Source organism: Saccopteryx bilineata, chromosome 1 (genome assembly GCF_036850765.1).
Source record: "Saccopteryx bilineata isolate mSacBil1 chromosome 1, mSacBil1_pri_phased_curated, whole genome shotgun sequence".
NCBI classification, from domain to species: Eukaryota; Metazoa; Chordata; class Mammalia; order Chiroptera; family Emballonuridae; genus Saccopteryx; species Saccopteryx bilineata.
The window spans coordinates 357194729-357483086 of record NC_089490.1 but is presented as its reverse complement, the minus strand read 5'-3'; the positions used below and the strand labels follow the sequence as shown (position 1 = coordinate 357483086).

General features: G+C 43.5%; 3 protein-coding genes, 1 long non-coding RNA gene and 3 other non-coding genes across 13 annotated transcripts in view; 5 read left to right on the top strand and 2 right to left on the bottom strand.

The window, feature by feature from the left end:
* The window catches only part of EIF4G2 (eukaryotic translation initiation factor 4 gamma 2), a 13287-nt gene extending 1990 nt beyond the window's left edge, over positions 1-11297 (top strand). Inside the window, exons 3-23 of the mRNA XM_066252802.1 lie at positions 1-43; positions 364-429; positions 942-1082; positions 1629-1731; positions 2611-2742; positions 3153-3219; positions 3307-3458; positions 3981-4091; positions 4284-4367; positions 4453-4551; positions 5396-5537; positions 5627-5787; positions 6143-6256; positions 6906-7031; positions 7186-7290; positions 7377-7592; positions 7676-7934; positions 8214-8418; positions 8562-8773; positions 8860-8981; positions 10467-11297. The exon at positions 1-43 is cut by the window's left edge and continues 84 nt beyond it. Of these exons, the coding sequence (XP_066108899.1) occupies positions 1-43; positions 364-429; positions 942-1082; positions 1629-1731; positions 2611-2742; positions 3153-3219; positions 3307-3458; positions 3981-4091; positions 4284-4367; positions 4453-4551; positions 5396-5537; positions 5627-5787; positions 6143-6256; positions 6906-7031; positions 7186-7290; positions 7377-7592; positions 7676-7934; positions 8214-8418; positions 8562-8773; positions 8860-8981; positions 10467-10532 (2726 nt within the window). The 3' untranslated portion in view covers positions 10533-11297. The remainder of the gene's footprint in view (positions 44-363; positions 430-941; positions 1083-1628; positions 1732-2610; positions 2743-3152; positions 3220-3306; positions 3459-3980; positions 4092-4283; positions 4368-4452; positions 4552-5395; positions 5538-5626; positions 5788-6142; positions 6257-6905; positions 7032-7185; positions 7291-7376; positions 7593-7675; positions 7935-8213; positions 8419-8561; positions 8774-8859; positions 8982-10466) is intronic.
* LOC136321355 (small nucleolar RNA SNORD97) lies at positions 6310-6449 on the top strand. The gene has a single exon (XR_010728616.1). It is a non-coding gene; the product is annotated as a small nucleolar RNA SNORD97 (small nucleolar RNA).
* A 32117-nt stretch (positions 11298-43414) lies between the features above and the next one.
* Positions 43415-43521, top strand: LOC136321669 (U6 spliceosomal RNA). The gene has a single exon (XR_010728808.1). It is a non-coding gene; the product is annotated as a U6 spliceosomal RNA (small nuclear RNA).
* Positions 43522-48892: 5371 nt separating this feature from the next.
* CTR9 (CTR9 homolog, Paf1/RNA polymerase II complex component) lies at positions 48893-91845 on the bottom strand. The gene is made up of 25 exons (XM_066250957.1): positions 91534-91845; positions 90365-90463; positions 86713-86952; positions 85888-86005; positions 85312-85401; positions 76534-76682; positions 75580-75687; positions 67119-67226; positions 66766-67002; positions 66489-66578; positions 66267-66395; positions 65980-66163; positions 62937-63025; positions 62247-62432; positions 61730-61817; positions 61427-61575; positions 60232-60348; positions 59929-60074; positions 58572-58643; positions 55616-55751; positions 54987-55133; positions 54438-54595; positions 53320-53416; positions 52994-53106; positions 48893-49964 (listed from the first exon to the last, which is right to left on the bottom strand). The coding sequence occupies exons 1-25, from the start codon at positions 91576-91578 to the stop codon at positions 49544-49546; spliced, it is 3516 nt and encodes a 1171-aa protein (XP_066107054.1). The 5' UTR covers positions 91579-91845; the 3' UTR covers positions 48893-49543.
* A 1835-nt stretch (positions 91846-93680) lies between these two features.
* On the bottom strand, positions 93681-101766 carry LOC136320682 (uncharacterized). The gene is made up of 3 exons (XR_010728356.1): positions 101653-101766; positions 100955-101073; positions 93681-93961 (listed from the first exon to the last, which is right to left on the bottom strand). It is a non-coding gene; the product is annotated as an uncharacterized lncRNA (long non-coding RNA).
* A 30873-nt stretch (positions 101767-132639) lies between these two features.
* On the top strand, positions 132640-132802 carry LOC136321414 (U1 spliceosomal RNA). The gene has a single exon (XR_010728666.1). It is a non-coding gene; the product is annotated as a U1 spliceosomal RNA (small nuclear RNA).
* A 6472-nt stretch (positions 132803-139274) lies between these two features.
* IRAG1 (inositol 1,4,5-triphosphate receptor associated 1) lies at positions 139275-287931 on the top strand. Of its 7 annotated transcripts, none has more exons than XM_066250951.1 (21): positions 139275-139576; positions 190811-190968; positions 201877-201977; positions 205393-205469; positions 207776-207949; positions 208975-209052; positions 209765-209817; positions 210245-210292; positions 212428-213045; positions 215225-215303; positions 246865-246988; positions 252307-252337; positions 253676-253816; positions 254254-254385; positions 257525-257666; positions 260682-260731; positions 261270-261377; positions 264209-264276; positions 277550-277672; positions 278936-279070; positions 284510-287931. In XM_066250951.1, exons 2-21 carry the CDS (start codon positions 190900-190902, stop codon positions 284751-284753), a joined length of 2595 nt encoding a protein of 864 aa, XP_066107048.1. In that variant the 5' UTR covers positions 139275-139576; positions 190811-190899; the 3' UTR covers positions 284754-287931. The 7 variants fall into 7 exon arrangements, with proteins under 7 accessions (XP_066107048.1, XP_066107047.1, XP_066107050.1 ...); XM_066250950.1 differs by having other exon boundaries at positions 139275-139650; XM_066250953.1 differs by lacking the exon at positions 208975-209052 and having other exon boundaries at positions 139275-139650; positions 210248-210292.
* The last annotated feature ends 427 nt before the right edge of the window (positions 287932-288358 follow it).

Genomic DNA, 288358 nt, shown 5'->3' with positions numbered 1-288358 from the left:
AAGTGGAGAGTGCGATTGCAGAAGGGGGTGCTTCTCGTTTCAGGTATGTGTAGATTTGTTTTGGGCAGTTGTTAGAGAGCAGTCACAAGACCAAAAGAATCCCCACACCAAATAATTCTGAATAAATGTGCTTTACATTTAATTCATAATGTGTCGTGTTTGTTTTTTAAAGTCCTGAAGTTTGCACTATTTTTTATTACTTGCCATGTGAAAAATAATCCGTTATTTGGCTTTCCAAATATTTAGCCTAATCTTCATTTGTGGTGTGATTTCTAAAATACAGAAAAATTAAAGAGATCTTTTATTCCTCTGAGTAACACATAATTGGGGTATAGTTTTAAAAACTGTTTTCCTTTTAATCAGTGCTTCTTCGGGCGGAGGAGGAAGTAGGGGTGCACCTCAGCACTATCCCAAGACTGCTGGCAACAGGTATAGTGAACTTGCAAAAGCCATGAGTTTTACAAATAACAGGTTTATATTAATAGTCGCTGTCATGTGTAATAATATACATAGTTATGCAAGTAGACATCAGAAATTAAGTTTATTGGACATGGTTTCTACTACATAACCTAAATTTAGGTTATACGTGCAGCATGGTCATGAGACTTTAGAAAATGTTTGTTCCCAAGATGAGACGTTGGCATCCCCTGGGAGTCTTATTGGAAAGGTGAATTAGGAGGCACTACCCCAAACCCTCTAAAGCAGAAACTGGGGGTGGGCCCAGCAACTGGTTCGAACAAAGCCCTTCAGGTGATTCAAAATGCACATTATTTGAGGACCACTGATTGTGAGTTTGTAGTTGTTAGGGAAGTTGAGAAACTCAAAACTGAAAAATTTCTATATTTAGAAGGATTTCTGATCAGTATGACATTTGGTATGTATGGTTGGGTGCTGTCTTAAATTGTCTTAATTTTAATTATAAATTTACTAATTTGTACTAGCGAGTTCCTGGGGAAAACCCCAGGGCAAAACGCTCAGAAATGGATTCCTGCACGAAGCACTAGACGAGATGACAACTCCGCAGCAAACAACTCCGCAAATGAAAAAGAAAGACATGACGCAATCTTCAGGAAAGTAAGAGGGTAAGTTTAAATAGATCTATTTGGTCCTTTTGCTAAAAGGAGGAAAGAAGAATGGGTTAGCTGTGTTTCTTTTGTGGCTGTGCTATATTACTCAGGAGCAGTGTTCATGCCCAAAGTGTGTATTTTAAAGAATGCCAGTGTCTTAAAGTTGGATCTTAACAGCACTGTCAGTATTTTGAGGCTTAGCCTTGCTTTCAGCCTGTCATGCTGCTATTGCCAGTGTCTGGTGTATAACCCAGTGATGCACAGGACCAGGCTTAGCTCCTCATCTAGCCCTGATAATAAGGAAGCTCTTGTTTTCTGGATTTGGGGGATGTATGAAAGATTTGTCAGACAGCTGGAGAACCCTAGTTAGGTACAGATTGTATAGTTTAAACAACAGTGGCAGGTTTTTTAAACATCCCTTTGGTTAGATAGGTAAGGAAAACATCTTGATACTAAAGGAAGACGATAGAAGAAAAAAATTACCATGATTTAAAAGCTGTTTTTCAACTCAATTCTTCGTGTGTTGCATGACACTTAAAGTGTGATTTCTTTTTTTCCCAGCATACTAAATAAGCTTACTCCTGAAAAGTTTGACAAGCTATGCCTTGAGCTCCTCAATGTGGGTGTAGAGTCTAAACTCATCCTTAAAGGGGTCATACTGCTGGTAAGTTAAATGTTGGCCTAACTGAAAAGGAGAAAGAAATGCATTGCTCACAAAAATTAGGGGATATTTCAAAATGAACATGAAGCGATAAAATACCCCCTAGCTTTTGTGAGTGGTGTATTTAATAAAACCAAGTTGGTTTTTTTACACTTGCATTATTGCTTATGAGCTAATGTAGGGTTTTCTCCTTTTGTTTTTTTTAATTTTTATTTAGTTGAATTTATTGAGATGACATTGGTAATGATTTTTTTCTTTTTAAGACACTTTGGTATTGGATTTAAGAGCTGGATTTTTAAGTTCTTCATACTGTGTATGCTTGGCGAGTTAAAGTGGGCTTATTGTGAGAATTTATATTTGATACTAAGGAGTACTGTACATTTTCAACTTAATTCTGAATGTTGACTTGACTCTTCTATTTTTTCCCAGGCTATTTGGGTTTTATTAGGTTTTCCTTCTGTGGAAAACACCATATTTTGGTTTTGGAAATGAATTGTGTGATAGTTGATAAAACATTCCAGTGTCTGTTTATATTTGATTTTCAGCATATTTCGAACTCCTGAGGAGGGAGGGGTTGAGCCTACTAATGAGATCTGTATAATTGAATTTTTTTGATACAGTATAATAGCTAATATTTAAATTTTTGGTTTTTCCAGGCTGTGTGCTAAGCACTTTACATACGTTGTCTAATTTAGTTTATACAGTAATCCTTACAAAAGAGATATTCTTACTCTGAAATTATAAATGAGGCATAGAATAGAGATTTTGCTGGTATGAAATTTGAGATCTAAGATATTAAGACTTCAAAGAATTACTGAATTATAAAGGAAGAGTTCTTTTAAGTTGTCATTTTTAGTATTTAATAAATGATATTTTCTATAGATTGTGGACAAAGCCCTAGAAGAGCCAAAGTATAGTTCACTGTATGCTCAGCTATGTCTGCGATTGGCAGAAGATGCACCAAACTTTGATGGCCCAGCAGCAGAGGGTCAACCAGGACAGAAGCAAAGCACAGTAAGTGATAATATTTGCTTTGCCTCTTTTTTTTTTTTAAAGTGAGGGGATAGGAGCTCATAAGGCAGACCTTCGCATGAGTCCTCACCGGGATCTGTCTAGCAACCCCCATCTAAGGTTAATGCAAGCTCAAATCAGCTGAGCTATCCTCAGTGCTTGGGGACCACGCTCAAAGTAATCGAGCCACTGTCTGCAAGAGGGGAAAAGAGAGAAGTGGGGAGAGGGAGGGGAAGAGAAGCCAGTGGTCGCTTCTCATGTGTGCCCTGTCCGGGTATTGAATCCGGGATATCTGCATGCCAGGCTGATGTTTTATCCACTGAGCCAGCTGGCCAGGGCTGCTTTACCTATTTTAAAGTTGATTTGGAAGACTCCATTACTAAAACTTGTAAAATGTCTTTTGTTTTTAATAGACATTCAGACGCCTCCTAATTTCCAAATTACAAGATGAATTTGAAAACCGAACCAGAAATGTTGATGGTGAGAGTTTATATTTGACACTAAGGAGCACTGTACATTTTCAACCTAATTCTGAATGTTGACTTGACTCTCCTATGTTTTTTCCAGTCTATGATAAGCGTGAAAATCCCCTCCTCCCCGAGGAGGAGGAACAGAGAGCCATTGCTAAGATCAAGATGTTGGGGAACATCAAATTCATTGGAGAACTTGGAAAGCTTGATCTTATTCATGAATCTATCCTTCATAAGTGCATCAAAACAGTAAGTATGATTGGAAATTTAGGTTTAGATAATCACTGTATACACATACTTATTTGGGGAAATGAGTCCATTGTAATAGCTTATGTTATCTGAAAATGTTAGTAATAAGTATATATATTGATAATAGTGAGATGGGTTGGGGGGAGGTATTTATTTGTTCCACTTAGTTGTGCATTCATTGGTCTGCTTCCTTTGTGTGCCCTGACTGGTGATTTAACCCACAACCTTGGTGTTTTGGGACGATGCTCTAATCAACTGAGCTAACCATCCAGGGCCTAAGCATTTTAGGTAGCTGGCAAAACTTAACTATTCTGAAATATGGGAGTAAGTAGTGTAGTAAAGTAGGAGTAGAACTGATTACTGTGTTAAATAGCTTAACTTGGAGGGATTTCTTCAACACAAACCAAATAGAAAGTACTATGTTAGGTACTGTAGGAACTATGAGTCACTGTAAATGTATGGGAAAGTGGTATGTCTAAACATAAGATTTTTTGTCAACATGGTCTTTTTTTTTTTTTTTAGCTTTTGGAAAAGAAGAAGAGAGTCCAACTCAAAGATATGGGAGAGGATTTGGAGTGCCTCTGTCAGATAATGAGGACAGTGGGACCTAGATTAGATCATGAACGAGCCAAGGTATGTGTGTTCTAACAAATGGTATAAATATTTTGTCTTAATTTTATTCAGATCAGATGGCTTTAATTTGTGATACTACAAAGGATTGCCATATTTAATTACTAACCTTGACTGTAATCTAGAAGTTTTAAAAGCCGTTTTAAAAGCCTTAAATAGTATGTATTTGTCATAGCACTTTTTTTGTTTTTTTAGTCCTTAATGGATCAGTACTTTGCCCGAATGTGTTCCTTGATGTTAAGTAAGGAATTGCCAGCAAGGATTCGTTTCCTGCTGCAGGTAAAACTTTTAAAAATTATGTTGTTGAATTCATTTTTTGCTGTTCAGAATATTAAAACTTACTCATCTATTTTTAAATTTAAAGGATACTGTAGAGCTGCGAGAACACCATTGGGTTCCTCGCAAGGCTTTTCTTGACAATGGACCAAAGACGATCAATCAAATCCGTCAAGATGCAGTAAAAGTAAGATTTTATTTTTTCCTTTTATCAAGTGGGTTTTAAGACTCGAATTGCGAAAGGACCATCTTAAAACTTGAGCGTTTTCTTAATCCGTTGAGGTTCTGCTTCCTGGCAGGTGTCACTAGTTTGGCTCAAAGTTCTTTTTTTTTTTTTTCTTGGTGACAGATGGAGTCAGAGAGAAGGTTAGATAGGGACAGACAGGAAGGGAGAGAGATGAGATGCATCAGTTCTTCGTTGTAGCACCTTTAGTTGTTCATTGATTGCTTTCTCATATGTGCCTTGACTGGGGAGCTACAGCAGACTGAGTGACCCCTTGCTCGAGCCAGTGACCTTGGGCTCAAGCTGGCGACCTCGGGGTCTCAAACCTGGGTCCTTGGCATCCCAGTCTGACGTGCTATTCACTACGCCACTGCCTGGTCAGTCTCAAATAAATTCTTAAAAACTCAACATCTTCTCTTACCTGGTAGAGCTCAGAAATTATATAAGTAGCACTATCGTCTACAGGTTTTTCTGTGTTTTTCCCTCAATATAAGAACTTTTTTAGCGAGAGGGTACAGACAGGCAAGAAGGGCTCGGAGAGATGAGAAGCATCAGCTCATAGATACAGCATTTTAATTGTTCACTGATTGCGTTCTTGTATGTGCCTTGACTGGGAGGCTCCTTTAGGCTCAAGCCAGTGACCCTGTACTCAAGCTGGCAACCTCAGGGTTTCAAACCCTGAGTCCATAGTGTCCCAGGCTGACATTCTATTCTCTGCACCACCACCTGGTCAGGCCCCAATATAAGAATTGTATTTTTAGATAAAATAAGGCCCCAAACAAGTGTTTTATTCACTTTATTTCTTAAGGATTTAGGAGTGTTTATTCCAGCACCTATGGCTCAAGGGATGAGAAGTGACTTCTTTCTGGAGGGACCGTTCATGCCACCTAGGATGAAAATGGACAGGGACCCACTTGGAGGACTTGCTGATATGTTTGGACAAATGCCAGGTGATTTTGAATAAAACTGGTTTGGTTAAATAAAAAAATCAATATAACATAGCAGAGTTGTAAAAAATTGTCCATGTATGTATTTTAAGGTAGCGGAATTGGTACTGGTCCAGGAGTTATCCAGGATAGATTTTCACCCACCATGGGGCGTCACCGTTCAAATCAACTCTTCAATGGCCATGGGGGACACATCATGCCTCCCACACAATCACAGTTTGGAGAGATGGGAGGCAAGTTTATGAAAAGCCAGGTAAGACATTTATAAATGTTTAGACAAGTATTCTTGAAATGTGTGGTTTAGTTCTGCTTTTTTAAAAAATACAAATACTATAGGGTTGTGTATATTTTTCTAAACCAAGTTTTATATCTAGCGGTTACTTTAAACTGAGTTAATGCTTATGCTTAATAAGATTAGTAAAATATTGATAAAGCCACATCAGTTTATTTGACAGGTTAGATTTTTATTCTTCCCGGTTTCATCTTTTACTTTCTTTGGGCAAATTCAGTTAAACTTTCCTATGGCTTGGTTCATTTCTTTGGTACTTTATTACCTAAATTTGTGGACCCCTTTTTATCTAGACTTTCTTTCTCCCTTTCTGAAATAGGGGCTAAGCCAGCTCTACCATAACCAGAGTCAGGGACTCTTATCCCAGCTGCAAGGACAGTCGAAGGATATGCCACCTCGGTTTTCTAAGAAAGGACAGCTTAATGCAGATGAGGTACTTTTGCCTATGTTACTTAATATACCACAGTTTGTCAATTCAGAAATCTATTGCCCGATGATTATAAAGAGACGCGTTATTAAGAGGACTTAATGCTGGAGTTCTTTATTTTCTTTCTCTCTTTTCTGTACTTTTTCTTTCTTTGGATGTCCAGCGTCCTGTGAGCGACGATTATGAGATATGAGGGCAAATCTCTTTTACAGGTCTTTAGTGAGAGCAAGGAAAAAAATGGTTGTCAAGATTTTGATTGTGATTTCCCTCAAATAGAATGACTTAACTAAAAATAAATATTTTAAAAACTTTGTAACCCTTGAGGATCAGTCCCTAGACACAGATGCCTTGGAAGGAGGGAGGGTTTTTAAAAGATACTTAATTTAAGTTTTCTGGTTATTTTAATGATGCTAATCCTAGAGTGTTTTGATATAAGATTTAATAGTATTTTATTTTTTGGATCAGATCTTTAGTTTCCTTGCCAGTAATTAAATTTAACAAGGAGTACCTTTTTAGTTATTGGTGAAATTTACATTCCGCCCTAGATCCTATCATCTTTGTACTCAATCTTAGTATTTGAGTGTTACATTTATTATCTTGTCCCACTGCATGTTGTTAACTTTGGGTATCTCTTTTCATTCATTATCAATTCTAGATTAGCCTGAGGCCTGCTCAGTCTTTCCTAATGAATAAAAATCAAGTGCCAAAGCTTCAGCCCCAGATAACTATGATTCCTCCTAGTGCACAACCACCGCGCACTCAAACACCACCCCTGGGACAGGTATTGAACCATAGTATGATAACTTTTTCGGTACTTTCTGTCTGAAGTTATCTAAAGATTATTTTTTTCTTTAGTGTTTTTCCTCTGAGGTCATAATTTTCTTTTAAAAACTTTTTTATTAAAAATGTATACCTGTTACATTGCTATGTTTTAGACACCTCAGCTTGGCCTCAAAACTAATCCACCACTTATTCAAGAAAAGCCTGCCAAGACCAGTAAAAAGCCACCGCCCTCAAAGGAAGAACTTCTTAAACTAACTGTAAGTTTTGATTAATCCCATAGTCAGTTCATGGATTATATTTGAATTGGGAGAAAAAGTACTCCAGACATTTGTGTTCTTTTCAGGAAACTGTTGTGACTGAATATCTGAATAGTGGAAATGCAAATGAAGCTGTCAATGGTGTAAGAGAAATGAGGGCTCCTAAACACTTCCTTCCAGAGATGTTAAGCAAAGTGATCATCCTGTCACTAGACAGAAGTGATGAAGATAAAGAAAAAGCAAGTTCTTTGATCAGTTTACTGAAACAGGAAGGGATAGCCACAAGTGACAACTTCATGCAGGTAGGATACTTTTCTGATTCTATGAGTATTCTTTCCATTTAAATTTGATAACTAATAAAGTGACTATATATTTCTTTTTTAAGGCTTTCCTGAATGTATTGGACCAGTGCCCCAAACTGGAGGTTGACATACCCTTGGTGAAATCATACTTAGCACAGTTTGCAGCTCGTGCCATCATTTCAGAGCTGGTGAGCATTTCAGAACTGGCTCAACCACTGGAAAGTGGCACCCATTTTCCTCTATTCTTACTTTGTCTTCAGCAACTAGCTAAATTACAAGATCGAGAATGGTTAACAGAACTTTTTCAACAAAGCAAGGTCAATATGCAGAAAATGCTCCCAGGTAAGAGAATGCTGGGGATTTTTTGTTTTTTTAATACTAAGTGTAGATCCCTTGTTACCTTGAGTGGATTTATGTAGGTCATACAGTGTAACTGTCCTGTCCAGATAATGAGATAAGCATTACTTACAAGTAGATTTCACTTTCATAGAAAATTACGGTTTTTGACTACTTCAGATTGCTTCAAATGTCAAATTTTCTTTGCTGGGTTAGTTATTTTTCATGAACCTTATACTTTTGGGAAATTATTACTTGATGGTGAAAATGGTCTTGTGTCCTCAGAAATAGATCAAAATAAGGATCGTATGTTGGAGATTTTGGAAGGAAAGGGACTGAGTTTCTTATTCCCACTCCTCAAATTGGAAAAGGAACTGTTGAAGCAAATAAAGTTGGATCCATCCCCTCAAACCATATATAAGTGGATTAAAGATAACATCTCTCCCAAACTTCATGTAGATAAAGGATTTGTGAACATCTTAATGACTAGGTAAGATGAAGTTGGTCTGTGTATAATGCAGAACTAACCTGTTTTTTCTTTACTAGAAAAAGTTTAAAGGGGCAAGGGATTAAGAATTTTGTTTAACATAGAAAAATTGCTTTTATATTCTAATAAGATCTTTTTCTCTGTAGCTTCTTACAGTATATTTCTAGTGAAGTAAACCCACCCAGTGATGAAACAGATTCTTCCTCTGCTCCTTCCAAAGAACAATTAGAGCAGGAAAAACAACTGCTTCTTTCTTTCAAGCCAGTAATGCAGAAGTTCCTTCATGATCACGTTGATCTACAAGTCAGTGCCCTCTATGCCCTTCAGGTGCACTGCTACAACAGCAACTTCCCAAAAGGTGAGAGGACCAGTATCGGAGGAGTGCGAGTGTGGGCTCATTTTTAAACAGCACACTGACTAAGGAGATTACATTTTGTCTTTTAGGCATGTTACTGCGCTTTTTTGTTCACTTCTATGACATGGAAATTATTGAAGAAGAAGCTTTCTTGGCTTGGAAAGAAGATATAACCCAAGAGTTTCCAGGGAAAGGCAAGGCTTTGTTCCAGGTAAATCTCTTCTTTTGCTGGAGAAAGTTGGTCTGCTTTTTCCAATTTACTTATTACTTTAATCAAGAGTACTTAAAACTAATACAAGCAAATTGGTTTGTACATATGTTGGTTCTGCTCCGGTAAAGTAGGCAGTAAACAGCAAAGTGAGGTAAAGCTATGAAGTGAACGGCTTCAGTTCTAGAGGTGTGTATAAGATGTTAAGTTACAACCTGACCAGGCGGTGGTGCAGTAGATAGAGCATCAGACTGGGATTTTGAGGGCTCATCTGGTTTGAGCAAAAAGCTAAGGTCACTGGCTCAAGCAAGGGGTTACTCAGTCTACTGAAGGCTCGCGGTCAAGGCACATATGAGAAAGTAATCAATGAATAACTAAGGTATCGCAATGTGCGTGCAGTGAAAAACTAATGAATGATGCTTCTCATCTCTTTGTTCCTGTGTGTCTGTCCCTGTCTATCCCTCTCTGACTCAGACTCTGTAAAAAAAAAAAGATGTTAGATTACAGCTGGCTTTTTTTAATCCACTTTAGATGAGTCGGTTGTACAAAATTGAGTTTAAGCCTTTTTTAATGCTGGCAAAGAACAGATTGCTTCTAGGTTTCTCATAGCTTTTCACTCCTATTGCTTCTAGGTTTCTCATAGCTTTTCACTCTTAGTGGAATTCAAGTCCTATCAGATTCTAAAATGACAGGTTCTGTCATTCTCTGATCCCAGATACTCTGTTTTAATAGGTCTCTCTGGTACACGATCCACGTGATTGTGATTATATTTATAACACAGTCAGTACTAGTTTTCAAGGGGATCAAGCTTAGAGAAACACTGGTCTATAGCAGTGTTTGTCGATCACCAGTATGCAAAAGAGTTAATTATCCTGATGTGTTGTATGAAGGTTATGTACTTAATGATTTTGTTATGCTTAGGGTGATTTCTGTCTTTAGTGGTCCCTGAAATAATACTTTTTCACTAGTCCACAAGTGTAAAAAGGTGGAAAACCCACTATAGTATCTTATCTTTACTCCTTAGGGTTACAAACTTGTTTCATGAGGCTCAGTCATGCTTCCAGCATCTATACTTAGCTCTGTCCTTAGAAAATTGAATTCAGCAGTTTGCAGATGAAGCTGGAAATCTGTTTAGAATCTTTTCCCTACCTCCTACCCCCTCTCCCCAGTTACTGCTTTAACACATTTAGGTTTAAAAGGAGTCTCATACTAAATGATCCTGAAATATAATTGGAGCAGTGTCAAAGAATGACATTTGAGCTAATTTAGATATAAACAGCTTATATGTAATCCCAAGTCTAAATAATGAACACTTTATAAGATAACTTTAAATTTGATGTATGTCCTGGAGGCTGTTTGCAATTATAAAAGGTATAATACTACGTAAAATTTTCTCCTTCAATGGATTGCTCGTTTGGTCCTGAATCAAAGCTGCTTTGAGATTTTCTCTGTAAGTAATACCTATTTAAATTACAAATTAATTTACAGGTGAATCAGTGGCTAACCTGGCTAGAAACTGCTGAAGAAGAAGAATCAGAGGAAGAAGCTGACTAAAGAACCAGCCAAAGCCTTAAATTGTGCAAAACATACTGTTGCTATGATGTAACTGCATTTGACCTAACCACTGCGAAAATTCATTCCGCTGTAATGTTTTCACAATATTTAAAGCAGAAGCACGTCAGTTAGGATTTCCTTCTGCATAAGGTTTTTTTGTAGTGTAATGTCTTAATCATAGTCTACCATCAAATATTTTAGGAGTATCTTTAATGTTTAGATAGTATATTAGCAGCATGCAATACTTACATCCTAAGTTCTCAAGCAGAAGGCAGTCTATTGCAAGGATCTTCTTTGCTGCCAGTTATCATAGGCTGTTTTAAGTTAGAAAACTGAATTAGCAACACTGAATACTGTAGAGATGCACTTTGCTCAGTAATACTTGAGTTGTTGCAATATTTGATTATCCATTTGGTTGTTACAGAAAAATTCTTAACTGTAATTGATGGTTGTTGCCGTAATAGTATATTGCCTGTATTTCTACCTCTAGTAATGGGCTTTATGTGCTAGATTTTAATATCCTTGAGCCTGGGCAAGTGCACAAGTCTTTTTAAAAAGAAACATGGTTTACTTGCACAAAACTGATCAGTTTTGAGAGATCGTTAATGCCCTAGAAGTGGTTTTTGTGGGTGTGAAACAAATGGTGAGAATTTGAATTGGTCCCTCTTATTATAGTATTGAAATTAAGTCTACTTAATTTATCAAGTCATGTTCATGCCCTGATTTTATATACTTGTATCTATCAATAAACATTGTGATACTTGATAGAGTTGTGTGTGACTAAGTTAGCATCCACCATTTCCTAAAGGAACAAAACATTTTCAGTACTTTTAAGTTATCACTGTAACTCCTTTGCCATAAGTTTCTCCTTAGGTCAGGTTACTGGAAGAAACGAATAAACAGTTTCTATAATCAAAGGCAGGGCTGAGATCACAAATCTTGTGACTTTAGAGTACATTGCTAATGCATAGCAACTAACTTGGTGAGATTTACTTTTTCATTGTCATACATGATGACCTCTAAAAGGCTAACAACCCTCATGGCCAACACCACATAGCTATTGACCCTGCAGGCATTCCCAGTAGCTGCTGCTCAAGTCCTGGTGGTTCTCTTGGAGAGCCTAGACAGAGGGTAATGAACTTTATTGCTGGTACAGATGACAACCTATGTCTTCAGTGTTTTATTGGCTTATTCTCTTGGGGTAATGAGTAGAACCAATATTCGTGTCCTGTTTGAGTGAGAATAGAATCTAGCCTTTCCTGTGTTTTAGCAGTCCCCATCAAAAATTCTAACAAGTAACCGATTCATAGCTTTTGGTGGCTATCCAATGAAGTGAAGGCTAAACAGAGACAAACACTTAAGAGTGAAAGCTGAGTTGACTAGGCTGGTATGTGAGCTATAGGAGTTAAATTATTCCTTGGCCCTCTGCTTGCCTTCCCTACCAAGAGGGGAAAGTTTTAACCCAGCAAATGTATGGTTAGAGGAGTAGTTCTTTGCTTCAGTTTCCAGCCAGAATTCTCCCATCCAACTACTAATCAGGCCCAACCCTGCTTAGCTTCCAAGATCAGACATGATCAGGTGTATGTTTAGGGTGTTATGAACATGGACTCCAGCGCCAGAATTCTCAACTCTGAGGGAATTGGGCCAAAGGAAGTCTTAGACCTAAAGTGCAGTTGTCATTGGTTGCAAAAGTCAGATTGTTCACACTCCCTCCCCTCCCATGCTTCACGAACAACTCAAATACTGATGACCTCTTGAATAACACTCCTGTCATGCTGTTACTGAACACTATATAAACTACCATGCTATGGGAACATTATTTGGATGTACCCAGCATTCGTCTTGTATGAAAAATGCCTTGAGTATCAGCATACAAATAAGCAATGACTGAAGATTTCACTTCTTGACTGCCCCTTTGAGAACTGTGTATTCATTTTGTCAGTTTTCTATTTTCAGACTGCACCCAAACACAGCAAAGCTTTCTCTAGATCGATAACCAGCGCTAAATTTAGTAGTTTCCCTCATTCCATAGGCAGCATTTGACAGTAAGTCATACTTGGAGACTTCTTTCCAGGACAACAAATGCTTAAGTTTTCTTTCTATTGGCTGTTCTTTCTCAGTCTCCATGATTCCAAAAAAAATAAGACCAGTTGGTTAACAGTCAAATCCTATGTCGAATCATTAAATCTTGGCTCTCCCTCCAAAAACCATTGGAAATAGACAACTTCTGCCACTCATTTCTCTCCTAAATGCCACAATAGCCTTAACTGGGTTGTCTGCTTAGCCCTTGCTCTCCTTTCAGTCTTAACACAGCAGCCAGAGGAATTAGGGACTGGAGGGAGAACCTTGGCCCCAAACCCACCAATTGGCTTTTCAGCTAGATATTTTTTTGTTAATTTGAGAGAAATGTTTTTAAATCCAGTTGTGTACCCATTGGTTGCTTCCTGCATGTGCCCCAACCAGTGGTTGAACCTACAACCTTGGCACATCAGGATGATGCTCCAACCAACTGAGCTACTGGCCAGGGCCCACTTAGGTTTTTAAGAAAAGACTGAGTTTGGGCCCTGGCCTGTTGGTTCAGTGGTAGACCATCGGCCTGGCGTGCAGGAGTCCTGGGTTCGATTTCCGGCCAGGGCACACAGGAGAAGCGCCCATCTGCTTCTTTACCCCTCCCCCTCTCCTTCCTCTCTATCTCTTCCCCTCCCTCAGCCAGAGCTCCATTGGAGCAAAGTTTGCCTGGATGCTGAGGATGGCTCTGTGGCCTCTGCCTCAGGTGCTAGAATGGCTCTGATTGCAGCAGAGCGACGCCCCAGATGGGCAGAGCATCGCCCCCTGGTGGGCGTGCCGGGTGGATCCTGGTCGGGCACATGCTGGAGTCTGTCTGACTGCCTCCCCGTTTCCAGCTTCAGAAAAGTACAAAAAAAAAAAAAAAAGAAAGAAAGAAAAGACTGAGTTTGGTCTACACAGCCCTAGATTTAACCTAGTCTCCCCTGCTCCCTGTCCTTACTCCACACCCTATTTCCCTGATCTAATTCCCTGTGCTGCTCACTCTGCTCCACCACACTGGCCGGGCCTCCATTTGGTTCTTGGGCATGCCAAGCATTGGAGGTTTTCAGTTTCTACTTAAGCCCTGGATAACTGGATGACTGGCTACCTCAGCTTCATCAGGTGTGGCTCAGATGTCACGTTTATTAGTAAATTCCCCACTGTTGACCCTATTTAAAATGTAACCCTGAACACATGTCCTCTTTCCTGGTTTAGGTATCTGATTACCTATTATTACATGACATACTGCATATTTACATCTGACTTCCTACAGAATGTGAAGAGATTGAAAGTTTTGACTGTTTTATTCACTACTGTATCCCCAGCCCCTAGAACAGTGCCTAGTACACGGTAAACTAAAATATTTGTTGAACCAAACCACAAATTTAAATTATCTTACGTGGCAGGATGTGGACATAGAAAAAAGTTGTGGGAAGAACTCAGACTTGACTCTAGGTCAGTGGTCCCCAACCTTTTTTGGACCATGGACCGGTTTAATGTCAGAAAATATTTTCACGGACCGGGCTTTACGGTGGGACAGATAAATGCACAAAATTTAAAAAAATGCGACCGGCGTAAAAACTGGTATTTTTAAATATAATTGTCGAACTTACGAGACAAGCGTCAAGAGTGAGTCTTAGACGGATGTAACAGGGAATCTGGTCATTTAAAAAAAATAAAACATTGTTCAGCTTACAGGACCTAATTTCTTAAAAGATCTTCTAGATATTAAAATGTCTTTCTGGTTCATAATATTTTAAATGTCATATACAGATGAGCACAGGCATACAGCTTCCAAAAGTTGGCCGGCCATTGAGGAGTTCAAACAACTTGAATCAAAATTTTGTGCAAACCAAGGAAAAGTATAAATATATTAGCGGCCTGGGCTGGATCTAAATCTCGCAATGAGTCTGTACATAGAAAATTCAATTAAAAAAATAATAAAATAAAACATTGTTCAGACTTAAATATAAATAAAATAGAAATAATGTAAGTTATTTATTCTTTCTCTGCAGACTGGTACCAAATGGCCCACGGACTGGTACCAGTCCGCGGCCTGGGGGTTGGGGACCACTGCTTTAAGTAGATCTAGGATTCAGCCCTACCGCTTATCAGCAGTGTGATGTTAGCCAAGATATTTCAATTCTGAGTCTTGATTTTTTTTTTTTTTTTTGACAATGGGGACAACCAGAATGTTTGCTCTATTAAAAAGCTTGGTCTTGGCCCTGGCTGGTTGGCTCAGCGGTGGAGCGTCGGCCTGGCGTGTGGGGGACCCGGGTTCGATTCCCAACCAGGGCACATAGGAGAAGCGCCCATTTGCTTCTCCACCCCCCCCCCCTTCCTCTCTGTCTCTCTCTTCCCCTCCCGCAGCCAAGGCTCCATTGGAGCAAAGATGGCCTGGGCGCTGGGGATGGCTCCTTGGCCTCTGCCCCAGGTGCTAGAGTGGCTCTGGTCGCGGCAGAGCGACGCCCCGGAGGGGCAGAGCTTTGCCCCCTGGTGGGCGTGCTGGGTGGATCCCGGTCGGGCGCATGCAGGAGTCTGTCTGACTGTCTCTCCCTGATTCTAGCTTCAGAAAAATACAAAAAAAACCCCAAAAAAACTTGGTCTTGTTCACTGTCACATCCCTAGACTTGCATCATCATCATCATCATCATCATCATCATCATCATCATCATGCCTGGCACGTAGTTGGTACTCAATAAATATTTATGAGGTGGCCTGACCTGTGGTGGCGCAGTGGATAAAGCATCGACCTGGAATGCTGAGGTCGCCGGTTCGAAACCCTGGGCTTGCCTGGTCAAGGCACATATGGGAGTTGATGCTTCCAGCTCCTCCCCCCTTCTCTCTCTCTCCCTCTCTCTCTCCTCTCTAAAATGAATTAAAAAAAAAAATATTTATGAGGTGAATGGGTTTGTAGAACAATCCCACACCTGTCCAAATCTGTTTTTTGTTACCCATCTGGCTTCTTGAAATTACTCTAGGAGGCAGACAAACCAATGATTATTTCACAGATAAGGCAAAGGAAGGCCAAAGAGGTGAAGCAGTTGGCCTAAACTCATAGAACTAAGTAATGGAGAAGCTGGGATTGAGGCTTTGGTCTGTGACTCTGCATGTCCCATGCAGACTTGAGCAAGGATTCACTGCTTATTAGTCATCTCTTTGCATTATCCACAGTTGACAGTGGGGACCAAGCTCAGGCCAAAACCCTTACTTTTCCCTCCTCCCACAGATGAGCATGTCCAATAGGTCTTGATCTTTTTTCCCCTTGGAATGTACTGGATAGATATCCTTGTCTCCTCCTGTCGCCCCTTGGGAGGCTGTTTCTAAACCTAGTGAGCTGAATGGGAAAGAACTTTGTAAGTCCCTGTCCTCCAAGCCCTACTGTACAGCTGATGTATGAAGCTGCTCTGCACAGCCACCTCCAACAGAAGAAGAAGGATGTCCCCTCACTCGGGCTGTCTTTCTGGTGTAGAGTAAGAGGGAGATGGGAGCTCTGTGAAGTCAGGACAAAGCAAAGTTGGATTCCCTGTCTGGAAAGCTCTTCCTGGAATGTCTGCTGAGAAAGTGACCCTTCCTTGAAGTCTCAGCTTCTCCAGGATGTTTCCTCCTCTCAGCTCAAGTGACATGACACCTTGTTCATGTCTCAGCATGGCCCATCACCTGCTCCAAGTTCTCATGATCTGCTCCTCTCTGTCTGCCCTGCTGAGCAGAGAGAAAACTCCCGTGGCAGAGAGACACTGCCCTACCCGTGCTATGTCCCAACCCCTGGCACAAGGCTGGCAGTGATGAGGCGCTTACCTTTGAATGTACAAGTGAATAAATTAATAGAGAAAACTGGGTGCTTTGTAATTGAATTGGAAGCATTGGCAAATGGGAAGGCTGGGGCAGCCACAAATGAAAAAACTCTAATCACTTCAACAAACATCTGTTGGTAATACCATTTTAAGTTTCCACTTAGTATGGGTAGTGTAATAGACTATAGTCAGTTTTTTTAGAGTTACTATGAAGTCAATAGAGTTTCATGGCCAACCTCTTACACAGGACTCTTTCTGGACCCTGAACCTAATTTTGTATTCTTTAAGAGCACCCTACAGCTGCTTTATTACTATAGGAGATATTTTTTAAAAGACTTTATTTGTTTTACTGAGAGGAGAGACAGAGAGAGAGAAGGTGGGCAGAGCAGGAAGCATCAACTCATAGTTGCTTCCCATATGTGCCTTGACCCGGCAAGCCCAGGGTTTCAAACTGGCGACCTCATTGCTCTAGGTTGACGCTCCATCCACTGCGCCACCACACGTCAGGCCGCAGCGGCTTTATTACTTATTCAGCTGGGTGCAAAAGGTGAGGGAAGGGTTTGAAGGAATGAATAAATGAATGAATGAGGATGGAGCTCCATTTAGTTCTAAGAAAAATAATCTCTGAAGAAAATTACTGCACTAGTAATCCAGATGAGCACTGAAAAATTAGAAAATAAAAAGTTTAAAAAAGATATAAAGCTAATCATATTAAAATTTTTCATAATTTGAAAAGGAGTGACCTTTCTAATCATGATACAGAGCAGTTTTGGATTTTGTGGGGCCTGAGTTTATATAAGTTGAGGGACCCTTTTTTTTAAGATTTTATTTATTGATTTTATAGAGGGGATAAATGAAAAGTATCAACTCATAGTTGTTTTATTTTATGTTCATTGCTTGCCTGTTTTATGTGCCTTGACCAGGTAAGCCCAGCATTTCGAACCTGGGACATCAGCATCACAGGTCGACACTCAATCTACTGGCCACCACTGGTCAGGCAAGGGGCCCTTTTAATAAAAAGAATACAGGCCCTGGCCGGTTGGCTCAGTGGTAGAGCATTGGCCTAGTGTGCAGGAGTTCCGGGTTCGATTCCCGGCCAGGGCACACAGGAGAAGCACCCATCTGCTTCTCCACCCCTCCCCCTCTCCTTCCTCTCTGTCTCTCTCTTCCCCTCCCGCAGCCGAGGCTCCATTGGAGCAAAGATGGCCCGGGCACTGAGGATGGCTCTGTGGCCTCTGCCTCAGGCGCTAGGATGCAACAGAGCAACGCCCCAGAGGATGCAACAGAGCAACGCCCCAGAGGGGCAGAGCATCACCCCCTGGTGGGCAGAGCATCGCCCCCTGGTGGGCATGCCGGGTGGATCCTGGTTGGGCCCATACGGGAGTCTGTCTGACTGCCTCCCCGTTTCCAGCTTCGGAAAAATGCAAAAAAAAAAGAATACAAACTTACAAATACAAAATTAGATATAGGGCCTTGGAAGGGGCCCGAGCACATGGAGGTTCCTGAAGCATAAGCCTCTTTTACTTCATGAAAAAAATATCTAGAAACATAAGGAAAAAATTGATGGATTTGTCTATTAATCTGTTTCACTCAAAATAAAGACAAACTAAGAAAAATATTTGCCATACTCACAATAAAGTGTCAATCATAAAAAAAGTTCTTGGCCTGACCTGTGGTGGCGCAGTGGATAAAGCGTCGACCTAGAAATGCTGAGGTCGCCAGTTCCAAACCCTGGGCTTGCCTGGTCAAGGCACATATGGGAGTTGATGCTTCCAGCTCCTCCCCCCTTCTCTCTGTCTCTCCCTCTCCTCTCTAAAATGAATAAATAAATAAAAAAACTAAGCTTAAAAAAAAAAAGTTCTTAAAAATCAATGAGACTTGTGCAGCCACTGTGAAGAACAGCATGGCATTTTCTCAAAAAATTAAAGAAACTGCCTTTTGTCCCAGTGATCCCACTTCTAGGAATATATCCTAAGAATCTCAGAACACTAATTCAAAAAAAGATACACACCCCCATGTTCACTGCAGCGTTATTTACAATAGACGAGACTTGGAAGCAGCCCAAGTGTCCATCAGTGGATGCGTGGATAAGAAAGCTGTGGTACATTTACACAATGGAATACTACATGGCCGTAAAAAAGGAAAATTTACTTTTTGTGATAGCATGGCTGGACCTGTAGAGTAGTAAGTTAAATGAAATAAGCCAGGCAGAGAAAGACAAATACCATATGATCTCACTTACATGTGGAATCTAATGAACACAATAAACTGATGAACAAAATAGAAACAGAGGTATGGAGACATGGAACAGACTGACAGCTACCAGAGGGGTGAGGCTGAGGGGACTGGATTAGCAAAACACTATATATAGAGAGATACAGACAACAGGATGAGGAAAGGGGATGGGGGTTAGGGAGAAGGGCAAAGTTGGGGAAAATGAGGACAGAAAGAGACTGAGAGACTGCTAGGGGCAGGGGATATACAATGTGATGTGTGGATGGTATTATATTGAGTTGTACACTTGAAACCTGTATGGTTTGGTGAACCGTGTCATCTCAATAAATAAAAAATAAGTTAAAAAAATAGTTAATGGGAGACCAGGTGCCACAATGGATGGAGTATCATCCCAGTGCACCAAGGACTCAGGTTAGGTCCCTGGTCAGTTCACATATGAAGAGCAACCAATTAGTACACAACTAAATGGAACAAGGAGTTGGTGCTTCTCTCTCTTTTTCCTTTCCCACCTCTCTCCTACCTCTCTCTCTCAAGTCAATGTTAAATTCTTTTTTTAAGCTGCCTAACCAGGTGGTGGCACAGTGGATAGAGCACCAAACTAGAACATGGAGGACCCAGGTTCAAAACCCCGAGGTCACCAGCTTGAGTGCAGGCTCATCTGGCTTGATTCCGGGCTCACCAGCTTAAGCATGGGGTTGCTGGCTTGAGCATGAAATCATAGACATGACCCCATGGTCACTGGCTTGAACCCAAAGGTTGCTGGCTTGAGCCCAAGGTCGCTGACTTGAGCAAGGGGTCACTTGCTCTGCTGTAGCCCCCCAGTCAAAGCACACATAAGAAAGCAGTCAATGAATGACTAAGGAGCTGCAACGAAGAATTGGTGCTTCTCACCTCTCTCCTTTCCTGTCTGTCTGTCCCTGTCTCTCTCTCTGTCTCTGTCACCCCTCCAAAAATTAAAAAAATAAAAAGAAAAGGAAAAATACCCTAACTTTTTGAATCCAAATATGTGCCTATCCCCTGGTATACATTATTATTCAATACATTTGATTCTCAAACAGCTCTGGGATGCAGACACTGTTATCCCAATTTGAACAGCAGGAAATTGGAGCTAAAGGAGATAAAGCCAACATTCAAATAAAGCCACATCCCAGCGTCATACAGTTTATCACTGAAAGAGTAAGATTTAGAACCTGAATATCTCTAAAGCTTATATATATAATCAGACATGGTCAAATTGGAGCTGATTTTTAAAGGTAGGGAAAATATAAGAAAACATGGCAATCCATACCATAGGTACTCCAAATTTTTATACCACAAATTACCCCCCAAATAGGAAATGTTCTGACATTTTAGCTCTAACAATTTGTTTCCAATTACACAAAGCCATCTCAATTACTTTTTTTACACAAAGATGCAAAAAATGGAATGATACATGTGAACCCTGAAAAAGAATGATATCTGTAAAGAAGGTTACCTAATGGCTAACTGGGCTCAAATTTTTTTTATTATTCATTTTAGAGAGAGACAGACAGACAGACAGACAGACAGAAAGGAGGAGCAGGAAGCATCAACTCCCATATGTGCCTTGACCAGGCAAGCCCAGGGTTTCGAACTGGCGACCTCAGTGTTTCCAGGTTGACACTTTATCCACTGCGCCACCACAGGTCAGGCTGGGCTCAAATTTTAAAAAAACAGAGCCTAGCATCTGTTTCTGCACAGTGGCCTCTCATGCAAACTGCACTTCACTGAGAAGCCAAAATTGGCCTGCCTGCCTCTGCCTGCACTGAGTCTTTGCCAACTGAGCCAGCCCTTTAAAAAAGTGCCTGTAATCCTATTTCAAACAATAGAACTGAAGTTTTCCCCATCCAATCAGAACTGTGTGGCTCCAGCCAATCAGAGCAGCTCTATTCTGACCAGTCAAGACAGTGCCAATTAAACTGTGAGAATTTGGAGTTCTCATTTGCATGAGGGCAGACCAATCAGGGGCCAGGGCCAGGGACTTCTGGCTGGGAGAATGCACTTTCCCTTTCCACTAAAGACTGTGTTTCCTTAGCTAAGCTGAAACACAGACAGTGTCTAGCAAGAGTGGAGCAGACCAGTACAGCACAAAGCGGACTGGTATGGAGCAGAGCAGAGCAAATCATCAAGGAGCAGAGCTGTCTAGCCCAAGAGGGGGCCTGGATCTGGGGCTGCCTCACAGCTTTGTTGTTTTCACAGCCATGCTATAACATGGCTGAGCTGTTTTGCACTGAATAGTTTCCTTCTACACCACACCTAAAATTGGGGATGCCTATTGGTATTGAATTGGCACCAACAACCATTGGTTGACACACATTAACCTGACATGGCCCAACCAATGCTAGTTTCTGATGTTTATGGAAGCCCCCTGATGGGCTTGGTGCAAAACAAAACAAAAAAAAGCACAAAGAAATTTAACACAGATTTAACCATTATTCCTGGAGACATGATCACACAATCCTAAGAGTGTTGACTTGGTTGGTTAGAGCATCATCTTGATATGTCAAGGTTGCAGGTTTAATACTCAGTCAGGGCATATATAAGGAATGCATAAATAAGTGTGTTGGATAAATAGGTGAGTTAGGTTTGCTCACTTGTATTTTGCATTGGTGTGGGGCAGCGCCATGTGTATATAGTCTACAGAAGGCTGTGGGTGCTCGCCCTCAGGGCGGCAGATTGCAAATTGCGGATTGGGACAGGCATTGTTTGCCTGTTTGCTGGAGAAGAGGTATTTCCTCCAGGCCTTTTTGCTGGGGAGTGCTGAGGCCGGTGGAGGCTGTGAGTCCGGTGAGACCGAAGAGGTGAGTCGGGGTTTGGGAGCCCTGAGTGAGAGGGAAGCGGTCTTCCCTGCCTGTTTGCTCATCCACCATTACGAAACTAATAAACAGAATAACCTACCATTTTCCAGCTCCACAGTTCCTTTACCGTCTGCCCAAATCCAGTGTAAACCTGCATGGCCATGGTGGCAGCCACTGGCCTTACAGAAGCCCTGGGTTCTTCTTTAGCTCATTAAAGTTTGGCAGCCCTGATACACAACCTGATACAGGCCCCCTTGCTGTCCACAAAGGATTGTACTGTGCCCCCAGCCACAGTGACCCGGGACTCAGCTTCTATTTCACTGAGATTCAACTCTATTCCCTTCACTTCTTCCTACCATCGAAACTACCAACTTGCCAACAATTGCCCCGATGCGTGACTTTCCTCTCTTTTCTGTAGATAAAATGTCCTGGGTCTTTCCAAAGGCCAAACCCTCTTCTCATTCTCAGACCCTATTCCCTGGAGTCAAAAGACTGTAAGATACTTGACATCCCCATTGCAGGGTGTGAGGTCGGTTGGCAATGGGGGGAAGGTCACGTGAGGAACTAGACCCAGGAACTTTGGCTGGAACTGCCCACACCCATGCGTGCCAAAAGAAACTTCCCAGGAGTCCTTTGGAAAAGAGCAACCGTCTGTCAGCCAATGAAATTTCGCCACATCATATCAACTTGGCTTCACCCTCCCAACCCGTTTATTAGTCTCTGGTCTCACGAACCAGAAAATATCGTCTGGGAAGCGCTCTACTAAATAAAGTTTTTGCTAGTCCACACTTTGTGGCTATGCCTTTCCTTCTTCCTGGGTGGGGAAAAATACCTTACATTTGGTGCTGAAACCCGGGAGGAGTTTGAAGCCTACAGGGGCCGCTCCTCTCCTCTTCCCTTCTGAGAAAGAACCAGGATCTCTGACTTTCCACCCACTTCAGCTCCAGCCTCCCCTCAGTTCTTTCCGCTGAGACTCCTTGTTCGTAATCGCAGCTGCGTCAGGGAGTTCTTATCCGTTCCAAGTGCGAGTGCACGTGTGCCTGTGGAGATATCCCAGCCACTCCCACTCTACCTAACCACCCGGTGACCAGAGCTTGAGTTGAGGGATGCCAATTCTCATCTCTGATCACTCCGAGGGCTGAGGGTGGCCATAGAGGCACAGGAATCCAAACCTGACTCAAAAACACTCCTGGAGTGCCTTAACCGAAATCTCTCCTTCCCTAAAGAAGAAGAAACTGATCTTCTTCTCCAATGTGGCCGGGTCACAGAACCCACTGGATAATCAAACCCGGTAGCCTCCTGAAGGGACTTTCAATTTTAACACCCTCACCAATTTAACTATTGCCACAGAACTGGGATATCCCTTACATTCAGGGCTTCTATTATTTGTGCTCCCATCCTAATCTCCATGCCACCTGCTCCACAGTGCAGGCCCTGTTTGGCCAGAGAAACCTCACCTAAACCCTCCACTCCTAGTCTTTTCTTCTCAGCCGACCCCCAACTCTCTTTCCCTCTTGCACAGCTCTCTCTGTCCTATCAGGCTCCTCCCCTCCCTTCAGGGATCCTGTTTCTCATTCACCTGCAAATACCAGTCCCTCTTTCTCCTTCCCTTCCTGTCAGGGGCCCCTCCCTTCTCTGTTGTGTCTTAAGCCCCTCCCCCATCAGGCCACCCTCCGCCGGGCATTGGCACTCACCCCAGTTTACAGAGCTCCTGACACCACCCACCCCGGTCTTCTTGCAGGAAGGCCCTGGCCTTGTCCTGTCTCTGGCTCTGGCATTTCTGGCTGGATCTGAGTTCCAGGTTCCCCAGGAGCCCCCCTCCTCTTATTCTCAACCCCCAAACCCCTATCCAAGACCTGTGAACATGGCATTTACATTTTTTAATGGTTGCGGCTAGTAGAAACAGGCCAAGGCTGTTCGCCAGGCCTGCATGCAGCAGAAGGTAACTCTCCAAACCCAGGCTCTTGTGGCCTCCCTGAGGCTGGCAGAGCAACAGGTGCAAGGCACAGGCAGTGCCTGACCCAAATCCAGACCACAAAGAGAAATCCCACCAGGAGCTTGCTTTAAATGTGGCAAAGAGGGTCACTGGGCCCAGCAGTGCCCCTGCCTGCAGCGCCCACTAAGCCCTGCCCTGACTGCAAGCAGCCTGGTCACTGGTGGAGCGATTGCCCCATTTGGGTAACAGGCTCTTCTTCCTCGCGCCTCTACATGAAAGACAAGCCACCCAAATGGGAGGCCAAGCTAGCCAGGCAGGCCCACTGCTCAAACTCCTAGGCCTCATGGATGACTGACACGGCCCGGACTTGAAGACCCCCATCACCCTCACCAAGCCCAGGGTAATGCTGCAGGAGCAGGTAAGTCCATCTCATTTCTTGTGGACACGGGGGCTATCGTCTCTGTTTTGCCATCACACTCTGGACCTCTAGTTCCCTCACAGGTCTCGGTTATGGGAATGGATGGGACCCCTTCTTTTCCCCTTCACACGCCACTCCTGACATGCAGTTTTGCCTCAAGCTTGCCTGCATGCAGGACTGCTGGCACTCAGAACCACTGGGCCCTACCTGTCTCCGGCTCACCAAAAGGTTGGACCCTGCAGATCCCCCTGTTGCTCCTGTCCCTCCCAACAGGAAGGGAGTGAGCTAAAGCAGGGAGCAATGCTGTTCAATGAGAATGGCCCAATGGAAGAAAGCATCAGGGTCCTCCACCATCTGCAAGAGAAACTGCACAAGGACCTCTCCTTCTACAACCTGCTTAACTCCTGGTGCCAGCCACCCATTCTCACCTGGACTGCCCCTATCCTAGGTCTTTGTTGGTCAAATAAGTTTGTAAATATGATATATATGTTTGCTCACTTATAGTTTGTATTGGGTGTGGGGGACAGGCTGTAAGCAGGCCGGGTCGTTATAGCCTAAGGCTTAGTTTTAAGACTAAGCTTTTCCTCAGACCCTTGACTGATTGCATGATGTAGGATGGTGCACTCTCATGAGGAATCCCATTATGCCTCAGATAAGTGACTTTGTATCAGAGTCTTCCTTGTTTGTATATTGGATTAAAGGTTTGGATTTCTATACTATAAAGTGGGGCAGACTGGGAGCTTGCTAGGATTAAAGTTAATGGCCCACCAGTTCTTGGCTCCATTGTTTCATTACCGACTGTCGGAATCAAATGTGAACCTGCATGTGAATGGCCACGATGGCAGCTCCTGGCTTTACAGTCCTCTTCTAATTATCAGCATATTTATTACTCATATTTACTCCTCTCTTTTTTTTTAATTCTTACAGGACCACATCTGCGAAGTTTCTCGAGTCATGATCAACCAGATGTTCCTACACCCATATACGCGACTCTCCTCAGAGCCACCACCTTCCAACCTCCCTTCCCCATGATGCCCCTAACCAGCAGGAATTAGCCTGATGAACAGTGGCGACCCTATCTAACATAAAAGGTCAGAATGTGAGGTTGGTTGGCAATAGAGGAAGGTCATGTGAGGAACCAGACCCAGGAACTTTGGCTGGAACCACCCATACCCATGCGTGCCAAAAGAAACTTCCCAGGAGTCCTTTGGAAAAGAGCAACCGTCTGCAGTCAATGAAATTTCACCACATCATATCAACTCGCCTTCACCCTCCCAACCCTATAAATCACCCCCACGCAGATCCCCCTGTGCGACTTCTCTGGCCCCTGTCTCATGGACCAGAGAACATTGTCTGGGAAGCACTCTACTAAATAAAGCTTTTGCTATTCCACACTTTGTGGCTATGCCCTTTCTTCTTCCTTGGTGGGGAAAAATACCTTACACAGGGAATAAAGCACCAGCAGCCAGAGCATGGCAGTCATTGGGAGCACACTGCCAGTGTGGTAAGGTACCAAAAAGTTGCAAAATTAATATTCGATATTCTAGGAGGAAAGGTCAGGCTTTCTGTCCCATCCTTCCTTTGGGGAAGGGAGAGAGAAGAATGTAGAAGTTTCTGGCTTGCAAGGACAATGAGGCATTTAGTTTTAACTATAGAATAAAGGTTGTCTGAGGAACTTCTTTTCTCTTTCAATAAGAGACAGAATTTACATACCACTCTACACTGATTTAGGCCCTCCCTTCCTTCCTGGAATCCTGAGAGTAACATACCTCTAGGCAAAGGAGGGGAGATAGATACTAAAAATTTGTAAATATCTTTGATTGTATTACTTTGAAAGTTTTAATGTTTTTGTGAATCCTCTAAACAAAAGTTGTAAGCTTGCTAATAATTGTGTCATGATGTAATGCTCCCTCCAACCTGTGTGTGATCAATGGTATATAACCAGCCTCTGAAATGTATTTGGTACACACAATTTGGGTCTGCAAATGCCCCTGTGTCAGCCATATGTGGCCAGTATATTTAATAAATCTCTCCTTTAATAAAACCCTTCGAAATTCATCTGGACTTGGTGTCTCTATATAAACCCGTGGAAGTGAGGTACAGGGTACTTTACAACATATGGTGCCCAACGTGGGGCTGCAGTGTTTTGCATCACTGGGTAGAGACACCTCGAATCGGCTGGTCTCTCTGGGGGACTGCCTAACCCCGCTGGAATCTTGAGGAGAGGTGCCACTTAGATGTTTTCAGGGCTCCCCATTTTCCTGTAGGGTTTGGACAGTTCTTCAGCAGATACCCCCAGTTCCCAAATTCAATGATTTGGATAATTCAGCAGAGAAATCAAGGAGATAGGTAAAGCAAATCTTTTGCTTTGTTGAAATCTGTTTGGGACTAGGATGTAGGTAAGGCAGATCTGTGGCTTTGCTGTTTGTGACTACAAAGATATGTAGGTAAAGCAGACTTTCTGCTTTATGCTTTACTGAGTTGGGACTCCAGATGTGTGTAGGTAGGGCCATCTTCTGTTTTGCTGTTTGGAACTAGTCTGTTTGTCTGGATCTGCTGTATGAGGATTGGACACAATCTTACTCATGTGGTGGACTCTCCAAGACTGAGACGTCTGTGGAGAGTTTTGGGTCTTGCCTTAGGCTTATCTGGGACACATCTGGTTGTACTCTGGAAGAGATGTCCATTTGTGTTTGCACATTTATCCATGCTTTAGGAAGACAATTAGTGGGAACTGAGTCAACCAGGTTGATTAGTTCTGCCTCAGGCTTCCAGAGGTGTCTGTTTGTGTCCGCACATTTGCTTGTGCTCTAGGAAGACCATTAGTGGGCACCAAGTTAATCCTGAACTTCCAGAGACATCTAGTTGTACTCTCAGAGAAAGACCTGAGTGGGGACATTTGGTAGTGCCACATTTGGTGGTGCTCTTGGGAAAAGACCTGCGTGGGAGCTGAGTTAATACTGAGCTGATCAGTCTTGTCTCAGGACTTCCAGGGACACCTTTGTGTTTGTTGAGGTCTCAGTCTTTGTTTTTAATGTTTCTGTCTAGAAACCCCTGAGTAATTGCTGTGTTAGTGAGAATTTCTGGTGCTTGAGCCTAAGCAGATATTTAGCCTATGAGCACCTGAGAGGCCACTAGGGGAACTCTTCCTGTAAAGCCAGAAGCCAAGGCCACTATCAAAGCAGCCTCCTGGCCCATGCAGGTTCACATTGGATTCGGACAGTCGGTAAAGAAACAATGGAGCCTGACCAGGTGGTGGCACAGTGGATAGAGCGTCGGACTGGGATGCGGAAGGACCCAGGTTCAAGACCCCGAGGTCGCCAGCTTGAGCGCGGGCTCATCTGGCTTGAGCAAAGAGCTCACCAGCTTGGACCCAAGGTCGTTGGCTCCAGCAGGGGGTTACTTGGTCTGCTGAAGGCCCACGGTCAAGGCACATGTGAGAAAGCAATCAATGAACAACTAAGAAGTTGCAACGCGCAACGAGAAACTGATGATTGATGCTTCTCATCTCTCTCCATTCCTGTCTGTCTGTCCCTGTCTATCTCTGCCTCTGTAAAAAAAAAAGAAAAAAAAAAAAAAAAGAAACAATGGAGCCAAAAACTGATGGGCCATAGTCTTTAATTCTAGCTTGCACCCGGCGGGCAAGTAAAAATATACACTGGGCTCCAAAACCCACTCACATTCAGTGCTCACAAAGCTACTGACTTATCTGAGTTTCCTAGAATCACAGGTTTCTAGCTTACCAGACTTATTCTCCTCAGTTCCCCATCTCCTTCCTTATCCCAGATACAAACTCTGCACAAACTGGCATCTCACTCAGCACTCCGCCATCTTGGCTGCTTTTCCTGGCCACATGGCCTCTTTCTGCTCTCTGCTCTGCTCCCTCTGCTCTCTCATGCTAATCATCCAGGAACCAAGAGCACAAGCTCTCATTCTGCCCCCATTTTATAGTGTAGAAATCCAAACCTTTAATCCAATATACAAAACAGGGAAGTCTCTAATACAAAGTCACTTCTCTGAGGCATGATTGGATTGTACTGCCCCACATCAAAAAAGGGTGGGAAAGGCTTAATCCCAAAACCAAGCCCCAGGCTACAACGATCCTGCCTGCCCCCAACACACATTAATATCACCTGGGCAATGGCCTCCACATGGGCAGCATTATCTTTTACAAAGTGAGCATAATATATTTTATCTGCCCAACACTTCCCTTGTCTATTGAACTGTGTAAAGTGATCTGTTTTGTCTTTTTGTTTTGTCAGAAAAAGCTCTGATATAATTTTAATTAAAATAAATAAAGCACACTCATTTAAATTTCTTAATTTATAATTCATGTATGTGAAGTCTTTGCTTAATGTTTAAACGTGTTTGTTTTTAAGGCCTAAATTAAGTTTTTACATGTACCTCTGGCTTCAGGGCACTCTGTCTGATTTCTCCCCTGAAGAAATCATTCTCTTCTGATGGCTCCTTCCTCTTGTCTTGTGTAATAATTAATACCTCCATAGTCAAACATCCTTTATTCTAGGTGCTAGTTATTATCTGTCTTATCATTTTGCTTTTATTAGTGTGCTAATTCCTGGATTTTCCCAGATAGTTTCAATTTTGTAAATCGGTGGCCCTAGGTATTAAATATGGGAGGAGGGCCTAGTACACAAAAGACCCCTTTAGGCTGTCTCCTAAAGCACTTTCAAGAAGCTTATGGAGACAACCGTGGATACAAAAGTAAATGGTCTAAGAAAAGGCTTCGCATGCTCTATGAATCAGAATGGCCCACCTTTAGGGTTTGATGGCCATCAGCCAGAACTTTTAACCCCTGGCTAGTAAGGGAAGTTTGAAATATCATAACTGAGTGTTGGGCAGATAAAATGTATTATGCTCACTTTGTTAAAGAGGCCATTGTCCAGGTGATATTAATGTGTGTTGAGAATTGTTGTAGCCTGAGGCTTGGTTTTGGGATTAAGCCTGTCCCACCCTTTTTGGTGTGAGGTGGTACAATCCTATCATGCCTCAGAGAAGTGACTTTGTATTAGAGACTTCCCTATTATGTATATTGGATTAAGGGTTTGGACTTCTACACTATAAAATGGAGGCAGAACGGGACTTGGCGCTTGGTTCCTGAGATTATCATTAGAACAGAGAGCAGAGGAGAGCAGAGAAAGGCCACGTGGAGGAGGCCAGGAGAAGCAGCCAAGATGGTGGAGTGCTGAGTGAGATGCCAGTTTGTGTAGAGTTTGTATTTGGGATAAGGAAGGAGATGGGGAACTGAGGAGAATAAGTCTGGTGAGCTAGAAACCTTTGATTCTAGGAAACTCGGATAAGTCAGTAGCTTTGTGAGCACTGAGTGTGACTGGGTTTTGGAGCCCAGTGTGTATTTTTACTTGCCCGCCAGGTGCAAGGTAGGATTAAAGGCTATGGCCCATCAGTTTTTGGCTCCATGGTTTCTTTACCGACTGTCCGAATCCAATGCGAACCTGCATAGGCCTGGCTGCTCTGATGGTGGCCTTGGCCTTGCCTGCTGGCTTTACACTGAGGATCCAGGCCACCCTGATCAGTTTCCATACATTAATCAATGGTTGAATTTAACAATGAATCTGTCACAATGGCTAAAAGCTTGCTCAATACAGAAAGGGTGCTATGTCTTCCTAGTCTGGCCAGATTTACATCTAGGACAGAAAAAAAAATCCAAGAAAAAGAATGAAGACTTCACTAGAAAAAATCAACGCACATATTGCAATAGGAAATACACCTGGGAAAGTGTTTCACCAGCCTCTAGGAGAAAGGGGCAGCAAGTGAGAAATTTAAATAAGGAAAAAATAAAAAGCCAAGCCAGGACGTGTGAGGTGTGAAACGAGGGAGTATGGGTGCGACCACGGAGAAGCAAGCGCAGGCCTGCTCCTTTCCCATCCCACCATGCTCCTGCCTCAGCTACTGCAGTGCACCTGAGTGGGAGGGGGACAAAGGGCAGCAGGCCGAGCACCAAGAGAGGAGCCCCGCCACCGCCTCCCGGCGCTCGGCTAGGCTAGGGTTCAGCCTGCCTCAGGATGTATAAGAAAAGAAAACAAGGCCAGGTAAAAGAGTTTAAAAATTAACAAAACACGGGTGTGGACCTTGCTGGTTATCAGTTTCTTGAAATAAATTGCAACTCTAAAATAAGTGATAGAATCATGAATAACAGGATTATAGAGGATGGGATTATCAGAGACAGGCCCTCCAGCTGCCTCTCCCCTACCCCTCCCTAGGACCTGGGGGTGGCGTGGGCCGTCTATGAGTTGGAGTGATGACTTGTTGCCCTCCACTGGTGTGTAAAAAATTATAGAAGGGAAAATAAGTATAAAATATAAAAAAGTAGCACTGGGAGAAGAGTTCTGACTCTCTCCCACAAGGCCAAGGCGGGTGTTGGGTCCCCTCCAAGTTTCCCCTCCCCTTCCCCAATTCCTTCGTATGGCATGGTTGTTGTCTGATGTGGGAGGCATGGGATTCACAGGGGAGACCCACTGCTTTAGCCATAATAGAAAATTGTAAAAAAGAATTTTCAGGGAATTGCAGGGAATTGCTAAAGCAGCCCACTGTTAGGAAGGTAAGTTTGTAAAAATTGTATTTTTTAATTTGTTGCTTTTTTGGTAAGAAATAAGGCTAGACAGCTGTTGGGGGGGAGTGAAAGTTAGCTTAGTTCTTGGAAATGCTGGGTTGTGCAAGAAGGGACAGGCCTGCCAGATGCCTCTGCCTCTTTCCCCTTCCCTAAGAACCCTGGTTGGAAAACTGCTGCTCGCAAACAAGCTCATGGACCACATAAGGCCTTTTGTCCCCTTGGGCATAGCTCTCCAATGGAGTGCCATGTTTGGGCACTGCTTCAATAAGGAATGTGCCTACCTATATAGTTTAAATTTAAAATTTGACTCTCAAAAGAAATTTTAATTGTTGTACTGTTAATAATTGGCTCTATTGACTAATAAGTTTTCCAACCACTGGGTTAAGAGTGGTGACTTATTGTCTCCCACTGCTGTGTGAAAAAATTTAAAAAATTATTTTCTATGTTAAAAATATATGTTATTTCAAAGGTCTTTTGTTAATGCTCTTTATTTGCTGTTTCATAGCCCTGTGATATTGAAACCTTAGCTTAAATATTAGGGAATATATAATAATTGTTAATAATGTCTTTTTATGTAATGTTTAGTTTATTATCATTTTGAAACAGTATTGTTCAATGTTAGGTCACCAAAACCCAGAGGGACAAATATTAGTATTGATTAGCCTAATAGTAAAATTACAGCATAAATAAGGTGTGCTCGACAAATGCTTAAAGGTCAATTATAAATAATATAAAGAAAGGGAGTCATATCCTGAAACTCCTGCAAATCTATTTTTATCATGCTTTTTACTTAAAAATTTCTTTTAAATGCTAATGTACAGAGTTATTCAGCAGCGGAGAGACTCTGGAATCCTACAGAAGACACCAAACCTGTTTCTCTTGCAAACTTGTACCCTCTTTTATTTGATCCAGCTGTTTTTTGTCTTTTTCTAATCAGCTCCAGATATATGAAAAATTTATATAGACATATAAGGACCCTCAAGCCCCTCAGCAAGATCTTCTGAGCATGGCTTTTAAGGTCCATAATGACCAAGAGAGAAACAGAAAAGGCAGATAGAGCCCAGAAAGAGATCAGGGAAGATACCAGCTCTTAACATATGCCCTTAAAGGCTCCAACGCCCTGAAGGGGGCTTCATAGGACTCCATCGAGGCCCTGCTTCAAGAGTGGAAAAAAAGATCATTGAACTAAAGCCTGCCAAGCTTCTCAGCTCCCCACCAGAGACATGCCTTTGCTGTGGGAGAAAGGGACACAGGAAGGTAAGCTGCCCCCTCCCTCTCTAAGGGAAGGTTCAGTCTCTTCCAGCCCTGCTCCAGCCACCTGTGACCTGACCTTGCCTAGCCTGCTGGGACTTGCCACTGAAAGCTAAAGGTGCCCAGGGCCATTGACCCCCATCTCAAGTCACCTAGGGTATTTCTTCCAAATAGCAGGTAAACAGATCTCATTTCTTGTAAACATGAGGGCCACTTACTATGCCTTACCTGAGTATTCGAGTTTTATTTATCCCTCGAATATCTCTGTTGTGGGTATTAATAGTCTCATTTTCTGTTGCTTTGTTTAATGTATAGTGTCTCCTCTTATCTCAATGCCCCATGTCTATTTTAGGCTGGGACCCACTCCTAATTTAGACAAATTTACCTCTGCCACTCAGCATAGTGTATCCCAAGGTTCTCTTCACCATGCCATGGTTGCAGAGCCTCAGGGGAAGGCACCCTGGGTTCATCTCTCCAGTTTAAAGAAAACGAAAGCTCTGTCACCGTATGTGCTGCAGAGGGCTTTTCTAGTCTACCTGAATCATTGCCAGTGAGAAGAAATGGTCATTGGGATTTAGACTCTAGTTGCAAAGTGTGAAAATGTGAACAAAACTCCAGTGCTTTGTGGGACTTTTCCTGAATATGTGTGACTCCTGCTCCTTGGGACAGTTCTCAGACTGAAGTGGGGATTTGGTTACATTTGCAAATAATATGAAGTGGTGATGGTGTCAACATAGACTTAGGGAAATTACATTAACATGTTAAGGACATTTAAGACTGTAAGAATTTTACTTTAAATTCTGTTGTATTAGTTAAGACTTTGCTTAATAATCTAATTGGCCTTAATTACTTCATTGTATTAGGACACTTGTATTGTTAACATTAGCTGTTTTAATTTTGTTATTTATTTTATATTTTTCCAGTCTGCCTCAAAGTCAGAACATGGGAATTCAAATGAGTAGGAAAATGCTACCTAAAACCAGTGGGGTTTTTAAAAACTTCACTAAAACCCTTGTTACTAAAGTTTTATTCAAAACCAATTAGAAAAAGATTTTGTCAACAGGAAAGGAATAATTTAAAAAGCCAGACTTAGAATATATTACATAAGGCATAATATCTGAGTGTTTAGTTTATGCCCAAGTGAATACTAAGCAAAGTAAAAAAATTGTGAAAAGAAACGGAGAGAGAAACCTTTCCCAAGTAAACATTTAGAGATATATACATTTTACTAAAGTAATTGACAACTTTTCCTACTAGAAGTGGGGCCACAGTGACAATTATTAGAAAGTTGCTATATAGAATTCCTTCCAGATTTAGCTTACCTACATTCTAATGTTAGGACTACATTTGTGTTCAAAATCTCACAGCTAGTAAGAAAGGAACCCAATATTAATTAGAAACTAATTTGAAGTTACATTGTGCCCACAGGTCCCAAAAGTTCAGGGCAGGTAGGCGCATGAATCAAATAGTATAGAAAACTTTAACCAAATTTGTTTTTAAAACCGGTGAGAAGTGGCTCTCCTTAGCGCAAGCTACACCCCCTCTTTCCCCTCCAGCAGCCAGCTTGGCTGTCCCTAAGTGTTAAAGGTTTTAAAATGAAAAGTTCTGACTAAAATTAAATTGTTACAAAAGCCAGTTAATTTTATATAAGTTGCAGAAGGTTTGGACACGTTTGTAAGAAATTAATCAGTAACATTTGTTTCTTTAATGAACTGTATTGCTATCAATGCTGTTGTAGCATCCACCGGGTACGAGAACAAATGTCGGAGACTTTTAGGAGTTAAGATGTTACTTTATTGGCCAGTTTAACCTGCGCAGGGGCGAACTCCCGAGATGTCCGGAGACACCGTGCCCACAAGGAGCTGCAAATGGGAGCCGCCCCTAGCACTCACAGCTAAATCTTTTTATAAGCTAAGCAAGCAAGCCTCATACAGAAGCAAATTTGGCATTTAGCAATTGGCTCCCCTAAATTAAATTCTAGTCACGTGCCTTAGTAACCAGTCATACAGTTGAAAGCTCCAGCTGGAAATATCCCTATCTATCCCCTAGGATGTGGTTACATTTACTGTCTTAGGAGTTCTTGTGGCTTCCTTATCTCAAGGACTCCTTAGCTCCTAGCCATCCTGGGAGTCTAACGACTTCTCTATCTCAAGGACTCTTCAGCTCCTAGCCATCCTGGGAGTCTGGGCTCACCTGTTTACTGGACTAGTTCCTTTGAAGTTATTTCTAAAGCCTATTAATATATTTTATAGCTTTTTATTCGAATGTCACATTTCCTCCTCTTCTTTGTCCTAGTTAAATCCTTAACTATAACGCGGGTTTCCTCTTGCAGGTACTGGTTTAATACTGAACAACATACAAAAGAAAACTATTGCTACAATTCGGGTAAGAACCGCACTTTTAAGGGATTGTGGGGATCCGCTTCGACTCTCCATTTTGCTTCCTTCAAGCTCGGTTCTTGAGCTAACTTTACATGTGATAGATGAATCCAGTAAGGTTTTTCAGCTATTCTCACAGCCGTGGGTGTGCTGAACAGTACCTGGAACGGTCCTTGCCACCGAGCGTCAAGGTTCTCGCGACGGTGGTTAAGAATCCATACCCATTGTCCTGGCTCCGGTGGAGTTGGCAGTGGAAGTCCTTTGAGTTGGTCCTTCTGCTGGTCTCTAAGCGCCCGTACTTCTGCACGTATCAGTTGTAATGCCTGTAAGGACTTTAGAAAACTTTGATTAGAACCCTCAATTTCTTCCCTTGTTATTTGTGGAACCAAAGATTTGGTTGCCCATACATTAATTTATAAGGAGTCTATTTTCCTGTATAAGGTGTGTTTCGAACCCTATATAATGCAAAAGGGAGTAGCTCTACCCAGTTTTCGCTAGTCTCCTCTCTTAACTTAATTATAGTCTCTTTAAGGGTCCTATTCATCCTCTCGACTTGCCCTGAACTTTGAGGCCGATAAATGCAGTGTAATTTCCAATTGATCCCTAATCTTTTTGCCAATTCTTGTGATACTTTGGACACAAAAGCAGGTCCATTATCTGACCCTACAGCAATGGGAATGCCATATCGTGGAATGATTTCTCTTAAAAGTATTTTACAAACTGTTGAAGCAGTTTCTCCTTTTGTAGGAAAAGCCTCAGTCCATCCAGTAAAGGTGTCTATTAGAACAAGCAAATATTTGTAGCCTAATTTCCCTGGAGTCATTTCGGTAAAGTCTACTTCCCACAGCTCTCCAGGAGCTTTTCCTCGGTGCCTGATGAGAGGAGGTAATTTCTTATTGACAGCATTTACTTTGGCACAGGCTTGACACCTAGACACAATAGAGTGTATGATATCCCTGATTTCTGCTCCCTCATAATATTTTCTTACTAGATGTTCTAGTTTTTGTTGTCCTAAGTGGGAGCTGCTATGTATTTCTTGAATTATTTGTCTTAACACTCCTTGTGGTAGGTATATTCTGTTGTCTGGTAATTCTATCCATCCCTGTTTACTTTTCTTACCCCCTAGTTGCTCACCTTTCTCTTCTTCTTTAGGCTCATACCTCGGTTCTATTTGCAAAGTAGGGGGTGGGATGAGTAGTAGTTGGTTAACGTGTTCCTCCTCTTCTGCTGCATTCCGTGCCGCTCGATCAGCAAAGTGGTTTCCTTTTACTATAGGGGAATCCCCCTTTTGATGTCCTTTGCAATGTATTATTGCCACCTTTTTAGGCAACTAAATGGCTTCTAATAAAGCTACAATTTCATTCTTATTTTTAATTTCTTTTCCTGTAGTAGTCAACAACCCACGCTCCCGGTAGATGGCGCCATGTACATGGGCAGTGGCAAAGGCAGATCTACTGTCTGTATAGATGTTGGCACTTTTCCCTTCAGCAATTCTAAGGGCCTGTGTGAGTCCGATAAGCTCATCCCGTTGTGCAGATGTGCCTTTAGGCAGTGCCTTTTTCTATAACACAGTATCTTGAGTGGTCACTGCGGTTCCAGCATACCTTTGCCTATCCCGAACATAGCTACTTCCATCTGTGAACAGGGTTAAATCTACCTTCTCATAGGCCTGATCCCATAGATCTGGTCTGGCTCCTGTAATGGTATCTAATACTTGTCTACAGTCATGGATCACCGATGAGTCTGGCAACGGGAGCAATGTAGCAGGATTCAAAGCCGTTGTTTTCAAAAATTGTATTGCGGGGGGGTTCAGCAACTGTGCCTGATACTGTGTTAGTCGGGCGTTCGAGATCCACCTATCCGGTGGAGCCCGCAGCACTTGTTCTAAATAGTGCTCTCTAATGACCTGAATGTCTTGACCTAGAGTCAGTTTACTGGCCTCCTTAACAAGGATGGAGGTAGCAGCAAGTGCTCTCAAACAATTGGGCCATCCTGATGACACGGGATCTAGTCTTCTGGACAGATAGGCTATTGGTCTCTTCCAAGGTCCCAGTTCTTGACAGAGGACCCCTAGAGCAATGCCCTTTTTCTCAGTCACAAATAGTTGAAAGGACTTAGACAAGTCTGGCAGGGTTAATGCCGGGGCTGCAACTAGGGCCTCCTTAAGTTTTTGAAAAGACTCTCGTGCCTCCTCTGTCTATACAAATTGTTCCTCTTTTCCCCGTGTTAACTCATGCAAAGGTTTGGCCAGTTCTGCAAATCCCAGTATCCAAAGTCTGCAATATCCTACAGCACCTAAAAATTCTCGCACTTGTCTTTTACTGAAAGGCTCAGGAATCTGTAATATGGTCTGAATTCTTTGGCTAGACAAACTACGTTGTCCTCCCCTCAAGTCATACCCCAAGTAACTCACGGTTTGGGTGACAATTTGGGCCTTCTTAGCAGATACTCGATAGCCCATCCGTTGCAATTCTTGGAGTAGTTCTAACGTAGCTTCCTGGCAACTCTCCTGGTTTGGGGCCGTGATAAGGAGATCGTCCACATACTGCAGCAGTACAATTGAAGAGTGGCCGGCTCGAAACTCCTGTAAGTCTTTGCATAAAGCCTCATTAAATATGGTTGGGGAGTTCTTAAAACCCTGAGGGAGCCTGGTCCAAGTGTATTGGCCTGAAAGTCCATTCTCGGGATCATTCTACTCAAAGGCAAACATTTCCTGACTTTGCTTTGCTAATGGAATGCAAAAGAAGGCATCTTTCAAATCTAATACTGAATAGAAAACATGAGTCGGTGGCAATGAACTTAATAGGGTATAGGGGTTTGGCACAGTAGGATGTATGGTCTCTACCCGAGCATTCACTTCACGCAGGTCCTGCACTGGGCGATAGTCTTGAGTTCCAGGCTTTTGTACTGGTAGCAAAGGAGTGTTCCAGGCAGATTGGCATTCCCGGAGAATCCCGGCTTCCAATAAGCGCCTCAAGTGCTGCGCTATACCCTGTTTAGCCCGAGCAGGCACAGGATACTGTCTGATGTGTACTGGGCTAGCATCGCTCCGCAACAGCACTACTACAGGCGGCTGATGTATTGCCAATCCCGGAGGATTGTTCTCTGCCCAAACTCCAGGAACCTGCTGCTTTACTTCCTCGGGGACGCCCTTAAACCCGCTCTTACCTTCCGGGAGGGAGGCAATCAGGTATTCTTCTGATATTGGCACAGTCACTAATACCTTGCCTTCTGCATCCTTCTCCTGGTTGAAGGTTATTGTTGCTTGAAATTTTTGCAACAGATCTCGTCCCAACAGCGGGTAAGGGCAGTCTGGAATAATCAGGAAGGAATGAGTAATAGTCCCTCGCGCCAGGTCCGTAATCCGTGCAGTGGCTCGAGGATATGTGACAGCTTTGCCAGTGACCCCTATTACCTTTGTGGATTCCTTTTGTAATGTCCCAAGTGGTCTCTTTAGGACGGAATAAGTGGCCCCCGTGTCAACTAGAAAGGTAGTTGGTTTCCCTTCAATTGACAGTGTGACCATAGGCTCCTGGGGGCCAATGGAAATGGAGCCTTGGCCCCGTCAATCTAATTGGAGCAAAACTTGTGAGCCTTGTTCCTGATTTACGGCCTGTAGCTTAGGGCAATCCTTCTTCCAATGTCCCTTCTCTTTGCAATAAGCACACTGGTCTCTATCTAATTGCTTCTGCGGGAAAGTTTCCTTCTTTCCCTTAAAGGGCTGCTGTTTCCCTTTCTTTCCTTTTGATTGCTGTGCCAAGAGTAGTTTTACAGCTGCTCTCCCTAACTCAGGGTCATCGCGATTGACAAAGACTCTCTGTGCTATTTCTAATAATTCACTCCTATTCTTTCCCTCAAATCCTTCTATTTTCTGGAGCTTCTTTCTAATGTCTGGGGCTGCCTGAGTGACAAAGGTTATGTTTATTAGCTTGCGATTTTCCTCTGCCTCAGGATCAATAGGGGTATAAACCCGGTAGGCCTCCATTAGCCGCTCTAAATATGCAGCAGGGGACTCATCCCTCCCCTGAGTTACCTCACCTACCTTACTAAAGTTGGTTGGTCTCTTAGCAGCTGCCCTTATTCCCCTTAATAGAGCCTGGCGATATTGGGTAAGCGATTCCCTATCCCTGTCATTGTTTGGATCCCAACTGGGGGGGCTCCTGGGGAGAGTCCTCTCTAGGTCCCTTTCAGTGCCCCCTTCTTCCCTAAATACTTTTTCAGCTTCTTGGCTGATGCGGGTTCTTTCTTCCGTTGTGAACAAAGTGTGCAAAAGCTGCTGACAATCATCCCAAGTTGGTTGATGGGTCCTGAAAACAGTCTCAAGCAAAGAAATTAACCCCTGAGGTTTCTCTGAAAATGGCGGGGTCTGATGTTTCTAATTATAAATGTCACTAGTAGAAAAAGGAATATAAATCATTCGGGACGGTGCATGTGATCCTTCATCTAGCGGGGGCAACACCTCCCTAAGAGGTAACATTGGGGCACCTCCGGCAAAGGAAGGTTGAGCATAAGGAGTTCCCCCCCGGGTGTGGGGAGGACTCTGGACATTCTCGGGCACAGTTGAATCTGGCTCCCTGGGCTTCTGATAAGGAGGAGGATAATTTACAGGGTCTGCTATATCCTCAGTAACATCAGAAAGGACCGGATACGATTTGGGATGCTCTTTTTCAGGTGCAGGTGGAGCGGAGGGAGGGCGAGGCTTAATGTCCGCAGCACTCACACAAATAGCTCTCTTAACCCTTTGATTTGCTTTTATGCACCTCTTAATGTACCCAGGTTTATCTGTAGCTATATCTATCCAAACATCTATATACACATATTGGTCTGGGTGAGGTACCTGATATATAATAGCTCTTACTGCAAAAACTATGGGCAGATCAAAAGTTCCTTCAGATGGCCATCCAACCTTAAGAGATGGCCACTCTACTTGGCTTAAGGTTCGGAGAGTTTCTCGATCGGGTGGAGGTCCCCCATAACCCTGAGCTCTCTTCTGAAAATCAGAGAAGTTACTTAAAATGCAATCAAGAGGGGACTTAAGAGTAGATTCTTGCTGTCCCATCTCACGGTGCTTGTTCTTCTTAGCCAGGTATGCTTCTAGTCCTACAAAGACAACACACAGGATTCCCCACCCTATAAGCAGGGTAATCTAAATAGATGAGCGCTGATCACACTGTACTGGCAAACAAATTAACACTAAACACAACAATGCAGCAAATCCCAGGAGGGCAATACACAAAATTTCCCACACAGTCATTCAGGCTAAACAAACAACCAGACAGCAGCGCGGCGCAGCGCGAGTGAGCTCACTACTTTGAAACGATCGATCGATTTCAGACAGAAACAGAAACCTCGGCCGGCAGCGTCCTGCCCTTTGGCCCGAGTGTCTGGGCGGGTCACTGACAGTGTCCTGTCTGCCACCACAGACTGTAAGAGCTCCGGAGCCAGAATACAAAACCAAACCAAATGAGGATCCTCCGTGAATACTTACTCAGCTCGAGCTGTCCTTCCGGTCTCCAACCCAAAACTCCGCCAAGGGAGAATCCCGGACGAGCCCCCAAAATGTAGCATCCACCGGGTACGAGAACAAATGTCGGAGACTTTCAGGAGTTAAGATGTTACTTTATTGGCCAGTTTAACCTGCGCAGGGGCGAACTCCCGAGATGTCTGGAGACACCGTGCCCACAAGGAGCTGCAAATGGGAGCCGCCCCTAGCGCTCACAGCTAAATCTTTTTATAAGCTAAGCAAGCAAGCCTCATACAGAAGCAAATTTGGCATTTAGCAATTGGCTCCCCTAAATTAAATTCTAGTCACGTGCCTTAGTAACCAGTCATACAGTTGAAAGCTCCAGCTGGAAATATCCCTATCTATCCCCTAGGATGTGGTTACATTTACTGTCTTAGGAGTTCTTGTGGCTTCTTTATCTCAAGGACTCCTTAGCTCCTAGCCATCCTGGGAGTCTAACGACTTCTCTATCTCAAGGACTCTTCAGCTCCTAGCCATCCTGGGAGTCTGGGCTCACCTGTTTACTGGACTAGTTCCTTTGAAGTTATTTCTAAAGCCTATTAATATATTTTATAGCTTTTTATTCGAATGTCACACTGTCTGTTTAATATCTATTACAGCCTCATGCTCTTCAGTAAATTAAGTCAAGGATTTTACTTAGGAGATAAAACCAGTGGGGAATGTGGTAAGGTATCAAAAAGTTGCAAAATTAATATTTGATATTCTAGGAGGAAAGGTCAGCTTTATGTCTCGTCCTTCCTTTGGGGAGGGGAGGAAGAAGAATGTAGAAGTTTCTGGCTTGCAAGGACAATGAAGCATTTAGTTTTAACTATAGAATAAAGGTTGTCTGAGGAACTTCTTTTCTCTTTCAATAAGAGACAGAATTTACATACCACTCTACACTGATTTAGGCCCTCCCTTCCTTCCTGGAATCCTGAGAGTAACATACCTCTAGGCAAAGGAGGAGAGATAGATACTAAAAATTTGTAAATATCTTTGATTGTATTACTTTGAAAGTTTTAATGTTTTTGTGAATCTCCTAAACAAATGTTGTAAGCTTGCTAATAATTGTGTCATGATGTAATGCTCCCTCCAACCTGTGTGTGATCAAGGGTATATAACCAGCCTCTGAAATGTATTTGGCACACACGATTTGTGTCTGCAAATGCCCCTGTGTCAGCCATATGTGGCCGGCATATTTAATAAATCTCCTTCTTTAATAAAACCCTTCAAAATTCATCTGGACTTGGTGTCTCTATGTAAACCCACAGAAGTGAGATACGGGTACTTTACAACACTAGCACATGTGACAAATGAAAGCTTCGAAGTTGCCTTGAAAAGGGGCTGTGAAGATGAGCTGTGTGCAATGTAAGATTCCAGCAGAAAAAGTCCCCAAGTCTTCTTGGATGATCAAAAGAGTGGAAACTTGTGCCCTGGCCGGTTGGCTCAGCGGTAGAGCGTCGGCCTAGCGTGTGGAGGACCCGGGTTCGATTCCTGGCCAGGGCACACAGGAGAAGCGCCCATTTGCTTCTCCACCCCTCCGCCGCGCTTTCCTCTCTGTCTCTCTCTTCCCCTCCCGCAGCCAAGGCTCCATTGGAGCAAAGATGGCCCGGGCGCTGGGGATGGCTCTGTGGCCTCTGCCTCAGGCACTAGAGTGGCTCTGGTCGCAATATGGCGACGCCCAGGATGGGCAGAGCATCGCCCCCTGGTGGGCAGAGCGTCGCCCCATGGTGGGCGTGCCGGGTGGATCCCGGTCGGGCGCATGCGGGAGTTTGTTTGACTGTCTCTCCCTGTTTCCAGCTTCAGAAAAATGGAGGGAAAAAAAAGAGTGGAAACTTGATTTCTGTGGATCATGGAAAAGAAGAATGCCTGGTTCCGATGCCAGAGAGTTCAGACTAGACCAGCAAGAGGGCTGCAGGTTGCTGAAACAAGGTTTTAACATCCATTAAATTTTTGGCCCTCACATAATTTACTCAAGGCCAAGATACAGAGTGGAACTCCCTTCTCCTACCTCCTTGGCCCAAGAGTGGTCTCCTGCATTGCTGCAGCTGCCACTCTAAGCAAGAGGAGGAGAGGTTAGTGAAGAGTGTGTCCATATAGGCACCATGTGTTCTCTCTCTCTCTCTCTCTCTCTCTCTCTCACACACACACACACACACACACACACACACACACACACACACACACACACACACACAAGACCCAAGACAATTCAGCAGCAGTCTGAGGCAGGAAATGAAGTCTCCACTTCTTTCCAGTTAAGGAAATTGAAGTACTAGCTCCCATTGGAGAAATCAAAGCAGCATTGTTTCAAAGAACAAAACAGTCCAGGAGAGAACAAAGGTTTTGGCATTAATCCTTCTCTGGAGAAGATGCTATCATAGACTCCCCATCCCACTCAGATGAATCCAGGCTGTTCGGGACTAAAGGCCAACTTACAAGTTTGTTTATCAGGATCATGTTCAAAGATGATCATCTTTCGGTCGTTTGACTAACAATGCCTTCACAGTTGTCAAAATGAGAACAAAATCGAGTGAACTGTAAGAATGGTTTCTAAGAAACAGCAACCTGACAATTGACAGCCACATGAAGCTTCTGGCAGCACATCTGATAGTCATTACGTCTGTGACTCATGTCTGAGTCCAGGGACACCAAATGGCTGCCGTTGACAGTCCAAGCATAAGCATCACTCCAACAAAATAAATTTGTTAAAATGCATTGTAGGAGAGAAGTGTGGAGCTACCCAAGACCGCTATATGGAGAGTCCAACCCTTTCCTACAACCTCTATTTTCAGATGAGAAATTTTATTTTAAGAACAAAATATAAATTAGTACCCACTTCTTGCCAAATCTTATGTTTGGCCCTTGGAAAACAGATGAAAAAGATATAATCCATGTCCTGGAGCTCCGTGTCTGATGGGGACATATGAATAGATAATTTCAATCAATAGTCTGGAGTAGTTTAGGGCAGAGGCAAGGAGCCCAACACACTTCACTTTCTATAGAAGCAGACAACAATAACCAATGTCAGATTATGACCCTGAAACATCAAAAGAAGGTTCAATACCTCACTCAGAAGTACCCTATATGGGAATGGACAGGAGTATGGCTGAGAAGGGTGCACAGGAAGCTTCTAGAGGTATAGGTGTTGTATTATTTCTACATTTTATTATTCTTTTTATTCTTCATTTATTATTTCTTCATTTTATTATTCTTTATTCTACATTTTATATTCTTCTGTATGCATGATAAAAAGAATGGGTGAGCTGAGTCCAATAATACTGAGTCTTCCAATTGAACTATTTATTTACAAAATACTATTTATTATCCCAAGGAAGAAATTGTTCATTAGTGGAATCAAAGCAAGGGATACTTAAAAAACTCCAGGTAAATCATATTACCTGGGGATTAAAAATATTTTTTCTCAAGGGAAACTAGGAAGAAGCAAAAACTTTTAAAAGAAGGACCTATGAAAGAGTAACTGACCTAGTCCCCACTTGGTCTGAACAAGGCTCAGTGAGCTTGATGAGTGCTGTCAGACATTCAGAACCGATTCGATCCTAGGGAGGGTTTTTCCGGGAATTCACCACATGCTCATCACTGAACCCGCCTTCCTAATTTCTTGCAACAAACCTATGAATTAGGTATAGTCTTCTGCTATAATGGAATAGTTGCTCACTTAGGAAACCTTATGTTATAACCACAGTAATGTCAGTGGGAGAAGTGATTTAATTACAGAGTCAGAATAACAATGTGTTTTTTCTTGCCTAAATTTAGGCAAAATTTATTTTAAAATAGAATAGCTCTAATTATGGTTGTAATACTTGTTCTAGTTCTAAATTAACATAAAAGACAATACAATTCACATTCTCTAATCATGACAGATCCAACTGAGGCTTTCAAAACTTACAGTGCAGTGCTCACTTTGGCAGCACTTATACTAAAATTGGGACGATAGGGAGAAGATTAGCTTGGCCCTTACACAAAGATGGCATGCAGATTTATTAAGTGTCCTATATTTTTAGCAAGAAGCACAAATTGGTAGTTATAAAATAGTCACAGGAAAGTAAGTAAAGCATAGAAAATATAGACAATAATATCGTGATAACTGTATATGGTGCCTGTTGGGGTACTGTTCATATAGAGGGGAATACTGCATAAATATGATTTTCTTCCCACTAAGCTGTACACTCGAAACAAATACAAAATAAAATGGAAAGAAAAGAAACTTACAATGTAAGAGAAATGTCTGATTTTATTTTTTCATTTTGAAATCATTTTTATTTTTAAATTACAGCCGATTGCCCTGGCCGGTTGGCTCAGTGGTAGAGCGTCGGCCTGGCATGCAGAAGTCCTGGGTTCGATTCCCGGCCAGGGCACACAGGAGAAGCGCCCATTTGCTTCTCCGCCCCTCCCCTTCTCCTTCCTCTGTCTCTCTCTTCCCCTCCCGCAGCCGAGGCTCCATTGGAGCAAAGATGGCCGGGCGCTGGGGATGGCTCCTTGGCCTCTGCCCCAGGCGCTAGAGTGGCTCTGGTTGCAACAGAGCGATGCCCCTGGAGGGGCAGATCATCGCCCCCTGGTGGGCAGAGCGTCGCCCCCTGGTGGGCGTGCCGGGTGGATCCCGGTTGGGCGCATGCGGGAGTCTGTCTGACTGTCTCTCCCCGTTTCTAGCTTCGGAAAAATACAAAAAAAAAAAAAAAATTATAGCCGATTACTTCATAATATTAGTTTCAGGTGCACACCCCAGTGGAAATGGCTCATTTTAGATGAAGAAAGTGGCCACACTAGGGAAGTGACTTGCCCAAGGTCACATAGCCTGTCAGCATCTCCAAGCAGGATTCCAGGAATACGCCAGGACTCCTAGATTCCAGTATGTCTGCTCTTAACTCACCATTGAGGCATTGCTGCCTTCTCCTGCCGACACCAACCCCGCTGAGAAATGGAAGGCTGAGTGTAAGGTGAGTGGGCGCTGCTGTCGTGGCCATGCAGGTTCTCATTGGATTCAGGCAGATGGTAAAAGAACTGTGGAGCCAAAAACGGTGGGCCACTTTGTTTATTAAAGTCCTGTAACTGCAGACGAGCAAACAGGCAGGGAAGACCACTTCCCTTTTTCTTAGGGCTCTCAAGTCCCTCAGCACTCCAGACTCAGACAGACTCCTAGACCCCCACCAGTCTCAGCCCTCTCCAGCAAAACAGGCTGGGGGGAAAAAACCCCTTCTCCAGCAAACAGTAGCAAATAATGGCCCCTCCTAACCAGAAGAAGGCAATCAGCAATTTGCAATCTGCCACCCTGAGGGCAAGCACCCACAGCCTTCCAGGGACTACACACACGTGACACTGCCCCATGTCAATGCACCAATTAGGCAAAATATAAGCGAGCCAACCTAACATATATGAAACACATTGGTTTGCCCAACACTGAGGTTCTATCTAGTCAAGATGGCAACACAGGAAGATCCTGAACTCACCTCCTCCAAGGATGCACCAAAACTACAGCTGCATGTGGAACAACTTTTCCTTTTAAAAACAACCCCTGAAACCTGACCAGGTGGTGGCACAGTGGATAGAGCACTGGACTGGGATGCTGAGGACCCAGGTTCGAGACCCTGAGGTCACCAGCTTGAGCGCAGGATCATCGGGTTTGAGCAAAGCTCACCAGCTTGAGCCCAGGGTCGTTAGCTCAAGCAAAGAGTCACTTAGTCTGCTGTAGCCCTCCCCCCGCCCATCCCCCCTGTCAAGGTACATATGAGAAATCAATCAATGAATAACTAAGAAACCACAACGAAGAATTGATGCTTCTCATCTCTCTCCCTTCCTGTCTGTCCCTATCTGTCCCTCTCTCTGACTCTCTCTTTCTCTGCCATAAATAAATAAATAAATAAATAAATAAATAAATAAAAACAACCCCTGAAAACTAGCAGAATGACTCCTGCAATTCAGGCAAGTGAGAAGATACCCATATCAAAGGGAGAGGAAAGGCTGACATAATCTCCCGTAAATCCCACTCCGAACCACAATCAAGAGGGAACTCAGAACAAAAGCTTCTCTGAGGAGCACAGAGTTTACACCCCACATAGCACACTCAACTTTTAAGACCTGAGAGATGAGCCCCCAAAACATCTACCTGTGAGAACCAATGGGGTTGGTAGCCCAAAGTCTCATGTGGCCCGGGCACTCACTCACCTCAGGGCCCAGGGCAGGAGCGGCCTTTGAAAGGTGCTGACTTTAGGTGGAGGAGGCTTGCTTGTGAATTTAAAGTGGCAGAGGAAGGGCAGGGCCCTGATGGGGTACCATTCTGGTTGGGAGCTGATGTGGGCCATTTTTGTATACTCCCTCTGCCTTACTAAAGGCTGCAGGTGACATCTTTTTCTTTTTGCATTTTTTTGGTGGGTGCCATTTTTGCACTCCCCCTTTGTTATTTCCCTATTTTCATGCCCTCCCTCTGATGCCCTCCAGAGCCCCAGTATCTCCCAGAGGAGAGCTTCTAAACAGGGAATGGTACCCTGATTTTGACATCTGATGGCTCAATTTTTGTGGTTGCTGCCCTGGGGACAACCCTTAATCCCCTGGCTCTGGAGGCCAGAGGGGCTTGTGTTCCTTGGTCTCATGAAACTGTAACATCAGAGACAGTTCTTGGCAGGCTACCACCCCGGGCACTTCAAAGACAGCAGTCCCGCCTCAACCCATCTTCCTGTGAGAGGCCTATTTGCTCCTCTCGGAGCTGTGGCCTGAGGGGAAGGCTTCCGGTCTGGCACACATCTAGGGATCCGTGGAGCTGCTCTCTGAGAACACAGGCTGGTGCAGAATCCCTGCTCTCCCGACTTCACCCAGCAGTAGCTCATGTAGCTGTCATTCTCAGGGTGTGACAGACCAGGAACTCAGCCTTTGTGGGAAAGAGGCCTATTAGTTTATCATCATAGCTGTGGCCTGAGGGTCTGCCTTCCAATATATTAATATATCACACCTTGTTTATCTAATCCTCCATCCATGGACGCTTATAATTGTTTTTGTAACTTAAGGTTGTAAATAATACTGCAATAAACACAGATATCTTTTTGAGTTGCCTTTTTTTTTTTTTTTTTTTTGTATTTTTCTGAAGCTGGAAACGGGGAGAGACAGTCAGACAGGCTCCCGCATGCGCCCGACCGGGATCCACTGGGCACGCCCACCAGGGGCGATGCTCTGCTCACCAGGGGGCGATGCTCTGCCCCTCCGGGGCCTCGCTCTGCCGCGACCAGAGCCACTCTAGCGCCTGGGGCAGAGGCCAAGGAGCCATCCCTAGCGCCCGGGCCATCTTTGCTCCAATGGAGCCTTGGCTGCGGGAGGGGAAGAGAGAGACAGAGAGGAAGGAGGGGGGCGGTGGAGAAGCAAATGGGCGCTTCTCCTATGTGCCCTGGCCGGGAATCGAACCTGGGTCCCCCGCACGCCAGGCAGACGCTCTACCGCTGAGCCAACCAGCCAGGGCCTTGAGTTGCTTTTTTGTTTGTTTATTTGATAAACCCCCAGAAGTGGAATTGCTAGGTCATATGATAGTTCTATTTTTAATATTTTGAGGAACCTCTATACTGTTTTCCATTTTTGTAACCATGTATGGTGATGGATATTAACTAGTTTTAATGTGATCATTCTGCGATATATACAATATCAAATCATTATATTATATACCTGAAACTAATGTTGTATGTCAATTACACTTAAAAAAAATTTAAAAAAGGCTAATCTTGGCATGCAGGTGCAGGACAATGACATTGCTGAGTTCCAGTGCAGCAAAGCAGAGAACAGGCCAGCCAGGTTTCCTTTGTCAGACTGAGGGACCTTCTCCCTCCTCAGAGGGACATTCCCCATTAGCTGGCATCTCCAGGTTCCAAACGATGGCCAGAGGGGAGCTACACCTGAAGAAACCACAGTGGCTTTTGATGTGGGCAACGTGCCTGTGGGAGAATCCTGCGGATGGGCTCATTTGAGGGCACACCTGGGAGAAATGTCCAGTGAGGTGGAACTGCCTCCAAAACTGCAAATGAGGAAGACCCTCACAAGCACCTGTGTAGCCAAACCCTGGAGCAGGTGGGAAAGTGGAGAAATTACTATCCGCATTAGGTTAAATCCCTCCATAAATAGCTCCCCAAGGTACCACCTGCCAATGAACTTTTGTTTACATAGATCCTGTTTGAAGTTAAGTGAGTTATCAGTTGGGAATTTTTAAATGTTATTGATTTTAGAGAGGGAGACAGAAACATCCATTTGTGTCTGTATATGCGCTGCCTGGGAATCAAACTGGCAACCTCTGTGCGTCGGGCTGATGCTCTAACCAACCAAGCTACCTGGCCAGGTGGGGAAATGCTTTTTAACTTGGATTTTTGTCATTTGGGGATTAGCTAATTCATCTGTTATATGTGATACTAGAAAAAGCAGGCAATTTAAACCTCACCTTTAATAACTGCATGAACTTCTGAATCTCAGGCTCTTCACCTTTCAAAGCTTGCCTTCGTCATTCCAGTTACTAGAGCTGCACATGCGACTACCACTGCCTGTTAACACCTCCTTTAGTTCTCCACGTGGCCAATCCTTAGTCATCTCAGGCGTCCCACCCATCAGGAAACTTGGCCTTGACTTTGTCCTTTGTGCTCCCTCAACCTGTGCAAACATTACCCCAATTTTTACACTATGGGGACAATAAATTTACCTTCACCACTAGATTTTTCAGGACAGAAAAAACCTTTATCTCTCCATTCTCAATACCTAAATAATGCATTTAATACTTATAGATTATATTAATTAGACCTTTTACAAATTATAGTGTTAGGTGTTGCATAAAAATTTTGCTCTTCAAATTGTTAAGACTGAATGGAGAATAAAACTCATACTAGTACCTTAGTTTTCTTGTATCTTTATTATTTTTTTCTGTTTGAGGAGGGGAGATAGTGAGACAGACTCCTGCATGCACCCCAATTGGGATCCGCCAGCAACCCATCTGTGGCCAATGCTCAAATCAATCAAGCTATTTTTAGTGCCTGAGGCTGACATACTTGGACCAACCAGTTATCCTCAGTGTCTGAGGCTGACCCTCAAACCAGTCAAGCCACTGGCTGCAGGACAGGAAGAGGGAGAGAAGCAGATGGTCATTTATCTTGTGTTCCCTGACCAAGAACTGAACCCAGGACATCCATAATGCCAGGCCAATGCTCTATCCACTGAGCATCGGCCAGGGCAGTTTTCTTGTATCTTAAAAAAAACTCCACAAATCTACAAAGAGTTATAAGAGTTGTGAGTCAACAACCTTTGGCTTAACTCAGGTTCTTCCAAATACTTGCCTAATTTATTTACACTAAATGTTCATATATTATACAAATGTACCAAGCAAAAAAAAAAAAAAAAAAAAAAAAAAGACACAAAAGTTGGTAAAACAATTTTATTATGTAGCTTAGCATTCTACTAACAAAAAAGCATTTTTTCACATCTTATTCAACCTAATGAATTATATATCTATGAATTATTTATCTACATGGCTGCAGTATTACACTACTTAAGAAAACCTTCCTTTCATTTTTCATTTATACTTTGGTGCCATTATACAGTAGATAGCTCTTCCTTCAGAAAATAAAAATATTCTCAATCTAAGATTAAAATGAAACAAAGACATTAACACCAAGTTTCCTGCACCACTTGGTAAAAGATTGCAATAAGAATCAAAACTGGATGCTGCTTAACACACAAAGAGGGTACAACTTCTGCCAGTTTCAGCCAAACCTTTGTAGGAATGATTTAGCATCTGAGTTTATTTTTACTGCAGTTTTCACATGCGATAGGTGGAATTGTACCATAATGAAGAATAGTCACATTCTTCATTTGCACAAGAGATTCAAATATTGGACTCTAGCAATGGAAATGTCTCCTGGGGCTTAGCAATATACAAATGGATAGAAAAAAAATGCCTTAGGAAAAATTTCACAACTGTTTTAACTAAACATTTGAAACATTTTTATCACAGCTTTCATATATATTAAAAAGTTCCCTCCAGAGATGAAGCTTATTTGTGAAGTAAAACCTAGTCGCTATCATCTGACCCATGTTCTGAGCCTCGATCCGAGGCCTCATTGTTGGATCCCTCTGGTTCTGATTCATTTCCAGAGCCTCGACCAGAACCCTCATTTTCAGATCCTCTCTCCGAATCTCGATCTGACTCAGCACCTGGGGAAGGCGGAGGAGAGTCAATCTCAGAAGCTCCCGAGCGGCTCCGCCCAGACTGCAGAGATTCGTTGTCAGATTGGTCAGAACCCGAGGGCCTTCTCTTTCTGGACGGCTGGTCACTGTCTGAATCCTCATCTGACCGCTGTCTTCGGGGCCTTCGGGGACTGCTGGCCTCGCTGCCAGACTTATTCTGGTTCTCATCAGAATCGCTCTCTGAAGAGGCACGTTTATTCCGTGGTTCAGCCTCATCAGAGTCACTGTTGCTGTTGCGGGGATGTCTGGCAAAAGGACAAACACTGGTTAGGTTTGACACCAGGATTCTGGCCAACGGAGAACTTGACAAGTCGAGCATGTGCTTTCAAAAACTAAGGTGTTCATTGTGGCGCAGTGGATAGAGCATTGGACTGGGACACTTAGGACCCAGGTTCGAGGCCCTGAGGTCGCCAGCTTGAGCGCGGGCTCATCTGGTTTGAGCAAAGCTCACCAGCTTGAGCCCAAGGTTGCTGGCTTGAGCAAGGGGTTACTCGGTCTGCTGTAGCCCCCTGGTCAAGGCACATATGAGAAAGCAATCAATGAACAACTAAGGTGCTGCAACAAAGAACTGATGTTTCTCATCTCTCTCCCTTCCTGTCTGTCTGTCCCTAACTGTCCCTCTCTCTGTCTGTCTCGGTCTCTGTCGCAAAAAAAAAAATAAATAAATAAAGGCACTTAATATTCTGTTTCTTGAAGTTAACAGTGTTTATATAGATGTTCATTTTGTGATATTTGTTTTGTGTACTTTTTAATAACTGATATATTTCATAATAAAAAAGAAAAAAAGAATAAACACTTTAGCTCTAAGACAATATAGTGAAGGATGATTCTCACTAGGCTTTTATTACAAACCTTTCATCAGAACAAAGCATTTCTCAATTTCATACATAAAAGTATGAAAAAGGGATATTTTTGTTTATTTTTATAAAGACACACATGGCAGCAAAGGTAAAGCCCAGGTTCTCCCTTGGCTGTGGGAACTTTGAACAACTGCCCCTGTCCGAGGCTGGATGGGGGGCACTTTCCTGTCCTACCACCACCTGTGCTGCCAGTGTCTGCCGAGCAACGCCAGCCCTCTGCCCCGGGCTGTACTGCGCTGGTGCCCTCCGCCCGGGGCTGTACTGCGCTGGTGCCCTCCGCCCGGGGCTGTACTGCGCTGGTGCCCTCCGCCCGGGGCTGTACTGCGCTGGTGTCCTCCGCCAGCACCAGGCGTACTCCAGATAGAGAGCTTGGAGCTCAGAGTCCTGCAGCGTGTCTACTTTTATTTATTAGGTGTTAGGTGACAGGAAAGAGGACTCGTGCTTATACTTGGAATGGTGGTGGCACCCAGGGACTCTTGCCTTCCTGGAGGCTCCCGAGGAAAGAACATTCCTTTCACTACTCACCCCCAAGCTCTAGAAAGGACCAACTTCTCCTCTGGCATATTTCTCAGTTTTGGTTCTCATGACAGATATTCTTTCTTTTTTTTTGTATTTTTCCGAAGTGAGAAGTGAGGAGAGGCAAACAGACAGACTCCCTCATGCGCCCGACTGAGATCCACCCAGCATGCCCACCAGGGGGTGATACTTGGCCCCTCTGGGGTGTTGTTCCACTGCAATCAGAGCCATTCTAGCACCTGAGGTGTAGGCCATGGAGCCATTCTCAGTGCCCAGGCCAACTCTGCTCCAGTGGAACCTTGGCTGTGGGAGGGGAAGACAGAGACAGAGAGGAAGGAGAGGGGGAGGGGTGGAGAAGCAAATTGGCGCTTCTCCTGTGTGCCCTGGCTGGGAATCGAACCTGGGACTTCCACACGCCAGGCTGACACTCTACCACTTAGCCAACTGGCCAGGGCTCATGACAGATATTCTAAGAAAGGAATACTGAATCCTACTGGGTTCAGTCTAAGGAGGTGAATATATTACTTTCTTCTGAAACCTACATACGCATTATGTTAACTCAGGTTCTCTTAGAAAATATGAAGAGTGACTAAGAAGAGGACACTATATATTCATTCTGTATACACATTAAAGGCCAGTGCGCCCCTGGAGTCCAATTCACTGCATTCCATCTGACAAAATAAACATGCACTTCACAGTAGTCAGGATGGAGTTCAACTGAGCGAAGCGGCTCATATCAATGTGGCCAGCTGCCCTTGGCTTCAGGTGTAGATATGGCAGCAGCTCAGGCGCTCACAATAACTCTTTCTGGCTACATATTTTAACAATGCTTATTCTAAATCCACACATTTCAACACTCTAATCACACATGCCTATAACCAATGGACCAGGGCAACACTGCGGCAAGGGCCAAACAGTGTTTTAGGGAAAAGCAACCCAAATTTCTGTCAGCCAGTGTCTTCAGAGAAAAAGGGAGTTGCAAATCTTTACAGAGGGCTCCCTACAGATCTCCACCCTACAGGGCCAGCCTCTCACCAGCACCCTTAGCACCCAGTGTGCTAACCTCTCACCTCTGTCTCACCTCTAACCAACCAGGACTACCTACTCTTTTTCTAACCCTCAACTCAAACAGTCTCTCTTTCACAAAAACATCTCTTACAACTTCCCCTCCAGCCCAACTCCAGATTAGGTATGGTCCCTGGAGAACCTAAATGCAAAAAGCTAAGTGATAACACTTAACCTACTATGACATCGTTTTGGGCTTATCTGTGATTCTTCACTGCTTCTAAAGCATAAATTCCTCAATTGAGGAATTTATGTGACCAAGCTCTGTTATCTACCTACCTATCACACATCCATCCATCCTTCCATCTACCTTTCTTTCGTTCGTTCTTTCTTTCTCTCCCTCTCCTTTCCCTTTCCTCCTTCCTTGCCTCCCACCTTTCTTACTTTCTTTTGCTTTCTTTCAGCCTTTTGTTTGTTACTCAAACAAGCTTCATTTTTTAATTTAGCTTCCTGACTCTGTGCTTGTGTCTTCAATACTTTTCTGCTCCTCAATAAAAAAAAGCACACTTGATCCTGTTGCGGACACATTTAGCAAACATGGGTCCACCACAGGCCCCGTTAACCTGCCTTTTCAGGTTAGACAACTTCCTAAGAACTTTGGGTCACAGCATGAACCCTGCGAAGTCAGCCTGAGCACACAACACATGTGGTAGAAAGGTAAACAAGTCTATCACCAGGGCTTCAGCCAGCCCCGTTTTGTTAGAGGCTGTGTTGTCGGACAGCCTATAGTGGTATGTCAAACACTGGAATATTCTGAATGTCTGTAGACACCACCCCCTGGAAGAGCTCGGTTATCTCTCATTGGCAGAACAGACCAAGGAAAAATTTCCTACCCTTCATCAGCAATCTTAAGTTTATCCTCATCCGAAGAATCATCACTTGATGATATTATGGCTTTGGATTTTATTTTTCCCTTCATTGAAGGAGGCAGACGTTCTGGCTTGAGCTAAAAAAAGATCAAATATAACAGATGAGTCAAAACACTCATGTCAGGACATCTTATTCAACTGAGTTTGCACCGTGATCATATAATCAAACAGCAACCAACACATTTCAAAAAGAAAAATCTGTGCTTAAATAAAATGCTGGAAAAGAATGTATTCTAGTGTACTACAATCTTTTATGTAGGGGGACAAAAATCACAGAATTAAACACTTACTGCCTTCCTCTTCTCTGTCTTTGGTGGACGGCGCTTTTTTTGTTTTGGGCCGTTTTCCGTTTCTTCATCATCAGATCCTTCTTCTCCCTTCTGAGGTCTTAGTAATGAATGAACACCAAGAAAGTTCGTCAAGATTTATTCTTGCCTATAAAGTCTGAGGCTACTTGCCATCAAAATATTACTCATTCTGAACATCCTTCTTCACAGGTGCCAGAAGTCCTAACTTATTCTTGTTGCACATGGCTCAGGAGTCTGCAAACACCATGTATCTATGCAATGTCTGCTAAGTCACTCTTGAGCCAGCTAATTAACTTTAAATAAGTCTGACCCCTGCATTTGGTAGGATGATACAGGATATGAGAAAAGACCCAGGTTCCAGACTTCAACATGCTCCTCTCTTCCTTCCTTCCCAACTACTCATTCCAGGCCCGCTAATGTCCTATTGCAGCTCTAATTCTATGGGTCTGTGTTTGAATGAATTTATCAGGTTCTTCCCAAGCACAGGCATCCAAGGTTTGGGAAGAACAGGTCTACGTCAGATAGTCCGCTGGAGGTTCCTGGACCGGGAAGCACCATGGGGGAGGAAAGGGACAACACAGGGGCACCTCCTGGTGAGAGACGGGCAGGGCACTAATTAATGGTGGATGGCACTGGGAGGAGTGAAAGGCCCTTCTCTACATTAATTCACTTTTAAAACATCCAGTAAAACCACTAAGTGGGCACCACTATTATCATTTTACAGAGAGGAAACTGAGGCGCAGTGACTTAGTCTAAGATTTCCCGTGGACACACTGGGTTTTCTCCTTCTACATTGCATACATCTTCCAATAAATACTACAATTTTAAAGACACAAGAAAGGCAATTAGTTCTGACTAACTCATAACTCTCAGAAGGAAAGTTGTGGGGTTTGTGCTGATTCCAGTCGTCAGGGGACTTTGTGGTGGGCGTCTATCTTAGGATTAAAGTGGGAAGCAGGGTATAAAAGAGGCTTCACGTTCGGGAAGATCAAGGTGCTTGCAAATTTCCAGGTGTTTGCAAATTCTAAACATAAGACAGATTCAGAAAATGAAAGTCTTTTGCTACCTTTATAAGGTTTATACAACACATTAAACGATACCTTCGCCTCTTTTTCTTCTTCCTCTCACCACCCTCCTCTTCTTCACCCTCTTGCTCACTGCCACTGCCCTTTCGTCTCTTCTTCTTTTTGGACAGTGGCAGGTCTTCGTCGGTGTCATCATTGACAAATTCATCAAACTCTCCTCCCTTCTTAGAACGCTGAAATCCAAATAAGACACAATCAACCCTTTCCTGGCTGCGGAATGTGGTTGGGATTCTAAGGTGTAGAAAGAGGCCATATTTCCTCTCAGTCATGTGACAAATGAAGGACCTTACACCAAGTCACATGGAAGAGGTGCTTGGTGAAGCCCATATTTTAAAGACTTCTAATGAGGACAAATGTCTCAAAGGGCAAAAATCATCAACTACTTAGGTTACTACAAGATGAAATATGCTGAGCCAACACTGGGATGCCATTTAAAGCACTCTGCCTTGGAAGACTGTCTTTAGCTAGGGACTCAGTACAGAGTGAGTGAAATCATTTTCATTTCATTTCTGGAAGTCCGAAGGCGGCACTGGGGCCCCCAGGGTCAGCGGGAGGCGCCCTCACCCGTCCACCGCCACCTCCTCTTTTCTTTTCCTTTGTTGCTTCTGTCTCTCCAGTAAACATAAGAATATTTTTGGTCTTCTCAACATACTGGGCCCGCTGTTCTAAGAGTTTCTTTTGTTCTTCTTTCTCTCTGAGACGTTTCTCTTCCTGTGCGAAAAAAAGGGTAGATAAAAGCCCCATGAGAACGTTCTTTTTTTTTTTTTGGATACAGACAGAATCAGAGAGAGGGATAGACAGGGACAGACAGACAGGAACAGAGAGAGATGAGAAGCATCAATCATCAGTTTTTCATTGCGACACCTTAGTTGTTCATTGATTGCTTTCTCATATGTGCCTTGACCGTGGGCCTTCAGCAGACCAAGTAACCCCTTGCTCGAGCCAGCGACCTTGGGTCCAAGCTGGTGAGCTTTGCTCAATCCAGATGAACCCATGCTCAAGCTGGCGACCTTGGGGTCTCGAACCTGGGTCCTCGGCATCCCAGTCTGATGCTCTATCCACTGCGCCACTGCCTGGTCAGGCGAGAACGTTCTTATGAAATAAACGATGGTTCCCATCAGAAGTTCTTTACCACACAAAGTAGATGTATGCATGTAATTTGATTCTAGCACAAGTGAAAACACAATAAATACCTGTTCTTTTAGAAGTTTCTGCCTTAACAGCTCTTTCTCTTGCTCCTGTTTGGCCCGTAACTCCCTCTCTTCTTCGTCCTGTTTGCGTGCCCGGGCCACGTGGTACTGGGCCTGGCTCAGCAAGTCAGAGCACTGCCTAGAACATTTCACATTTAGAGAAGTGGATGCAGCCAGTGGACTTTTGGTTCAAACACTTGTTTTCCTTACACAAATTAAAGAGTCTGAAGGAGGAGCATTAGCTGTTATCTATGGAAAGTGTTAATTAGCAAAATTAACTTCATTTCTTATAAGACAATACTGTCAACTATGCTAAGTTTCCAAATTATCATGTTTGCCCAAAGCAAAACTAAAAAGGTTCTCAACATTATCTTCACATGTGACTCAGAGTCAGGAATATCTTGATTCTGGTGACACAGTTGATATATTTTCCCAACAAACCCAAGTAAATTTTGCCATGCTCACTGAAAGAACCTTTAGAAAAAGTCCTTGGTCCAGGGTAGGTGTCCCAGAGAAGAGTGTGAACGGCCCCTGAGAGACCAGGACACTGTGCCAGTCTCCCAGCCCACACGGGACCACCGCCCGCCCCAGGACACTGTGCCAGCCTCCCAGCCCACACGGGACCACCGCCCGCCCCAGGACACTGTGCCAGCCTCCCAGCCCACACGGGACCACCGCCCGCCCCAGGACACTGTGCCAGTCTCCCAGCCCACACGGGACCACCGCCCGCCCCAGGACACTGTGCCAGCCTCCCAGCCCACACGGGACCACCGCCCGCCCCAGGACACTGTGCCAGCCTCCCAGCCCACAAGGGACCACCGCCCGCCCCAGGACACTGTGCCAGCCTCCCAGCCCACACGGGACCACCGCCCGCCCCAGGACACTGTGCCAGCCTCCCAGCCCACACGGGACCACCGCCCGCCCCAGGACACTGTGCCAGCCTCCCAGCCCACACGGGACCACCGCCCGCCCCAGGACACTGTGCCAGCCTCCCAGCCCACACGGGACCACCGCCCGCCCCAGGACACTGTGCCAGCCTCCCAGCCCACACGGGACCACCGCCCGCCCCAGGACACTGTGCCAGCCTCCCAGCCCACACGGGACCACCGCCCGCCCCAGGACACTGTGCCAGCCTCCCAGCCCACACGGGACCACCGCCCGCCCCAGGACACTGTGCCAGCCTCCCAGCCCACACGGGACCACCGCCCGCCCCAGGACACTGTGCCAGCCTCCCAGCCCACACGGGACCACCGCCCGCCCCAGGACACTGTGCCAGCCTCCCAGCCCACACGGGACCACCGCCCGCCCCAGGACACTGTGCCAGCCTCCCAGCCCACACGGGACCACCGCCCGCCCCAGGACACTGTGCCAGCCTCCCAGCCCACACGGGACCACCGCCCGCCCCAGGACACTGTGCCAGCCTCCCAGCCCACACGGGACCACCGCCCGCCCCAGGACACTGTGCCAGCCTCCAAGCCCACACGGGACCACCGCCCGCCCCAGGACACTGTGCCAGCCTCCCAGCCCACACGGGACCACCGCCCGCCCCAGGACACTGTGCCAGCCTCCCAGCCCACACGGGACCACCGCCCGCCCCAGGACACTGTGCCAGCCTCCCAGCCCACACGGGACCACCGCCCGCCCCAGGACACTGTGCCAGCCTCCCAGCCCACACGGGACCACCGCCCGCCCCAGGACACTGTGCCAGCCTCCCAGCCCACACGGGACCACCGCCCGCCCCAGGACACTGTGCCAGCCTCCCAGCCCACACGGGACCACCGCCCGCCCCAGGACACTGTGCCAGCCTCCCAGCCCACACGGGACCACCGCCCGCCCCAGGACACTGTGCCAGCCTCCCAGCCCACACGGGACCACCGCCCGCCCCAGGACACTGTGCCAGCCTCCCAGCCCACACGGGACCACCGCCCGCCCCAGGACACTGTGCCAGCCTCCCAGCCCACACGGGACCACCGCCCGCCCCAGGACACTGTGCCAGCCTCCCAGCCCACACGGGACCACCGCCCGCCCCAGGACACTGTGCCAGCCTCCCAGCCCACACGGGACCACCGCCCGCCCCAGGACACTGTGCCAGCCTCCCAGCCCACACGGGACCACCGCCCGCCCCAGGACACTGTGCCAGCCTCCCAGCCCACACGGGACCACCGCCCGCCCCAGGACACTGTGCCAGCCTCCCAGCCCACACGGGACCACCGCCCGCCCCAGGACACTGCGCCAGCCTCCCAGCCCACACGGGACCACCGCCCGCCCCAGGACACTGTGCCAGTCTCCCAGCCCACACGGGACCACCGCCCGCCCCAGGACACTGTGCCAGCCTCCCAGCCCACACGGGACCACCGCCCGCCCCAGGACACTGTGCCAGCCTCCCAGCCCACACGGGACCACCGCCCGCCCCAGGACACTGTGCCAGCCTCCAAGCCCACACGGACCACCGCCCGCCCCAGGACACTGTGCCAGCCTCCCAGCCCACACGGGACCACCGCCCGCCCCAGGACACTGTGCCAGTCTCCCAGCCCACACGGGACCACCGCCCGCCCCAGGACACTGTGCCAGTCTCCCAGCCCACACGGACCACCGCCCACCCCAGGACACTGTGCCAGCCTCCCAGCCCACACGGGACCACCGCCCGCCCCAGGACACTGTGCCAGCCTCCCAGCCCACACGGGACCACCGCCCGCCCCAGGACACTGTGCCAGTCCCCAGCCCACGCGGACCACTGCCCGCCCCAGGACACTGTGCCAGTCCCCAGCCCACGCGGACCACTGCCCGCCCCAGGACACTGTGCCAGTCTCCCAGCCCACACGGACCACCGCCCGCCCCAGGACACTGTGCCAGTCTCCCAGCCACACGGGACCACCGCCCGCCCCAGGACACTGCGCCAGTCTCCCAGCCCACACGGGACCACCGCCCGCCCAAGGCCACCATTTACTATGGTAATTACCTGGCTTCAGTGGCAGCAAGGGCCAGATCGAATCTCATTTTATCTCCCACTTTACTCAAGTAACTGAAGTATCTAAATAAAATGAGAAAATAAAATACTTAAAAGATTTTAATCACATAGGCCCTTTAGATTTTTTTTTTTTTTTTTTTACAGAGACAGAGAGAGAGTCTATCTCAGAGAGAGGATAGATAGGGACAGACAGATAGGAACAAAGAGAGATGAGAAGCATTAATCATTTAGTTTTTTGTTGCGACACCTTAGTTGTTCATTGATGACTTTCTCATATGTGCCTTGACCATGGGGCTAAGCAGACCAAGTAACCCCTTGCTCAAGCCAGCGACCTTGGGTTCAAACTAGTGAGCCTTGCTCAAACCAGATGAGCCTGCACTCAAGCTGGCGACCTCGGGGTCTTGAACCTGGGTCCTCCGCATCCCAGTCTGACGCTCTAGCCACTGCGCCAGCGCCTGGTCAGGCCCTTTAGATTTTTTTATCTGTTGTATAAAAACAGTCTGAGAAAAGGCTTACATATTAACTGACTTACATGCATGTATTTAATACATGAAGGGCTAGCATCTCAATAGGAAAATTATATATGCAACTCACTTAAAAAAAAGACTTTCATCAATATGCCAATCTGTTTAATAAAAAACAAGTTCATTAAGAAAATCCACGTTACACTTAATGTTAACAGTAAATTAACAAAAAAACCAAAAACAAGTTAAGGCAATGAATATGTACTGAACATGAAATTTACTAAATATGTCAGCATGGAGGTTAGGACGCTTAGGCCATGAAAGCAATTACAATCTACCAAGCGAGGCAAACAATGCTTAAATAAGAATTCATATAAGGTTGGACAAAACCTGAAGAGATGTCAGGTTTTAATCTGACCACACAATGAACTACCAAATAAATACTATAAAGTTACATAAATTTTCAGCTGAAAAACTTATTATTTAAGGGGAAAAGGCTTATCTTAGCTCAGTGAAAATTAATAGCCCATAAAAAGACACACTGACATAAATAAAACCAACATAAGTGGAATCTAAAAGTTTTGAGTATGTAACATGCTGGGTCATATTATTGTCAGGTTAATGAAAAATCTAGAGCACGCTTGAAAGCGAGCTAACTAGCCAGTTCCAGGGATCTGGCTCCTGGATCCAACTCGGGCAGGATCCTTGCTGCAGTTTGGCACCACCTGGTGGCGGCTATCTGGTTTGGTTTAAAAATTGCTGGAATGATTTGAATCGATTCCCTTTTACTAACAGATTCCTAAGGGAAGTGATTTTCAGCACCTTCTGAGACACGAGTCTAAAGAAACAAAGCGTTTCAAAGGTTATTGCTACACAGTCTTTACCTATGTGCAAGCTCCAGTTCCTTCACAGCATTTAGTACTTCCTTCAGATTACTCTTCTCATCTTTCAGGACAGAGGTAGCTAATCTTTGTAGGACCAAGGCCACATTAAACATAAGAACTGTATCACTGGGTGCCACATGTCTAGCCTATAAATAAAAAACAAAGTAAATATTGCATATGATCTAATGAAATGAAAAGGATTTTAGTGAAAGATTGTCAGGTATATGAATTTGCATAAAACAGACTAAAAGATCCATGTAATGGAGCACAGAATTAAATAAGAATAATCATGAGTTATTTTACCTTCAGCAAAGTCTGTTTGCATTCCTGCAACTTGCCACACTTGAAGAGGGCCCGGGCCAAATAGAGCACAACTTCAGTGTTCTGGTGCTTGTAGAACTTCCTAAGGCAGTTTTCATACTGCGATAAAAAAGTTAAATCTCAACAAGAATGAAATAATATTGTTATTTTGTAATAAAATTTCAGGCTATTTGAAAGCTATGTGAAAAGGTATTTTATCCTTTCAATGGTTAGTTTCAAAGAATCAGAGAATGAGTTCTGACACTCACCAGGATAAGTTTTCACAACACAAAATTCTGATCAAAAGAAAAACTACTTGAAATAGTTTTTCTATTTGAAATTTGGACCAAGATAGAAAAGGACAAGCAGACTAGAAGGCGTTTTCATCTTTAGCAATACTATCTAGAATCAGCTTATTGACAACTTATTAGAAGTCATACACCCAGCTCCTTTGGGTTCTACTCTGTCACCTTTCCTTAGGATCGGTGAATTCTACTGGCAATAGGCATGAGAAGTCTCATTCTTCTGGCTGTTAGCATTTTGGTAAAATTATTAATATAGTAATACTGGTATTAATTTTTCCATGAACATGTCATTTTTTTTTTTGAACATGTCATTTTTTGACAATGGAATATATTTTGCTGTAGATAAGATCTTTTCCATGAAAGATGATTAAATAATTTTCCCCTGAATATCCCTAGTGATTAATTTGCATTTTAAAAGGCAACATCATCATTCTGAAGATCAGAAAGGCCCACCTCCAAAAACACAACTTCTGAGACTATAACACGGAATCTGGGTTCTATACGTCCTTGTGACTATTGCCTTTCTGATATTCAAATACTGTAATAATTTCCAACATAGTACTTCCCAGAGCCTGAACTGCTCTGACCTTCTACCTTTAGTAAGAAGCTTGTTTTCTCTAACCTTAATATTTCCCATAGAGCTCAAGAGCCTTTTAACTTTTTAATAGAGTAGTACTACTCTTTTACTCCAAGTTCAAGCACTCAACAAATATGAAGCAATCAGTGGTGGAGCTCTGTAGAGCAAAGACAGGTCTCTACATTAATAAACCTCCGAATAGACACAGTATCACAGGAAATAGCATGCCACTCCAGGACAGGGCTAGAATGGTTAAGAAAACATCTGCTCAACAATGAACACAATATAAAATATATCTTGAAAGAAAAGATGTTACCATCTGAACAGCACTGATATATTGCTTCTGCTCCACATAGATGTGTGCTAGGTTCAACCACACATCACTGATATCTGCTGTTGCTTCTCTCACTTGGGCAAATACATCACGTGCTTCACGGAAATATCCTTTGTGGGCCAGAACAGCTCCTAAAGTTAGAGAAAGGTTCACAGTTCAGAATTTTCTAATTGTGACCAGAAAAAGAACTGAAAGTCCTAATTTCAATACATTTAGAAGAAAATTCTGATCTATAAACATTCCTCCAAAAAGCATTCATTTCACAAATTCAAATCTTATAATCACCTATTCCATTAGCAGCATACAGATTCTTTGCATCATTTCTGAGTACTTGCTTGTAGATGGCCAGAGCACGATCTTGATGGCGCTTTTCCTACCAAAAACCAAACAATGTAAAAAGAATTCAAACAAGAATGAAACAAATATCAATTTTGTTTTGAAGAGACAATAACAAATCACTTTTTCTTGGCCCTGGCTGGTTGGCTCAGCGGTAGAGCATTGGCCTAGTATGTGGATGTACCAGGTTTGATTCCCAGTCAGGGCACACAGGAGAAGGGACCATCTGCTTCTCCACCCCTACCCCTACCCCTTCCCCTCCCACAGCCATGGCTCGACTGATTCAAGTGCATCAGCCCTGGGTGCTGATGATGGCTCCTTAGAGCCTCTGCCTCAGGTGCTAAAAATAGCTCGGTTGTGAGCATGGCCTGCAAAAATAGCTGGGTGGATCCCAGTTGGGGTACATGTTGGAGTCTGTCTATCTTCCCTCCTCTCACTTGGAAAAAAAAAAAAAAAAAAAAATCACCTTTTCTCGATCTCGGGTGGGCTGATGCAAAGTTTGGAGCCAGACGTTGCCAAGGGCCAGCATAGAGTAAGTGTCACTCTGTGTAGCTGGTTGTTTTAATATCCTCTCAAATTTCTTCTGGCCTGGACCCCATTCTTGTTTTGCCAAATGAAGATTACCAATCAAAGACCAGGCATCTGGATGGTCCTGAAACATATGCATAAAGAGAAGTGAAATCTGTCATTTGGATTCAGAAAGATTAGTCATTTTTCCATAGCAGCTGATTACTGAAAAGGTTTACAAGCCACATGTACAACAGTGTTTTTCAAACAGAGACTTTAGATTAGTGAGCTGCAAAATCAATTTAGTGTGTAATTATCAGCAAAAGAAATGCAACATAGACTATAATAAAATTACCAGTATCATTTACATGGCAAGAGCACATAATGATTTATAAAACTTTCATTTCAGTTGTTTATATACACGTGTGTGTACTAAGCTAAGATGTAAAATCAGTGGGCCAAAATCAAAGTTTAGACGAATTCCATACTCTTTAATACCTTTAACAAGTATATACATATAACAAGTATATATTAAAAAGGGAGATGCCAAGATATTAGAAATATGATAGCTATTAAATGGAAAATCTAACTTACTGAGAGAAAAAGATGAAATAATTATTTTTCAAATCTAATAGTTAATATCACCAACCTGATTAATCTGAAGAGCTTCCTTAAACCAATCTGAAGCTTCATAAAAGTTTCCTTTATCTCTGGCCATGGCTCCGAGGCGCAGATAGCCTGAAAATATATGTTTAAAATATTACCTATAAAGGTCATAATTTAAGTCATACTTTTGAAACAGTTGTTTTTGTAAACACATTCATACCATGAACAGAAAAAAGTCACACAGGTAAAAAAATATCTAACAAGCGAAAGCAATCAGTCATCATCAAGTTTTCCTGTTTGAAATCTCCGGTTTTCCTCTTCCACGCCTCTCCCAACGCTAGTGGCCTGCTCCAAGTCCTTATATCTAGTTATTTTAAAAGCTTAGCGTTGTCTGTTCCCAGTTTCTCTTGTCAAGTTACTTTTTTCTTAAAATATTACTTGTCATATGGCAAAACAGGGATGGGCAGACTACTAAAAATTACTTGTTACAAAAACCTGGGCTCCAACTGTGGCTCTTTCATTTAAATAAGAAAGTGCCACACAAATGCAAGTTACTTTCCCAGAAAATGTCATTCTCCTATGGCTTACTACTGCCTATCAAATCAATCCAAATTCAGTATGGCCTTCAACTAAAATCTTATTATTACATTTATAACACCATGTCAGAGGCCAAGTTAATAGCTATTGGGTTGACCAGGGTCAAAATACCATTGTTTTAGGGTTTTTTTTTTTTCCTTTCATTTTTCTGAAGCTGGAAACAGGGAGAGACAGTCAGACAGACTCCCGCATGCGCCCGACCGGGATCCACCCGGCACGCCCACCAGGGGCGAAGCTCTGCCCACCAGGGGGCGATGCTCTGCCCATCCTGGGCGTCGCCATGTTGCGACCAGAGCCACTCTAGGGCCTGAGGCAGAGGCCACAGAGCCATCCCCAGCGCCCGGGCCATCTTTGCTCCAATGGAGCCTTGGCTGTGGGAGGGGAAGAGAGAGAGAGAGAGGAAAGCGCGGCGGAGGGGTGGAGAAGCAAATGGGCGCTTCTCCTGTGTGCCCTGGCCGGGAATCGAACCCGGGTCCTCCACACGCTAGGCCGACGCTCTACCGCTGAGCCAACCGGCCAGGGCCTTAGGTTCTTTTAAGGAAAGTACAAGATGTGAATTATTTTTAATGAAATAATTCCCAAATTTTACAATGCTTAGAAGTTGTAAAAAATCAAGGTAGAACATTTTTAGTTATGATCATTTCACTGTCCTTCCCATTATAAACACTGCTCTTTCCATTGTAAACACTGTAAAAATGACATGAAAGCAGGACTGTCATAAAGGTAAATCTATCACTAAGGAGTTACTGAAAATTTAATAAAGGAGCTGACCCACTGAGATAGCCTTATCTATGAAATACGGTCCAATTGATATTTTAAATTGATTTTAGAAAGAGAAAAAGGGAGAGAGGAGAAAGGGAGAGAGAAGACAGAAACACAGATCTGCTTCATATGTGCCCTGACTGGGGATTGAACCTGCAACTTCTCTACTTCAGGACAATGCTCTAACCCAGTGGTCCCCAACCTTTTTTGGGCCACGGACTGGTTTAATGTCAGAAAATATTTTCACGGACCGGCCTTTAGGGTGGGACGGATAAATGTATCACGTGACTGAGACAAGGGTCAAGAGCGAGTCTTAGACAAATGTAACAGAGGGAATCTGGTCATTTTTTTAAAATAAAACATCGTTCAGACTTAAATATAAATAAAACGGAAATAATGTAAGTTATTATTATTTTTTTTTACAGAGACAGAGTCAGAGAGAGGGATAGACAGGGACGGACAGATAGGAATGGAGAGATGAGAAGCATCAATCATTAGTTTTTCGTTGCTCATTGCAACACCTTAGTTGTTCATTGATTGCTTTCTCATATGTGCCTTGACCGCAGGCCTTCAGCAGACCGAGTAACCCCTTGCTCGAGCCAGCAACCTTGGGTCCAAGCTGGTGAGCTTTTGCTCAAACCCGATGAGCCCGTGCTCAAGCTGGCGACCTTGGGGTCTCGAACCTGGGTCCTTGGCATCCCAGTCCGACGCTCTATCCACTGCGCCACTGTGTGATCAGGCAATATAAGTTATTTATTCTTTCTCTGTGGACCGGTACCAAATGGCCCACGGACCAGTACTGGTCCGTGGTCCGGGGGTTGGGGACCACTGCTCTAACCAACCGAGCTATCAGGTTTCAATTAATTTTTTTTTTAATTTATTTATTCATTTTAGAGAGGAGAGGGAGAGACAGAGAGAGAGAGAGAGAGAGGAGAGACAGAGAGAGAGAAGGAGAGGAGGAGCTGGAAGCATCAACTCCCATATGTGCCTTGACCAGGCAAGCCCAGGGTTTCGAACTGGCGACCTCAGTATTTCCAGGTCGACGCTTTATCCACTGCGCCACCACAGGTCAGGCATCAATTAATTTTTAGTTGTTTTAGTTTCTAGCGTAAATTTAAGTGAAGTTGTATCTATTTGCCTTAAAGAACAGGGGATATTAAAACCTTCGAAATAATTTACTATTGGTTCTAAGAAAGATTTTTTTTTTCAGGCTAAATTTTGCTGCTGTTGTGGGACTTTTAATACATTAAAAAATGCTTAGCCCTGGCTGGGTAGCTAAGTGGTTTGGTCCCCAGTCAAGGCACATGTAAGAATCAACTAATGGCCTGACCAAGTGGTGGCAGAGTGAATAGAATGTCGGTCTAGGATGCAGAGGACCCAGGTCCGAAACTCAGAGGTTGCCAGCTTAAGCACAGGCTCACCAACTTGAGCCCAAGGTTGCTGGCTTGAGCAAGGGGTCAGTGGCTCAGCTGGAGCCTCCGGTCAAGGCACATATGAGAAAGCAATCAATGAACAACTAAGGTGCTGCAATGAAGAATTGATGCTTCTCATCTGTCTCCCTTTCTGTCTGTCTGTCCCTCTCTCTGTCTCCCTTGCTAAAAAAAAGAATCAATCAATGAATTCATAAATAAGAGGAACAACAATAATGTTTCTCTTTCTCTCCCCTTCTCCCATCTCTCAAATCAATTAATCAATAAATAATTTTTTGAAAAGTTTAAAATTCTTACAGTCAACATAGTTAGGGTGTTCCCGTAAGATGTTTTTATACAGTTTTTCTGCTTCATGGAATTCACACATTGCCTCATACAGCCTGGCTAAATTGTATGATGTTGTAACAGAAATGGCATTATAATAATGTTCATCATGCTCAGCTTCTGCCTTTGCACGATCCAATGAAGCCAAAAAATATTTCTGTAAGAAAAGAAAATCATTTTGTTAAGACTTAGTTGATGCATCTAAAAAAAGTGAGCATTCAACTAGATAGTGTAAAAGAAGGGAATTTCTATTTTCCTACCTTTGCCTCCCCTAGATTTCCAAGTCTAAAATGGAGGGCACCCACATTATTCAGAATCTCTGGGGGGACATCGGCCTGTACTTTTTCCTGAAGGATCCGTGTTGCTGTTCCATAGGCTGAAAGGGCGCCCTGTATTTTCAAGGTGGACAGAACAGGTGTAAGTGAAGGTGAGAGAGACACACACTACACATTAGGTGGGAGATGAAACACACTGGTAAATACCTGTATATCAGTCTGTTCCAAGATTTGTGCCAATTCAATCCAAGCTTCAACATCGTCAGGATATTGTTCTGTGACCTTTTTCAAATGACCCTGGGGTAAAAAGAGATCATTAAGTTGAAGTATTTTCCAACTACAAGCTGTCAGAGTAGAAGGTGGTGGCTACTCTACCCTGTTTAATAAACTTTTTATTGTATCTCTTCTAACAGTAACAAGAAGTAAGGAATGAGTGTATGTAGGAATAGATAACACAAAACAGCTAGGATTTTTAAAAATGTACCTTGGCAATATCTCGCTTTTCTTGATCTTCTGAGGCAGCATACAGAGAGCCAAGAATTTTCATAGTTTCATAATTATTGGGATAAGCCTTCAAAACTTTCTCAAAGCACTGAGATGCATTTTCTTTGTCACCTCGATAAATATACATTTGTCCCAAACCAAAAAATGGCAGCACAAAAGAGGAGGAGGCAAACTGTGTGGCTTGATAGTAGTACTGGAAAGCTTGGTCATAATCTTCCTACAAAATGAAAATAAAACAGGACCAGTAAGACATATGAAGTATTTCAAAGACTTGAACAGCCGTAAGGCAACAAAAAAGATCGGATATTTAGAGAAAGCTGAAAATGATCTTACCTGAACATGGAATGATCTAGCCAGCTGGTAGCAACTTTCTGCCTGCATAGCCTCCACTTCTGTATTATGGAATGCATGGAGAGCCAGGTGCTGGACCTTACTATAATCCTGAACAGGGAAGATCCGGAAATCAACTGAGTGATTCAAACAACTTTAACAACCAGAGGCTTCTTTTAGAATGGTAACTGAATTAACAATAACAGTGCTGTATCCAGACTTACTGATCATTCCTCTCATTTCCCTTCCTGATAAATTCGGGGGAAGACAGAAACTAACATTTACTGAGTGTTTAACATCTGCCCATTATATCTATTACTTTTTAAAAATTCCTACAATAACCATTGCAGTCATTAGGCCTATTTTTGTGATGAGAAGACCTAAGAGAGCTTAAGTCCCTTATTAACAGTAATAGGAACAGTTATAATTTATTTAAAACTATGTACTACATACCAAACACTAGCTAGGTGTGATTCTTATATTGTTTCAAATTTAATTAGAACCCTGCAAAGAGTGTCATTATTACCATTTTAAAGATGGGGATATGGAGGCTTAAAGAGATAAAGTGTGTTGTCAATAAAGCTGAAAGCTAGAATCTGAATCCAGGTGTTTCTGATTACAAGAAAATGTTGAATCACATGAGAATAGTAACTGCCAGAGTTGGATTTGATTTCAGTTTTATTTGAAAAAAATTTTATTATTTTATTTTCTTGATTTTAAAGAGGCGGGAAGAGAGAGAGGGAGGGGAAGAGAGAAAGAAAGAAACACCTAACGGTTCCACTCATTCATGAATTCATTGGTTGACCCCTGCTTGTGCCCTGACTGGGGATCAAACTCACAATCCTGACACATCAGGATGATGCTCCAATCAACTGAGCTCCTCAGCCAGGGCTGAAGTCACCTCTGTTTCAATGCACAGGTCATGACCTTCCTAACAGACCTCTTTCATCTGGATTGCCGAGCTAATCTCCTTAGAGTCTCAGAGTCAGAGCTTCTGCATCAGGAGAAGGAAACAACTTTCCGATTTTAACAGGAATGTATTTTATTAATTCAACTAGAAATCTGGTCTGGAGTACAGCTTTTGGCCTGACCAAGTGGTGGCGCAGTGAATAGAGCGTCAGACTGGGACACAGAGGACCCAGGTTCAAGACCCTGAGGTTGTCAGCTTGAGCACAGGTTCATCTGGTTTGAGCAAGGCTCACCAGCTTGACACCAAGGTCACTGGCTTAAAGAAGGGGTCACTTGGTCTGCTGTAGCCCCCTGGTCAAGGCACATATGAGAAAGCAATCAATGAATAACTAAGGTGCCGCAATGAAGAATTAATGCTTCTCATCTCTCTCTCTTCCAGTCTGTCTGTCCCTCTCTCTGCCACACACACACAAAAAGTACAGCTTTTGTTTGATCAATGGCCAGTGTTGACATTTTTTTATACTAGGAATAATAATGTTATTGCAGTCTTTAACAGTACCTGAGTGTTTCCAGTAGATAAGTATTTAATGTGCACTTTATATTTAATTTTAACTACCACTTCCCAAAATCCTATAAAGTATTATTCTGTCTTATAACTGAGAACATTAAAGTTTAAGAAAATTAACTTTCCCTAAAGCCACATAACTATACAATGGTGATGCCTGAATATGAACCGAGTGATTCAAAGTCCACACTTTTAATTATGCTATACAGTCTTTTAGCTAAATTTATGTATTGTTTAACTGAAATGAGGGTAAAGATTAAATGTTGGGTTTTTCTTACTATGGAATCTAGTTTAATTTTCTTATTTTTATTATTCCATGACTCATGACATACTTCTAGAGAATAAAAAAGGTCTATTTGAAATTTACATAAATGTACTAAAGATTAGATTCTATAATATAAATATAGTTAAAATGGCCATATTATCCAAAACAACATACAAACTTAATGCAATTCCAATCAAAATTCCAATGTCATTTATTAAAGAAATGGAACAAAAAAAATCAACCTTTGTATGGAACCATAAAAACCCCCAAATAGTCAAAGTAATCCTAGGAGAAAAAATGAAGCTGAAGGAAGGCATTACAATACCTGACTTCAAATTATACTACAGAGCTGTGATAATCAAAACAACGTGGTATTGGCAGAGAAATAGACACAACAGACCAATGGAACAGAATCAAGAGCCCAGAAATAAAACCACATATATATGGACAAATCATCTTTGACAAAGGAGCCAAAAACACACAATGGAGAAAAGAAAGGCTCTTCAATAAACGGTGCTGGGAAAATTGGAAAGCCACATGCAAAAGAATGAAACTTGACTACAGTTTGTCTCCCTGCATAAAAATTAATTCAAAATGGATCAAAGACCTAAATAGATCTGAAACAATAAAGTACATAGAAGAAAATATAGGTACTAAACTCATATGGACCTTGGCACAGAGAACTTTTTATAAATTTGACCCCAAAGGCAAAGGAAGTAAAGGCAAAGATAAATGAATGGGACTACATCAAACTAAGAAGCTTCTGCACAGCAGAAGAAACTGAGAACAAAACAAACAGGCAGCCAACTAAATGGGAGATGGTATTTGCAAACAACAGCTCAGATAAGGGCCTAATATCCAAAATATATAAAGAACTCACAAAACTCAGAACAAGCAAGCAAATAATCCAATAAAAAAATGGGAAGAGGACCTGAACAGACACTTCTCCCAAGAAGAAATACAAATGGCCAACAGATATATAAAAAAATGCTCATCTTCATTAGTTATTAGAGAAATGCAAATCAAAACTACAATGAGATACCACCTCACACCTGTTAAATTAGCTATTATCAATAGGACAGGTAATAACAAGTGTTGGAGAGAATGCAGAGAAAAGGGAACCCTCATTCACTGCTGGTGGGAATGTAAATTAGTATAATGACTATGGAAGAAAGTATGGTGGTTCCTCAAAAAATTAAGAATAGAACTATCATATTATTCAGCAATCCCTCTACTGGGTATATATCCCCAAAACTCAAAAACACTGGTCCATAAAGACACATACACCCCCATGTTCATCGCAGCATTATTCATAGTGGTCAAGACATGGAAACAACCAAAGTGTCCCTCGATAGAGGATTGGATAAAGAAGCTGTGGTCCATATATACAATGGAATACTACTCAGCCATAAGAAACCATGACCTAGAGTTGCTTATGACAACATGGATGGACTCTGAGAACACTATACTGAGTGAAATAAGTAAATCAGAAAAAGCTAAAAACTATGATTCTACACATAAGTGGGATACAAAATTGAGACTCATGGACATAGACAAGAGTGCAGTGGTTACCAGGGGGAAGGGGATAGAGCAGGGGTTTCAAACTCGCGGCCCGCCGGCCGCATGTGCGGCCTGCAGACTAATCCACGAAGTTCAAAATATTTTGGATAAAATTAAGTAAGCCTAGGGGCCTACTTGTATTTTTCATTTCTCTAGCATCCTAGCTAGATATTAGCTTAGTTAACAGCAGTTGTGATGCGAACTACAGTTTCTGGTCATTTTGTGACACTGAGTAAACTGCATGTACGATTGTGCTTGTTGTACTGATTTTTTTTGTTTTCAACTGCAGTGAGAAAAGTGTTGCGTAACAGTTGCCTTTTGTAGACCTAGTGCGGCCGCCGAACAGCTGTGATCTTGCTCTGTGGCCCACATGCTGAGTTGAGTTTGAGACCCCTGGGATTGAGGATGGAAAGGGGGAAAGGGGGAAAAGGGTTGGGGGAGGGGCATAAAGAGGGACAAACAGAAGGTGATGGAGGATGATTTGACTTTGCATGATTGGTATACAACATAATCAACTGTCCAAATTATGTGGAGATGTTTGCCCCAAATCTATGTACTCTTGTTGACCAATGTCACCCTGTTAAAATTAATTTAAAAAAAAAAAAAATTCAATTCTATTTTAAAATCCTAACTCATATCTTCTTTTGTACAACTGAAACTTCTCTTTCTTAGTTTTCCCCCTAAATTTTTTACCTTAGTGTACTTTGCATTCTGGCTGCTTCTCTTTCCAATCAAAAGATCAAGCTCATGTCTCAGCTCTTTCTGGAGGTTTGTGTTAATTGCCCAGGAATTACGATAGCTCCCATGTCTAAACCCACTTTACCACTCAATTATTGACACGTCTAGGATGTTAATCAACAATACCTTTTCTTCCGAGCTAACTTATTCTTCTATAGGAGAGGCAATGTAGTGTGGTGGGCAGAGAATTAAAAAATTATATATCAGCCTTACTGTCTGCTAGTTGAGTGAATTTTGGCAAGTGATGTTACTCAACTTTGCCAGACTCAATTTTCTTTCTTTCTTTCTTTTCCCAATTTCCTTATCTATAGAAGGGGAAATAGAAATAGCCTGACTACCTCCTAGGGCTGCTAAAATGACAAACTGAGAAAACATATGTAAACATGTTCTGTAAACCTAAAAGACATATGTATATTCCATAGGAGATGACCTCACATCACACGGCACAGTGCTGATCACAGATCAGGTGTCCAGTAACACGCAAACTATCTTGGTTTACATATTTTACTTATGAAATCTATAAGGGTATGTATATACTGACTGTGTTAAATACAAGGGTGACTAGCATTGTCTATGAAAAACTAAATAATTCTCTTTTGGTTCAAGGAAGCTGTCCCAACACCTGTGAGCACTGATTATTAGATATGCATTCAAATATTTAGAATCAGTCCTTTGTTTTTTCCAGTAAAAGTCAAACTAACATGAATAACTGTTGTATCTTAAATAGTAATACTTAATTTGTTTATAATTATAAACATTTAAAATAAAAAGAAAATAAAAAATAAAATAAAAAAAACATTTAATATAAAAATTATAAGATGTATTTTCATCTTCTCCCCAAAGAGTTGTCTTTTAGTACCACACCAGTTACAGCATAAAGCTTAATTAATAATTCATTATCTAAGGCAGGGGTCCCCAAACTACAGCCCGCGGCTGCATGCGGCCCCCTGAGGCCATTTATCCGGCCCCGCCGCACTTCCAGAAGGAGCACTTGGTCAGTGAGAGGAGCATAGTTTCCACTGAAATACTGGTCAGTTTGTTGATTTAAATTTACTTGTTCTTTATTTTAAATATTGTATTTGTTCCCGTTTTGTTTTTTTACTTTAAAATAAGATATGTGCAGTGTGCATAGGGATTTGTTCACAGTTTTTTTTATAGTCCGGCCCTCCAGTGGTCTGGGGGACAGTGAACTGGCCCCCAGTGTAAAAAGTTTGGGGACCCCTGATCTAAGGGGAGTGTTTCCATAGCCAGAGGGAGTAAAGCATATGGTTAAAAGCTGTGTGACTTTATTAACTCTGCCTTAACTATTCATCCATAAAAAGGGGATGCTACCAATACCTCATGGGCCTGTTGTATAAATTCATGGAATGCATGTTTAACAGAGCTTGCCATTTAGTGAGCACTGAATGCATATTAATGGCAACAATAACAGTAACAGTATTTACTAATAAGGATCAATAAAGGTTTGTAAACTTTTACCTAAATTGCTATTTAACTAATTTAAAAATTCTTAGTATAATTTAGTGTCTTAGTGTAATTCCAAATGGCAGATTAAACTTTCATGCTTACTGTTTAACTTTGCCCATGAAATCTTGGATTTAAGCCCTGGCTGGTGGCTCAGTGGATAGAGTGTCAGCCTGGTGTATGGACATCCCAGGTTCAATTCCTGGTTAGAGCACACACAAGAGAAGCACCCATCTGCTTCTCCCTCAACCTCCTTCTCTCCTTCTTCCCCTCCCAGAGCCAGTGGCTAGATTGGTTTAAGCATGACCCTGGGCACTGAGGATAGCTCCCCTGGAGCACATCAGCCTCAGGCACTAAAAATAGCTTGGTACTCGAGCATCAATCAGCCCCAGATGGGGTTGCTGGGTGGATCCTGGTCATGGCACTTGGGAGAGTCTGTCTTACTGTCTTCTCTCCTCTTACCTTAAAAAAAAAAAAAAAAAAAAGAAATCTTGAGTTTATACTGCTCACAAAAATTAGGGGATATTTCAAAAATGAATATGAAGCAGTAAAATATCCCTTAATTTTTGTGAGCAGTGTAATACATAAGATATACCACTGGTTCTATCGAATTAGTGGAAACTTTAAAAAAATTCCATTATAACCACTAGCAAAAATTTCAATGACTCTGTTGCCTAAGAAGTAGGTCCAAGGGGCCTTATATTACACAAGTGTCCCACTCTGGATCCCACACATCACCTATCATAAGCCCACCATATGCTCATGCTGTTACAAACTAAACTAGCACTATTTCACAGAGCTGTGTTTTCCCTCCTTCTAGTGACCTCCTCCTAAAAATTTAAGAGCTTTTCCTTCTTAGTAAAAACCTTCTTTTTAAATTTTTAAAAACTGATTTTAGAGAGAGGCAGGAAGGGAAAGAGACGAGAAGCATCAACTCATAGTTGCTTCACTTTAGTTGTTCATTGATTGCTTTCTCATATATGCCTTGACCGGTGGGTTCCAGCCAAGCCAGTGACTCCTTGCTCAAGTCAGCAACATTGGGGCTCAAGGAAGCAACCTTTGGGCTCAAGCCAGTGACCCCACACTCAAGCCAGCAATCTCAAGGTTTTGGGGTTTCGAACCTGGGACCTCAGTTTACTGGGCTGATGTTCTATTCACTATGCCACCACTGGCCAGGCTGAAAACCCTCTTTTAACCAGATGATCATTTCCTTTCATTTTTCTAAAGCAGCGTTAAGATCTTTACTTTTACATTTAGTTTACATGTCGATTTTCTATAAAACTAAACCCCTTAAGTTCAGAAATCATGTCTTACAGACCTCTACATCCCTATCACAATGTTGGGTACCATATAAAGGGGAAATAAATGTTAAATACATGAATGAATGAATGAATGAATGAACGAACGAACGAACATACCCAACCCCAGGTAACTACCCCCAGATACAAACTCTAATTTGAAAAAAACTCTTGGCATCTTCAAATTGCTTTCCCAGTAAAAAACATAAAGAATAAACTACAGTACAGAAAAACAAAAATCAGGATTTAAAAGTAAAGAAAATTATACCTTTCTGCCTAGTCTGGTACATCTACTATAGGAAACATCTACTATAGTCTGGTACATCCTCAAAAAATTAAAAATAGAACTACCATATGACCCATGAGTCCCACTTCTGAGTATTCATCCAAAGAAATCCAAAACACTAATTCAGAAAGATATAGGCATCCCTATGTTCACTGTAGCATTACTTACGATAGCCAAGATATGGAAGCAACCTAAGTGGCCATCAAGAGACAAATAGATAAAGAAGATGTAACACATATAAGTTGTTCCACTTATTACCTGACCCTAAAAAAGAATGTAATTGTACCATTTGTGACAACAAGGATGAACCTAGAGGGTATTATGCTAAATGAAAAAAGTCAGAAAAAAAGAAATTCCAAATGATTTCAGTTATATGTGTAACAAAACAAAACAAACAAACAAAACTGAAACAAACTCACAGATACCAAGAACAAACCAACGGCTGCCAGATGGGAAGGAGACGGGGGGGGGGGGGGGGGGGGGGGGGGCGGGGGCTGGGTGAAGAAGGGGAAGGGATTAAGGACAAACTGGCAGTTGCAAAATCATCACAGGGATGGAAAGTGCAGCATAAGGAATATAGTCAATGATACTGTAATAACTGTATATTGTGTCCCATGAGTACAAGACTTATGGGGGTTCATTTCCTAAGTTATATAAATGTCTAATCACTATGCTGTAACACCTGAAACTAATATAATATTGAATGTCAACTGGAATTGAGATTTAAAAAAATTCTTTTTTTAAAATGAAATATATTTGGGTGACATTGGTTAATAAAATTATAGTTTTTTTAAATTTTTTTTAATTTTTTATTTATTCATTTTAGAGAGGGGGGAGAGAGAGAGAAGGGGGGAGGAGCAGGAAGCATCAACTTCCATATGTGCCTTGACCAGGCAAGTGCAGGGTTTCGAACCGGCGACCTCAGCGTTCCAGGTCGACGCTTTATCCACTACGCCACCACAGGTCAGGCAAAAATTATATTGTTTTTAAGCGTATATTTCTATATCATATGTATATCACATGAATGTTTATCATGCAATGTCAAATATCCTTCTGTCATCATATATTTGATCCTCTTTAGCTTTAATATCTCCTCACCCCCTTTCCCTCTGGTAACAACCATAACGGTTCTCTGTGTCTGAGTTAAAAAATTTTTTTAAAATTGATTTTAGGAAGAGAAAGAAGGAGAGAAAGAGAGAAAGAAACATTGATTTGTGTTCCACTTATTATGTATTCAATGGTTGATTCTTGTATGTGCCCTGACCAATAACTGAACCCACAACTTTGGTCTATCAGGATAATGCCCTAACCAACTGAACTACCCAGCCAGGACCAAAAAATTTTTTTAAAAAAGAACTTTAAGAGCTGCCTTCTCCTACCTTTTTGAAGAAAAAGTGATTTGCCAAGTGGTTCAATACCATAGGGTTGCTAGGATCAATAGTATAGGCTCTGGAAAGAAGTTGGACACCATTTTTGATGGAATCAGCCTAAAAGAAAAACAAGGAGGACAAGGTTGAGTGAAAACATTACATATTTAGCACTTTTTCAGTTTTATTTAGAGTCTGAAGAAATAAGGTTATATAAATCTAAGTTCAGGTACCCAAATATAGCTCTTGTTTTAGTTGACCTTCACCAGGGATAAAACATTTCAAATAGTTGAGTTCAATTGCTAGAATTTAGTTTTCTTATAATTAATAGCAGAAACACTTCCCCCAGAACGCTGTGTGGGCAATTATACACAGGGGAAACATGGGAGTTTCCTTCTCAGGACAGCACAGAACTTCTCTAAGAGAAAGCCTCTCATCCTTTCCCTTCCTCCTTCCTTGTAAGGCTGATGTAATGATGAGATGCCTAAATATGTAACAACTGTTGTATAACTATGAGGTGACAGACAGGAGGAGGAAAGGCCACATATAGATTATTTAAACCCTAGGTTTGATACTGAGTGTATCCGAGTTTAGAGGGTTTAGTAAATAATAAAAACCAACGGTGTGTGCTTTTTGTTTGTTAGTTGCAACTAAAAGCATTCCAAACTGATATATAGTCTACAATCTCATTACCTGAGATTCTAAAATCCAAACCTTTAAAAAACAACTTTTGTTACCTTGGAGTAAGCTTATTTGGTGGCAAACTTTACCTGAATAGCGAGGCTATCCTACTAAGTAGTGTAAACAGTCACTCATTTTGCCATAGAAATAAAAGTTTGGGTTTGTATCCTAATAACTGGGCACATTACATTTCTATAACCTGCTATCTTGATTTCTATAACACTGGCCTCAAGAGTTTTAGATAAGGGACTAGACAAATCAGCCAGGAGTTTTACACTCACACACCTCTTTATTGTTGAGCTCTAGAACAGCCAGTCCAACCAATGCTCCCACACATTTGGAATTGAGTTCCAGGGCTCTGCTGAATGCAAGACGAGCTTTCTCCAGTTTGTTAAGTTTCACAAAGCAATGGCCCATTCCTAAACGAACTTCCGCTAAAAAAATAAAATTAAGTCATTCAATCTGTCAAACTAAACATTCTCTACTTATGAGTTCAAAATATCCCAAAATTAACCTCAGTGTAACTACACTATGAAATCTTTTAGTATATCACAAACTTGATTTCATTGAAGGTTAGATCATACTTTTCTCTACCTTTTCCCCAACCCTGATCCCTCATCATGGATACCTTTCTCACCATAGCACAGAACACCTCTAACACTGGTATTTTTCTTGTCTCCCAACACTCCTGGCTACACTGTACCTGCAATATCTAATTTTGAACTGCAGTTTAAAGTACAGTACAAAAAGCTTCCTTTAGACCTTAAATATTGTGATTCACTAAATGCACATACTCTCATTCCCTTCACAGCTATGATTATACATACTACCCAATTTCCAAGCCATGCCAAAACACAACCATGCTCCGAACTAACGCTTCTCTCCACTGGTCACTAGATCCTACCTGTTCTCATCTATTTAAGGACACTGCTCCAGCAGCCCTCCCCTACATTCCCTGCATCATCAAATTTTCCTTGTTGACTAGATCATTCTTACCTACATACAAATATTCTCCCATCTTAAAAAAGATTCCTTTCTTGATTGCATTTCCCTTCACAGGTGCCAACACATTCCTATTCTTCCTTACTTATAAAACTTGAGATCTATATACACTTGCTACCTCTAATCCCTTTCCTTCCATTTTCTCTTGATTTTATTCTGAGGATCTCACCATTCCAGTAAAACTGCTTTTTATCAAGGTCACTAATAATTTGTATGCTGCAAAATCCAATGATCAATTCTTAATCCCTATTTTACTCTGCCTAACATCAAAATTTGACACTGACACTCTCTTCTGAAAACATTCTTTTAAAATTTATTTTTCAATTGCAGTTGACATTTAATATTATGTTAGTTCCAGGTGTACAGCATAGTGGAAGACATATACATAACTTACCAAGAGATCCCCTCGAGAAGTCTAATACCCGCCTGGCATCATATAGAGTTATTACAGTATTATTGACTATATTCCCTATGCTATCCTTTACATCCCTGTGACTATTTTTAACTGCCAATTTGTACTCTGTAAGCTCTTCACCTGTTTCACCCAGTGTCCCGGTCTCCCTCCCATCTGGCAAGCATCAGTTTGTTCTCTGTATCTCTGAGTCTGTTTCTGTTTTGTTTGTTCATTTATTTTGTTCTTTAGAGTCCATATATAAGTAAAATTATGTATTTGCCTTTCCCTTGCTGACTTATTTCAGTTGGCATTATACCATCTAGGTCCATCTATGCTGTTTCAAATGCTAATATTTCAATTTTGTGTGTGTGTGTGTGTGTGATTGATTAATAAACAAGTGTGTATATGTACCACTTCATTTATTCCTTTATTGATAGACATCTAGGTTGCTTCTATATCTTGGTTGTTGTACAAAAAGCTGCAATGAACATACAGGTGCATATTGCTTTTCAAATTAGTGCTCTGGATTTCTTCAAATAAATACCCAGTAGTGGAATCACTGGGTTACAAGGCAGTCCTTTCTAATTATTTTTGAGGAATCTCCATATTGTTTTCCATAGTGGCTACACCAATCTGCATTCCCACCAACAGTGCACAAGCAATTCCCTGATCTCCACATCCTCCCCAACCCATTTGTTGATTTACAAACGTGATAGCCATTCTGACAGGTGGTTTTAATTTATAATTCTCTGGTAATAAGTGACATTGAGCATCTTTTCATGTCTACTGGTCATCTGTACAACCTCTTTGGAGACTGTCTATTCAGGTCCTCTGCCTATTTTTAAATTGGATTTTTTAAAAATTTTTGTATTGAGTTGTATGAGTTCTTTATACATTTTGGATATTATCCCTTTATCAGATGTATCATTGGCGAATATCTTCTTCCATTCAGTGGGTTTTTTTTTTGTTGTTTCTCAGGTTTTTGTTATTTTTGTCTTTTTGTTTTGTTTATGGTTTCCTTTACCTGTGCAAAATTTTTTTAGTTTGATGTAGTCCCATTTCTTTATTTTTTGTTTCTCTTGCCTGAGGAAATATATCAGAAGAAATATTTCTAAGAGAAATGTCACAGATTTTACTGCCTATGTTTTCTTCTAGAGTTGTATGGTTTTGAGTCTTATATTTAAGTTTTTAATCCATTTTGAGTTTATTCTTATAAATGCTATAAGGTGGTCTAGTTTCATCTTTGCATGTCCCTGTCCAATTTTCCTAATACATTTATTGAATAGACTGTCTTTACCCCATGGAATAGTCTTGCCTTTTGTCATACGTTAATTGTCCATACAGGTATAGGTTTATTTCTGGACTCTTTATTTTGTTCCATTGACCTATGTGGTTGTTTTTATGCCAGTAGCATGCTGTTTTGATTACTATAGCCTTGTAGTATATCAGGTAGTGTGATGTTTCTAATTTTGTTCTTCTCAAGATTGCTGTTGCTATTCAATGTCTTTTATGGTTCCATATAAATTTTTGGATTATTAGTTTTATTCCTGCAAAGAACACTATTAGCATTTTTATAGGAATTGCACTGAAGCTATATGTGGCTTTGAGTGGTATGGACATTTTAACAATGTCAATTCTTGCTATCCATGAGCACGGTAAATGCGTCCACTTATTTGTATCTTCTTCAATGTCTTACAACTTTCCAAGTGTAGGTCTTTAAATTCCTTGGTTAAATTTACTCCTAGGCATGCTTTTTGATGCAATTTAAAAGGGATTGTTTCCTTAGTTTCTCTAACAGTTCATTACTGGTGTATAAACATGCAAGTGATTTTGGATTATCAATTAAACCTTTACTGAATTCACATTAGTTTTAGTAGTTTTTTGGGAGAACCTTTAGGCTCTTCTCTATATAGTGTATCATCTGCAAATAATGACATTTTTTACTCCTTTCTTTCCATTGAGATACCTATATTTCTTCTTGTCTGACAACTGTGGCTAGGACATTATGTTGAGTAAGTGTGGTGAAGTGGACATTCCTGTCTTGTTCCTGATCTTAAGAAAAATGCTTTTTAGCTTTTCCCAGTTGAGTATGATGTTAGCTGTGGGTCTGTCATATATGGCCTTTATTATGATGATGTATGTTTTCTCTCTTCCCACTTGGCTGAGAGTTATCATAATAAAGGGGTGATGGATTATGCTAAATTATTTTTTTCTGAATCTACAATCAAATCATTTTTATCCTTCATTTTGTTTATGCAAACTGTCACATTAATTGATTTGCATAAACTGAACAAACACTGCATGCCAGGAAAAAATCCCACTTGATCATGGTGTATGATCTTTTTAATGTTAGCTGAATTTGGTTTGCTAATATTTTGTTGGAGACTTTTGCATCTATGTTGATGAGGGATATTGGTCTGTAAGTTTCATTTTTTGTAATGTCTTTTTCATGTTTTAGAATCAGATACTGTACTCATGGACTCATAAAATGAGCTGAGGAACCTTCCTTCCTCTCAAATTTTTCAGAAGAGTTTGAACACAGGTGTTAATTCTTCTTTGAATGTTTGGTAAAATTCACCTGTTAACACATGTAGTCCAAGACTTTTGTTGATCGTGAGTTTTCTAATTCCTGAATCAATTTTGTTGGTTGTAATTAATCTGTTCAGATTTTATGTCTTTCTGATTCATAAAGATTGTGTTTCTAGAAATTTATTCATTTCTTCCAGACTGTCCAACTTGTTAGCATATAACTGTTCATAGTACTTTCTTTTAATACTTTGTTTTTCTGTCAGCTATCACTCTTTTTCTTTTCTGATTTCATTTATATAGGTCTTTTTTTTCTTAATGAGTCTGGCTAAAGGTTTAATTGATATTATTTATCTGTTCAAAGAACTAGCTCTTGGTTTGATATTTTGTATTGCTTTTTAGACTGTTTTATTCATTTTCACTCTGTTCTTTATTATTTCCTCCTTCCACTCACTTTGGACTTTGTTGTTCTTTTACTAGTTATTTTAGGTTTAAGATTAGATTGCTTGAGATTTTTCTTGTTTCTTGAGGTAGGCCTGGATTGCTATTAATTTCCTTTTTAGGACTGCATTTGCTTTGTCCCATAAATTTTGGGTTGTTTTGCTTTCATTTTCATTTGTCTGAAGGTATCTTTTGATTTCCTCCTTGATGTTAACCCATTCTTTGTTTAGTAATGTTATTTAGCCTCCACATGTTTGTGTTTTTCATTTTCTTTTTTCCTGTAATTGATTTCTAGTTTCACACCACTGTGGTCAGAGAAGATGCACGATATAATTTTGATCTTCTTAAATTTATTAAGACTTGTTTTGTGGCCTGACATGTGGTCTACCCTGGAAAATGTTCCATGTGTACTTGAAAAGAATGTATATTCTGTCACTTTGGTATGAAATGCTCTAAATATATCAATTAAACTCAACTGGTCTAATGTGTCATTTAAGGATTCTGTTTCCTTGCTGATTTTGTCTCAAAGATCTATCCAGAAATGTCATTGGGGTGTCAATGTTCCCTACTATGATTGTATTACTGTCAATCTCTTCCTTTATGGCCAGAATTTGCTTTATAATATTTAGGTTGCTCCTATGTTGGATGCATAATGTTTACAAGGGTTATACCCTCTTGTTAAATTGATCCTTTTATCATCATACAATGTCCTTCTTTGTCTCTTATTATAGCCTTTGTTTTAGGCGATTTTTGTCTGATGTAAGTATTGCTATCTCAGTTTTTTTTTCTGTTCCATTTGCAGAAAATCTTTTTCCATCCTTTTCTTTCAGTTTGTTCTTCGATGTGAAGTGGGTCTCTTGTAGACAGCATATATACATACAAATACACACACACAAACACACACACACACACACACGGGTCTTGTTTTCTTATCCATTCAGTTACCCTGTGTCTTTTGATTGAACTATTTAAACCAATTGCTTTTAAAGTGATTATCGATAGGTACACAGTTAATGCCATTTTATTATTCATAACTGTGTCTTCCCCTTCTTTTTTTTTTGTATTTTTCTGAAGTTGGAAACGGGGAGGCAGTCAGTCTCCCGCATGCACCCGACCGGGATCCTCCTGGCATGCCCACCAGGGGGCGATGCTCTGCCCATCTGGGATGTTGCTCTGTTGCAACCAGGGCCATGGAGCCATCCTCAGCGCCCAGGCTAACTTTGCTCCAATGGAGCCTTGGCTGCGGGAGAAGAGAGAGACAGAGAGGAAGGAGAGGGGGAGGGATGGAGAAGCAGATGGGCGCTTCTCCTGTGAACCAAGAATCAAACCCAGGACTCCTGCACGCCAGGCTGACACTCTACCACTGAGCCCAGGGCCTGTGTCTTCCCCTTCTTAATTTTTTTAAATTTTTTTTTTTTTTTGCATTTTTCTGAAGCTGGAAACAGGGAGAGACAGTCAGACAGACTCCCGCATGCGCCCGACTGGGATCCACCCGGCACGCCCACCAGGGGCGATGCTCTGCCCACCAGGGGCGATGCTCTGCCCATCCTGGGCGTCGCCATGTCGCGACCAGAGCCACTCCAGCACCTGAGGCAGAGGCCACAGAGCCATCCCCAGCGCCCGGGCCATCTTTGCTCCAATGGAGCCTTGGCTGCGGGAGGGGAAGAGAGAGACAGAGAGGAAGGCGCGGCGGAGTGGAGAAGCAAATGGGCGCCTCTCCTGTGTGCCCTGGCCGGGAATCGAACCCGGTCCTCCGCACGCTAGGCCGACGCTCCACAGCTGAGCCAACCGGCCAGGGCCTCTTCCCCTTCTTAAAGAAGTCCTTTTAACAGTTTATGTAATACTGATTTGAATTTCTTTAGCCTTTTCTGGTCTGGGAAGCTCTTTATCTCTCTTCCAATTTTAAATGATAGCCTTGCTGAATACAGTAGTCTTGGTTGTAGATGCTGGTTTTCATCACTTTGAATATTTTGTGTCTGCAAAGTTTCTGTTGAGAAATCAGCTGACAATCTTATGGGAACTCCATTGTAGATACCAAATTGTCTTTCTCTTGCTGCTTTTAAGATTCTTTGTCTTTAACCTTTCCTATATTAGTTATAATGTATCTTATATGTGGGACTCTTTGGGTTCATCTTGTTTGGGACTCTCTGTGCTTCCTGGACTTCTGTTTCTTTTCATCAGGTTAGGGAAGATTTCACTCATTATTTTTTTCAGATAGGTTCTCAATCTCTTGCTCTTTCTCTTCTCCATCTGGTATCAATGATGCAGATGTTGTTATGCTTGATGTTGTCCCAGACATCCCTTAAAGTATCCTCATTTTTTAAATTCCTTTTTTTTTTTTTTGCTACTCTGAGTGTTTTCTGTTGCCTTGTCTTCCAAATCACTGATTTGATTCTCTGCTCCATCTAATATACTGTGGATTCCTTCTAGTATATTCATTACTTACTATAGTCTTCATTTCTGACTGGTTCTTTTTTATGGTTTTTATACCCCCCCCTTTTTTTGCTTACTATATTGCTTTGTTGGAGTTCCAAGTTCATCTATTCTTCCCTTAAGTTCCATAAGCTTCCTTATACAATTGTTTTGAACTGTATCTGATAGAATGCTTGCCTCCATTTAATTTAGTTCTTTTCCTGTAGAGTTTTTCTTTTTTTTCATTTAGGGCATGTTTCTTTGTCTCCCCTTTAGGTTGTCTCTTTGTGTTACTATGTATCAGGTAGATCTGCTGTGTCTCCCAGTCTTTATAGAGTGCCCTTATGTAGTGGCCTGTGGGGCCCAGTGGCAAAGGCTCTCTGATCACCTGAACCAGGTGCTCCAGCCGTATCCCTGTATAAGTTATGTGTGCCCTCCTATTGTAATTCAGCCTTGATCATTGTTGGCATGTCCATGAGGACACTGACCCTCAGGCTGGCTGTAAGAAATAGCTATGCCCACAGGGCACAAGCTGCTGCGTGGGAGTTTACTCCATGAAGCAGAATTCACCAACCCTCAGGCTGGCTGTAAGGAATAGCTGTGCCCACAGTGCACAAGCTGCTAAGTGGAGGTTTACCCCATGAAGCAGAATTCACTCCAGAGGGTCTTGTGCCTGCCAAGATCTCTGTTTGTGTGTAGAGCTTGTGAAGCTAATTGGGTGGCGCTCTGTTGTGGTCTGAAGCCAGTCCCCATGGGTGTGTTGGTTCTGGTGCCTCTCGGGAAAGACTTCAGTGCAGGTCAATGTCAGATGCTCTCTATGACTGGCCCTGGACTACCTGTTAGAAGCTACTAATAGATCCATGGTTGGTGGCTACAACTGCTGGGTCTTGGTGCATGTGGGAGGTTCCAAGCTATGAACCAAGGCTAGCTGCCACCAGTACCAGGTAGTGGTGAGTGGTGTTCATCAGGTTAATACAATTTCAAACTTGGCACCAGTGCTAGGTTTGAGGCCATTCAACAAATGTCTCAGGATACGGCGAGCCCAGCTGCCCACCGACTTGGGCCTTTGCAGTGGGGCAGGCTCTCAGGGAGTTGTCATGGTGGAGCTAGTCGAGTTCACCAGGCTAAAGCAGATTAAGATCTGGCCTTGTGGAGGGAGGACTCTGCACAGGAAAGGTGTTACCTGGCAACCATGTGGAAAGATGGCCTTTTCCCTAAAGCCATACAACTCAGTTTCTCTTTGTATGTCTCTCACACCCTACAAGCTTGAGCAGAATTCCTGAAAAGCTTTTCAAGAAAGACTGCAATGTGGGCCCAAGCTGGCTGCCCCTGACAGAGTACTCAACTGTGCAGGAGTTGACCAGGGTGGCACATCAAGGAGTTGTCAGGGTGAAGCTATTGTAGCTCACCAGGCTAATGCTATGTGCAGGGAATGCTTACCCCAGGACACATAGTGCCCATGGGCCATGTAGTAGGACTCAACACATGGACAATGAAGCCTGTCCCTCTAATCTAACACTAAAGCCACACAACTCAGTCTCTCCCTGTATGACTGTGGCACCCTGAGCCAACATCCCTCTGCCCAGGGTAAATGCCTATGAGAGATAGTCTGTATGTTGTCCCCTTACAAGAACACCTGGGTTCCTGGAAACATTTTACATTTGATTTCAGGGATATTGTACTTACTCTCTTTTTCTCCTCTTATTTGTGGCTGTTCCTTCTGACTCCTTTGCTGATTATTCCTCATTTCTATAACCTCTAAATGTCAAGAGTGCCCTTGGGCTCCATCCTTGGACCTCTTTCTAGCTACAGTCACTCCTGTGGTTACTGTTTCAGTGATGCTTTTCCCTGGGTAAGTTTTTTAAGCAACTAACCCCAATGCTTTTCATATTCCTTTTCTGCTTTATTTTTCTCCTTAGCCCTTTCCAATATCTTATGTAGTATATATTTTACTCATTTAATCTGCCTTACTGGAAAATAAATTCCATGAATGCATGGACTTTTGTCTCTTCAGTTCATTGATGTATTCCCTAGCTCTATAACTGTGCCTGTATACAACCAATAATCAATAAAATTGGTTAAAATTAAGAGATTTTAGAAAGAATAGTAAAGGGTAAAAAGATTATAATGTAATCTACTATTCAGTTTTTGAATCAAACATAGTAAAATGTCTCAATTTCGTCATTTCAACAATCCTCCAGTATCTTTTCACATCTAACTTTATAAGCAACTACCAAAATCCTTAATATTTTAAGTTAGAGCACACACACCTTAGACTTTGCTCTTACCTGGACATCCTGGGTTAGTACGCAATGCTTTCTTATAGTAAGCAAGAGCTCCCCTGTAATCCTTCTTGTTGAATGAAATGCAAGCTTTACCTATAATGATTTTTAAAAACAAACATGTACTATTTAAAGAATACAAGTCTCATATGCTCTACACTCACCTAAATCAAATACAATTAGTAAGAAATACTTGAAAACAGTAAATAATTTCATATCAAAAATTTGTTTTCCATAAAGGTATATTAATTTATACTTATAAATAGAACAGTCCTATCATTATGTTAAATGTTAACAATAATTAAAATAGCTTAGAGTTGTCCAAATAGAAATTGTTTATTGACTCTTCAGAAGTTATCTACTCTGTCAGAAGTAACACAAATTACTTTTAACTGGATTTAATTCTGTAATTTCTGTAATTTTAACAGAAACAATGATCTACTGCAGATAGTCACATTTTCATAAGGTAAAGCTCTTCTACTTTGGTGTCTAGCCCATTACTAAGGAGCTATTATATAAGATATTTTTCAGGCACATGCTGAAAAACTTAGATTTATAAGATGATTGCCAAAAATGACTTACCAAGAAGGGCTGGAATATTATTTGGAGACTGGTTGAGTACAAAATGAAACTGTGCATCAGCCTGATCCATTTTGTCACCTTCAAGAAGGCAGAAGCAGGCTCTTCCCAACAAATGGTTCTGAAAAAGCAACGTGCATCATCTTAGATTTGACTTTACCAAGGACTAACCATAATTTAACATGACTATGTAACACTAAAATAAAAATCACACAGAAAGGAGGCACAGCTCACCAAAATTCCTTTACCAACTGTAAGGTGTTTGAATTAGCAATAAGCAATTCTTAATAACAAACTGAAAAATTAGCCTGAAATGCAAAAAGCCTGTGCCAGGAATAATGACAAAGATAAAGTTTAAACTCCTTAAAATATGCTTGAAATTCACCTGAAGATATTGGAAGTACTGACTAAACATGCAGATAAGTTTTAAATGCTAACTTACTTCAACAGTACGACCAAAGAAATTCCAATTTTAACAAGGCACCCCTCTTTATTATGACTATTTATACCAGGCATCCCCAAACTATAGCCCACGGGCCGCATGCGGCCCCCTGAGGCCATTTATCCTACCCCCCACCACACTTCCAGAAGGGGCACCTCTTTCATTGGTGGTCAGTGAGAGGAGCACTGTATGTGGCAGCCCTCCAGTGGTCTGAGGGACAGTGAACTGGCCCCCTGTGTAAAAAGTTTGGGGACCCCTGATTTATACCAACCATGCTATTTTAAGAAAAATTCTTTCAAAAAAAATCTATTGCCTATCATACACATTTTCCTTTCATGTGGCATTTTTTTCCTTTCACAAATGCAAAGATATAGGACTTATTTTACCTGATCATACATAATAATTTTATCAGCCATTGTATACAATAGGGTTGCCTGTGTAATAAGGTCTTTCTTATTGTCCTTATTCTTTTCCTTCCGAGCTTGTTGTACATAGTAGGCTGCCAATGTATCCAAGCAAGTCATCTGGTCTTTTTCATGGTCTCTATAGTCCAAATTGCCATCTATACGTGCTGCTTCCAACAACTTTACAAACTCTTCTGTTTTTCCTTGTTTGTAGTATTCCAGCTGTAAGGTAAAGTATCAAATCAGAATTACTAAAGCCTATGTCCATAAAAAAAGTTGTACACAAATCTTTATGTAAAACTTTATTTGTAACAGTCAAAAACTGGAAACAACCCAACTGTTTTTTTCTTTTTCAGGGCATGTACATGGAAAAAAAGAGAGTCAGAGAGACAGGAAAGGAGAGAGATGAGAAACATTGACTCATAGTAGTGGTACTTTAGTGGTTCATTGATGGCTTCTCATAAGTGTCTTGACTGGGGGACTTCAGCCAAGTCAGTGACCCCTTGCTCAAGCCAGCAACCCTGGGCTCATGGCAGGGATACTGGGCTTCAAGCCAGCGACCGTGGGGTCATACCTATGATCTCATGTCAAGCCGGTGACCCTACATCCAAGCCAGTGAGCCTGTGCTCAAACTAGCAATCTCAGGATTTTGAACCTGGGCCCTCAGCATCCCAAGTTGACACTCTATTTACTATAGTGGGGTGGAAACAACCCAATTGTTGATCAACAGGTGAATGAACAAAGAAGCTGTGGTTTACCTGTATAATGGCTACTGCTCGCCACTAAAAAGGAAGGAACTATTGATACATACTGCAACATAAAAAAAAAATCTCAAAATAATTATTTTGAGTGAAAGAAACCAGATTAGAAGGAGTATATACTATATGACTCCATTTAAAACTCTGGAAAATGCAAACTAACCGTTAGCAACAAAAAGTAAATCAGGGTTGCCTGGACACTGTACGGGCAGAAGAGAGTTCAGAGGATAGTTTTTAGGGGGGAGCAATGGATATACTTATCATTGTGGTAATGACTTTGCAAGTATTTACATATGTTAAAACTTCACAAATGATACACAAGAAATATGTACAGTGTATTACAGGTGTATTATATCTAACAAAGCTGTTAAAAGTTATAACTACAACTGTTTCCGGCTTACCTCTTATTAGCAATTGTTGATTTCAAACTAAACAGAGCCCAACACAGAAAGCAGTAATGAGAGCTAAAAGAACTTCAAACAGAAAACTTAGATTCTGGTTCTATATCTATCAAAAATTATCTATGACTTTGGGCTTATCGAATAACTTCCTTGGGCATGTTTCATTTATTAATAATAAAGGAATGTCAGCCCTGGCCAGTTGGCTCTGTGATAGAGTGTTGGCCCAGTGTGTGGATATCCTGAGTTCGATTTCCAGTCAGGGCACACAGGAGAAGCACTCATCTGCTTCCCCATCCCTAACCCCTCTTGCTTTTCTCTCTCTCTCCCCCTCCAGCAGCCATGGCTCAGTTGGAGCGAGTTAGCCCCAGGTGCTGAAGATGGTTCCATGGCCTCCGCCTCAGAGCAACACCCCAGAAGGGCAGAGCATCGCCCCCTATTGGGCTTGCCAGGTGAATTCCAGTCAGGGCACATGCGGGAGTCTGTCTCTGCCTCCCCTCCCCTCATTGAATAAAAAAAATAAAAATAAATAAAAAATAAGAAAGAAATGTCAATCATCTGTTAAACACCTATACAGGCCACATACTATGCCAAAGGCTTCATATACATTATATATAATCTGTACTCAAACACGCTTTTCAAGTGAATACTAACATCCCATATTTTAGATGAGGAAACAGGCTCAGAAGATAGATTATGTGTCTAAGGTCACACAGTTAGTTAGCAGCAATGTTGGAATTTGAACCAAGGACTCTTAATTCCAAAGCCTTTACTCTTTTCCCTTTTTTTGGTCATATATATAATTATAATTAAAAAATTCAGGACCCAATCCAGATTTACATATTGTATTTAGTTTCAAACATTTCTTTTTTTTAAAAAATTATTATTAGTCTTTTAATATATTGCAATGACAAGGTTCACCAAACCATATAGGTTTCAAGTATATAACTCAATACAAGACCATCTACACATGCATCGTGCACTTTCTGCCCCAAGCAGCCTCTTTCCATCCCATTTCCCTCTTTGCCCTCCTCCCCCACCTCCATCCCCCCCTTTCCCTCTGGCTATTGCCACCCTGTTGTATCTATGTGCTATGTGTGTAAGTTTTTTGGTTAATCCCTTCACCTTCTTTCATCCAGTCCCCTCTCCTCCTTCCCCTCTGACAGCTGTCCACCTGTTCCATGTGTCCACGCCTCTGTTTCTATTTTGTTCATTAGTTTTGTTCATCTCTTTATTACACATATAAGTGAGATCAAATGGTACTTGTTTTTCTCTGACTGGCTTATTTCACTTAGCATAGTAATCTCCAGGTCCATCCATGCTGTCACAAAAGGAAAGATTTCCCTTTCTATGGCTGCATAGTATTCCACTGTGTAACTGCACCACAGCCTTTTTATCCTCTCACCCACTGATAGACAGTTGGAGCCTATACTTTTTTCTGTGTAACAATCTATACGCACAGTGACTCAACAGTTTATTTTATGACAGGTGCCATGCTAATCCTTCAACACTCCAATTTTTGTGTAAGTACTGTTAAAAGAAACATTTGTACTAAAAAAAAATCCAAGTTACCATATGGTTTTCAAAAATATGGGGCAAGCATTAATGACTTGTTCTTCATAGACTAGAAAAACTTAGAACTTCAAGTCAGAAAGGCACTGCTTGTCACTGAAAGTACTTCTGTGTAAATCCATATCTAAGAAACTCTTAGAGTTAGGCTTGAGCACCAGATACAAGTCCAATTCCAGACCTACTTCTCTGACCCTTCAAGACAGTATTAGGAGTCTCTTATGTTTCCATAACAGTGATCTGTGGCACTCTTGCTTAGAAATAATGATTACAGTGTTTACTATTCTATGGTAATCATTTACTATAATGTTCCCAGAAAAAGAAAGTATCATTATGCCCCTGGTGCTGGGCAGGGTGCAGAGTGGTAGAATTTTAGAATCTCTGAGGTGATTTTCCTGAGAAATGCCAGTAGTATTTATGTGATAAAAGGGAACAAACAGGACAAAAAACTTAAGCCTGATAAACTCCATCCCAAAGGGTTTTTGTGAGTTAGTCTGGAACCTAATCACCTTCTAAGTAGTTTATGGGAAATGCCCTATTGTTATGGGAAACTATGTTAAATATCAATGTTTACATCATGACACCTTGTCTTTTCTCAGCTTATCCTTAAATATTAAGCTAGTCTTCACAGAGTAATCAATCACTAAATAATCGAATACTTAATATAGAGTACTATTTCACTTAACTGAGGTTTGCCTTTATCAACATACACTAATTTACCAGTGGAGTAGCACATCACTTAGGAAACTCGCCTTTTTGTTCCATAAATGGTAATACAATTAACTTCCATACACATGGTACAATTAACTTATTTATCAGGCACCTAAGATGGCTATAACTGTATCTGAAAACAGGTATCACATAATTTTTCCAGTCAACATATAAAAATTTTGCTGCATGTATACTGACCGCCAAAGCAATCCATATGTGCAGTTGTGTGTGTTCCTGTTTCAAAATACTGATAACTTCATCTCCTTCTGGTAATTGATCGAAGTCAAGTTCAATGACCTAAAACACAAAATGCAGGTTTTTAAAACTTTCTCTTTTTAAATTCACATTTCTTTGCTGTTTTTCTTGGGTATCTAGCAAGACATATTGTGTTCACTTTTAGAATACTACAAAAGCTTTGTTTATTCAAAAATAACAAAATAAAACCCTGCTTAACATATAATGCAGGCAAAGTGCATATAAGCACCCCAGAGACTCTGATGCCATAGGTCTAACAACCCTAGAAGCAATGCAAAGTTGAATGCCACTGGACACATTAAGGCAACATTTGTGTGTCACAGACATTCCTGAATGTGGGCACAAAAACAGTAGTAGGAAAATGTTCAGAAATTATTAGATAGTGGGGATGATTACACAACTTTGTGAATATTACTATTATAAAAACCATAGCATTTTATCTGTAAGTGAATTATTATATCTCAACTAACCAAACGAACAAAAACAAGAGTATGAGATACTCAGTAAGAGAACATTAATGCTGAAAGCTTTACTCAGACAAGCCGCAGGCCACCATGAATGAGGCATCGGGAAGGGAAAGGGGGTTAATTCTATCAGAACACAGTACCGCCTGTTACCTTCGGACCTCTATTTCGCTGATGGAGCCTGTGTGAGGAACCCAGTGCACCCTGACAGACGCCAGTTTCTAAGAAACAATGGGCGACATCTATATATTCCCAGGGAAAAACACTTGATTTGAGCAACAAAGAGATCACGGTGACATCAGCACCCACCTCTGTGATCTATGAGGTGCTTTACAGTTTACTGAGCACTTTCACATCCCTGCGCCCGTGAATTAGGAAAAGGGCAGAGAATTGTCAAACGAACAGGTTGGAGAAGAACTTTCAAAACTCCTTCTCGAGTGGTCCCCAGGCTGCAGGAACACAATATTTTCAGCCTGGGAGGACGCAGGGGCTGAGGAAGAAGGTGACCAGAGCTTCAGCCAGGGATTTTAATCTGGGATCCTGGGGGGAAGGGGGGGTGCTCTCGCTTCGAAACGAAGCCGATAGAAAGGGTGAAGAGGGGATCGTGCAAGTCCACTGTCCCAACCCTTCCCCACAGAAGACACTTACCTCGTCAGTGTCCCGGAGGGGAATCTCGATGGAGCCCCGCGACATGATAAGATCAAAAGGCGAGCGGGCGTCTTGCCCCCCAACTCTGCAGCCGGCACTCCTGGTTTCTGGCTCGTCCAGAGGTTAGCAGCGGTTCGGGGTCTGGTAGTCCTGACCAGTGCTCCGCGGCGCCGCCAGAGCTCCGGTTTCTCCTTCTCGTCAGTCGCTTAAACAACGAGCTGGAGACGCTGCCCGGCCACTTCCGGCAGCCCCACCCCCTACCCCGGAAACACTCCCCGCGGGAGGGCCTATCGGGCCGCGGATTTCTATGTAGTGGTTAGCCTGTGTGTCCCTCCACTGGCTAGGAGCTTCTGAATCTGCGTCCTCTCTGGCGCAAACCAGAATTTTCACGCCGAAGGCAGGCGACGAATGAGGAGCAGGTTCGGGGCCTGGCCACTGACAGGAGTGTGACCTTCGACCAATGCTATCAGTCCTCTTCTCCGAGCCCCGGTCGGGCCTCTGTGGGATGGGCGTGGCCAATCTTGTTTTCCTCTACAAATTGCTGTGACTATTTCAATCATTCATTCTCAACCCAATCATTGGTTCCTCTTTGAGCAGCTGTTATCAGCGAGCCATGCCTGTGCTACCTTTGTGATCAGTTTAAATATAAATGTTACATGGATTCTGTAATCATTGTGATAGTTCATATATTTTTTGTGAGGTCGCCTTTTGTTGGTACTTTGAAGCATATGAGAATCTGCTAGATTTGTGTCTAATTATTGAAGAATTTGATTAAACCTGTAAATCAATGTTTTGATTAAATTATATAATTTAATTAAGTATCATTTAATTATTGTTTTCCTCAAAATATAGAATATGATTAAATTAGTTCATAATCAAGGTTTTGATAAGATCAGGGGAGGATCTGATTAAATACGTTTGCAAACAGTTCAGTGTTAACCTCCCACAGTGTCTCTAAAATGTATCATCTTCTCTTCCTCTCCACCCTCCCTATTCCAGAATGCCCAAAGGATCATCATCACTTTCCTACTAGTATTACTACAATAATAACCTCCCCTTTTACCAGTGCTTCATCCACTCTGCCCTCCAACTCCAATCCAGCTGCATCAGGTTACATACTTACCTTTAAAAAATATCAATCTGATGTTTGTTTTTCCTTCAACCTCCCTCAAAGCCTTTCCATGAAAACTTTGTTAAATGTATGTTTCCAATGTTTGGAGCTGTGCTGTCCAATATTGAATATAATGCTAGCCACATAAGTGATTTAAAATTTTTCTTGTAGCCACATTAAAAAAGTAAAAAGTAGGCCCTGGCCGGTTGGCTCAGCGGTAGAGCGTCGGCCTAGCGTGCGGAGGACCCGGGTTCGATTCCCGGCCAGGGCACACAGGAGAAGCACCCATTTGCTTCTCCACACCTCTGCCGCGCCTTCCTCTCTGTCTCTCTCTTCCCCTCCCGCAGCCAAGGCTCCACTGGAGCAAAGATGGCCCGGGCGCTGGGGATGGCTCTGTGGCCTCCAGGCACTGGAGTGGCTCTGGTCGCAACATGGCGACACCCAGGATGGGCAGAGCATCGCCCCCTGGTGGGCGTGCCGGGTGGATCCCGGTTGGGCGCATGCGGGAGACTGTCTGACTGTCTCTCCCTGTTTCCAGCTTCAGAAAATTGCAAAAAAAAAAAAAAAAAAGTAAAAAGTAGACATAATTAATTTTAATAATATATTTTATTTAACCCAATATATCCAAAATATTATTTCAACATGTAATCAAAAATGAAATAATTTACTTTTTTTTAAAAGATTTTATTTACTGATTTTTAGAGAGAGACGGGGGAGAAGCAGAACTCCTAGTAGTTGCTTCCTGTATGTGCCTTTGATCTGGCAAGCCCAGGGATTCAAACCTGCAACTTCAGCATTTCAGATCAATGCTTTATCCACTGTACCACCACAGGTCAATATACCTTTTTTCATATTAAGTCTTTGAAAGCCAGGATGTATTTAACTTATATACTTAATTCAATCACCTAATTTTAATTAAAAATACTGGATCTGTATTAAGATTTCATAAAATTTACAGTTGAAAAAAGAGATTCATGTACTTGAGTTTTCCCAAACATACTTAAAAGTTTTCCAATAACTGAATCAACTACCATATTACATTTTAAAATTAATTGAAAATAAATAAAATTTAAAATTCAAATTACTCAGTTTATTTTTCCTCCCTTTTTTTTAAATTTAGTGAGGGGTGGGGAGGCAGAGACAGACTCCTGCATGCATCAGACTGGGATCCACCCAGCAAACACACTAGGGAATGATGCTCTGCCCGTCTGGAGTGTTGCTCCATTGCTTAGCAAATGAGCTCTTCTTAGCACCTGAAGCAGAGGCTATGGAACCATCCTCAGCACCTGGGGCCAACTTGCTCCAGTTGAGCCATGGCTACAGAAGGAGAAGAGAGAGAGAAAGAGAGAGAAATGAGAGGGGGAGGGTTGGAGAAGCAGATGGTGCTTCTCCTGTGTGCCCTGACCAGGAATCAAACCTGGGACATCCACACACTGGGCTGATGCTCTACCACTGAGCCAACCAGCCAGGGCCCAATTACTCGGTTTCATTAAACATTTTTTTCTTTACAGAAACAGAGAGAGAGAGAGAGAGAGAGAGAGACAGATAGACAGGAACGGAGAGATGAGAAGAAGCATCAAGCATTAGTTTTTCATTGCTCATTGCGACACCTTAGTTGTTCATTGATTGCTTTCTCATATGTGCCCTGACCGTGGGCCTTCAGCAGACCGAGGAACCCCTTGCTGGAGCCAGCGACCTTGGGTCCAAGCTGGTGAGCTTTTGCTCAAACCAGATGAGCCCGCGCTCAAGCTGGCGACCTTGGGGCCTCGAACCTGAGTCCTCTGCATCCCAATCCGATGCTCTATCCACTGCGCCACCACCTGGTCAGGCTCATTAAACATATTTCAAGTGCTCAATAACCACACATGTTTAAACAAAAGTATACATAGTGGTGAATGTTATTTTTCATGCCTGTAGCCTCCCTGGCCTTAAACACCCCAGCAACTGTTTGAGTTAGTCTTTCAGTTACTGGCAACCAAAAGCATCCTAACTGATAATGTATAATGCTATGATTGAATAATAGGAGAACTTGATTTAGATTATGATTTGGAGAAAGTGACTTTTGAGTGGCAATTGGGAAGACAAGAAAAATTTGGCTAGGTAAAGGCTATAGGGGAGTGTGTACCAGACAGAGGGGACAGTATGCTGGGGAAGGGCTTTTTGAACCTGAAAGAAGGCCCTGTGGCTGGAACATAAAAAAATGAGGGGGAGAGCAGCATGCATTGAGGCTGAAGACATAAGAAGCAGTCAGATCATGCCCAGATTTATCCATATGAAGCAAAACTGGCACTTTGCCCTGCTTCCAATATGAGTAGGTGTATACATCTCACAGTAAGACGTGTAACGCTCTGAGGTAAACCAGAAAAAGAACAGTGTCCTACTGCCTAAAGTTTCCAAAGTGAATGAAACTTCAGCATTTCCCATATTACTGACTCCCTATCAAAAGGGAAATTTGTTTTGTTTTATAATGACTTCTGAAATACTGACTTTTAGGATTTGTAAAGAAGTTTTTATTTTATCTTGGGTGCTATGTAACTGAAATAATTTTGAAATGATGTATAAAAGAGTATATATGTATGTGGAAGAGAAAGAGAGAGAGAAAGAATTGGTTTTGTGGTTTTAAAACATTGCTCTGGATACAGTGTGGAGAAAGGGTTGAGAGTGTTTGAGAGGGAGTGGAGAGACAATCCAAGTGACACATGATAAATAGCTGGGTGTCATATAAAGTATGTGTCATATATTCCTCCACTTCTCTCCACTTCCACAACTATATATTATACGGTTAGATGGTTATTATATATATAAAATTATATATTATATGGTTATTAAATATGCAGTAATTTAATACATTTAATTATATATAATACATATACTAAATTTTATATAGTATAAATATATTTAAAACAAATATATATTATAAAATATAAATATTAATCACCAGGATTTGCTAATGTATTAAAAAGTAGTGTCAAGGAATTTCAGTTTTCTGGCATGAACAACTGAGTAAACGAGTGTCATTTTCTCAGGCAGGAAGGATTAGTTGAGGAGTACATCTGGCCAATGGTAGATCACTAGCTGGAAAGAGATCTGGTGCTCAGAGGACAGCTTCTGAGCTGAATAAATAAGTCTGAGAGCCACTGGCATATAGATAAAATTAAACTATGACATTGGATGAGATAATCTAGAGAGAGGAAGTAGAGTGACAAGAGAAGGGCCTAAGACAGAGCTCTGAGGAATTCCAGCATGGGGCAGGCAGTAAGAGAGGGGCTCTGCAAGGAATCAGAGAAAAGGAGGGAGAAAAATAATCACCTGCAACAACTGGGACTTAAACTGTTCCTCTTGACACAAGTAACTACAGGCAGCTTTTTGTTTTCCCTTAACTGTAGCAGATACAGTACTGATTAAATCAGATGTTTTGAAGCTGTAGATCCTGTTTTGGAGTGAGTACGAAGATTTTATTTCAGCTGGTGTGGTTGGGCAATGTCCGTTCACAAAATTCGTATATTGGGCCTGAGTGCACCAGATCAAGGTAAAGCAATTAGTGTATTTGGTCAGTGTGGGTTTAGTTGAGTATATATTTAAAATAGATAGCTAAAATTCTTTAGTCTTCTGTTGTTGATACTGTGATTGGTTATGTTATTGATAAATACCTACATGTAACCAGTCCAAGAGTGAGCTATTTTATATGTTGATAAAATATACTGATTATTTTAAAAGAATAAAGAAGTCCTGGCTGGGTAGTTCAGTTGGTTAGAGTATCATCCTGATGCACCAAGGCTGCAGATTCAATCCCCCATCAGGGCAAGAATTAACCAATGAATTCATAAATAAGTGGAACAGCCTGACCAGGTGGTGGCGCAGTGGATAGAGCGTCAGACTGAGATGCAGAGGACCCAGGTTCGAGACCCCAAGGTCACCAGCTTGAATGCAGGCTCATCTGGTTTGAGCAAAGCTCACCAGCTTGGACCCAAGGTCGCTGACTAGAGCGAGGGGTTACTCGGTCTGCTGAAGGCCCGTGGTCAAAGCACATATGAGAAAGCAATCAGGCCCTGGCCGGTTGGCTCAGCGGTAGAGCGTCAGCCTGGCGTGTAGGAGTCCCGGGTTCGATTCCCAGCTGGGGCACACAGGAGAAGCGCCCATCTGCTTCTCCACCCCTCCCCCTCTCCTTCCTCTCTGTCTCTCTCTTCCCCTCCCGCAGCCAGGGCTCCATTGGAGCAAAGATGGCCCGGGTGCTGGGGATGGCTCTGTGGCCTCTGCCTCAGGCGCTAGAATGGCTCTGGATGCAACAGAGCGATGCCCCAGAGGGGCAGAACATCACCCCCTGGTGGGCATGCCAGGTGGACCCCGGTCGGGTGCATGTGAGAGTCTGTCTGACTGCCTCCTCATTGACACAAGTAACTACAGGCAGCTTTTTGTTTTCCCTTAACTGTAGCAGATACAGTACTGATTAAATCAGATGTTTTGAAGCTGTAGATCCTGTTTTGGAGTGAGTACGAAGATTTTATTTCAGCTGGTGTGGTTGGGCTTTGGAAAAATGAAAAAAAAAAAAAAAAGCAAGCAATCAATGAACAACTAAGGTGTCGCAATGCGCAACGAAAAACTAATGATTGATGCTTCTCATCTCTCTGTTCCTGTCTGTCTGTCCCTGTCTATCCCTCTCTCTGAGTTTCTCTCTGTCTCTGTAAAAAAAAAAAAGAAAGAAAAAAAAAGTGGAACAACAAATTAAGATTTTTTTTCTCTCTCTGTTAAAAGAAATTAAAAAAAAAATTTTTTTTTGTTATTTTTCTGAAGCTGGAAACGGGGAGGCAGTCAGACAGACTCCCACATGCACCCGACCGGGATCCACCCGGCATGCCCACCAGGGGGCGATGCTCTGCCCATCTGGGGCATCGCTCTGTTGCAACCAGAGCCATTCTAGCACCTGGGGCAGAGGCCATAGAGCCATCCACAGCGCCCAGAGCCAACTTTGCTCCAATGGAGCCTTGGCTGCTGGAAGGGAAGAGAGAGACAGAGAGGAAGGAGAGGGGGAGGGGTGGAGAAGCAGAGGGGCACTTCTCCTGTGTGCCCTGTCTGGGAATCAAACCCGGGACTCCTGCATGCCAGGCCGACGCTCTACCACTGAGCCAACTGGCCAGGGCCAAAACAAATTTTTTTAAAGAATAAAGAACATTTGATTTATTTTATTGATTTGAGAGAGAGAGGGATAGGAAAGGAGAGGGAGGAGAGAGATGAGAAGCATCAATTCGTAGTTGCTTCATTTCAGTTGTTCAATGACTGCTTCTCATATGTGCCTTGATGGGGAGGGGGACAAGCTGAGCCAGTGACCCCTTGCTCAAACCAGCGACCTTGGGCTTCAATCCAGTGGCCTCAAACAACCTTGAGATAATAATGATCTTGCACTCAAGTTGGCAACCTCAGGATTTGAATCAGGGACCTCAGCATCTCAGGTTGACACTCTATATACTGTGCCAGCACCGGTCAGGCAGAAATGTTTGATCTTAACAAAACACATTTGAGGTTTTAAGTTAGGTATATTTTAAATAGCAGAGCACAGTGGGAAGTATATTAAGTAGTTTGTATACATTATTAAGAAAGAATAGGATGTTGTATTAGTTTTCTAGGTCTGCCATAACAAAGTACCGCAGACTGGGTGATTCAAATGACAGAAATTAATTTTCTTACAATTCTGGAGGCTGGTAGTTTGAAATTGAAGCATCCAGGGAGTTGCTTTCTTCCTCCTCCTCCTCCTCCTCCTTCTTCTCCTCCTCCTCCTCCTCTTCTTCTTCTTCCTCTTCTTCTTCCTCCTCTTCTTCCTTTTCTTCTTCTTCTTCTTCTTCTTCTTCTTCTTCTTCTTCTTCTTCTCCTCCTCCTCCTCCTCCTCCTCCTCCTCTTCCTCCTCCTCCTCCTCCTCCTCCTCCTTCTTCTTCTTCCTCTTCTTCTTCCTCTTCTTCTTTTGTGGCAGAGACAGGGAGAGTCAGAGAGAGGGACAGATAGGGACAGACAGACAGGAAGGGAGAGGGATGAGAAACATCAATTCTTCGTGCAGTTCCTTAGTTGTTCATTGATTGCTTTCTCATATGTGCCTTGCCCGTGGGGCTACAGCAGACTGAGTGACCCCTTGCTCGAGCCAGCAACCTTGCGCTCAAGCTGGTGAGCCTTGCTCAAATCAGATGAGCCTGCGCTCAAGCTGGCGACCTCAGGGTCTGAAACCTGGGTCCTCCACATTCCATTCCAATGCTTTATCCACTGCACCACCGCCTGGTCAGGCGGGAGTTGCTTTCTTCTGAGGCCTCTCTCCTTGGCTTGTACATGTCCATCTTTTCATGGTCTTCCTTTGTGTGTGTCTATGTCCTAATTTCCTCTTCTTATAAGGACACCAGTCATATTGGATTAAGCCCCACCTAATGAGTTCATTTTAACTTAAGTACTTCTTTTAAGATCCTATTTCCAAATACAGTCATATTCTGAGGTACTGGGGAGTTAGGATGACAGCATATGAATTTTGGGAGGACATAATTCAGCCCTAACAGAAACTCTCAATAGGATAAGTCTTTGCAGGTGCATTTTGATATTGTGCTTTTCTCTGTCAATTATTAAGGCTTGCTTCTAAAATTAGGACATAGGATCATCAGTAAAACGTTTTAGGCTTGTAATTTGACATTACATTTGTCTGGGCAATTGTTTGATAATCTACGCCACAGTTTTTTTTTTTCTGGGTTTTCAATAATCATTTGTCTTTAAAATATGAGCATATTTTTAGAAATTTAAAACTATAAAATGCTCTCTTAGATAAGAACTGGGGAGGTAGAGTTTAAGATGCTTACTTTGATTGTATAAAAAAAAACCCAAAACCAAAAACTGTAATTGGAATCTTTGTTCTGGCAAACAAGTGTAACCAGAAAAATCCTCCTGCTATAAACATCTAAATATGCTAGGTTAAAAAGCAACATAATAAATGTCCTTGTAACTGCATAGCCAAAAGATCTAATAATCTGAACAACAAGAATTTGAGCCTATGCTAAGACTAGCCAGATAGTGGTGGGTGTAAGGTATTTTTCCCCGCCGAGAAGGAAGGAAGAGGGCTCAAGGAAGGAAGAGGGCTCGGAGCCACCAAGTGTGGAATAACAAAAGGCTTTATTAAGTACAGAGCGAGCATCCCACCTGGCAAGGTTCCCTGGCCCCAAAGAAAGAAAGATGGAGGAGATGGAGGCCAGGGAAGTCGGGCTAATATGACGTAGGGAAACCTCACTGGCTGACAGACTGTCGCTTTTTTCCAAAGGGTTCCTGCGAAGCTTCTTTTGGCGCACTTGGTTGTGGGAGGTCCTAGCCAAAGTCGCAGGTCTGACCTTTCCCATTATCCACCGACCTTACAGTGGGTACAAGCAGGAGGTTGTTTTCCATTACTTCAGGGACTTGAATTTTAAGTCTCACAGACACAGAAGTAGCAGCTTTGAACCCATGCTGAAAGCCTGAAGGCTACAGTCTAAGGAAAAGCGAGTGGGAGTACAGGAAAATAAGAATCCCACCAGTACATATTACAGTCTGGCCTCTAGTTATAAAAGTTACAGATGGGGGAGGTAATGGTGATAGAGGAAGACTGTGAAAGGGGTGGGAGAGTCTTTCTTGAGAACTTGCAACCACAAGTCTGTATCTCAGGCAGTGTTGGTGTTTGACATTACCCAGTTGGTCTGGAAATTTCCAAGGCAAGAAATTAGCACAGGAATTATCCCTAAGTGTGTGGTATCCATGGGATACCTGGGCAAGTTACTTAATCTTTTGGATTGATCCTTACTTCCTCTAATGGGATTAAATAAAGTAACTAATAGGCATTGATTGAAAGTTTACTTGTGTCAGCACTTTACATGCTGAAACTCATTTTAACAGCTCTAATCTGTCCATGTTTTGGGCTTTTGTAGATGGTCATATATGTTTCCTAGGGCTTATGTGAAATAAGATGAGGTGTAATGTGCAAAGTCAGTGCTTACGTGAGTCTGCTTTGGAAACTGTGAGCAAATGCTCTATCCCTTGGGGTTTTCTCACTCCAAGTAGGACACAGACTCTCAAGGTCTTCTCTTCCTCTCTCTTGTTGTCTCCACAGATAAGATGTACAAGATCCCATCCGGTTTAAGAATTTCATTATTAATACTTATTGAAGGAAGGAAGGAAGGAAAGAAGATGGAATATGAGGTGGCTTTGAAAGATGGATAGAACTTGAATAAGCAGAGAGGATATTGAGCAAAAGCTTAATGGCAAGACTAACACTCTTTAAAGTCTAGTGACAAATAAACACATCACAACATTCAAACTTACCAATTCTTTGACATCTATCCTGGGTCCCATTTCCTCCAGGAAGCCTTCTTTGTTAACATCCTTCAAGGAGCTCTCTCCTCCTATTTTTCTTATTTCTCCAAAAATTGCTTGGCATTGAACTATATTCAATTTGGAAGAACAGCATATATTACAGTATATTTAAATACATTTTTAAAAACTGTAGTGTCTTCTCCCCTCTGACATAACCTTCATAAAAGAATACCCTTTTAATACTCTCTTCTACCAGTGTAAAAAACCTAGAAGGTGCTAAATACATTAATAGATTTGGAATTGCTTTATAAAAACCATAGTTGGAAGCACAACAAGAGATATTACTTCTAAAAGCAAAGGTCCACATGAAATTTGCATGTTACTGCTTTGTAGATGGAGATCTCTGCTTAAGTGTTTAAACAAATAAGTTGAAAATATTTTTAGAACTTTGAAAAGTAAAGATCATTCTTCACATTCCTAAAAATTGTGAGAAGCATTTGAAATTCAAGAAAAGATAGATTATTTTTGACTGAATCATCATAGGCTTTGTATATTAAAGATCTTTGTTTATAAAATAAGCTTAGAACTGTTCAAAAATCGTTTTACCTGATTCTTTGTGTAAGTTATAAACACATCACCATGTTCTAGGACTTGTTAGTGCAGAGAAAATATTAATATGCACTCCAGCAAAAATTCTTTTTACTTACCCTTGGGTGACTTTATGCTTAAAAAGGTGTTATGAGAGTTCTAGAAATTCTTTCCCAACTATCCTATCCACCTGGTGGCATGGCTGGTCAGGGGCCCCAGCATAGGCAGATAGCTTTTAGAGCATGTGGGTCACTTGGGGCTTCAAGCCTTTGTTGTGAGGGCTGTCGAAAGATTATTGGCAGGCTGACACTGCAGGCTTACAAAAGGACAGTGTTCTGGGCCGTGGCTGGGGCAGGCTCCAGCAAGTGTCCTCATACTGACCCCAGAAAATGGCAGCAAAGCCTCTTCCTCCTGCAGTGTTCCCTTAGTGCCTTCGACCGAGAATGCCTCACATCTTGTTCACTTTAAAGGAGACATGCTTAGGCCCTGGCCCGGTAATTCAGTTGGTTAGAGCATAGTTTCCATATGCCCAGGTCGTGGAGTTCCATCCTTGATCAGGGCACATACAGGAATCAAGCAATGGCCTGACCAGGCAGTGGCGCAGTGGATAGAGCATAGGACTGGGACACAGAGGACCCAGGTTCAAAACCCTGAAGTCGTCGGCTTGAGCTCAGGCTCATTCAGTTTGAACGTGGGTTCACCAGCTTGAGCACGGGATTGCTGGCTTGAGTGTGGGATCATAGACATGACCCCATCATCGCTGGCTTGAGCCCAAGGTTGCTGGCTTGAGAAAAGGGTCACTGGCTCTGCTGTAGCCCCCCAGTCAAGGCACATATGAGAAAGCAATCAATGAACAACTAAGGAGACTCAGGAGCCACAACGAAGGATTGATGTTTCTTATCTCTCTTTCTTCCTGTCTGTCTGTCCCTGCCTCTCTCTCTCTCTCTCTCTCTCTCTCTCTGTCACAAAAAGAAAAATCAAGCAATGAATGCACGAATGGGTGGAACAACCAATCAATGTTTCTCTCTCAAATCAATCAATCAATAAAGGAGACATGCTTAAAGGAATTCTGTTGTTTAGCACAAAGCATATACTTGAAGGTTCATTTAAAGCTGAGAAGCCATAATTGAGTAACAAAGAATTGAGTGACAAGTTTTTAAAATATTAAAAATAATATAAATCCAAAGTAAAAATTGTCAAGTCCTTCAACTTTACTCCAGAAAAATACAAAATACAGACAGAATCTTGCCCTTTTCCTTCCTATTCTACTTCCTCTCTCCAAAGGTACAAAGCATAGTTTCTTGTGATTCCTTCCAGAAAAACAAGATGTATTTACCCAGATGTGTTGATGTTACAATTTATTCAAAAGGATCATTTTTCTCTACATCATGTTTTTGAGAATAAAAAAGAATTAAGAATTTTCTTAATTATTATTAAGAGAATTAATATGTTTTATACTTCTTTATCCATCAGCACATTTGGATCTTCTTTATTTTCTTTAACTTCTGTACAATATTGGGTCATATGGATGATGAATAATTTAGTGAGCACTTGGGGTTTCGCTTTTATAAAAATTGTGCCAAGAAGGTTTCTGTATATGGCTGAATTTTTATATTTATAACTATACCTAAATTTTTTGTTATGTGAAAGGATATGTGCCTTTTAAATATTGGTAGTTATCAAATTAGCCTGTAGTATGCCTGTATCAGTTTGTACTACTCCATTACAGGTCGATGACAGCAATGGAGTAGTAATCCCTTCACATCCCGTCTGCATCAGGGAAGCCTTGTTCCAGTTTGATAAGTGAAAAAAAAGTTTTCTTACTATATTGATTACATATAAGGTAGAGCATCTTTCCATATGTTTATCATCTTTTGAATTTGTTTTTCTATAAACTATTTCTATCTAATTTTTTATTGGGCCATTTCCCCCCATATTCATTTATGCCAGTTCTATTTAAGTTAATGTAAAGACCTCTTTGACAAATGTTTCAAATGTGTTTTCTTTGTTTTGGAAGTCAGTCTTTTGATTGAAGTTTTAGTTGTTTTTCTTTTTCCTTTCTTTTTTCATACCAGAGTTATTACATTACGACTTAGACAACAGTTGCTGGTGAGCTCCAGGGCTGTTTAAGCAAGGGCCCAGCAGAGCGCAGCAGAGGGCTACACAGAACTGATTGGGGGCAGGGAGTGCGCGCGCGCCTGTGTGCTTGTGACTTTTTTAGTCTTTTTTGGAGTCTAGGTTCAAAATGCACTGATGGATAGCGTGAGGTCACCTCTCTATTCCTGTTCAGATTGTGCTGATTCTTATCATATATATATATATGATAATATATATATTATTATATATATAGATTATATATATATAATCTATATATATAATATATATATATATATATATAGAGAGAGAGAGAGAGAGAGAAGAAGCCGTTTTACTGTGAGTCTGTTGTTGAAAGGGCTAAAAGAGTCTCCTGAAATAGTGATGAGGGAGGGGGAAGGCTGAGGCGAAATGGCGAGTACAGATGGGATTTTTGATCTTGGTTGCAAGGGACAAGACTCTTGGAGGTTGTTCTGCAGGACAGGGAATAGATTGTGTGGGTTAGTTAAGGCCAAGCAGGAGCTGGGTAGGTTCAAAGGCAAGATAGCATTTGGGGAAAAATAGGAGGTAAATATTGGTTCAGTGACATACATTATAAGAAATAAGTTTGCATGATTCTCACATTCTCTGAATTGATATCATTTTTGTTCTCCTTTTGTTAGTCAAGTTGTTTTTAAAATTTCCAACTCACGTGCTTAGAGCAGAAAAGGATTATGCACACAGGTTAAAGGAGGAGCACAGTGCCCCCTAGGCGCCTGCTACCTAGGTGGTAGCAGCAGAAGTCAGGGTGCAAGGCTCCAAATGGAAAGGACATCAGTCTGGACACATGGTCTTCTCAGCTAATACACACACACACACCACATGCACATTTATATACATAAGATATCTATATATTTATATACATACATCTCACGCACATGCTTGCACAGATATATCACATATACATAACGTACATGTATACACACACAACACAACATTCCCACATCCACACTGATAAAGGTGTTTTATAGTAGATATTAAGATTGCCTGCCCAGTAACCATCCCATGTATATAGCGACAGTGGGTTTTAAGTCTACGATCAAATCAACTCTTGGCTCCAGGAGCAGGTTCCAGTTGGCCTAAGTCATCAACATAATTCCAACCCCCTTGGCATTCCTGTGGCCACTGCAATTGCTTTAGGAGTGGGCATACAACCACATCAGCTCATTGCATGCGAATGGAAGCATGTAGCTCTCCAAGCTGCCAGCAGCCATCCTGTTACCATAAGAAAAGACCTGTTTATGAAAAGCTGATGGGGGAGGAGGAGGAGAGAGGTTTACAAACATTGAGAGCCTCCAAACAGCCTGTGCCAGAGAAGCCCATACCAACCTGAGTTTTGGATTTTGTGAACCAATATCTTGTTTTGGTTGCTTAAGGCCTCAGGTTGGGTTCCTTATGTCAAAAAACCTTATTAAAGCCAAGATCAACTCCTTGCAGACCCTTCTAAGGGAGGCCTGGGAGGGGTCCAGCCTCTGCTTTAATAGAGAGGACTGTTCCTTCCTGGACTTCATTTGGCCTTTCGGTTCTCAAAGTGACCACGATGGACCTGGCACAGTCCTTAAAGCATTACATGTATAACAGAAAAGAAGAAAATAATACTTAAAACTAAGATCATTTGTAGCCTCTTTGCCTAATAAGGGAAGCGACACAATTCCAATCTGTAGAGGAATAAACCTCTAAATGGATCTTGTCCCTTGCAGAGGCTGAGATGAGAGTCAAGCCAACAGTTTTAAATTTCAAAATACAGGCAACCTTGGCTCACATGGAAGATTTTATACATATACACTTGACCCTTAAATAACATTGGTTTGAACTGTGTTGGTCCATTTATATGTGATTTTTTCAATAAATACAGCTAAGAATGGAAAACAGTACTTTTTGCATTCTCAACCATGGATTCCCAATGGAGAATTAAAAATACTGTTTACAATTTGAGATTGGTTAAATCTGAGATGCGAAGGGTGAACTGTAGAGCCAAAAGTTACACACAGATTTTCAACTGGAGAGGGGGTTAGTGCCCCTAATCCTTGCTGTTTAAAGACCAACTGTATACTCATTTAATCCCTGAGAGGTGAGCATTACTTACCCCTTTCTACAGATGACAAATGAGGCTCAGAGAGGTGTCACCTGCTCAGTGTCAAACAACAGGAAGGGGTGGAGCTGGTCTCCCACCTAGGGCTCTTTGGCTCTAAAACTCACTCATTGTCTCTCTTCTGAGATAGCTCCTCACCTACCACATCTATGGCTGCCTCCTGAGTGTGATTCAGTCTGAGTGGACCTGTTGGGAAGGGGTGGGGTAGAGGTACGTAGTTGTCCTTGTATGTATATTTAACATTTTATGGGGTTGGTAGTGGAAATGAGGAGGATAGAGAATTCCTATACCAGGGAGAGCCCTGATTGTGGTAAAAAGAAGAAGCAAAGTGGATTTTAAAAAGTCAGCCTCAAGCCCTGGCCGGTTAGCTCAGTGGTAGAGCATCGGCCTGGCGTGCAGGAGTCCTGGGTTCGATTCCCAGCCAGGGCACACAGGAGAAGCGCCCATCTGCTTCTCCATCCCTTCCCCTCTCCTCCCTCTCTGTCTCTCTCTTCCCCTCCCGCAGCCAAGGCTCCATTGGAGCAAGGTTGGCCCAGGCGCTGAGGATGGCTCTATGGCCTCTGCCTCAGGCGCTAGAATGGCTCTGGTAGCAACAGAGCAATGCCCCAGAAGGGCAGAGCATCGTCCCCTGGTGGGCGTGCCAGGTGGATCCCTGTCGGGTGCATGTGGGAGTCTGTCTGACTGTCTCCCTGTTTCCAACTTCAGAAAAAAAAAAAAAGTCAGCCTCAGCCAGGGGAAAATTGTGGCACAGTGGCTGGCATACAGCTCAATTAGACCTGGCCAGGTTCAGGTCCCATGGCCATGATGTATTAATTTGCCGGACCTCAGGCAAGTTGCTTAACTTGTTGAAGCTTGAGTTTCATATTGAATAATGACACCTACTTCCTACAGTCTTCATGTAGGTTAAAGAAGAAACAAGTGAAGCACTTAGCACACAGCCTGCACCCCCCAGATGGGAGCTGTCATACTATATACAAATACATAGTACTCTGCAGACTCTTGCGAGGCACTCTAAAGGCCCCTTCTCAACCAAATTATGATGCTCAAATATGATATAATACAGAGAAGGCAGAGGGAGACAGTTCATGCACAGCGCTTTTCCTTTTGTAAAATTTACAGTTGTGGTAAGATACACATAACAAAATCTATCATGTTAATTATTTTCAAGTGTATTGTTCAGTGGTGTTAAATACATTCACAATGTTGTACAACCAAGCTCCAGAAGTTCTTTTCATCTTGCAAAACTGAAACTACATATCTATTAAACTTCCCATTTGTTCCTCCCTCAGCCTCTTGCAACTACCATTCTACTTTCTGTCTCTCGAAATTTGGCTATTCTAGGTAAGTGGAATCAGTATTTGTCTTTTTGTGACTGGCTTATTTCATTTAGTATGATGTCCTCAAGGTTCATCCATGTTGTAGCAGGTACCAGAAATTCTTTCTTTTTTAAGGATGAATAATATCCCATTGTATGTGTATTCCATCTTTTGTTTATTCATTCATTTGTCGATGGACACTTGGGTGGCTTTCACCTTTGGATATTGTGAGTAATGCTGCTATGGACATGAATGGACAAATATTCCTTCAAGACCCTGCTTTCAATTCTTTTGGGTGTATATCCAGCTGTGCAATTGCTGGGTCATATGGTAATTCTATTTTCAATTTTTTGAGGAACCATCATGCTATTTTACATAACAGCTGCACCATTTTACATTCCATCAAAGGTGTACAAGGTTCCAATTTTTTCACATCCTTGACAGTACTTGTTATTTTTCATTCTTTAAAAAGTATATGAGCCATCCCAGTGGGTGTAAGGTGATATGTCTATTTTGATTTGCATTTCTCTAATGATTAGTGATGTCAAGCATCTTTACATGTGCTTCTTGGTCATTTGTATATCCTCTTTGAAGAAATGTCTATTGAAAGCCTTTCTCATTTTTTTTTTTTTTCATTTTTCTGAAGCTGGAAACAGGGAGAGACAGTCAGACAGACTCCCGCATGTGCCCGACCGGGATCCACCCGGCACGCCCACCATGGGGCGAGGCTCTGCCCACCAGGGGGTGATGCTCTGCCTATCCTGGGCGTCGCCATGTTGCGACTAGAGCCACTCTAGCGCCTGAGGCAGAGGCCACAGAGCCATCCCCAGCGCCCGGGGCCATCTTTGCTCCATGGAGCCTTGGCTGCGGGAGGGAAGGAGAAGAGACAGAGAGGAAAGTGCGGCGGAGGGGTGGAGAAGCAAATGGGCGCTTCTCCTGTGTGCCCTGGCCGGGAATTGAACCCGGGTCCTCCGCACGCTAGGCCGACGCTCTACCGCTGAGCCAACCGGCCAGGGCTCTCATTTTTTTTTAAATGAAGTTTTTTAAGCCCTGGCCCTATAGCTCAGTTGGTTAGAGTATCATCCTGACATACGAAGTTTGCTGGTCAGAGCACACACAAGAATCAACTAATGAATGCATATGTAAGTAGAACAGCAAATCAATGTTTCTTTCTCTCTCTCTCTTCTTTTCTCTCTTTAAAAATTAATTTAAAATTTTTTAAATGAGGAGTTTTGTTTGATGATTTGTATGAGTTCTTTACATTTTCTGGATATTAAATCTGAATCAAATATATGATCTATAAATATTTTCTTCCATTGTATGGGTTCCCTTTTCACTCTGTTGACTGTGTCCTTTGATGTACAGAAGTTTAAAATGTTTATATAGTCCAATTTATCTATTTTTACCATAGTGCTTTTTTTTTTCTCCCTTGGAAGCAAGTCAGTGGGAAGTAGGGTAAGCTTAGCCACGCTCTGCTGCTGTCATTGCCTATTGGTGTGGAAAAGGAGAAGGAGCTCCTTATTACATAAGACAAAAGGCCAGCATTCTTCATGCAGACATCAGGACAGAGGGATTTAAATACATCTGTTTACTGAGACTCTGGAATTGAGAAAGCCTAGAATAGGAGGATTGGCTCTCAGAGAGCCTGGAGTCACCTCTGATATCTGGCCCAGGCATCAAGCTGGAGGTGGCAGAAGATCTGACTGCCGTGGCCTTCCAGGACCTGTTTCCGGTTTGTCAGAGCTGGAGGAGGATGCAGGGAACGTGTGCCCTGGGAGCTGATTAGAACTATGATGAGGCAAGTAAGGCACTGAGGGCACAAAATTTCAGGAGACATTCAGTCTCAAGGGCCAACCCTGCACTTGCATGAACCAGAGAGGAAGTGCCTCCTATAGTTTTGTGCCTTGGGCACCTCCCTTGCCTCACAGGAGTCCTGGCTCTGCCTGGGGCCAAGGAGAGGCAGCCCAGAATCACTGCTTCTGTTTCACAGTGAGGGGGACAGCTGTGGTGGCAGAGGGCACACAGTGTGCATGGCCCACATCACAAGAGTGAGCGCTTCAGTTAGAGCCTACAGCTGATGAGCAGGCCTGGTGGATCCTGACTGTGACAAATGCCCAGATTTCTTCTCTTGGAGGAGGGTCAGACCTCAAGGTTTGATGCAAAAGAGAGTGAATTCTTTCTCTTCTCTACTCACAGAGTGAGCTTTGGCCCAGAAATGGAACCCATGATACTGTATTTATTATCTATCCCCAAACTTAGTTGCTTAGAACAACAGCATTTATTATTGTACAATTTCTATGGGTCAGGAATCCAGGCGTAGCTTGCCTGAGTCCTCTGTTTCAGGGTCTCTCACAGGCTGGAATTAAGATGTCACCTGGGACATCTCCAGGCTTGACTGAGGAAAGATTCGCTTCTCAAGTTGATGTTTCTGTCGCTAGGACTCAGTTCCTTCTCAGCTGGTGGCTACAGGCTTCTCTCAGTTCCTTGCCATGTGCGCTTCTCCAACATGGACACATGCTTCAGCAAAGCCAGGATGCTGAGAAGGCAAGAGAGTGAGAGAGAAATCAAGCAAGATGCAAGTCATAGTCCTTTGTAGCCCAATCTTGGAAGTGACACCCCATCACTTTTGCCATATTTTGTTTGTTAGAAGCAACTCACTAGATCCAGTCAATGCACACACAGAGAGAAAACACACACATAAACACACACAGAAGAGATTATAGATATCAGAGACCGGATGATCAGGAACCATTTCAGAAGCAGCTTACCACAGGTAGGAGTAGAGTAAAGCTATTAGCATTTATTGAGGTTCAAACATGTGTCAGGGAAGCTTGTAATGATCTCACAAAGTCCACATAAGAGACTAGCTTCAGCTGTTCTCTGTATAGAAGAGCAGCAAGAATAGCAAGGAAGGTCTTTGAGGCATAAAAGGCCAGTGGGAGACCCATAGATATATCACTCTGAGGAAGGAAGGTGTGAGTTCTAGGAGATACTGCACGTGGGCTGCAGCCCTGAGGTTGGAACTCAGAGATTAGTCAAGTTTGTAGCATGGTAGGTAACTGACAGACAAGCAGACTACAAAACCCCAAACCATCATTTGAGTGGGAAAAGTGAAGATGCTTTCATGACAAATGAGTGGGGCACAATGATAAGGTCACCAAGACAACTCCCCAGAGGCTGTGGTTGAAATTAGGTTTATGAAGAAGTTGCACAATGGATAGTCTAGAATTGTTGATGATGTTAGAAGGAATAGTGAAAGACTCCTACAAGAAGAAGGCATCTTAGAAGCAGCCTATGTGCTTCCAGAATGGTGGCAGTGGGGACATCAGCCCCGCAGACCATCACTCTGGATAATAGTTTCAAGCAGAAGCTGGCATATGAGGTAGTTCCTGAGTTAATCAGTGGAAGTGACTGTTGATCAAAATTGAAGGAGCTTGTGTACAAAGGTTGAAATGGAGACCATGCAGAATATTTGGAATTTCTAATAGATGAACCTATCCATTTAATTTTCCTTATATGTGCTCTGGGAGTAGGGGTGGGTATCTGTTCTGATGTGAACTGGGCAAATAACTTATCTGCTGTAAGCCCTAGGTCCCATACCTTTAATATAGTGATAATAAACTACCCAGTGTATAATAAGTATCTAATAAAAATTAGTTCTTTTCTCTACTCAACCTCCTTCCTCATTCCAATTAATATAGTATGGTGTATACACAGTAGAATGGAACTCACCTTTATTCCATTACCTTGTAGGGTACTGTCCAATACTGCAAAGGCTGGAAAGCTAAAACTACATTTCCCAGACTCCCATGCAATCAGAGATATGGAGGTAATTAAGGACCAACCATGAAATATACTTGTAGGATATTTGGGTGGAAGCCAGGCAGAAACCATATTTCTGCTGCTCTTGCTGTTTCTGTTGGCAGAGCAGTTGAGAGCCTGATTGGGCTTTCCCCGGTGGCATGAGCAGATGTCCTGGTGTGCTGTAATTAGTCTCATGGATGTTGGGAAACCAGAGTCATACAATTTGTTGGTAGCCTTCTGGCAGGAGGAGTGCTGGTTCCAGAGTGAGCGGCTTCCTTGGTGGCCCAGATTTCCTTTGGGGAGCTTTTCTGAAAGCTCATCCCAAAGTCTCTTCTAAATCCCTCCAAGAAGTTCTGTAAGACCCTTAATATTCTGTCACAGATTCTTTCTTGTTTAATCTAACCAGAGTGGATTTTATTCTCTTCAACTACCCAATACAAGTGGTATGGAGGGACTTTTACTGCCAAATTCCTCCTAGAGAAAACTCTGTGTGTGTGTATTTTGGAAGGATGCTTTGGCAAGTGCTTAGAGAGAGGGTAGTCCCCACCCCCACCAACCCTCACCTCATCCTTTCCCGGGGCCTAGGTGTCAGCTGACACTAAAGACCAGGAATGGTAGGAGTTTTCCTGAAAAGGAAGGGGAAAGAGGTGGAAGTGTGAAGAAAAGGCAGAACTCGGCAGAGGGCAGAAGGCCAGGTGCTGTATCACGTGATCCTTTTCTATAACTCTCTCTCCCAGATTTTGTAAAAACTTGTTTCTTTCTCTTGCTCCATTCCTCTCTCTAAAATCAACAACAAAAATTTTAAAAAATACATGGTTGGGGTGATTGAATCTTTTGTTGTTGTGGAAACCAAAAGGGTGACTGAATTTCATGTTGGGGAAGACATACTATGGAGACAGAGGTGGTGTGTGAAGAAGCCAGAAGTTTGATAAGTGTAAGGGCAGGAGACCAAGGTCCCCATAGTGAACCAGCAGAAACACCAGAGAAGGTGTTAAACGTCACAGTCTACGAGACTCAGAAGTCCAAGGCCGCCTCACTTGGATAACAGAGCAGAGGCCTTCAGCAGACACCTGTGGACACATGAATAGCACCCAGGACTGGTTCCTTCACATTCTGCTCAGCTCTTTGCCTTACAACTCTTGCTGTCTCTTCCCCAAGCACCATAGGCTTCTGGTCATTTCTTATTTGTACTTACATGCATTTTTATTTGTTTGTTTCCCTTCTCTGTATGACTGTTATCTTCTGGAAGGCAAAGGCATGGGTCTAATTCATCCTTCAACCTCTGAAGCTATTACATGCACAGTGTTGTGCTTGTGCCTGTGTGCAGTCTTCTGGGGAGAGTACCCAGAGCTTTAATCATCTTCTGCAAGGGGTCCAAGACCTAGAAAATATTTAGAAGATGCACGAGGAGGTCTTTTAAGGGAAGGACACTGGATACTGTTTCTTTACTGCTGTTCAAAAACAGAATCATCTCTCAAAAATCCAATCCATCTCGGCCCTGGCCGGGTTGGCTCAGCGGTAGAGCGTCGGCCTAGCGTGCAGAGGACCCGGGTTCGATTCCCGGCCGGGGCACACGGGAGAGGCGCCCATTTGCTTCTCCACCCCTCCGCCGCGCTTTCCTCTCTGTCTCTCTCTTCCCCTCCCGCAGCCAAGGCTTCATTGGAGCAAGGATGGCCCGGGCGCTGGGGATGGCTCTGTGGCCTCTGCCCCAGGCGCTACAGTGGCTCTGGTCGCAACATGGCGACGCCCAGGATGGGCAGAGCATCACCCCCTGGTGGGCAGAGCGTCGCCCCTGGTGGGCGTGCCGGGTGGATCCCGGTCGGGCGCATGCGGGAGTCTGTCTGACTGTCTCTCCCTGTTTCCAGCTTCAGAAAAATGAAAAAAGAAAAAAAAAAAAAAAAAAATCCAATCCATCTCATCCTCATGCTTGTCTTCCACTGAGGGTGTGTGCCCATGGGGAGCTAAGGCTCGTGGGCCAGGCAGGAAACCTAGACTAGGTTTCTGGCTTCAAGATTCTGTCAAGTGCAGTCAAGCAGTCCTCTTCCCCAGGACGCTCTGCCCTACACTCAGAAAGATTTACAAGTCACACTGACACCAGGCAAGTTGCGCTGTGGGTGGGATCCATGGCTGGTTTGTACTTTCCAGCCTGTCATCTTTTAAGCTATAAATATTTATTGAGTGAGTGTGGGGATGTCAGTCTCCAGATAGCGTCTGGGGCAGTGGGAGGGGGTGGGGGGAACTGGGAGAGTGAATCCCCACAGAGGCTGTCTGCAATGTCACTGCATTAGCAAGACAAGGGCCAAAGCCCCAACAGAAGCCAGTGTCTGCACACCTGGGGCTGCTGGGAGTCGGGCTCTGTCCTAACCTGTGTGTCTCAGCCCAGAGAGCACAGGCAAACATCAGGGAAGCCAAGCCGGGTTCTCAACAACTGCTGAGTTTATAAACTTCATCAAGTCCCCATATTTATCTATTAAATAAATCCAGTGACCCTTTCATTTGGCTGACAGCTTTGCCTGTGGCTATGTGAAGGGGCTCAGTGAGAGAGACAGGAAGAGACTGGACAGGGCAAGATTAATTTTTCATAGGCATTTTATAGTTTTTAACTTGGAATAATTGGGGTTTTTTGTTGTTGTTGTTGTTTTTTTTTTTTTTTTTTTTTGAGAGTGAGTCAGAGAGAGAGATAGACAGGAACAGACAGACAGGAATGGAGAGATGAGAAGCATCAATCATTAGTTTTTCATCGCGCTGTTGCAACACCCTAGCTGTCCATTGATTGCTTTCCCATATGTGCCCTGACCACGGGCCTTCAGCAGACTGAGCAACCCCTTGCTGGAGCCAGCGACCCTGGGTTCAAGCCAGTGAGCCTTTCCTCAAACCAGATGAGCCCGCACTCAAGCTGGCGACCTCGGGGTCGCGAACCCGGGTCTTCCGCATCCCAGTCTGACGCTTTATCCACTGCGCCACCGCCCAGTCAGGCAATTGGTTGTTTTTTTATTTTTATTTTTTACAGAGAGGGATAGATAGGGACAGGCAGACAGGAACAAAGAGAGATGAGAAGCATCAATCATCAGTTTTTCGTTGCGACACCTTAGTTGTTCATTGATTGCTTTCTCATATGTGCCTTGACCGCAGGCCTTCAGCAGACCAAGTAACCCCTTGCTCGAGCCAGCGACCTTGGGTCCAAGTTGGTGAGCTTTGCTCAAACCAGATGAGCCTGCGCTCAAGCTGAAGACCTCGGGGTCTCGAACCTGGGTCCTCCGCATCCCAGTCCGATGCTCTATCCACTGCGCCACCGCCTGGTCAGGTGGACTAATTGGTTGTTAAAATGAAACTGCTTCATTCTCAGTTGCAGCTAAGGCTCCAAGATCCTGGCACTTTCCAAAGTAAGATCCCCCTTTGAGTGCTTGCAAAGCGGGTGGGGGTAGTGGTGGTTGCTTACTCATTAAAGATAGAAAAATGTTGAGGAGGAACAGACACAGGAGGGAGGGTTTGAGGAAAGATGTCCATCTGTTCTGAGTCTTCCTTCCCCAATTCTGGAAGAGGTGCTGGATGGTCAGAACATTATCTGCTCTCAGGAAGCCACTCACCAATTTGCACAGCTGTTACCCCAGGACCATGCCACACCAGTCACAACCTAACTAGCAAAAGGATGTCCCACTTTTTCTCTGGATAGCCACAAGCCAGTGTCTGAACACTGGGGCCAGTTTCATCTGTGCTGCAGAAAAAGCAAACACCTCCAGGCAGACTTGTTTGCAGAAACAGCAGAAGGGATGGGAGCTTGACCCACACCTGACTCCTGCCCTCCAAATCTTACTCTTGTGCGTCTTACTGGCAGAACCCAAATCCTACCCAGAGCACTGGCTGCACAGGAATCTGGGAAATGTCATTTTATCTTACCAGCTTCTGCAATACAGAAAGATATACTAGAGGGAGGGTGGAACGGGTACTGAGCATCAGGTCACCTTACCTAACACACTCCTACTCACATTCCAAGGCCCACATCAAATGCTACCTCCTCTCAGAGACTTCTCTCACTGTGCCCCCTTTCCCCAGTAGAAAGTGCTCTCTTCCACTTCCATAGCTTATGTTGTCCAGCATAACATATTCAGTCTCCTTTGTTAGGCTGCAAGTTTCTTGAGGGCAGGGATTTTATATGACTCATATCTGTGTTTCTTGCATCTATACAAGTCCTGATAGGTAGTAACTGTGGTGGTTTTAAAATACTCCCACAAACTCTTTGATACTTCTCTCTTCATAAAGCAGAGCCTAATTCCCCTTCTTTTGAGCCTGTGTTAGATTACTAACTTGCATCTAATAAATAGAATGTGATATGTGACTTCTGAGACCAGGTCATAAAAGACATGCCTTGATCACTCTTGGATCACTGGCTCTGGAGGAGCCCTGGCATGAGGGCACTCAAGCCACACTATGGAAAGGTCCATGTGATGAGGAATTGAGGCCTCCTGCCAACAACCAACACGGACTTGCTAGGCGGTTTCTTTTCCTAGGAGGGAAACTCCCATCTGACCTGGGAGGACGTTTAAGGCTCTTGCCTCCCTTGATCCATTAAAGTGGTTAAAACCCACATCCTGTTGATTCATCCTCTTTGTTTCCTATGAGTTAAAGTATGGTGGACAAAAAGAAAAGGACTTGAGGGTGGATAAGATAGAACCGAGGCTGGGAATTCCCTGTGTTCATTCAGGGTTATTGATGGTTTCGGCCAAGCCTGATTAATCCTGCCAAGATAGGTGGAAAAACAGAATCAGCAGCTCAGATTACCCATCCCTCTTCTTGCTGAAGAGGAGCTTGTGGTCCTGGTGACCCCCACGGTCTCCAGCCTGGCTCTCGCCAGAGGAAGGAGAACCTATCCAGGAGGAGTCTTTCAGACCCGGACTAGCCTGGTGCACTGCATGCAGGTGAGGGGGCTGGAAAGCTGCTCCCTACAGTGGAGAGAGAAGGGTTGTCACCCAGCAGCAATGCAGAGCACTAAGCCTGTCTTTCCAAGCAATGCCTCCCACAGGAGGGCCCGCCCTTTCTCAGCTTCTTGAGGCATTTGGGGATAAATGAGCAGCTGGCCTCAAGCAAACCAGCTGAGGGTAAAAATGTGGGTCTCCAAGAAGGCAGGGCCTTGCTGATTCTTGGCCTGCCTTTCCTGTGCTGGGATTCTACACTTATTATTTTTTTTTTTACTTACACAGTTAACACATTTCCACTGTAAAATAAAGTTTCAACAACTCAGTTATATGGGGTAAAAGAGCAAATGTTCTCCTTGATAGCTTACCTCCCATCCCATTTCCTCCCCACAGGTCACTACTGCCAATAGTTTGACATGAAGTCTGCCAGATCTCACAGATACGTAGGTGTCATACTCTACCTATCACCCTGCAACCTGTGTGCTTTTTTTCCCACTTGATGATAGATCATTGACATCTTTTTGCATGTCAGTACATACAGATCTAACCCACTTTTAAAAAAATCCAATAAGTTGTATAATATTCCATAGTGTATGTGAGAAGAAGAAAAAGCACTGTGCTAAGAATAACCACTTTTCACTGTCCTCTGTGCAGTGAGGAGTCAGAGCGTTGAATGGATGGAGCCTCTGGGGGTAGAGGTGAGGTAGAGTTGGAAAAGGAGTTATGGAGAGCTGAATTACTCTTTATAGCAGAGGGGAGGAATTCGGAGCCTCCCTCTGAGGCCATCTGGAGTGAAGAAATGAAAGGAGACAGAGAATGAGGGAAGTAAAGGTTCTAGAAAAGACGGATATGAATACCCTGTGAATAACCCCTCTGTACAACCCTCACTTCTGTATTCAATAACAAATATATCCCTACCTCTTGAGTGTTTCCTTAGAATAACAGTGCAAGGATGGTATTATTGGGGCAAAAGATTAGAATTTCTCTATGATTCTTGTGACATTGTTAAATTGTATACCCTATGTTCCACAAGAATTATGCTGTTACTTATAATGTTTCCCTGCATGGGGAGATTGAAAGGGGCTCCAATTGAGGATGTGTATTTCTAGAATCTGACGGTTGAGATGATCTTCACAGTCTGACAGACCAACACATACTTCGTGTCTGCTATGTTGTAGTCCCTGTGCTGCATTCCGATGCCAAGGAGGCCAAGCTCGCTCAGGTGTCCACCTCAGCTCCCAGCACCATGGTGCTGACAAGTTGGGGGTCAGAGCATGCCTACAGAGAGTGGCCAAAAACACTAAACAGCAGCCACAAATACAGGCTAGCAGTAGTAAGTGTGTGGCCCCCGTGCCCCCTCTGCATGTTCACACATTTATCTACTTACTGATCATGGAACTCTTTCCATGATCATGCTTCTTCAGAATTCCTCTCAACACAGTACTCCAGACAGCTGCTACCAATCCATCAGAATTGGGTTGGATGAAATTTATTTTCCCTTCTTTCTATAGGCTCAATCTAAAATAGGATTCAAAATTTTTGCTTTTTCTAGGAAACATATTCTTCAAAATGTACATTAGAATACACAACTAATGACACATAAAATGCTTATCCATGTCCCACCAAAGCTCTGGAGAATCCTGGAATGGTGAAAAGATGGGTGAGCAGAGCTCTGAAGGGAAGCAAGTCTCCTGTCATTACTTTTGTGTGTGTGTGTGTGACAGAGACAGAGAGAGACAGATAGGGACAGATAGACAGGAAGGAGAGAGAGGAGAAACATCAATTCTTCGTTGTGCCACCTTAGTTATTCATTGATTGATTTCTCATATGTACCTTGACTGGGGGGCTACAGTAGACCGAGTGACCCCTTGCTCAAGCCAGCGACCTTGGGCTCAAGCTGGTGAGCCTTGCTCAAACCAGATGAGCCTGTGCTTAAACTGGCGACCTTGGAGTTTTGAACTTGAGTCCTCTGTGTCCCAGTCTGATGCTCTATCCACTGTGCCACCACCTGGTCAGGCTTTGCCATTACTTCTTGAAGGCTGGCCTTGGTCCCATCTGGTGAGCCTGTAAACTCATATCTGAGATCCCAGACACTTGGGGAAGCAATGGTGGCCTGCTGATAGTGTCTGAGAGACTCTCAGGAAGTGTCTGGGCACATCTGCTGGGCCGGCCCACTGAGATGCTTTCTGACAGGAAGTCAGGGTCTGGAATCAGAAGAGAAATGGGGGAGGCTGTTCTGCCTAGAGCTGTTAAAGGTCTTTTGTGTCCCTCAACAGCACAGGTCTAAAGTAAGTTAGTGATGCATCTCAGGTGTTGAGCATGAGGACAGGGACGACCAGGTCAGCATCAGCTGGAATTTCAGACTGGTAACCCAGAGCCAGGAGTTCTGTTATGAATCCTGCTTGATTGTGCAATTTTAACTGGGCACTGTCTCCATTCTGGTCCATACTCAGGCCTCTTGGTCAGATCAAGTCAAATATTGGACTGGCTTGTCTTCCAGGTTTGCCTTTATTCAGGTGCTAGAGTCCAGGAACTGTGAACCCATCCTCCAGCCTGATTCCTGTAGACAGAGTCTCTTTCACAAAGTCTCCCATATTTTCCAAGAGCCAGGCCTCAGTTGCAAGAAATATTTGAAAGCAACAACAGGTTCTATGCCCTTTGGGGTCTTTTATTATCCCTAGAAATGCTTCTTGGGTTTCTTCTAACAGTTTCGCTGGTCTTCCCATGAAATAGCAGGAATGGGAGTCATGGGCAGATTTGGACAAACTCAGTAGAGCCCTTGTTATATCCTAGACACAAGATTCAGGCCAACAGTGCACTTCTAATTGCCCGGGCCAGAGCAAAAGGACAATGACCAACCTCTTCTCCCAGAGCCAGTCGTAGCTTGGCTCACACTCTGTCGCACTTAATAGATTATTCATTGATGGTGCTTCAGGAATGGCCCTACATCTGTTTGGTAGCTCCAGCTACTCCACTTCTCAGGGACACTTCATTCTTCAAAAGCTGGGCACTGGACTGAGTTGTTTTACTCCTTTTTTCCTTCACACTATACTCTATAGTAATTAGAATGCTATGGGTGCAATTTAATATGAATCCAATTCAAAGTGTTCCAAACAATAAAGACAATTCCTATCTCACAAAATTAGAAACAACCCAGAGACAGGTTAACTCCAAACTCCAGGGCCCTTGCTCTGCCTCTTAGTTCTATTTTAGGCTTGGCCTCCATTTGGTAGCAAAAAGGCTGCTACAATTCAAGTATCATAGCTGGAACCTGCAATGTGCAGAGCAAGAAGGGATAGTCTCTTCCTACATACATCTCTTCCTGTGTAGGGAGGAGACGTTTCCCAGAAACCTCTCAGCAGAAGTTGCCTGCCCGTCTCACTAGCCAGGTTTGGTCACGTGCCTAAGCCCATAGCTGGAAAGGAAAATGGGATCTGTGAATGCCTTAAATTAGCCAGGAACCATCCCTTGCTGATGCAGTGTGGTGAACAGCCACTGAAGTATGAGGCTTCAGGGCAGAAGATGGACACCTGCATGAAACTAGGGTGCCCGTCCAACACGGCGGTGGCCCTGCCTCCCGGCTCAGTACTGTGGCTGGTTGCTAGCTCCTCCTTCAGCCTCAGTCTGTTCCAGAGGGCACCTGTCCAAACCAAACACATCTGTCTTAAAGCTCTCCTTTCCATTTCTGCACCAAGGATACGATCTCCTTCCTGGGACAAATTATACTTATATTTTGAGGAATTAGTGTTCTCATTTTTTTTCCCTGTTTGAAACATACCAACAAGCTTTTGCAAAGTAACTGCATGGACTATTTTTTTAAACAATTATTTAAGACCTTTATTAACAGGTGTTTTCAGTTTGTTGACTTTTTTGAATAAATCAAGTTGTAAATGTTTATTACAAACTAAAAATGAGGCTCTTAAAAATCTCAACTTGACTGGATATAAAAATTTTTAAAACCTTTAAAGGTGTATTGAGAAAAACCAGACTTTTTCTTTTTTCATACACATTTGTCATTACCAAAAAGAGACATCTTTAGGTAAAAATGATAAAAAACCCCATGCTGCATAAATAATGCAGATAGAGCTAGTTATCTGGTCAAAGGGCAAAATGCAAGCACTTAAGGTCTTCAGTGCCAATCTTCTGTTCATTTCTTTTTAAAAAATTAATTATTATTATTATTTATTTATTTATTTATTTAGGAGGAGACATAAATAGACAGGGACAGACAAACAGGAAGGGAGAGAGATGAGAAGCATCAACTCATAGTTGTGGCAACTTAGTTGTTTATTGATTGCTTTCTTATATGGGCCTTGATGGAGGTGGGGAGTGGAGGGGGGTTCCAGCCAAGCCAGTGACCTGTTGCTCAAGCCAGTGACCTTGGGCTCAAGCCAGTGACCTTGGGGTCAGGTCTATGATCTCACACTCAAGCTGGCGACCTTGCGCTTAAGCTGGTGAGCCTATGCTCAAGCCAGCAAGCTTGTGGTTTCGAACCTGGGTCCTCAGCATCCCAGGATGACGCTCTGTCTACTGCACCACCACCTAGTCAGGCTTCTGTTCATTTGTTATTGCTGGAATTTCATAGTCACTTCTTGTTGGATGACTTAACCGGATGAAGGTAGAGATGGTAAGCCAGCGTTTACTCAGCCTGCCCTGCCCAGCCTCGAGAGCAGACACATTCTCAGTTGATGGACCAGCTGCTTTTATCTCTTTGTCATCTTATAAGTTCAGGGTTTTCTGTGTGTCTGTGTCAGTGATTGAAGTTGCAGCGGTACTGACCTTGATTTGAGGTCGCTGCTAACCTTGGATCTGATATTTTTCTTTCTTTTTCTTTTTTAGTGAGAGAGAGAGAGAGACAGGGACAGATAGGAAAGGAGAGAGATGAGAAGCATCAACTCATGGTTGAGGCACTTTAGTTTTTCATTGACTGCTTTCTCATATGTGTCCTTACTGGGGGCTCCAGCCAAGTCAGTGACCCCTTGCTCAAGCCGGCAACCTTGGGCTTCAAGCCAGCAACTTTTGGGCTCAAGCCAGTGACCTCATGCCCAAGCTGGTGAGCCTGCCCTCAAGCTGGCAACTTTGGGGTTTCAAACTTGGGTCCTCAGCATCCCAGGTCAACACTCTATTCATTGTACCAACACCTGGTCAGGTGGGTTTCATTTTCTTGATTTTCCTTATCTTTTCCGATGGGTCCTCGCTGGGATGTTTTTGGCAAGGAGGGCCCTTGTAGAATTGTGGCCTATAGCCTGGATACATATTCTGTCTCACTGGTCTACCATGTTCTCCTGCACCCTGGTTGTCAGCACCCTGATCCCCATCACTTGTCCCTGCACAGGAAGGTTGGAATACTGTGGTCGATGGCATTAGGGGGATTCCAAAACTTCCATTTCACATAAGTTCATTAGTTTTTGTTTGTTTGTTTTGCCTTTCATTAGTTAGGACAGTGCTTTTCAAATTTCAGCAGGAATTTTTTTTTATAAAGGTTTTTACAAGTGACAGAATACTGAACTCCACCCCCTCCCTTCCCAAATCTGGAGTAGAATCTAGAAATCTATATTTAAGTCATGCACAGTAGGTGATCACATGTTGAGATGATTTACTCTAAAAGAAAGCATCCAGATCTAAGCCTGTGTTGACAGGTTAATTGTGTGTGGGGGTGGGGTGGGGGGGGAGAGCGGGCACAATTCCAATTTCATGTCATTTCATTTTTGTTTATACAAGTGATTTTGTTGAATACAAAACCAAATGTAGTATGAATTTTAGGTCATCAGGAGACTTTTCATTTAAGTACATTTATAAATTATAAAGAAATCTCTCACCAATCTGTCTTCTTACTCTTTGGGTTCAGAGGATGTGGGCATCCCTCTACAGCTAAGGACGCCATTTGTTCCGATGAAAAGGTAATTGTTGACTCCCAAATGCCAAACGTAGGGTAGCTTTAAGGCCTTGCACAATCTGGGCCTGAAATAGAAAGACTCTGGCCTTTGGAATATTTCAGTGTTCTAAAATTCCTGAGTTGTACAGAATAAGTGCTGGCGAGGATGTGGAGAAAAGGGAACCCTCCTGCACTGCTGGTGGGAATGCAGACTGGTGCAGCCACTGTGGAAAAGAGTATGGAGATTCCTCAGAAAATTAAAAATCGAACTGTTTTTTTGACCCAGCTATACCACTGTTAGGAATATGCCCCAAGAACACCATAGCACTGTTCCAAAAGGAGAAATGCACCCCCATGTTTATGGCAGCATTGTTTACAATAGCGAAGATCTGGAAACAGCCCAAGTGTCCGTCAGTGGACAAGTGGATTAAAAAGCTTTGGTACATATATACAATGGAATACTACTCAGCCATAAGAAATGATGACATCAGATAATTTACAACAACATGGATGGACCTTGATAACATTATATGGAGTGAAATAAGTAAATCAGAAAAAACTAAGAACTATATGATTCCATACATAGGTGGAACATAAAAATGAGACTCAGAGACATGGACAAGAGTGTGGTGGTTATGGGGGGGGGGAGGGAAGAGGGGGAGGAGGGGTGGGGCACAAAGAAAACCAGATAGAAGGTGACAGAAGATAATTTGACTTTGGGTGATGGGTATGCAACATAATCAAATGTCAAAATAACCTGGAGATGTTGTCACTGAACATATGTACCCTGATTTATCGTCACCCCATTAAAATTAATTTAAAAAAATTTCTGAGTTGTTCTTCACTGTATATAGGCTGGCTTCTAGAATTGGGGACCTCTTTTTATGAATTGGGACAAGTTAGTCTCTGCTTCTGGGGCTCTGCTCTTCTTGACCCTTGTCTAGCCGATCTGGAAGTTAACAGTGTGGGATGGAAGGGGCAGGGGAGTTGTAGCCAGAGATGGACTCCAGGCAGGGAAGGTGGGCATTCTGGGCAGGTGAGGGAGGGGCATAGTATCCAGAGAACTCCAGAGCAACCTCGATCTTTGAGGCTGGACCTGGGCAGATTAAGTCCTGATTTCCAGGATGTGGAGATGGAGAGTAGGGATCCTTTTTTGGAAAGGCTCCCAGAACTGCAGAGGGAATGTCTAAGAGGAAAACAGACAAAGACATGAGAAAGGAAATAGAGTCAAACTAGAAGAGGAAAGGAGGCTAAAGAGGTGGCATTAGGGAGGCAAGCAGATGCTGCGGTTTAGAGAGACAATTCTGGAGTGAAGTTTGGACTTGCATCTACTAGCTGTGCATCCTTGGAAAGTGTGTCACCTTTTAAAATCTTAGTTTCTGAAGAATAGGGGTAACAATACAGCCTACTTATAAATTGTTGTGTGGATTAAAGAAATTCAGTTTATCTCAATGTGGTTTTCTACTCCTACTTCTAACCATAGCAGAGATTGTATTTTTTTTTTGAAATCTACATTAGTAGTCTCTCTGTTCCATGTGGATATTATATCGAGACCTCAGTGAGAGGGGCTGAAGACAGAGTGAAGTGGTAAATGGGGGTGGCAATGAGGCAGTATCATTCATCCTACTCTCCTTTTTCCTCTTCTAAAAACTTAAAAAATAAGGTTAAACCTCCAAAGTTAATAGAATTATTCTAATACAAATAAAAGGAGCCATTACTCTGGCTCTTAGGATGGGATTTTTATATTAACCCAACTGGAGTTGTCTGTGTAGGTTCCCAAGTCAGCAGCGGATCCTGTAAGCAGGAGGGGGCGGCCAGACTTAGCAGCACTCAAAGAGGAGTTCTTGGTGCAAGGGGCAGAGTCCTGGGCCAGAGGGTGTAAGCAACAGAGTAGCATTTTAGAAGTGTCTCTCAGCTATGGCAGGGATTGGATTGGAAGAGGAAAAAGTAGAGACAAGTAGACTAGTTAGGAGGAAGTAGAAAAGATACATGTTTATTGTGTTGATAAGTAAATGAATAGTAAGCTATTGATAGTAAGTGTGGCTTTGGGTCCCTGCCTTGGCCAAAGGTTATCCTCTGCAGCATGTGCCATGTTCCCTAAGGACTCTGGTGGGTCTTCAGAATTCTGGAAGAATAAAACGCTTTCCTTCCCGCTCTCTTCCACTGACCCTATAGATCCCCATTTTCTCCCTTCCTGGTAAATCCCTTTTACTATAGCCCCTAATATCCTAGCCTGTTTTTCTCTGTAATCTGTGGTATTTGGGGGGCTTGGTCACAAGATGGTATTAAGTCTGGTTCTGCACTTCGGTGAACTTTACTGCTTCACTTCTTGTATTCTGAGCTGTCTTACTTAATAGCAAATACTTTCTTTTCTCAAAGCCTTTCTGGTTCACATCACATATTTTCGCTTACTACAATCTCTAGCTCAACCTCTTACACCCACATTTAAAGCACAAACAGGTTCCTGTGGGCCATATGATGACAACTTACATGCAGAGCTCAGGTGGCTGCCAAAGCTATGTACGTTTGAGGGGGCACACTGTCAGCATGGGCTCTTGCTGTTCTTGGGAAACCCATTGTCCATGTGTCCCACCTCCAAATTCTGCCTTGCAGTTTTCCATTCCCAGAATGCTTTCATCACTCAGGAAAAAAATAATAATAACAGGCATTTTTCCCACCCAGGAAAGATGAGAAAGGTCCCTAGCATCCCTCAAAACTAGCCTTTGGACAATCCCAAACAGGCCTCCACATCCTGGAAATCTTAAGCTTTAAGATGTCTTTTGCTTTTAATCTAGATGAAGGAAGGAAGATCACAAAACAAGGCTCAGATCCAACGTAAATTCTTTTGTCTAGTACATGGTTTATTTTAAATGTGAAAGTTCAAGGTTACAAAAACAAATGGATTGAATGGGGCATTTGCGAATTCTGAAGCGTGGACATTTATCCATGTTTGGAGGATGTGCTCAGATATTTGTTTGTGCAATTTTTGTCATTGTTGAAATAAAAGAGGTACTGAGGCTGTGGAACATTGCACCCAGAATGATGTAAAAAATAAATAAATGACGTGACAGGGCCCAGAATCTCAAGGAGGGAAAGGAGAGAAAATATTGTTGGTGTTATCCTCATGTGACCCCAGGACACCTGGTTGAAAACCTTCTTTCTGGGCCCTGGCCAGTTGGCTCAGCGGTAGAGTGTTGGCCTGGCGTGCAGAAGTCCCGGGTTCGATTCCTGGCCAGGGCACACAGGAGAGGCGCCCATTTGCTTCTCCACCCCTCCCCCTCTCCTTCCTCTCTGTCTCTCTCTTCCCCTCCCGCAGCCGAGGCTCCATTGGAGCAAGGATGGCCCGGGCGCTGGGGATGGCTCTGTGGCCTCTGCTTCAGGCGCTAGAATGGCTCTGGGCACAACAGAGCAACGCCCCAGAGGGGCAAAGCATCGCCCCCTGGTGAGCATGCCGGGTGGATCCCAGTCAGGCGCATGTGGAGTCTGTCTGACTGCCTCCCCGTTTCCAGCTTCAGAAAAATGAAAAAAAAAAAAAAAAAAGAAAACCTTCTTTCTGGTACATCAAGCCATAAGTTGGACGAAGTTACTGATTAAATGGAATAAATTGTGCAGGTAAACTGTTGTCAAGAAGACTCACCTACAGAAGTGTTCCTCCAACTTTTTTTTCATCCTTACTTACCTGATTTTATTAACCTCTCTTTTCATGAACTTGACTTTAGGTTGCATTGACTTGATTGGGCAGCTTTGAGAAAGAGATATACTGTTGGGGGGGGGCGGATAGAATTCGTCTTTAGCAACAAGAGTGAAGGAAAGAGCATCTCAGAGTGTTCAGGACCAATTCTTTCATAGAGCAGCTGTGTGATCTTATATATACTATCTCATTTCTCTAAGCTTCATTTTCTTAACTGGAAAATGCAGACCAAATATTTTTTGAAAATATGTTTTTAGAATAAGTGATGTGTACACATCATTGTGTATGGTACCTAGTGCAAAGTAAGTAAGATGTGATTTAACTTATAATTGGGAAGAATCACTTTGCCTTCTTTGTGGGGAGAGAAGTTAGGGGGTGACTGCACTGGTAACACGGCTAGAAATTATGGTAGCTTAGACCAGAGTAGGAGTGGTAAAAGTAGTAAGAAATGGTCAGGTTCTGGACATATTTTGAAGGTAGAGCTACCAGGATTTTCTGATGGATTCCCTGTGGGGTATGTGGGGGAGCCAGAGGGGTCATGAATGACTCATGTTTTATGCTTGAGAAACCTGAGGATTGACTTGTCATTTACTGAGATGGGGAGGAATGAGGGAAGAGTCGGTACAGGGAGTCAGATGGGTGAAGTTGGAGTTGTCTATGAGACACCAAAGAGGAGCTGTTGAGTAGGAAGTGGAATAGATGACTTTCAAGTTTGGGGGAGAGGCCCAGACTGAACATGAACATTTGAGAGTCTTCAGAGTATAGACAGCATTTTAAATCATGAGCTCAGATAATATGCTCTTGAGAGTGAGTGTGGTTAGAAAAGAATCTAGGTCTGAGAACGAAGCCCTCGAACAGCCCAATGTTACACATCAGGGAGATGAGGAGGAACAAATGCATCCCCACACTGCCTCCACTCCCTCCCCCCCCTTTCTTCTTCTTTTATCATTATGAAAGGGGACTGTTCTATTTAATTCAGTTAGCTTTCACTTGAACAAAGCTGCTTACAAAAGTTTTTTGGGTTTGCTTTTAAAAAGTGATATATGCTCTTTGAAACTTCAAAGTGTTTTAAAAAGAAAAAACACCCAACTTTGGGCTGTAGAAGAGGCCTCGTGGTGCAGGCATCGAACCAGCAAGTTCAGTGCATCTGGAGATCAAGTTCCTTTCAGGATTAGTGAAATCGAGCTTTTGTTAGCATTAATTTAATGGTGGAATGTCAACTTGCAAACCTCAAAAATCCTTTTCTGCTTCACATCTCTTTCCCTTTTTCCATCCAAAAGAAAAACCGTGTGAAGCAAGAAGGAAGAATCTGAGAAAGGTTTGACTCTTCTTTTGGTGAGATAAACAGTCTGTTGTTTCATGGCACCAGCACAGAAATCGTGTCTCTGAAGGAGAGGCCGAGGCTACAGTGTTACTCAGGATAGTTTATGGGAGGGCAAGGTAGGAATAGCTCACTTCTTGTGATAAAGATCTGGGAGTCTCAGTGCACCACAGATTTTCTATGAGCCACATAAATGATGTGGTTGTTACAAGAGCTACCACAGTTGTATTCAAAGAGATCTATTGCCCTGGCCATAGGAAGTCAGAATCTCCTGAATAAAGAAACTTCTGGTTAGATGACATCAGCATTTGAGGTTGCTGGCCACCATATTTAACTCATGGCCCAGCTAAGACTATTAAATCAGAGAGAGATAACTGCACCTAAGGTTGGTAGTAACTTAGGAGACCTGGCTTACACACATATGCTAAGCCATATGCTTTTGAGAATCTAAAACAATATAGTTGTCAGTTGATTGAGGGGAGAAGAGAGCTGGAGAGGAGAGGCCATTTGGGACATAACAAGATGAGTATCCAGAAAAAACAGGAGTAGAGAGAAAAAGAGGAAGAATCAGATTCACAAAGAGGAGAAAGGGAGAGAGAGAGAAGGACATGGCCTTTGGGAGACAGATGGATACAAACATTAGTACAGATACACGGAGTAGGGGCCCAGGTCCTGCTGGCTCTCTGCTCCCTTGAGGTCTGGCGGTACTTCCTTTCCTGTTCTTGGGTTCTGTGGGGAGTCAGTTGTCATTGATACAAGCCCCCTTTACACTTCAGCCAGCCAGAGTAGACCTCTGTTCTTTGCAGCTAAAGGAGTTCTACACTTTCCCCATCCCTTTTGGCCAATAGGTTCTGCTCACCCCAGTTCTGCTCACCTGTCAGCCCAACCTGAAACTCCTTCCTTCCTTGACTTTCCCTGTTCTACTCAGTATTTGAAGTCCAGCTGGAGTTTCTATCTCTCCCATAAAGCCCTTCCTGACCAGCACTGGTTCCCGTGAGCTTCTATAGCTTTTCTAGCCTTCCAAGCTGGTCTCATCTTCCCATGGGCAGAACAAGTAGTGGTCTCTTTGGGCACATACCCAGATCTCATTTCATTCTCTGCCTGGCCTGTTCTGTGCTTGGAACTGAGCAGAGCCCAGCAGGTAAGTGTCCACTGGTTTATTCACTGAGCTTCTGCTCTTTCTCTCTTTTTATTTTATTTATTAATTTTGGAGAGGGGGGTAAGGAGGAGAGATAGAGGAAAAGGGAGTGAGAGAGAGGTGGGGGGTGGCACAGAAGAGTGAAAAGCATCAATTCATAGTTGCTTCTTGTATGTGCCTTGATGGTTTTGAACCTGCGACTTCAGCATTCCAGGTTGACACTATCCACTACACCAACACAGGTCAGGCAAGGCCTCCACTCTTTCTTAGCAAGGATGTGGCTCCCAGTAGACTGGTGTTCCCTAGGATCCTCCTCCCTATTGACTCACTCTATCCACAAATCAGCTAAAATATTTCCTCAAAGACCTAGATGCTGTCACTGCTTCTTTCATTCTTCTCAAGTCAATTCAGCCATCATTTTCGGACCACCTAACATGTCTCAGATATTAAGCTACGCAATAAAGCCATTGTACAAAGAGCCAGTATGGGGTAATAGTCCTACAGTTTGACTGAATCAAAATCCAGGCTTGTTATTTGGTAACTGGTAACCTTGGTCAAGTTACTTAACACCGCCAATCTTCAGTTTCCTTATGTTTAGGGTGGGTTGATGTTGATAATAGCATGCCTACCTCGTGGGACTTTAGTGAGGATTGAATGAGATTATCCATATGAGGGGCTTAGCACAGTGCCTGACACCTGATATCTACTCAGTGCACCACTGTTGTCATTGTTGTTATTAGTAGTATAAAGATACTTGCCTAGGGTCTCTGTCTTTTAAGTTCCTCACAACTAGGCTGGGGAGGCAGAAAAGTCCCACCACCAAGTGACAGATGCCTACATTTCAGTTTCTCTTTGGTGTGTCCCAGCATTCCAGTGGGCTTTGCATAAAATACAGTTAGGCTGGGATACTGATTCTACTTACCTCTTTGGGTGTGCTGTTGGTGGGGTTTGGGGCCACCAGAATTCCCAAATGACAACCAGCCACCACAAATAGCCTTGTCTATTTATGACTTGTGCAGGTATGTGAGCCATAGAAAGCTTTTCTCTGATGGATGTGTCAGCACAGGGTACAGGGGGCCCAGAGGAGGGGAAAAACTCATTTAGACTTCTCCAAAGAGCAGAACGCCTTTCTCTGAAATCCTCCTCTGACCTCCATCCTCTATGGGACTTCTAAGGTCATCCTGGAATCACATTCCATCCTTTCCCACATCCTCCTAAGCTCTTCCCACACACTCATGTCAGCACATGGTTGGTGAGTAATGAAAAATTGAGCCTCATTGCCATCACATCCAAAACCTACCTCACCAAACCCCATAACTGTTTAAACAGCTCTCTCAAAGGTTCACAGTCTTCACCTGTGACTTAAAGTTCTCCTAGAGATCCAACTTTCTAAAATCTGTTCCACCAATCTGGACCTCTCTTAAGCAATGATCTTTGCAATCGTGTATTTCTATCTTCTGGGCATCTCCCTCTGGGTATCCCACCAGCATCTCAAACCGAACTCACCTCCTCCTTTAGCAATGCTCTCCTGCTCCAGGCTTCACTGTGGCATTAATATTCTCTGTACCTGTCCAGGGATCAAAACTTTGGAATCCTCTCATCTCACATGCAGTTAGGTCACAAGTTCACTGAGTCTGTCTCTTCCTGTCCACTCTCATGACTGCTGTGACCACTCCTCTGCAGAGATTCACACGTTCCATTGTCCAAGTGTGTCTCCACTGGAATGTTCCAGTGTTATCTAACACTTAACATGTCCAAAATGGAATTCTTGAGTCTAGTACTCCTGTCCCATCAGCTCACTTTCCCAGCTCCATAAATGACTTCAGTATATGCCCAGTTGTTCAACCTGGTCATTGTTGACATCTTTTTCCCTCTTGAGAGCCTCATCTTTCTGGGGTGTTTCAGGAGCACTCAGGCTAATATTCAGCTCAACCACCCCACTATGACTATGCATTGTTAAAATATTGAGGTATTTCCCTATCAGTTGGTAAATATACTGCTCACAAAAATTAGGGGATCAGGGAATGTGCTGATCCAGTACTTTCAGCCTTTTGTATAGTGCTGTTTCACCAATGAAATAAAAGTTGGTTTTGCATCTTATTTGCATAATCAAACAACTTTCTTTGATTTGTTTGCTTTTCTGATGTTGTTGTTTAATAAAAAAAAAATCAAATGCTTCTTCTTTTTTTTTAATCACTTCATATTCATTTTGAAGTATCTCCTAATTTTTGTGAGCAGTAGAGTTGCTGCCCTGAGACCCTTGACTGATCTCATCACCCAACCTGCTCTGGACTCTTCCCAAGATTCTGTGGATTTTCACATGATCTGACAACTGAAGGGTTGATGCCTGGTATTGCAGGGAACCTGTAGGACCCATATACTCCAGCAGGACAGCCACTGGTATCCGTTCTAATTGGCCAGTGCCCAGGCCACAACAGTTCATTATTTTGAAGATAATCCCCAGTGTTACCCTTTTTTTTTTAAATTTTTTTATTTTTTATTTTTATTTTTCTGAAGCTGGAAACGGGGAGAGACAGTCAGACAGACTCCCGCATGCGCCCGACCGGGATCCACCCGGCACGCCCACCAGGGGCAACGCTCTGCCCACCAGGGGGCGATGCTCTGCCCCTCTGGGGCGTCGCTCTGCCGCGACCAGAGCCACTCCAGCGCCTGGGGCAGAGGCCAAGGAGCCATCCTCAGCACCCGGGCCATCTTTGCTCCAATGGAGCCTTGGCTGCGGGAGGGGAAGAGAGAGACAGAGAGGAAGGAGGGGAGGTGGAGAAGCAAATGAGCACTTCTCCTATGTGCCCTGGCCGGGAATCGAACCCGGGTCCCCCACACACCAGGCCAACGCTCTACCGCTGAGCCAACCAGCCAGGGCCATGGTACCCATTTTTAACAAAGAGGAAATGGACACTAGAGAAGTTAAATAACTTCGCTATAGTTCCTTGGAATCTGTCTAGCTTCAAAACCCCACTCTGTATTTCCAGGACATTTAACAGTGATCCTGAATTGTCTCCATGCCCTAGAACAATCCAACTAAATCACAGCTCTCAGTATACACTGTCTCTACTTAGAAACCTTCTGGGGCTCCCAGTCCCCATGAAGGTTAAGTCCAAACTCTTAAGGCTGAGGTTCAAGGCTCTTTCACAGTCTGCCCCACTCAGTACAGCCCAATGACAGCACCTCTGCCACTGAATTCTTAAGCATGTTCCTACTGCCATTCTTGGGCCCATGCCACTTCTTCCTCTACAAACACCCTCCTGGATCCACTCTCCACCTCTTGAAATCTTGACCAGTTTGGGTTCATGACTGCCTCAAATTCCAACTCCTCCAGAGAGTAAAACTTTCTCAATGCCCTCACTTCTTCCTTGGAATACAGTATTTGGTTCAATTCAGTGATCGCACCCCAGCCCACCCATGGTACTAACCATGTTCTTCCTTACAGAGTAGTTTTACTAATAACACCCCACCCAAGCATACTGACAGGCAGCTTGCAACCACTTTCATGCACCTTACGTCATAGGTATTTCTTACTTTCTTGAGTCTTATATCATAAGCTCCAAGAGGGCAAGAGTTGTGTTTTGCTCATCTGATTTTTTTTTTTTTTTGTATTTTTCCGAAGTTGGAAACTGGGAGGCAGTCAGACAGACTCCCGCATGTGCCTGACCAGCATCCACCCGGCATGCCCACCAGGGGGCCATGCTCTGCCCATCTTGGGGCATTGCTCTGCCGAAATCAGAGCCATTCTAGCGCCTGAGGCGGAGGCCACAGAGCCATCCTCAGCGCCCTGGCAAACTTTGCTCCAATGGAGCCTCGGCTGCGGGAGGGGAAGAGAGAGACAGAGAGGAAGGAGAGGGGGAGGGGTGGAGAAGCAGATGTGCGCTTCTCCTGTGTGCCCTGGCTGGGAATCGAACCCGGGACTCCTACACGCCAGGCCGACGCTCTACTACTGAGCCAACCGGCCAGGGCCCGTGTTTTGCTCATAAAAGGAAAAACTCTATTCAGGTAAACAGTTTGCAAACTGGGAAAAGGCAGCCTTCTGCAGAAACTGAAAGTGAAGAGGAGGCCCGCTTATAAGGAGAAGGTGCCCATCCTGGTCCCTGATTGGTCCATTATTATGCAAATAAAGAATCCAAATTTGCACAATTTGGTGTGGTCCAAATAGCACTGACCTAATTGGTTGGAACCGCACAATTCTGATTAGTTGTTATGGAGCCTCTCTGATTTGTCAGTAAATATGAAAATAAGGATATAATTGCACAGCTTCAATTGGATGGGGCAGGTCTCAGCCCATTGGTAGAAATATGGTTCTAGGAACTTTGTTATAAAGTTCAGCTCAGAAGGTAGGAACTCAGTGCCAGATTCTTGGCAGCTCAGTCTGTGGCTTTTCCCTGATATGCAGTGTGTGTGTGTGGGAGGCTTCTGTAAATAATGGTGACTAGACTCTGATTATGAATTTGGTCTCAGTTAATTATAAGGACCCTTTTTGACAGGTATACAGGTATATCTTCTCGAGGTCAACATGAGTAAGTCACACTCTTGAGACAGAGTGGAGAAAGTGGATCACAATTTTTCCAGTAACTGTTCCTGCCAGGGCTAGCCTAAAGGAAAGTCAGGATGCCAGGATTCTCTCTCTCCCAGCCAACCCCAGGACCACTGTGGATTCTTATTTTATTAATGGTTTATAATCCTTTGCTATCATTAGATACTTTGATGTTCGTATTGTTTCAGATGTGGCCCATGAGAGACCCCGTAAGTGTTTCTGTGTTCTTTTGACATGTCACCATCTTCTCTCTTGAAGAGGTTTCCTACTTTTGGGCACAATGAGATGTTCCAAACTATACCATGATCACAAATGTGGTTTTTCCAGGGTGAAGCTTCTCCATTGCACTCTGGATGTGCTGACCCCTGTGATTTCTCCAAATGTGGGAAACTCGACTGCATAATGTGTGATAGTGGGGATTGCGTTTTCACTCTCCCTATTAAAAAACAAAAGAGGCCCTGGCCGGTTGGCTCAGTGGTAGAGCGTTGGCCTGGTGTGCAAGGGGTCCCGGGTTCGTTTCCTAGCCAGGGCACACAGGAGAAGTGCCCATTTGCTTCTCCTCCCCTCCCCCTCTCCTTCCTCTCTGTCTCTCTCTTCCCTTCCCACAGCGAGGCTCCATTGGAGCAAAGATGGCCCGGGCCCAGGCGCTGGGGATGGCTCCTTGGCTCCAGGCGCTAGAATGGCTCTGGTCGTGACAGAGTGACGCCCCGGAGGGGCAGAGCATCACCCCCTGGTGGGCGTGCCGGGTGGATCCCGGTCGGGCACATGCGGGAGTCTGTCTGACTGTCTCCCCCGGTTTCCAGCTTCGGAAAAATAAAATAAATAAAAATAAAAAACAAAAGATGTTCCAGCCTCATCTTGTACTTTCTATATCCCATCCCTAGAAGCCCTCATTTCTCCAAGGAGCTCTAGATCTATTTATTGGAAAACAGTATTTAGAAACCAAAATCTGTGTGCACAGTGTGCTCAGTGCTACTGGACCATCATTATTTCCAGGCCTTTTCAATGACAAAGCTAAGAAAGAGATGTATGTTTATGCACATAGGTCTGTTTGACTATATATAAATATATACATATCCATCCATCCATCCATCCATCCAGTTTATTCCAATACTGCAATTCCAACACAGCACTGCATAGCTTATTCTGTTTTCTTTTTTTACGTGTTTGTAACTCTCTCCTTTGACAGTGAGAACGTGGACTCTCATTATTAACAATATATTTACTAATTTACTTAATCCTGGAATGCAGAGAAAGTATTTTCAGAATTGCTAATCCTCATGTCTATGCAAAAAGAATTCTACTCAATATTCACTTACAGTTCTTTTATTCCTTTAGCCTGAAGGCATTTAGTCCAAATGCTGCATACAAAAACTACTGGAGGTAGTTTCTTTTCAGCCCCTTCTGTCCATAGGCTTTCAATTGTACCCTTTATGTTTGTTACATATCTCATTTCTGTCCCTGTCACACCTGGCTTTTCCATTGCAGGGCCTCTCTGGGGCACCAGAGCACCTGAGCCCCCTTCTCTGGAGGGTTGTCTGGGGCTAGGCTGGGGCTTCCTCCTCTTGACTTTATTAGGTATAATTCCTTTATCCTCTTGTCAGTCCCAGAATGTGTTCACACATGCCCCCTTCAGTCTCTTTGTAGCTAAGGATTCATTCATTCTTAAGGAGTCCCTTGCTATCATTTTAATGGGATCCTGGGAGAAAAAAGAGACAGCTTATGCTCCCAGTCTGCATCTTGAACCTGATACCCACAGACTCTAGAATTAGGGAAATTTGGGATTGCAAAGTAAGGCACTGGTCAGCTCCTTGACTTCTCCAAAGCTCAGATTTCTCGTATAAGACATGTGATGAGAAGCCCTGCATCACACGGATTAGGTGAGAACTGAACTAGACCTTAAATGTGAAGTTGCTGACACAGTATCTGGCATCAAGTTCAGTAAATGACACCTCTCATTGTCACCTGGATGCAATTCCCGCTAGTTTGGCCACTGATTTGTCCACTTACTCCTCCAGGACCTACTGCGGGGCATTGCACAGAGTCTCTATACAGTATGCGTGGGACAGGGAGGACAAAAGTGGCATTGCAGTCCTCTCAGCACTCAGCCCCTGAGTTGACAGTGTTCTTGGCAAGATGCTGCTGCTCCTGCCTTGGCCATAGGATGTGTTTTTGGCCTGGGACTTTGACATTTTTTCCCTGGCCTTGAGTTAGATGGCCTATGGGAAGTGCCCCCCTGAGCAGCATGCCAGTGTGCCTCCTGGCCTCTGTTTTAATGCTGAGAATGCATGATCATCTCTGATGGGCTTGAGTGATGAGCTGAAGATTTTGGTAGAGCGAGGCCAAATCCCTGTGTGGCTCCAGGAATGGGGATAAATATAGCCTAAGTAATTGCTCGTGTTCTTTTAAGGACTAAAAGCTTCAGGCAAGCTGTGAAGCTCCATGACCAGGACAGCAAGGGACACAGTTCCTTTTTTTAGAGCTGTGGTAAGCATTCCTTGTGCACTGCTGAGTCCTGGGCCTCTGTGATGCTATTCCCACTGAATATAGGGAGTGCCTTTGCTAGTCTACACCCCATGAAGGCAGGGATGGGCCTGACGTGTCCCTACTGCATCCCATAATCCAACATGATGTTTGGCACACTAAAGGTGCTCAATACATGTTTAAAATGAATAAATGAGCAGTGAGAGGGCTATATTTTAAAAAATAACCTTTAGAATAAGATCTATAGTCTAGTTAACAGTAACGTACCAATGCCAACTTCCAGGTGTTTTTTTTTTTTTTACAGGGACAGAGAGAGAGAGAGTCAGATAGAGGTATAGATAGGGACAGATAGCAGATAGACAGGAACAGAGAGAGATGAGAAGCATCAATCATCAGTTTTTCCTTGCGACACCGTAGTTGTTCATTGATTGCTTTCTCATATGTGCCATGACCGCGGGCCTTCAGCAGACTGAATAACCCTCCGCTCGAGCCAGTGACCCTGGGTCCAAGCTGGTGAGCTTTTTGCTCAAGCCAGATGAGCCGGCGCTCAAGCTGGCAACCCCGGGGTCTCGAACCTGGGTCCTTTCGCATCCCAGTTCAACGCTCTAGCCACTGCGCCATCGCCTAGTCAGGCCAACTTCCAGGTTTTGATACCCAAACATCCATGCCACCCCTCGGGGGAAGCTGGGTGATGGGTACATGGAACTCCTTATACTATTTTTGCAACTTCCCATGTGTCTGTAATTATTCCAAAATAAAAAGTAAAGAAAAAAAAAACACCTTTAGTCAGGCTCATACCAATACTCTGACATTTGGAGGAAGTGGTGCTGAAGGATGAATTGATGAAATCTCTGCCCACAGGAATATTTTTGTCTTATTATTTATCTTCGGATGTAAACATGATTTATTCTTATGATTCATGTGCTCACTTTGGCAGCAAATATACTAAAAAACATTCTTATGATTCAAAACTTTAAATGTATAAATAAGGTAGATGGTGGATACTCTTTCCCTCCATTAGTTTCTCTCCCATGAGCAACTAATGTTAATGTCATTTCTTTCTTGCACTAATTTTAATGAGATTGTGTGTATATACATATAATATATGTACTTGTGAGTGTGTATGTGTGAATATATTTATGTATGTATATTTATAGACTGTTATATTATCTTACTTTTCCCACTTAACCATATATCTTGGAAGGTTTTCATATCAGTACACAAAAAGCTGCCTTATCCTTTGTTTTGGCTGTACCCCATCATTTTTTATGGCCCTCAATTGGTAGACATTTATGTTGTTTCTAATTTTTTTTCTTTTATGACAAAGCTGCAATGAATAATCTTGTTCATTTGTCATTTCCCAAGTGTGGGAGTGTGTTTCTAAAATAAATTCTTTAAAGTGGAACTGGGTCAAAGGATATCAGCCTTATCATCTTGATAATGCTAAATTGATTTCTATAGAGCTTGTTCCTTTCTACACACCCACCAATAATATGTCTAATGAAATGCTTGTGTTAATGAGGTGATTTTCAAAGTTATTTGATGACCTTTTTGTGAGTCTGGTGAAAGCTATGGGCTTATACACAAAGAAAACACAAATCACACAGTGTTTTGTACACACTTTTAGTTGGCTCAGAGACCCTTGAAAGTGATCCGTGAACCCTGGTTTATGAAGTCCTGCCTGAATGGAAGGAGGTATGGTACAAGGGAAAGAGCTTTAGGGCCAAACAACCTAATTCACCTCTCAGCTCTACCACCTACTGGCTGTAGAACATGAGGCGAGTTGTTTCACTTCTTCAAGTCTCAGTTTCCTTTTTGATGGAAACATACAGTAATTCTATTTCACAGGGCAATTTTGAGGATAAATACATATATAGAGAGCACCTAATATAGTGACTGAAACAAAGTAGGTGCTCAATATACAGTTGTCCCTGGCTGGTTGGCTCAGTGGATAGAGCGTCAGCCCAGCATGCGGAAGTCTTCAATCCCTGGTCAGGGCATACACGAGAAGCAGCCATCTGCTTCTCCTCCCTCCCTCTCCTCTTCTCTCTCTCTTCCCCTCTCGCAGCCAGTGGCTCTATGGTTCAAGTGTTGGCCCTGGACGGTGAGGATAGCTTGGTTGATTCAAGCATTGGCCCCAGACCAGGATCGCTCAGTGGATTCCAGTCAGGGCGCAGGCAGGAGTCTATTTCTCTATCTCCCTTCCTCTCACTTAAGAAAAAATATATAAATACACATTTTTTTTTTATACATACACTCACACATCCTCCTTCAAATGTACACAAAGCCGTTCGGTTCCATTTTAATCAATGTTTCTACATTGACTAAATTCAACAAGTAATTCTTGTTGAATTCACAAATCAGTCTTTGGAGCATCATTCCTAAAGTGGAGTCCTTGTACCAACAGCATAAGAATCACCCGAGGGCCCTAGCTGGGTAGCTCAGTTTGTTAGATCATCGTCCTAATACCCCAAGGTTGTAGGTTCAATCCCCAGTCAGGGCACACATAAGAAGCAACCAATGAATGCAAAACTAAGTAGAACAACAAATCAATGCTTCTCTCTCTCTCTCTCTTAAATCGGTCAATAATTTTTTTAAAAAAAGGTATCACTCCAGGGCCTGAATTAAAATACAGATTTCTGGGTCCCACTTTAGATCCATGGAATTAGCATTTCTGGAAGAGGGGTCCAAACAGCTTCACACTTAGGGATTCTAATGCATAATGAAGTTGGAGAAACAGTGCTAACAAGTTCGGTAAACTCCTTCTAGTACTTATCCCTGCAATTTAGTAGTTAACCACCCTGGGGTTTTGCTGGTGGAAGCCTACACGGCATAGATCAGGGGTCCCCAAACTTTTTACACAGGGGGCCAGTTCACTGTCCCTCAGACCGTTGGAGGGCCGGACTATAAAAAACTATGAACAAATCCCTATGCACACTACACCTATTTTAAAGTAAAAAACCAAAATGGGAACGAATACAATATTTAAAATAGAGAACAAGTAAATTTAAATCAACAAACTGACCAGTATTTCAATGGGAACTATGCTCCTCTCACTGACCACCAATGAAATAGGTGCCCCTTCTGGGTGTGTGGCGGGGGCCAGATAAATCCTCAGGGGGCCGCATGCGGCCCGCGGGCCGTAGTTTGGGGACCCCTGGCATAGATGGTAGGTGTAGACACCTGAGAAAAAGCATGATTAGTACACAGGACAGTTTCCTCTGGTTCTAGCTACAAAAATATAATTATTTATGGGTATAATAGGCAGCATGCACTGCATTCCCATCAGGAATTTCTTTCATAACAACCAGGGAGGAGAGATAGTCCAGGACTAGATGCCTGTAGGAGGGCTGGGATGGGGGCACAGTGGACCAGGGTCAGTGGAGAAAGCCTGTCATGCCTGGGGTGCCTGATTTATGACCAGGAGCCGCAGCCAACAACCGTGCACAGCCAGGCAGCTGTCAATAAGAGGGCTTGCGCCCACAGGCCTTGAAGCACCAATCCCAAGAGCAGTCAACATGACTGGGACATGTGCTGGCTCGGGGCTAGCATCGCCAGATTTAGCAAATGAAAATACAGGATGTGCAGTTAAATTAGAATTTTAGATTAAAAAAAAACAAACCCTATTTTTTAGTAGAAGTACATCCCATGCACTATTTTAGACACACTTATATTTTAAAAAGCTATGTGTTGTTTATCTAACATTCAAATTTCAGCGGTTGTCCTGTATTTTATCTGGCAACCGTCACCAGGACTTCTCTGAGCAGTCTCTAATCTTAGGAGAAGGCTGGAGCCCCCATGTGACCTGCCAAGAACCTGGAGCTCCACAGTTGTGGTTCTAGGTGGGCACTGTACCCAAGATAGGTGAGAAAGGAGTACGGACAGGATGTGGACCTGCAGGAGGGCAGCCCTTCCTCACGGTGTCTAGGGAGGAGCAGGAAACAAACCGTGGGACTCAGCACCTATGAGATGCGGATGCCAGCACTGTGCTAACCCTTTCACTGTTGTTTCATTCAATTCTCCTACAACCCTGTGAGTGAGGTGTAATTGCTGTTATTCCCACTTTAGAGATGAGGAGACTGAGGTGCCACAATGTTAATACCGGTAGACTGTTGAGCAGAGGAGCAGGGATTGAAGCCCTTGGAGCTGATGCCAGGTCTCTGAATAGATGTATCTCCCAGGCCCTTCTCTCTGGTAATCCCAAAGGTTCAAGGTGGGATCAGCCCCCAAGTTCCCAGGACAGGAAATGTTCCCAGTTTCTCTTGGCCCAGGGCCAGGGTCTTATCCAGGCTCACATGCTGGCTGAAGATTACAGGCAAGGAGGCGGATCTGCAGAGTTCCTCTGGGTTCCTTTGGTCCCTGTCTGGCCGAGACAGTGCCCAGCAGCATGAGCTGCCCATGGGCATTGCCATGGGCTCCGTGGGTGCCCACAGGAGGGGCCCAGAGTGAGTTGTTGCTTCACGGGCCCAGCCTGCCCTGAGCCCTGGGCTGGCCTGACCGGCCTCCCCTGCCTTAGCCCCCTGAGCCGGGCCAGAGGGGGCTCCCAGAGGAGCTCTGGGCTCTAAGTCCCAGCCCCTGGGAGGAGGCAGGCGGCAGAGGCTCCACAGCCAGAGGCTTCTCAGCTCTGAGCTCCAGACGGAGCCAGATGTAACATTGACCTTAAATGGTAAAAGCTCCCCAGAGTGAAGAGAGGCTGGCCAGAGGAGGAAAGGGGAATAACTCAGTTTTAGGTAAGTTCTGCTATATCCAAGAATAACCTGCCTCTTCAGCCCAGGAAACAGAGGGAAACTTCTCCTCCTTAAAGGTACAGGGTGCTGGGATGGGGGCGCCTGACTCTAACTTTCCAGGGGTGTTGGCTTTGTTGGGTGACGTTTCAGCCGACTATATTTATGTCCTAATTTTTAAATAAGAAGTGAATCTTGCCAGTCCTAACTTAACTAAATCATGCTCCTTTTGCTTGCTGTTGGAAAACACGCACAGGTTAGGGTGAAAATGTGGGTTCTGACAGGAGGTCCCACCCTCAGAATTCCTGTGGGCCCCTCTGGGGCAACAGTGTCCCCAGATTATGCAAGCCTGCACCGCCTGCTCCCCCAGCCCCAGCCTTGCTCTGTGTACTGAGCCTCTTGCAGCCCCCAACCACCCAGCCCATGCCCGCTCCCCTTCCCCTTTGTCCCAGTGCCGGCCTGGCCCTGTCTCTACCCCTGCCCTGCCCTGTTTCTGTTCCTGCCCCTCCTGTCTGTGTACGGGTCACAGACCCTGTTTTCATCTTTGTCCCCATCTCTCCTACCTCCAGCTTTGCCCCCCTGTTCTCTTTTCCTGCTCCCAGGAGGGGCTGGCTGCCCAGTCTGTGCCCCAAGCCCTGCTCACCTCCGGGAGCTCAGTGTCGAATCTATTCCAAAGTGAGGGGCACTCAGGCTGGCCTTCAGCAGAAGCCAGAGAGGGGCCCAGCTGTCTGGCTCCCTCCTGCTCAGTAACCAGTTGCAAAGCCTAGCCATGCTCTGTAGTTTGAGTAAACAGAGGGGGGTGTCTGGCACCCCCGGCCAGCACCCCAGCCTACAGAGCTCTGCAGCTGCTGTTCTCTTAAAACTCTTCAGGGTGCTCTTTGGGGGTCTTAGTGGGAAGTAAAGCAGCCTATGGGTTTGTCTGAGCTGGGTCTCCTGCAGGAGAAAGAAGGAAGCTTCCCAGCACTGTGAGGCGGGGAGCACTAGGGAGTCAGAGCCAGCTAAGGGTTATGTTGTCCCCACCAGGGGGCAATGGACCACTGATGAAACGGGTGGAGTTGACTCCCCCAACCTCACCCCAACACTTCTATGGGGAGGAAATTCAGGTTAAGTGACTTGCCTAAGGTCAGACTGCTAAGAAAGAGCTGAGCTAGGACTCGAACCCAAATCTGTATGACTCCACCTCTGGTGCTCCTGCCCCTCATCACAGATGCGAGTGAGCACACTTCTGCCTTGAATGTGTCTTATGAATTTTGACCTAATGGACAAAACAGTTGTCATCATTATATTTGGTTGGTCCATGATTCAGTGGTGTGTGTGTGTGTGTGTGTGTGTGCGTGTGTGTGTTCACAGCTGATGTACCTTCTTATATACTGGGTTGTAAGGAAGACATTCCTGTATTCCCTCTAAGATCATCTGGGAGATATAATCATGTGCCAATTGCTACAACATGATCAATGATCTCTGTCAACATGTTTCTGGAAGAAAAAAAAAAAGCAAACACATTGTTCTTACTATGCATCAAACACTGTTCTAAGCACGCCTCATGCAGTAATTTAAGACTTCCACAACCCTACAAAGCAAGGATCATTACTACTACCCTCATCTTGCAGATGGGGACATTTTAACACAAAGATGTCACCCCACAACTGGCATCTGACCCCAGGCTGACTGTCTCTGGAGGCTCAGCTCTTACGTATCAAGCTCTGTTCCTCTCTGGTTGATACCAGGCCAGGGAAGGAAGCACCTATTCTCCCAACACTGCTCCTGGGGCTCTCTGCATGTGATATCATGGGCTCTTCTCAGTAATGCTGCGAGTGAGAAATCTTTACTTCAGTTTTACAGGTAAGAGCACTAGGACTAGGGGATGTTAAATGACTTGTCCAAGGCCACGCAGACACCAAGTGACAGAACAAGGGATTTAGTATCTTGGATGAGAATTGTTAGGACCATGTAATACCTTCCACTTAAAACTAATTTTCAGGGGGGTTCATAGTGTCAGGATGAGGGGTTCTGTGTGTCTTTGTGAGAGGAAGCCAAGTTTTGTGCCTGGTGGACTGAACTACATGTACAATTCTTAGACTCTCAAACAGGCCCTACCTTTTCCCTCTGAGTCTTGGTAATAAAGGTGGATAGATTCATCCCACACCTCCAGCAGGAGTGGAGACTGAGCCCTGTGAGGGCAGAGACCTGTCTCATTCTCCACTGTGTGCCCTGAACCCAGAATGTGCTGGAAGTATATCATGGTCAGGATCATTTTTTTTCCTTACGAAGAAATGAACATAATGTTCATAAAGTGTATTAGGGTTAAACAGGGTCGTGGGTCTATGAGGTATGTCAGCCTGCTGATCAGATTCTTCCAATCTGGCCTGAGAGGAGGCAAGGTGGGTGTCTGAAGTAATCCACCCCCTCCATACCCTGCCATCTCTCTTGGGTAGCCCCATGGAGCCACTGGGCTGTCCCCTCAGCCACCTTCTCTGTGGCTTGACAGTCAGCAGAGGGATTTGCTGACTGAGGAGGAACAGAGGCATGGATTGATGGAGAGGAGAGACCTGGGAGTCCCAGACTCTGCCCCTGCCCCTTGGGGAGCAATGGGAGTCAGGGGAAGGAGCTAGAGAACCGAGTCTTTGTAAAGTAAGCGTAACAGGAGGGAGAGAAAATCGATATACATTGAGTTCCCACCTTGTGCCAGGAGCTGTGCTAGAACCATTATTTAATTTAATCCTTGTGATGGAGACGAGGACACTGCAGCTGAAAGAGGGGATGTGACATGCCCAAGAGCACCCACCTGGTTGGTGAGGAGCGGGGGTTCTAGCCAGGCCGCTTCGGTCTGAAAGAGGCACTTTCCGTGTTAGATACCACCTGCCTCTAGATGGTAACCCAGCTCTCAGGATAGTTATCCAGTGTCACAGGCCAAATGATGGAAAACTTAACAGCAGAGGAAAAGGGGATGTGGTGCTTGCCCTGTGGGCCTTGGAGGCCAGGCACTGAGTTCAGACCCAGGGTAGCGTCACTGGTGGGGCCTTCAGACTCGGAGCCTTAGCAGAGGCAAAGTGACCTTGGATGAGCCCTGACTTCTCTGTGAGGGCCTTCTCCAGGGGAGAAGGAAAGCAGGTGACAGTCAGCCAGACAGAAAACCTCTCCCCCAGTTGGCCACAAAGGTGAAAAACAGTTTATGAAGGCTGGGCTTAATCAGCTCTGGTCAGTTTCTACTTAGTGTTTTTTATTTAAAATTTTTTTTCTGATAATAAAAGTAGTATATGCTCTTTGTTAAACTTTCTTAGAAAATATAGAAATTAGTATAAATAAGAAATTTGAAAATAAATACAAGGAAATAGAAAAAAATCCCTCTAGAATCCTTTTACTCAGAGAAAAATATTATCAATACTATGGTATTTCTTTCTTTCAATGTCTCTATATTTTATATGGTCTTACTATCTGTGGTTTTATAGTCTTCTTTTAAACAATTTTTAAAGACTTGTCTTTTTAGAGCAGTTTTAAGTTCACAAGAATATTGAGTAGAAGGTACAGAGATGTCGTGTGCACCCCCAGCCTCCACCTGTGAATAGTCTCCCCAATGGTCAACCGCCCTCCTGCCCCGCCACAGAGGAACATCTGTCACAACGAACGAACCTACACTGACCCGTAATTACTACCCAAAGTCCACAGTTTACACTGAGATTTATTCTGGGTGTTGTGCCTTCTGTGAGTTTAGACAAATGTCTAAGTGACCTGTATTTACCATTATAGCACAGAGTATTTTCATTGCCTCAAAAATCCTCTATGTTTCACATATTTATCCCCCCTTCTCTCCTAACCATAAACACTGATCTTTTCATTTTTTAAAAATTGATTGATTTTAGAGAAATAGAGAAAGGCGGTGGAGGGAGAGGGGGAGGGGAGAAGTATTCATCTTGTTGATCCACTTAGTTGTGCATTCATTAGTCGCTTCCCATATGTGCCCTGGCCGGGGATCAAACCTGCAACCTTGGTGTTTTGGGATGGTGCTCTAAACAACTGAGCTAACTGGCCAGGGCCACACTGATCTTTTTACTGACTCCAATGTTTTGCCTTTTCTAGAATGTCATATAATTGGAATTATATAGACTCCTCACAAAAATTAGGGAGTCAAGGAATGTGCAGAAACTCCAGTACTTTCAGCCTTTTGTATAGTGCATTTTCACCAATGAAATAAAAGTTGGTTTTGCATCTCATTTGCATAATTGAACAACATTCTTTGACTTGTTGTTTGCTTTTCTGATGTTCTTGTTTAATATAAAAAAATCAAATGCTTCTTTATCACCTCATATTCATTTTGAAATATCCCTTAATTTTTGTGAGCAGTATATAATATTGCCATTTCAGATTGCTTCTTTCACTTAGTATTATGCATTTAAGTTTTCCCCCTTTTCATGGCTTGTTAGCTCATTTCTTTAGCTTAGTTCTGAATAATAGTCCTTTGTCTGATGAACTACAGTTTATTTATCCACTCACCTAATGAAGGGCATCTTAGCCTGCTTTTTTAAAGTGTTCATTCTAGCATGATCACTTTTCTATGCCATTAAAGATACTTCAAAGCATGATTTTTCAATGGTTGTCTAATATAGAATAATTTTAGCTGTGCAGCAGTTTAATCATTATTCCTCTCATTAGGCATTTACAAATGTGGTTTTCTTTGGGGACAGTCTCAGTGGCATACACGTGATGGCCTTTCCATATATTTATGGAATTTGGAAATTTGGCTCTCAGAGGGGGGCTTGTTTGGTGTGGCCCATGGTGTGGGTGCAAGATGATGATAAGTAGAATACTGACTCAGCTAAGCACGTACACTCACATCAGGAGAACATTCTTCCCTTTCAAGCTCTGTTCAGTCCTTCAGATGAGGAGAAACCCTTCATCCGAGGTAGCCCAGGAGTGAGGGTGCTTTAGGACCTTTAGCGCTAAAATAGAAAGTCCCAGGCAAATCAGGACAAGTTGTTCTTGTCTGAGCTTGGAGTGCTTTGTACACCTTTTGGACACTTGCTTGTCTTCCTTCTTGACACAATGAGAACAAGCTTTGGATCTAGAGCTTTTGCCAGACAATAGCTAGAATTTAATAACTGTTTTCATTTAATTCACTTTTACAGCTCTTCTCTATTTGGGGTATAAGTGGTATAGATTTTTCACTTATAGTTGGGATATAAAGTTTCCTTTTTAAATAATGTAATGACAGGAGTAGCTAACGCTTATTGAATGCTTACTGCATGCTAGGGGCTGTTCTGATGCTCTACCTGAAATATCTCATTTGGTCCTCACACCAACCCCTTGAAGTAGTTACTATTATTATTCCTGTTATACAGATGGGGAAATTGAGGCACAGAGAGGGTAAGAAACTTGCCCAACAACACAAAGATGGTCAATGGCAGAGCTGAAATTTCTTTTTCCTTCTTCCTTCCTTCCCTCCCTCCCTCCCTCCCTCCCTTCCTCCCTTTCTTTTTGTGTGTGTGTGAAAGAGAGAGGGAGAGAGAGAGACAGGAAGGAAGAGAGATGAGAAGTATCAACTTGCAGTTACATCACTTTTAGTTGTTCATTGATTGCTTCTCATATGTACCTTGACCTAAGGGCTTAAGCCAGAGACCTTGGGCTTCAAGATAGCAACCTTTGGGCTCAAGCCAGTGACCTTGGGATCATGTTTATGATCCTGTGCTCAAGCCAGCAACCCCATCCTCAAGCTGGCAAGCCTGTGTTCAAACTGGTGACCTCAGGGTTTAGAACCTGGGACCTGTGTGTCCCAGGTTGACGCTCTATTCACTGCACCACCACCAGTCAGGCAGAGCTGGGATTTCAACTCTGGCTTTCTGGTTCATTGCTAGCCAAGTTAAAGAATATTAAATTAATAAATGTATAGGTGGCACACAGATGTGGCAGAGATTTGAGGGTGGTGTGCAGATGACTCAAGTTTAGGAAACACTGACTTGGGGGAAACCACATCCTATAAGCAGGGGCACTAGTGAGTGCAGGTGGGCGGAAGCTGAGCCAGTCCAGCAAAGCCCGGGAACATCAGGAACCTGCAGGCTGGCAGGAGAGCCTGAGAGGACGAGAAGATACACTGCCCACCGCGGGGCTGCAGGCCTGGGATGTGGTGCAGAGGGCATGGTGGCTGCTTGGAAAAGGGACACATGGAGGCTATGGGGAATTCTGCCACTGACAGGCTAACAGGGAGGATGTTTCCCGAGAGTCCAAGGTTCCTGGTTCATCAGAAACAGAAGAAAACTTGAAGACCCCTTGACTTGGCTTATACAGGCGTGGTCAAAAGAGCACCGGCCTTGAGCTGAGAGGCAAGTTCAGTGCCTACCAGCTCCTCCCTCTCTGTCACAGCGGGAGATGGCGCCGCTGCTGATCTGCTGGACACCTCAAGCTACACCTGATTTCTCTGAGCCTCGGTTTCCTCCCCTATAAAGCAGAGATAATGATGGCAGGGTTAAACTCCTCAACCCAGGGTCTGTTCTTAGCACCCAGTGAATGCTAGCTAATGTTGTTTCTAGCCTCTAGGTGTTCCCCTTCAGGAAGTCCATCAAGGAGACTCTGCACTGAGTTTGAAGCTCTGACTACCCAAAATTCTGGGTCCCCTTCTCACCTCCATTAATGCCCCAAGAGGGCGGCAGACTTATTCTTTAGATGACTGGCCATTGGTACCTGGTGAGGTCTCTAAGGAAGCCCGGTAAAAATCACCTCCTCCCTCTAAGTTATAAGGCTTGTTGAAAAGTCAGTCTAATATCACCCTTATGAGAGAAAGCTCGTATTGGAGAATGTGGTTTATATCAGCAGGAAATTAGGCTTTCTACCATTAAATTAAGCAGACTTACCCAAACCCCAGCTCTCTGTAGTGCCCTCTGGTGGCAGCAGGCCTCTTTGACTCTTGGAGCATGGGGGGTGGTGTGGTACAACAGAATGTCTGTTCCCTGAAGGCTGCTCACTCTTAAGAGAAAAGGAAGAGAAAAAACAGTGAGAGTCTGCCATAGCCATCCCTGTTGCCACTTTCTAAGCTGAAATGAAGCTAGCATATAAGCGGGGGTCCCAGGATGTCAGCTTGGCTCCGTTTCTTAAATGTTGTGCCCTTGAGCAAACCACTTCTACCTTCTCAGGTCTTGCTTTCCTCATCTGGGAACTATACACCCACCAAAGCTCAGTGATTCATTCCAGTAGTTGCATGAATGAAGCTATCCCGGAGCGATAATTGTGTCAGATACCTTGTCTGTGACAAGGAGGGCCTGCAGGTGCGTTAGAAGAGTCAGCTATTACTGTTCACTCTCTAAAAGCCCCATGCTGTGCCTTTAGGGACAGTCAGAACTGGCATCATGTCCAAAGTAAATGGAACACTGTGTTTTTAAGAAAATATTTACTGCTAAAGGGAATGCCTATTCATTCTCTTATTAACAAAGCATTTGACTCATGCTTTGGATGTTTGTTGCTCAGATCAGAGATGATAGTCTTTTGTTTGTTACTAACAAAAGCAGTCTCTGGAGCCTGGTCCCACTCCTCTCACACCACAGGCCAGCTGCGCTCGGCTGCAGCTCCAGGGAGGTGTGTCTGTCCTGTGGAGTTGGGGAGCAGGGACAAAGAGACGGGGTTTCAGTTCTTTGGAAGAGATGAACCTCACAGGCACCAGAATTTGGGGTACCTCTAGGAGCTCCATAAGCAGAGATCTGGAGATTTTTTTTTTTAAATTCATTTTAGAAAGGAGAGAGAGAAAGAGAAGGGGGGAGGAGCAGGAAGCATCAACTCCCATATGTGCCTTGACCAGGCAAGCCCAGGGTTTCGAACCGGCGACCTCAGCATTTCTAGGTCGACGCTTTATCCACTGCGCCACCACAGGTCAGGCCAGAGATGTGGAGAATTTGAGCAGATGCAGGCATGTGCTCAGACCACATCTCCTGTCCTTTCCCCGGAGAACCATGGGGCCATGTTACCTGTGTGATGTTTTGTGATTTCACAGTTTTGCACATGATAGGAAGGAAGCACAGCCCCTCCCACCACACAGGGAGGGACAGCACCATGTTAGGATTTCTACAGGCCCTAGGCATGTTTGTTATCGTTGACTTCTTACTTAAGAGATTTATTTTATAACTCTGTTGGTGTAGATAAATACATACATTAATAGGATCTATTTAAACATTTGCTTTGACCAAATAGTTTATTTTGTATTCTGATTTTAAAAGAAATGAGAACATTTTCATGAGCACTGACTGGGCACTGCTCCTATCGTACTTCCTGGATAAGTCAGCCCTGCCCCACCACCTCACCATCCAGAGCGTGGTCCGGGACCCGCAGCATCAGCGTCACCTGGGAGCTTGTTAGAAACGCAGGCTCGTGAGTGCAGCCTCAGACCTGCTGAGTCAGAGCCACAGCTTGGCAAGGCCCTCAGGTACTTTGTGCTCACACTGTAGTCTGAGACATGCTGCCTCTCACAGTGTGCATGACACTGCTGGGAATACCTGAATCACAGGTCACACTGGTACTCCAAATTACAGTGAGGAGTTTAATAACAGAAAATCCTATATGGAAGACATATCTGGCATTAAATGGTCACGTAAATGCTAACACTTCCTGAATGGCCCTGTCTGCCAAAGCTGTCCTCTTATCCAATCGGTGCTTTTACACCGCTCAGTGGAGAAGTGGAAGCTAGGGAAAGGGGCTGTATTTGCTTCTCAATTAGTTCTTCCAGCTTCCCAGTAAGCACTTAGCCTCCAGAGCCATCTCAACACAGGAAGAGATGGATGCAAGAGGCGAGGGATCTGCCCCAACCCAGAGGTAACACAGTCTGTTGGCCATACCTAGTTCTACAGCCCCAACCAACTGCAAAGGATTCTGGGAAATGCAGAGATGTGCAGGAATATTCAAGGAGTGCTACCCATCTCTGCCACAGGCAGAGAATTAGTACGGCAAATACCAGCTCCCGCAGAGCCTGAGGCCTCCCAGAGGCGGGCAATTAAGGAACTGTAAAGTAAGTGAGAAGTCCTGGAAAAACTGACAGAATTAATTCAGAAGCAAAGGCACACCCTCCCCCAGGGTCTTTCTTACTTCTGTGACAAGGGGGAGGGAAGTATCAGTTGGGCACCAGAGGAAAATGGCTTTGGCAACCAGCATCATACAGGAATTCTTGGCAACCCACTCAATGCTGGATATATACTGCTCACAAATGACAAAATATCCCCTAATTTTTGTGAGCAGTATATGTTCCATGTAGAGTTTTCTATTACAGAACATTTTGCTAGAGGGTGGAGGTGGCCATCCCAAATCGCATTAGATGTAAGATTATGGGTCTGTTGCGGTAGCTGCTGGTGATTAGCCTAATTTACTCTCCAAGCACCCTCTCCCATTTCCCCCAAAAGGGAGGATACTTACCCCCGTCACTGGTGCTGTCCTCTCCCTGCTTTGCCATCCGCCTTCCCTGCCTGCTTACTGCTCTACCCCTCCCCTCTCTGTGCCTTGTCCCCAGATTAGAAGCCTGTTCCACTCTATGTTATAGGGATGGAAGCTCGAGATCCCACTGGAAAGTAAGTTGGATTTAGAATCTCGGTCTCTAACCTTAAGCATCTGTCTGGAGGAAGAAACAACGAAGCAGAAGTAGAAGCCCTTCCCAGCCACCCTAGGCAGGGTGATTCCTGGGGAGCCGTGACCGTCTTTAACCTGCTTCACTCCATCTTCCTTGAGCAGTTTTATGAAGCGAGGCTGCTGTGCCCTGGGGGCGGGAGTGCCACGTGTGGGCTATGCCCCCCATGGGTGTGGGAAACGCCCTTCAGCACAGCTCTGGAGGGATGCAAGATGCCAGCTAACACTTCATGAGCACCGATTATGTGCCAGACATTGTTCTCAGAAGTTTATGTGTGTTACGTAATCTGAATGAATATCTTTATCCATGATTTACAAGTGAGGAAACTGAGGAACAGACAGATGAAGCCACTTGCCCAAGGTCATGCAGCCACCATGTGGCACTGCTGGGACAGGACCCCAGGTGGCCTGGCTCCAGAGCCCATGTGCACACCCCCTCTGCTCTGTCACCCTGGACACTTACTAATCTCAGAGTGGCTCTAACTAGAGCTTTGAGGAGGACACATGAGATAAGTTTTTGGAAAACCATTCCCTGGTCAAGTAAGTGTGGGAAATACTTTACACTTTCTCTCCCTCTTGCAGATTTATAGTACATAGCTACTTTTTATTATCATCACTATTTTCCATATTTGCTTCTTGAAGGCTAGGAAGTCCTGCAGGACAGAAACCTGGAAAAGGCTGATATCCCCAAATGTATTGAAACGCGGAAACCTGTGTTTTCACAGCTCCTTGTTCACACCATCACCGAGAATGGGGTTTGCAGAGAACAGATTTTGGGAGAAGCTGGCTAAGGACATTCCTCCTTGCGTGGATGCAAGGTGGGTGGTGTGGCATCTGGAAAGCCCTCACTGCTGGCAGAACGGAGAAGGCAGGTGCTAAGTGGGCCAGGCCAGCCCCGAAAGCTTCTCCGTGAAAGGCAGACAGTGGCTGGAATGTGGACAGCATAGGTTCAGCCTGTTTCCAATCCCGCTTGGCTACCCATCGCCTCTGTTACTCTGGAAAAGTCACAGCACCATGCTAAGTCCCAGTTTCCTTATTTGCAAGCTAACATTCACCTCTCAGTATAGTTGGGGGATTGAATGAATGAATATGCCTAAAGTGTTAGGGGCATGATTACACCTGAGATGAATGGTGAGTGTTGTCATCATTATCTGTTGTCCACTTTGCTTGCCTTCTTTTTTAGTTTCCTATGTGTTCCACCTGGAAGTAAGAAGTACTAGGTTTGGAAGCTTCCAAGTAGCAAATTGGGCCCAATTCCACTGTGTCAGATTGGAGGTCATTGTGCCTCTTCTCTGCTCCAAAGAGGTCAGGGGGCTCCCCACTCCAAGCCATAGATCCTCCCTGAGAAGGGAAAGACGAAGATCCTCAGGTTGATTTTGGGTGAACAGAAAAATAGGGTGGACATTTCAAGAGCTGAGGTTTCGCTTGTGGGCCACACTCAGACTTAGCTTCACATCAACATCAAAAGGGAGCATTAACTCAGGATTCCACAAGGTCCCAGAAAATCCAGAAAAGGCAAAAGTACAGGCAGAATCTGCCCTCGGAAAAAGGTTTTGATTATAAATGAGGTCCCAACTGGCCCAGTGTGTACAGAAGTCTGTGCTGGCATTGATTGATCAGAAACCTAGCAAGGGGATTTCTAAACAATGGTGAATCTGAATGGAAGTTTCAGAAGGTTATTCTTTTTTTAAAATAAAAGACCTTGGACAGAGAAGCAAATTGGAGAGATGGCCACTGTGGTAGTGTGGAAAAGTCACTGGATAGGGGGGGTGGCGGTCAGTATCAGCTGCGCCCTTAACAGCTGTGACCTTGTTAAGTTACTTCACCCCACTGGATCTCAGCCTCCTCATCTGGAAAACAGAAATAATAATATCTACCTTATAATATTGCCGTGAGGAAATTAAATAGTGGACAGGGTATAACTTAGTCAATGGAAAGCACTGAAGAGCCAGAGGTCAATATTAAAAACTAGGAACACGCTTTAAGGTTTGCCATTGGAGACAGCAATCAAGATAAACAGGTTTTACAAAGTCATTGGTGAAGTCAGCCAAGGAGGCTGGACGCTGGTGAAGATTGGAAATGGCAAGTGTAGGGGGCTTCCTGAGAAATACAGAATTACCTTACGACCCAGCCATATCACTCCTCGGCACGAACCCGAAGGAACTGAAAACAGGTGTTCCAATAAAAACTTGTGCAGTAATGTTTATAGCCGCACTATTCACAAGTGAAAAAGTGGAAAACAGCCCAAATGTCCAACGACAGATGAATGGATAAACAAAATCTGACATACCCATGCAATGAACTATATTATTCAGTCATAAGAAAGAATGAAGCCCCGATCCATGCGACAACATAGATGAACCTTGAAAACATTGTGTTAAGTGAAAGAAGCCAGACACAAACACCACATATTGTATGATTCCATTTATATGAAATGTCCAGAATAAGCAAATCTGTGGAGACAGAAAGCAGACTAGTGATTTCCAGGGCCTAGAGATTGTGGGTGGGGAGAAGGAGAAATAGGAAGCAACTGCTTAATGCATTTGAGGTTTCCCTCTGAGGCGATGAGAAAGTTCTGGAACTAGATAGCAGTGTCGTGTACAGTAGAATGAATGTACTTAATGCCACCAAATTGTACACTTCAAAATGGTTAAAACTGTAAATTATGTTATGCGTATTTTACCACAATTTTTCTTTTAAAAACGTTTTCTGGTGAAGAATGTGACCCAAAGGTCAGAATCCACTCTTCTAGAGTGTGGTTGAGGAGAGCGGCAGGGCATTAGACTTTGTTGCTGAAAGCTGAAGTCTTGTGTCAACAAACTGACCAAGGGCCTATGTTGGCAAACCTTGTGCAAGGCCCCAAGGGGTTTCACAGCTGAGTAAGACATGCTCTCTGCTCTCAAAATGGCTATTCAGTATATTAGTCCCACGTAAGAACAGAGTGACAGGTGCTATACATAACAGGGGAGTAAATTCAGGGAAGTGAGACATTCGTTCTGCCTTGGCCATCTATAAAGGCTTCCTGGAAAAGAAGATCGCTGAGTAGGTGGGCTTTTGGCAGATAGGTTAGAAGTGGAAGGTTTTCCTGCAGAAAGCACAGGGTGGGAGAGTGGGAGGCATGTTTCAGAGTGGGGGCCGGGCACAGGATGGGGGGGAGCCAGGGAGGAGGGTCTTGAGAGAGAGGCTCAAAGGCAGTTAAGGTTGCCAGGAGAGTAAATCTTAAAAGTTCTCATCACAAGCAAAACAGTTTTTGGTAACTATATATGATGACAGATGTTAACTAACAAATCAATAGTTATACACCCCGAACTAATGTTTTATGTCAGTTATATCTCAATTAAAAAAAAAAAAGAGAAGAAAATGAAAATTGGGGTCAAATGTGAAGTGCTTTGAAGGGGCGCCTGAGGAAACGGGGGCTTGGTTTCCAGGCAGTAGGGAGTCCAGGAGTCCTGTAAGGTGAGGGGTGAGATGACTAAGCCCGTGTTTGAGATGACCAGGGTGGAGGAAGACAGGCTGAAGGGAAAGAGAACTGGGGACAAGGAGGTGAGCTATGGCATTGTCTCCGCAGGGTCAAGGACGTTCTCTCCCTCCCAGCCTCCCAGCAGTGTCATTGGGAAGGGGGAAGGTAAGCCAAACCTGGTGGGCTTTGCATCAGCCAAGATTCTTACTTGGAACAGAAACTTGTTCAAATTTGATTAGACAATAACCGGGATTCTCTGAATCGCATAATTGGGAAGCCTAGCGCAGTTTCAGATATGGCTATTCCCATGGGGCTCATTCCCTCTGTCTTTCAATTGTCCTTGGGATTGGATCTCCTCTCAGCTGACCACTCCCTCGTGGAGGCACCGTGGCTCTTGCAGTTTCCAGGTTACATCTTCTCCTCTCAGAACCCCCGGAATCAAGAAATCCCCTAAGAGTTTCAGAAAAGTTGCCAAATTGAATTTATTGGCTTTGTCTGAGTCATAAGTTTATGCCTCAGTTAATCATCAAGGCCCGGGGCATGGGGTGTTCTGATGGGCCAGGGCTTGTGACAGGCTCACTCCTACAGTGGCGTCAACCACCCCCCGCCCCAAGAACAGGGACACTGAGGGTGCTCCTGTTACCAGAAAAGGGAGCACTGGGTGCTAAGTGGGCAAAAATTTCAGATGTCCCCTCAAAGCACCAACTCTGTACCAAGTAGTTTATATGTCTCATTTCATCCTCTCAACCATCCGAACATAGAAACAATTATCTCCATTTTTCAGAGGAGGAAACTGAGGCTGTAAACAAGCTTGTCCTCAATCCCTACCCCTCAGGTACCTTCTCTGTTCTGAGCTGCATGGCATCTCTGAGGGAGGCAAAGAGAGCCACAGGCAAGAGTGACAGTTAAGAAAATGAGAACTAAAGTGCATGATCTTTAAGTCTAGAGACATGCAAACCGCATTTCAATCAGACAGCCTGTGCAGTGGTTATAGATCCCGGCTGCTTGTTAGAAGCTCAGAGGTCAGTCTCCGTGAGGCAGGAGAGATGCTCATTGCCTGCATCATTCCTGTCCCATGGGTGAGCAACTGGAATCATGGTTGAGTAGGAGTGGTATGAATCTCTAGGCACGGGAATGACCTGGCGGCCCTTCAGAAGTGTTCACTGCAGACAAACTTCATGAACACCACAGCATCCCTACCCTTAGCAAGGCATCAAAGGAGAGGGGGACGGGGCATTGGTTAGGCAGGGAAGAGGCAGTAAAGGGCATTCCACACATGGAACTCAGGAGGTACAAAGGCATGGAGGCAAGCTTGGAGTGACAAGTCTTCATGATAACAAAATTCCCTGGGAAATTTTGTCAGAGAAAGATAAACCGCTGTGGAAATGGCTTATTTGCCATTGCAACAAGCCAGAGCTCAGGACCCCCAGGTGATTCTGCCTCCCCAGGCTTCATTTCAGGAATTAATTCACAATTAATGGCTGAGAGACATCCAGCCACCTCTCCAAGGGGTCCTCTCTGTTCTTCTGAGCCATACGCTGGGTTAAAGGCCTTTGGCTTGGTAGCAGCAAGCATAATAAATCTTGAGTGTTTCCTGTTTGTGGAGCAGGGCAAATGATGCAGGGTTGAGGGGGCTGGGTAGCAGTGAATGGAACCAGCGAGTATAAAGGTTGCTCAGACCCAAACTGAGGTCTGACAAAAGGCACTCTGGGTGAATAGAGATGTTCTAGAAATGCTGACATTCCCAGGGGACTAGCCTGGCCCAGGGTGGAAGACAATTTTAGATGCTCTGACTACTATTTTTGGAGCCTGGATCACATTAATTCACTATGGCTCCAAATGGTGGGCTGCCGGGGAGGTCGTCAGGGCCTGAGGGCCATTTCCCAGCACAGCTCTGGTTCAGCCTGCCCAGAATCTGCAGGCCAGTGCCTCCCTCCACCACCCCAGGCTCTGGCTGGCCGTGCATTTTCTAGTTATGGGATGGCACACAGCACCCAATGCACCCAACACTAACTCCTCTGAAAAGAATCCTTCGTAAACTGATACAAATAAATGGACCGCCGTTTAGGCTGTGACTGACGGCTACTTCAGCAAATTGTGCAGCCTGGACTCTGGCTAAGTCTGAAGTTCGGAGAAAAGGGATCAGAGCAAGAGACATCCAGAAGCTTCTTTGGCCTTCCCTTGTCAGAGTTGATTGATTTGGACAGGGAGTGGACCCTGCAGGGAACAGTCAGCTTTTCTGTTGAGCTGAGATTCCCTCTCATGTGCCTGTCAGCCACAGAGAAGCCACAAGACAGGGGAAATGGGCATCATGTGCCTTAACTGGGCCAGGTCTGGATGGGGTGAGAGGAGAGTGGAACAGTTTGTCCTGGGAGCTCTCCAGCTGAAAGCCCAGAGGAACAGCGCTGGTGTGGTGTGTGTTAGCAGGCCGCGCTCTGTTTCCGAAGCCAGACCTCACTGATGAAGAGGAGAGTATGAGGCATCTCCAGATGTAGGGATAAATCCTGTTCTTGAGCTCTGTTTCACAGAGACTCCAGGGGGAGAATAAAAGATGGCATTCTCATTTGTGCCCATACTTCTAAAAACACAACATATATTAGAATGTCTTTGTTAGAAGAACCCTGCAAAAATGATTTGACTTTTGGGAATGTTGCATGTTGAGTGTGGTGTATGTGAGTGTGTGTTGTGTGTGTGCACATGTGCAGGCATGCACCCTGTGTATTTCTGGAGCATCTTGAACTACTGCCTCCCAACTCTCATGACCCACACTCGTAATTGCCTGGCTGCTGCTCTGTCTCTTACCACTGAGCTCAGCTCGGCCTACCTGGTTTACTACCAGACGCAGAGCTTGGCACTTCGTAGGTGCTCAGTAAATGATTGCTAACTAGGAAGATGGACAAGTGGTCTGCACGTGCATCGCAGTGAGTTTCTCTCTCTTTGGGGGCATAGTCTTGTTTCCATGTCTCTATGTGTCTGTCTCTCTGAGCTCGTGTCCCTTGTCCCTGCATCTCCTTCTATTGCTGCTCTTAGTCTATCTGTTGTCTCCTCTTCGTTTCTCACCACATAACCCCATCCCAGACATATTCACATGTACTCCATTTCTTTTCTTCAAGCTGTTTTCTTAAATTACATACACTCCAGAATTTTAGTGATGGAAGGAAACTAGAAATCCTCTAGCTAAACTTCCATCTTTTATGTTTGAGAAAACGTGTCCAGATTGGTCACAATGTAGTAAGGACAAAAGCTAGTTTTCCCTTTTCTTCTCCTCCTTTTCCCCCTCTACCTTTTCCTCCTTTTTTTTTTTTTTTTTTTTTTGCATTTTTCTGAAGCTGGAAACAGGGAGAGACAGTCAGACAGACTCTCACATGCGCCCGACCGGGATCCACCCAGGGGCGACGCTCTGCCCACCAGGGGGCGATGCTCTGCCCCATCCTGGGTGTCGCCATGTTGCGACCAGAGCCACTCTAGCGCCTGAGGCAGAGGTCACAGAGCCATCCCCAGCGCCCGGGCCATCTTTGCTCCAATGGAGCCTTGGCTGCAGGAGGGGAAGAAAGAGACAGAGAGGAAGGCGCGGCGGAGGGGTGGAGAAGCAAATGGGCGCTTCTCCTATGTGCCCTGGTCAGGAATCGAACCTGGGTCCTCTGCACGCTAGGCTGACGCTCTACCACTGAGCCAACCGGCCAGGGCCTTCCTCCTCTTCTTTAGAAGTTTTATTTTTAAACCTTTTATAAGATATAATTCACATACCATTACAATCAACCCATTTCAGATGTATAATTCAATGGTTTTAAATATTTTCAGAGAATTGTGTAGCCATTACCACTATTTTTATCACCCAAAAGAAACCCTGTACCTATTAATTGTCATTTCTCACTCCCCCATCCGTCCAACCTTAAGCAACCACTCTGCCACTGTCTATCTCTACATTGCTCTGTTCTGGACATTTCTTATAAATATAATTATGAAATATATGATCTTTTGTGACTGGCCTTTTCACTTTGCCTAAAGTTTTCATGGCCCATCCATATTTTAGCATGTATCAATAATTCATTCTTTTTTATGGCTGAATAACATTTCGTTGTATGGATAGACCACTTTCTGTTCATCTGTTAGCTCGTTGAACATGTGGTTTGTCTCCACCTTTTGGTTATTATGAATAAGGCTGTTATGACCGTTGTGTACATGTTTTTGTGTGGACACACATTTTCATTTCTCTGGGTACATATCTAAGTGTAGAATTGGTGGATTGTATGACAAATCGTTGTTTAACCTTTTGGGGAACTACCAATTTGTTTTCCAAAGTGGCTGTATCATTTTACATTTCCATCAGCAATGAATAACAGTTCCAATTGCTTCACATCCTTGCCAGTACTTGCTCTTATCTGTCTTTATTATCTTAGCCATCTTAATGGGTGTGAAGTAGTGTCTCATTGTTGTTTTGATTTGTACTTCTCTGATGGCTAATAATGTTGAGCATTTTTTTTATTGGTCATTTGCATATCATCTCTGGAGAAATGTCTATTTAAATCTTTTGGCCACTTTAAATTGTTGTCTTTTTATTGGTTTGTGAGAGTTCTTTATATATACTTACATATGGATAAAAGTCCCTGATTAGATATATTATTTGCAAATATTTTCTCCTTTTCTATGGGTTGTATTTTACTTTCTCAATAGATCATTGATAGTGTAAGCATTTTTATTTTTTATAAAGCTGAGTGTTTTTTCTATTGTTGCCTGTGCTTTTGGTGTTTTATCTATATAAAAGGCACTGCCTACCCAAGGACAGAAAGATTTACTTCTATGTTTTTGTCTAAAATTTTTATAGTTTAGCTCTGCCATTTAAGTGTTTGAAGTGTTTGATCTATTTTTAGTTAACTCTTGTGTATGGTGTAAGGAAGGGGTCCAACTTTATTTTTTTACATGTGATGTCCAGTTTCCACAAACTATTTGTTGAAAAGACTTTTTTCTCATTGACTTATCTTTGCACACTTGTCTAAATCAAACAACTATAATTGTAAGGGTTTATTTGTTTATTTTTTGTGACAGAGACAGAGAGAGGGACAGATAGGGACAGACAGAAAGGGAGAGAGATGAGAAGCATCAAGTCCTTGTTGCAGCACCTTAGTTGTTCAGTGATTACTTTCTCATATGTGCCTTGACCAGGAAGGGGGGCAGGATCAACAGCAGACTGAGTGACCCCTTGCTCAAGCAGCAAACTTGGGCTCAAGCTGGTGACCTTGGGATTTCAAACCTGGGTCCTCTGTGTCCCAGTCTGATGCTCTATCCACTACGCCACCACCTGGTCAGGCTGTAAGGGTTTATTTATGGACCCTCAATTCTGTTTCATTGATCTGTGTCTATCCTTGTATAGTATCCTGTATCACACTATTTCACTGTAGGTTTTTTGTTTGTTTGCTTTGTTTTATTTTTTTGTTTTCCTTAGGTGAGAGGAGGGGAGATAGTGAGGCAGACTCCCACATGCACCCCGACCAGGATCCACCGGCAACCCCATTTGGGCCCAATGCTCAAGGATTGACCTACTTTTAGCACCTGAGGCTGATTCATTGGGACCAACCAAGCTATCTATCTTCAGTGCCTGTGGCCATGCTTGAGTCAATAGAGTCACTAGTTGCAGGAGGGAAAAAGGAAGAGAAAGGGGAAAGAAGCAGATGGTCTCCTCTCCTGTCTTCCCTGACTGGGAATCAAACCTGGAACAACCATACGCTGAGCCAATGCTCTATTCACTGAGCCCCTGGCCAGGGCCATAGTTTTATATTATTTTAAAAATGAGAGGTGTGACTTGGTTTTTCTTGGTCTCTTGCATTTGCACATGAAATTTAGGATCTGCTTGTCAATTTTTGCAAAAGAAAAGGCAGCTAGTATTTTGATAGGGATTGTGGGGGGGGTGTTTCCATTTTAACAATATGAAATCTTCTGATTCAGAACATGTGATGGCATTCTATCTATTTAGGTCTTCATTAATTTTTTTCAACAACGTTTTGTCATTTTTCAGGGTAAAACTTTTCCATTTCTTTTGTTGAGTGTATTCTGAAGTATTTTGTGATTTTTTGATATTATTGTGTATGGAATTGCTTTCTTACTTTCATTTTCAGATTGTTCTTTGCTAGTCTATAGAAACATAATTGATTTTTGTATATCAATCTTGTATCCTACAACCTTGCTAAACTCACTTATTAATTCTAATAGCTTTTTAGTGGATTCTTCAGGATTTTCTATATACAAGATCATGTCATCTGCAAATAGAGATAGTTTTACATTTTTTAAAACTTGAATCTTTGGGGCCTACTTCAGAGGATTGTTATGTTATTAGAAAGGTCCTGCAAGGAGGTTTGTGGTTGGCCTAGAAAAAAATATTAAAGCAGTTATTTCCCAAAATTTATTGCTCCTAATTCTAAAGTTTAGATGTTTGAAACAGACTTGAACTTAAACCTGATGTTGCTAAGAAATTCCATCAACAGCAGTATTGGTTTGTTAGGACCATCTTAACAAAATATCACAGACTGGGTAGCTTAAACAACAGAAGCCTATTTTCTCACAGCTCTAGAGAAGTCCAAGATTAAGCTGTCAGCAGGTAACCAGGTGTCTCACGTGGTCTCTCTCCTTGGCTTGAAGAGCCCACCTTCTTATTGTAATCTTACACAGTCTTTCCTTTGTGCACACTTATCCCTGGTGTATCTCTGTGTGTCCAAGTTTCCTCTTCTTAAAAGGACACCAGTCAGATTAAATTAGGGCTTACACTAATGGATTCATGTTCACTTATGCCTCTTTAAAGGCTCTGCCTCTACCCTACAATCACATTCTGAGGTTTTGGGCGCTAAGGTTTCAATGTATAAATTTTGGGAGATTACAGTTCAGCCCATAACAATAACCATCTTGGTTTTCCTCTGAAAGATATGATCTCTGGTTAGTAGTAACTAGTGAAGCCAGAATTTGTTAAGTAACTCATTTACCATGACCACCAAATGAGAATGACGTACGGTCAGAATCAAAAGGCACTGCTAATCGTCCCATAAATAAGGATCTTTATGTGTGGTTGTGTATGTTTTTTGAACTCATTTTATCAGGGTTACATTTACTCTATAGCCACATCAGGGAGGGTTGATGAGCAGCCATCAGAATAGACATATGTAACATCTAGAATCTCTATACTGCCTGCTTTAAAGAAAAGCAAAAGTTAATTCCAGATGCTGCTGTTAAACAGTATGGTAATGTACTCACATGAGAAGTTCTTTTGCAAAGTGATATTAGAAGTTAAATGCAAAGACTCCTGTGAACTCTAGAGAGCTTTTGAGATCAGCAGAGATCAGGCGTGTTCAGGGTGGTATGGCCATAGATTAGAGATCTTTTTATTTATTTATTTATTTTATTATTATTATTATTATTTTGTATTTTTCTGAAGCTGGAAACGGGGAGGCAGTCAGACAGACTCCTGCATGCGCCCGACCGGGATCCACCCGGCACGCCCACCAGGGGGCGATGCTCTGCCCACCAGGGGGCGATGCTCTGCCCCTCCGGGCGTTGCTCTGTTGCGACCAGAGCCACTCTAGCGCCTGGGGCAGAGGCCAAGGAGCCATCCCCAGCGCCCGGGCCATCTTTGCTCCAATGGAGCCTCGGCTGCAGGAGGGGAAGAGAGAGACAGAGAGGAAGGAGAGGGGGAGGGGTGGAGAAGCAGATGGGCGCCTCTCCTGTGTGCCCTGGCCGGGAATTGAACCCGGGACTTCCGCACGCCAGGCCGACGCTCTACCACTGAACCAACCGGCCAGGGCAGATTAGAGATCTTAAAAGCAAGAGCTGACCCTAATTTTGTTCTCTTTTGAGTGGCAGGTCAGTTTTGGCGAGTCAGCTCAAGATGTAACTTCTTTGCTCTGTAATTTTTACAATAGCCCAAAGCAAGCTGCTGCAGACCTCAATCGGTTCTAAAAGCCAAGGTTGCCGGCTCTGTCACCTGCGCTGAGGAGCCTTCCCACCATGGCTGCACTATCTTCCTCTTTCCTTTGCCGTCTCTGCTCCCTTTCTCAGTCTCTTATTTTTAACTCTCTTGAGTGTTTTTATTGACATCTGGCCACAAGCCCTACCCTCTCCCCTTTTTTTTAGGAAGCAGGCAGTTATAAATCACCTGTAAGGAAATCAATAAAAGCCAGTATAATCCCCAGTAAGACTAATTGCCTCCCCCAGTCATATCCTGAAGGCTCAGTAGTTATGCCTGGGGGGGTGCCTGCAGGGGGGTGAAAGGTGAGAGGGCACGGTGTTCTGAAAAGGGAGTGGACTGCTGGCTCCCAGAGGCTGGAGGAAGGAATGGACTTGGCCCCGTTCAAGCACTTCTCATGTGGCCTCGAGGGAGAGCTCTGTTTCCACTGCATCCAGCTCAGATTTTCCCAACCACATCAGTGACATTTTCTTATCTCCTGAGGATCTGCTTCAGAGCTAAAGTATCTTCTTTAAGCCTCAAGAAAGGGCTGTAGAAATGAATTGCTGCGTTTGCCAGGGAGTGGGGTGGCAGGGCCGTATGCGAGGCCGGGGCAGAGATGTGGAAGAGAAGAGAGGCTCAACCACACTGTCTGTTGTCAGCTACCACTTTCCTCACCCCAGCGGGGAGGCCATCCCTCTGGCCAGGGCTTCAGGGAGTCACAAGCTGGAAAGTCATTGTACAGAAGCTGAAAGCTAGGCCCAGAGAAAGGCATGAGCGCCCCAAGGTCACAGAGCGGTTTCATAACCAGCTCACAAAGGGATGGCCTCATTGCTTTGAAATCCTAGTTCTCTTCCCCAAAGGAGCTTCACTCAGGAGATGCAAAGTCATGGGAAGTCAAAACTAAAACAATTAATAATAATAATAGTTTACAGAGTAAACATATCAATCAGTTAGTTCATTTATTAACAGTGAGTATATCAAATTGCCCACTGTAAGGACCATAAATGTTGTCAGACCATTTGGACCAACCATTTATGCCTATTAGATAATGGAGGTATACTAACCTTTGAAAAGAGAATTTCCTAGAAGGGTCTTTTCCTCCCCTCTCCATCAGGGAAACATACTCCAACTGCAAGGTCCAGGTGCTGGGCTCAGGTCTAGGGAGGCAGTGAGAGGATCTGTGTGCGCTGAGTGAGGTCCTCCCTGTTCCAGGAGGGAGAGCAGGCTCAGAACAGGGCTGTAGGGAAGATCTCAGGTCCCAAGAGCGCCTGATTTCACCTCCCAGGTGTCCCCAAGCTGTGCATCTCTATTACGTTGACCCTGGTTTTCAGTTACTCTTGCCCCCATCCCCTTAGAACAGTGGTTCTCAAATTTTTTGAAGTCGGGGCGCATTTAAAATCCTATAAATAATTGTAGGCGCACTATATACAAATTTCTGAGAAATATGTTATAATAATTAAGTCAAATATTAAAGAAAATATATAAAGTCCAAGTGTGCTTTTAGTAATTAAATGAAATAAATATGACAAAATTAAATTTACTCTGACATTAAAAACATTTTATGTTACATTTTTTGAGTTATGCTTTTTAGAATTTGTAATAAAGAGGGGTTAAAAAATGACAAAAAAGTTATCTTTTATATATATAGATAGATACATTCTTAGTAAGATTTAGTAAATTCGGCAGGTCCCGACAGGAATTTGTTAAGTTTTTTCATTCTTGTGTGTCCCAGTAGAGCCCAAGCTCTACGTCGCTCAGGCGTCCCTGATTCAACTTCGCCGTGCAGTGGGACACTCCTGCTTATTAGCAGGGCTGGCAGCCTCTTCAGGACTACTCTTGAGGCAGCTATGAGGATGCTACTGTTAAATGCCACCGGAGGAAAGACACGACTAACACACAAATTAGTTGCAATAATCACACAGGCAATTTATTACTCACAAATACTTTTGGGGTGCCTGGGTACAGCTTAAGGGGGCCCCGTCGGTCCTCTCGGCTGGCTTTGGTCAGAGCTCAGGGCGGCGTGGAGACAGTCCACATCAATGATGGAGTCTGGGCGACTACTGTAGCATGGAGCCCCTCAGCTTTAGTACCTTTTCTGGCTAATGCCTTCTAACAGGTGTCAATCTACAGGATTATCACCTCAAACCACCTTTTAAGGAGTTCCTTGCAGGGAACCCCCTTTATGTCAATCTACTGAAATGTTTACATTAAACCACTTTTTAAGATGTTCTTATTTTCATTAATTTACAAAGCTAATGTAAATAACACCAAGCCACTTCTTATCTATGTATAACTTCACACACATACTAACTGGACCCTGCTTGAAAGTCAGAGTCTGTTGATCACATTACAGAGTTGTGGACTAAGCCACTATATTAATTCCTATCCAATTGGCATAACTTTATTTAATTTTAATAATTATTTTTAATATCCTTTTAATTACTTTTATATATCTTCCATATTTTTATATTTCTATATATTTAATTACTCTAACCTTATATTACTACAACATTGTGTTTATGAGAAACATGAGCCTGATGTGTCCTAGTGATTTCTTCGATGTTTAGGCATATATTTGGAAGGCAAACTCTCATTTCCTCATCAATACATTGAAGAATTCCTCTCTTTTTACTCTTAATTGTGTTGAGTGCAGAAAACTCCCAGCATACATATCATCTTAACTTTACACCAAACAAAGGATAGAAGAAACTTGCCTCCAGTCTTTCTGGGGAACATGGCGGGTAGGATAAACAATCCAGCACCACAGCTTAACAGCCTTTTGCAACCTAATCAGGCAAGTGAGGTGGGGGGTTGGGAAGACTGTCAGCTAACAGCCAATTCCCCATACCTCTGTCCCCCAAAAATCTAAACTCCAAAAACCCTGTTGGTGTTTTGGTCCCCAATAGGCACGTATTTCTCTGGAATACCATAGAGAGCACCTGGAAATCTTCTAGGGTGCACCAGTGCATCCTGGCACACACTTTGAGAACCACTGCCTTAGGAGCTCTTTGGAGACATGTGCATTTAAAGTGGGTTGAAGAATTATTCATTCAGTTTAACTTTTGCCAAACACAAATTAAGTATCAAAGGCTGGGGATACAAAAATTAGAAAGATTGAGTTTTAAAGGATGAATAGGAGTCTTCCATGAAAACTTGAATTGCAGTTGGCCAAGTGGGGAAGACCAACCTGAACACAAATAATTGAATTATGTTAGAGCAGGATTGTCAAAGCTTTGTTCATAAAAAGCCAAAGAGTAAATATTTTAGCCTTTGTGAGTCAGATAGACTCTGTTCAACTACTAAACTCTGCCCTTGTAATGCAAAAACAGCCACAGACAATGCATATGTGAATAACTGTGGCTGTGTTCCCACAAAACTTGATTTACAAAAACAATCAGTTGGTCAGTTTAGCACACAGGCCATAGTTTGCTGAACGCTGTGTAAGAGGAATATCATCATAGTATGGGAATACAAATACTAATAATAGTAATAATAATAAAAGCTATTATTCTGATAGCTTACTCTGTGCTAAACACTCTACTAGGCACTCTATATGCAAGTTACATATATTTGCATACTTACTTTTTACAACAATTTATGAGGACACTGAGATTCAATAGCCAAAGTCATAGAGCTAGAAAGTGGAAAATACAGGTAAAACCCAATTCTATTTGGTTTTACAGTCTATATTCCCAACTAAACAATTTAAAATTCTTATAGGAAATGCACAGAAAGGGTTAACATGCTAAGGGGCATGAAGTGGTTCCCGTGGTTCCTGAAGGATGGTGGTCTTCCACGGGAAGATGGCAGAGATGGGCCTTCCAGGCAGAAAGAGAGCCAGGGAGGCTTGAACATACATAGAACATTCTGGAAACTGGGACCTGAGGTGATGCTGTGGTGTGGGATACCTTAGCGGTAATCTCTGAAGAAGAAGCAGGAGAGGTTAGTAAGCGTAGAGCAGAAAGTGCCATGTACGCCAATGAACCTGAACTTTACCTATGGACAGGGGGTTTTCCAGCTCTGGTCTTCCGGATGTGCTGCATCAGACTCCACGGAGGGACTGATAGCCCTACAGATTCCTGAGCCTTATTCCCAAATATTTTGATTCAGTAGATCTGGGATGGGCCCAGGAGCGCTCGTTTTATCAAACACCTCAGATGATTCTAGTAAGCGTTCTCGGGTTTAGGAATCAGTGTACTGAGTGCCATTGAAATGTTTTACCCAAAGGAGAATGTTGGGGGAAAGCTCCCAAAGAACTGACATGTAGCCTTATCCAGATTCATAAGAGCTTTTTTTGTGTGACAGAGACAGAGAGAGACAGAGAGGGGACAGACAGACAGGGAGAGAGATGAGAAAGCATCAAGTCTTCGTTGTGACACCTTAGTTGTTCATTGATACTGCTTTCTCATATGTGCCTTGACCGGGAAGGGGGGCAGGGATCAACAGCAGACCGAGTGACCCCTTGCTCAAGCCAGAGACCTTGGGCTTAAACTGGTGAGCCTTGCTCAAACCAGATGAGCCCATGCTCAAACTGGCAACCTCAAGTTTTCGAATTTGGGTCCTCCACATCCCAGTCCGATGCTCTATCCACTGTGCCACTGCCTGGTCAGGCCATAAGAGCTTTAATAGGAGCTTACATACACAGGCAAAGCAGCTGCTTTCAGTGGTTGCAAGCCAGGCAAAATGCACACCCCTCCCAGAACAGGGGCCTTTCTTATGGGGGTTAATAGCAAAACCATACAATGGGTAGTCAGGTAGACCCCAGAAAGAACAATGCATTTCTAAGTTAAAAAATAACACCAGGCAGTTGTTACACTCTATACAGTCATTAACCTCCTTCTTGGGGCATGATGTTTGTCTTTGGACGCTAGCATTCCACTGTCTGAGACATCAGCTCAGCGTGAGGTTGAAGGGAGTCACAGACAGAACAGTGCTCCCAGGAGCCTTTGCTGCTGGAGCCACATTGCATCTCTATAGTGGGTTCTGCTCCAGAGAAATAGAACCAAAGTATGTTTTAGGAAGACCACCTACCCTCTCTAGCATCTACATATTTACTGGTTAGTTATCAGCCTCTCTCATCTGGAAACACAGGTGAAAATTTCCAGACGCTTTGGTATTTTCAGAAGCTTCTTAAGAATGAGTCAGCTTAAACCCTGGACTGAACTCTACACTGTTCACCAAATAGTTAATTTAAGGAGAGATATTATACAAACAGCAACTGCAATCTAAGAGATCATTTGTGAATCTTATGTTAAGGACAATACCTTCTTCAAGATGAGCCAGGAAAACCTCTCTGGTTGTATTTCTTTTGTGATGGTGATGGTACTGGTGGTACTGGTGGGTGACATCATGGTTTCTGGGTTCTGTATTATCCTAGAAGCCTCATCCTGCTCTGTTGAACAGAACCCTGGGCTTAAAGATGACCCTGAGCTCAAACCCTGTTTACAGTACGGTAGGTAGTAATTGTGATGCCTGGGGCAAAGTACTTATTCCTTCTGAGCTCTAGTTTTCTCACCTGTAAAATCGGCATAATAATACTGTAAGGCCAGTGGCCCGTGTTGTGGTCATGGCCATGCAGGTTCTCATTGGGTTCTGGCAGACAATAAAAGAACTGTGAAGCAGAAAATGGTGGGCCATTTTGTTTATTAAAGTTTCCTCAGGCTCCCAAGCCCCGACTCACCTCTCTGGTCGCACTGGACTCACAGCCCCCACCAGCCTCAGCACTCCCCAGCCAAACAGGCCTGGTAGAAATACCCCTTCTCGGGCAAACAATAGCAAATAACTGCCCCTCACCATGGAGGCAGGCAGTGGGCAATTTGCAATCAATCTGCTGCGGTCCTGAGGTTAGTAAGCACCTGCAGCCTTCCATAGACTGTACAAACATGGCGCTGCCCCAATACAAACAAGCAAACCTAAAAACACTTGTTACAAACTTATTTGCCCAACAAATACCATGCAGGGCTCTTGTAAGGTCTGAATAAAATAAAGGATATAATGAGCCAGGTAGAGTGCCTGGTACAATAAATATTGTTTCTCTTCTGCTGATGCTGTGGAATTGTTTCCAGGTGCTCCCCATCTTTTCATTGTAAAAAGATGACAGCTCCCTCAGAGAGACACCCTCTATGGTTACTTTCTGTCTCATTATTATTAAGCAGCACTACATGCCTAAGTAGCCATACGATGAAACTGAAGTATGTGTATGGACCACCAAAGTTTGCATGGGGAGAGCTATTCCCAAGCTGCTGCTTTCACCCTTCCCACCCCCACCCTGCAGGTCATTTCACATCCCTGTTACCATGGCCTGTTCTCAAGCGTGTCTAAGCCTCAAACCCTGCAGCTATTTGAATAGATGGGGATACCAAGGGAGCAGCTCTGTTTACTTTAGCTGGGCTTCCTGTGATCAGAGCCTCTGCTCAAGGAGCATCTTTTGAGTTCACCAAACTGCAAATGCAATTCAGGTCAGATTTTTTTGGTGCAAAAAAAAAAAAGACCTTAGCCAAGATCTACAATTGCTCCTACGCCCTCCGTTGGCCTTGGTGGGCAAGGATTCAGCTTCTTTCTTGTCCTGCAAACTGGAGTCTTCCTCCAAAACTGTGGGGATGGGGTCCAGAGTGTAAAGCCTGTTCACACAGCCTCTCATTGCTTGGGTCTTGAGGTCTACTCTCCAGGGAGGGTTAATATTCAGATCCTATCCAACTCGTAGCCTAGGAGTAGGTCGGGTGAGTCCCTGGATGTTATCCACAAGGAGGCAATGACATCCTTTGAAGGTTGAAATTTGACTGCACAAACTTGTCTTTATGTTTACCAGTTACTTTTCAGGCTGAAACATGGAGGCTGGTCAAACATAGTCCCTCCTCAGGAACCTGAGCTTAAATGTGTGTAGTCGAGAGAAAGCTGGGGGTAGGAGTCAGAGGTCTGGGCTGTAGTTTCTCAGAGGATGCTGAGCCCAGCAGCAGATAAAGGGAAGGCAGAAGAAGGAGCAGGTTTGAGGAAAGGGGCATGGTCAGTGGTGGGATTCAGCTAGTTCTCACCGGTTCAGCAAAATGAATATGTAATTTTTTGTTGAGTTTGGCAAACCAGTTGTTAAAATGGCACTTGTAATCAGTTTCTCTCTAAGGTGGGTGCCTGGGCATTACACGTTTACATTCCTTACTTTTTCTTTTTTTTAAATTTTATTCAGTGAGAGGAGGGGAGGCAGAGAGATAGACTCCCTCATGCACCCCAACCAGGATCCACCTGGCAAGCCCACTAGGGGGCGATGCTCTGCTCATCTGGAGTATTGCTCCATTACTCAGCAACCGAGCTTTTCTTAGTGCTTGAGGCAGAAGCCATGGAGCCATCCTCAGCGCCCAGGGCCAACTCGTTCCAATTGAACCATGGCTGCAGGAGGGGAAGAAAGAGAGAGAGAGAGAGAGAGAGAGAGAAAGAAAGAAAGAAATGGGGGCAGGGGGCAGGATGGAGAAGCAGATGGGCTCTTCTCCAGTGTGCCCTGACTGGGAATAGAACCTGGGACATCCACACACCGGGTTCATGCTCTTTCACTGAGCCAATCAGCCAGGGCCTCCTTACTTTTTTTTAATGTTCATCTGTGCAACAGCATATTCTAAGCACCCGTAGTAATGTTCATTCCGTCCACAGGTGAAAACAATTGCAAGTCAGGATGCCAATCAAGAAGCAATATGGCCCTGGCCGGTTGGCTCAGTGGTAGAACGTTGGCCTGGCATGTGAAAGTCCCGGGTTCAATACCCAGCCAGGGCACATAGGAGAAGAACTCATCTGCTTCTCCACCTTTTCCCCTCTCCTTTCCCTCTATCTCTTTCTTTCCTGCAGTCAAGGCTCCACTGGAGCAAAGTTGGCCTGGGCGCTGAGTATGGATCCATAGCCTCTGCCTCAGGTGCTAGAATGGCTCTGGTTGCAACAGAGCAATGCTCCAGATGGGCAGAGCATCACCCCCTAGTGGGCATGCCGGGTGGATCCCGGTTGGGTACATGCAGGAGTCTGTCTCTCTGCCTCCCTGCTTCTCACTTTAGAAAAATACCAAAAAAAAAGAAGAAGAAGCAATATGGAAATATCTTAAACAACACTTTACTGTTTTTTTTCCAGGTATTATTTAGTATTTTTTCATTAATAGTTTAAAACTCTTTCTTATAACAAAATCTGTTTTTTGTACCTCTTTTATTGTTCTTATTTAAGTATTAAATGCATGAAATAATAAATTCCCTTTTGGTATATCTTTTTTTAATACTTAAAATGGTCATTAGGGCAGAGAACCAGTTGTTAAATTATTTGAATCCCACCACTGGGCATGGTGATAAGTTTCACTAGGGAATAACTTAGGACAAACTCATTTGCTCTAGATCTGAGTTTTCTAGCTCAGACTCTCAGGTAGGCAGCAGAACAGTGAAGTAAGAGAAGCCCCTGGTGTTGAGAAAGACCCAGAGCCCACTTTGCAAAGGCTAGGCTGTCTGTAGCGGTTGGAATTCTACTGCAAGTGCCCACAACGCCAACACCAGCCACACTAAGCTAAAAAATGTATTCATTACATCTTGAAACACAAAAGCCCAGGGATATCAGGCATAGCTTGATCAGGGCCTTAGATGACAGGCTCAAGATCTAGTTTCTTTCTGGCTTTTTGCTACGCTCTCTTCCACAGTGATTCCTTTCTTAGACAAGTTTTTATTCACCATCACAAGGAGGATTCTGTTTTCACTTTCTTATATTCAAGATCGGCAGTTTAGAGTAAGAATCTTTTTCCTAGGATGCCCAGCAAAGTCTTATTTTGTCTTATGGGCTCTGGAAAGGTCACAGGCTCACCCTTGAACCAATCACTGTAATGGGAGAGATGCGATGCGATGCAAAGATGTTCAAAGACTGCCTCCTGCCTGGGAGTTGCCATCAGACTTCTCGCTATTGATGACATGACTGTTCTCAATAGGCGGTGTGGACCCCGACCTCCTGGGGCAGAATGTGGGGCATGGGCTGGCAACTTAGCCCAGCCCTGTACTGGGGAGATTGAAGCCCGAGTGGTGAAGAAACTCATCCCCATGCAGGTGGTGACTGTTAAGGTCTACTCTTCACTCCACAAGGGCCCATCATTGAGCCTGCCACAATCCTTCTTTGACTTCCTGGAGCACATATTAGGTCAGACTCTGCCCTGCAGCCCAGTGCCAAGTTATTGGACCTATTTCCACAGCTTGAGAACTGGAATTCCCAGAGCGGAGGACCGTGAGAAGGACTGAAGCTGGGGGCGCTTCATTTCAGGAGGGAAGAGCTATTGCTTCTGTTTGTCTTAGATGATGCACTTGCTTCCTATCCACCCTGGGAGATGCTACAGAAGGACTGTCAGGTCTGCTTCTCAACTAGAGTGGTCCTTGCTGGCCCTGAGGCTGCGATCTGGAGCAGTTAAGAGCCCCCTGTCAGTAAACACCTCCCAATACTCTTGTTCTGTCTCTGCTGAGGTACGAGAAGAATGGGAATGAGTCCTTTCTTGAGAAGAGTGGGAGACCCCATTGTGGGCACAGGAGATCAACTACGTCCCTGATTGTGTGACCTAGAGTAAGGCATTGTACCTCTCTGAGGTTCAATTTCTTCATCTGTAAAAATGGAGCTATAAAACCCTCCTCACAGAGTTGAATGGATTCAAGAGCTAATATGTGCATACTATGCTGGGTGTATACACAATCAAGTGACTTTTGATTCCTGGAGTCCTTTCTTGCAAAAGAAAGGATCCACCAGGTCATAAGCCACCCCTCTGGGCCTGGGCCATTTCCACAGCGGGGGCACGCAAGACAGTGCTCTGCTCTCTGGCTTGGCAGATGCGATTAACGTGCAGGAAATGGAAACCATGGCATGGCAGATATGGGCAGCTGCACATGCTGTCATGGACCAGAGAGCACATAGCCTCTGGGAAAGGTCAGGAGAGGCTTTCTGGGGAAGCAGCCTTGGAGGAAACATTCCAGAGCCCCAGAGCCTACCTTAGTACCCAACGCTGAGGGAGCGCTCAATCAGCCCTCCCGCAATGAGCAAAGGATTGAGACCGGCATTGTGGAGGCCATCTTTCCCTTCTGACTTTCCCACACTGGTTGCTGTAGGACCCAATGGTCACCCCAGAACAAAGCTGAGAAGGGAGGAGGAGAAGAAAGAGAGGGAGAAATGACAACAAAAGGCACACTGGGAACTGGATTATTATTATTATTATTATTATTATTATTATTATTTTATCTTGTGGGAGATGGGGCTGTTGCTGAGTCAAGGAAGATATTTTATTTTTATTTGGAACAATGTTTCCAAGGTGATAGAGTGCTAATCCTGGCTTTTCAGACTGGCTGCTCCCGGCGGTCTAGCTGGCCCTCGACAATCTCATGTCCTGGTCAAGACCGCAGGTTGTTTTCCTCCATCCTCATCCCATCCTAAGGCATGAACAGCTCAAGTGCAGAGGCCAGAAGGTCCAAGGAAGAGGTTGTTGGCTCAGACTCGACCCCACTTTTGGCTTCAGAGAAAGTCTGCTGGGCAGTGTGGGCAGGACTGGCTGTTGTCGGGCCCCACTGAGGCCCGTCGTGCTGGCTTGATTCTTCCGGTCTTGTTTCTGGAATAGGGGACAACAGTTCCCAGGGGCCTCCCTCACAGGATTGGGTGGTCCTGGAGGCTGTTGCCAGGACCTCCAACATCAGAGTGCCCCAGTCAGAGCAGAAGTTGGGCCATGTGACTGGGTTTGGGATCAGAGGCCATAACCACCTTGCAAACCTTGGTGGCTCCACTCTGTCAGGAGGTAGGTGGTCCTAGGACTTCCAGGCAGCACACGCTAGGGTGATGGCACATTGGAGCACACGCCAGCAACCTGTTGGGGAATGTGTTGGCTAGCTTCCCATGTGGGGATGGAAGGGCCAGGGCACCTGTTCTGTGGCTTCCTGCTGGACTTAAGTTAAAGACAGAAGCCTATAGTTAATTCTAAAACTCACTTTGCAAAGTACTCCTGGGTGGTCACACAGAAGCATGGAGGTGGCAGAGGAGTTCCTGCCCTTTGTGAGGTTTCAGCTGGAGACGGCTAGGGGGAAACTCTGCTGATGTGTGTTGGGGAAGACAGTGAACCCAGTCATATCATCGAGAGAAAAACTCAGCCGGTATCCTGGGGCAGCTCAGTGGGAATGGGGCGAGCAAGGCCATCCACCTGCATGGACAGCTGCCCAAGTAATGCGTTCATGTCACTCCAGTAAGAGGAAAGCAGGCCCAATTCTACCCCACTTCTCATGTGATGGACTCTAAGGCCCCAATAGGGCCACAAATAAAGTCAGCCCTGGAGGAATCACTTGGCTTCCCAAGGCTTACTCAACAACCGAGGTTTGTTCTCCTAACCCTTCTGTATTGTAGAGTATGTGACACATTTTCATTCATTCATTCATTCATTCATTCATTCATTCATTCATTCATCTATTCAAGAAACCCTGAGAGGTGAATTATACACTGGCCCTGCCTACAAGGAGCCCACCAAGGACATTATAATTATTATTATTAGTAGTATTTAGAAGTACTTTTAATAAAAAAAACATTATACATGAATTCCAAGAAGACGGAAAGTTAAAATGAGGACTCTGGGCTGCAGGATCTTAGTTTCCTCCCTCATTCACAGTCTGTGATTCTTCACATAACTACCTATTTTATTTTTGTCATGTATCTTGGCTCTGCCTCTTAACAAATATTATCTTTAGTAAGTTATTTGTCTTTGTTTCCTCTTCTGTAAAGTGCAGTTAAGAATGGTACCCACATCTCAGGACTACTGTTAGAATTCAGGGCGATAAAGCACAGTGAGTTTATACTTGCTTGACAGATAGTCATTACTCAATTAATACCAGCTGCTGTTGTCTGGGGCACTATGATGATTAAGAGAGACTATGCATGTAGAAAGCATGGCACTGTGCTTGGCACATAGGTGGTGTTCAAAAATATTGTTGTTATCACTGATTCTACTACCACTATTGATTTTACATTACAAATGGCTTTGGCTTGAGGAAACCAGTAAGAAATACATGCTGTCATCCTGGTAATGACATGTTAAAACAGAGACACCAAGGGATAGTAGGATAATTAATTATAGGTCCAAGTAGGAATGAAAGCTTTCAGAACAAACAGCTTTGTCTCCCCAGAGGACAGGTTCACTCCCGAGGAGCAGCAGGTGCTGGCGGCACTCTCCCCCAGCCCCAGAGGACAGGTCCCCCCCCAGCAGCAGGTGCTGGCGGCACTCTCCCCCAGCCCCAGAGGACAGGTCCCCCCCCCAGCAGCAGGTGCTGGCGGCACTCTCCCCCAGCCCCAGAGGACAGGTCCCCCCCCAGCAGCAGGTGCTGGCGGCACTCTCCCCCAGCCCCAGAGGACAGGTTCCCCCTAAGGAGCAGCAGGTGCTGGCGGCACTCTCCCCCAGCCCCAGAGAACAGGTCCCCCCCCAGGAGCAGCAGGTGCTGGCGGCACTCTCCCCCAGCCCCAGAGGACAGGTTCCCCCCCAGGAGCAGCAGGTGCTGGCGGCACTCTCCCCCAGCCCCAGAGGACAGGTCCCCCCCAGCAGCAGGTGCTGGTGGCACTCTCCCCCAGCCCCAGAGGACAGGTCCCCCCCAGGAGCAGCAGGTGCTGGCGGCACTCTCCCCCAGCCCCAGAGGACAGGTTCCCCCCCAGGAGCAGCAGGTGCTGGCGGCACTCTCCCCCAGCCCCAGAGGACAGGTCCCCCCCCCCCAGCAGCAGGTGTGGCGGCACTCTCCCCCAGCCCCAGAGGACAGGTTCCCCCCCAGGAGCAGGTGCTGGCGGCACTCTCCCCCAGCCCCAGAGGACAGGTCCCTCCCCCAGCAGCAGGTGCTGGCGGCACTCTCCCCCAGCCCCAGAGGACAGGTCCCCCCCCCAGGAGCAGCAGGTGCTGGCGGCACTCTCCCCCAGCCCCAGAGGACAGGTCCCCCCCCCAGCAGCAGGTGCTGGCGGCACTCTTCCCCAACCCCAGAGGACAGGTCCCCCCCCAGCAGCAGGTGCTGGCGGCACTCTCCCCCAGCCCCAGAGGACAGGTCCCCCCCCCAGCAGCAGGTGTGGCGGCACTCTCCCCCAGCCCCAGAGGACAGGTCCCCCCTAGGAGCAGCAGGTGCTGGCGGCACTCTCCCCCAGCCCCAGAGGACAGGTCCCCCCCCAGGAGCAGCAGGTGCTGGCGGCACTGTGCCCCAGAGGACAGGTCCCCCCTAGGAGCAGCAGGTGCTGGCGGCACTCTCCCCCAGCCCCAGAGACAGGTCCCCCCCCAGCAGCAGGTGCTGGCGGCACTCTCCCCCAGCCCCAGAGGACAGGTTCCCCCCCAGGAGCAGCAGGTGCTGGAGGCACTGTCCCCCAGCCCCAGAGGACAGGTCCCCCCTAGGAGCAGCAGGTGCTGGCGGCACTCTCCCCCAGCCCCAGAGGACAGGTCCCCCCCCCAGGAGCAGCAGGTGCTGGCGGCACTCTCCCCCAGCCCCAGAGGACAGGTTCCCCCCCAGGAGCAGCAGGTGCTGGCGGCACTCTCCCCCAGCCCCAGAGGACAGGTCCCCCCCCAGGAGCAGCAGGTGCTGGCGGCACTCTCCCCCAGCCCCAGAGGACAGGTCCCCCCCCAGGAGCAGCAGGTGCTGGCGGCACTCTCCCCCAGCCCCAGAGAACACACATGGAGACTGGGTCCTGGTGTTGAAGCTGAAGACAGGAATCTTAATGAAGTGTGGCTGAAAACGGGCTGGAGGGGATAATGTGCTCCGCTAAGGGAGCCTTGTCTGAGTTAATTAAAGAACTATTCATACTTCTACCACTCTGAAGATTTTTGCCTCTGTTAGTTGATAGAAATTGACCATATACCTTAGGAACACTGAATAGTAGAAAGGATGATAACTGCTGAACCAATAAGCAAATGATTATAAGACAAAGTAACAGAGCCTTGAGAAAGGGAGAACATGGAGCCCAGAAGAAGGGCATCAGAGAGGGAGTCAGGGAGGGCTTCTTGGTGGAAGTGAGATTTTTTGTTGTTGTTGTTGTTGAAAATACTATGATTTATTAGTAAGTTCCTTTTAGTAATTTTTTAAAAATAAATTTTTATTAATGTTAATGGGATGACATTAATAAATCAGGGTACATATATTCAAAGAAAACATGTCTAGGTTATCTTGTCATTAAATTATGTTGCATACCCCTCGCCCAGAGTCAGATTGTCCTCCATCACCCTCTATCTAGTTTTCTCTGTGCCCCTCCCCCTCCCCCTAACTCTCTCCCTCCTTCCCTCCCGCGTCCTCCCTCCCCCCACCCCTGGTAACCACCACACTCTTGTCCATGTCTCTTAGTCTCGTTTTTATGTTCCACCAATGTATGGAATCATGTAGTTCTTGTTTTTTTCTGATTTACTTATTTCACGCCTTATAATGTTATCAAGATCCCACCATTTTGCTGTAAATGATCTGATGTCATCATTTCTTATGGCTGAGTAGTATTCCATAGTGTATATGTGCCACATCTTCTTTATCCAGTCTTCTATTGAAGGGCTTTTTGGTTGTTTCCATGTCTTGGCCTCTGTGAACAGTGCTGCAATGAATATGGGGCTACATGTGTCTTTACGTATCAATGTTTCTGAGGTTTTGGGGTATATACCAGTAGAGGGATTGCTGGGTCATAAGGTAGTTCTATTTGCAGTTTTTTGAGGAACCACCATACTTTCCTCCATAATGGTTGTACTACTTTACATTCCCACCAACAGTGTATGAGGGTTCCTTTTTCTCCACAGCCTCTCCAACATTTGCTATTACCCGCCTTGTTGATAATACCTAATCTAACAGGGGTGAGGAGGTATCTCATTGTAGTTTTGATTTGCATTTCTCTAATAACTAATGAAGCTGAGCATCTTTTCATATATCTGTTGGCCATTTGTATTTCTTCCTGGGAGAAGTGTCTGTTCATGTCCTCTTCCCATTTTTTTATTGGATTGTTTGTTTGTTTGTTGTTGAGTTTTATGAGTTCTTTGTAAATTTTGGATATTAGGCCCTTATCTGAGCTGTTGTTTGAAAATAACATTTCCCATTTAGTTGGCTGTCTGTTTATTTTGATATCAGTTTCTCTTGCTGAGCAAAAACTTTTTATTCTGATGTAGTCCCATTCATTTATCTTTGCCTTCACTTCTCTTGCCATTGGAGTCAAGTTCATAAAATGTTCTTTAAAACCCAGGTCTATGAATTTAGTACCTATGTCTTCTTCTATGTACTTTATTGTTTCAGGTCTTATATTTAGGTCTTTGATCCATTTTGAATTAATTTTAGTACATGGGGACAAGCTGTAGTCGAGTTTCATTCTTTTGCATGTGGCTTTCCAGTTTTCCCAACACCATTTGTTGAAGAGGCTTTCTTTTCTCCATTGTGTGTTGTTGGCCCCTTTATCAAAGATTATTTGACCATATATATGTGGTTTTATTTCTGGGCTTTCTATTCTGTTCCATTGGTCTGAGTGTCTATTTTTCTGCCAATACCATGCTGTTTTGATTATCGTGGCCCTATAATATAGTTTAAAGTCAGGTATTGTAATGCCCCCAGCTTCATTCTTTTTCCTTAGGATTGCTTTGGCTATTCGGGGTTTTTTATAGTTCCATATAAATCTGATGATTTTTTGTTCCATTTCTTTAAAAAATGTCATAGGAATTTTGATGGGAATTGCATTAAATTTATATATTGCTTTGGGCAATATGGCCATTTTAATTATATTTATTCTTCCTATCCAAGAACAAGGAATATTTTTCCATCTCATTGTGTCTTTTTCTATTTCTCTTAACAATGCTTTGTAGTTTTCGTTATATAGGTCCTTTACATTCTTTGTTATGTTTATTCCTAGGTATTTTATTTTTTTTGTTGCAATTGTGAAGGGGATTATTTTTTTGAGTTCGTTTTCTAATATTTCATTGTTGGCATATAGAAAGGCTATGGACTTTTGTATGTTAATTTTGTATCCTGCGACCTTACTGTATTGGTTTATTGTTTCTAGTAATCTTTTTGTGGAGTCCTTTGGGTTTTCGATGTATAGGATCATATCATCAGCAAAAAGTGATAGCTTTACTTCTTCTTTTCCGATATGGATGCCTTTTATTTCTTTGTCTTGTCTGATTGCTCTGGCCAGAACTTCTAGCACCACGTTAAATAAGAGTGGAGAGAGTGGACAACCCTGTCTTGTTCCTGATTTAAGGTGGAAAGTCCTCAGTTTTATGCCATTTAATATGATGTTGGCTGATGGTTTATCATATATGGCTTTTATCATGTTGAGATATTTTCCTTCTATACCCATTTTGTTGAGAGTCTTAAACATAAAATTGTGTTGTATTTTATCAAAAGCCTTTTCTGCATCTATTGATAAGATCATGTGGTTTTTGTTCTTTGTTTTGTTGATATGGTGTATTACGTTAACCGTTTTACGTATGTTGAACCATTCTTGAGATTCTGGGGAAGTGAGATTTGAACTAAGTATTAAAGGATGTGCAAGAGGTGGCCAGAGAATTCTAGACAGAATAGTCCACAGGAAGGCCCAGAGCCTCAACTAGCACATGTTGAAATGAAGACCATTGGTGCCCAAAGTGATCCATGGTTATCAGGGGTAAACTGTGCTCTTTAAATATTGTTCAGAAAACCAACAAACTATCTTTTTATTTCCTTAACAATTCCATTATTTATTATGCAAGTAAGCCATGCTTATTGTAGAAAAAAGGGGACAATATTGATATAAATATTTAAAATATGTTAAATTGAGTTCATTTATCATTTCACTGAAGATAACCACTGTTTGGTTTTAACCTTCTGAGCTTCTCTCCCCCCTACTCCCATGGATAAAGATAGCCATATATGTATCTACATGTATTTCACATAAAATATGCATATATTCATAATATACATAAAAATGCATATTTTTAAAAATTAAAGTAGAATCATCCACCTGTTTTTCCCCCCAATCAATATATTGCGAACTAAAATCACTGTCTAAAGCAGGAGTAGCCAACCTTTTTATACCTACCACCCACTTTTGTATCTGTTAGTAGTAAAATTTTCTGACCACCCACCGGTTCCACAGTAATGGTGATTTATAAAGTAGGAAAGTAACTTTACTTTATAACATTTATAAAGCAGAGTTACAGCAAGTTAAAGCATATAATAATAATTACTTACCAAGTACTTTGTGTCAGATTTTTGCTAAGTTTGGCAGAATAAATCTTTATAAAAAACTTACTATAGTTTAATCTATCTTTTTATTTATACTTTGGTTGCTCTGCTACCGCCCACCATGAAAGCTGGAACGGCCACTAGTGGGCGGTAGGGACCAGGTTGACTACCACTGGTCTAAAGCATCAAATCTTTATACATTTGAACTATCGTGGGTGGAAATGTTCTGCAATGAAGCTTGCAGTCCTGTCTTTTCCACAGAGCCAGCATCCGAGCTGTCTGCATTTATTCCCACCAGCCTTTGTGCTGGGCTGTGAACCAGGGCTGAGCTCAGTGACTTAAGAAGGTGTCTGAACAGCCCCAGACTCTGTGCACAACTAATTTTTTTTTATTTATTCATTTTAGAGAGGAGAGGGAGAGAGAGAGAGAGAAAGTGAGAGAGAGAGAGAGAGAGAGGAGAGACAGAGAGAGAGAAGGGGGGAGGAGCTGGAAGCATCAACTCCCATATGTGCCTTGACCAGGCAAGCCCAGGGTTTCGAACAGGCAACCTCAGCACTTCCAGGTCGACACTTTATCCCACTGCGCCACCACAGGTCAGGCCACAACTAAATTTTAAAATTAAATTTAACATTTATAAATTGGGAAATTTCATATTTAAACATTTGAGATTTTGGCTTTTCTCGGGGAAAAGAAAAAGTGGGAGATTTGGCCAAGAAAGACTGGTACTTTTTCCATGGCCTCAGAATTGAATAGCCACTGCCCCTGTTAGATGGAGCCTGTGCTCTCTGGTCTGCTACCTACACTCCATGATGGCTGTCACTCATCTCACCTGCCTGGGCCTTCAAGGACTTGAGTTTGCCACCTCTACATGAGTCCTGTGTTTACAGAAGCTGGTTGCCAATTAAAGTAAAGCCTTTCTTAATCTGTTTATTAGTGATGTAGTTTCATTTGTTAATTCAATAAACATTTAGTGAGGGGCCATTCTGTGTTTGAATCTGTATATATAGTATACATATATTAAAACAATCATAAAAATATAGTCCTTGCTGTTGTGGTACTCAAATTTTAGCTGAGCTTAGGCATGTGCAAAGTGCTCTGGGAGAGTAGAGACATGTGATGAACTGAATAATGCCCCCAGCTCCCTGCCAAAAGGTCTCTGTTCTAATCCCTGGACCCTGTGAATATGTTGCCTTAAATGGAAAATGGACCTTTGCAGATATGATCAGAGTAAGGATCCTTAGATTGACAGCCTGTCCTGGATTCTCTGCATGAGCCCAATGTAATCCCAAGGTCCATTTAAGAAGGAGGCAAGATGGTCAAAGTCAGACTAGGAGAAAATGTGAGGATGGAACAGAGGTCAGAGAGGAGAAAAGATACTGCATCACTGGCTTTGATGTCGGAGAAAGGGCCACCAGCCAAGGAGTGCAGGCAGCCTCTAGAAGTTGGAGGAGCCAGGAAATGAGTTCTTTCCTGACGAAGGGAACACAGTCCTGCTGATACTCTGACTGGAGCCCACTGAGACTGATTTTGGAACTCTAACCCCCTGAATTATAAGATAATATATTTAAGACACCAAATTAATGGTAATTTGTTATAGCAGGAAAGGAGTAACTTTTTTTTCTGGGAAAGGGTTAATAAAGAAGGGGATATTTGAACTGGCTCTGGGAGGAGGAGGAAGAGGAGTTCATCAGGTACAGAGAGGGGATGGAAGGGAGCCCAGGCATAGGCAGAAGGACATGTACAGAGAGTGTGAAAAAGCAGAGCCTGTCTGGAGGCTGGCTGTCGGTTCATTGTGGTTGGAACATAAAAGAGTATGAAGACTGAAATAGTAGATGAAGCCAGAGAGAGGGGCTGGGATCTTGACTCAGAACTGGTCCCAGGAAAAAAAAATAGTCCTCAATGGTTTTAAGAGGGGAAAAGAAGATCCAATATATGTTTCAGAGAGACTACTCTGGCATCTGTGGAGGGGGGCTGGAAGAAACTAGACCAGAGGTAAGGAGACCAGTGAACGAGGCTGTTGCAGTGACACAGGCCACACAGAGTCATGGCAGGGGTGGTGGCCATGGGAAAGTGGAAAGTAATCAAAGACTTGTCTGAACTAGGATTAACAGGATTTGAAGTCTAACCAAGAGGGTGACAGAGAGGGAGGAATCATGCCTTCTAGGTTTTTAGGTAGGGTGTCATTCACTAGGGCTCAGAAAGAGCAGGCTTGGGGAGGGCAGAGCCAGGGAGAGGAAGAAACCATGGGTTACTTCTGGGACTTGGTGAGTGGGAGGGGCCCACTGTAAACCTGGGAAGAGTTATCCAAAGGCAGTTGGCAAGCAAATCTCTAGAACTATTCTATTGTGGGTTGCGATTAAAGTCATCTGCATGCCTTCTGTATCCTGGCAGGAGCGAGGAGGCCCAGGACTGGGACTGAGAGGTCAGTGGTGTGCTAGTAAATGTTTAACAGTTGGCTCTCTGAGGGGGAAGAAAGGCCTTGATATGTAGCATTTGCCGAATCCTCCGGTATAAATATTTCCATCATAACTAATTTCAAGTGCATGGAGTTGGGAAGAGGTGCGCAGTAGTAGCACATCATTATACAATGTTTCCATCACACAGACACACCAGAAATAAATCATCTCAAGAGCTTAGATAATAGTAAAGTGTAGCAAAATAATCAGCACATGATTATGTGGGGTATTTATTTCCTCTGTTTTTAATGTAACTTCATAGTAATTTGATTTGTAATTGTGTCTGGGTTTAACAACCAGCTCACAAAATTGTTGACAATTTTACATTCAGCCCTGTGAGCCCGTAGGAGCAGGCGCCTGCGCACTGAAGGAGAGGCGTTGACAAAGTGCAGGTCAGAAGGGCCTAGAAATGCACCTCCTTCTCAGGCAGGCTGCGGGACACCCCGTGATCACACCTGTGAGAAGGCAGAGCCAGCTCCAGGACCCAGGAGGCAGCTCTTCCTGATGGCCCCTCAGTGCCCTGGCCAGCCTTGCAGACCCAGGAATTTAGTGTGGTCCTTGACCCCAGGATGATGACTCAGGGCACGTGGAGTGAGTGACTGGGGAAGAGGCCACTGGTCGGTCCGGAACAAAGAGAACCGGACGAGATTTATTTCTGCTGGGAGCTAAATGGGAAGCTCAGACATTTTTCTGCTGTTCCCGGTGCCTTTGAACTGCCTCCGATTGAGCAATTGCACATATTTCCAAGAAGCAAAAATTTTTTCAAGTGGACTTATTTTAAAAAAAGAATTGCTGAAGTGAACGAGCTGGAGAGGAAACCTGGGGAGATGTTCTGGCTGATTTCCTGTCCAGGCTGGGGGTGGAAGGTGGTTTGGAGGGGGTGGATGGAAGTCAGGCCTGGGTTTGACCGTTTTTCAGGGAGTGTAGAACCTAGGTCCCAGGCATTTCAGGGTTTCTCCAGCCCTCTTCTTCCTCCATAGTGGCACTGAAGGTCCAAGGGTCTCCTTGAGAGCCAGGGAGTTGGGGTGAGGAGGGTACCTTGGTGCCCTATGTCGTCTGTCCTGGCTGGCATTGACAAGATACCCACCGTACATTCTGTCCATCCTTGGTCAGCGGTAACCTCTGAATCAGCCTTCTCAAAGCACCTTCAGTTCTGGCAACTCTGCTCCTGGGTGCACAGAAATTAGTGTGCTATTTGCCCCTGTCTCCCCCGCTCCCCAACCTGGGGATACAAGAAATAGGTTATCTAAAGGCCTTATTTATCAAGTCCCACAAAATAGTCCTTTTGTCCTCTTCTTGGGTTTTCTCCAAAGGATTCTGTTTGGGAAAAGTGGCCCCAGACCTCTCTGCCCTCAGATGTAGGGATCTGTACCCACCTCCCCAGGGAAGCGGGCTCGGGCCCCTTTCTCAGGGACTCACCAGCGCGCACGCTCACAGCTTCCACTCCAGCTCTCCTGTCTCTCCCTAGCCACATCACACTTCACTAGTCTTGGGTGGAGGGAGACTTACCCTTACTTAGCATGTTTTTTCCCAAATCTCTTTTCTGTGCCCTGAGCACTTTCTGTTTCCCTAAAGCAGGGGTCCCCAAACTACGGCCGCGGGCCACATGCGGCCCCCTGAGGCCATTTATCCGGCCCCCACCGCACTTCCGGAAGGGGCACCTCTTTCATTGGTGGTCAGTGAGAGGAGCATAGTTCCCATTGAAATACTGGTCAGTTTGTTGATTTAAATTTACTTGTTCTTTATTTTAAATGTTATATTTGTTCCCGTTTTGCTTTTTTACTTTAAAATAAGATATGTGCAGTGTGCATAGGGATTTGTTCATAGTTTTTTATAGTCCGGCCCTCCAATGGTCTGAGGGACAGTGAACTGGCCCCCTATGTAAAAAGTTTGGGGACCCCTGCCCTAAAGGCTAGCCCTTGGTGACATGAGGCAGAGATACACTCCCTTTCTCTACCTTCTGCTGCTACAACCCTTCCCCAAACTGCTAGCACAGAATGGCCTCATGTGTGAGGGCGAGGGGAAGGGGAAAGAGAAGGTGGCAGGAGGCAGGTGCTACTGTTTTAAATGTACCATCTCTCCCTTTCCCCTCACTCTCCCCCCATCCCCTCCTCACCACTGAGTACCACACTAACTCCCAAACTCCTCCTCTGGGAGCTGGTGGCCGCTCCTCCTGGATGCGACCCTGGCAAGTCTGAGAAGATGCTGGCTTGATCCTAGGACTAGAATGGGTTCTGGATCAGGAAGGAAGGCACCCCCAGACAAGAACAGAGCCTCTAAGAGATCCTCAGGACTGGTGAGCATAGCCAAAGGGTTCAACCCGGGGGGCGTTGGCAGCACCTGGGCCAGCCTCCATGAAGCACACCCCCCCGCCCGCTGCAGCCCCTGTGTTCCCAGCTTCGCCAATCAGAGGGATTGTGTGAGGGTGAGAAGTCATTAGGGAAGTTCCCTCTGCTCACTCATCCTCCCCTTCTTCCTTTTGTCCTTCTGCACCCCACCCTTGCTCCACCAGGACTGACCACAGCACAGACCGGGGACTGACCACGGTACTAATCCTCTCTCTCTAAACCCACCACATGCAGCCACTCCTGCCCAACCGCAGAACCAATGTCAGCATGGCCCCTGACAATCATGTCTGACAATCTTTTATCTATTTGTCAGAACAGAGGAAGAACCCAGGCCGGGCCTGGACTGTGCCTCCTTTACTTACAAGAGGCAAAGCCGGGAACTCTGCCACCTGGGGAAAATGCAGACGACCTGGGCCTGGTTGGGTGTCAGCGATGCTGTGGCTGAGAGAACTCAGCTGCCCTATGCAGAGAGTGGGGGAAGAACTCACTGAGTACAAGTGCTGGCACCTGCATGGACATCCTAATGTAGTCCCTACACCAACCCTAAAAGGCAGGTACTGGGAGAGGCTAGGAGAGACTAATCCAGCAAAAAAAGAGGCGCAAGGAGAACTAGAAACCAATTTGCCAAGCTGCAAGGCCTCTCACAGCATCTGGAGATTAGGAAGAAGGATGGGGCCTTCCCGAGGTGGACCCCTTCTCAGACTGCCTTGCAGGCATACAGGACTCAGCTCTGCAGCTGGCCAGGCCCAGGGACCCATAGAGGTGCCTCTCTGTACTCTGAGCTGCTATCTGATGCCCCACGAGAGTCTCCGAGTCTGCTCAGGACTGCCCTGGGGTGAGCACAGGGAGCAGGGAGCGTCCTCTCTCAATGAGAGAGACCACGAGAGGCAGGAGGATCGGAAGGCACCGCCCAAGGACCCCTGCTTTCACAACATGAACATATTTGTTTATTATTTACTAAAAGTAAACCCGGGCCCGGGGATCAGGGGTTCCAGGACCTCTTCTGACTGCCCCTCATTCACAGGTGTGGCGTTGGTCAAGCCCTTGCCTCTGTCTGGACCTGTAAGATGGGAGAAGGGGGCAGGACTGATTTCCCTGGCCCACCCTGCCATCCCCTGAGGCTGCAGAGGGACTGAGTCACTCCAAACAATCCCCTCCGTGGAATTCTTCATCTAGAGATAGACCAGTGGTATTAATAGTAACCTAATCTCTTTCAAATTCTTTGTGCTGCTAAAATAAAAGCAAAAATTCAAAACTGGAAGAACAAAAAAACTCTCTTCTGAGAATTCTGAGTCACTTCGGAAAGGTCAGTGGAGTCTGGGTTAACCTGTTGTTATCCAGAAAGGCCTTGGCTCTTCTCTCAACACCCAAAGAGAATGAGAGATGCTCAGCTTGTAATCTGTGCTCCTGGGCCACTGTGGTTTCAGAGAGCAGTTTGGTCTCTTCTGGGCTGGTCACAAGACTCTGTGAGAGGATTCTTGAGGCCATAGTGAGAGTCCACTACTTGCCAAGGATGCCACCCATGAGCTGGTGGGCTTGACTCTACAAGGAGCTGGGGACTCAGACAGACCCAGCCACTCATGGGCTATGTGACTCTAGGCAAGTCTTCGGCCCTTTGTTTCCTCATCTATAAAACGGGACTAATTAATGCTAATGATAAGTGCTCACACTACCCACCTCACAGGGTTGCCAGGAGCACTGAAGGGTCTCTGTAATGGCCCTTGCTAAATCATGGCTCCTGATGATGGCCCTCATGCTTTCTGGGACATGGGCAGCGCCAACCGGAAGCCGTCACCCCCCAGCTGAAGCATGCAGAATGGAGGTGTTCCTCCGGGGATGGATGGGCATGCCTCTGCTTGTACAGCCCCCTGTCAGAGCACTCTCTCCTGCTCTCCTGACCTCTCCCCACTGCCCACAAGGCTCCTACAGAGGCTATTCCTGGGGGCAGAGCTTGTGCTGTTGACATAACAAGTGTGGGACTTTCCGGGGTAAAAGGTTGAATGGACAAACTAATGGACAGTTGTGTAAATGAGAAAGTCAGAAGGTGAGTAGGTGAATGGACAGACAGACAGATGGATGAATGGGTGAATTTGCTACCCCATAATGGGGGTCATACAACCTCAAACTGTGGGCCCAATCTTGCGTCGTAAGACCTCTGGCTTGACAACCTGCTGCTTCTTGTCCTGCCCACCCCCATCCTCAGCTCTGCTGGGAATGCACACTCCAGTTCTCTGTAGCGCAAGTACTCACACACTGGGTTCTGCTGCTATAGTCTAGCAGAGCTCCTGCTGGAGGAGGCGGAGTAGAAGAAGAGAAAGATGGTGGGCCTTGGATTTAGACTATCCTGGGTATAATCATTGGCCTGCCACTTATGCGTATGTCATCTCAAGGAAGTTGCTGACTCTCTCTTAGTTCCTTAAGTATAAAATGGAAACAATAAAAATCTTCTTACAAGTGTTAAATAACATAGCGCTTGAAATGCACTTAGTATAGTGTTCGATACTAAGTAGGCAACCTAGAAATATCTGATGAATGAAAGAATAAAAAAAGTATGTCAGTTTGCTTTCTTTCATGAGCATGTCCAGGGGCAGACAAGATATTTAAGGTAAATTTTTTTTTTTAATTTTTATTTTATTTATTCATTTTAGAGAGGAGAGAGAGAGAGAGACAGGGGGGAGGAGCTGGAAGCATCAACTCCCATATGTGCCTTGACCAGGCAAGCCCAGGGTTTTGAACCGGCGACCTCAGCATTTCCAGGTCGACGCTCTATCCACTGCGCCACCACAGGTCAGGCCCTTTTTTTTTTTTTTTTTTTTTTTAAGGTAAATTTTTTCAGACAAGATATTTAAATGTGGTTGAGAGACTGTTGGCCTTTTCAAGTACACAATTGATTGGATAGCCATACCAACAGAAGCTCTTAGGTTACTTGCACCAGGTACAAAGGTAACTGGACCCAGTGAAGTTGTTTCCCTTTTCTGCACCTCAGTTTTCCTTTCTGTAAAATGGGCCAGGTTGAACTTAAACACTGGCTGGGGGCAGAATGAATAGAGTCCAAAGAGCTGATTGGCTAATGAGCCACCTAACCCTTTAATGACCAGGCAGAAGAGGCAGTAAGAAGGGCTTAGAATATGAGTTAAAGAGCAACTGGAGACCAAACATTACTAAATGTTTTTCCCTTTTATGGGTTGGTCCGTTAAATCACCACTTCCTGGAGACTGTATTCTAAACTTTGCTGTGATGGATGCAAGGTCTGTGTGCCCACGAGCTCCAGCAGAACCCAGATGTCACCCTGGGGGAGGGACTCTGCTTTTACCTTGCTATTTTAAGCAGCAAGTTTATAATAATGGGTGGGAGAGAAGCAACAGGGGCAGGAGCAGCGTGGGAATGGCCTGGGCAGACGCGGCTGCTGGGACTTCCCCTGAGGAGCTCGGGGTTCCGACCTGTCGAGAGCAGGACCTCAGCCAGCCTCCACTCGGCTTTCTCCGGCAGCTGACACCTTTCAGGGCTTGTGTGACTTAACTCATTTCTGTTTTACTTTGCTTTCTGACCCAGGGACGGAATTAAGGTCTTTCTGGAGGGGTAGGAGGTAGAGGAAAGGAAGTGGAGACATTTCTGGTGTGACTTCGGAATATCATGATTTCAGAATCCCATGGGATGGAACCAGCAAATCTGTGTTTCATTGTGACTAGAAAGAGTCCAGGGCTTTAGGGACTTCAGTGTTGGAGAAGACCCCTGAAATGCGTAGGAGTCCTGTGACTCTTGTCCCAGCCGTTGCTGAAACTCTCCCCAGAATGGGAAGCTCAATACCTTAAAGAACAATCTGTTGCATCTTCTGATGGTTCCAACCACTAGGAAGTTTTCCCCTGCTTTGATCTGGCCTTTCACTCATTGTTCATGAACCTGTCCTTTGGGAACAATAGAACTACATGAATGGCTTTTGAATATCTAAGCAGAGATTTTATTTCTCCCTGCACCTTCTCTTCTCCAGGCTAAAAATCTTTAGTTTATTAAACACAACTTCCTGTCTCCCTACATCCTGCTTCTCCTTTTCTGAACATCGCTAGTTTGTCTGAATCCTTTGTAACATGCGAAGCACAACTTCATGTAGATTAAGACTTGAGGAAAAAGCAAAACTGTCACCTCTCTTGTTTCAGAAATCATAACCTTATTAAGACAGCGAGGACCTACACATATGTCCCATATCATTTTAACTGGTGTCCTGGGAGGTGCAGCCAACCTCCTTGATAGAATTGGATTTTTTTGAATATTCTTACTACTTTGTCACCAGCACCATTGACATCACTGCTGCTGAAGTTCATGTAAATTTAACAGAAACTAATCACAGAGCTCACCTTTGGGCAAATCCAAGGCTCAGTTTATTAATATACTGACCATTAAGGATGGCAGACAGTACAACCAGGGCCCATAACTCTCATTCCTGAGAGCCAGGTTCAGTTTGTCTAGAATGGCTTCTCCTTTCCTCTCTCACCTCCCCTGCTAGGCCTCCGCTAGTCTGTTCAGAGAAATTCCATTCATCATTTCAGTCTTCATGGCTCAGCTCAAACACCATTTCTTTTTTTTTTTTAATAATTTCATTTTTTTAATGGGGCAACATCAATAAATCAGGATACCTATATTCAAAGATAACATGTCCAGGTTATCTTGTCATTTAATTATGTTGCATACCCATCACCCAAAGTCAGATTGTCCTCTGTCACCTTGTATCTAGTTTTCTTTGTGCCCCTCCCCCTCCCCCTTTCCCTCTCCTTTTCCCCCCTCCCTCCGTAACCACCACACTCTTATCAATGTCTCTTAGTATCACTTTTATGTCCCACCTATGTATGGAATAATGCAGTTCCTGTTTTTTCTGATTTACTTATTTCACTTTGTATAATGTTATCAAGATCCCACCATTTTGCTGTAAATGATCTGATGTCATCATTTCTTATGGCTGAGTAGTATTCCATAGTGTATATGTGCCACATCTTCTTTATCCAGTCATCTATTGACGGGCTTTTTGGTTGTTTCCATGTCCTGGCCACTGTGAACAATGCTGCAATAAACATGGGGCTGCATGTGTCTTTACGTATCAATGTTTTTGAGTTTTTAGGGTATATACCCAATAGAGGGATTGCTGGGTCATAAGATAGTTCTATTTTCAGTTTTTTGAGGAACCACCATACTTTCTTCCATAATGGTTGTACTACTTTCCATTCCCACCAACAGTGTATGAGGGTTCCTTTTTCTCCACAGCCTCTCCAACATTTGCTATTACCTGTCTTGTTAATAATAGCTAATCTAACAGGTGTGAGGTGGTATCTCATTGCAGTTTTGATTTGCATTTCTCTAATAACTAAAGAAGATGAGCATCTTTTCACATATCTGTTGGCTATTTGTATTTCTTCCTGGGAGAAGTGTCTGTTCATGTCCTCTTCCCATTTTTTTATTTCTAACATAGTTTTACTAAAACTATATTCTACCCATCTTAATTTCCATAGTTGAGAAACTTTTTCTGGGATCCTGCAAATAACTTCTTTCTTTCAAGGTATTTACTATTTACCCCCCACCCCCATGCTGCTTTCCAGCTGCTTCTTGCCACTGGACTCTTCTTCTTGAAGGCCAAGACCACAGTTTCATCATCTTTATGTCACCAGCACTCTGCACAAGGCCTGGTAGACTGGGTGTAAAGTGAGTGCTTGTGGTGAATGAGTGAAGGAATGAAGGATGCAGTTCATGGATATTCTACTTGAGATGAGATTTCTTGAGCCGCCCAGTAGGGGTCAACCTAACTGTCTCAGAGATGAACGGGACTACATTTCCACTGCAGAGAATGACAAAAGTCAACATGATAGTTGCTACAACAATCCCAGGGCCAAAGATCTCTAGTCTTTAAACACAAATCAACAAAACAATTGGACAAATCTTCTGGTTACCCACAAGGAATCAGACCTCTCACCTGCCTCCCGGAGCTCAGTCCCAGTTGCATGTGTCAGGTGTGGGCCTCTGTCAGGGCTGTGGCAGATGCCAGATAAGAGCCTGCCTGCACAGCACTCTGGCTCTAGGCCATTTCCAACCCTTTTTGTGTGAAGGAAAAAGTATCAAGTATCATGGGATGTGGCAGGGCTCTCCGTTTCTTCCAGACTGCTTCTAGCAGTCTCTACCTTGCATAAGACCCAGGACATAGCAGGTACTCAGTAAACGAGACGTGTGTGTTCCAGCAGCCGCCTGATAGTGGCTGAGAGCAGAGTGTAAGGGTGACAGAGTGTCTGGTGGAAGGCAACCTCTGAAATTGCAGAACCAGGCTAGTTGTTGGTTCTGTAGGTCCGTGAAGGCATCCACACCTCACTAGGTGGAAGAGGTCGGAAGAAGTTTGGAGGTGGGAAGAGGCCAGGCAGAGCCCTCTGGACTCTGGCCACGCTTCCTGGGCTGCAGACATCCTGCACCTACGTAGCCTCTGTGAGCACTGCTCTATGTGGGGCATTCTTATCTCTGTTCCACTGACAAGGAAACCGAGGCTCAGAGGCGAAGCCAATGTACGAGGCCAGGCAGCCACTGAGTGACAGAGTAGGGGCTCAGACCCAGAAATCTGGTTTCGCAGCCTGTGCTCTTTCTTCCTGGCTATCCTCTCTCCAGATGGAGACCCCACATCACTAGTCTCCTTTTCTAGGAGGAAGCAGAAGAGTTGGACCCATTGGCTCAGGTCTGTTGGGGAGATCTTAGCCCTGGGCCTCTTGACTGGCAAGAAACATGAAAGAGGCCCTGGCCGGTTGGCTCAGCGGTAGAGCGTCGGCCTGGCGTGTGGGGGACCCGGGTTCGATTCCCGGCCAGGGCACATAGGAGAAGTGCCCATTTGCTTCTCCACCCCCCCCTTCCTCTCTGTCTCTCTCTTCCCCTCCCACAGCCAAGGCTCCATTGGAGCAAAGATGGCCCGGGCGCTAGGGATGGCTCCTTGGCCTCTGCCCCAGGCGCTAGAGTGGCTCTGGTCGCAGCAGAGCGACGCCCCGGAGGGGCAGAGCGTCGCCCCTGGTGGCATCGCTCTGGATCCTGGTCGGGCGCATGCGGGAGTCTGTCTGACTGTCTCTCCCCGTTTCCAGCTTCAGAAAAATACAAAAAAAAAAAAAAAAGAAACATGAAAGAGTGGTGGTCACAAGTGATAGTATAGTAGTTATAAGTAAACACAACCCAAATTAACTTAAACACTAAGACATTTGTTTCTGTAACTGCTAGTTTAGAAAGAGTTCAGCCTGTAGGTACACTTTATCAGGGCTCAGCCACATTTCTCTGCAGGTCTGTTGGCACTGCCTTGTGCTCTCGGTATGTGTCAGGTTTATCCGCAATCTGGCCTTCTTCATGGAAGCAAAATGGCATCAGCAGCACCAGGTTGACGACTGCACACTCTACTACCCAAAGCAAGAGAGAGCATCTGGGCTTCTGACCACTGTCACGTACTTCTTGGCTCAGGCTAATCTATTGTTTGTCCCTGAGACAATCACTGGCAGGATGGATGAGATTATGCTCATTGGGATCAATCCCAGCAAGGCCTCGAGGGGGTACAGGCGATCGACCCAGGCCAACCCTCCAGAATCACGGCTTTAGCAGGGCTGACGGGCCCCAGGAAGTGAGTCCAGGGAGAGAGCCCTGGGCTGAGGGTTGGAAGAGCTGCTGAAGGATGTGAAGTGAGCCGCGGGTGAGAAGTCAGGAAACACTGTCACTTCCTCTTCCCCCACGCAACCAAAGAAGGCTGTGTGGTATAGTGGAAAGAGCCCTGGTGTCAAAATCGGGAAAATCTGGATCCAAATGCTTGGTTCTTTACATGAGTTGGGCAAGTGGCTGCGTCTCTCCGAAGCAGCTTTCTCATCTATAAAATGCAAACATTAATGCCTGCATCAGGGGTCATCATGAGGATTAAATTAGGCAACGATACTGGTAATGCTCCTAGGATAGTGCCTGGCAACCAGTAAGTGCTCAATAAATGCTCGACAAGTGTACATCTGATCCCAGTGGAGTGTCCTCCATTAGCTATGGCTTTGAAGAGGTTGAAGCACTTTTCTCCCTTCCCGGATAGCTGTGTTTACTGAAAGGACCAAATTAGATGCAAAATCTCTAAGGCCACCTCTGACTTTGTAAACAGAGCTAGTGAACAGGAGGAAATGCAATTCCAAATGCCCTCTATTCCCACCTCTGAAGTTAACACAAGCTCAAGCAGGCTGTCTCTGCGGCTCATGATGCCCTGGAAACGGAACCCAGTTTGGGTCAAGGATGGGAGTGGGTTTGACTTGTTCTTCTGGCATCTCTTTAGCCTGCAGAGCCCAGGACTCTTGGATCATCTTTGGGGCTAACACAGCAGAGGTTCCGGGCACCTGCAGCTACTCCTGCTAGTAGGCTGCCATGCCCCACGTTCCTGAGGACGAGGAGCCCCCCGGAGAGCCACAGGCAGCCCAGAGCCCCACCAGTCAAGTAAGTGCCCCCTCCCTGCCTGTGACTAGTCTGCCCAGAGTCAAGCCATGCGCCCTGGGCTGAGGCCACAGTGCCTGGCTTGACCAGAGGGTTTGCCAATAGCCCATGCAGGCTGCTGCGGGTGCCTGGGAAAGGTATGCAGCCTCCACACTGAGGACTAAACACACACAGTTCCTCTGAATTGCCTGAAGCCCCCCTTCCCTGAAAGTGGAACCTCTTGGGCTATGTCTGACTGAGGCCTCCTGGGGCATCAAACCACCCTAACCCTGCAGGCTCCCTCTAAGAATGGAGAAGACTTGGAGGAGGAACGCATCATGTCAGGGTCATGAGCACCGCAAGAGTCGCTTAAAGAGAATTCACTTAAAATAAGATCAAATTTTCATAGCAAATAGGGAAAAAGATTTTCAGTGAAATTATATTCTAAAAAAGGAAATGATGAGAATAAGTTAAAGGGAGTCTCATTATGATTATATTATATAAATAAAATTATGAGGCAAGTTACTTTTAGTTATTTTTACTATAAAACAAAGATTATATGTCACTTTTTAGAATGAACAAAGAATTAACTAAATGTGTTGATTTTGGTGTGGGTATATTTATTTTTATACCAACAAGATGATCTGTTCACGTGATATTTACTTCCTTCGAATTTTATTATACAGCGCCTTCATTAGAAGATTCTATTTGTTTAATATTTGAGATTTTAATTTATTTTCCCAAAGATCCCTTTCAATCCTTCAATATTCAAATCACTCTCTTATGAGGAAACTATCTTGTCTCAGCCTCATAATTTTGTTCTCCGTTTGTTGACTAATCTAGTTCCATCTGCTCCTATTGGTCCAAAACCTCACATTTCTTCAACCTTGTTTTCTTTGACCTCATGAGCGTGGCAGTTGATTGGCCCTGAACTTGTATCATCTTGTTATATCTGACAGTCATCCTTGCTGCCCTCAGCCAGAAGGGACAGGCACTTGTTAAGTGATGGAAGAATGTACAATTAAGCATTCATTTGACAAGTGAGAAGATTTTTAGTGAATATTTTCTTATTATGATGACACTTGTTTTCTCACACATCATTACTCTGGTAACTTAGACAATAAATACTTAGAAAAGAATGGCCTCTTGTATCTCCATTTCCCAAGCTCATGGTATTGCAGAACTTGGCAGCCTTAAGAAGCTCTTGGGTTTCTAAATGATAGTGAGCCAAGCCTCTAGGTCTCTGGCTGAAGGCTGTCCGCTCAGGGTTTTCCTGAGGCTCCCTTCCAGGAATGTCATGGTGCGCCCTGCTCCTCAGCTGCTTTCAGTGGCTGCGGCTGCTCCTCCGCTCCTCAGCCTCTTTCAGTGGCTGCGGCTGCTCCTCCGCTCCTCAGCCTCTTTCAGTGGCTGCGGCTGCTCCTCCGCTCCTCAGCCGCTTTCAGTGGCTGCGGCTGCTCCTCCGCTCCTCAGCCGCTTTCAGTGGCTGCGGCTGCTCCTCCGCTCCTCAGCCGCTTTCAGTGGCTGCGGCTGCTCCTCCGCTCCTCAGCCGCTTTCAGTGGCTGCGGCTGCTCCTCCGCTCCTCAGCCGCTTTCAGTGGCTGCGGCTGCTCCTCCGCTCCTCAGCCTCTTTCAGTGGCTGCGGCTGCTCCTCTGCTCCTCCGCAGGTGACCGTGGGCCTTCCCCTGACCCAGGGCTCTCCTGCAGCCCCTTTCTCGATGGGGCTCCAAGCAAGTGTGGACAGTTCCCCTGGAGTGTTACCAACAGTGGACTATAAGGTTTAACCAATTAAAAAATGTGTTAATCTACTGAAAACTTGGAGATTAAAGAAAGGAATGACTACACAGAGAAAAATAGTCAGATCTGGAGTCAAGTTGGCTGCTCCCAGTCCTCAGGACACTATTTTCCAGGGTTCTGTCCCCTTAGCATCCTTATCCTCAGCCCTGGACTCCATGCCTTGGCTATCCCTGACCTCTTCTTCTATTTCACTAACAATGGTGGTGCCCTTAAGACAGATTCTGAAGTAAAATCTAGCTCTGAAACCTGAGGCAACTCCCCCCAAATGGCTGCTATGCTGTGTTCCCCAAGAATACAAGTATTCCCTAAAAATGGGAATAAAGTTTTGGCAAAGATGCAACTCCACCTTCAGCGAAGAGATACTTTTATATTGAACTCAGTTCATCTTGGTTCCCAACTTCTCTGAAAGATTCTCCAAACCTTCTCAGGGTACACAGAAACCGTATAGCACAAAAGCCTGCAGGCCCTTCTCACCATCATGGCTTCCTACCCCACACAGGTGCAGCTCCATCGGGTCAGAGGTAAGCGTGAATTTTTAGGGGTGGCCAAGCAGGGGAAGGGCTCCATGAGCCCACCACACAATCCAGGGGTAGGGAATATAGTTGAATAGCTGGAGCTCCAGGTTCCTGGTCCCCACAGGCTCACTCTCCCTGTGACCTTGAGCTAGAACCAGACTTCTATAACATGAGGGGGTGGATCCATTTTTAAAGGTCCTTCAAACGCCATGACTATCTCTGTGCTTGGGAGAAGTTAAGAAAATAAAGAGATTGTTTGTGGGTTCAATAGCCTCGGCCAGAGCCCCACAGAGAAGGACCCCTGAGGAATTCAGGTGAGCCAGAGCCAGGATGCCCAGGTCTTATAAGGGAGGACCACTAGCACAGGATTTAAGAATGGAGACTCTGGAGTCACAGCAAGCTGGGCTCCTCCATGTCCTGGCCAAGAGACCTGTGCGAGTCTGTTAAATTATCTGTGCCTCTGGTTCCTCATCTTTCCCCCAAGGCAACTGTGAGTGGTTCCCAGACTCTGTCTCTCCAGCCAGCCTTGAGTGCCTTCTTTGGCCTGAGGACCACAGAGCTGGGGCAGGTTAGACCTCAGACTAAAGGCCACATCAGCATCTGTATTCTTTTATTCTCTGCCCTTACTGACACACCTTGGGCCTCCCTGAGTTTTCCAGAAGCCCACAGTCACTGTCAATGAAGAGCATCTTCCTCTATCGCACCCATCAGACAGCCTTTAACAGGCAGCCATAGCCTCAGCCCTGCCTGTGAGCTGGGCCGGACCCTCCAGGGGCTGGAGCCTGAGTCCCTGGGAGCAGCGGAAACCAGGCAGCCAGGGAAGCAGGGTTGGCCAGCAGGGCTCGGCTGGAACTCCCGGTAGCGTGTGAATTCCCGTTCTGTGAAGCAGGCAGAGGAGGGAGCATCCCTCTGAGTTTACAGCTCCCCGGGGTCCAGCCCTACTTCTGGTTGTTCAGGCCCCAGCCCGCAGTTCCCATCACTGACACAAGCACTAGCTGAGGCCTTCTCACATGAAGCAGAGAATTAGCAGATCTAGATCCTGTTTTCCTTTCTGCACACACACATACACACACAGACATTCCTATACACACACAGACTCTCTCTCCCACACATAGACACACAAACAGACTCTCACAAGTACACATGAACATACACACACACAGACTCACACACAAACATAGACACACAGACTCTCACACATACATACATACAAACATAAACACACACACATACTCTTTCTCTCTTACACACACACACACACACACACACACACACACACACCCTTTAGGTCCCTAATCAGAAGCTGTAATCAAAACCCACAAAGAACTACAGCCTCCACTCAGTAAGGTGTGCCCTGAGCATGCTTTCCGGGCTGGTCTTTGAACAGGGAGGGGCACCTCTGTGGAGACCCCTTGGGAAATGTGTGCTTCCCTCAGTGGGGAAAAAAGGGGCCCAAGTATCAGTTCTCTCTGTCAGGAATGAGATGAAGACAAAACAGGTATTCCACAGAAAGTACTTGGAACCTGGTAAGGACTGTGCAGAGTACCCACCTCCCCAACTCACCCAGTGAGAACCCTCATGCCATGCTTCCTGCGAGACAGATGCTGCTGTAAGCACTTTATCCGTAGTAACTTCACAACTCTAGGAGGCAGTTATGATTATTATCCCACTTATAGATGAGAAAACTCTGGTGGATAAGTACACTCTAATCACCAGAAACCAGGCAGCCCCTTGAAAGCTCCAGCTGAGGAATTTGAATGCATCCTCCCTGAGCACATTCTCATCACACCCTTTGCAAGAACAGCCTCAATTACGTTCATCAATGTGATATCTAAATACATTATCAGGGAAGCATTAGAATCTGGTGTACGAGATATTGGAGACATCTATTGGACACCTGTTATGCGCTCATCCCTCTAAGACAGATATTATTATCTCTATTTTATAGAAGAAGAAATGAAATCTTTGTGAGGTTATTTAGTTGTGAAAGGCCACACAGTTCTGTCATGGTGGAGCGGAGATTAAAACCCAAGCTTCTGCTGCAGTGTTCCTGCCAGCTTCGTCTCCTTCCCTGACTCCACCCAGCAGTAAGCCAGTGTCCTGGACACCAGAGCCCCCAGGCATGGCGAGCAGGTGCTTGATGCCCCATTCTCTATAAAAAAGAAGCTTGGAAAGGGTCAAGAGGACTGTGCTTCTGATTGTTTTGGTCACAGAGCAAGAGCTGTGAGATTGTAGCTGTGTAAGTGCCTAGGACAAAGCAGAATGCATTTTGGAAATGTTGGTTGTTACAATGGTTAAGAATGTATATTACAATCATGGTCCTTAGTTCCTATTCTGAGCAATGGAGAAGTTGGTCATTTTTGGTTTCTTTGATTCCCCTGTTCGACTGTATGTAAGCCACTCAGGGTCAGGGGCTGTGTCTTTCATGTGTGTTTCTCCAGTTTTCAGCACAGACTGTAGCATGTGGTAGTTGCTTAGGGGAGGATGGACGAATAAATGGACGCATGGATGGATGCATGGAGGTGAGATAGGTTGGGAAATAATTGGCTGGCTGGATGACTAAATTCCTGAACTGAAGAAAGGAAGGAATGGAAGGAGAGACAGTTAAAGAAGGAGGGAGGAGGAGAGAAGATGAAGATGGATGAATGACTGACTGGCTGGGTAATATAGTCTCCATGGAGTAAGGCTAACAGATGTCGTGTGCACTTCCGTACTCCCGAGGTCTGTTGGCAGGAGAGTCACAACAGGGATGAAGAAGGCAGGATAATTTGGTGATTACTGGTCCCTGACCTCTAGGAATAGAGTGGACAATGGCAGGAAAGAAAGCCCACCGGAGGCAGGGCAGGGCATGGGTACACGGAGGTAATCTACACAGTTGGCACCAGGGAGCTTTCACAGAACCAGGAACTGGTCCTCAGTGCTTGGCAGGGAGGAGCAGGCCTCAGCGAGGCACTTCCGCTCTCTTCTGTGCCCTTAGGACTTGCCTCTGGAGTGGTCACTTTCTCACAAGTCCCCAGAGAATCTCTTTGTCCTGTCACAAGAGCTCTAATTCCTCTTTGCAGCCAGAGCCCCTCTTTCCAGAGGCAGTCTCTGATTGCCCCCTGGGCTGTGAGAGAGGGGCCTGGGAACACTGCCACCACAGTGTCACAGGGCCCACCCTTCACCACTACCCTCACCATCATTGTTATTTTTTTTTTAATTTTTTTATATTTTTCTGAAGCTGGAAACAGGGCGAGACAGTCAGACAGACTCCCGCATGCGCCTGACTGGGATCCACCCGGCACGCCCACCAGGGGCGACGCTCTGCCCACCAGGGGGCGATGCTCTGCCCCTCCGGGGCGTCGCTCTGCCGTGACCAGAGCCACTCTAGCGCCTGGGGCAGAGGCCAAGGAGCCATCGCCAGCGCCCGGGCCATCTTTGTTCCAATGGAGCCTTGGCTGCGGAAGGGGAAGAGAGAGACAGAGAGGAAGGAGTGGGGGGGGGGGGTGGAGAAGCAAATGGGCACTTCTCCTATGTGCCCTGGCCGGGAATCGAACCTGAGTCCCCCGCACGCCAGGCCGACGCTCTACCGCTGAGCCAACCGGCCAGGGCCACCATCATTGTTATTAAGGCTTTATCTCATCAGATTTTTAAAACAAGCCTGGAAAATGGGGATTATTAGTTCCACACAATATTTGAGACCGTGAGACTCAGAGAAGCTAAGTAACTCGTCCAAGGTCACCCAGGTGGGATTGAGGTCTAGGCCTCCTGGACTTCAGTCCCCACACTGCCTTTTGACAGGGTTCTTCTCCCTGCCAGGGTCAAGTGCAGGAGCTAAACCCCCACGCCCACCTGGAGCCGCTGCTCGCAGCTTCCTCGCCCAGGCTAGCTCACGTGACATTGGGGAAAGGAAGATAATATTCCCATCTATGACTTGGGCCTATATTTATCCTGACACCCAGACAGTTAGGAAACTATTGTGCATTCCTGGGAACTTATGAGTGAAATAAACATTTGAATGTTTCTATAAGTTTATTTAAGGAGAACAAAATGTGACCTGTTAGCTTATTATAGGGTGGGTGAGCTTGCGGGGAGATGGCCCAGCTCCCAGGGTTCTGCTCACTCCAGGGAAGGAAAATGGACCCTGGGGAAGCTGGGCCCCTGGATGGTGAGGGGGGCCCCTGCTAGCTTTACTCAGCTGTGTTTAGCCTTGCACTGTGACAGCTGCCTGGAAGAAGGGGCTTACCAGGAAGAGTGCAGCTTGGAAGAATAAGAAAGGAGCATTGGAGAGCTGTGGGACCCCCGAACAGGGAGGGGAGACCAAAGACCTGGGGATGATGGTAAGAGTAGCTTGTGTAGTGGGAAAGCCAATAGGCCTTGTGCAAGTCCCTTCCATTGTTTACCACCTGCACACCCCGAGACAGATTTGTTTTTCATTGGTAAGGTGGGGATTGAAATGGGAAAGAGGAGAGAAAAGAAATCTACCAATCACCTACTTCCTGCCCAGGGCCTTCATATTCTCTTCTCATTTCCTCTTCACGATTCTATGAGGTTAGGAGATATCATCACCCCAAGCTGTAGACGGGTGCTCTGAGGTTCATTCACCGAGTTGCTGGTACGACTAACTGAGGAAGCGCGTGGAAAGTGGCTGGACGGGGCCCGCACGCAGCGGGTCTGAGAAAGGGTCACTTCCCTCTGCCCACGTTTGTTCCTTTCTGTCTCACGCCTGAAACTCACAAAGGGCATCTGCACTTGGTCTGAGAAGCAGGTGGTGAGAGATAGAACGGAGCCTGGTGACTGTGGCTGCAGAGGGGGGTTTCTGCGGGAGTCACTGATTACTGAGGCTGTGTGGTGGTGAGAGAGGGAATGGAACCTGGCGACTGTGGCTGCAGAGGTGGGTTTCTGCGGGGTCACTGATTACTGAGGCTGTGTGGTCAGAGGCCTCGGGAGGGTGCTTTGTGGTTCTACCTAAAAGCCTGGGTCCCCTGATTTAACCCTAAATGATTGCTCAGACCCAACACTAAGAAGAACAATCTCTTCAAAACCAGATTCCAAAGTAATGAATTCAGTCTCAAAGAATAGTATCTGACACTCATTGAACACCTGGTAGTGGCCAGGTGCACCCCACAAACTTCATCTGGAGCCGACAGATTTAATGGCTGAAAATACAGCTATGTCCATGAAATTATTCAGTGTTTATTTGAAGTACAAATCTAACTGGGCATCCTGCATTTTATCTGGCATACCTATTTCTTAATCAACTTACTTAATTCTTATAACTACCCTGTGAGATAGTTTTGTTTTTTTTTACAGATGAGGTAACCAAAGCGCAGGGAGTCAAGGGAACGTGCTCAAGGTCACACAGCTAGTAAGTGAGACGCTGTACCGTGACTTAGCGTGGCTCCCAAGGCCCAGGCCCTTGAGGTCCTGAAGCCAGTGATGTGCTTGGCAGGTTCTGCATTTGGACATACTGCCCCACGAGCTTTCTTCGGGTCCTGCCTTTGTTTGGCAGCTCAGAAGGGGAGCAGGAATGGGTGTTTACACTGCACTAACTCCTGGCAGAATTCACCCCAAAGGGCCCTGAATCTTCCCACACTTCTGCTGGACTCCTGTCTCCCCACAGCCTCCTAGAGTGAAATACAGCCCGCACAAGACAGCTTTGAATCACAGTTAGTACAGAACTTGCTCAGCCATTCTGTGAGCTATTAGGGAAAGAACACTTTGATTTTAATACTGTGTATTCAGTCCACATTGGAAGGAGATAGCATTCCAGGACATTCCATCAGGGCATAAAGAATTTCTCCCTGATTGCTTCATGGCCCCGTGGTTACATGCTTGGCACTTGCCACCCATGGTTTGTTTCTGCTTTTCTGTATGGGCACCTCTGTCCCAACCCTCCTGCAAGTGAGGGTGCCTACAGCCCCATGCCTGGCAGCTACCTCAGGAGAGCATTGCTGCAAGTGGCCTTTAACCAGAAGGCAGAGAAAAGCTCCACTGAAAAAGCAGGCCTTTTTCTTCTGACAATGCCTCGCAGGCCATTAAAGTCATAAAGTGTCAACACTGAGGGCACCAGGGCCTGGGTGCTACCTGAAGCTTGGGGTAGGGACATGGTACTCCCACCCCATTTCCCATCCCACTGTGCTAACTGGGAAGCATCTCAGAGGCCTGCCTGGCTTATGCGTGTCTTCCCAAGCCCTCCAAGGACCCTGACACATATCATACATTCAGTAAATGTTTGCCGATGGACAGAATCAAGCATAGTAATGTGAGAAGGTTCACAGATTAACCCCGCTCTTATACCCTAAGACTTCCAAAAGCTTTTATAAGTCAGTTATAAAAAGAAGAATCAAGACAATCTGTTCAATAAATAATTGGACGGAGCATGAGTAAGCTGAGGAGGGAGGGAGACAGGATTTGGTGGGGAGGGTAAGTGAGAAAAGAGTCAAAGGGGAGAGGGCAGGCAGGGATGGGAGTTAGGATTCATTCCCCTTTCATGCCTTTCGAGAGGTAAAAGTGAAGTCTGAAGTTTTTTATTTTTTTTATTTTTCTGAAGTGAGAAGAGGAGAGGCAGAGAGACAGACTCCGGCGTGCACCCAACAGGGATCCACCCGGCATGCCCACTAGGGGGTGATATGCTCTGCCCATTTGGGGCTTTGCTCCATTGTAACTGGAGCTGTTCTAATACCTGAGGGAGAGGCCATGGAGCCATCCTCAGTGCCTGGGCCAACTTTGCTCCAATGGACCTTGGCTGTGGGAGGGGAAGAGAGAGATAGAGAGGAAGGAGAGGGGAAGGGGTGAAGAAGCAGATGGGCACTTCTCCTGTGTACCCTGGCCAGGAATCGAACCTGGGACTTTCACACACCAGGTCGACGCTCTACTACTGAGCCAAGTGGCCAGGGCTGAAGTTTTTTTACTTTACTTTTTGTCTGCTGAACAGTTAGTTCTTCCTTCTTAGAACCTGGACCACATGGATCCTAGTTTCATTCAGTTTCAGGCTAAATCATTTAACTTCAGAGTCAAACCCTGGATAGGTAGAAGGAGCAGGCATTTTTCTTTATCTGCTAGGGATGTTTATATTTACCAGATCATTCCCTCACTTTTGTTGTCTCATGTTTTTATATCTTTTATATATATATATATTTAAAATTTTTAAAGTTATTTTTTTAAATTTTATTTATTCATTTTTTCAGAGAGGAGAGGGAGAGACAGAGAGAGAGAGAGAAAGGAGAGACAGAGAGAGAAGGGGGGGAGGAGCTGGAAGCATCATCTCCCATATGTGTCTTGACCAGGGTTTCGAACCGGTGACCTCAGCATTTTCAGGTCGACGCTTTATCCACTGCGCCACCACAGGTCAGGCTATATCTTATATTTTATTTTTGGTTACTTCACATTGCTTTAGGAAATAAGTAGTGTGTCAATACATTCAAACAAATAAACTGTATTTTACTTATTTAGCAGCCTGAATATATTCAACTTTTGGAAATGGGTCTCTGTATAACCCCATCACCACCAACATGATTTTTTTTTTCCAGAACACAACCTGCAGAAACTACTGACTGGCCCCTCCTGCCTCTTACATAGAGCTGTCCTATCTGCACCAAAGCATGTTGGTAATTTGTAAAAGCCCCTCTCCAAGGGATGGCAGAAAATACATGATATAACGAGCATGATAATAACAGTGTAGCCAAAGTATATTTTTTCTCGTTCACCAAAGGATTCATACAAGAAAAGAATTCAAAATGTGACAAACATGAATATGTTAGAGCTCAAACTTGCATGATCAAAATAAATTCTATCCGAGGAAGGAACCTCACACATACTGACTGTAAGCACAGTCAGTGTTTCGGTTGATGTTCCTATGGTAACGGTCACCCATGAGGCCATGCAGGAAAGAAGCTCCATCAGGAGGATGTGGTAGTTGTTCAAGATGAGTAAGTCCTGGAGCTCTAGGTGCCTGCAGCGAACAATACTGTCCTGCAGACCTAAAAACGCGCCAAGGGGGTAGATCCTATGAGCGTGTGTATCATTATCATTATAAATAAAGGGCAAGAGGAAACTTTTGGAAGTGATGACTAGGTTTATGTCATAGATCGTGGTAAGGACTTCACGGGTATATGGGCTCAAAATTCATCAAGTTGTATATATTAAGCATGTACAAATTTTTGTATAGCAATCATACCTAAATGATGAGGTTTATAAAGGAAAAAATAATGACACGGGTGGAGGAAGTTGTAAGCACATTTATCTAAATGTAGGACTGCCACTGAAATCAGGAATGTGTGGGTGTTGCCATCACCTCTCCTGACCTCCATTTCTGCCCAACCAAGCTGACCACGGCCTGAGCACTCTGCAACATTTCCCCTAGGTTGTCAGTGATTTCCCAGATTGTCACCAGGGATGGCTTAGCGTTTCCCTACGTGCACGAAGAGTGCACCTTAAGTTCAGGTGAACGCCTGCTGAGGAATGGAGAAGAAACTGCATATGTATTTTTCTCTCTCTCTGAACAATCCAAATAAACCACATTTGTCCCCTTATTAAGGTGGCTTTGAGTGTCATAATGCTGGAATAAATGCTCCAGCTCCACTCCTGGAAGCTTCCTCCATCCCAAGCCTAACTCCATCTGTGTTTTCGTTCTGAACCACCAGGGCCCTCCCACCACAGGGATATCTTGCAGCCCACCCACCATTGTCCTGACTGGGGATGCCAGTTCACCGGAAGGAGAAACTGACAAAAACCTGGCCAACAGGTACATCCCAGGTGCCTGATCTTTGTGCTGTGAAGAACATATTTCCTAGCACACAGGGATTATTCAGCTATATTTTTATCAATCTTCCCTTCTTTCTTGAATCCTTTTATTGATGAAAATACAATGATGTAACTTTTCAAAATATGAGAGAGAGCTTGAGATTTTTCCATTATCTTTCCCCCTTTCCCAGATTATTTTTCCTCTCCTGGAATTAGCTCTTTGCACTCTGCTAGCTTTTAAAAAAAGCACATATCACAGCAGAGGAGTTTCCTATAATAACTGCCCAGATACTTTCAAACAGAGCTGGAAGATGTGAGTCTTTGACTGTAGAATCCCGCCCCTGGCTAAATGTGTCCTGTGTGGAGGATGAATTCTTGGAAGAGACATTAGCTCACATGCATGGGGATATCACTGCGTCGGTTTTACACAGCACTTGTCCATGCGTTAGTGTAGCTAGAATGAGATTGTCTAAGTACAATTTCCAAAATAGTACAAAGATAATTCTCATACAAATATGTATGAGCATGTGTCATAGGTCTATTTAGCTCATTAATGAGGGACTCGTTAGGGTAACAAAATCAGTTCAATGCAGGATATAAGAATAGAATTTACATATGTAACACTGGGGAACAATTTTTTTTTTCCATTTTCTGTTGCATCAGGTTTTAGAACTTTTTCTGTATATTTCTGCATTGCTGATTCCAAATCTGAAATCCATTTTTTTGGTGCATGTTCTAGTTTTTATACAATTTTAATTTCTTTTTATTATACTTAATGGCATGCATTGGTTTTTAAATTGGAGTTAAAGGGCAACAACTCTTGGATTGAACATAAATAACCACAAGGCAATTAATGTTTTACAAACATCACTTTTATATAATTGTAGTTGTTTTTAAATGTAAAAATTATTATCTGATAAAAACATCCTCTTATTTTGTTTTAAGATTGAATCATGGCTTCTTCGAGTAGATGTAAATGTAAGAATAGTCCTGACTCCTGTTATATATGTGGCTGTTACACACTTCAATGTCAAAGGTGCAATATTTCATCATTTGTGACACGTGCATATATTGCCTATTTTCAAGTTCCCCTTGGCAATCAAGACAAGAATTGGGCTCCTCATATTGTGTGTCATGATTGTGAGGAAATGCTTCGTGACTGGACAAAAGGAAAACGCAAAGAAATGCCCTTTGGTATTCCCATGGTTTGGCGTGAACCTAAGGACCACAGCAGTGGCTGTTATTTCTGTCTGATAATAATGTCAAAGGGCATCGGCAAGAAAAAACGGCATATGATCGCATATCCTAATATTCCTTCAGCAATACGACCTATCCCACACACTGAGACACTCCTGGTTCCAGTTCTCAATGGTTTTATTTCTTCTAAGGATGAAGAAAGTGAACATGGTGATCAAGTGTATTTTGATAAGACGCATGAAGAAATGGTTGTAGAATCTGAAGGGTCTTCTTCTGATGCCAAGCAGTCATGAACCCCTCAGCAGTTTAGCCAACCCGAATTAAATGACTTAGTAAGAAATTTGGGCCTATCAAAGAAAGCAGCTGAGTTATTAGCCTCCAGGCTTCAAGAAAAGAATGTACTTCACTGATCAGCTAAAGTATCCCATTTCAGGAAGCGTGAACAAATTTTTCTGGACTTTTTTCCGAAGACAAACACTTTGTTTACTGTCATGGTATCAGTAGTCTTCTCAGCCAGCTAGGTGTTACCACTTACAGTCCAACAGAATGGCAGCTATTTCTTGACAGCTCTAAATGGAGTCGGAAATGTGTTCTCCTACACAATGGTAATGTTTATACAGCGGTTCCAATTGGTTATTCAACTCATCTGTGAGAAGATTATAATGAAATAAAAATTGTCCTCGACTTACTGAAGTGTGAGGAGCATAACTGGATCATTTGTGTGGATCTTAAAATGGTAAATTTCCTGCTAGGACAACAGAGAGGTTTCACGAAGTATCCTTGCTTTCTGTGTTTGTGGGACAACCGAACTCGGGATAAACACTGGACACAGAAGGAGTGGCCGAAACGTGAAGCTCTGGAAGTAGGGATGCAAAATATTGTGAATGAACCTGTAGTTAATCGAGACAGGATAATTTTCCCCCACTTCACATCAAACTTGGCTTAATGAAGCAGTCTGTTCAGGCTCTGAATAGAGAAAGTGAATGCTTTCAACATATTATTTCTGCTTTGCCCGCCTTGTCTTTTGAGACGATAAAAGCAGGTGTATTTTATGGACCTCAAATTTGAACCCTCACACGTGACGAAGAATTTGCCAGGAAGATGAATAAGGAGGAGAGAGCAGCATGGCAGTCTTTTGTGGCATTTACAAAGAACTTCCATGGCAACAGAAAAGCAGAGAACTATGAACTTCTGGTTCAAAGGATGCTGTTGGCTTTCCGCGACATTGGATGTAATATAAGCATTAAGATTCACTTCCTGAACAGTCACCTTGATAAGTTTCCCGAAAATCTTGGAGCTGTTAGTGATGAGCAGACTACTGTTGGAGCATCAAACGAGATTGTCCTCAACAAGTACACAAACGCAAGAGCTACAAATGCAAATTTTTGCCTGAATAGAATTTAGATAAGTTTTGTGGAAATTTTATGATTAAAATAAGTGTTTTAATATGTTCTATTTCAAAATTGTAGACAAATTCTGATGCAATCATATCTTTTAGTGTAATAGTGTATTTACTGCATTATATAAATTATTATATTTTCACAAAGATGATGCCCAAGAAGACATTCTACTTCATTATGTTAAACTAAATGTTGAAAATTTTACAATAAGATGAAAACCTAAAATCTTGAATTGCAAAAAAACCGTAGCTTACAGAGAAAAACTAATGTCAGATTTGAGATCAGCACACTTGAATTAGGTAAGAACAAGTGTTTTTGTGGATGCAACAAAAATTTTGTTCCCCAGTGTAATCAGTGGGGAGGGAAAGAATGCTGGAATAAAATAGGTTAATATTCTACAGGGCAATGAAGTCATATTTTTATCTTTTCTCCTAAGCAGAAATTATCTGTATCTCTACCAGACAACAATTATTTATATTTTATGAATTTTCTAGAAGTTAGATGTTCACTCAGTCTAAGCCCTAATAAATAGCAAAAAAAAAAGGTGCCACCTTATTAAGGCAGTGGTTTGGAAACTTTAGCATGCATCAGAATCACCTGAAAAGCCTGTTCAATGACAGATGGCTGGGCTCACCCCCACAGTTTCTGATCCAGTAGGTTTGGGGTGGAGACTGACAATTTGCATTTCTAACAGGTTTCCAAGCTTGTAAGGCAATGCTCTCATATGACTTTGAAAAAATACACAGGCATCTGTTTGCCTATTTACAAGCTGTGGACAAAAAAAAAAATTTTTTTAACCAGATGGCTCTGTTCTTTCAGAGCTCACAGTCCCCACCGGAGGCTTTCTCACCGACACTTGAAGGTTTCCACTGCTTCACTGACTTCTGTGGGTAAGGGTGAGGTCAATTTACCTTATTTCTGCAACTAGAGGTAGGGTCCAGCTGAAGGCGTGTTTGAGTTAGGAAGACTGGGGTCTGGCAGTTTGGCGGGGCCGGTCCCCTTGCCTTCTCCTGTTCCTCAGGCAGGCCCATCCCTATGAGCCCAACAGGACAGAGTCACTCAGCCCCTCCGTGTGTGTGCCTAAAGAAGTATGATGTCTCATCTCAGTTTTGTTTTGTTTTGTTTTTGGTGAAAAGACAAGACCAGGGTGTAAAGAGAAAGACAAGGAAGTCAAAGAGAGGACAGCTATGTGAGGCTCAATTTTAGGGCTCAGAGAGTAAGTACAGTCCTCTGCCCTCAGCCAGGCTCGTGCCTGAACTCCAGGCTACCCCAGTGGTCCCTCAGAGCCTGCTCTGGGCCATCAGAGCAGAGATATGATTCAGACTTGGTCCCTGCCTTCGTGTTGCTCATAGTCTATGAAGAGACTGAGAAGTAAACAGGTATATCAGAACACTGTACGAGGCCTTTTACAGAAGTGGTATGGAAACAGAGGCAGGAATGGGCCCAATTCTTCCTGGGGAAAGGGAGATCTGGATAGGTGTTCCAGAGGAGAGAGTATTTGAGTCACACCTTAGCAAGATGTGGAGATAGACAAGAGAGAGAAAGGGTATTGCACTCCAGCTAGAAGAAGAAGCATGCTGGGAGCAGAAGCCATGACAGAGCAGCTGAATGTTCTGCTGTGTTTACTGGTCAGGGCTCCCAAATGCTAGGAACCCAACTCAAACTTAGCTTAAACCCAAAAAATTAAAATGAATAAAAGTCAGGGCCTGTGGTTTCAGGTAGTACTGAATTCAGATGCTCAAGCTGGGTCATTAGTACTTGTCCCATCCTATTGCTCAAGTCGCCTCTCTTTGGCAAATGGCTACCAACAACTCCAGGCTTAACTCTTGTCATTGGAAAGAGAGTTCCTCTTCCCCATTATCCACACAATTCCCAGGATGCCTCTCACTGACCTCCTATGACCACCCCTGAGCCAATCACTGTGGCTGGGGCACTGATTTCATTGACTGGCCAAAGCCTGGTACCCAGTCTGCCTCCTGGTACTTGAGGTGAGGTGGGGCGTGGGGTTGGCTCCTTCCTGACTAATGTAATTGAGAGGAAAGGGGATTTCAATCCTGCAAATTACAATGAACAGCAGGGGAAATGGAGGCTGGAGAGGCCCAATGGGAGACATTTACCACTGAGGGGATAGACGGGAGTGCCCTCAGGAGCAGTACATGGGGTCAACAAAAGAGGCTGGACCCAGTTTAGCCCTTGGACATCATTCCATGCAGAATACTGATGAGTTGAGGTAGGAGAATGGCATGGTCAGAAATGGCTCTTAGCAAGGTCACTGTGATAGGCCTTAGAGCAGCGGTTCTCAACCTGTGGGTCGCGACCCCAGCGGGGGTCAAACGACCAAAACACAGAGGTCGCCTAAAGCCATCGGAAAATACATATTTATTATACAATACATTTTAAAATAAAATATGTATTTCTGATGGCTTTAGGCGACCCCTCTGTTTTGGTCATTTGACCCCCGCCGAGGTCGCCACCCACAGGTTGAGAACTGCTGCCTTAGACGATGAGATGGGGGGATAACCTGGAGGTGGGGGGCCTATGTAATTGTGCAGGTAAAAGGAATGAGCAAGAATGGAGATAAAGAGCACATTCCAAATACAGGTACGCTAGAGCATAAATGATGATCAGTTGGTTGGATGTGGGACTGAGGAAGAGGGAGGAGTGGGGAGTGACTCTCATGTTTCTGAGCAGCTGGGTGAGAGGTGTCATTTACCCAGAGAAGGGACACTTCTGAAGAAGAATGGAGGTAAACAGTGTGAGTGGAGGAAGGAAGGGAGAGAAGGTGGCCGTAGGATTGTCTTTGGCCATGATCTTCAGAGCGCTCCCTTTATCCACACACCTGGCGCTCACTAGCTTGTTGAAGAAACAGAGACCTGAAGAAGGAACATGCCAGGGGGCAGACAGTGCAGAGGTGGGGCTTCTGCAGCGTTCAGGATAGTACTAGGAACCTAAGTGGCTTCATGACCATTTGTGACAGAGGACCTGCCACAGCCACATGATACAAGCCAGAGGGGCCAAACCTGCTGAGGAAGCCCGTTGTGTCCCCATGCAGCCCTCCTCATAGCCAGTATTGGGCTGAGCTTTGGCTGGCCGAGTTGGTCTGGGCAGCATCCCTGGGCTGGGGTGTGGAGTGGCAGGACTGTCGGCCGGCCGGGGCCAAGAAATCCATGGCTCTCACCCTGTGCTCACCCTCCCTCTGCAGACCCTGTGGGGCATGTCATTGACCTGGTAAATGACCAGCTGCCAGACATTAGCATCTCAGAGGAGGACAAGAAGAAAAACCTGGCACTGCTGGAGGAAGCCAAGCTGGTGAGTGAGCGATTCCTGACCCGGCGAGGGAGGAAGTCTAGGAGCAGCCCCGGAGACTCCCCATCAGGTAGGATGTGCGGGGGCTTTCCCGGGCCCCTCTGAGGAGGGCTGGGAGGGGGAGCCCTGATTTCAAGGGGCGGCGGCCTTTGACCCACCTGCCTCAGGCCTGTAGGTTCAGGAGGACTGAGCTTTATGGAGAGGATCCTGCAAGGGGAGGACATCTTGCCCCATTTCAGAAACTCCGAAATACTGACCCAGTTCCAGCCCAGAAAACTCTGCTTTTTTGGTTTTTGGAGCCTGTGTGTGACCCTTGTGGCTTCCTGTTTCTATAAGAAATGTCAGCCCATGTGATACTGATGAACTGAACAGGTGCTCCCCTAGCTCTGAATCCTGCATAGAGAGAAACTCTCCATGTAGTGCCCGTGTGCACGGACTGCTGGGTCACCCTGCATGAGTTAAGTCTGTACGACCTGCCCACCTTCCCCAGGAGGCCCTGCTCTGTGGGCACTTCCTCAGCAGAGGTCTGGAAAGGCCGGCACTGGGCTCCCTCTCCCTGAGTTCCAGCTCTGGGCCCTGGGAAGGATCCTAGGCACTAGGGGAAGGGGAAGGTGGTCTTTGGTGTCTTTATAGACTTTCCAGATTAGAAGAAAACTTTTCCTGGGTCCTGAAATCCACCCTGCTTCATCTTTGACTAAGCAAAACGTTGAGACAAGTTTTAGATTAAGTCTGAATGTACTTAGAAGGCAAGGGAGCATTTGAAATGAGGGCCATACTGTCGAGCCTAGGAGGTACAGCCTCTGGAGCTGTCCCTGACAAGCGATGTTAGGTCCTCTGTTTCCAGATGATGCTTTGAGACCAGGTCAGGCAGGCTGAAGAGTGTGAGCCCAACCCTCACCCCTGCAGATGACCCCAGTGTCGGGGTGGAAGGCCCCGCGCTGCGGTAGGATCCTTTTATGAAAGTCCCGAGTCAGCCCCTGATCTCAGCGAGGCAGAACCAGTTCCCAGAGGTCAGAAACACCTGAAAGGGTGTCTTTATTAAGCTGAAGTCTTAAACCTTCACCAATGCTGGCCAACATGTGTCTGCCTCAACAGCTGTTTCCCCAAACCTCAGCCCCGGAGCCTCTCCTACATCCTCGCGGAACAACTCACTCACCGTCCCCCCGCTGCCTGGTGAGGTCCAGTCCCCTGGGTGGTCCCTGCCCTGGTTTCTCCCTCCCGGTGGCAGCTCAGCCCCTCCCCTGACCTGACCATCTAGCAAGCTTCCCAGGCAGACCTCTCCTCAAGGGCTCCCAGCTGGGCCCTGGCTGGGCTGCCTCAGAGGTGGCAGATACGTTACTTGGGGTTTTGAGCTAATGTGGAGAGACAGGTCGGTAGGCTGGGTGAGGACGAGGCCCCTTGTGAGAAGGGGCAATGGCTTGCACTCTCTGCTTAGAGAGAAGTCAGAGAGAGGTCATTTCAGAGCTCATTTGGAAAGGCCACTCTTTGCCTTTTAGTTTCTTTCCTTGTATTAGGCTGTGTTCTGGGCCACACGCTCAGATCAGCAGGGGAAGGAGGTGCCAGGGAGAGCAGTCTGCCCTTGTCAGACCCATGGCGCAAGTTCAGGCTCAAGCCAGGCAGCCGGGCTCAGAGCCCAGCACTGACACATCCTGTGTGACCTTGACCTCCCTCGGCCTCATTTTCCTTGTGTGGTCTATGATGGTTAAATGAGGATTCACCACAGAGCCTGGCGTGTGAAAAGTACTCAGCAAATGGTGGTGTTACTGGCTCCTGGGCCTGAGGAAGACAAGGGAGGACATTCTGGGGAGGAAGATGTGTTTTGCTGAAAGGAACAGCTGATGGTGTGGGGCACTGGACAGCACTCACCATGTCTGGACCATTCCAGGTGTGGATGCATGCAGTGGCCCACAGTCCCCTCTGCCTGGAGCATCACCACAGGTAACAGGGGCCCGTTTGGGGTCCTCTATGCCAACTGGTCTCTCCTTTTATCTCTTAACCCAGTAGGCCCTTTGTGACTCATTAAAATGATGGTGCTGGGTGGGGCAAGCAGCTAGAGGAGCGGTTCTCAACCTGTGGGTCGCGACCCCGGTGGGGTTGCCTAAAGCCATCGGAAAATACATAATGCATATCAGGTATTTACATTCTGAATCATAACTGTAGCAAAATTACAGTTATGAAGTAGTCACCAAAATTATTTTTTTGGTTTGGGGTCACCGCAAAATGAGGAACTGTATTGCGGGGTCACGGCATTAGAAAGGTTGAGAACCACTGATCTAGAGGCCTTTCCTGCTAGAGGCCTCCTTGGGGATATTTCTAGGGGAGATATGGTTCCTTCACATTACTGATTCCTGCTTAATTTCTCCAGCAGAAGGGGAATGAGGCCGAAGTCTCTTCACCTCACCTTGGCGAGCCTGTGAGTTTGAGCTCTGCCCAGTTTGGGTGTGGGATACAGTGTCCCAGAAGCCTGGGCTGGCCCCAGGCAGCCTGTGAGTGGGTGGACAGGGGTGGAGGGTCAGGGCTGAGGACGTAAGAAGGTCGTGACAGGAAGTCTGAGGTGGAGGGGCGAGGAGGCAGCATTCAGTGGGGGTGACCTCCATGGTGGTCCTGCCTGTAGCCCGGCACTCACAGCCAGGCCGCTGGCCAGAGACCAGGGGGACCACAGGGCCCAGCGAGAGCCAGGCAAGACTGCTGCTCTAATGAAAATTGCAGGGAAGCTGCAGCCCCTGGTTGGGATTCTTCCTGGGGGCAGCCAGGACAATCTCATCTTTTCCTCACGCCTGCTTAGAGGAAAGCACTCAAGAGTGTGTTGAGGGCAGCATGCAGTACAGTGTGATCTGGAACTGGTCTGGGTTGGAGACCTCTGGGAGGCTTTTAGCATCCATACAAAACAGTCACACAATGTCCTGACACAGACCTGCAGGCTCCTCGCAAAGCAGCTTTTCCCTGGGAAATAAAAGGAGAGTGAACTTCTGAGCAGTAAGATATCACCTTCTTCAAGACTCGTCTCATCTACATAATTATTCTTTTTTTTTTTTTTTTTTTTTTTTTTTTTTGTATTTTTCTGAAGCTGGAAACGGGGAGAGACAAGACAGTCAGACAGACTCCCGCATGCACCCAACCGGGATCCACCCAACCCGCCCACCAGGAGCGACGCTCTACCCACCAGGGGACGATGCTCTGCCCCTCCGGGTGCATCGCTCTGCCACGACCAGAGCCACTCTAGCACCTGGGGCAGAGGCCAAGGAGCCATCCCCAGTGCCCGGGCCATCTTTGCTCCAATGGAGCCTTGGCTGCGGGAGGGGAAGAGAGAGACAGAGAGGAAGGAGGGGGGGTGGAGAAGCAAATGGGCACTTCTCCTATGTGCCCTGGCCGGGAATCGAACCCCGGGTCCCCCGCATGCCAGGCCGACGCTCTACCGCTGAGCCAACCGGCCAGGGCCTCATCTACATAATTATTCTTAACTTATTTTGAATTATAGAACTCTCTGACACACTGTTAAAACCTGTGGGTTCTGTCCCCAGAAAAATACATACAACACACACAGAAACATGCGTATATATTTACATATTACTTCACAGGGTTCACAAACCTGGTCGGAATTTAAGTCCCTCAAAGTCAAGGGTGTTGCACCCTGGCCAGTTGGCTCAGTGGTAGAGCGTTGGCCTGGCGTGCACAAGTCCCGGGTTCAATTCCAGGCCAGGGCACACAGGAGAAGCGCCCATCTGCTTCTCCACCCCTCCCCCTCTCCTTCCTCTCTGTCTCTCTCTTCCCTTCCCGCAGCCGAGGCTCCATTGGAGCAAAGATGGCCCGGGCGCTGGGGATGGCTCCTTGGCCTCTGCCTCAGGCGCTAGAGTGGCTCTGGTCGCAATAAAGCGACGCCCGGGAGGGGCAGAGCATCGCCCCCTGGTGGGCAGAGCTTCGCCCCTGGTGGGCGTGCCGGGTGGATCCCGGTGGGGCGCATGCGGAAGTCTGTCTGACTGTCTCTCCCCGTTTCCAGCTTCAGAAAAATACAAAAAAAAAAAAAAAAGTCAAGGGTGTTGCTACGCAGAACCAGGACCAGAATCTGGGGCAACTGAGTTAAGGCCAAAACATGTGACTGCCCCCAAGCTGTCCTCTGCTCTACTCTTCCCTCTGGCTCCCAGCCCTTTGGAAGTTCTTGGCAGGTTTTGAATGGCAGGTCCCTTGCCCTGTGTGTTTTACAAACATTAGGCTTATCTGTGGGTCTTCTTTACTGTCTCAGAATTCCACTCAACTCTCTCTTTCTCTCTCTCTCACACACACACACACTCACACATGATCCTTAGCCAGGTCTCTCTCTCTCTCTCTTCTCTCTTCTCTCTCTCTCTCTCTCTCACACACACACACACACACACACTCACACATGATCCTTAGCCAGGTCTCTCTCTCTCTCTCTCTCTCTCTCTCTCTCTCTCACACATGATCCTTACTTAGCGAGGTTTATGGGTTAGAGGCCCCAGAGCAGAAGTGGCCCCGCCTGTGTCCTCCCCAGCCTGCCTCCAGGTCCCAGTTCTACCTTGTCTCTTTCAGAATATCCCCAAAGGGCTAGCTGACCGGAAGCAAAATGACCAGAGGAAAGTGTCTCAGGGCAGGCTGACTCCTCACTCTCCCACAGCTGAGAAGCCCAAAGAGATTGCAGTGGAACAGAAGGAAAACTTCGACCCCCTCCAGTGCCCTGAGGCCACACCCAAGGGCCCTGCTTCTGGCACAGGCAGTGGCGGGAAAATGGCTCTGAACAGTCCTCACCCTGGCCCTGCTGAGAGCGAGCTGGACAAACCTCTTCTGAAGACAGCCAGAGAGGGCAACCCTCTGTCCAGAAGTCCAGCCCAGGGCTCTGGAGGGGCAGCTGCCCCGGACCCCGAGGGGAAAGGCACAGGTGCAGAGCCAGTAGGGTCCAGGGCTGGCTCCAAAGCCGAGCTTCGGTCCCCTCCTTCCCGGCCGCCCCTGCTTCGGGGGGTCTCCTGGGACAGTAGCCCTGAAGAACCCGGCCCCCGGCTGCAGAAAGTGCTTGCTAAGCTGCCCCTGGCAGAGGAAGAGAAACATTTTGCGGGCAAAGCTAGCAGCAAGCTGGCCAAGGCACCTGGACTCAAAGACTTTCAGATACAAGTGCAGCCCGTACGGATGCAGAAACTGACCAAGCTCCGTGAGGTGGGTTACTGGGTTCAGCTGGGCGAGGAGTGCACTCCAGGTCCCCTCTGGGTAGAAGACCCGGGCTGAGCTGGGCCCTGGGGCAGGGCAGTTCTGGCCTGGACTTGGGCCTTATAGGGCCCTAAACTTCCCCACCCCCCACAGTCAGGTCCACTGTGCAGCATCTTCTTCAGAAACAGCAGTTTCAGGTGCTTTCCCCCCCACTTGCTAGGGTGAGGTCAGTGTGAGGATAGAGAGGCCACACGATGCCACGTTTCAGGGGGAGCTGGTGTACGGGGGCACACGGGCCCCTCAGTCCTGGGCTGTATTTCCCCCTGCAGCTGGAGCTGGTGGTTCATAAACAGGAAGCCCTTGATGGAGTGCCTTGTCATGCCCAGGACTGTGTTAGTCAAGGATGAAAAAGCTCTTTCCTTTATCATGCCCCCAAGCTTTCCTTCCTGACCTCTGCTAACAAAGGGCCTCCAATCCATCCCCAAGTATCATAATGGCCATGAGGGACTGCTCCCCCCCCCCCATGGTGAATTATTCTGGCATCCATGGTGTCTCCCAACTTTCACTGGCATCAGACCAGGCGCAGTGGTCTCTCATGGGGCTGCCACCCTTTGCAGCGGATGGTTGGGGGTATCCAGGGATAGAGGGGAGAGAAAGCAGGGTATGAGGGACAGAAGAGGTCAACAAGACAGAGGCCTCTTTATCCAGTTCCCTCTTCCCAAAAGGGCCAACCCAGGCCACAGGTCGAGGCTACCAGGACTCCACAGGATAGGACCTGGTACCTTCACAGCGTGAGCTGGACAAGACTCTCCGGGCTCCTCTCCTGAGGGCTGTGGGACAGGGAAGGGACAGAGGCACCGGTGGCAGTCACGTACAAGTGAGCAGGTTTCTGCACTAGCAGTGACATACTCTAGTGCTGACCACCGTCCTATTCAGAAACCTTGCATAATGCTGAATTGGAGGCTTAGGGGGAACTGGGGCCTGGCTGCTGATGTTAACAGTTTACACAGAAAACCCCACCCGGTCAGAAGGGCCACTGACTAGTGGGGTCAGCTCAAGCCTGGAAGGGATGACTGTGGTGGCATAATGCCAGATCTCCTGGGGAAGGTGGTGCCCAGGAGGATAGACAGAGAGGTATTTGCCTTCATGGGCCTCTGGCAATGAGAGAGCCAGGCCCAGGCAACAGGCCACCCCCACCCACTGCCCCTGCAAGCTTTTCTCTGCAGCAAAGAAAGCCACAAAGACGCTGGGGCCCCGTCCCACTAACCTCTGCCCTGGCAGCTGAGCACCTCATCCCAATCCCATGTGCTGAGAGCTGATTGGCTATCAGCCTCTGGCTTGCTAAGGAAACAGGTAAAGGGCCCTTGCCTGTGACTTCTATATGGGACATAAGCCCATCCTTTTCTTTTGTACCCCTGGTGCTAACCATTCAAGTGTCCTCTCCTGCTCAGGCCACTGAAAATCTCTCAATAATACCAGTCACAAGGGTGAGGAGCTGGGTCAGGCATTTGCACTTGGGGACACTGATCTGGTGCTGATTGACTTGGAGCAGGTGTGGGCTGCTCTGTGCTACAGACTGTGGTCAGAATCCTCACCTCTCCCCTGCTCAGGCCCCAGGGAGAGGGACTGCTAAGCCTTGAGGAGCAATGCTCATGCCTCCTTTGTCTGGAGAGTTTAGCAACTCCAGAGGTGTCATCAAATGCCACTGGGAATGAGTTGTGGCAGGTCACAGCTCCTGGAAGTGGGCACTCACTGCCTAGAACAACAGGGCAGGAGGCTCCAGCCACTCTGAGCACAGCCATGAGCTCCCCCAAAGATTGCTTGCAAATGGCAGCCACAGCTTACGTCCAGCGCTGCCTCCCACACCAGAGGCCTGGGCTCTGCGTGTTTGTCCTCCAGCCTCCAGGTGTGGCTGGCTGCTCATTCACCCTGAGGCCCACAGGCTTATTTAAAAAGCAGATAGTTCTTAACTCGAGAAACACGGTGTCATGGGTGGGGTTCCGGGCACCATCATGGGCTGAGAGAAGGGCCGCCTTCCTGGTGCCCCTCAGATGTCACCTTGTCAGGATTGTACACTCACTTTGGAGGCTGCCCCTGGTGTCTCCCACATTAGGTTGAGTGGCCACAAAGCTATAGACAGAACTGATGTCTTCATCTGAAACGTTGTCTCTTGCTTTTTCTCTAAAAGGAGCACATCCTGATGAGAAATCAGAACTTAGTGGGGCTCAAGCTTCCTGACCTGAGTGAAGCGGCGGAGCAGGAAAGAGGTAGGTGGGGCTGGCAGGCGAGCCCCTCGGCCTGGATGAATTCCCGCCAGATGGAAGAAGGTGGAAGTGGAAACCTAGGCTTCCTGTCGGAGCCTTTGTCTGTCCCAGTGGGAGTGGACCGCACAGAGCGCAGGCCCTCAGCAAATACTTGCAGATGAATAAGTTAATCAGATCGTATCTCTTGCCCACTCAGAGAACCTCTATGCTTGTCTCCTTCCAACCAGCCCTCCTTCCAGACCTGCTAGCCTTCCTTGAGCCTTGTTAGCACCCAGTGGGTCAGGAAGGGTGACCCAGGCCTGAACTTTGGGTCCTTCCTTTTCCTCTCACACCCAGGAAGCCACCCAAATAGAACAGTTCCTCTTTTCAAGACATTAGAGTCATCTCTCACTTTTTAATCTGCTGTCACCACAAAGTCCAAACGCCGGCCCTTTCCTCCCAGTGACTACAAGTCCCCACCCAGCCATCTGACCAGACCCATCTTCTAAAAAATGGGACTTTGGGTCTTTTCCCCCTGACCCTCCCACCCTTGGTTCACCCCTCCTAATATCTCATATTTCGTACTACCTGTTGTCAGTCTCAGCACAGAAGCCTTCTGCTGAAGGATTGTCATGTGGGCATGTCCAGGTTGCCACCAACCATGTTGGAAAACCCTGGTCTGAAATATAGTGACTAACACCTACCCATTCAACATTAACAGGAAGATTCCCAGAAGTAAAATTTCCAACAATTTTTTTTATTTTTTAATTCTTGAATTACTATTTATTATTGTATTATTTTCCATTTTTATTGAGTTTATTGGGGTGGCATTGGTTAATAAAATTATATAGGTTTTAAGTGTACAATTCTATAATACATCATCTGTATTGTGTGTTCACCACCCCAAGCCAACAATATTTTTAAGTATTATTATTATTGTTATTATTATTTTGAGAGAGGCGGGGAGAGAGAGACAGGAACACCGAGCTGTTCCTGTATGTACCCTGACTGGGGAATCGAACCAGCAACCTCCGCACACTGGGACAACATTCCAACCAACTGAGCTATCCAGCCAGGGCTTAATTTATTTTTTATTTTCAGAGAGACAGAGAGGAAGGGAGAGAGAGGGGAGGGGGAAAGGAAGCATTCATTTTTGCTGTTCCACTCAGTTGTGCACTCATTGGCTGCTTCCCGTGTGTGCCCTGACTGGGGATTGAACCCGCAACCTTGTTGTTTTGGGATAACACCCTTAACCAACTGAGGTAACTGGCCAGGGCTAAAGTATTGATTTAAAAAAAAATTAATGATCTTTAGAGGAAATCTTTGGAAAAATTATTATACACTGCTTTCCTTTAAATTTTAATTTGACTATTCTAGCAGATTCAAAACACTAGGGAAAGATTTACCTTAAAATTTCACCCATAACCTCATAAATTCTGAAAAAGCAACAATTTCTATTTTTTCCAGTATTTACCGGTATTTATATTTTTTTCACAATTAATGTGATGGTAGATATAAATTCCTGCTTCTACTTTTTAAAAGTTACTTCATAACTAATTTCATATATTTTGACTCATTCTCATATTTCTCAGTTAAAGAGTGTATACTATCCTTTTGTGGTGTTGTATCTATTGTTGGGTAGTTCAGGTGTTTACAGGTTTTTTAACTGTGATTTAAAAAACTCTTCCATAAACAGCTTTGTACCTGTAGTTTATTTATTTCTTCCTTTAATTTACTCCCTTGGGATAAATTCTCAGGCTTGAGAGTCACTGGGTCAAAGTGCAGACATATTTGCAATTTACTGAATTCCCTCCAAAGTATAAAGCTCCCTGCAAAGCCTGAGTAAGAAGCCTTTCTCCTGAGAACAACCAGTGCCAGACTTGGCTTTGCTTTTGCTCCTTATTGGCCAGAATACAGTTAGAACCAGATAATCAATAATAACAATTATAAATTATATATTATTAGTATGAGATGCTACTTCATTATTACTTCAGTTAACTTGCTAACAAGCAAGGTCAAACTTAAACTTAATTTTTTTTTTTTTTTTTTTTTTTTTTTTTTTTTACAGAGACAGAGCGAGAGTCAGAGAGAGGGATAGATAGGAACAGATAGACAGGAATGCAGAGAGATGAGAAGCATCAATCATTAGTTTTTCATTGTGGCACCTTAGTTGTTCATTGATTGCTTTCTCATATGTGCCTTGACCGTGGGGCTACAGCAGATCGAGTAACCCCTTGCTCAAGCCAGCAACTTTGGGTCCAAACTGTTGAGCTTTGATCAAACCAGATGAGCCCACGCTCAAGCTGGTGACCTTGGGGTCTCAAACCCAGGTTCTCTGCATCCCAGTCCGACACTCTATCCACTGCACTACCACCTGGTCAGGCTCAAACTTAAAATTCTTAATTCTTTATTTTCTTTTTTTTCCTTATTAGGTGAATTACCTTTTGTGTCTTGGGTTTTTTTTGGTAATGTATATAAACTCTATACATACTAACTGTTTGTTGGTTGTATTTTTCTCAGTTTTTCATTCTATCGTTTTTATTCTTTTGCTTTTAAACAAGTTTTGTGTTATTTTAGAGAAATCAAGGTTTTTATATAATTTTTTTCTTATCTTTTCCTTGGAGAAGTTTTTCATTAAATCATTATAAAACTATTAATTCTCTTTAATTGGGATAGCAAGTCTATTTTCTACTAGTTCATCTATAGTTTGATTTATTTATATTTATTTTGCTAATACCTCTGAAATTTATTTTAACATGCAGGCATTTGAAGATTTAAGATCCTATTTACTTCAATCATATTTTAATAGTGTTTCTATTTCTTGCTATATTGTGGCTAAGATAATTACCATATTTCTTGCTCCATAATACACACCTTTTTCCCCTAAAAAGTGGAGGGGAAAATGCCCATGCATCTTATGGAGCAAAAAATACGGGTATTTTATTAAATATTTTAACATGCCATTTGGTTCAGAATATTTTTTTTCTTATTTTCCTCCTTAAAACCCTAGGTGTGTTGTATGGTGATGTGCGTCTTATGGAGTGAAAAATACGGTACATTCTACATTGCAAAGTCTAGGTCTGAGCCTTTGATTTTGTTTTAAGTCTGATCAGAACTACATCATTAATTACTGCTGCCTTGCCATATGTTCTAGTGTGCAGTGAGGTTACTTCTCCCTCATGCCCTTCTTTTTCAGAATATTCATTATATCCTTTGCAAAGATTCAGTATAAATTAATGGAAAAACAACTGGACAAGAAGTCAGGACATATGAGTTCATGTCCCCATCTAGGCACCAATTAACTGATTCTTTAAATATGTTCCCCAACTTCTGTGGTTCTCCAACCCCTGTTGGATTAGATGACTAAAATTTAAGGATTCCAGGTCCTTTCCAGCTTGCCTCTTATTTACTTAATTCTCTAAGTTAAATTTATACCATTTAATACATTTTAATTGTTAGTGCTCTAAAGCTGCACATTGGATTCAGAAGAACTGTCCAAGTTTTGTTTGTTGTAGCTTATAGCTTTTTAACTTATTTAACTTACAGATATTTAGTTCTCGTTCAGGCACATGGTTTGTCCCTCAACAAATTTAGGCATTCTTTTCTTTTTCCTCTAAAAGCTATAAGGTTCTTTTCATAGGTCTCTCACATCTTTTATTGGGGCACATTATACATGATTTATATTTTTGATTATTTATGAAAAAGACTGTTTTTTCTTTCTTTCTTTCTTTCTTTTTTTTTTTTTTTTTTTTAGCAAGCATGGGTTAGAGAGATGAAAGAGACAGACAAGGACAGACGGGAAGGGAGAGAGATGAGAAGCATCAACTCATAGTTGTGGCACTTTAGTTGTTCATTGATTACTTTCTCATAAGTGCCTTGACCAGGATGGCTCCAGCTGAGCCAGTGACCCCTTGCTCAAGCCAGAGACCTTTGGGCTCAAGCCAGTGACCATGGGATCATGTCTGTGATCCCACACTCAAGCTGCTGAACCCACGCTCAAGCTGCTGAACCCGTGCTCAAGCTGGATAAGCCCATGCCAAGCCAGCAACATTGGGGTTTCAAACCTAGGTCCTCATCATCCCAAGGCAATGCTCTCTCTCTACTGTGCCACTACCTGGACAGGCAAGACTTTTATCATTAGGATTTTTCTAATTGATAATTAGTGGCATAAATGCTGCTTGGTTATAATACATGTTTCTTGTATAATATTATTATTACCAAATGGTAGAGAATGATTACTATAGTGATTAAAGAGCATAATTACTATAATTAAAGTGATTACTATGTCCCAGGTACAATACTAAGCATTTAACAATGTTTCACATAATGGTCACAACAACCCTGGGAGGTGGGCCTTATTATACCCACTTTACAAATAAGGAAATTGAGGCTTGGGGAGGTTAAGTTCACATGGTCATTCATTGCTGAAGCCAGAATTGGAACCCAGATTATCTAAATCCAAAGACTCTTGACCACTTTGCAGAATGCCTTTCTTTTTCCAATTCACAACCTTTTTATTTTATCAAGTTCACTATTTGTTTCAGTTGTGCGATTGTATGTAAACATGTGTGTATTTCTCTCCTGAATCTATATGTTTTATTACTTTGCAATATTCTCTAATATAATAATGCTAAGGAGAACACTTGCCCTGTTTCTGTTTATAATTGAATTGTTTTTATGTTTTTCTTTCAAGGATCATGCTATGTCTGATTATTAAATAAATATACTATTTTATTTTTTAATAATTATTATTTCATATTTATATTTTCTATTAGAAAATAGAAAGATATATGTAATAAAAGATAATATATTATCTTTTATATATGTATATTATGTGTGTGTGTGTGTGTGTGTGTGTATGGGCAACCACATGTGTTTTGTTTGATATCTGCAGAGCTGTGACTTCCTTTTCCTACATTCTGAGAGCCCCATCAAAGAGCCTATTACCTCTTTATGCAGGACAAAAGGCATTGGGAGTCCTCCCCAGGAGCTGGAGGGGCTGGCCCTTTAACAGGCTCTAAATACAGCAGTGCACATGAGCTCATGGGGTAAACTCGAGTCTCTTAGAAGGATTGTTTGTGTTCTTTTGGGAGATGAGAAAGATAGATATAGATATAGATATAATACATATATATTATCTTTTATATATGTTTATCTTTTATTACATATCATATATTTTTTCTATTTTATTTTATATATTTATATATTGTATTTTATGTTTTATTTTTTATTTTAAGAAAGTATTCTTCCCTTGCAAGTTTCAAGATTTATTTTAAAGTTTATCAAATTACTCTGGATATGTATTGAAAGAATACTGTATATTTATATAATTTAATATATTAATTAATAATTTTTCATATATAAAAATAAACCCTTGTGCTCCTGGAATAAGAAGAGTTCTTATTCACTAGGGGGACAGAGATTAGAGAAACAGTCAAACATTCCATTTCACATTGCGATAGATTTTATAAGGCAGAAGGATCTGACAGTGCAGCAAAAGTCTTCCCTAGAAAAGTGACATTTGAGCAGACAGCTAAAGACTGAATGGGAGTTCACTGGGAAATTATATTCCAAATAGAGGGAACAGCATGTGTGAGCCTTGGAAGGAGGAATGAGATGCTGAAGATCCCAAGATGCTGGGAAGGATTAATCACATGGGGCCTTGTAGGTCTTACTGTGGATTCTAGTGCTCTTCCTTAGAGCAGGATGAAACTTCCAATGATGCTGGATTGGATTTTCATTTTAGAGATCCCTCTGGCTGCTTGTGACCAGTGGATTGAGCTGGGAAAGGGGCTCAGGAGGACAGGCAGATGGATGAGATAGGAGGCTGCTGAGATGTCCAAGGAACTAATTATGACAGTCGGGGAGAGGCCCTCTCCAAGGTGTCAGGGCCATCCTTTCATCTCTGCATCCCCAGCATTCAGCCCCAGAAGTGGCCCACAGCCAATTTCACATCTTTGGCTTGAAATGCCTTCCAAATAATCCTACACCATACAGAACCCACACATCCTACAAGTGGTCCCTGTAAAGAGAACTAGTTGGATTGCTGGAGAGACCGTATGTAACAAGAAAAAGCGCCCCCTACACTCTATCCCTTCCCCATCCTCAGCATCAGATACTGGAGAGTCAAAGTTCTTAAGACTCTGGAATGTTCTGATAAGGATCTTCCCATCTCCCAAAGGAACACAAACAATCCTCCTAAGAGACTCAAGTTTACCCCATGAGCTAATGTGCACTGCTGTATTTAGAGCCTGTTAAAGGGCCAGCCCCTCCAGCTCCTGGGGAGGACTCCCAATGCCTTTTGTCCTGCATACAGAGGTAATAGGCTCTTTGATGGGGCTCTCAGAATGTAGGAACAGGAAGTCATATCTCTGCAGATACCAACCAAAACACATGTGGTTGCCCACCACATCTCCAGCACTCTCCTATACACTGTGGAGCACTGAGTACAACATCCCACTTAGCTGTCAAGCCAGAGTTCCACAACCTCGATGACAGAAATTAAAATATACACCAGGTTTCTGCTAGACTAAAGACTAGTATCACATAAAAATATTATATGAGCTCAGTGAAGTAAGTACTGTCATACCCATTTTATTCATGAGCAAACTGAGAGAATGAGAAACTTGCCCAGGGCTATGCAGGTGGTAAGTGGTGAAACTCTTAAACACCCAGTACCTAGAAATGAGAGAAAGTGGAAGGGAGGTTGCATTAATTGAACACCTTCCATGGTTAATTTTTTTTGAAAAAACTTGGTGTTTCTAAGAGTCAAATTCATTTTTTTCTTATAATTTTACTTCTAAGATCCATCTTGTTCCTGATCAGCATTGGATAGTGAGGTGTTGCTGCAGCAACGACATGGAGGAAGAGGCAGCTAGCTCAGTAGTGGTGAGGAAGTCAGGGCAGGTTTCCAGGAGGAGCCGCTTTGAGATGAGGAAGAAAAGGGTATCCCAGCCAGAGGAACAGCAGGAGCCAGGGAATGCAGGCATCTTGCAGTGTTTGGCAGGTTCTGGGAACAGAAGGGATCCATTTGAATCAGGTATGACCCATGTGTCCCAGAGATGGGCATTAGGGGTACAGAGTGGGTGATCAGGGAGACTGAGGGCTTTGAGGGGCAATTAATAAGTTTGAACTTTATTCAGAACCACTTGTAAGCCTGAAGGTAAAAAAAGCATCAGGATAAAAGCTGAATTTGAGGATAATTTTGGACAGATTATGAAAGCTAGCCAAAAACAGGAGAGTCCAGAGGCAGGGAGACCAGGAAGAGGGTATGGAAATAGCCTGGTGGGAGGTGATGGGACTGTAGACTGAGATGGACAGGTGGGGATGTGAGGACAGGTTTGAGAGTGCTTTGGAGGTCAGCTTGGCAAAACTTGATAAGGAAATGTGATGGGGAGGGAGATCAGGAAGACCACCGGAAGTCTGTCTGCATGGCTGAGGGGGTGACGGTGCCATTAATCAGGATCGGGAGCACAGAGACGCTCAATTGAGAATGAAGACTGTGGGTTTGGATTTGTTGAATGCCTGCAGGGAGCTGCTTGGACACCACAATCTGACAGACCTGGTTTTGCATCCTGGCTCTATACTGAATAGCTGGGATGCTGGGGAATCTACTTAACTTAGCTGAGCCTCAGTTTCCTAGCTTGCAGTTTCCCCAGAAAAATAACTTACCAGTGTTTACTTTGCAGAGTTGTTGTACGGAAGAATGAGAAAGTGTGTCTAATGCATTGTTGATGTTCAGTAAATGGTCGCTGTTGAAATGGCATTTATTATCGTCATCCAGGTGGCAATGTCTAGGAAGTGGGTGTGTTTCTGAACCTTGTTGTTGACAGAGGTGTGGGCGGATGGCAGAGATATGCATTAAATGGGCAGCCCTTCCAGATACTGCAGCCTGGGTTCACAGTCTTCAGTCTCAGGCAAGGAAAAGGCCTCCCTGAAAAGATTGATCTGAAAAAGGTATATCCCAACCATTAGTATTGGCCTTTTGGGGGTCATCTTGGGGTTCAGAGCACCTTGAACCACAGTCCCCAAAAGTTACTCTTCCCAGTCCCTGAGATTGCCAGGAACAAATGCTGCCATTGGAATTAGCTAATATCGTCAGATTTTTTTTTTCATTTTAAATTTTATTTAGAAAATTAATATTAACAGGGTGACATAGATAAATAAGAGTACATAGGTTATGGGTAAACGTTTCTATAGCATTTGAACTGTTGATTATGTTGTGTACTCATCACCCAAACTCAAATCATTTTCCGTCAGTGTATATTTGTCCCTCTTCACACCCTTCCCCCTCCCCCACTACTCCCCCCCCCCGCTCCTACATACCCTCCCCCTGGTAACCACTTCACTTTTATCTATGTCCATGAGTCTTAGTTTTATATTACACCTATGTGTGAAATCATAGTTCTTAGCTTTTTCCGATTTACTTATTTCACTCAGTATAATGTTCTCAAGGTCACTCCATGTTGTTGTGAATGATACTATGTCACTACTTCTTATGGCTGAGTAGTATTCCATTGTGTGTGTGTGTGTGTGTGTGTGTGTGTGTGTGTGTGTGTGTGTATGGACCACAGCTTCTTTATCCAATCCTCTATCAAGGGACACTTTGGTTGTTTCCATGTCTTGGCCACTGTGAATAATGCTGCAATGAACATGCAGAAGCATGTGTCTTTACATACCAATGTTTTCAAGTTTTTAGGGTAGATACCCAGCAGAGGGATTGCTGGGTCATATGTAATTCTTTTCTTAATTTTTTTGAGGAACCACCATACTTTCTTCCATAATCGTTGTACTAATTTGCATTCCCACAAGCAGTGAATGAGGGTTCCTTTTTTTCCACGGCCTCTCCAACACTTGTTATTACCTGTCTTGTTGATAATAGCCAGCCTAACAGGTGTGAGGTGGTATCTCATTATAGTTTTGATTTGCATTTCTTAAATAGCTAGTGAAGATGAGCATCTTTTCATATATCTGTTGGCCATTTGTATGTCCTCTTGGGAGAAGTGTCTGTTCAGGTCCTCTCCCCATTTTTTAATTGAATTGTTTGCTTGTTTGTTGCTGAGCTTTGTGAGTTCTTTATATATTTTGAATATTAACCCCTTATCAGAGGTGTTGCTTGCAAATATCATCTCTCATTTAGTTGGCTGCCTATTTGTTTTGTTGTCAGTTTCTTTTTCTGTGCAGAAGCTTTTTAGTTTGATATAGTCCCATTCATTTATTTTTGCCTTTACTTTACTTCCCTTGCCTTTGGGGTCAAATTCAGCCAAGGTCCATGAGTTTAATACCTATGTTTTCTTCTATGTAATTTATTGTTTTAGATCTTATATATAAGTCTTTGATCCATTTTGAATTAATTATTGTTCAGGGGACAAACTGTAGTCAAGTTTCATCCTTTTGCCTGTGGCTGTCCAATTTTCCCAGCACCATTTATTGAAGAGGCTTTCTTTTCTCCATTGTGTGTTTTTGGCTCCATTGTCAAAGATGATTTGTCCATGTATATGTGGTTTTTATTTCTGGGCTCTCAATTCTGTTCCATTGGTCTGTATGTCTGTTTTTCTGCCAATACCATGCTGTTTTGATTATCATGGCTCTAGTCTATACTATAATTTGAAGTCAGGTGTGAGGTGGTATCTCATTGTGGTTTTAATTTGCACTTCTTTGATGATTAGTGACGTTAAGCATTTTTTCATATGCCTATTGGCCATCTGAATATCCTCTTTGGAGAAGTGCCTATTCATTTCTTTTGCCTATTTTTTGATTGGATTGTTTACCTTTCTGGTGTTGAGTTTTATAAGTTCTTTATAAATTTTGGTTATTAACCCCTTATTAGACATATTGGCGAATATGTTCTTCCATTATGTGGTTTGTCTTTTTTATTTTGTTCATATTGTCTTTAGCTGTGCAACAGCTTTTTAGTTTGAAATAGTCCCACTTATTTGTTCATCCTGTCCTGTATTTCACTTGCCCGTGAAGATAAGTCAGCAAATATATTGCTGCGAGAGATGTTAGAGAGCTTACTGCCTATGTTTTCTGCCAAGATGATTATGGTTTCATGAGTTATGTTTAAGTCTTTTATTCATTTTGAGTTTATTTTTGTAAATGGGGTAAGTTGGGGGTCTAGTTTCCTTTTTTGGCAATTACCTGTTCAATTTTACTAACACCATTTGTTAAAGAGACTGTCTTTACTCTATTGTATGCTCTTACCTTCTTTGTCAAATATCAATTGTCCATAAAGGTGTGGGTTTATATCTGGGTTCTCTGTTGTGTTCCATTGATCTATATGCCTGTTCTTATGCCAGTTCCAAGCTATTTTGAGTACAATGGCCTTGTAGTATAACTTGATATCAGGAAGTGTGATACCCCGCACTTTTTTCTTCTTTTTCAAGATTGCTGAGGCTATTCATGTTCTTTTTTGGTTCCATATAAGTTTTTGGAATATTTGTTCTATATCTTTGAAGTATGCCATTGGTATTTTAATAGGAATTGCATTGAATTTATAGATTGCTTTGGGTAGTATATACATTTTAATATATTTATTCTTCCTATCCATGAACATGGTATATGCTTCCACTTGTTTGTATTTTCCTTCATTTCTTTTATCAATGTTTTATAATTTTTCGAGAACAAGTCTTTACCTTCTTGGTTAGATTTCCTCCTAGGTACTTTATTTTTTTTGTTGTTGCAATAGTAAAGGGGATTGTTTTCTTAATTTCTCTTTCAGACAGTTCATTGTTGATGTATAAAAATGCTTCTGATTTCTGAATATTAATTTTATATCCTACCACCTTGTTGAATTCATGTATCATGCCCAGTAGTTTTTTGACTGAGACTTTAGGGTTTTCTATGTACAGTATCATATCATCATGATACCTTTACTTCTTTTAAAACCATAATGATAATTTTACTTCTTTTCCAATTGGGGTGCCTTTATTTCTTCTTCTTGTCTGATTGCTGTGACTAGAACTTCCAGAACTGTGTTGAATAGAGTGGTAAAAAGGGGCACCCCTGCCTTGTTGCTGATCTTAAGGGGATTGATTGCTTTTAATTTTTGCCCATTGAGTATGATGTTGGCTGTGGGTTTGTCATAGGTGGCCTTTATCATGTTGAGGTATATTCCCTGTATTCCCACTTTGCTGAGAGTTTTAATTATAAATGGGTGCTGGATTTTATCAAATGCTTTTTCTGCTTCTATTGATATTATCATGGGATTTTTCTCCTACCTTTTGTTTATGTGATGAATCACATTGTTGATTTGTGAATATTGTACCAGCCTTGCTTCCCCAGAATAAATCCCACTTGATCATGATATATGATTTTTTTTATGTATTGCTGGATCCAGTTTGCTAATATTTTGTTGAGAATTTTAGCATCTAAGTTCATCAAAGATATTGGCCTATAGTTTTCTTTCCTTGTAGTGTCTTTGCCTGGTTTTGGAATGAGGATTATGCTTGCCTCATAAAAGAAGTTTGGAAGTCTTCTCTCCTCTTTAATTTTTTGAAATAGCTTGAGAAGGATCAGAGTTGTTTCTTTTGATATTTGGTAGAATTAACCTGTGAAGCCATCTGGCCCAGGACTTTTGTTTGTTGGGAATTTTTTGATAACTGTTTTTATCTCATTTGTTGTAATTGGTCTGTTTATGTTTCCTGATTCTTCCAGATTAATTTTTAAAAGATTATGTTTCAAGGAAAATTCCATTTCACCTAGGTTGTCTAATTTTTTGGCATACAGTTCTTCATAGTATTTTTTTACAATCCTTTGTATTATATTTCTGTTGTGTCCATTGTTATTTCTCCACTCTCATTTCTAATTTTATTTATTTGAGTCCTCTCTTCTTTTCTTGGTGAGTCTGGTTAAATGTTCATCAATCTTGTTTACCTTTTCAAAGAACCAGCTCTTGGTTTCATTGATCTTTCATATTTTTTTTTTTAGTTTCTCTGTTATTTATTTCCACTATGATCTTTATTATTTCCTTCCTTCTACTTCCTCTGGACTTAACTTGCTATTCTTTTTCTAGTTCTTTTAGATGCAGGGTTAAGTTGTTTATTTGAGCTTTTTCTTGCTTCTTAAGGTATGCCTGTAATGCAATGATCTTCTCTCTCAGGACTGCTTTTGCTGTGTCCCATAAATTTTGAGTTGTTGTATGTTCATTTTCATTTGTTTCAAGGAAATTTTTCATTTCTTCCTTGATCTCATTGTTAACTCATTCATTACTTAATAACATGCTATTTAGTCTCCAAGTGTTTGAATGTTTTTAAGTTTTTCTATTGTAGGTGATTTATAGTTTCATGCCATCTCTTCAGAGAAGATGCTTGATATGATTTCAATCTTCTTAAATTTATTGTGATTCATTTTGTATCCTAATATGTGGTCTATCTTAGAGAATTTACCATGAGCACTTGAAAAAATGTATATTCCTCTGCTTTAGGGTGAAAGGTTCTGAAGAGATATCTATTAAATCCAGTTGATCTAGTGTGTTCTTTAAGGCTGCTGTTTCTTTGTTAATTTTCTGTCTTGAGGTTCTATCCATTGATGTTAGTTGGGTATTGAAATCTCCTACTATCATAGTATTGCTGTTGACCTCACCCTTTCTGTCCATCAAAATTTGCTTTTTATATTTAGGTGCTCCTAATATTAGGCTCATAGATATTTATAATGGTTATATCTTCCCATTGGATTGCTCCCTGTATCTTTATGTAGTGACTTTCTTTATCCCTTATTATAGCCTTTGTTTTAAAGTCTATTTTGTCAGATATAAGTATTGCTACTTGGCTTTTATTTTTCACTTTCATTTGTATGAAATATGTTTTTCCATCCCTTCACTTTCAGTCTATGTGTATCTTCTGTTTTGAGATGGGTCTCTTGTAGACAGCATATGTATGGGTCCTGTTTTCTTATCCACACAGCTACCCTATGTATTTTGATTGGAGCATTTAATCCATTTACATTTAAGGTTATTATTGATATGTAGTTGTTTATTGCCATTTTGTTCTTTAAAGCTACATTTTTCTTTTACTATATTCTTTTATCTCTTTGTTCTGTTTACAACAGGCTATTTAACATTTCTTTCAGCATTGGTTTGGTTGTAATGAATTCCTTGAGTTTTTTGGGTTGTTTTGTTTTGTTTATTGGTCTAGGAAGTTTTTTATTTCTCCTTCAATTTTAAACTATAGCTTTGCTGAATAAAGCAGTCTTGGTTGTAGGTTATTGCTTTGCATTACTTTCCATTCCCTTCTGGCCTCAAGTGTTTCTGTTGAAAAGTCAGATGTCATCCTTATAGGGGGCTTTTTTGTAGGTGATTGACTGCTTTTCTCTTGCAGCTTTTAGTATTCTTTCTTTAGCTTTTAGCTTTGGTATTTTAATTATGATGTGTCTTGGTGTAGGTCTCTTTGGGTTCCTCTTTTATGGGACTTTCTGTGCTTCTTGAACTTGTTTGACTTTTCCTTCATTAATTTAGGGAAGTTTTCAGCTATGATTTCTTCAATCAGGTTCTCTATCCCTTGTCTTTCTCTTCTCCTTCAGGAACTCCAATGATGTAGATATTGTTTCTCTTTATGTTGTCACAGAGCTCTCTTAAGAGTTTCCTCAGACTTTTTGAGCTTCCTTTCTTTTTGCTGTTCTATTACTGTGCTTTCATTTATCTTGTCCTCTAAATCACTTATTCGATCCTATGCTTCAACCAGCCTGCTGTTAATTCCTTCTAGTGTAGTCTTCATTTCTGACATTGTATTTGTCATTTCTGTCTGATTCTTTTTTTATAATTTCAACATCCTTTTTTAATGCTCACTATCTCTTTATTTAGGTGCTCATTATGTCCATCCATTGTTGCTCTAAGATCCTTGAGCATCCTAACAATCATTATTTGAAACTCTGCATCCGGTATCTTGGATATTTCCGTCTCATTCAGTTCTTTTTCTGGGGATTTCTCTTGTTGACTCATTTGGATTGCATTTCTGTCTTCCTATTTGGTCTGTGTATAGACTCCTCCTTTGGGTGTGCTGTTTGTGTAGCTAGCTGAGTCTAGGGTTAGTGTTTTCTGCCTCCAGCTTCCAGTTGTGTTGTTTCTAGATCTTCTTGGGTTGGCATCAGCTGTTGTTCATAATCCACTGTGGGCTACTTGACTGCTGATACTGTTCTTTTTGCTATTTGTGTTGACGTTTTCTATGCCTTAGCTGGGTCAGGTATGAGGAGCCCTTAAGATACCACTCCAACAAGGGTTGTTAGGTCCTGAGCTGATGATCTTCGTATCCAGTCACTGGATGTTATATCCCTGGACCTCCCTAGCCGAAATCTGGTACAGACCATTGGGGGTCACTGCATATGACTGGTCCTTAGCAACCATCTTGGAGCTATAGGCAATCCAGAATTTGTGGTTGCCTCTGCTGGGCCCAGGTGCCATTGTAAATATTAGCTGCATTCCTAGGCTGGCTTTTATCTACTCTTGGCCAGTGCATGTGGTCTCTGTGTTTGCAAGGTTTGGTCTGCCTGCCTGCCCACCACCACCACCACTGCCTCCTCTGGTGTTGGGGCATGGGCACCGCTGGCACCAACCCACCACCACAGCCAAGCCTATCCACCCTTAGGCAGGTACTCAGCAGTGTGTGGGGTCAGTATAGGCCAGACCTCAGCACTCAAAACCTGTGTCCCTGACACGCCTCCTGCTTCTAAGTGACTCTTTGCTCTGACTGAAGTAGGAGAGCCTCCAGTGGGCAGGGTAATTGCTTCCCTTTGCTGGTGTTGCTCCTCCCAGAAAAAATGATCACTTTAGATTTGGGGAGTGACTCAGCACAGGGGTTAGGATGGATGTCCCCCACAGTGTCTCTCCCTGTGCCTCTGAGATTACACTTTCCTCTTGCAACTCCAGTCCTCTCAGGACTTCCCGCTCCCAGAACCCCAGGTAAGTGGCTGTAAATGAAGTTTTCTGAGTGGTTCCTTTAAAACGGAGCCTGGGTCTGAGTGTTCTGTCTCCCTCTTGCAAACAGTAACATGACTCTTCTCTCAGCTATATACTGTACATATGCCTCTTCTAGTCTCTGAGGCTCTAGGCTAGGGCTCCGATCCTGAGGCTGAGGTCCCACAACTCTCCAGGCAACCCACTCTACCATGAGAGTCCCTCTGGGCCGCCGCTCGCTCCTGGGAGCAGGGCAGCCCTTATCGTGTCTGCACCCTTCCTACCAGTCTCAGTGTGGTTTCTTTGGTGATCCTTAGTTATAGATTCATCTTAGTTTAGCCCAAAGTTGGTTTTTCAAGATGATTGTTCCCAAGATAAGTTGTAATTCACTTTGATTCTGGGAGGTGGAAGTTGGAACATCTGCCTACTCTGTCACTATCTTCTGGAGCTCTCCAAATATAATTTGTAAACCTCATGGAATTTACATTAGTTCTGGAGGCTGCAAGTCTAAGGTTAAGATGCTGGTACATTCAGTGTCTCATGAGACTCCTCTTACTGGTTCAAAACGGTCATCTTTTTGCTGTGTCTATATGACTGACCAATTTCACTCCTAGGTATTTACCTGAGGTGGAGGCAGATGAGGCACCACGTTCCAGGGAATGGTAAGACAGCCGGGCCACGCAACGCAAAATCACAACAGCATTCCAGTAGAACCTGTAGTATCAGGGCAGGACTAGAGATGAAGGGCTGTATCCCCTAAGCAAGCAAGCATGCCACTCAGTCCGCAGCCATGCCAGCACCCCCAGAGCATATATGGCTTTTATTGTGTTGAATGTTGAACCATCCTTGTGCTCCTGGAATGAATCCCACTTGATTGTGGTGTATTATTTTTTTAATGTGTTGTTGGATTTGATTTGCTAGTATTTTGTTTAGGATTTTTAAATTTGTATTCATTAAAGACAATGGTCTGTAGTTTTCTTTTTTTGTGTCGTCCTTGCCAGGTTTGGTATCAGGGTTATGTTGACCTCATAAATTGGATTGCGGAGTGTCACTTCTTTTTTTTTTTGGAAGTCTGAGAAGGATAGGTACCAAATCTTTTTTGGATGTTTGGTAGAATTCACTAGTGTAGCCATCTGGTCCTAGACTTTTGTTTTTTTGGGGAGGTTTTTGATAGTTGTTTCTATTTTCTCCCTGCTTAGAGGTCTATTTAGGTTTTCCACTTCTTCATGGCTCCATCTAGGAAGATTGTATAATTCTAGGAATTTATCGATTTCCTCTAGGTTGTTGAATTTGGTGGCATATAATCTTTCACATTATTCTGCTATGATCTTTTGTATATCTAGGATATCTGTGGTAATTTCTCCTCTTTCACTCCAGATTTTGTTTATATGAGTTCTTTTATTCTTAGTGAGTCTAGCCAGGAGTCTGTTGATTTCATTGATCTTTTCAAAGAACCAGCTTTTTGTTGTATTATTTTTTTCTATAGTTTTCTTTTTGTTCTCTGTTTCATTTAGTTCTGCTCTAATTTTTACTCTTTCCTTTCTTCTGCTGTCTTTGGGTTGCCTTTGTTCTTCTTTTTTTAGTTCCTTAAGGTGTGATGTTAAGTTGTTTACTTGGGATCTCTCTTGTTTCTTGATATAAGCCTATAATGATATAAACTTCCTCCCTCTTATTACTGCTTTTGCTGTACCACAGAATTTTAATATGTCATGTTGTCATTTTTATTTTTCTGTATGTATCTTGATCTCTGCTTTTATTTCTTCTTTGACCCAGTCACTTTTTAGAAGTATGTCATTTAATTTCCACAGTTTTGTGGGGGTTTTTTACTTCCTTTTTTCAGTTTAATTCTAATTTCAAAGCCTTACGGTCAGAAAATATGCTTGGTATAATTTCAATTTTCCTGAATTTGTTAATGTTAATTTTGTGGCCCAACATATGATTTATCCTTGAGAATGTTCCATGCACACTGGAGAAGAATGTATAATCTGACATTTTGGGATGAAATGTCCTGTAAATGTTTATCATGTTCATTTGGTTCAGTGTGTCATTTAAGGCTGATATTTCTTTGTTGATTTTCTGTTTGGATGATCTATCTAAAGTTGTTAATGATGTGTTGAAGTCTTCAAGTATAATTGCGTTTTTTTCTGCTTCTATTTTTAGTTCATTCAGTAGATGTCTTATATATTTTGGTACTCCCTGATTCAGTGCATATATATTAAGAAGTGTTATGTCTTCTTGATACACTGTCCCCTTTATCATTATGAAATGTCCATCTTTGTCTCTGGTTACCTTTGTTGTCTTGAAGTCAGCATTGTCAGATATGAGGATGGCTACACTTGATTTTCTTTGGATATTATTTGCTTGGAGAATCATTTTTCAACCTTTCACTTTGAATCTACTTTTGTCCTTGTAGTTTAGATGTGTCTCTTGATGGCAGCATATTGTTAAGTTTTGCTTTTTGATCCAATATGCTACTCTGTGCCTCTTCATTGGTGAGTTCAGTTCATTTACATTTAGGGTAATTATTGACACTTGAAGATTTCTGATAGTCATTTTATGTTTGTTTGTTTTTTCAGTAGCTCTGTGTCTTGTTTGGTTTTTCTCTTTTTTGTTTCTGTCAGTTGTTTTTGTTTGGTGGTATTTCATATTTCTTTCTTCCATTTCTTCTTCTTTTTAAGTTATGTGTTTTAGTAGTGGCTTTTTCGTGGGTGGTTACCATTAGGTTATTAAGAGAAAAATGTTCATATGTACAAGAATTCTTTGTCTTATGAGTGCTCCTGCACTCCACCCTCCTTTGCTACTGCAGATCTTTATCCTCTCCCCTTTTATATTATTGTTGTCACAGATTATCCTTGTTTTTATTGTTACCTTGTTGGAGCTTTTACTTGTAGTTTGGATTTGTTTTGTTCTTTATATCAGGTTGAGTAACTCCCTTGAGTATTTCTTACAGTGGGGGTTTTCTGGTCATCAATTTTCTCAGCTTCTGTATTTGAAGGATAACTTTGATGGATATAGTATATTTGGTTGGTAGTAAATCTCTTTCAATATTTTGAATGTTTGGGTCTACTCTCTTCTGGCTTGTAGAGTTTCTGCTGAGAAGTCTGATGATAACCTAATGGGATTTCCTTATATATTATGTTTTTCTTTTCCCTAGCAGCCTTGAGGATTCTTTCTTGTTGTTGATTTTTGACAATTTTATTAAGATATCTTGGAGAAGGTCTGCTTGGGTTGTGGTATCTTGGTGTTCTGTTTGCTTTTTGGATTCAAGGCTCTAACTCTTTCCATAGGCTTGGGAAATTCTCATCAATTATTTGTTTGTATAGGCTCTCCATTCCCTTCTCTGTCTTCTTCTTCTGATATACCCATTATTCCTTTTTTTTTGTATTTTTTCAAAGTTAGAAGCGAGGAGGCAGTCAGACAGACCCCCACATGTGCCCGACTGGGATCCACCCAGCATGCCCACCAGGGGGCAATGCTCTGCTCATCTGGGGCATTGCATAGCTTTGGCAGAGCCCTTGTAGCACCTGAGTGGAGGCCATGGAGCCATCCTCAGTGCTTGGGCCAACTTTGCTCCAATGGAGCCTTGGCTGCAGGAGGGAAAGAGAGAGATAGAGAGAAAGAAGAGGGGGAAGGGTGGAGAAGCAGATGGTTCTTCTCCTGTGTGCCCTAACCCTGGAATCAAACCTGGGACTTCCATACGCTGGGCCAATGCTCTACTGCTGAACCAACCAGCCAGGGCCTTACCCATTATTCTTATATTGCCTGTTCTGGTGGAGTCAAACAATTCTTGTAGAGCTCTCTCATTTTATTTTTTAATTCATGAGTCTCTCTTCTCTTTTCTCTGTAGAATTCCTAGTTGCCTGATTTTGATGTCACTGATTCTTTCCTCTATCATGGTTTGTTCCATTAGCTAAACTTGCTACCTCAGTCTTTAATTCATGTATTGAATTTTTTTTTTTTTATAATTTTATTTTTTTAATGGGGTGACATCAATAAATCTGGATACATATATTCAAAGATAACAAGTCCAGGTTATCTTGTCGTTCAATTATGTTGCATACCCACCACCCAAAGTCAGATTATCCTCTGTCACCTTCTATCTTGTTTTCTTTGTGCCCCTCCCACCCCCTATCCCTCTCCCATTCCCCCCTCCCCCCCATAACCACCACACTCTTATCAATGTTTCTTAGTTTCACTATTATGTCCCACCTACGTATGGAATAATACAGTTCCTGTTTTTTTCTGATTTACTTATTTCGCTTCGTATCATGTTATCAAGATCCCACCATTTTGCTGTAAATGTTCCGAAGTCATCATTTCTTATGGCTGAGTAGTATTCCATAGTGTATATGTGCCACATCTTCTTTATCCAGTCATCTATTGATGGGCTTTTTGGTTGTTTCCATGTCCTGGCCACTGTGAACAATGCTGCAATAAACATGGGGCTGCATGTGTCTTTACGTATCAATGTTTCTGAGTTTTGGGGATATATACCCAGTAGAGGGTTTGCTGGGTCATAAGGTAGTTCTATTTTCAGTTTTTTGAGGAACCACCATACTTTCTTCCATAATGGTTGTACTACTTTACATTCCCACCAACAGTGGATGAGGGTTCCTTTTTCTCCACAGCCTCTCCAACATTTGCTATTACCTGACTTGCTAATAACAGCTAATCGAACAGGTGTGAGGTGGTATCTCATTGCCGTTTTGATTTGCATTTCTCTAATAGCTAAAGAAGATGAGCATCTTTTCATATATCTGTTGGCCATTTGTATTTCTTCCTGGGAGAAGTGTCTATTCATATCCTCTTCCCATTTTTGTATTGGATTGTTTGTTTGTTTGTTGTTGAGTTTTATGAGTTCTTTGTATATTTTGGATATTAGGCCCTTATCTGAGCTGTTGTTTGAAAATATCATTTCCCATTTAGTTGGCTTTCTGTTTATTTTGTTATCAGTTTCCCTTGCTGAGCAAAAACTTCTTAGTCTGATGTAGTCCCATTCATTAATTTTTGCCTTCACTTCTCTTGCCATTGGAGTCAAATTCATAAAATGCTCTTTAAAACCCAGGTCCATGAGTTGAGTACCTATGTCTTCTTCTATGTACTTAATTGTTTCAGGTCTTATGTTTAGATCTTTGATCCATTTTGAGTTAATTTTTGTACAGGGGGAGAGACTGTAGTCCAGTTTCATTCTTTTGCATGTGGCTTTCCAGTTTTCCCAGCACCATTTATTGAAGAGGCTTTCTTTTCTCCATTGTGTGTTGTTGGCCCCTTTATCAAAAATTATTTGACTATATATATGTGGTTTTATTTCTGGACTTTCTATTCTGTTCCATTGGTCTGAGTGTCTATTTTTCTGCCAATACCATGCTGTTTTGATTGTCGTGGCCCTATAATAGAGTTTGAAGTCAGGTATTGTTATGCCCCCAGCTTCATTCTTTTTCTTTAGGATTGCTTTGGCTATTCGGGGTTTTTTATAGTTCCATATAAATCTGATGATTTTTTGCTCTATTTCTTTAAAAAATGTCATTGGGATTTTGATGGGAATTGCATTAAATTTATATATTGCTTTGGGTAATATAGCCATCTTGATTATATTTATTCTTCCTAGCCAAGAACAAGGTATATTCTTCCATCTCATTATATCTTTTTCAATTTCCCTTAACAATGGTTTATAGTTTTCGTTATATAAGTCCTTTACATTCTTTGTTATGTTTATTCCTAAGTATTTTATTTTTTTTGTTGCAATCGTGAAGGGGATTATTCTTTTGAGTTCCTTCTCAGTTGTTTCATTGTTGGCATATAGAAAGGCTATTGACTTCTGTATGTTAATTTTGTATCCTGCGACCTTACTGTATTGGCTTATTGTTTCTAGTAGTCTTTTTGTGGATTCTTTGGGGTTTTCGATGTATAGGATCATATCATCTGCAAAAAGTGATACCTTTACTTCTTCTTTTCCGATATGGATGCCTTTTATTTCTTTGTCTTGTCTGATTGCTCTGGCTAGAACCTCTAGTACCACATTAAATAAGAGTGGAGACAGTGGACAACCCTGTCTTGTTCCTGATTTAAGGGGGAAAGCCTTCAGTTTAGTGCCATTTAATATGATGTTAGCTGATGGTTTATCATATATGGCCTTTATCATGTTGAGATATTTTCCTTCTATACCCATTTTGTTGAGAGTCTTAAACATAAAATTGTGTTGTATTTTATCGAAAGCCTTTTCTGCGTCTATTGATAAGATCATGTGGTTTTTGTTCTTTGTTTTGTTGATATGGTGTATTACATTAACCGTTTTACGTATGTTGAACCATCCTTGAGATTCTGGGATGAATCCCACTTGATCATGATGTATTATTTTTTTAATATGTTGTTGTATTCGATTAGCTAGTATTTTGTTTAGTATTTTAGCATCTGTATTCATTAGAGATATTGGTCTGTAGTTTTCTTTTTTTGTGCCATCTTTGCCTGGTTTTGGTATGAGGGTTATGTTGGCCTCATAAAATGTGTTTGGAAGTATTGCTTCTTCTTCAATTTTTTGGAAGACTTTGAGTAGAATAGGAACCAAGTCTTCTTTGAATGTTTGATAAAATTCGCTGGTATAGCCGTCAGGGCCTGGACTTTTATTTTTGGGGAGGTTTTTAATGGTTTTTTCTATTTCTTCTCTACTGATAGGTCTGTTTAGGCTTTCTGCTTCTTCTTGACTCAGTCTAGGAAGGTTGTATTGTTCTAGGAATTTATCCATTTCTTCTAGGTTGTTGAATTTAGTGGCATAAAGTTTTTCATAGTATTCTACAATAATTCTTTGTATAGCTACGGTGTCCGTGGTGATTTCTCCTCTTTCATTTTGGATTTTGTTTATATGAGTTCTTTCTCTTTTTTCCTTGGTAAGTCTTGCCAAGGGTTTGTCAATTTTGTTGATCTTTTCAAAGAACCAGCTTCTTGTTCTATTAATTTTTTCTATAGTTTTTCTGTTCTCTAATTCATTTATTTCTGCTCTGATTTTTATTATCTCCTTTCTTCGGCTGCTTTTGGGTTGTCTTTGTTCTTCTTTTTCTAGTTCCTTAAGGTGGGAAGTTAAGTGGTTCACTTGGGCTCTCTCTTGTTTGTTCATATATGCCTGAAGTGATATGAACTTCCCTCTTATCACTGCTTTTGCTGCATCCCATAGATTCTGATATGTCGTATTGTCATTTTCATTAGTCTGTATATATCTTTTGATCTCTGCACTTATTTCTCCTTTGACCCATTCATTTTTTAAAAGTATGTTGTTTAGTTTCCACATTTTTGTGGGACTTTTTTCCTCTTTTTTGCAGTTGAATTCTAGTTTCAAGGCTTTATGATCAGAAAATATGCTTGGTACAACTTCAATTTTTCTGAATTTGCTGATATTGTTTTTGTGGCCCAACATATGGTCAATTCTTGAGAATGATCCATGTACACTGGAGAAAAATGTATACTCAGTCACTTTGGGATGAAATGTCCTGTAGATGTCTATCATATCCCGGTGCTCTAGTGTTTTGTTTAAGGCCACTATGTCTTTGTTGATTCTCTGTTTGGATGACCGATCTAGAACCGTCAGCGGTGTATTGAGGTCTCCAAGTATGATTGTATTTTTGTCAGTTTTTGTTTTAAGATCAATAAGTAGCTGTCTTATTTATTTTGGTGCTCCTTGGTTTGGTGCATATATATTAAGAATTGTTATGTCTTCTTGATTCAGTGTCCCCTTAGCCATTATGAAATGGCCATTTTTGTCTCTAAGTACTTTTCCTGTCTTGTAGTCAGCATTATCCGATATGAGTATTGCTACACCTGCTTTTTTTTGGATGTTATTTGCTTGGAGTATTGTTTTCCATCCTTTCACTTTGAATTTGTTTTTATCCTTGTTACTTAGATGAGTTTCCTGTAGGCAGCATACAGTTAGATTTTCTTTTTTAATCCATTCTGCTACTCTGTGCCTTTTTATTGGTGAGTTTAATCCATTTACATTTAGTGTAATTATTGATACTTGTGAGTTCCCTATTGCCATTTTATATCTTGCTTTCTGTTAGTTTTGTGTCTTGTTTGATCCTTCTCTTTTGTTTTTCTATCTTTTGTTTTTATTTGGTTGTATTCCATGCATCTTTCCTCTGTTGCTATCTTTTTTATCTCATGTGCTTCTGTGGTGGTTTTTTCTATGGTGGTTACCTTTGAGTAATGAAAAGGGTCCCTACCCTGTTCATTGTAGCGAACTATTTTGTGAGTACTTTTGCACTCCATCGTCCTTTGCTACTGTTAATCTCCGTCTTCTCCCCCTCTTTCTTTTTGTTGTTGTCACAGTTTAAATTTGGTTTTATTGTGTTCTTCTTGGAGCTTTTACTTGTGGCTCTGTTTTTTTTTTGTTCTTTGTATCTGATTGGAGAACCCCCTTTAGTAATTCCTGGAGTGGGGGTTTTCTGATGATAAATTCCCTCATCTTTTCTGTATCTGTGAATGTTTTTATTTCTCCTTCGTATTTGAAGGATAGCTTTGATGGGTATAGTATTCGTGGCTGAAAGTTCCTCTCTTTCAGGACTTTAAATATTGGGGTCCACTCTCTTCTAGCTTGTAGAGTTTCTGCTGAGAAATCTGATGATAATCTAATGGGCCTTCCTTTATATGTTGTATTCTTCTTTTCCCTGGCTGCCTTGAGAATTTTTTCTTTGCTGTTGGTTTGTGTCAATTTCATTATGATATGCCTTGGAGTAGGTTTGTTGGGGTTAAGAAAACTTGGAGTTCTGTTTGCTTCTTGAACTTGAGGCTTTAGTTCTTTCCACAGGCTTGGGAAGTTCTCATCAATTATTTGTTTAAGTATGTTCTCCATTCCATTTTCTCTCTCTTCTCCCTCTGATATACCTATTATTCTTATGTTATTCTTTTTGATGGAGTCAGATAATTCTTGTAGGGCTATCTCATTTTTTTTAATTTTTGAGTCTCTTTCTTCTTCTCTCTGTTGTGCCTCAAGTTGCTTGTCTTCTATTTCACTAATCCTCTCTTCTATCTGACCTGTTCTATTAGCTAAGCTTGTTACTTCATTTTTCAGCTCGTGAATTGAGTTTTTCATCTCTGTTTGATTTGTTTTTATAGTTTCCATTTCCTTGGACATATATTCTTTGTGTTCATGGAGTTGTTTTCTGAGCTCCCTATATTGCCTTTCTGTGTTTTCTTGTATATCTCGGAGAATTTTTAGAATTTCTATCTTGAATTCTCTGTCACTTAGCTCCAAGGTTTCCAATATATTAAATTTTTTCTCCATAGATTTTTCCTCATCTAGCTGTGTTACCTCTCTTTCTTTTGTATCCATGATATTCGATTTTCTCTTCCTTAATGGCATCTGAGGGTGGTTTTGTTGATAGTATTAATGAGATTTAATAAAGAATAAAAAGTTAAAAAAAAATAAAAAAATAACAAATCGAAAAGAGTTGTTTTTTTTAAAAAAATTAATAATGAAATAAAGAAAAATAAAATAAAATAAAAATTTTTAAAAAAAGGAAATTATTCCCCCCCTCTTTTTTTCCTCTCCTCTCCTCTCCCCTCTTTCTTGAGAAAATCTTGTGGTGGACTGTGAGTTATAACAAACAATGCCTGTGATGGAGGGCCTGAATTGGGGAAAAGTAATAAAGGGGCAAAAAAGAGAGAAAGAAAAAAAAAAAAAAAAAAAAGGAAAAGAAAAAAAAAAAAAAAAAAGAAAAAAGAAAAAAAAAAGAGCGTATGGACCCACAAAAAGCAAATAAGGAAAAAATTTGGGTCAAGAATAAAATGATTTGCTTTTAGGTGTTGGTTTTCTAAGAGTTATGATGAGAGGAATAAGAGGAAAATGGAAAAATGGGGGGACAAATTAAAAACTTACTATTGTATTTAGTGGAACAAGAACTAGATAATATGGAGAGCCAGGGATGGGAGCACTGCTAGTGAGTTAAAAAGGTGAAGTAAAAACCCCCCAAAATGCCACAAACATAGGTTTGAGTCCCAGATAAGATAATTTGTTTGTTATTGAGGTTTGAATGAGAGGAGATGTAAAGGAGAAAGGAAGAAACTAATATAGAGGGAGAAAAGAAAGAGAGAGAGAGAAAAAAAGAGGGAACCACTAAAAGAAGAAAAAAGAAAGGAGAGAGAGAGAAAGAGTTAAGGGTTTTGGAGTGCAACCCTCATAGAGAGAAAGGAAGAGAAGAGAAAAGATAATGGGAGATGTAACACTTATGGGTAGTGTAGTTCAAGGAGAGGAGAGAGTAAGACCGGTAGAGAGTTAATCGGCCAAATTGGAGGAGGAAAAAAAAGTCTCAAGAATGAAGATAAGAGAAACAAATGAACAAATATAATAAAATGGGATAGGTTATAAAGTCTGCAGATTATTCTTGATTTTGAGAGGTTATCTTCTTGCTTTTTCTTTTCTCTCCCTCTTCCTGGTCGGTGACTCTGTACCCCGGGTTCTGCCCCTTTGGCACGCTCAGGTAGAGGTTTGCAGTTGATAAGTCTCTATGGCAATGTCATGTATTATGCTTTATTCTCGTTGGGAGTTGAGGCTCATTAGCATTTATAGGCTCCGACAGTGAGAGAGTCCGTGTTCCTGGAGCCTTTCTCCTAGTCTTTCCTTCCTCAATTAGTAGCCTGATAGTCCAGGTATGGGGTTGCTGCTGCCTCTGCCTGGATAGTAAGAGGCTCAAATTGCTGGCAACTCCCCACTCTATTTCCACTCAGCACAGGGCTCTGGGTAAGGCTCAGTCAGTCAGAGCTGCTAGCATAATCAGGTGGGCTTTCCGCCCACTCAAAGACCACTGGCTCTGCCACTCTGTCCGGTAACACAAGCGGGCGCCCACTTCCGGGGCGCTTGGAGGAAACTCTCACTCACTGTCTGCAACCAGGATATCCGGCCAGCAGTCTCACGCTCTGAGTGAAACCCCCAACCGCAGGGAAAAGTTGCAGCGTTGGAATTGAGTCTCGCTCCGTCCCCGTGTGCGGCTTTTGCAAGGCGCTGGGGCGGCCCGAGATTCCGCTTTGGCCCACACAAAGGCCCCTGACTCTGCCCCTCTGTGCGATAACACGGGTGCGCACTGCCGAGGCACTCGGAGGAATCGCTCACTCCTTATCTGCGCGCGCACACCAGGATATGAGGCCGGCCGCGGTTCCCTCTGAGTAAAACCCTCACCAGCACGGAAAATCTCCACCGTTGGAAGTAGTTCTCACTCCCTCCCGTGCGTGGCTTTCCCAGGGCGCTGGGGCTGCCCAGAGACTCTGCCCTCAGCCCACAGAAAGGCCTCTGACCCTGCCTCTCCGTGGGGCAACACGGGCACCCACTTCCGCGGCTTAGGAAGAAATCTCTCTTCCACTAACTGCGCACCGACCAGGAGACCGGGTAAAATGGCCGCTCCGCTTGTCTTTCTTTGTTTGGGTTTGGCGCGAGTGTTAGCTTGTATTGCCCGGGTTGCCACAGGATCAGATTTTCCTCGGCTTGGATCTCTGAGCCACAGCCTGGTTCGGCCGTTTTTGCTGCGGCGGCCTGGATCTATTCACCCCCTTTGCCCGCCTCAGTTTCTATATTCACAGTTACCAGAGAAAGCCGCCCTGTTTAGGTTAGTGAGGAAGGCGGAGCATTTCTTACTCCCTATTTCCTTCGGGGTTTGGTTATATATTTAGCCAATTTTTCACTCAATCATACCTTTGGGTGTATTGCGAAGAATCTGGAAGCTCCAAGTATAGGTTTTTCTGTTTCTGGTTGAAGATCTTGTTGAGTTTTGGGGGAGATTTATCGGTATCGCTTCCTACTCCGCCATTACTCTGACGTCATCTCTCATGTATTGAATTTTTTATCTCTGTTTTTAAAAGTTTTGGTCTCTTTGGTGATGTATTTGTTTTGTTTATTAATTTGTTTTCTGAGCTCATTAAGTTGCTATTGGTGCTTTGTTGCATCTCATTGAGTATTTTCAGAACTTCAATTTTGAATTCTCTATCATTTAACTCCAAGGTTTCCATTTCATTGAGATTTTTTTCTGGAGATTTTTTATTTTCTTTCTGAACTACTTCTCTGTCTTATGACAAGTAAAGAAGCAAAACCACAGGAAAAAAGGTAGAAAACAAACAAACCCAAAATACCCACAAAAAATAAGGATATAAACTGTAAGTATTTAAGAAAATGAAATTAAAAAAAAAGAATAAGAAGAAATGGAAAACAGGAAAATAAGAGAAAAAAGGAAAAATAAATATCAGTTTTGAGAGGTTTCTTCCAGTAGGTGTCACTGTATTACAACTTTTAGCTCTGTGAAGTTCCTGTGCTATCCTCCACTGAGATGTTGCTATTGCAATAATGTAGACGGCACCACAATCATATTTGTGAATGTGGCATGTTGTGAGGGCTTTTTGGTTTTAGTCTTATGGCTTCAACTTTCCAGCTTTTTGGCTCTAATAATGGTGATCTCAGACTTTGGGGCCCTCCTTGCCACATTTCAACAGACCTGGGGACCAGACATGGAGCACCTCCATTCTTCAGAGGAGAGAGTGGCTCTGGAGAGCTAGACATCTGATTTGTCTCTGCCACTCTCAGTACCACAAGTTGAGGGAGGTGGGTTTTGGGAGAGTGGGGGCCACACTTTAGCTTTCCCTGTCTCTGCCAAGTGCAGGCTATAGGCAGACCACAGGAACATTGGCCATGACCCTGTGCTCTGGCCACTTTGGTTTATCTCCCCCTCTGTCCCTCTATCTCACCACTCCTCCCGGAAAAAGAAGATCCAGTCACTCCAAGTTTTCCTCTTCTCAGGTAAGATCTAGAGAGCTTGAGCTTCCTCCTCCCCATAGTCCAGCAGAGAAAAAAAAAACCCACAGTCACTCCAGGTTTGTCTCCTCTCCTCTCCAAAGTCCACCATAAATGCATTTTATCTTCTGACCTCCTTTTCACCCTGTTCCACCTTTCTGTGCATGGATCTTTCAGGCACACCTGTGAGCCCAGCTGGGGTTCCTTTGCTGTGGTATAGTTGTTTAATTTGTTGTAATTTGAAGGGCAGAGATCAGGAGTATCTGTCATGCTACTGTTACTCTGAGGTGATCTCAATATAGTCAGATATTTAAAAAATAATTGTACTGATTTTGTTAAAAATAAATCCTGTTCATTATTTTAAAATTCAACTAATAGTGAAAAAATACAAAGAAAAATGTAAAAACTAGCTTACACTAAATTTCCCCTTCCCCACAAATACAGGAGTAGAATGAGAGGAAGAAGAGAGATTACATTAGATTGCTATAAATTATTTTTTGAAATAAAATGTATTAAAATTTAATTGTATTTCAATTAAAGTGAAGTAAAACTATAAAGACTTGCTAATTTTGGTAATTGCTTCCTCCAGGAAAAAAAGATTAATTTTTAAAAGTATAAAATAAATATTATGAGCTCTGGCTAGTGACTCAGTGGATGGAGCATTGGCTTGGTGTATGAATGTCCTGGGTTTGATCCCCAGTCAGGGGACACAGGAGAAGTGACCATCTGCTTCTCTTCCCCTTCCTGTCCCCCTTTTCTCCCTTTTCCCCTCTTGTAGCCAGTGGTTTAATTTTTTCAAGCACGACAGTCTCAGGCACTAAATACACACACACACACACACAATATATATATATGTGATGAAATACATTAAGGATTTGGAGTCATTGAGGTAATTTATTCATATCATGTTTCAAATTTGGATTATTGACTTCCCAGAGCAAAGATTAAATGGCAGCCTTTCTTCTCACCTTTATTATTCCTTCTTACCTTTTCATCTTCACATATATAAAATGTATAAATTATTATACATTTTTAAGCTTATAACATTTACATTGCATTCTATAACCATAATTTTCATAGTTGTTTGAGCCTTAAATTGATATGTAAAAGGATTTAGTGCTCACCACTAACCCCTTTACTATGGGTTCCTATTTCCAATTTTATGATTTTAATTTTTGTCTTGTTTAGCTGGATTTTATTATTCAATGAATTATTTATTTTTCTAGAAGGGCTCAGAGGTGCTATGTTTCCTGAATTCTAGAATGTTTGAAAATGCTGTGTTTAATTCTTTAAGGACAGCATGGATGGTTATAAATTCTGAGTCACTCTTTTCTTCAGAATTTTGTAAATACTACACTGTATTCAGTGTTGTAGAGAAGAATGAGACCAGCTGATTTCCAGCACCCTTCAATCTACATCTCTCCCTATAGATGGCTTATCCTACGAGGGTAGTTACAGAAGCATTTATTATGTAGATAAAATGTGATCTGTAGGTTTGAGGAAAATTTTTCATCTTTTCTATTTTTAAATATGTTCATTTCTTTTGTTTTGTTCCCTACTTCAGAGGCACCATAATCATAAATTTCTCATCAATGTCTCAAGTATAGGTTCATTGTTCCATCTCCAAATACTTTAACCTTTCCTTATTCACATTCTTAATGCTCATCTCAATCTCTCCCATCCTCCTAATTCAATTTAAAGCTGTATCTATTTTTATTTTTTCATATTTTCAACACATTGATTAGTTCTATATTTTTATAATTTCCTGTATAGGTCTCTTATTTAGGTCTTAGATTTATTTCCTTAAATTATAATCTTTTTTCATCTTCGTGTGGTCCTCTCATCTCATCTGATTTTCTATTTTCATTTTTTCAGGTTCTAATTTTTTTATGAGTCATACAATTTGTGGTATACATTTTAAACAAAAATGCATTTTTGCTATTTGTTACATCTATGTTTTTATACTGACATCTGCCTCCTGCGTGTTTCCTTTCTTCTTTCCTATATACCTTCCTTCCTATTTTGACTACAGTATTTTTATATAGTTTTCATATCATTTGTTTTCATTTTCCTTCTTTTTCACATGGGCATTTCTTCCTGGATTTTCTCTTTATCTAGACATATTGTGTAGGTCGATTTTCACTGACTCCTTCCTACCTTGTCTGAGCTCTCTGTCCTCCCTGCTGCACTTAGTTGAGCACTGGGCATTCTGTCTGCTTTGCTACCGCTTAGACGGTGGGGAAAGGGGGAAGTTCAGATGAAGCTGTGCATAGTGGTATTTGTGGCATTGGTTTCTGCTCTTTTTCTAACTTGTTTATAGTCCAACACTTGAGTTTAGTACACCAAAGTGGGGCTTATCATATTCCCTTAGGTGGGGAGTAGTAAGTTATAGATTATTTCACCAATTCAGGGTAGAATTAGAGAGACAATCTTACTCAGGTATTTATTTCCCAGATTTGATCCAACTATTTCTAGCAACTACTCTCACTCTCCTGCCAGGTAACGAAAGGTAAAGAGACAAATTCCAAGGAGTTTGGCCACTATGCCATTTCTTAGAATGGCCATTCTAAGAAATGGCATAGTGCAGGGGTGAGGGGCAGCTTCCATGGGGCTTTCTATGTGTCTCATGCCATCCAGGAAGCTTGTTTTACTTCTTTTCTCTTCATTTCCTTTCTGGTATATCCTTCCATATTGTTCTACGTAGTCAGCTTTGGTAGACTACTGTGCAGTCTTTTTGTCTTCCCTCCCCTCCTCGTCACAGCCATTTTCCCTCTGGCTGGAAGGTTGCTGTGGTGGACTGGAGATGGTTCTACTCTGGAGAAACGTTCTGCATCTCCTCTGCGAGCTGCCCACCCACCCCCTCTGTCCACGCCCCTCCCACTCTGTTCTACTGCCCTGTTTGTCAGGACTCTTCCTCTCACGTCTTTCTCTCAGTACTGACTTTGAGAGAAGAAGAAAGGGTTATCAAGGGTGGGGGCTTTACATTTATTTCTAATAAGTTTTGTCTTTTTCTGGCCATTATTTTGAAAGATTTTTGCCTTTTTCTATATTTGAGAGTTTGCTGGTATATTTTTGGTTGATTTTAAAATTTATTGCTATTGTTAAGTTAATTCAGTTGAGTTTAGGAAGAGGTTGGCTGGTTCTGGGACCCACCAGTTCTAGGATCACTCTTCAGACAGCCATTTTAGCGAGGCTAGAAGCCCTGACTAGTTACTTTTGGGGGGTAGGGTGATGTTTAACCTAGGGCACTTTTCAAGGCAAAAGCCCCTGATGTGGCTTCCACTTAATTATTAGACCTTGGTGGATTCAATCAACCATATAGATTTCTCAGGATCCCATTGCTTAATTTTCTCTTTGTTGGGTTTTGGCAAGGGAGGGGAAAATCCCATTTCTATGGGGTTATGGAACCAGATGCTGATTTCTGGACAGGCCATATGATTTCTGGACAGGCCATAAATGATTGAACTATTGAATTCATTTGAGGAAGAATTATTTGGGAAAGGCCCCTTGAAAAACCTGCCAAAGAGACGGAAACTTTTGCAAATAATATGTCAAATAGCAGACCAGCTTCCAGTTCCCAAAAACCACCCTTTGACCCCAGACACAAGAGCCTGTTTGGTACTTTGGGAAGTAATGGGAAGAACATAGAATTTGGAGCAGACAGAACTGGTTTGAAGCCTGCCTATGCCATTTACTAGTTCTGTGACCTTAAGCAAGTTTTTAACCTTGCTAAGACTTGGTTTACCAACCTGTAAAGTGAAAAAATGAACTACTAGCTTATTGGGTCATTGTGAGGATAAAATAACAATTATAAAGCCCCTGTAATATAAATAGGTTCTTATAAATGTTAAAGCTCTTCCTATCCACTGAAGCAAGTTGCCAACAGTACTGCGATTTCAAACAGACATTTTATAAATACTTTTTTTTTTTTCTTTCAGGGCTGCCTTCTGAACTTACCCCAGCTACTGAGGAAGAAGAGTCAAAGAGTGGCTTAGATGTCATGCCCAATATCTCTGACGTGCTGCTGCGCAAACTGCGGGTCCACAAATCTCTCCCTGGAAGGTAGCATCAGGGAATGGGTGCAGAAGGCCTGTATTAGGTGGCCCGTGTCGATTCTAGACCGGACACAGAAGTGCACCAGCCTGGAGTTTTGACCACAGACGGGTCAGAGTACAATGGTCCAGACAGGGCAAATGCAGCTAAAACAAAAGTAATAATAAAGGGCCAGGTGGTGTGGTTCCAACGCCAAGAGCAGGTGAGGTTCGTAATCATGCACAGGGATCACCAAGAGGCTTGTGGCAGCAGAGGGTGGTGGGTTTTGTGCTAGGAGGCATGGTTTTAATCCCAGCTCTGCCATTTACTTATAACTGCAAGATTCTATATCTGATGTCTACATAGATAGAGATGTAGAAAATTTGGAACCACAGGAAGAAGGATTGCTTGGAAAACCTACCAGGCTCTTCCACACATGGGGAGAAAGTGGCTTCCCTTCCCAAGCCTCAGCCTCTTGTCTATCTGTCATTGTAGATAAATGAGATGGTGTGTGAGTAGGGACTTAAGATTTTATCAGCACCTAACAGGCCCTTGATAACTGAGTTGAAAAGTAAACAGTTTAGAGTATAAAGGAGAGAAAACAGGGTACCACTAAACAATAGGGATTGGGGGGAGTGGTGCCTGCAAATGAGGTCTCCCACAAATTCCAGCAACCTGGGGATTAAATTGTTGGGGATGAAGGTCATTAGGAGGAGTTACCAGACATAACAGAGCTTCCCAATTTAGGGATAAATATGAAAGAAAAACAAGTTTTGCACTTAGGGTGTTTAAATTCCATACTGTGATCACCTAAAACAGAATCATCAGGGCAAATACTCAGAGGGGTCTAGTGACTAATCCAATGTCAAGAACAGTGCTAGAAACAAGTTAGAAGCAGGCTGAATTCACAGCTGGAGGAGGGCATGAGTTAGGCCAGCTCACCTAGGGTAAAGGCATGGGGGGGGGGGGTCCAGAGACAGGAAACCAAGGGAGGAGCACTCTCAGGCACCGCCGGTTACAGCCCCGTGTTCACATACTGTGTGTGTTTTGGTGTTTGTGACAACCGCGTGAGGCAGAAAAGGGAGGTTTTATTTCATCTTCAGGGAGAAAGCAGAGAAGTGAAGCAACTTTCTGGCAGGTGATGAGGTCAGGAATTGAATTCAGGGTGAACTGATTTGCCCCACAGCTATGGCAGGGGCCTGTCACAGCACCAAAACAATCTCTTCAGTCTGCAAGGAACAAGTCTGGTGAAGAGTGCTATTGGCTTCTTTTTCCTCTGAAAGTTGAAGATAATTAATGTGATCAGAGCACACTTCCAGCAAATTAAATTCCCCAGCTTCCACAGGAAAGACTGAGCACTTCTATCATCCCTGAGTAACAGTTACTATAGTAGCTACCAACCACAACTGGGCTGCTGTGATAAATTAGATCAATGAATAAGGTCAGTTTCTGAAGCACATGGTCCAGGCTGTCAGGTTAGGAAGGGTCAGTGTCTCTCTTGCATTGTGTCAATAACCAGTGTGCCCATCTCCAAACTCCCTGCTCCGACCTCTAAATCAGCCTCCCTGCTTTTGGCCACAGTAGAGACTGTTTCCGAATTGGGCCCTTAGTTGGGCCCAGAACTCTCTAGCTCTGGTTTGGGGTTTAGGAGATATCGACAAACTATCATGTAAGTTGTTATCCAACAGAAGGAGGCCAGAGCTTCATGATTCCTTTCTCTAGAAAAAATATGGAAAAATGATACTTGAGTTTTAATGTAAAAAAGAAGTTTATTTCATGTTCTATGTGAGCTACATGAAATGGGATCAAACTATACCAAGAGGGAACTCATAAATAAGGTCAGCAAACTGAATGGATTCAATAGAAAAACCAAGTCTAAAACCCAAGTTAGGAACATAGTCAGTGATTGGTTAACAAAAGTGCAAAGAGATGTCACTAGATATGGTGTCCCAGGCTCATCCACCAACAGGAGCAATAAACTGGCATTTAATCAACAAATAATCATGGAGTGCCTGTTATGTGCCAGACATTAGAATGAAGAACAAGAAGATAAAGCCCCTGTTCCCATGGCACTTACATTCTGGGTGGGGAGATAAATAATATTCAAGTAACAAAATGAATGATTTCAGATAGCAAAGGTGCTAGGTAGACCATGAAATGCGCATATGTAGAGAATAATATAGGAATGGAGCATTGAGTAGAGAGTTAAAGAAGGCCTTTATGATAAAATGGTAATTAAGTTGAGACATACAAATAACAACAAGAAGATTCTCATGCAAAGATATTTTGGTGAAGAAATTTCCAGACGAAAAACATAGTAATTTCAATAAATCATTCTAAGATGACCAGATAGCCACATGCAAAAGAGTAAAATTGGACCCTACTTCACGCAGTACACAAAAACTAATACAAATGGGATCATAGGCCTAAATGTAAGAGGTAATGGTTTAACTGTTCAAAGAAAATAGAAGAGCATATCTTTGTCACCTTTTGTTAGTCTATGGTTTCTTGGATATGTCACCAAAAGCACAAGCAACAAGAGAAAAATAAATGAATAATATTTTACCAAAATTAAAACTTTTGTGATATAAACAATATGGTCAAGAAAGTGAAAAGACAACCCACAGAATGAAAGAAAATATTTGCAAATCCTGTATCTGATAAGGGACTTGTTTCCAGAATATGTAAAGAACTCTTTTAATTAAATAAAAAGACAACTAATTTTTTGAAGAGGGCAAAAGACATTTCTGCAAAGAATATATATGAGGAGTCAATAAGCACATGAAAAGATGCTTAACATTATTAGTCATTAGGAAAGTGAAAATCAATTATGAGATACCATATTACACATACTTGAATGGTTACACTAAAAAAGATGAGCAGTAACAATGTGGACGACTTGGGATCCTCAGTGAAATGGTGTAGCCACTTTGGAATAACAGTTTGGCAGTTTTTCAAAAAGTTAAACATAGGTAACATATGGCCCAGCAATTCCACTCCTAGGAATATAAGAAAGAGAAATGAATATGTATGTCCACACAAAAACTTGTATATAAAAGTTCAATAACAGTATTTTCTTAATAGCCAAAAAGTGGAAACAACCCAAATATTCATCAACTGATTAATGGATAAACAAAATGTGCTATATTCATACAATGAAATATTATTCAGCCATAAACTTGAAATACTGATGTATACTACAATGTAGATAAACCTTGAAAATATTATGATAAGTAAAAGAAGCCAGTCACAGAAGACTATACGTTATATGATTCCATTTATAAGAAATATCCAGAATAGGCAATAAAAAAAATAAAAAAAAAGAAATATCCAGAACAGGCAAATCCATAGAGATGAGAAGTAGATTAGTGGCTGCTCAGGACTGGGGGTGGGGCTTTGGGAAAGATGGACTTGACTGATAATTAATGGGTACAGGTTTTCTTTTGGGGATGATGAAAAAGTTCTAAAATTGACTGTAGTGATGGTTATAAAATTCTGTGGATAAACATTATTGAATTATAGATTTTATAGTATGTGAACTATATTTCAATAAAGTTGTTATAAAAGAGAATGAAAAGGCTCTCGGGACACAGTGAGGGAAATGTGTTGGAGGAGCAGAGTGGTCAATGTGGCCGGAGAGTGGGGAGAGGAGAGTCTGGTGGGCTGGTCCGCAGAGGGCCTGGCTTTTATTCTAAGGCCCTGAGCGAGTCTGAATTCTGAGGCAGGCAATGCCATCCTTGTAGGTCACCTGCTAGGCTTCTGTCTTTTTGGAGGCCCCGGCCTCTGCCCTTAGCTGTCTATGCCAGTTCACAGGCCAGAGCTCTCTGCATCAGGAGCTGGCTATGTTATGTGGCTTCTTTAACTGAATCCCACTTCCCTGGGTCCCCAGGGCTTTGTACATTTTTTAAAAACTGTTTTATAGCAAAAAAGCAGAAAATGAGTCCTCAAAATAGAAAAATAAGTTTGGTTAACCAGTGATTAAAAAATAATATGTAAATTTCACATAATATCCAAACAAAGTCAGGAATCGAAGTCAAATTTAAGGAGTTTTGATAAATCATTGGAGCATAAAATATGTGCATGCTCTCTAGATTGTGTTGGCTGGCCCACAGCAGAGAGGGCCTGACGGGTGGGGTTGTGACGAGAAGTGTAAGCATCAAACATTTTTGCACTTGTTTGTCCCATGCTCTGTACTCTGCTGACTTGCTAGCCATGGGGTCTTGTTGCCTCATCCTGACAGGAAGGCTCTCACAGTCCCTTGTCAGGGTGAGAACCAGGCCCTTGCAGAGTTAGCTGACCCCTACCTTTGCTCTTGGGGTCCTTCCCCACCTGTCAAAGAGAGGAAGCTGTGTTTCCTGAGAGTCTTATCAATGGCATGCTGGTTGCCAAGTCCTATGACGCTGGTAGGACCTCTCCCAGTCCTCCCACCCAGCACAGGAAAGGGCCCGTGTATTATTTACATTGTCCTGGTTTCAGAACAGGGCTGGCGTTAGTTACCAGCAAGAGTGGCGGCAACGGCAACACAGTGAGCATGCAGATGAAAGAACTGCTTGCTGTGGGAACCACACATGATGGGGATCCTCTCAGAATGACACTAGCTGGGACTTGTCTCCCAACCTCTGATTCCTGCTGTAAGAAGCTCTCACTGTGGAGAAGAGCTCTGGCCACTCTTTCCTACCTTTTATTCTTTGGCCCACATGTCCTCTTGTCACAATCCTCAGAGACAGGAGGAGCCTCAGGCTTTGCAGACCTAGGTAGCCCCAAAGAAATAATAGCTGCTCAGATGTGTACAGTTTATAAAGTGTGTAGTACATGTGTTTTCTTATTAAGTCATCAAAACAAGCCCGTGAATAAGCCATAATAGCTAACATCTGTGTGCCTACTGAAGATGTCATGTAGATATGTGTGTACATACACATATACATATATACATAAATACAATGTGGATATAGCTATATATATATGTCAATATATACACATATACACTCACACACACATGTATATACATACATATATTCCTTATAAGACTCCTATAAGATAAATATATTATTCCCATTTTACAGATGAGCAAACAGAGAGAGATTAAAGTAACTTGTCCAAAGTCACAGTTAGTGGAAGCACTGGTGGAGGACTGACCTCGGGATCTAATATTTTCCACCACGCTTCCTTTGTAGGAGTGACTATCTGGTAGAATATCTCACAGATGACAGAGCTCACACAAAGCATTTCCTGACGCTTTTCCATCTCATTAACTCTGCTTACTTCATTTTGGGAAACCCATGGTCTGCTGGTTTTGGTCTTTTCTTAGGTTGGACAAAGTTCATTTGCATGTCTTTTGTTTTTCACAGTGCCCCTCCACTCACTGAAAAGGAAGTCGAGGTAAGTGACTCCAGCGCTTTATGAAATTAGGAAGCCAGGGCTTGACTTGGTTTTACTTACACTTTCTTTGTGAGGCTAACCCAGGTATAGAGAATTAACCATAGAGCATTATTGATAAACTTAACTGGGCTCAGGCTTAAATAGGACAGAGAATCCCCACCCACTGAGGTTGGTGAAGATGGGCCATGGGAGGTTTATAAGGGCCAGCTCCTGTCCTCAGAGGTATGCTGACACAGCAGTACTCAGCATGGCGAAAGTAGCACAGGCTGTGGAATCAGTCTGCATCAAACAGTCCACAGTTGAATCCTGGTTTTACATGTCACCTTGAACAAGTTAATGACCTCTCTGGTCTTAGTCTCTTTACCCATATATGGATATAAGTGTTCCTATAGAGAGGGTTTTATGAGAGTAATGAGCTTAGGTGCATAAAATCCATAGCACTGCTGACATATGGTAGGTGCTCAGTGAGGAGTAGCTTTCAGTATTGCCGACATTGTTATCATTGGGTCAGTTCAGGGCCTTCAGTTCTCTGTCTGGTGATTTCTGCACACTGTGGGCCTTGTTACATGAACTTCAGAAGTTCAGGCAGTTATCTCACCCCAACTGTATAAATCTGCTACCACCTGACTCAGGGCAATGAAAGCTTTAAAAATAAAGGCCATTGCTTCCTTCCTGTGTAGTCCATCTGTCTATTTCCCTTCCCCAGTAGCTTCCTATTATTCCAAGAATTCCATGTCTAATCAATACCACCTTCCAGAGTTCATTCATGCAGGCTACGTTTTTGGCATGGAATATTCATTCCAGAAAACTTCTTACAGAATCCTACCTAACCTTAATCTCCTGGCAGCTCTTAAAGCTCCTTTGTATGGGGGATCTGGAATAGTCTGACAAGATGCTGCTTGAATTTGGCTTTAAGTCAACAAGTCTTACATCTCAAATTTCCTGTACGGTGGTTTCATGGGAAACCAAAACCCATGTACAATAAATCCTAACATGAACCCAAACTGCTTACACAAATCAGCTGTATCGGCCCAAGTTTATCTAAACTCAAATACAGGATGTTATTTTCTTAAAGTTCAGGAAAAGCAAAGTGTTATTCTTTTATTATTCCTCAGTAAAAAAGGTCTCTGGTCCGGGAAGGACCCAGCATGGACCTCAGGGTAGTATGTCACCATCCCTTGTGTGGGTGACTGTGAAGGGAGAGTTTCACGTGTCTATGACTGCTTTGGTGACTGGCCCAGGAGCTGATGTGAAATGCTCATGCGAGAAACATACCCGCAGCCTTGTTCCCTGCAATGACTCCTCCTAGCACCTCTCCCACACTCTTGTTCCCAACAGAACGTGTTTGTACAACTGTCCTTGGCCTTTAGAAATGACAGCTACACTCTGGAGTCTAGAATTAACCAGGCTGAAAGGGAACGCAATCTGACAGAAGAGAATACCGAGAAGGAACTGGAAAACTTCAAAGCTTCCATTACGGTAATTGTGTAGCCTGACGGGGGACTCCTCGGAGGAGGGACTGTCTCCAAGGGCTTTGCTGGGGATTCGGCCTCCCTCAGTCACCAAGTAGAGTTTCCTGATGTGAGAAGTCAGGCCAAGGCTGTGAGCCAGTCTTCCTCAGAGTGTTGGGGGAAGCTGAGGCAGAGATCCCGAAGGCCTGATGACCTCAGGGCAGTGGGTAAGGCCTCTGAGCCCTTGGGAGCTTCTCAAGAGGGGGCTGGGTGACCTGGAATGGCAAAAGGAGCTCCTTGGGAACCAGAGATCTGGATGTGATTCCCTTCTCTTAGGCCATCCAAATAGAGAGTGTCCACCTCGGGCTTCTCCAGTCCCCAGCTGTAGCCCCGACCCTGCAGATAGGACAGGGACCAGAGCTCAGCCTGTGAGGGCCCCAGGTGATGTTTCTTCTCACTCCTCAGTCTTCAGTCTCACTCTGGCAAGGGTGTGAGCAGCGGGAGACCTACCAGAAGCTCCTGGAAGACATTGCTGTCCTGCATCGTCTAGCTGCCCGCCTCTCCAGCCGGGCTGAGATGGTGGGGGCCGTCCGCCAGGTGAGCCTTGCCAGCTCCCAGCCCTTCTGACTGGCTCTGCTCTGCCCACAGTAACAGAGCAGTGGCAGCTACAGATACCACTACTGACGGCTTCCTCTGGGCCTGGCCGCCTATGTACGTTATTGTGGTTTTTTTCAGAGTATTTTTGGTGGACCACTAAACCCTCCAGTGCTCCTTGGAAAAGCTTTCTGTGGACAGTTAAGTGTGAGAACTATTGCATACTCCCCTCTTTCCTTGGAGAGTTCTAATGCATATCGCAATAATTAAGCCTTTGACAAGTCTTATAGTGAAGAAGCTTGTTTAGTTAACCTGTGTATTTCCCAAATGTATTTGAATGAAAAACCACCACCACTCTTTTCCTTTTTCTCACAAAATATCAATTTGACTCCCATGGAACTAGTACTGGCAAAACACGCTTCAGGAAAAACTTCTTTGTTTCATTTAACCAGAACTCTGTAAAGTAAGTTTCCTTATCCCTGGATAAAGACATGAGGTCTCAGAACAGTAGTAGCACTGGTAGTGGCAGAGCTGGGGTGCCTGCCGGGCTGGTTCCCTCTCAGCCACTTTGATGTCCTCGGAAGCACATAGAGCACTGCTCTGATCCCAGATGGTGTCACAGGGTCAGAGTGCCCGAGGCCTAATCTCATCCCCACCAGGATTCATTGAGTGGCCTCCCCTACTGAGCTCTCCGGGCTCCAGCTTCTCACACCTTAAAATAGTATCTGCTGTGTAGGGTTGTGTGTAATACTCGTAAAACATCTGGGTGTTATTATCACTGCTGCTATTACCATGGACTCGTGATTTGCATCGGTGGTGTTCCTGGGGAACAGCTCCCAGAAATTCTTGTACAGCAGCAAGCCACTGGCTGTCCCACCCCCTCTATCTTCCGGGGTGGAGTGCAGTGTGTGTGTGGGGGGCGGGAGGCCTGACTCAGCAGCAGTGCCCAGGAACTCCATCCAGCTGGGAGCAGCCACAAAGGGAGAGCTCAAAGGAAGTGGCTGGTCTCAGCTCTTGGCTGTAGGGACCTCTCCCAGGACTTGGCCACTGAGCATGTCCCTCTGTGGCTAGGCTGGCTGTGAGCTGGGCTCTCTGAGGAATCCCAGGGGGATAAGCAGGAAAAAATCTTTCTTACCTGAATGGCTTTCCCCAACGTGTTTCTAGGCCCATGTGTGTTGCTCACTTCGGTCTTCAGCTTTCTCCAAATGGCTTCCCACCCCTAGCTTCTGAGTCTCAGTTCTCACCTCTCTCTCCAGTCCACCCGACTTACTATCATCAGTCTCACTCCCATCAGTCTCATTTCCACTGGTGGCCTGATTATGCCACTCCCTTACTTTAAGACAAGGTCCTTCATAACCCAGCCCTAACTACCTTTACTTCTTGTGAACAAACGCAACTGCTTGCTGATTCCTACATAAGTGGGATGACCTGTACTTTCCTGGTTTTCCAGACAGTCCCATTATTTACTATTGTTACAGCATAACTCTTTTTTTTTAAGTTTATTAAACTTATTGAGGTGATATTAGATAATAAGATTATATAACTTTCCAAGTGTACAATTTTACAATACATCATCTGTATGTTGCATTGTGTGTTCACCCAAAGTCAGGTCTCCTCTCCTCACCATATATTTGACCCCTTCTCCCCTCCTCTACTCCCCCACTCCCATTGCTCTCTGGTAACCACCATACGATCGTCTGTATGTAAGTTTTTGTTTGTTTGTTTTGTTAGTTCCTTTGTTGATTTTTGTTTTATATCCCACATCTAAGTGAAATATATGGTTTTGTTTTTTTATCTGACTTACTTCACTTAGCATGATATTCTCAAAATCCATCCTTTTGTAGGAAATGGCAGTGTTTTATTCTTCCTTATGACTGAATAGTATTCCATAGTATATATGTACCACAGCTTCTTTATCCAATTCTCTATTGAGGGACACTTAAGTTGTTTCCATGTCTTAGCTACCATGAATAATGCTGCATTGAATATAGAAGTACATATATCTTTACAAACAAATGGTTCCAAATTTTTCATGTAGATGCCCAGCAGAGGTATTGCCAGGTCATATGGTAGCTCTAGTCTTAAGTTTTGAGGAACCTCCACACTGTTTTCCGTAGGAGCTGTACCACTTGGCATTTCCACCAGCACTGAATGAGGGTTCCTTTTCTCCACAGCCTCTCAAACCCTGTTATGCTTGTCTTTTTGATACTGGCCAATCTAACAGGTGTGAGTTGGTACCTCACTGTGGTTTTGATTTGTATTTTCCTTATAGCTAGTGAAGATGAGCATCTTTCAATATACCTGTTAGCCATTGGTACGTTTCTTTGAGAGAAGTGTCTGTTCAGGTTTTCTGCTCACTTTTTTTTATTGCATTGTTTGTTTTTTATTATTGACTTTTGTGAGTTCTCTATATAATTTTGGATATTAACCCCTTATTGGAGGTATCATTTGCAAATATCTTCTCCCATTTGGTTGGTTGCCTTTTTTGTTTTGTTAATGGTTTCTTTTGCTGTGCAGAGGCTTTTAGTTTGATATAGTTCCATTTATTTATTTTTGCCTCTATTTCTCTTGCTTCTGTGGTCAAATTCATAAAATTCTCTCTAAGGTCAACATTCATAAGTTCAGAACCTATGTTTTTTCTATGTATATTGTTTCAGGTCTTATAGTTGGGTCTTTGATCCAAGCGTAATTCTTAATAGCACTCCTTTATGCTCTCCAAAGAATTCCTGTTTGGGGGATAAATCTTCTACTTAGATATAAGCCCTATGGTTCCCTGTCTCTGGACCCTTCTTCTTGGAGTTCCCTGACCTGAACACTCTTTGTCCCTTCCGTCCCTATCTAAGTGCCCAGATGCTGCCCACACCCTATAGCCACTTCACTCCATCTCCATGAAACCTCCCTGCCCCATTCTCCGTGAGCAGAGATGACTCTGTTCCACCTGCCATCACCTGAGGCATGTGGCTGTGTTTGTTCTTGTTCTCCAAGTGAAGGTGCCTGCCATTCCCTCTCAGCTCACGTGGTAGACAGCAAACTCTTAGAGGGCAGAGTCACGTCTGATTGGTCCATGTATCCTGACTCTGCAAATAAGTACCAATGACCCTTCCTCCAAAGGCCCAAGTATTCACACTCTCCTCCCCTGCAGGAAAAGCGCATGTCAAAGGCAACAGAGGTGATGATGCAGTATGTGGAGAACCTTAAGAGGACGTATGAGAAAGACCATGCGGAGCTCATGGAATTTAAAAAACTGGCGAATCAGAATTCAAGCCGCAGCTGTGGCCCCTCTGGTAAGGAACCTGGGTCCTGCCCTCACCTTGGGCCTGAAGTGTGGGTGTCTGATGTCTCTAGGCTGAGCTCGCACCTATCAGAGCTGCCCCAGGACCTTGGTCAAGTGGAGCAATGTTCACTGCCCCTGCCCAATGCTGTCCACAAGGGCTTTGCAGCAGCTGCTCCAGTGAGCCAGGGGCCTGGAATCAGAAAACATGAATGGACCCAAAGCGACTCCTGACACAATTAACCAAAGCAGCTGACCACTGACATGAAGCCCATAGGCTGTGAGAGCTCACTCTACTTTGCGAAATGACAGACCCCAGACCCTTTGGCTTTGGGGCGCCCTTTTAGGCCATGTATATACTAAAGAATTTAGACTTTATTCTGGAAAGCATTAGGGATCCAAACAAAGACTTCAGTCAGGGAAGTGACATGCTCATGGAGTTTAGAAGATTCCCTCCGACTGTAAGGCCAGGCCATTCCTGGGGCAAAGCCAGGCAGGGAATCCCACGAAGCTTCCAGTACAGCGGTGCAGATGAAAGCGGAAGTCTGGGCCGTGCGGCACGAGTGAGAGCCTGGCTTAAGGAGATGTTGCCGAGATAAATAGCAGACTTATGGGCAAGACGAATGTTTTAAAGAAATACTCCTTTTTAAAAAAATGTTCTATAAAATTGCTGGAGCAGCACAGAGGAGGGGTCACCTGATTCTGCGTGAGGCAATCAAGGAAAGTTATACAGAGAAGTGGTGTCTGGGTAGTATTGTATAGTAAAAATAGGACTTCTCCAGGCAAAAGGGAAAAATACATCCAGGTGGGGTAAACAGCATGGACCGAGGTACGGGGTGGGTTGGGAAGAATACGGAAGAGTTTGATGTGGTTGCAGTGTTGGGGTACGATAATGACAGGTTGAAGGTCAGAGTTGGTAGGCCAGGGCCACAAGCCAGGCCTTTGTGCCTTAGGCACTGGTGAGTTCACATCACCTGACATTATCAGACTGTATTTTTAGAAGATTTGTCTGAAAAATGCATGGACACAGACAACAGTTGCTGATTGCCAGGGAGAGGCTTGGAGGAAGAAGGTATGGGGATATAAGTAGTGGTGGATAGAAACTTGACTTGTGGCGCTGAACACAATACAGTGTACAGAAGCTAAAATTTGTATAATTTTGTTAACCAGTGTCACCCCAATACATTCAATTAAATAGTGTTTGCCTGACTTCAGAGTGGGTAACGTGTGAGGGCAGTGTAAATGTGGAGATGTGGAGAGACAAGTGAGGAGGCTCTTGAAGAAGTCCAAAAGGAGGGCAGTGCCTTCGAACAAAACTTACCTCCTTGCGAACTGCCAGGGTTTAGGCTCCGGCTGATGACGGTGTTAGCAGGAACAGAAAGGCATTTTAGCGACAGGAATCCCTGTGGAATGCAAACATCCATGTTAGCGAGAACAGGAGAAGGGAAAGTACAGAGACTAAAACAGATGGAGAAACCTTTATAAACAGGAGGTTTCACAAGTTTCCTGGGGAATATTAGTGACACTTCCCAGAGTCCAACGGCAGTGCACACAAGCTCCTGACTGTCTGCTGTGGATCTTGGCAGCAACGTTCCTGACCTATATGCATCTGGGCCTCTAACAAACTGTTCTCTTTCAGTGTTGGGAGTTGGGGAAGTTGCCATCAAAGAAATCCTATACATGGGCCCTCACATTACGGTCCTGCAAAGTGCAATGTCCTCTGTGAACCACCTCAGCCAAGATTTATGAAATGAGCAGTTACCCATTCATTCTACAGCTGTTTATTGAGCACCCCTGGTGTGCCCCCAGGATCCTGGAGTACAGAAATAAGGGCACACAGCCCTTTCCCAACAGGAACTTCTACACTGGTTGGGAGGTCAGGGCAGGGTAGCCAGTGCTGTGACAGAGGTAAGCTTTCCCTCAGCTGGGCTGACGCAGAGGGACCAGCACCCACCCAGGAGGGTTTGTCAGATATGCTATGACTGCTCCCTAATATATAGTGTGTGTTTATAAGCCTTTACATGACTCCTGGAAATATCTGTCTTTGCCCAAGACTCTGAAGACTACAGTAAAATAAAACTATCTGTGATTTCAAGGTAAGTGAAAAGATATAAGGCTGTTAAAGCAAATTCTTTTTCAAATAACCTGTTATTTCCATGTAATGGGTTATAGTATTGTAATGCCACTGACATTCTTGTCCTTTCTATTTGAAAATATCTTTGGCTTTGATCTGTCAAAATTGTATCTTATCTCATATTTTTAATTTGTATTCTTTACCTTTTCAAATGTACTTGACATTTGTATTTCTATCTTCATAAATTCACAAATTATATCTTTTGCACACTTGTAAGGTTGGTATTTAAATAATTTATATGAACTCTTCATATATAAAGAAAATTTTCTGGTTCTGCTATTTTGGCTGACTAGAAAACTTGAAAACTCTTTGACCACAAATACTCTCAGCAGGATAAAATAAAGCAAACATTAGTCTAAGAGAATAGCTGAATCTACAAAAGAAATTGAAGTACTCAGATACAAAAAAAGGAAAGAGAACTGAAACCAAGCTGATCCTGCAGCCTCTTTGGACAAGAGTCAGCCTCAATTATCTGGGTCCTGGGCTTTTGCATTTGCACGCATCTGAGGTGAGGCCTTGGACACCCATGGCAGAGAGAGCTGACTCTGAGACTCCCATAGAACGTTAAGACTTTCTAAGATCTGTATCTTTACACAGAACTTGGACAAGGGAAAAAAATCAATCACCTAACAGCAGATAAAGAAATCAAGGAAGTTTGTTTTGCCCTGGAATCTAATAGGAAAAAAATACTTTCTCCTTCCTCATAGGAAAAGTGCCTGTCGCCAAAGTGCATGTCGTAATAGAGGTGGCGATGCAATATGCGGAGAATCTGAAAACAGCACGACAGTGGGGCCTCTGGCCCATTGATACCATGGCTTAGCTTTTGACTGTTTCCTGCCAGAGCCTACTCTGAAAACTAATCTGAGTTCTCCTCTCTGTTCCCTCCTGTTGCAGAAGACGGGGTTCCTCGCACAGCACGGTCCATGTCCCTCACTCTGGGAAAGGTATGAATGTTCAGGGAAGACCAGGGCTCCCAGAGGAAGTACAACAGAAGTTTCCACAGTCACCCAGGAGATCACTCAGTCTTGGATCCATGGGTGGCAGAGAACCTCTGGACAGTCTCTAATTCAGCTCCCTACGGCTGTTAGCTCACCCTCCAGCCTTCTCTTGCTCATGGTTTTCCTGACTGTATAATCCCTTAAAAGAACATGAAGTGATGCATAAACCCCGCTACTGCTATAGTTTTCATACACTATCCAGAATGTTACCCAAAGACTGGGGGTCATTTCTGTTTTATTTCTTCAGGATTTAATAAGCTAAAATAGAAACGTGTTGAGACATCACTTACCACTTAACAGAATATTTGTGTCAATTTGGGCTACTCTCTCCACACCAACTCCCGCCACCATCACTACCCCAAAGTCAAAATATCCAGTGAATGTTATTACAGCATTAGGAACAAGTAGGCATTTTCAGGACCTTTCTGAATTGGAAGTGTTGCTTCCTCCATGACAGTGGTCCTGGTCACTTCTCTTTGCACAGAACATGCCCCGCCGGAGGGTCAGCGTCGCCGTCGTTCCCAAGTTTAATGCCCTGAACCTGCCCAGTCAGCCTCCAACTTCATCACCCATCCCTTCCTTACCAGCCCTGGTGAGTATGATGACGCTTGCCTACCGGCCCTATCTGACCTATTCCTTACTAGTATGGAGGTGACCTAGATGGGGACAGGGTCAACAAGATGAGGACATTCCCAGCACAAATTCTGGGCTATGGGCTTAAAAAGCCCAACATAGACCAGGCTCCATATCTTTCACTGCCCTGAGAAAATGGCTCAGAATCCTTAAGCAGCTCCAAGAGTGTTCATTACAAGTGGTATCCTTTTTTATGCTTAAACCACAACCCATTATGATTTTGTCCCACTCTGCAATGGGCTTAAACGGCTGAAGGTTGCACTGTGCAGTGGGAGAGCTGAGCTGTGAACCATCGGCCCTCGGATGCTAAAGCTTGAATTCTTAGATCCAATGTTATCCTGCCTCAATTCATTGCAACATTGTTTACAACAATGAAAAACTGGGGACTACTCAAATATCCATGAATAAGAAGTTGGTTAAATAAATTATGGACATCCCTATTAGGAGTTCTTGTGTAGTTGCTAAAAATAATGATTAGAATATAAATACAGGGTGTGGTAAAAGTAGGTATACAGTTGTTTGTGTGGAAAATAGCACAATAATCAATAAATAATAATACAAGAGTAAACTCTGTGTCACATACTCACAGCTCTAAACATACTTTTTCCCCACCCTATATTTAATGATATGAAAAATTTTCATAATTATTAGCAAAAAGAAATTAAAAACAGTATAAATAAGGAAATAGTATATGCAGTGTAATTATGTTTTGTAGTTTTTTTTTAAAATGACTTTTTATGTATGGATAGAAAATTTGAGAAGCATATGTAAAACTATTAATAATGGTTATTTATGGGCAATGTAAAATCACAGGTGATTTTTATTTTCTTGATGCCTTTTTATGCCTCTATAGTAAAAATGCATTACTTATAATCAAAGGAAAATCCATTCCAAATTTTTTAAACAAAGACAGTCTCTATGTAGCAAAATATTTTCCAGATCCCAGGTGTTTGTGAATCGAGCTAATCCTATCTAAAACTTGTAATTCTTTCACCAGTTATTTCTCTTTGCCCCCATTTATGACTAGCAGTACCTCTGAAAGGAAACATCTGATGGTGTGAGCAATAGGTAGATTCACACTCTATTGTGCCAATAAGTAGCAATGACTCTTAAACTTCTCTCACGACTTTCTGCCTTGAACATTTCAATCATCTTTGAAATCAACATAAACTACCAAATCATCCACTAAAACAAAGGAGCCTATTTTTTTTTAACAAAAGGAATTTAGGAAGGGCTACTTAGTATGTTTTATAGGACCTATTTCCCATACTAAGTTTACAAATGTGGTTTCCAAATATATATGTTCCTTAAGGCTAGGGGTTGGCAACCAGGGATATATATTAAAATGATGTGGGTTACTTTTTAAACATTCTATGCCCTGGCCCATCCCCAAATTCTGGACTGGGTCAGTACTTTAAAAAAAATCTCCCCCAGGTGATTCTTTTTGTTTGTTTGTTTGTTTGTTTTGTTTTGTATTTTTCTGAAGTTGGAAATGGGGAGGCAGTCAGACAGACTCCCGCATGCACCCGACCGGGATTCACCTGGCATGCCCATCAGGGGCGACGCTCTGCCCATCTGGGGAATCACTCTGCCGCAATCAGAGCCATTCTAGCGCCTGAGGCAGAGGCCACAGAGCCATCTCAGCACCGGGGCAAACTTTGCTCCAATGGAGCCTTGGCTTCAGGAGGGGAAGAGAGAAACAGAGAGGAAGGAGAGGGGGAGGGGTGGAGAAGCAGTTGGACGCTTCTCCTGTGTGCCCTGGCTAGAAATTGAACCCAGGACTCCTGCCCACCAGGCCAATGCTCTACCACTGAGCCAACCAGCCAGGGCCTCCCCCAGGTAATTCTACTCTGCAGCCAGAGTTTAGATCAGTGATAGTCAACCTGGTCCCTACTGCCCATTAGTGGGCGTTCCAGCTTTCATGGTGGGCGGTAGCGGAGCAACCAAAGTATAAATAAAAAGATAGATTTAACTATAATAAGTTTTTTGTAAAGATTTATTCTGCCAAACTTAGTGAAAATCTGACATAAAGTACTTGGTAAGTAATTATTATTATATGCTTTAACTTGCTGTAACTCTGCTTTATAAATTTTATAAAGTAAAGTTACTTCCATACTTTATAAATCACCATTACTGTGGAACCAGTGGGTGGTTTGAAAATTTTACTACTAAAAGAGATACAAAAGTGGGCGGTAGGTATAAAAAGGTTGACTACCCGTGGTTTAGACCATTGCTTAAATCAGATCCATTGCAACAAAACACTGTGGTAATCCCAGCGAATTTATTATGGAGAAATTTATGGTGGCCTGAGCTTTTAGTAAGGACAGGCATCTTCTGAGAATTGTGCTTGGAGCTATATCTCTAGGGCTGCAAGGTGCTTGTATGAATCTATATCCACAGGGACCTTCAGGCTTGTGTATGGTTGGACACCCACTGGTATTTAGTCCAAGTCAATAAGCAGGGGACAGAGAAAAACTGATGGCTTTCCTTCATAACAGAGCCTCAAATGTAAGCTCTTCTCTTCACCCAACAAAACTTGGAAGAGGAAAAAAGGAAAAGTTGCAAGTTGCATGTACCCCCAAGGGCAAGAACACCAAGGAAAGGATGGAGGAGGCCTTAGGGACAGGCCAGTGCCTGGTTTCAGATGAGGAGCAGAAAGTGTGCAGAGTGAGGAAAGGGAGAGAAGAGGGGCAGCAGCCTCTCTACCCCCAGCACCATCAGACACCCAGCGGCTCTGGCTTCTTCCTTCCTGGCTAATCCTCAATTCTCTGTCTCCTGTTTTCTATTCAGTCGGAATCACCTAATGGGAAAGGCAATCTACCTGTTGCCACCTCAGCACTGCCTGCACTTTTGGAAAAGTAAGTTTGTCGATTTTCCTCTGGACTTTGGGGATCTCTCAGGAAAACTTCCCCAACTCATCTTTTCCATCCTCACTCCCCAAATGCAATAGAAAGCAAATTAATGTCTAGAGGAAATAAGTGGGATGCTGAGACCCACAAAGATTTCAGACTCAGTTAGCAAAATTCCTGGGCCAGGAAGACGCTGTGGCTTAGGTCCAGGGTGCCATCCTCTAAGAAGAGCCCAGTGGAGATGGAAGCCTCTTCTGTTGGTTGGGACTCTGGGGGCTACAGATACAAGAAAGCCCCACTCAAAGGGGCTTAACTAAGTCCCGAGGAGTGGCTGCTCCAGGTGTGGTACAGCAGGACCCGGCTCAGCATCTCTATGATTTCCTTACTTCTGCCCACTTTTTACATTGACTTCACCAGCAGGCTTGTGGCAAATGGCTGTTTGTTCCCGGTATCCTATCTAGACATGACAATATCTAGAGGAAAAAGGACCATATTTTCTCATGTTTCTTTCTTAAAAATGAACCCAGAAACCTTTCTTCAGCCTTCCTTCTTATCTCATTGGCAGCTTTGGAACACGGTCCTTTTCTAAACTAACCACAGACTTTGGGACTGGGATTGTCATCATGATCTTAAACTATCCCCTGATTGGAAAGAGAGGGCCAGCTCCCCATGAAGCCAAATGGCTCTGTAAAGAAGAATAAATTTTTAAACAAAATCATGTTGCAGTTAGGAAGTAGGAAGGAGATGAGTATTGGATAGGCAACCAACAGTGTCTGCTATGCCTAACTTTTCTAGGCATCTATCTATGCAACTTGTAGGTCTTTTCATCCTCAGCCAAAGGAAGGCAGGCTGTTTCTGTACACTCAGGGGAGTTTAAACTTGCCTTTCAAATTTGTTCATTTGCTTGCTGGAAAACATCTGGATCACAGCTGCCACCTCTCAGAACTTTCCCCTTGTGTCTTTTCCTCACTTGGTATAACATAACACCTCTATTCTTCCTCTTCCTTGCCTTGAGACAGTTTTAGTCCTTTATTTTTTATTGCTGTTAGAATAGTTTTTGCTTGACTGGGTAAGGAACGTCTATGTTGGGCCACTTTTCAGTACAAACTCCCAAGCTCCACACCCCAGACTTAAGCCTATTTTTCTCCCCTCTCAGTATATCAACCTCAAACCTGTCACACCATTCTAACTCAAACACAGTCTCTCTCCCTGAGATCACTGTCGCATGGAGGGATGCACATGTATATGAAGCATAAAACCTCCCTATCTTCAAGTATGCTATAACAGAAGTATAAGGAAGGCACAGAGGGAGAGAGATAAACTTTAACCACATGGTTTGGGAGAGGGGGAAACATTGACATATTCTACAGAGGAGGAGGTATTTTAGCTGAGTCTTAAAGATACACAAGGAGAAAATTCCAGGTAGTTGGAAAAGATATTTCAGGAACTATAAACTCATTCTAGAGGCCAGGATATAACAGCAAACTTTTCAGAAACTGTGCTTCCCCTACTTCTCATCCTACCCCCAGTATTAAACCAAACATTCTAGCTCATCTCTCACTCTAACCTAGCAACCTTTAAAAGAAGGGCCACATTATAAGCCATGGCCCAGCCTAAGAGCAGGCATGGCTTCATTCATCAGGTTCCCTGGAACCCCACATAGCTCAGAGCTCCAGGAAAAGACTTCTGTTGAAAAGGAAAGCTCAATGAGATGTGGAAAGTGTACTCTGACATAAAGTTAGAAGACCAAGGAGAGAGTCCCAGCCAGGCCCACCAACTGCCAATACTGTGAACTTAGGCAAGTCACTTACTCAACCTGAGCTTGGGTTTCTCATCTTTATAATGGGATAATCCTCCACACAGGTTGTGTATAGGGCAGTCAAGAGAATGGGCAAATGTCAGACTGCATAGGATCAAATTTGAGCTGCACCAAACACTGATTGTGTGATCTCGGGCTGATTTACTATTTAACTTCACTGAGTCTCGGTTTTCTTGTTTGTCAAACTGAGAACAATAGTATTATTTATCTTAATGTCTTAAGTGAGATCTTAGCACAGGGCCTGATACATAGGATAAATACTAGCTCATTGGAAGGGTCAAGTGAGAGAATGTGTGCGAAAGCATGTTAAGAACTAAAGCCCTATGACGTCAGAGTAATGGTGGGGTAGGAAGCGATTCCGATAAATCTCCCCCAAAACTCAACAAGATCTTCAACCAGAAACAGAAAAACCTATACTTGGAGCTTCCAGATGCTTCGCAATACACCCAAAGGTATGATTGAGTGAAAAATTGGCTAAATATATAACCAAACCCCGAAGGAAATAGGGAGTAAGAAATGCTCCTCCTTCCTCACTAACCTAAACAGGGCGGCTTTCTCTGGTAACTGTGAATATAGAAACTGAGGCGGGCAAAGGGGGTGAATAGATCCAGGCCGCCACAGCACAAACGGCCGAACCAGGCTGTGGCACAGAGATCCAAGCCGAGGAAAATCTGATCCTGTGGCAACCCAGGCAATACAAGCTAACACTCGCGCCAAACCCAAACAAAGAAAGAAAAGCAGAGCGGCCATTTTACCCGGTCTCCTGGTCGGTGTGCAGTTAGTGGGCGAGAATTTCTTCCTGGGAAAGCCACGCACGGGAGGGAGTGAGAACTAATTCCAACGGTGGAGATTTTCCGTGCTGGAGGGTGTTTCACTCAGAGGGAACCGCGGCCGGCCTCATATCCTGGTTTGCGCGCGCAGACAAGGAGTGAGCGATTCCTCCGAGTGCCTCGGCAGTGCGCGCCCGTGTTATCGCACAGAGGGGCAGAGTCAGGGGCCTTTGTGTGGGTCAAAGCGGAATCTCGAGCCGCCCCAGCGCCTTGCAAAAGCCGCGCACGGGGACGGAGTGAGACTCAATTCCAACGCTACAACTTTTCCCTGCGGTTGGGGGTTTCACTCAGAGCGTGAGACTGCTGGCCGGATATCCTGGTCGCAGACAGTGAGTGAGAGTTTCCTCCAAGCGCCCCGGAAGTGGGCGCCCGCTTGTGTTACCGGACAGAGTGGCAGAGCCAGAGGTCTTTGAGTGGGCAGAAAGCCCGCCTGATTATGCTAGCAGCTCTGACTGACTGAGCCTTACCCAGAGCCCTGTGCTGAGTGGAAATAGAGTGGGGAGTTGCCAGCTCTTTGAGCCTCTTACTATCCAGGCAGAGGCAGCAGCAACCCCATAGCTGGATTATCAGGCTACTAATTAAGGAAGGAAAGACTAGGAGAAAGGCTCCAGGAACACGGACTCTCTCACTGTCGGAGCCTATAAATGCTATTGAGCTTCGACTGCCAACGAGACTAAAGCACAATACATGACATTGCCATAGAGACTTATCAACTGCAAACCTCTACCTGAGAGTGCCAAAGGGGCAGAACCCGGGGTACAGAGTCACCGACCAGGAAGAGGGAGAGAAAAGAAAAAGCAAGAAGATAACCTCTCAAAATCAAGAATAATCTGCAGACTTTATAACCTATCCCATTTTATTATATTTGTTCGTTTGTTTCTCTTATCTTCATTCTTGATACTTTTTTTTCCTCCTCCAATTTGGCCGATTAACTCTCTACTGGTCTTACTCTCTCCTCTCCTTGAACTACACTACCCATAAGTGTTACATCTCCCATTATCTTTTCTCTTCTCTTCCTTTCTCTCTATGAGGGTTGCACTCCAAAACCCTTAACTCTCTCTCTCTCTCTCTCCTTTCTTTTTTCTTCTTTTAGTGGTTACCTCTTTTTTTCTCTCTCTCTCTTTCTTTTCTCCCTCTATATTAGTTTCTTCCTTTCTCCTTTACATCTCCTCTCATTCAAACCTCAATAACAAACAAATTATCTTATCTGGGACTCAAACCTATGTTTGTGGCATTTTGGGGGGTTTTTACTTCACCTTTTTAACTCACTAGCAGTGCTCTCATCCCTGGCTCTCCATATTATCTAGTTCTTGTTCCACTAAATACAATAGTAATTTTTTAATTTGTCCCCCCATTTTTCCGTTTTCCTCTTATTCCTCTCATCATAACTCTTAGACAACCAATACCTAAAAGCAAATCATTTCATTCTTGACCCAAATTTTTTCCTTATTTGCTTTTTGTGGGTCCATACGCTCTTTTATTTTTTCTTTTTTCTTTCCTTTTTTTTTTTTTTCTTTTTTTTTTTTTTGCCCCTTTATTACTTTTCCCCAATTCAGGCCCTCCATCACAGGCATTGTTTGTTATAATTCACAGTCCACCACAAGATTTTCTCAAAAAAGAGAGGAGAGGAGAGGAGAGGAAAAAAAAAGGGGGGAAATAATTTCCTTTTTTTTAATTTTTATTTTATTTTATTTCTTTTATTTCATTATTAATTTTTTTAAAAAAAACAACTCTTTTCGATTTGTTATTTTTTTATTTTTTTTAACTTTTTATTCTTTATTAAATCTCATTAATACTATCAACAAAACCACCCTCAGATGCCATTAAGGAAGAGAAAATCGAATATCATGGATACAAAAGAAAGAGAGGTAACACAGCTAGATGAGGAAAAATCTATGGAGAAAAAATTTAATATATTGGAAACCTTGGAGCTAAATGACAGAGAATTCAAGATAGAAATACTAAAAATCCTCTGAGATATACAAGAAAACACAGAAAGGCAATTTACGGAGCTCAGAAAACAACTCAATGAACACAAAGAATATATGTCCAAGGAAATTGAAACTATAAAAACAAATCAAACAGAGATGAAAAACTCAATTCACGAGCTGAAAAACAAAATAACAAGCTTAGCTAATAGAACAGGTCAGATAGAAGAGAGGATTAGTGAAATAGAAGACAAGCAACTTGAGGCACAACAGAGAGAAGAAGAAAGAGACTCAAAAATTAAAAAAAATGATATAGCCCTACAAGAATTATCTGACTCCATCAAAAAGAATAACATAAGAATAATAGGTATATCAGAGGGAGAAGAGAGAGAAAATGGAATGGAGAACATACTCAAACAAATAATAGATGAGAACTTCCCAAGCCTGTGGAAAGAACTAAAGCCTCAAGTTCAAGAAGCAAACAGAACTCCGAGTTTTCTTAACCCCAACAAACCTTCTCCAAGGCATATCATAATGAAATTGACACAAACAAACAGCAAAGAAAAAATTCTCAAGGCAGCCAGGGAAAAGAAGAATACAACATATAAAGGAAGGCCCATTAGATTATCATCAGATTTCTCAGCAGAAACTCTACAAGCTAGAAGAGAGTGGACCCCAATATTTAAAGTCCTGAAAGAGAGGAACTTTCAGCCACGAATACTATACCCATCAAAGCTATCCTTCAAATACGAAGGAGAAATAAAAACATTCACAGATACAGAAAAGATGAGGGAATTTATCATCAGAAAACCCCCACTCCAGGAATTACTAAAGGGGGTTCTCCAATCAGATACAAAGAACAAAAAAAAAAACAGAGCCACAAGTAAAAGCTCCAAGAAGAACACAATAAAACCAAATTTAAACTGTGACAACAACAAAAAGAAAGAGGGGGAGAAGATGGAGATTAACAGTAGCAAAGGACAATGGAGTGCAAAAGTACTCACAAAATAGTTCGCTACAATGAACAGGGTAGGGACCCTTTTCATTACTCAAAGGTAACCACCATTGAAAAAACCACCACAGAAGCACATGAGATAAAAAAGATAGCAACAGAGGAAAGATGCATGGAATACAACCAAATAAAAACAAAAGATAGAAAAACAAAAGAGAAGGATCAAACAAGACACAAAACTAACAGAAAGCAAGATATAAAATGGCAATAGGGAACTCACAAGTATCAATAATTACACTAAATGTAAACGGATTAAACTCACCAATAAAAAGGCACAGAGTAGCAGAATGGATTAAAAAAGAAAATCCAACTGTATGCTGCCTACAGGAAACTCATCTAAGTAACAAGGATAAAAACAAATTCAAAGTGAAAGGCTGGAAAACAATACTCCAAGCAAATAACATCCAAAAAAAAGCAGGTGTAGCAATACTCATATCGGATAATGCTGACTACAAGACAGGAAAAGTACTCAGAGACAAAAATGGCCATTTCATAATGGCTAAGGGGACACTGAATCAAGAAGACATAACAATTCTTAATATATATGCACCAAATCAAGGAGCACCAAAATATATAAGACAGCTACTTATTGATCTTAAAACAAAAACTGACAAAAATACAATCATACTTGGAGACCTCAATACACCGCTGACGGCTCTAGATCGGTCATCCAAACAGAGAATCAACAAAGACATAGTGGCCTTAAACAAAACACTAGAGCACCTGGATATGATAGACATCTAAAGGACATTTCATCCCAAAGTGACTGAGTATACATTTTTCTCCAGTGTACATGGATCATTCTCAAGAATTGACCATATGTTGGGCCACAAAAACAACATCAGCAAATTCAGAAAAATTGAAGTTGTACCAAGCATATTTTCTGATCATAAAGCCTTGAAACTAGAATTCAACTGCAAAAAAGAGGAAAAAAATCCCACAAAAATGTGGAAACTAAACAACATACTTTTAAAAAATGAATGGGTCAAAGAAGAAATAAGTGCAGAGATCAAAAGATATATACAGACTAATGAAAATGACAATACGACATATCAGAATCTATGGGATGCAGCAAAAGCAGTGATAAGAGGGAAGTTCATATCGCTTCAGGCATATATGAACAAACAAGAGAGAGCCCAAGTGAACCACTTAACTTCTCACCTTAAGGAACTAGAAAAAGAAGAACAAAGGCAACCCAAAACCAGCCGAAGAAAGGAGATAATAAAAATCAGAGCAGAAATAAATGAATTAGAGAACAGAAAAAGTATAGAAAAAATTAATAGAACAAGGAGCTGGTTCTTTGAAAAGATCAACAAAATTGACAAACCCTTGGCAAGACTTACCAAGGAAAAAAGAGAAAGAACTCATATAAACAAAATCCAAAATGAAAGAGGAGAAAGCACCACGGACACCGTAGATATACAAAGAATTATTGTAGAATACTATGAAAAACTTTATGCCACTAAATTCAACAACCTAGAAGAAATGGATAAATTCCTAGAAAAATACAACCTTCCTAGACTGAGTCAAGAAGAAGCAGAAAGCCTAAACAGACCTATCAGTAGAGAAGAAATAGAAAAAACCATTAAAAACCTCCCCAAAAATAAAAGTCCAGGCCCTGACGGCTATACCAGCGAATTTTATCAAACATTCAAAGAAGACTTGGTTCCTATTCTACTCAAAGTCTTCCAAAAAATTGAAGAAGAAGCAATACTTCCAAACACATTTTATGAGGCCAACATAACCCTCATACCAAAACCAGGCAAGGATGGCACAAAAAAAGAAAACTACAGACCAATATCTCTAATGAATACAGATGCTAAAATACTAAACAAAATACTAGCTAATCGAATACAACAACATATTAAAAAAATAATACATCATGATCAAGTGGGATTCATCCCAGAATCTCAAGGATGGTTCAACATACGTAAAACGGTTAATGTAATACACCATATCAACAAAACAAAGAACAAAAACCACATGATCTTATCAATAGATGCAGAAAAGGCTTTCGATAAAATACAACACAATTTTATGTTTAAGACTCTCAACAAAATGGGTATAGAAGGAAAATATCTCAACATGATAAAGGCCATATATGATAAACCATCAGCTAACATCATATTAAATGGCACTAAACTGAAGGCTTTCCCCCTTAAATCAGGAACAAGACAGGGTTGTCCACTCTCTCCACTCTTATTTAATGTGGTACTAGAGGTTCTAGCCAGAGCAATCAGACAAGACAAAGAAATAAAAGGCATCCATATCGGAAAAGAAGAAGTAAAGGTATCACTTTTTGCAGATGATATGATCCTATACATCGAAAACCCCAAAGAATCCACAAAAAGACTACTAGAAACAATAAGCCAATACAGTAAGGTCGCAGGATACAAAATTAACATACAGAAGTCAATAGCCTTTCTATATGCCAACAATGAAACAACTGAGAAGGAACTTAAAAGAATAATCCCCTTCACGATTGCAACAAAAAAAATAAAATACTTAGGAATAAACATAACAAAGAATGTAAAGGACTTATATAATGAAAACTATAAACCATTGTTAAGGGAAATTGAAAAAGATATAATGAGATGGAAGAATATACCTTGTTCTTGGCTAGGAAGAATAAATATAATCAAGATGGCTATATTACCCAAAGCAACATACAAATTTAATGCAATTCCCATCAAACTGCCAATGACATTTTTTAAAGAAATAGAGCAAAAAATCATCAGATTTATATGGAACTATAAAAAACCCCGAATAGCCAAAGCAATCCTAAAGAAAAAGAATGAAGCTGGGGGCATAACAATACCTGACTTCAAACTCTATTATAGGACCACGACAATCAAAACAGCATGGTATTGGCAGAAAAATAGACACTCAGACCAATGGAACAGAATAGAAAGTCCAGAAATAAAACCACATATATATAGTCAAATAATTTTTGATAAAGGGGCCAAGAACACACAATGGAGAAAAGAAAGCCTCTTCAATAAATGGTGCTGGGAAAACTGGAATGCCACATGCAAAAGAATGAAACTGGACTACAGTCTCTCCCCCTGTACAAAAATTAACTCAAAATGGATCAAAGATCTAAACATAAGACCTGAAACAATTAAGTACATAGAAGAAGACATAGGTACTCAACTCATGGACCTGGGTTTTAAAGAGCATTTTATGAATTTGACTCCAATGGCAAGAGAAGTGAAGGCAAAAATTAATGAATGGGACTACATCAGACTAAGAAGTTTTTGCTCAGCAAGAGAAACTGATAACAAAATAAACAGAAAGCCAACTAAATGGGAAATGATATTTTCAAACAACAGCTCAGATAAGGGCTTAATATCCAAAATATACAAAGAACTCATAAAACTCAACAACAAACAAACAAACAATCCAATAAAAAAATGGGAAGAGGATATGAATAGACACTTCTCCCAGGAAGAAATACAAATGGCCAACAGATATATGAAAAGATGCTCATCTTCTTTAGCTATTAGAGAAATGCAAATCAAAACGGCAATGAGATACCACCTCACACCTGTTCGATTAGCTGTTATTAGCAAGTCAGGTAATAGCAAATGTTGGAGAGGCTGTGGAGAAAAAGGAACCCTCATCCACTGTTGGTGGGAATGTAAAGTAGTACAACCATTATGGAAGAAAGTATGGTGGTTCCTCAAAAAACTGAAAATAGAACTACCTTATGACCCAGCAATCCCTCTACTGGGTATATATCCCCAAAACTCAGAAACATTGATACGTAAAGACACATGCAGCCCCATGTTTATTGCAGCATTGTTCACAGTGGCCAGGACATGGAAACAACCAAAAAGCCCATCAATAGATGACTGGATAAAGAAGATGTGGCACATATACACTATGGAATACTACTCAGCCATAAGAAATGATGACATCGGAACATTTACAGCAAAATGGTGGGATCTTGATAACATGATACGAAGCGAAATAAGTAAATCAGAAAAAAACAGGAACTGTATTATTCCATACGTAGGTGGGACATAATAGTGAAACTAAGAGACATTGATAAGAGTGTGGTGGTTACGGGGGGGAGGGGGGAATGGGGGAGGGAAAGGGGGAGGGGGAGGGGCACAGAGAGAACAAGATAGAGGGTGACGGAGGACAATCTGACTTTGGGTGGTGGGTATGCAACATAATTGAACGACAAGATAACCTGGACTTGTTATCTTTGAATATATGTATCCTGATTTATTGATGTCACCCCATTAAAAAAATAAAATTATAAAAAAAAAAAAAAAAAAAAAGAACTAAAGCCCCATAGATGAATTAAATTGAACAAGGAGATCAGCCTGTGAGATCGGGGCCCTGCATAGAAGACCCACATGTTAAAAAGTTGTTGAAATGTGTTTCCTGGTTCTACTAGGGAAAAGTTTTATTCTCTACAGAGCATTAACCTGAGGACAGTGAAAATTTTATTTACCAACACTTGATCAGCAAAATTTGAAGGTGAATCAGTGTGTTAAGGCACACAATATACACACATTTGAGAAATTTAGTAAAGCGATTTTATGTCAGTTTTACCATACTTTAAAGTCACATTTAGTGTTCCACTGATTCTAAAGTGTCAGAGTCACGTATATCAGGTTCTCTCTTGAAGATGTAAATGATTACCAGGTAACTTACAGCTTGGATTTTTTTATGGATCAAGTTCAGAAGAACCTCAGATTGCTCCCAAAATTTACTAATAAATTTACTGCATAACTAATAATAATTAATATTATTTGCTATGTACCATATTGCAGAAAGTTTACTTATATTTTTCATTAATTCTTACACTACTGCCTTCAGATATACATCATTATCCTCATTTGACAGTTGAGCAATCTGAAAGTCAGGGTAATTAAGTAATTTGCATCTGTTGGAGTTGGGGTTTGAACCCATGTTTGCTCCAAGCAGCTTCTTTTCCTCCAGATTACACTGCCCTCCTTCAGACATGTTGATCATCAACCTCTAAGGTTGGCAGCTGTAGAAAAAAGATATTAAAGCTCTGATATTTTATTTCTAATAATAAATTTATTTAAAAGAATTATTTTCCCTGTCCTTGGCTGTAGCTATGTTTTTCTGCTCTTTTTCCAGTTGTTTGAACAAATAGGAAACTGCACATTAGGCAAAGGTCACATAGAAGGGAGCTGATAATGTAATTTGCAAAAGGAGAAATGTTATGAATAGCTGATATTTTTAGAGTGTTATTTTTTTGTTCACAATGGGTTTTGGTTTCCAGCTTGATTAAATGTAAATTTTACAATGTCTGATGAAAACTAACAGATGAGAAACTGATTGATGCCAAGAATAAGGAGGGAAGATATAAGCCGCACTCATAAAGCCTGTCTGAGGGGTTGGCCAGATGGCAACCGTGATCTTTTGAGTCCTGGTTGAAAAGCTTTGCTCACTCTCTGCCTTGTTGGAGAGTTCCTCCTTGACATGACTCCCCCTGGGATTCTGGTTACCTAGGAGGGCTGCTTGATCTTTAGAAAAGGCATACCTATCAGCATACTTCCTTTAAACTTGTGATCCCATACCTCAAATGGGCTCCATCCTACTATGATTTTCTAACATGCTTGTCCTCCCCCCACCCCAATGACTCTTTTATGCCTTCTCCTCTCTTATACCTGCCTAGGCCTCTCTATCTCTCATTCTCAATAGATAATTTTGTCTTCCATTTATAGAGAAAATTTAAGCTATTAGATAGTAGCCCTCTCATCTTCCTTCACCAGATCCCCAACCTACAATCTGCCAAGGAAAAGTTTCTCAATCTTTTAAAGGTCTGTCTCTGCTTCCCTTTTTAGAGAATTTGTTCCTTTGGTTATTCTCTTTCTCCCATCTTCTCTAATGGACCATTTCTGTCCACATTTAAATGTGCTTTCAATCGCTTAACCCACTTTTTAATTATGTATTCCCCCAACACACTCTTCCACTTCCCTTCTTTTTTTTTTTTTTTTTTTTTTTTTTTTTTATTTTTCTGAAGCTGGAAACAGGGAGAGACAGTCAGACAGACTCCCGCATGCGCCCGACCGGGATCCACCCGGCACGCCCACCAGGGGCGACGCTCTGCCCACCAGGGGGCAATGCTCTGCCCATCCTGGGCTTCGCCATGTTGCGATCAGAGCCACTCTAGCACCTGAGGTAGAGGCCACAGAGCCATCCCCAGCGCCCGGGCCATCTTTGCTCCAATGGAGCCTTGGCTGCGGGAGGGGAAGAGAGAGACAGGGAGGAAAGCGCGGCAGAGGGGTGGAGAAGCAAATGGGCGCTTCTCCTGTGTGCCCTGGCCGGGAATCGAACCCGGGTCCTCCGCACGCTAGGTCGATGCTCTACCGCTGAGCCAACCGGCCAGGGCTCCACTTCCCTTCTTAGTCACATTGTTGTGTCTATGTCTTCTCCTTTCTCACCTCCCATTCTTTAGTAAGCCCATTCCAATCTGTCTTTGGTTTCCACCATTTCATCAAAGTGCCTCTTGACCTTCATATTATTAACTCTAAGAGTCACTTTGCACGTTTCTGACTTGGTCTATCGAAAGTGTGTATGTGATAGACACCTCTCCCTCCTTGGCATGCTCTCCTCTCTCTGCTCCCAGAACTCCATGCTCTGCTGATTTTTCTCCCACCTCTCTGCCTGCTACTTCTCAGTCTCCTCTGTCACTCCTTCTTCTCTACCTGAGCTGAGGGCAGCGATGCCGATGGCTTGGTCCTGGGTCTTCTTCTCATCTCTACTCATACTATCTCCCTAGACAACCTTACCCATTCCCCTCACTTTAAATATCATCTACATTGTGATGATGCTAAATGAATTTCTTCAGCCTAGAGCTCATCTCTAACTCACTTTGGTATATCCAACCACCTACTTGATATCTCTACTTGAGTGCCTCTTGTACAAAAATTAACTCCTGCCTCACTTCCTCTTTTCAGGTCCTCAAACATCTCTGCATCTTTTGTGTCTCAGGGTCTTCATATATCCTGCACCCTCTACCTAGACTGATCTTCCCTCTGTTATGCATATAACTGACTTCTCATCTTTTAAGTCTGTTCTGCAGTTACACCACCTCAGGCCCTTTCTGACCACTTGGTCTAAGCAGATTCTCTCATCACTTTCTGTCACTGCATAGAGTTTATTTCTATCATAAAAATTATCAAAACTTGTCATGAATTACTTAGTTTTTTCCTTTTGGGGGGATCTTTTTTCCCTTCTAAGCTTTGTTTTAGCAAGGATCATTTATTTTTTGATGTATCCCCAGCATATTACAAGATGCCTGTGACCAGTCAGTATTTGGTAAATATTTAAATGAATGAAACAAAAGCAGGACACAGGAATGGAATGACCTTGAACATTTTGGTCTGCCTCTATCTTTCTCATCTTGGTGCTGTCAAGTTTCAATAGCTGTCTGTCTATCTACAACACCTCTTAAAATATGAATAAAGGTGAATTTGGGAGCATGAGGAAAAGGGAACACTGATGCATTATTTGAGGTTTAGGTTTAGGTAGGATTCATGGACTAAACCATTATAAGTCTTGTCTCAACATAGAAAGATTGAAATGAACTCAATCCAAGGAGTTTCCTCACTTCCAATGAGGAATCAGGCCAAAGACATGGTTTGGTTTTCAGATGCCCTATCTGTCCCTGAAAGGACGCCCTGTACTTCCCTTTTCTCACTAGTGGAAAAACAAATGGGGACCCAGATTGTGAAGCTTCTGTTCCCTTGCCAACTCCGAGCTGTCTGGAGGAGATTAGCCAGGAGACTAAGGCCAGGATGGAGGAAGAAGCATACAACAAGCAGAGGTGAGTCAGACTTCAGCCACTCTGAGGTCACCTGGCAGGTCTCAGAAGATACCTTCCCATGGGCTTTTCCTGTCCCTTAGAGGATTCAGGGCAGCAATTAGTGGCCCCAGGACCTCCCCTCCTTGTCTCAGTGAGGAACCACAGAGGAAAGAGCAGTACTGTTCCACAGGAAGGACAGAAGGAAGCAGGGCAAGAGGGTGTGCTCAGACAATAACAAGACTGCCCTCTTTTTAGGCAAAAAGCCACCAGAATGTTACTTCCCAGAATGATCTGAAAATTCAGGGCTCTGGGTGGGTTCCTCTTGGTGGTGCCTAAGGCTTCCTGAGTACCCAGAGCAGTTACGTCACTTCCAAAAATGCCCAGAAGCAACTGCAACACTGCTTGCTACAACTGCCTCAACCTTTCCTTCTTCCTGTATACTGGAGTCCCCTCAACTTCCACTGGCCCCTTCAGTAGCAACTCTGGCTTGTCAATCATCAATGGGACAAACTACAAATCAGGGCCCAAGCTCACCCAGGTTCAGAATATCCTCTGATCATGCATTGCACCCTGAGCTTCTTTCCCCATGGCTCCTAGGGAGACACAGCTTTCCACTGGTCTGAAACTGTGGGCTTCTGGGTAGCAGCTGCAACCACTGTGCTGGGGTTGCCCCAGCCAGTCTGTGTTGGCCATAAACCCTCAGCTGTGAGATGAGCAGGAAGGACATATTCAGTGTAATGTTGATCCTGGGAGAAGGAAATCCACAGGGTTTCTCTTGGAAAGCCTGTCTTTTAACCCACAGCTGTCCTCTGTACTCAGTATGTGTAAGGTGAATGCCTCCATTGGCTTTGTACACATTTACTGAGCACCTCACTAAGGCAGGCTGCATGCCTGCCTGCCACTTCCTCAAAACCTTCCAACCCCCTGTGAGATGAGTGACACCCTCTCCATTTTCCAGGTGAGAAGCTGAAGTGCCAAGGTTACATAGAAAACAAACGCAATCTCAACCCCACTGAATGTTTTGTAGGACAAGATCCCAGTCACATTTTTCCCCTCTCAGTATTGTCACACTTTCATAAACAGGAAGGATGACTGGAGAGCGAGGGGAAATTGTACTGACATGAGCCATGTGATTCAGTGGAGCTTCCCAGCTTTTTCCTGTTGTGTGGAACCACAGGAAGTGTATAATTCCTGGAGGTGCTCAAGTCCCCTCCTGTAGGACCTCAGGAAAGGATGCTCCGTGCCTGGTCTCTTCAGACTCAATTGTTCCTTTTTGCCTTCCAGATACGAGGAAGGTCTTAAGAAGTCCAAAGAGCTTCAAGACCTAAAAGAGGAGGAGGAAGAACAGAAGAATGAGAGTCCTGAGGAAACAGAAGAGGCAGAAGAAACTGAGAAAGAGGGAAAGGAACAGAGAAACAGGTTGGAGCCCTTGCCATTGCTGAAATCGGTCACAATTCATTAATTGCACAACATCTCTGGAGGTGCCAGTCCATGGCACCAGTGGGCCTATGGCCCAAATAAGCAGCCAATAGAAACCAAGAAAGCAGTGATGTTGGGGGAGGAGGCAGCAAAGATCCCAAAGAGCCAAAACAGTTAACAACGGGGTGTTTATAATAGCTGAGAGGTCAGAGGTGCAGAGTGTGTGTGTGTGGGGGGGGGGACGACGGGGGTTGTAATCAGGAACCAAGGAACTAACTGCAAGGACTCTGACTGGAGTCCCTCCTAGCTTAGCCACAGCTAGCTCCCTTTTGAGCCATCCACATGGAAGATCCAAGGTTAAGGGAAGTGTCCTGAAGCTTTAGAGGGGGTTTCTTACAAGAACAGGGGCACAGAGAACAGATGAGTATAAGGGATAAACTCAGCTCGGTGGCAAAAGTGAGTCTACAACAGGTCCCTTCCTTGCTGCTTAAACAAGCTTGGTCATCTGGACAGTGTTTTTACATTGGATTGAAAACACTTAGGGATTTTAAAATATTTCAAGTGTATTTTTCTCTAAATCTGAAAAAACATATATAATATGTAAAGGTAGTATTCATCCTGAACATATAGATCCTGGTAGCCCCAACTTCATATATTCTATCCTATTGTCTCAATACATTCAAACCAGAATTCTTGACTTTGATGTTTTAAAGTGTGGTGACAGCAAAGTTGGAACACTTCTCCAAAATCTTTGTTTTTATACTCCTGAGCCATCCTAACTTGAGAATGGCTCCAGCCAAAATGATTAATTATCTAATTAGCTGCTAAACTTGGGACAGGGTATGTGTCTATGCCTCATTGTTGAGAGACTCTGGAAACCACAAGCATGTAACAAAAAAGGTAATACAATAAAGATTAGATGTGAGCTAAAAATGCTTCAAAGCACATAGGAACAACCAGTAGAGCCCAGTTGGTAGAAGATTCAACCAGAGTGGAAGGTCTCAGCCCACATGAGTTAACGCCAGTGTTCAAGGGAAGAGCTATGTAGGAGAGCTGGAGAAAATGCTTCACCATCGAGAACAAACCTGTGCTAGGATGCACCAGCTCTCCTAGTGAGAGAACCCCCAAGTTTCAGCAATGAAAGCAAAGCCCCTACTCAAGACAGTAGATCCTGTTCTCTTATGTCTTCTCTCTTGGGGTCCTCTGCTCTTATTTTTTTACAGACCACCACAATGTCTTCCTTCCCTTGAATGCTGTCAAGCCCAGGCCTGAACAAGGGAGTTCTTCATTTGACTCCCTTCAATATAGCTAACACAGGCTGGAGCTTCTAACATTTCCAAACACTAGAAAGAACAAAAAGGAACTAAACAGAGAGAGGACATGGAATATAAACAGTCTGGATTATAAAGCACAAGGCCGGGATCCTTATCTAGCTAATTTGATTTTAGACAACTGGCAGCTCCCTCCCATTTCATGAAACTCCAGGGAAGATAAGGCTGTGCCTAGGTTCCTCTCCTTACAGCTCCTGGGCAGCAGCATAAGGAAACGGCCGCCCTTAGCATCCATCATCTGAGAGTGTCCTCTTGATCCTACTGATCCTGAGGCCTCGTTCTCCCTCCAACCTTGGCTCCCTTTCACATTTACTTTTGGTCTTGGGTACATGCTTATCCCTTAGGTGGATGTCAGACATTGGCATAGCCCTCAGAAGAGTCCTTGTCCTTTGGCACAGGGGTGTGTAGCTTCACCTTTTCAGGTCCAGCAGTGAGAATCACCTTTTCTATGTTGACCAACACTGCTTTCATATAAACTTCCCACTCAAAATTAAGGGCTCTCTTCCTCAACTGTGACCCAAGCCAGATGCACCCTGAGAGCTGTTGTCTTCAATGCCAAGCAATCCATTCACTTCTGAGTTCCTTACACTCACAGTTGCCTGCAGGCACCTGCATTCAAACATGATTCTCCCATGAATTTTGTCATCTCACTATCAGGCAAGGTCTGAAGTCATTAAGTTCCCTGTCCTATTTAGTGAATTAAAAAACACATTGGGGTAACCCTAGCAGCTGATTCCTTATTTAAGAGATTCAACAACAAACACTAGAGCCTTTTTGTCTGAATTTCTCCTCTGTTTAAAAATAGATAATAATGTAATCTGTTATGATTATTACTTTCTGGAGAATCAGCTTAAATAAACTTTGGTGAATCAACCCAATATCCTAACCATGTTAAAACAAAGAACACAATCTCCTGACATTATGCAATACATTGAACAAGTAAGACTCATAAGGTGCAAAAGAAAACTTTTATCTTTTCTACCACTGCCTGTGTAAGCCTACTCTATGGAATTAAGATACTAGGTACATTCCTGTACTTTTCTAGTAATTCAGAAAACATGAGTTCTCTGGTCAAGTTTAAGTCCCAAGAATAACCTCATTTCAGTAATAAAATGGCCAGTTCCCTGAAATACTGAGAATTTCAAGCTTCTTATAAAGTTAAAGTGTCTTTCCTCTCCCAGCTCTGGTCTGCACCAGGAAGGAAATCTGCAGTGGAGACGGAAGCATGGCTTCTCTCTCACTCTTCTACTTGCACTCCAGCCCTCCACCCTAGCATTGCTAATGCAGTGTCTGACCTCTCCAGTTAATGCTGGGAATGGGAATCTAGATTAAGGGGTAGGAAAAGCCTTACCTGACTGGTATTACTGTGGCGGGGCTTCAAGCCTTGGCAGGGGTTGAAAGCTGACTTCTGACTTTGTTCAGTGTGGTGCTTTATGGGACCTTCAGAGAAAACCACTCCTCATCACAGCATCCCATATTTACACGATTGCTCAGGTTCTCTCAGCTGCAGGTCCCTTTATGAGGCTAAATGCTTCTCTTCCATTTGGCTACTCAAAATCGTCTCTTGGTCCTCAGGCATCTGGAAGTACACCTTCATTGTTCAGCTTCTAAGGTAGAATTTCCAGACAGGACCCATGACATCCCATGCCAGCTCTCTTTACCTGATTACATCCAGTAGAAGCAATATATGTACCTTTGGCCCACTATTGCTAGGAGGATACTATTCCACATCATGCCCCCCTACTCTGATGCCACAAAGCACTTCAGCAGGATCCTTGCTCTTCAGATTTCTCAGGTGTGAGTCACATACAACAGTCCACTGTCTTCCCCTTACTGCAACGTATGGAGCTCTCCACGCAGCATTCCTGAAGCCCCTCTTTCTCGGCCCAGGTGCCAGGGAAGCAACTTCACCCCTCCCTATAGAGGAGTGAGTACAGCTCAGAACAACCAAACCTTGTTTTCCAAGGGAATTCTTTTTCTAATCTAGTTCTATTTCTAATGTCTTCTATAGGCTGAAAATGGGTGACCAACTTAAGGGTCACAAAACCAGATCCTGACATTCTCCTTTGCTCAAGAAGGTTGTGTCACAACATAAGGGTGGTGTTAGAGTGGCATTCTCCTCACTGTAGCAATTTGTTTTGAGCATGAAAATACAGCTCCAAAAGAAGGACTGCTTTTATCATCCAATTATATCTAAATAGAAACCAAAGAATCTAAATAGAGCTGAAAGAAAACAAGCTTTTGTTTCTAAGCTCTCCCTTCCCAACAGTTGTGTAAACAGCAGATGATTTTCACCTTGGCTAAGGGGCTCGCTGTTGTGCTTTACTTAATTGTTCCTGAAATTATCATCAGAGGGTTCCCACATGGAAAAGAAACCAATCAGTGCCTTAGCTTAGCATCTGAATCAGGCACCCTTAAGTATTATATCTCATTCCTTTCTAAAGAGCTTATTTACTGAGTCATTTTATTAATTGCTACAGCATCTTTTTTCTACTACTCAGCAACAGCCTGCATACTTCACTGTCTATGTGAGCCTCAAGATCCTTAGAAAGCATCCCCTGTTACTTTTCTCATCTATTCCATTTAGTGATCCTCAATATTCTCAATAAAAAAATTTAATGATTGATTTTTAGAGAGAGAGGAAAAGGGGAGAGAGGGAGATAGAGAGGGAGAGAAATATAGATATGTTCCTATATGTGCCCTGACCAGGGGTCAAACCTCAACCTTTGTGTATCGGGATGATGCTCTAACCAATGGAGCTACCCAGCCAGGGCTCTCATTTGATATCTGGAACTAGAAATAGAAAGAAATTCTAGGTTAACGAATGTGTCCAGGGTTTCTGCAAAGTGTTCTAAGAATGGACTCTTCAAAATGGGCCATCTGACAAAATGTCTTTTCACTTGGCCACAAAGAGCAGAAAAATTGAAAGGTGGTTGGGAAGAGAGGAGTGAAGCAGGCCAAAAATGGAGGGACAGAGATAAAAGGAAAGGAGGGAAGAGAGAAAAGAGAATGGAAAGGGGAGGGAAAAGAGAGTAGAAAGGGGAGAGAAAAGAGTATGAAAAAAAGAGGAGGAGGGAAAAATTAGGGAATAAAAATTAATGGGTTTGAGAAAACATCTTGAATAAGCCACCCAGAGTTTTCTGGAGGTTCCTACTATCCTCCAGTTGTTCCAGGGATGGTTTAAAGTGAACTCTTAAGTTTGATCTGGTTCCTTGTCATTTATCATTGACATCAAGAGTCTTCTTGCCTGGCCCATCATGGCACAATGGATAGAGTGGCAACCTGGGACGCTGAGGTCCCAGGTTCAAAACCTTGAGGTCACCTGCTTGAGCACAGGCTTGCTGCCTTGAGCACGAAGTTATCAATATGGTCCCTAGGTGGCTGGCTTGAAGCCCAAAGCCACTGGCTTGAGCCCAAGATCGCTGCCTCAAGCAAGGAAGGGATCAGTCATTGGCTTGGCTTGAGCACCCCAGTCAAGGCACATATGAGAAGCAATCAATGAACAACTATGGTTGATGCTTCTCATCTTTCTCCTTTCCTTTCTCTCTCCCTCTCTCTCTCTCAAAAAAAGAAGAGTCTTCTAGTAGTTTAGCATAATCCTTCCACTCTGGACATAGTCAGATGTGGAACTGAGAAAAACAAATTATGTGTCCGAACACAGAGGCAGACAAAATTAGAACTTGGAACTGATCACTAATACCACCAAGTGCAGAAAAGATGATAGGCCAGTCAGGATGCATGGGAGTGTGGATCAAGCAACCTTGTTCCTTGGAGCTTGGGAGAGTTCATATGCCTATGACCATCTCACAAACAGATGAGGACATGTGTGAATGAATGAATGATCAAACAAGAAAAAAGGGAGTTATATCTCAGTAGCTCCCAACAGGTTTATGGGCTGGTAGCATCAAAACTACCTGGGGAAAGTTTGAGATTCTTATTCAGTAGGCCTGGGTATTTTGAATAAGTGCTGCCAAGCAACTATACACCACTGAGTTAGAGAACTACTACTTTGTATAGCATGGAAAGTATTCCAGACAGAGAAGTATGGGTCTGGGCACCATACATGTGTTCAATATACCAACCCCCTATGTGTTTTTTCATTTGACAGCAAACTTGAAGAATTGGTTCATTTCTTACAAGTCATGTATCCCAAACTGTGTCAGCACTGGCAAGTCATCTGGATGATGGCTGCCGCGATGCTAGTCTTGACTGTTGTGTTGGGGTTGTACACTTCCTACAACTCTTGTGTGGAGCAGACTGATGGGCCCCTGGGAAGATCCACTTGCTCAGCCACCCAGAGGGACTCCTGGTGGAGCTCAGGACTCCAGCATGAGCAGCCTGCAGAGCAGTAGGAAGCCTGACATCCTGCTAGTGCCCTGCTCCAGCACACAGCCCGTCACCCTTTCCCCAGGTTATAGTGCTGTCAGACCTGGGTGTGGGCACACCATCACCGGCCCGCTGAGGAATGAGCAGGGATTCTTTCACAATCAGCTCTTCTGTGGGAGTTCTTCATACAGAGTAACCTGTGTTCTTGGAGGATCAACAAAACTGCCCTGGGAAAGCAGCCAGTGAATGAAGAAGTCGCCATCACCAAGGAACTCTAATGGAAGGGAAGGCCGCCTGCCCTTGGCTCAGACAGCCAGGAGAAATAAAACACCTTCACTGCAGGGTACAGTAAAAAGCTCACTCTCCCCCTTTTCCTCTTTGCAATAGGAAATCAGGAATAATTGTGCCTAACGGCTAAATCCAACTCTGAGAATCAGGCCTGGAATTTGGAGTCACAACGTGAATACTTTCCCATTTCCCGTATCTCATTCTCACTGACTCTCTTTCTGCTCCTTTGGAACCAGAGTTTCTCTTTACAGAAGCAGGAAAGGTTTCTCAGAAAAACATTTAGTCTGAATTTAGCTCAGTGCTTGAATGCAATGGAAAGATGTGAATCAATATATATGCATCTGTACACACACACAAAACACACATACACACAGCACGTGTGTGCATGAAGCCAACAACTCTCCAAATGTGTGCCCTGGGTGCTGTAGATAAAGCCAACCCACAGATTTTCACTAGGCACGGGCAGTCACTAGATACCTGTTCAATGAGCTCCCCATGTGGATTTAAGATGTTTCAACAACACTGAAAACTCATGGCTTCAATGGTGAACTTGCTGGTCTCCATTTCAGGTACTAATTCTAAGCTGCTATCCACCACATTCTATTCCCTGTTTGTTCTCTCCCCATTGAGAACAGTTAGCCCATCTCTCAGGTGAACGAGGAGATACAGTGTGCTTACAGCAGCCATGTGCCCACACGTAAGTGTGCAGTTGTACCTTAGTGCTTCAGTTCAAATAGAATTTCCCACTTAAACATCTGTTTCAGAGCATTCCCAATTGTGTATTATAACACGTATAGAGCATACCCCACCTTCAATTTGACCTCGCTCTACCTTCCTTCATCCCTCATCAGTTTTTTTGGGGGGTGTTGTTTTCTGTGTGGATTTTATTGTGGTTGTTTTGCTTTTGTTTCTGTTTTATTGTTGATAATTTTGTTGTTGTTGTTGCTAATATAAAACTTACCATGAGACAAACACGGTTCTAGGTATTAATATAAGTAATAACTCATTTAGTCCTCAAGAAAAACAAAAAACTATGAAGTGGGCACTGTTCTTCTCATTTTCAGATTAAAAAAAAAACGGAAGCACAAAAAACACAAGGAACTCTCCAAGGACAGCCAGTTAGTAAGTCATGGGGCTGGAACTCAGACCCAGGCAGGCTGGCCCAGGGGCTATATTCTTAAGCACTGCACTCAATGTCCTCTTTTAGTGGTCTCCTAACTGGATGCCTTACATTCCAGTCCCACTCCCCCAAATGGCCCTTCAGCACCTCCAAACTGTTTCTGGTTCCCAGACTAACCTGTTTCTTCTCATAGCTCTGTTTCTCCACTCACTAGTTTTTCTTCTGCCATGCTCTTTTCTTCTGGTCACTCTTCAGGACCAAGTGCAAAGATCATCCCCTCCACACAGGCTTTATGGACCTCACTCCAACACCCTTCTATACCCAACACAATAGGACACACTGTCTGGGCTTTCTGGCACTTTTTAAACATCTTTATTATTGACCATTACAACTGTGTGTAACAATAACTTCTTTATGTGTTGCTCTCCCCTACATTTTTTTCCTCAAAGACAAGAATTATGTCTTACCCATTCTCTGGGTAAGGGTCTAACATGGTGGCTAATGCTTGGGAGGTTGTCATTAAATGTTGATCAAAAGAACAAGGGAGCCTTAAGGTAGCGTAGAGCTGCCTGCGAACACCTGGCATTTTGCATACTTCTCAATACCAACACTATCACCACCACTATCTCACTAAGAAAAATAACATTTTTATTAGCCTCAACTTATTCTAATATTGTTTATTGTACTCTGAGAGAGAGCAGAAATGAGGCCCTACTAGCAACATCATTTCCAAGTTTAAGAACGAGGCTTCATGCAACCACTCCTTTCATAAGACCCACCTAGACTAGGCCTTGCTTTAAAACAGGATGTTACTTTAGAGTGGTTATTTCAGTCCTCTACAGTGACTAGAAAATCACTGGGAAAGAAGCCCAAGCTAGGGTTGACCAAGGATGTGCCATTACGGTAACGAGGTACAGATCAAAGCAGACAAACTTGGGGGCATGGATGGATGATTTCCCCTCCTCTTTCCAGGGAGACCAGACATACTGGAGGAGCTTTAGGCCCTCCAAGCCAAAGACAGGATGCAAATAGAGCTCTTGAGAGAGTGGCTGTGAACAGAGCTCTAGGCTGATAATGTCCAGTCTCAGCCTCTCCTAAAGAAGAATCAGCCTGAGCTGACCCACTGTCCACTGGGCCACAGGGTTCCTGCCTTTGTTTCCAGATGAGACAAAGGCCAGGAGAGGGGGTACAGGGAGTTCCCGCACCCCCAGCTGTTTCACAGAAAGGCCTGCAAGAGCATGCCCAGACGAGGCCCTCACCCAGACTACACTGAGAGTAAGGAAGGTTGAAGAAAAGAAGGGGCATAAGAGTAACTACATTTCCAAGAGCATTCCTGAGAAAGTACTTGTTGGTATTTCTTTTCTGAAAAGCAAAGATCAACCGGAGGTGGATGGAACTGTTGCCAAAGCAGTAGTGAAATGGAGAGAAACAGGTCCTGTATTTCCGACAGTGATATTGATCTGAAATAAAAGTTTCCCTCAAAATGCCTCTGAGTCTGACATTTCTGCTTAGCCCTAGGGCTCTGGGTGCCTATTCTCAGTTGCAGAGTGATGTACTGTTTGTACCATTGTTGATGTCACCTCCTAAAAGGACCTTCACTTTTTAGTTACTACAAAGCAAATATGTATTTCTCCCTATGTACAGCCTGACAGAGTCAGTGGAGACAGAGATGCCAGATTTGTGTATCACTGGCTGTCAGTTCCAAATGTTGTTAAACCTCACACGGGAGTGTTAGCCTTCAACTATAGAGTGTCACGTGCCTGAGTTTGAAAATAAAAGCACATTTCTAAATCTTTGGCAACAGCTAAATGCCTTCTTATTTTGTGGGGCTGAGCCAATAATCTTGCCCCAAACCTGAATTAAACAGATCCCATTGGCTATTAGTGTCTCCCAGAAGCACCCTGGAAGTCCCCCCACCCCACCCTCATCCCAGCTGCTGGATCAGTTCTCCTCCTCCTCCCCTTCCCCATTCTGATCTTAGTTTCCTGGACCTTCCTGGCCTATTGTGGTGGTGGTTTTTTTTTTTTTAACTAATACATTTTGCTGTGATTGAGACTGTTGAGTTTTTATCAATCTAATTTTCATAGCTAAATTACATTTTTCAGTCTTTCTTGAAACTAGGTGCAGAGAGATGTAGACCTTCCAGATCTAGTTTCCTAGAAACAAACTATCTTACCCAATACTTCAAACTCTCTTTATTCCCTTGTTCCTATCAAATTCAGA

Coding starts and splice junctions, on each gene's coding strand:
- CTR9 (XM_066250957.1), bottom strand. CDS start 91,578: ATGTCGCGGGGCTCCATCGAGATTCCCCTCCGGGACACTGACGAG. Junction 60,075..60,231: donor GCAAACAGACTTTGCTGAAG/GTAAAATAACTC, acceptor TTTTATTTATAG/GCTAGACATGTGGCACCCAG. Junction 55,752..58,571: donor CTTGCTGCCACTGAAGCCAG/GTAATTACCATA, acceptor GAAATGTTCTAG/GCAGTGCTCTGACTTGCTGA.
- IRAG1 (XM_066250951.1), top strand. CDS start 190,900: ATGCCCCACGTTCCTGAGGACGAGGAGCCCCCCGGAGAGCCACAGGCA. Junction 209,818..210,244: donor TGCCTGGAGCATCACCACAG/GTAACAGGGGCC, acceptor TAATTTCTCCAG/CAGAAGGGGAATGAGGCCGA. Junction 254,386..257,524: donor TGGTGGGGGCCGTCCGCCAG/GTGAGCCTTGCC, acceptor CCTCCCCTGCAG/GAAAAGCGCATGTCAAAGGC.